Below are 288,358 nucleotides of genomic sequence, written 5' to 3'. Positions count from 1 at the left end.
GGCTTCATAAACTTGAAGTTATGAGATTGGTGGTTTGGGGGAGGTAAGTAGTCATGGGGATTTGAGCTTCATGGAAAATTTGGGACTTGAGGAGCTTGAAAAATTTGGAAATATTGAGGCCTTGAGGGAGGACAAAGGTTTGGAGAGTTTGATGGGTTTGAGCACGTGGGTATATTCCGGCAGTATGGTGTGTTTAGGAAGTTTGCAGGGTTGGGGAGGCTGAGTGGCATAAGGATATTGGTGGGTTTGGGGCAGTTGATGGGCATGGGGCACTGTTGAGCTTGAGGAGGTTGATGAGCATGAAACATCAGTGAATTTGGGGAATCTGAGGTTTGGTGTGTTTGGTTTTAGAGGCTAGAGTTTTTGGAAGATTGCTGATTTGTGGAAGGTGGCAGCTTCAGGGATGTGGGTAGACTCATGGATGGTGGGTTGTGTGGCATGATTAGGTGCTTTGGACATTTTCTTGGCTTGGAAGAGTGGGAGTTCTGGGAACACTGGTGGGTGTGGTGAAGGTGGGGTTTGGGAGAGGTTAACAGATTTGGGGAGGAATAGTGTTTGGGGAGGTTTTTGAAATTGGCAACATTGAATGTTTTGTGGAGGTTGATGACTTAAGGTGTGCTTAAGGGCTTGGTTAAACGAGATTTGAGTATTTCAGAAATGTGAAGAAATTGGTTGCCTTGTGCAGGATGGTAGGCTTGGGAATGGGGTTAGACCTCTGTTGGGTGAAAGAGAGTGGAGTGCAGAAGGCTATGAATTTGTGATTCCATTTACATTGATTAGTTCCAAAGGGTAGGCTAATCTTGTTCAAGTTTTGCACTTGATGGCTGCAGGACAGGGGGTGTTCAATTCAAAACTATGTATCTAGGAAAGCATCCAACCCTTTCCCCATGGAAGAGTGTGGTAAATGTAGCTAAGATCATCATACCTCTGTTCCTTATTTATATTCCCAACCCCGTTTGGAGAAAATAATAAGATAAGGGGAATCAAAGACAAGAAGAGTGGCAAGATAGAGAAAGAAGAGGCAAAGAACTGGGGGCAGGGAAAAAGGGCTGAAGAGACAGAGCAGAGAACAGCAAGACATGGCAGGGAACAAAAAGTAGGAGCAGGGAGCAGTGGTACAAATCAGAGAAGAGAGCATGGAACAAGGTGAGGGTGCATAGACAAGAGAGAAGAAGCTGGGAACAGAAGAGGGATAGGAAATAGGGAAATGAAAACCATAAATATTCCTGCACTGCAGGTACAGCTGAGGGAGCCAATCACAGCACAGATACACTACAAGTTGCCTTGTTTTTGCACATAGTTATGTTCTTGTTCCACTCCAATTTCCACTGTATATATTCAAATTCAATTTCCCAGCACTCAGGAAGTCTAGAATCGTGGGAGAGTTATCACAATGTATCCAGAGAGGTACAGGTAGGTTCCTGGTGTGGTTTATGCATTGTCGGTTCCAGAGGCTCAAGACAACCTGGGACAAGTTTAGAAGTAGGAATGGTTGTACAGCCCTGGGAACAATGTGCTAGTGACCTCATGGAAAAAAATAAAAAAATCCTTAGAAAGGCACTCTTTCCAGGACTTGTGGGTAGAGCCCAGTACGGAAATGTTTGTGCAGAAGATGAGAGGGCACCTTGAGATTGAGTTTAAGATTGATCAACTCACCCGAAATGCAGAATTTCTCACTGGGGATGCACACTTTGGATGTAAGCACAATTATTCATTCTCCTTAGCAGCCATATAAATAAACTCAAATACCCTTCGGTTGCCTTAATCCTCTGCAATGAATTGAAAAGTTTTTGTGTGAGCCCAGGATACTTACTATGGTCTCCAAGATTCACTGGACTCCAGAACTTACCCCATCTACTCTTGCCGGAGCTGTTTTTTAATGCCTTGTATTTTGGAGGGAATCTGGGTGTGGGAAGAGTTGATTTGTTTACCTGGGGAGGTTGATTCAGCCAACATGACAAAGAGCTTAGAATTAAGCACACCACGCAGAGAGAAAGGAAGTCGCAATTCAGGGAACCCCTGTCGGGAAGGCAGGGAAGAGTTTACTCTTCAATCTCCTGAAGACAAAGTGATCAGAGATCAAGTCTATTTCTCCTATGATTCCCCAGTGTAGATGGAGATCAGGAGCTCACTCCGCGGTTCCTCAAGGGCTTTGCCCCACCGCTCCAGCCCAGGTTAAGAACAAATCCAGTCCAGGCAATCTTTCTAAACCAGGTGTACACCCTCTAGGGGGCGGGTCCCCAGAGGCGAAGGCGTTTCGCCTCCCCTAGCCCAGCCAATGGTGGCACGCAGAGGCCGGAGGGGCATTTTCCTCAACCAACCAGTGCTCCGCGGCCTTTCAAAGCCACGCCCCCATGCCCCTGCCTTAGGCGGATACTCCTAAACCTGCAGCTCAGCCCACCGTTGTTTCGGAAATGAGGTCTGCCTGACCTTTTGTGAGTCTGGGCAAGCTCTGGGCAGCCTGCATGTGGCCTTCGTAAGCTCACTCCCCCCTCGTCATGAGCACGTCCACGGTTCGCGCTTCCCTATTTCCAGAGTCCGCCGAGCCCTTTGCCCGGCTGACTGCAGACGGACCCACGAATACTTCCTACTTCTGAGAAGCCCGCCTCTCGCCTTAGCAGCCAAGTCCCATAGGTTGGCCAGGCTGCGCACAGCGCTCCGATTGGAAGGGGGTGGGGGCTGTCCGTCAATCATTTCCTCAATGCACAGACTACTCCACTCCACCTTCATCCCCTCGCTTTCTCGGGTGGATAAGGGAGCGTGAAGTTGCCTCTGTTCTGGCGGAGCACCACTATTGGTCGGGCACCAGTATCCATCATGACTGAGGCTGCCAAAGTCCTCGAATGAAGAGGGACATCGGCTTGAGCCTACGATTGGGCCCGGGGATATGTCAGTCAAGATGGGCGGGTGTAATCTCAAGCCAGTGCACAGTACTGGTAGAGATAGGCGGCCAGAATACCGGCGGAAGCGCTGAAGGAGAGCCGGTTTCTCTTGATTGGGCCATGAGGGAGGCAGTGCCGCCCTCCGACTCCGGATTGGCTGAACGTGAGCCGCGCCCCCCTCACGCCGGCAGCCTTCTGTAGGAGAAGCGGGCCCGGCTCGCCCGTGTCAGCCGGGCCAGCCAGTGCGGTTATAGGCGGCTCACCGGGTCCCTAACCGGAGAGACGTAAATCTGGGAGGGGAGCGCGTCATCTCAACGGTGCGGGGACACCAGTAGGCGGCGGGAGAGAGGGCTGCGGCGCAGCGGAGAGCGAATAAGGCGCCTCAACCGGAATCGTCTTGGGAGCGACGTCGCACCCGGAAGTGTGGCAAGACGGACGCCGCACCCGGAAGTGTGGCAAGACGGACGCCGCACCCGGAAGTGTGATGCTACGGCGGCTTGAGAAGTGATGGTACCCGGCCAATTGAGATACGGGGTTAAAACAGGTGTGTATGTATCTTTATTTTCTAAGGCCCAGTGGGACCTCCCTTTTCGGAAAATGTTGGAGGGTGCGCGTATTTGGCATGTTTTTGACTGTTTCATCCTGTTGAAATCCGACGGGAAATGAGCACTAGGAATGTGTCCGAGGGGGCCAGGCTCAGTAGAGGCTTTTAAGAACTTTCTTTTGCCGCCTGTCACCTTCAATTCTTCTACCCCACAGGGATGTGCAGATGGAGGCTGGATGTGACACTACTGCCCCACCCCCTGGGGACGTGGAGGACTTGGAGGACACTCGGTTTCCCAGTGAGGTGGCAGGAGACGGTGGAGGGCTTCGCGAAGACCCACCGGATCCTGGAGACGGGGACCAGGAGGAAACAGGTATGCCTTCCCCTCGTTCGGGTCTTGGAAGGAATCCCTACGGAGTGTCTTTGTTGAGGGAGGTCAATGGAGGACCAGCGAAGAGTCTTTTGGGACTCAGGAAAGTAGCTTAAACCATAGCAGGATCAGTAGGAGGTCATTGTGGACACACGGTGTAATTTAATTCATGGAGGAATGACAAGGAAATCTGTGAGTATCAGGGGATGTTCCCTGGGGCCTTGGTGTGAGTTCAGGTCTTTGATGAATCAACAAGAGATTGGGGTCACAGAGGGGCATGGGGATTTAGGATGTTTAGGTCAATGAATGACCAAAAGAAAGTTAATACAGTCGAAGGGGAACTATTTAGAAGTCAGTGTCTTTGGTGGCTAAGTTGTTATGTAAGTCCTTGCGGTGGGAAAGGGGATCAGTGGTGACCAGTGGGCACTCAGTGTTTTTATCATTGAGGAATCAATGGTGAGTTGTTGGGGGAAGTCTTTAAGGAACCAGAAATTAGTGGATGTTAATGGTGATCATCGGTAGGGAGGCCGTGGACATCAATGAGTTTATTTGGAGACTGAGATGACCTATGGGAGAGTCTTTGAAGACCCAGCTGGATGTGTAAAGGTATTTGGTGGAGACACAATGGGAGTCTTTGGGGAATCGATGTTCACTGACCACTTTGGAATGAGTGGATGTTAGTGGCATCATCAGGAAGGATGAGTGGACATCACTGAGAATAAATGGTGGTGGTAGGGGGTAGTGTCTTTGAGAACTTGGGAATTACTGTCAATTAATGGCAGGTACTGGGAGGAGGTAATTGGTAACTGGGTACATGGGGGATCAGTGAATGTCAACCAGAGAATGAGGGAATATGTGGTCACTGGGATTTTATGGGAAAATTGTTGAGACATACTTACCAATGGATAATAATGGTTGTCATTGAGGGATGAATGGATATTGACTGGAATAAAAGAGAGGAGTGTCAAGGGAGTCAGTAGGGGGCAGTGAAGTCCTGGGTTTTATTGGTGATTATTAATGATGGTCATGAAGAAAGTCATTATTATTGTCCTGTGTGTTAGTGTATATTATAGTGGGTATTGTGAGGAAGGGAGTAGCTATCCGTGAAAATAAAGGGAGGTCAGGGAAATCAGAGGAGGTCACTGAAGTCCCGGGTGTTAGTGGAGATTAATAGTAGTCACTGGAGTGAAGGGAGAATAGAATAACGGGGTCAGAAGAGTCAATGGAGGTCATATGAAGTCTCAGATGTTAGTAGAGGTCGATGGTGGTCATGGTGGAGATGAAGTGCCCATGGAGTAAAATATTTTAGATTGTGTGACAGGGCAGTCATTGGAGGAATTAGTGATATTGTGGGGTCACTGGGATGTTAGTGAACAGCAGTGGGAGTAAATAGTGGATTAAGGAAGGCTTAAAGATCTGGGTGTTAGTGGATATTCATGGCCGTCATTGGGAGAGTTAGTGGTTATCATCAAAAATATACATGGGTGACCAGAAGAGTCAGTGAGGTCATTAGGGATCAGTGAACATTGATGAGAATAAATAAGAGGTTAGGGAGGAGTGGGGCAGGGCGAAGGATTTAAATGAGAGAATATAGAGATATTAGTAGATGTCCTGGTGGCCAATGAGGGGTGAGTAGGTACTAGGAGAATAAATGAGGGGTCAGAGGTTTTAGTGGGGAATCACTGAAGATGGAAATATTGATAATGGTCATTCAGAGGCCCTGGGGTGCTTTGAGGACTTGGAAATGGCAGTTATTGAAAGAATAAACAGTCTCTAGGGACATAGTTCAATAATGACAATGAGAGATTGGATTGTTGGAGTTTTAGAGGGATCTCTTGGGTGTCATTGAGAGGCAGAGGAGACACCTGGAGGTCTGTGTCAGCAGCAAGGGTCACTGGGGAGCCGGTGGAGATGTGGTAAATCCTTGGGTACCTGGAGTTAGTGGGAGTCCACAGCCAGATGACCCACCAGGAGTTCTCTTTCAGAATCCGAGACAAAGGACCAGCCACCCAGCCTGCTGTCACCACTGCCCCAGTCAGGGGCCCCATCATGCACCTGTGGGCTCTGGGATCCCGCAGTCTCTGAGAATAGTCCCACAGGTGGCCCTGAGAGTGGCTCTGGGGGCCAGGGCGGGGACCCCAGTGACGAGGACTGGCGCAGCAAGCGGAAGCACGTGTTTGTGCTGAGTGAGGCAGGCAAGCCCATCTACTCGAGGTACGGCAGTGTGGAGGCACTGTCCACGACCATGGGCGTGATGACAGCCCTCGTGTCCTTCGTGCAGAGTGCAGGAGATGCCATCCGTGCCATCTACGCCGGTGAGCAAAGGAGGAGGTAGACCGGGGGATGGTGACTGGGAATCTGGCTGGCTGGCCCACCAGCTGCCTGGGGGACTAGCCCACCAGCCAGGGGTGAGTCCGTGTGTGTGTGTGGATGGCTGGCCAGGCGTCTGTCTGTTGTCCGTCTGTTTGGCCAGTTGGGTTCTGAGTGATTAACTCGCCCAGGTCTAAGTCACTGGCTGGATAAACTTCCTTATTTATCTGAAAGCGTGACCTCGGGGGCTCTGTGGCTGAGTTGGGTGTCTTGCTGGGCTCTGTGTCAGTCCTTGCTCTGTGTCATCCATGCTGTGTGTCTCACCTGATTCCTTGACCCACCGTGTCTCTGCGAATACCCACACTCCCCCCAGTTGTCCTTATCCCAGCCCAAGTGTACCATGGGGTGACCGCGTGAGCTAGGGCCAGCAGTGTGTGTGTTCAGGCAAAGAGCAGAAGAGCCCCGCCCGATCCCCTCTGGTCGCCGCTGACCCATCTCTCCCCCGCCCCCCCCCCCCCTTCCCTCCCGTAGAGGACCACAAGCTGGTGTTCCTACAGCAGGGCCCACTGCTGCTGGTGGCCGTGTCAAGGACTCCGCAGTCGGCAGCCCAGCTGCGGGGGGAGCTGCTGGCTGTGCACGCACAGATAGTGAGCACGCTGACACGCGCAAGCGTCGCCCGCATCTTTGCGCGCAAGCAGAACTACGACCTCCGCCGCCTGCTGGCCGGTTCAGAGCGCACGCTTGACCGGCTTCTGGACAGTGTGGAACGCGACCCCGGTGCCCTGCTCCTGGGCGCGGTGCGCTGCGTGCCCCTGGCGCGCCCACTGCGGGAAGCACTGGGCGCGCTGCTGCGCCGCTGCACCGCACCCGGCCTGGCGCTGTCTGTGCTGGCGATCGGAGGGCGACTGGTGACGGCAGCTCAGGAGCGGACCGTACTGGCCGAGTGCCGCCTGGACCCGGCCGACCTCCAGTTGCTGCTCGACTGGGTGGGGGCGCCGGCCTTTGCGGCAGGAGAGGCATGGGCGCCAGTGTGCCTGCCCCGCTTCAACCCCGATGGCTTCTTCTACGCCTACGTGGCTCGCCTGGATGCCATGCCTGTCTGCCTGCTGTTGCTGGGCACCGACCCTGAGGCCTTCCATGACATGGCCACCTGCCGGCGCCTGGTGGAAGAGGGCATGCACACCCTCGGGGCCACGCGTGCCCTCCGGGAGGCTGCCAGCTTCTCTAGTGCCCCAGCAAGCAGTGCCCCTGCCTACAGTGTGCAGGCTGTGGGGGCACCCGGCCTCCGCCACTTCCTCTATAAGCCGCTGGATATCCCCGACCATCACCGCCAGCTGCCTCAGTTTACCAGGTAGGCCCTGACCCTATGCGCGGTTTGCTGGGCAGGCAGGCTTATTTGACTAAAAGATTCTTCTGCTGGACATGAGGCGGGAGAGAGCCGGGCATCCTCTGGAAAGGTGGGATCGAATGGGTGTCCGTGTAATGAGGGAGGCTCAAGGAATCCCTTACTCTAATCCAGTGCTCAAGGAATCAATCCCTCGTTTGCTGGGGAAGCTGGGTCTCCAGCCCCTGAGAAACCCCAAGTCCGATGGGGAAGGCTCGGCTGCCTCATTTCATTGAACCCCTAGACTGAGGGGAGACGGGCGAGCCAAGGAGGCTTCTGACTGACCTTGGCCTTACCTCCCGCGGTCCCCGCAGCCCTGAGCTGGAGGCCCCGTACGGCAGGGAAGAGGAACGGCAGCGCCTGTCGGATCTGTACCACCGCCTGCACGCGCGCCTTCACAGCTCCTCCAGACCCCTGCGCCTCATTTACCACGTGGCCGAGAGGGAGACGCTGCTGGCCTGGGTGAGTCGGCTAGGGGTCAGAAAGGGTTCGTTCCCGACCTCACGCCTCCTTTTCCCCCACCGGATCCCCTCCGACCGTAACAGCCTACATGGAGCACGCTGTGCCCTGGCCTGCATCACTGTTCCTGACGCTACATGTGTGTCTTTGAAACCCAGGAGGATCGCGGGGTCTCCAGCCCTCCAGTAGCCCCATCTGTTCTCTGTTCCCCTGTAAATAACCTGTACAGTGTCTTCCACTCTGAAGAGGTCACATTAACAGCCATCAGTGTGCCTCCTGCTTCCCGGTTAGCCCTGCCTGTGTGTGCACAGTGCACCTGTCACTCTGAGTCCCCAGCGCTCTTGAACATGACAGAGTTGGTCCCAGGCTGTGCCTTCTGCCCCGGGCTGTTCTCCCCTGGGGTCTCCGGGGCTCCTCGCCTCCCCTCCCGTGGGTTTATTAAGGGTCAGCTATTCAGGGAGTTTGGTCAATGTGACCCCATTGGAAATAGCACCTTCCCCCAGGCTCTGCCATTTAGTACGCATATATTAAATAACTTCTTGTATGTCTGTTGTGTATCAGGCATTGTTCTCACCTCAGAATTTTATTTTACTTTTACATTTTTTTCACTTTGATTTTTAAGCAATTTCAGACTTAGAAGCCGCAAAACTGTACAAATAATTACCATAAATAGGTCTTTCGCCTAGTTTCCCCAGATGTTAACCACAGGCGCTTATTAAAATCAGGAAATTAGCATCACTACAACATCATCTCATCCACAGACCTCATTTAGATGTCACCAGTTGTCCCACTAACGCCCTTTTACAGCTCCAGAATCCAGCGTAGGATCATAGGCTGGGTTTACTTATTGTCTCGTTTAAACCCTCCGTAGTCTTTTTTGTTTTGCATGTCGTTGGCACGTCTCAAGGGTACCAGCTAATTTGTTTGTAGAGTGTCCCTCAGCTTGGGTTTTTCTGATATTTTATCCTGCGTTTTGGGCAAAAATATCCCCCGAGTAAGTGATGTGTCCTTCTCTGCATCCTGTCAGGAGGTCCACAATATCAGTTTGTCCCACTGTTGATGCTAACTTAGATCACTTGGTTAAGGTGACATCTCCGAGATTTCTCCACTATAGTGTTTTGCCTCCTTCATAACCGGCAAATATCTTGTGGTGATTATGTCAGACTTGTTTTGTTTTTTTTTTTTAATTTTTTTTTTCAACGTTTATTTATTTTTGGGACAGAGAGAGACAGAGCATGAACGGGGGAGGGGCAGAGAGAGAGGGAGACACAGAATCGGAAACAGGCTCCAGGCTCCGAGCCATCAGCCCAGAGGCCGACATGGGGCTCGAACTGCCGGACCGCGAGATCGTGACCTGGCTGAAGTCGGACGCTCAACCGACTGCGCCACCCAGGCGCCCCAGACTTGTTTTTTTATCATACTTTCGTCCACCAATTTTAATATCCATTAATGATTCTTGCCTGCAAGAGTTACTACTTTGGTGTTTACCAGATGGTGAGTTTTGAACTCCATCATCCCTTCTACATTTATTGGTTGAGATTCTACTACTGTATGGAAGAACTTCTCCTCCCCCTGTTTATTTGTTGAATTTTTAATTTTCTATCAATATGGTCTCAGGGATTTTTCTTTAATTCATTGTGGGCTCATAGACTTTTCTGTTACTTATTTTGGTGCCCAAACGGTCTCTGATTTAGCCAGGCTGGCCCCTGTCTCTGATACGTCTCCATCACTGTTGAAGCAGTCTCATTTTCTGGCACAAGATGTTCCAGGCTCATCATGTACTTTCTCTGTGCCCGTCCTGGAATGAGCCATTTGTCTAACGAGCCCTTGTGCCTTTTTGTAGAGAATGGCATTTCAAAACCAAGATACGGTAGGCCCAAGATTTTAAATTGGCTTGTCAGGAGATGACTCACTTCAGAAACGGCATCTAAGGGGGAGGTGGCAGACCATGTGGGTTTCTAGAGGGAGAATGTGGGGCTTGTCTACAACAGCTGCTCCGTAAGTGTTAAGCTTCTTAAGTTGTTAAGTGTTAAGCATTGTTGTTGTTATACTCGGTGCACAGATGAGCAAACTGATATCCAGGAAGTACACACACACATACACACACACACACACACAGCCAGCATTACCCAATTGAAGCCACTAGATCCAGCTGATTCCTTGGCCCAACTGAAAACCCCTGGCCCGCTGTGATATTAGCTTACCTGTTTTAGCCCAGTGACCAGGTAGCACCAGGTGGGAGCCCTCGCCAAGTGTGTTTTCCAAACAGGAGACAGGCATGGGGCTAGGGTGGGGCAGAGGGGACAGGGCATGACCAGCTCTGGCTCGACTGACTCTTGTCCCCTCTCAAACCTGCAGGTGACTTCCAAATTTGAACTCTATACCTGCCTCAGCCCCCTGGTGACAAAGGCTGGTGCCATCTTGGTAGTGACCAAACTCCTGCGCTGGGTGAAGAAAGAGGAAGACCGGCTCTTCATTCGTTACCCACCCAAGTACTCCACACCCCCAGCAGCCCCAGCTGCCTCTACAGACCAACCTTCCCATAACGGCTTGTTCACTGGACCTTGAGAGGCTGCTAGATTGAGCAGCGCTGGGAACCACCACCTTTAGCTTTTACCTTCTGTCTCCACCCTGGAAATGGGGCGCAGGAGGGGCAGGGGAGAGGCTGCTTCCCCCCTGCACCTCCACCTCTGGGGCAAATCCTTAGGCCTCCCTCTGCCTCCCTCTCCCTCTGCCTCACCTCCTCCACCTGGATGATGTGCCAGCCTCTGTTAGGGGCTGTCTCCTCCCCCACACCCCCTGTCCTGCATCAAGAGTCGGCCTCCTTGATGGGCTCTCAGCCCTGAGTGTCCAGGGCTGGCCAGGGTCCCCAGGGGGGGGCCCCAGGGGCTCTGGAATTGGGAATGCGGTGCCAGCCTGTGGCTGGAACCAGCGTGGGGATATTTTAAAGAAAAAAAAAACCTGTACATAAAAGGCCTAAAACCGGTTCCCACGAGGACATTCCTTTGCCCTTCACCTACTTCGTCTTTACCCTGTCAAAAGTGGCCCCCATCAATGTAGTTGCTGCTGCTAGTAGTGAGAAGGTGGCCTCCAGGGCCTACCTGTCTCTGTAACCCAGGCAGAGCACCTGACTTCGCACATGGCTGAGATCCAGACTTTTTACGCAGGAGGTGCCCTCGGCTTCCAAGGCTCGTTGTACTCCTCTATGAAAAGGAGGAAACGTCGCGTAGGCTGTCACGTGAGGATTTGTAAACGAAAGGGGACTCGACCTCTTGTGTACCACCGCACAGCACACGTGTATATGTCCCAGACTCACAACCTGCACAGCAACCTAGAGAGGGAAAGCCCGCCCTAGAGTTCGTATGTGTGTGCACAGCACTCATTCCTCAACCGAACCAAGACCCAGTTGTGCTCCTGTTTTGCCTCCCCCGGAGTTGGCGGGCCTCAGGGTAGACGCATGCGCGCTGTCAATCAGGGGCACCGGTCCGCGCTTGGCTACAGCTGAAGCCTCATTGCTCCTCCGCCCGGGTCAACTGGCGAGCGGACACGCACTACACGCATGCGCGCCGCAGAGCCCGTAGCCCTCGCATAGGTGGGGTTTTTTTGTTTTTGTGTTTTAACCAATCGTCATCCGAGGCGCACGCGAGCGCAACCTCCCGCGCGTAGGAAAATGGCGGGGAAGTTAGAGCCTTTGGCAATGGAGCCGCCGGAAGTTGTGGAGGAGACCGGGGAGGCTGAAGGTAGGGAGGGCGAGCGGGCGTCTCCGCAGTCGGGTCAGAAGGGAGGGAGGCTCTGTCCCGTAACAATAACGAAATATTAGTAGCGGTACTAAAAACGTGAACATTTAAGCTTTTTATAAAAAACCCTTCATCAAAGGGGAGACAACTAACTATTCTCAATCGAGATTAACTCCTGTCAACTTCGTTGGGTATGTTGACTTAAATGTTTGGAAGAAACAACAGCCTGTGTATTTCGGTATGCATCCCTTCACACAAAACACGGAAGTGGATGTTGTCACAAAAATCACCCTGCTGCCGCCACACCGAAGAAAATCCCCAGTAATTCCCCAGTGTCCTTTCACACCCAGCCCACGCCACGTTTCGCGTGGACTCTTGGGTCTTAATGGAGAATGGCCTCTCCCACGGACAGCTTTTCTCCACAGCATTTTGTCAGTAATGACACCCCACACCCTAGTGAGAGGGGAAAAATTGCCCTAGAGATCATTAGAAATCACAGTGTAGCCAGAAGAAGAAAATCTCCCAAGACGGTGAGCTGCCGCTCTCCCCCTAACATTTTTTCGTTACAGACATTTTCGGAATGTACACAACTACAGCAAATAACATGGTGAAGGCCCATGTACCCATCACTCTGGTTTCAAATGTCGACCCTCTGCTCTCCTCTGATCTATCCCTGTCCCCCTTCCTGCACAGTCTTTAAACCGTTATATTAATAACATGTTGGATTGCATCTTTCCAGATCTATCTATGCAGGCGTCGTCAATAGTTACGATTGTTATTTCTCCAGCACCTAAAACAAGGCCTGCTTGGTATATAGTAGGTACTCAGTAATTTTTTTTTTTTTTGTATTGTATGGATAACTAATAACTTTACCAGGAAGAGCTCTCTTAAATAAGGACTACATGTGGAGGGCCAGCTTTAAGCAAAGAACAGACAGAAATGAGAAAGCTGCAAATAGATCTCATGTATTGAGCAGTTACTATAGCACTTATGATAGTAACAACTGTGCTGAAAACTATTTTAGTTTCAAGCTTTCAAATTAGTCACAATTGAAGTTATGATTAACTTCACCAGCAGCAGAGAAAATCGAAAAGCATATCAAGTTATCATTTTCTAGCCCATTGAAAATGGCTTTAAAAAGAGAGGCTTTAAATCTAGTATTGATTACTCTGTGGGGAAACAGCCTGTCTCTTGCCTCACTCAGAGAACTGACCACTAAAGACTTTGCTAGAAGCAGTTTGGAAGAATATGTTTAGCATCTAAAATGCTATTCCGTATCTTTAGTCACCGTGCTCAGTAATCAGAGAGTATGCAGATGTGTGGACCACAAAGGATCACTGGAGTGTTGCGGATGGAAGTAAAACACAAGGAGCAATCAGGGAAATGGCTGGATTTAGATCTGTCCATGCATATCGTGGAATGCTTGTGTGGCGGACATTATTTTAAGCAGTAGGGGGAAAAATCCAATCTCATTTAAGATCCTTAACAATGGGTTTTAAAAGCGTAAGATCATGGTTTGTTGACACAATAGGAGCTCCAAAGGTGATCATAGTTTTATGAGAGGAAAGCAAATTGGGATTTAAAAAAACCAGAGGGCCTTGTCAACTAGAGCCCTATGTATGTCGCACAGAACAGCGTCTGAAGCTAAAGGCCTAACGACCCTCAACAAGGGACGTAGGTTTTTAGGAGTGCACAAAGGTGGAGGTATTTTGTGATTTTTTTTTCTCTTTTATTTTTCTTTCAGGAAAATGTATTCTATAATTTTAAAATATAAGAGAAATAGGGGGATTTTTGAATGGCATCGGAGGATCATATACTGACCTTGAGCACTGTTAACATCCCAGTTTTGATGGTTATACTGTGGTTACCTGGTAGAGTCCCCTTGGGTATAGGAAATATACACTGGAATAGTAAGGAATAATGGGCCATGGTGCCTGCAATTTGTGTTACAGAAATGCTCACAACTGGGAAATGTGACACCAAGGCAGATAAGAGCACTGGGGCCTTTTTCTACCACTTTTATGTACATCTGAATTTATTTCAAAATAAAATGTTAAAAGGGACTCCTGCTGTACAGGCTGTTTTATAATATACACTCCTAAAAATGTTTATCAGGACGTTAGTCTGATTATTTAAAAGATTTGCTGATAACTCACGATGACTAGGACTAGAAATAAGGTGGGGAGGAAAAATACAGACAGAGCTTTGGCAGAAATGGTTACAAAAGCCGGCTGTAAAAGGCACGGAGACAATCAAGAAATCACGTTATCTGGGCACTGGATGGTATTACATGATGACTGTTACTCTTGTTGGTGTGGTTAAAGGTTTGGAGTCATCTAGTGGAAATCCCTTAAGTAGCTGAGACTCTTCATGAAATATCCAGGGATGAAATGTCAGGAAGCTTAGGGCCTTCTTGAAAATACCTCAGCACAGGAAAAACGTAGCTGAAGCAAATACGGATGAATATTAATAGCTGTCAGATATCAGCAACCCAAAAATCAAAAAGTTCATCATGGTGTCCTCTCTACTTTTGTGTGCGTTTGGAAATCTTCGTGTGGAACACTAAAAAGAAAGCAAATAATTAGAAGTACTTCCCCCTTGTTAATAAAGTAGCTTTAATTTTTGTTTCACGTCCAAATATTGAATATTATAAAAATTTAAGAATCTCAAGCAGAGACATACCCACCTAGTATTACTGATTATATCAGAGAAAGGCAGTAAGATTTAGGGCTAAGGCGAGAAGGAAAAGTGTCATTTTAACTTCACCAATTTCTGTAGTGTCTGAATGTTTTGGGGGGTAAGAAAGTAAAAATTAAAGCAATACATGAAATACATTTTACTAAAAGGTCTGAGTGTGTTCAAAGGCAGTAGTTACCTCTGGGAAGGGGAGTAACTTGATGAAGGGGCTGTTCATGAGAGGAAACTTTTACTTTTGGTCCAGGTTTTTCTACATTAGGTAATTAAGTGCTGAAAACTTCAAAAGCAAAATTAAATTAATGCATGCTAATTTGTAAAGGATTTCAGACAAAACAGAAAGATGTACAGAAGGTGAACATATCACCCCAAACATTTTTTAAATTTTTATTTACTTTTTTTAAATGTTTGGTTATTTTTGGCAGAGAGAGACAGAGCATGAGCAGGGGAGGGGCAGAGAGAGAGGGAGACACAGAATGCGAGGCAGGCTCCAGGCTCTGAGCTGCAGCACAGAGCCCGACGCGGGGCTCAAACTCACAGACCGCGAGATCATGTCCTGAGCTGAAGTCGGATGCTCAACCGACTGAGTACCCCAACCACCAAATATTTTAACAAAATTTAATAAACCTAGGTTAAGAAAGAAGCCCTGATTTAAAACATGATTTCTAATGGCTACAAAAGATTTCATCCTACGAATGTGCTGTAGTTAACTAAGATATCTTTAGGTTGCTTCAGTTTTTTTTTTTTTTTAATTTTTTTTTTCAACGTTTATTTATTTTTGGGACAGAGAGAGACAGAGCATGAACGGGGTAGGGGCAGAGAGAGAGGGAGACACAGAATCGGAAACAGGCTCCAGGCTCTGAGCCATCAGCCCAGAGCCCGACGCGGGGCTCGAACTCACGGACCGCGAGATCGTGACCTGGCTGAAGTCGGACGCTTAACCGACTGCGCCACCCAGGCGCCCCTGCTTCAGTTTTTTAAGATTAGAAACAATGAACAATTTGCCCACCATCGTTTATTTTCTTAAGATAGATTCCTAGATGGGGCGCCTGGGTGGCGCAGTCGGTTAGGCGTCCGACTTCAGCCAGGTCACGATCTCGCGGTCCGTGAGTTCGAGCCCCGCGTCGGGCTCTGGGCTGATGGCTCAGAGCCTGGAGCCTGTTTCCGATTCTGTGTCTCCCTCTCTCTCTGCCCCTCCCCCGTTCATGCTCTGTCTCTCTCTGTCCCAAAAATAAATAAATGTTGGAAAAAAAAAAAAAGATAGATTCCTAGATAATGGAATTTCTGATCTGGAGGATTTGACTAATTTTTTAATATTTACTACTAAAAAGCTTGAAATGTAAGACTGGTTTTGCCTATCATTTTGGCAAAAATTAAAAAGTTTGAAAACGTATTTGGCTGCTAAGATTACGGGGAAGGAGTCTTTTGTGGACCTGCTTGAAACAAGTGGAGAGCAATTTCATAATACACATCAAATTTAGTAACACACATGCCCTTTAATCCAGCTGGTAGCCTAGTAGGAATTTATCCAGTAAATATATTCCCATACCTGCACAAAAAAGAATGTATGGGGATGGTTTTCTGGTTGAATTGTGCCCCTCCCCCAAATTTATGTCTACCAGAACCTAAAAATGTGACCTTATTTGGAAATAGGGTCTTTGTAGATATAACTAGTTAAGATAAAGTCATACTAGATAGTAGAAGAGGGAAATTTGCACATACAGAAATACACGAATGCCAGGTGAAGACAGACACACACAAAGAAGGAAGACCCCAAGGGAAGACCCATTTTGTGGTGCTTCGTTATGCCAGCCCAAGAAAACCAATACAGAGGGTCACTGTGGAATTGTTTATAACAACAAAAAGGGAAACATCCTGAATACCCATCAGTAAGGGGGCTTCTCTTAAATCATGGTATATCCATTCAGTGAATCACTATGAAGCCACTAAGAAGAATAAAAAAGATCACCAGTATACCTTGTCAAATGAAAAATACAAGGCGTGGACCATTCATGAGGCAACACTACTTGTATAGGAAGAGTGGGCTTGTGCTCGTATATGAATTGAATTATCTCCAACTACACAACAAAGAGCTTGTAACACCAGTGGTCTCTCTGAAGGGGAAGTGAGAAGCTTAGGGTCTTAGGAGAAGGGACTTTTCCCTGTATGTTACTGTGAGTAAGTATCTCTTCCTTTATCGTGTGGCTATCATATGTGTTTTGCGAGCGGCCTTTCATTTTCTCTGCCCAGTGTTCCTCAGAGAGGAGTGGGTCACTGGGATTTGACCTTTTATCATTGATTTCGAGAGTTGAAGATGTTGAAATTTTTCCTGTGGCTTTTTTGTTGTTGTTGTTATAACTTTATTTTATTTTTTTTAAGTTTACTTATTTATTTTGAAAGAAAGCACGAACAGGGAACGAGCAGAGAGAGAGAAGGAGAGAGAGACTCTTTATCAGGCCCCACGCTGTCAGCGCACAGCCAATGCAGGGCTCAGTCTCACAAACCGTGAGGTCGTGACCTGAGCCGAAATCCAGAGTTGGACACTTAATTGACGAAGCCACCCAGGTGCCCCTGTTATAATTTTAAAAGTGACACAGGCTGGTGTTAAATACATATAGAAGTATAAATGGTGAAAATTGTTTTTGAGTCAAGATCCAAATACATTGGATACAATTGGATACAATTAAAATTCCAATGAATGATACTTGTGTCAAGTCTCTTAAGATCAATAGAGTTTCCCCTCTCCCTCTTTTTTTTTTTTTCTTCTTTGCTGTGTATTTGTTGAAGAAACCAAATTGTCCTCTGGAGTTTTCCAGCATCTGGATGACACTGATTGCACCCCCATGGTATCATTTAACATGTTTCCCTGCCCCTTTTATTTCTTCCGAATTAGTATTTAGGTATAGAAACCTGGTAAGATTCCTGTTGTTTTGTTTTGTTTTGTTTTGTTTTGTTTTGTTTTGTTTTGTTTTGGCAAGTATCCTTCATAAGTGGTGTTGTGATCTTCCATGAGGAGGCTCATAATACCTGGTTGTCTTCTTTTGATGCTAGTCATTGATGACCATATCCTGGACCTACTGATTCTTTAAAAATTTTTTTCCTTACTTTAAAATTTTTTCATATTATAATACAGGTAGTCAGATGTTAGAGGAGTATATTTATTTATTGTTGAGAGAGAGAGAGAGAGAGATCAGGGGTGATGCAGAGAAAGAGAGAGAGAGAGACAGAGGATCTGAAGCAGGCTCTGAGCTGTCAGTACAGAGCCCGACTCAGGGCTTGAACTCATGAACCATGAGATCATGACCTGAGCTGAAGTCGGGCACTTAACTGACTGAGGCACCCCAGACCCATTGATTCTTTAAGAATTTGCAGCTTGTGGCCTATAATGATTTAAAAAAAAAATTATCTGAAATCTTTCTGTCCTACTGCATCAGTTTGAACTTCATACTGATTCTAAACAGCAGCAGCAATAGGGGCGCCTGGGTGGCGCAGTCGGTTAAGCATCCAACTTCAGCCAGGTCACGATCTCACGGTCCGTGAGTTCGAGCCCTGCATCAGGCTCTGGGCTGATGGCTCAGAGCCTGGAGCCTGTTTCCAATTCTGTGTCTCCCTCTCTCTCTGCCCTTCCCCCGTTCATGCTCTGTCTCTCTCTGTCCCAAAAATAAATAAATGTTGAAAAAAAAAAACAGCAGCAGCAACAAAAATGCACCCCCTCCTTCTCTCACCCCCGCCTTTCATTTCATTAAGGAGATGCCCGTGGTGTCCTTTGACCTCTTGGGAGTAGCTGAACACGAGGAGTCCTGATTCATCCAGCACACATCGTAAACCTCAGGGACAAGGGACGGGCTCTTGCAGGAGCCTGCTCTGTCTGGAAGCCCCTCAGCCTGCCCTCGGTTCCAGGTCAAGGGTGTCTCCGCCTTCCTTCGTCCCTTCCCAGAAGGCCTGGGATTTCCCTCCCTCCTGAAATTGTGGTTTTCATCTCCACAGGGCAGACCAAGCCTTTGAAGGTGCCTGAAGACTTGCTGGCAATGGTGAAAAAGCTGCACAAAGGTCACGCATGTCTTTGTGTCTGAGGCTCAGCCTGGGGTTTTGAGGCAGGCAGATGCGGTTCAAACCCAGACCCCTCACTCAACTCACAACCTTGGGAAATTATCCCACTGCACATTCTCCCTCTTGCACAACTTAATTCCTTGAACTAAAAATATAGCTTCAAAATTCAAGAAGTATAAGAGGATGGAAAAGCCTCCTCTCTTACACACATGAACGCACACACAAACACCAGCCACCCGTGTCCCTGACCCAAGGGCTCGCAGCAACTATTTTTAAATTCTTAAGTATCTTTCCAGAGATTAAAGAAAATACATTCATGGGTGTGTATTCTTTGTCCTCCCTTTTAATACACGATGGCAAATGGCAATGCAAATGACTGTACCTTGCTTCCATTGTTGAGGGGGCCCAGGAGCCAGCCTACATCTGGGCTGGGGCAGGGTACTGGCCACATTTGAGGTTTGACCCCCACCCCAGCCCATCTGCAACTTAAATACTGTGATCCATTGGTCTGTTTTGTCTGTTCCAAATAAAAGAGAATCACTTCTTCCTCCTGTCCTCACACTGTCCCCCCAACCCCCATGGCCACCTGCAGAAGTGCATCGGGGCTGCTGCCTAGGCTAAAATTAGGTAGAGAACTTATGGGACTGGAAATGCAGGGTGTTGGTGACCCTCTCCAGTAAAGTGAAGACCATCAGGAATTTGTTATTGTAATCAGCACCTTGGAGAGCATCCAGGCTCCTGGAAGTCTCAGAGGATGGAGTTGGTGGCCTGGGAAAATCAAGGGCTTGAGTTTATTAACTCCAGAACTCCAGATTCTCAGGGGTTGGTAGTGAGACCCGGCAAGGGGTGGGAAGCTTTTGCCCCAATTCTGTGCAGCTGACTGAAGTCAGAGAGGGCTGAGGAGGAAGTCTTTTCCATACAGAGCCCTGAAATTGGGACTGAGAAGTTAGAGATGGTTCCGTAAAGAGAGAATGATCTCCCTGTCACGGGAGCACCTTAAAGTTGCTATCCACAGAGGAAAGCATTTTTCTCATTTCTCAGATGTGGCCAAGACCACAGTCAGATGGACAGAAGTGACTGCCAGGCTTTCAACAGGGTGGAGCAGGTGGGAGATCTCCACACTCCCACCACACTCAGAATTACATCCAGAAGCCTCCAGCATGCCCCAGGAGGCCCTGAGTGATCTGCCATCCCACCTGCCCCACCTTGCCTCCTGGTGCTTTTGACTTGCTCGCTAGACTCACACCAGCCACACCAGGTCCTCAGCCATTACTTGGGCATCTGCCTCACTCGCTCCCACTGCTGGGGCTTTGCCCTTGTCCCTCCGCCTGGCATGGTTCCCTCTTCCATGCTCCCCACGCCATGGAGTGGGCAGGGCTCCCTTCCCTCACCTCTATATCAAGAAGCACCCTCTACCCTTTCCCTCTTCAACCCCTTCCTTCACTTTGTTCCATCCACCGCAGTTACTGTCGCCCACATTGACAGCCTGTATCTCCGTTCAATGTCCATTTTTTCCCATGCAGGATGCACACCCTGCAAGGGCCTCTCACAGAACCCAACGTGTAGCAGGCGCTCAATAAATGCGTTTTGATTGCTAGTAGCAGAGACACTGTGCCAACAACCCATCCACCTCCATCTGCCTTAGACAGCCAGGCGTCTATCTTCTCTGGCTCAGTCTTCCTTTCGTTCTGCAGAGGGAAGTCTGGAGCCACAGATTGAAGACCTGATTAACCGGATTAATGAGCTTCAGCAAGGTAAACGCCAGGACCTAGGCTTCCTAGCTGGCCAGGAAGAACCTCAACTTGGAGTGCCTCCACCTCCTCAGCTCTAAAATCCAGGCACCTCTGGCTTCCTTAAAGATGAGTGTACAGAGTCTCAGTGTGCAAGAGAATAGCAGAGGTAGAGGCTGCACTCACACAGTGTCTTCTCTTTTTTGGCCTAGCAAAGAAGAAATCCAGTGAGGAAATGGTAGAGGCCCAAGCTCTCTGGGAGAGCCTGCACAGGGAACTGGACTCCTGTAAGTGGCACTAAGAGAGGGACCCAGAGATCTTAGGAGCACTGCTGATGTTCTCTGCATGCCTCAAGGTCTTTGCATGGATGTTCCCTCCACCTGCATTGCTCTTACCCCTATAATCCAGATTGCCTTTTGTTGTCTCATCACCTTTCTGCTGTCAGCGCAAACTTCATTCTAACAGGTCGACCTCAATGCCCCATCGGAATATGGAATGGCACCTTCTGTCTGTCACCATCACTTTCCTGCTTGACTTGTTTCTTCACAGCCTTTATTTCCACTTGACATAACAGATTTATTTCTAGTCATCTATCCCATTGGCCTAAACCCTGTGCATTCTGCAGTCTTCGCTCCTTTGGCATTTGCAGAGAATGTGGACACTGAGGGGGAGAAACTGGATCAGGATGCCCCCCCCCCCCAGTAGGAGATGGGTGCGGGTGGCAAGAAGATACCGCCCCCCCCCCCCCGCCCTGGCACTGTACCTTACCTTCGGTAACCTTGGTATGCCTTGTGTGCGAAGTGGCAGTGGGGGCACGGGGTGTGGCCCCTGGAGGCTCAAAGTGTCACTGTGTTTTCCAGTGAATGGAGAGAAAGTTCACCTAGAGGAGGTCTTGAGCAAAAAGCAAGGTATTTATCAGCTCTCTGTCTTCATTGTTCTACCCCATTCTACCCACAAAAGCCCACCGTTCCCAGAATAGCTAGAGGAATCCCACTGACACGCGAGTCAGGGTGCTTCCCTCTCTGCTCACATCTGTCCCTTGGCGGCCACCTGACTCGAAGTAAACACTAAGGGCCTCTGAGTGCCCTCCAATGTGTGATATGATGTGGGGCCCATGACGTCCTCCCATCCCTGATTCCCCAAGAGCTCACACAGGGCTCCCTTGGTTCCTCTCCCCACAGAGGCACTGGGGATCCTCCAGCTGCACTGCCAGAGGAAGGAAAGTGGAGCTCAGAGGTAAGAGGTCCTGCCCAACTCTTCCCTACTTTGTTCCCAACCTGAAGGAGGATGGGGCAAGAGCTAGGGAATATGTACCTTGGACACACACTTCTCATTTTTCCTTTCTGTAGAGTAGCTAGACTTGAGACTCTCTCTCATCTTTGATATCAGATAATAGTGTTGAGATTAACTCACTCATTTAAACGTTCATTGCTAGTTTCTTTATTAAATAAATTTCACCCACTGGTGTTATTCTGAATCTTCTCTTGGTTACCAGCTCTCCCACCATCCATTCAATTGTTTATCTATCTGCCCATTTAGGCCCCCCAGTCATCCATTCACCCACCCACCCATCCATTCATCTACGCATCTATGCAATCCTTTTCAAGCCAGCCAGCCAACCATTATGTCTTCCATCCAATCACCCATTCACCCTCACTCCATCTTTCCAATCACCCATTCATCTAGCTGTTTATTTCTTCCCCCAACCATCCATCCAGCCATCTATCCATCCTTCTAGCAATTCCTCCTTTATTTCTCTGTCCAGCCACCATCCCTCCACACTTCATTTGTCCAGCCAGCTATCCTCTCTTCCGCCAGTCACCCGCCCATCCAGTTATTGTCCATCCGACCATCTCTCTATCCACCTCCATCCTTTGAACCTTTCCTTTCTTGTGACCAGATGTCTCACACCCTGGCGGACCATGATTTTAACAGTGTAGAAAAACCCAGTGATAAAGTGGATGTATGCTTAACGACACCACACGTATCAGTTTATGTTCGTTTTTCTACCTGATCCTCACAATGACAGGGACAGGAGTTAAGGGCTACTGTCACCTTCCCACCACTACCACCATTTTACATATGAGGAAACTGAGACCCAGACTGGTCGAGTAGCTTGTCCAGGGTCCCAGTAGAATAGCAGATCCAGAATTCAGGTCAGGACTTTACAATCTATTAAGCCAAACTACTGTACCCCTCACGGAAGTTTCTTGGGAAGGCATGGTTTGATGAGGGACAGGATGAACAGGGTGATCATCTCAGAGGCCCATAATGCTGCCCACTGTGTCACAGAAGAAAGGAGAATGATGAAGGTTATGAACAGACCACCCCACCCCCCAACCTTGCTGAAGGAAATGGAGGCTTATTTAGAGACTATGACTAAGAGCTGTCTTTCTCCTTCCAGGAAGAACGTGTTGCAGGAGTGCACAGAGCAAATTTCTGTCCATAACTGTCAGGTTACAGAGAGTTGCAGGCAGAGGAAGCTGGGGTAACCCCACATCTACAGCCTGATGTGGCAATGGCTGGGCATGGGAGTGGGGCTTGCATCAGGGAGAGTTTGTTGGAAGAGGAGCTGTTGGAAACAAGGCTTGGAGAAGAAAGCCCATAAAGGGGCTCCTAGTAGAGGGAGCACCAGGCAGAGATCCAAGGGTCCCCCAGAGGAATCCCCAGACTGGGCCAGGCTGGGTGTCAGTCTCAGTGTCAGTCTAGCATGTGCTCTCTCATTCCTGGGTCTTGGCCCCTAGGGTTCAGGTTGAAGAACAGCTGGAGAATTTGATGAGCCAGCACAAGGACCTCTGGGAATTGCACGTGAGCCATCCTCATTGTCTCCAACCAAAGCCCTTCCTCTCCTGGCTTCTGTGTCCCTACAGACTGGCTCGGTGCCCACCCACTGCTCAGCCCCAACTCCATGGGACAGTCCTTGTCTCCATTCTTCCTCTTACCCACCTAGTCAGCCCTTCAGCTTTTACCTTAAATCCAGTCACCTCTTACCATCCCCCATTGCCACGTCTAGCATCTATGTCCCGGCCTGTTGCAGTAGCCTTTGCCGAGCATTCTGCTTACTTCCTGCTCACCTAGAGTTCGCTCCCCTTGCAGTGGCAAATGGGAACCCTGAAAAGGCCATGGTTTGACCATCCCTTCATTCGATTAATGTTGCTGGATGCATCCAGCAACATTCCAAGCAGGAGGAGACAGTGAGAAGCCAAAGGGGTCAAGGATTTGTTGTCCCCAGGATGGTTGGGGGGTGTGAGGGGGGCATACTCAGACTCCAAACAAAAAAATAAGTAGATAGATCATGTAATGTCAGTGGGGAAGGCGTCTCTAAGCAGGTGACATCTGAATGCAGACATAAAGTAAGGGAGGAAAACATTCAGGTGTCGTGGTGCAAATGCTCCTGGAAGAAGGAAAGGCAATGCAAAGGCCCTGAGGCTGACGCGCATCTTGGGTATTTGAAGAAGAGCAAAGGGTGGGGTGGGGGGCGGGGGGTGGAGAGTGAGAAGAGATTTGAGAGGTGCTCGGGGATATAGGGAGCTTTTGGAGAAGAAATGTGTCTCACCACCACCAACCACAGCAGGAACTGCACATGGAGTTAAATCGAATGAATGAATGAATGAATGACCTAATTCCAGTAAGGACTTGCTGAGAGGACAGACAGACGGACAGGTCCCCTTTCTCGCAGATGTTGAAGCAGCGATTGACCTGGGAGATACGTGCCCTGCAGAGCAGCCAGGAGCAGCTGCTCACTGAAGGTTGTACTCCGAGCAGGGGGCGGGGCGAGGGGCGGGGCCGAGCCCGCCGGAGCTCCCGGCCCCGCCCGTGACCCCCCGCCCACCCACAGAGAAACTGGCCCGGGACAAGCTGCGGGAGGTGGAGCGGAGGCTGCGCTCGCCACCCGAGGTCGGGGGCGCCCGGATGGTGAACGACGGGTGAGAGGGCAGGGGCCCTGGGGTGAAGGGGAAGGAACCAGGAGGAGGGGAATGGCCTAACTTTCCCCCCTCGCTCCGGCACAGCACCCCCGCCGCTCGCGCCTCGGCTGCTCTGCGTCTGCGGTCTCTGTCGGGATCTCGGTGGCTTCCTCCCCTTGCCGCCCCACTCTCGTTCTCTTCTTCCTCTCTCCCCCCCCCCCCCCCCCCCCCCCCGCTCTCCAGGCAGCCGGCGGAGGTGGAGATACTCGAGGGGCAGGAGACTGCCCCAAACCGTTGCCCCCCAAAGGACGCGGCCTGCAAAGGAGAGGTAGGGAGCCCGGCGATGGCGGCGAGGGGGCAGAGACGGCGGGGCTGCCCTCGGAGTCCCTGGGAGTCAGCGTCCGTGGGGAGCAGGGCGTCCCGGCGGAGGACGTGAGGGACAGGGTAAAGGCAGCCGCCCGCCCGCGTGCCCGGAAGCCAGCGCCCTCGGGAGCCGGGGCCCGCAGCCTGACTCGTGGCTCCCGCAGGCCGGCCCCGAGCGCCCCAGCGCCCGCAGCGAGGACCTGGAGCGGCCCCCAGACCCATAGGACCCGCCCCGCCCCCTCCCCCCACGCCCCTCCTTCGAAGGCGACCGGAAATAAAGGCGCGGATTTCGGACCGTCCGTCACCTCCAGCTTCAGTCTGTTCTCCAATTCCTAACTGTTTCACCAACAGGGGCTAAAGGGAACGTGTTAAACACCCATATGAGGTCCTGTATGTCTCCTAGTAAATCCCAGCCTCCCAACAGCCCCTGCATCCCCCACAGACGTCACTGACCTTGGGCCCCTTCCCTGCCCCCCTCACCCGGGCAGTTCCAGCCAGCTGCTGCTGCACCCTCTCCAAGTACTTTTTCATCTCAGGACCTTTGCCCTGCTGTGTCCTCACGTGGGGGGGGGGGGGGGGGGGGGCTTTCCCCAGGTCTCTACAACAGCAAGTCAGTTAAGTATGTCAGCTCCCTTGGAGGCTGACGTGGGGGACCCTGTTCCGAAAGGTGTCTTGTTGGGGCGCCTGGGTGGCTCAGTGGGTTGGGCATCTGACTCTTGGATTTTGGTTGGGTCATGATCCCAGGGTGGTGGGATAGAGGCCCTGGTTCGACTCTGTTCTGAGTGTGGATCCTGCTTAAGATTCTCTCTCTTCCTCTGCCCTCAGCCCCTTCCCCCTTTCAAAAAAAAAATAAAATGAATTAAAAAAAATTAAAATTCAAAAGGTGTCTTGTGCCAGGGTCCTGTCATTTACCAAACATGTATTCATAAAATGCACGTGCTGGTTGCTGTGTGCCAGGCACTACTGGAGGCCCTGGTTTTAAATCAGAACAGGGGCTTGTAATCTATTAAGTGCTTACTAAACGGTTCACATCAACTTACTGTTATTCCCAGGCTACAGATGAGGAACACCAAGGTGTGTATATCTCTTAGAACAGGGATTTTTATGCAATAAATACTCAATACATTGTACCTACTGTTTATTATTCTCGTTACTATTCTTATCATTACCAATCTGGAGATGAAGAAAATTGAGTCAGTGAATGTAAACAGTAAGCCCATAATAAATATTCAGTCTCGCCATTGTTATTATAGCACAGATGAGGCCACAGAAAGCTTTAATCCCTGTTCCATGGCTTCTACCAGGCCCAGCTGACGACTGGCCTGCCCCTGATCACCTGCCCCACTGCCCACCGTGTAGATTACAAAATGCCCAGGCTTCAGGAACGCACTTTACGCAATTGCCATGCCATCAGAACTGTTGAATGGCTGTTGAGGAGCAGGACAATCACATGTTCTTAAGCTTTTACCCTACGCCTTATTTATTAACTCTGAAGGGGGGGGGGGTGTACCTTTACAGTGGGGAGATCAGACGGCGAGACCACCTGAACCAGGGGCTGAGTGTCGCATGACCAGCTGGGGGGCCACTTGACCATATCTTCCTGGTGCGACGTGTGGCAGGTACCCATCAGCACGCATGTGAGGATCTTGATGAAAATGCTTAACTTAAATTGAATCAGTTGGAAACTACGGTGAGGGTTCTGTAGTACAGCTCCCGTGCACATCAGGAACAGGTCCGTGTCGTGAAGAATTGGAGAAGCTCTTATGTATCAGTTTCCTGTCACTGCGGTAATAAATTGCCACAAACCTGGTGGCTAAACCAAGTGTATTACAAATGTGTTACCTCAGAGTTCTGGAGGCCAGAAGTCCCAGTTCTGGAGGAACTGGGTGTCGTCAGCGTTCTGCTCCTTCTGGATGCTCTTAGAATCTATTCCTTACCTTTTCCAGCTTCTCCAGCTGCCTTAAATATTTGCCTCCTTCCTTCCAATCCCTGCTTCAATCTGCACATCTCCTTCTCTGACTTTGACCCTCCTGCCTCCCTCTCAAGGACCCCTTCTGATGACATTAGGTAATCGGGGAAAATCCCCCAACCCAAGGCGCCTAACTAAACCACACCTGCAAAGTCCCTCCAGCCACATTAGGTCACATACTCCCAGGTTGTGTGGATTAGGATATGGACATCTTTGGGGGCCATTATTCTGTGCTACCACCCTGGAGGACTGTTCTCGAGTGGGAGAGACCAAAGAGACCAAAGGCAATTCATGAAACTTGACTGGGCCCTGCATCAAGGCTGGGAGAAAACAGCTGCAAAAGACACGGTGGGGTCCTTGGGGGGAATTTAAGAACAGAGTGAAATTTGGATGGCAGGGCAAATTAGTGTGGATTTCTAGCAGAGGCACTGGCAGGGGGTTGGTTGGAGAGTGTCCTTATCTTGGCAGGAGGCCGTCGGAAGTCGGTTTTAAGTTTCCTAATGTCTGCCACCAGTGCTCCAATGGTTTGGCAGAGCGGAAGTGGGTCCATGTGTGGATTCAGAGACGGGGAGGATAGAGTGGGTGCAGAAAGAGACTAGTAATCGGTCTGTGGGGGCGGGGGGGGGGTTGTATGATTCTTTTTCAAGACTTGAAACCCCTTATCATAAACCTAATAATAAGCGGAAACTTGGGGTTCCGTTTCCATAGCCCCTTCCTGTCTCCTAAATGTCCCAGTGGGAAGCCCCTGAGATGGCGGACTTTACATTTGGGATGAGCACGGGTAACACCAGACTCGAGAACCTGTCCTCGACCCGCACACCTCTTCATTCAAACTCTTGACTTTCTCCAGAGGTGACCGTGCTGGTTCGTGATGTTCTCGTTAGGTCCCAGCTCGACTCTGCCTTCTTAATGAAATTTCTTTATTGGTATTCAGATCCTCAGAAATAAGAAGTGCATCTCAGGCTCTCAGGCTCTCCCAATTGCCATTGCTCGTCGGGAGATGTTCTGACTCTCTCCTCGGCCAGGGATTTCTGGAATTACAAGGGAGAATGAAGCCTGGCCCGGCCTACAGCAGCCTCCAGAAGGAAATGAGGCTCTACCCTGGTGGCCTTTCCTGGTCTATAACAAATCTGTGTCCTTTGGCTTTTGATCTGCTAGTTGTTCTCCAGGCTAAACTGACCTCCCTCTCCCCACCCAGCTCCTCTGTCCGCAGGGCTGGTATTCAGTTCCCTGAATTTATTCCCAGAACTTTGCTTTTTGGTCTTTCAGGCTCACATGTGAACGGATCCCAGGGTGGGGAGCTCAGCTTTGCCAAAGGCTGAAGAGCAAGCCCCTGGGGAACTGAGCTAGAAAGGAGCCAACCTTGAAAAGCAGGGGGAGGAGCCAGAGGGACTCCTGGGGTTCACACACGGGGAAAGGGAGGGGCAGGCGACCTCAGCAGCATCTTGGGGGGACATTCAGCCATCTGTCCAGGTGACGGACCAGCTCCCGGGACCCTTAGCAACCCAGCCCCGCCTCACTCTTGCTGTGTGACTTCACCAAGTCACTTAGCTTCACTTCACCTCACTGTCCTCATCTGGAAAGCACAGGCTTGTGAGGGTTAAAGAAATATCTAGAATGCCCCCAAGACAAGACCTGGCCCAGGACAGCACTGGGTTGGACATAGATAGCTGCCATCATTACCACAAAGAATTTTCGTATTCGCATTTGGTCACTACGTCAGCGATCACAGCGGATCCCCATCAATACCACTGGTTGGTCGCTTAACTACAACCAGGATAGAGCTGGGATTCAAGCCCAGGTCTTCCTACCTCGAGTCAAGAATTCTCCCTGTTCCACATGCCACACAGCACACTCCATTCTTCCCCCTTCCATCCAGGTTTGTCTGGCTTTTCTTTCTTTCTTTCTCTCTTTCTTTCTTTCTTTCTTTCTTTCTGCTTCATCTTTTAAAAAAAAATTCAACTGAATAAAATTTGAAGATCTTATTGGCTTTATTCAATGATTCCTGAATGGGGCGGCATCCAATCTAGCAGATAGCAAGTTGCCCTGAGATGCTGTACAAAGTCAAAGGCTTCTAGGCAGAAGGGAGCAGGAACGAGGAAGTTCTAGGGCAAAAATGCTGGTGGGTTATTGCAGAAGCACCTTCCTTCAGGAGATGGCAGGGGTCTATCCGGAGGGTGATCTCATTAGTTCTGACTTGTGGCTGTCTTTCTGGTGAGTGTGCAATAAGCTCGTACTGATTACTACGTCAGATATTTCTTTTTTCTTTATTTAAAACAAAATTTTTTAATATTTTTTTTTTAATTTTTTTCAACATTTATTTATTTTTGGGACAGAGAGAGACAGAGCATGAATGGGGGAGGGGCAGAGAGAGAGGGAGACACAGAATTGGAAACAGGCTCCAGGCTCTGAGCCATCAGCCCAGAGCCTGACGCAGGGCTCGAACTCATGTGAGATCGTGACCTGGCTGAAGTCGGACGCTTAACCGACTGCGCCACCCAGGCGCCCCAATATTTATTTATTTTTGAGAGAGACAGCAACAGGATGTGACTGGGTTAGGGGCAGAGAAAGAGGGAGAAACAGAATCCAAAGCAGGCCCCAGGCCCTGAGCTATCGGCACAGAGCCCGAAGCGGGGCTTGAACCCATGAGCTGTGAGATCATGACCTGAACCCACTAAGCCACCCAGGCACCCCTTGATTTCTTGATTTTACTTCTCTCTCTCTTTTTAATGGACTTTTGACACCAGCTTCTGCCAGTTTTCCCAGGATCCCATCTGCAGGCGCTGGAATGAGTGGGGGTGTCCCCGGGGCTCTCATCCTTGTTATCAAAACCTGTAAAGGAGGAACAATAATTCTCCCTCTTCCCTTTTGGTGAGTGGCCGAGACCCGTCTTTTTCTACAGTGCCTCGTAAATGGATACGCTCATCTAGGCTAAAAGTTCTCCACTATGGCCACTCTAGCCCAAGGTGATCTCTGATACATTTAACCTGCTTGTTTTCAGCCTTAAAACAAAATTATATTCACCTGCAGACTCACACGGGCTCAGAGTCGGAAGCTGTTAGCTTTTTAAGTCAGACCTGGCTCAATCCCTGGCCCGTTCCGGTTCCGGCTGCGGTCTGGAAAAAGAGGTGCTCTCATAGTCTGAAAGCTCCGAACACGAAGTCCGTGGAGCCAGGACCCGGGATGTGAGAGGGACGAGCCCCCACCTCCAGACGCCCCGGAGCAGGGAGCTCCAGGGAGCCCGCAGGTAGGATCTCGCCCGGTCGCTCTGGCCCCTGGGGGATGGCAGGGTCTCCTTTGGCTCCTTCTCTGACACCAGAAGGGTTGAAAGGTAAACTGAGGCCCATTAAAGAGTTTAAGAGTTTATCTGCACAAAAATGGATTCGAATCCGGCAGCATTCAGTTCAGTGGATAGAAAGGCGCTCCGAGGAGCGGGAACAGTGAAGGAGCCTACAGGCAGCCTGGAGTGCGAGCAAAGAAGTTTTCTAGGCAGAAAAGCGGGCTGGTTACTGCAGAGTTCTTTTCCTTTAGGGAATAGCGGGTGGGCGGGGCGTCCAGCAGGTAGGTCACGCGTGGAGGGCTGATCCGGTGATTGATGGACCGGTTTAAGGGTTTAAGTCTACTTCTGAGAGATCCCAAAGTGTAACTAAGTGAAGTGTCAGTTTTGTGACCCGGGGCTTGGCATAGTGATTCCATTTGGGGCCTATTGTCTTGTTTGTAACAAAGGGTGGGGGCATTATCCTTGTTAAAAAGACGGGGTGCAGGCGACATGCTGGCGTTTGAAGGGCCAGATGCAGTTTTCTTTATAAATTGTCACACGCGTGTGGGTTCCAAGTGCTTCTGCGGACCTTGTGAGAAATCCCACTTGCTGGTTACTGCTTTCCTTCTGCACCAGAAATAAGTTCTTGTTAACCATCAGTGCTTAAAATACTGCTTTCATTGAGGAAGGAGCTCACATCAAATGGAGCTCTTCCCTCTTGAAAGAAGCCTCAGAAACTGGAGCGTCCCTGGGCGCATAAACCCGCTTGGGTCCGCTAGGCGCTCGTGTTCCTTCTCTTTGCCTCAGTTCCTTAGGAAATCTGAGTACCTTTTGAGTGGACACTGTGGGCACCGGACGCACGTGGTAAAGACATGCCAAACTTGTCATTGTTATCTTTTAGCCTCTGGCCAAAAAAGAGTGTGGAGGAACTGACAAAAGCTTCCACTCCTGTCCTGTTGTTAGACTCGAGACGGTTTTGCTTTTGTGTACAGGCTTCTGAGTGCGTCAGGGAAAGAAAGGGATGGAAGGAAAGGAAGAAGGAGGGAGACAGCGAAGAGGAGGGAGAGGAAAAGGGGGGGGGGCAGGACAGGGAGGTAAATGGAAGGAGAGGAGAGAAGGAAGAATGGAAAATCTTGCATTTGGGAAAGTGAAGTGGAACTTGCTAGACGAAGGGGTTCGTGGGTAACCCCTGTTCTGGAGCCCCATCCTATGGCTGGGCCGGATGCCCTCTTCAGGACGCCTCGGAAGAAGTGCAAAACCAAAGCAGGGTCAGAGATGGACCTCCATCCCGGGTTCTGAACTAGGAATTGGAAAGGAACTCTGTTAGCAAAGATTCAGGTATGTGAATTGGGACTCAGTAGAGGTCGGTAACACTGGACTTGAGAGCATTTTTGACCATGATAGACTTTATATAGTAATAAGGTGCTTTTTATGTGTAAGATCTCATTATATTCTCAAAATAATGATGTAAATAAAATAAGTAGATGTGGCTGAAGCTGTGAGGTTCCCCTTGTGGAAGGAAGAACTCTGGGATCGCCCTCCATGATCCACGACCATGTGTAATTCACCCTCTTGACTGGGGGGAATCCTACATAGGTGACAGGCTGTCACTTTGTCATGAGTATGCCTTATGACACAGCTGACTTCAAGAAAGGGCAACAGTCCTCAGCGGGGCTGACCTGTTCAGGGGAGCCCTTAAAAGGGACTGGGTGCGGGGCAGCTGGGTGGCTCAGTCGGTGAAGTGTCTGACTTCAGATGGTGGCTCAGGTCATGATCACATTCCTGAGCCTGAGCCTTCATTGGGCTCTCTGCTGTCAGCACAGAGCTTGTATCAGATCCTCTGTCCCCCTTTCTCTCTCTCTCATTTCTCTTTTCCTCTCTCTCTCTCCAAATAAATTCACTAAAAAACCAAAAACAAACAAACAAAGAAGAAACCCAGAGAGAGACTGGCTCCTTCCTGGTGAAAGAGATTCAAACCATGGGAGGGATTGGACACAGGGGATCTTCGCCCTTGCTGGCTTTGAAGCTAGAGGGGGCCGCGTGACAAGGAATGAGGACGCTTCTGTAAGCCCAGGAGGCCATCCAGCTGACAGCCAGCAAGGACACTTTTCAATTCATTTGCATTATTAATATTTTTCCATCAGGTTCAGGAACATTTTTTGTAAAGGGCCTGCTGGTACATATTTCAGGTTTTGCAGCCACACACAGTACATGTTGCTGTCACGTATTTTCTCTCTGCCTTCCTTTTAGATTTTAAAACGTAAAAAAATGCTTCGTTTAAGGACTGAACCCAAACAGGTGTGGGCTGGTTTGCCAACTGCTGGTCTGGATAATCAACAAAACAATAAATTAAGGCCTGAATTGCAGGCTTTGCCAATTTCTGTAGTGTAAATAGACAGGCCGTGATGGATTTCAAGCTACCAACGTCAAGTTTCTTGGAGTCAGAAAAAGATCGGCGGTAGCGTATGGTCATGTAATATTTGTGTGCATCAACACTGGTAAATAACCACCTGTAAGAGCATAGATAGTAAAATACGCTTAACGTAATCGGGAAGGGTTGAATTTTGAGTATCTGTTGCCCTTGTTTTTCATATAAATTGTTGTGCATTTCTGTAATTGAACTTTCATAAAGGTTGTGTGTGGCCACTCCTGGACATGCTGAGGGGTTAAGAGCTGGCTTTGGGCTGGGACCCGTCATCCCAGCACAGCACTGCTTGTGCCCTTCTGATGGGGTTGGGGGGGGGGGTGTTCCTCATGATTCCCTCCTGGGAGCTGACTGTGGGCCCCTCCACCCTGCGGACGTGACTGTGTCACAGGCGAGGGGAACAGTAAGAACAGAGGGGTCCTTTGAGCCCAGGACCCAAGAGGGGTCGCCTCTTGTGACCTCCTATGAGGCAGAGGGGAAGTGAGCTGCTCACTTGCTCAGGCTGCTCCTCTCTTGGGGTTTTGTTACAACTCTTGGCTCTATATTCTAATGCGGTTTGGGAATTGCCTTGTTTGAGTGAGGAACCCAGTCCTCAGAGAGGAAATCGCCTTGCCGGCGTCACAGGAAAAGTCCCATGCTTAGCATTTTAATCCACACCTTGAACGCCACCGTGATTCCTGTTATGTCCCGTTGCAAATCAAATCCCTCCGCCAGTCATCGGTAGCGGCAGCCAGCTCAGGCGTTAAAGAGGCCCCTGACTGCCGTCGCCTGGCTAGTGCTCTGGGCTCCGGCAGTGTTTCCCTGGGCCGCACAGGATGTAGTTGGAGAAGGTGACCTGTGAAGCGGGAGAACTGGGCCTCCCTGGGCATTTGCGGAGTGGGGGGGACAGAGGTGGCCACAGGGCCTTGTCGTACCTGACACTTTGTTGAACACAAGCCGGGAGCTCATTGCTGTGCTGCATGCCACAGGGGTCACAGAAATACAGGAGGAAAAGTCACCTGGTATCCAAATATGTGCATTTCCCCCAGCTTCAATGTCCCCCTATCCATATGCGTCAGGACCGCCTTGGATGATTCCAGTCTTACAAGACCACACGTGCCCAGGACCTGATTCATTCCTGACTCAGAAAATGACACGTAGACGCACTTTGTGATTATTTTCCAGTTGAGATTTTCTAAGTTCTTGTAACACAGAGAGATATAATTAAAATATCGCGATCCATATTATGCAGTAAAACCGTTGAACATCGTGGTAGCTCATTTAACGTGGCTTTTCCTTGAACGAGCGCTCTTTCCTTGTTGGGTGTAGAAATATGTTTATAGGTCAAAGGCACTAGTGATCTTTGCTCTCAAAATGACTACTTTCGGGCATTAGAAATGTCTTAGGTTCTCTGTTTTGTCTTAGTCCTGGTCAGCCTAACTGCAAGCCAGGCAGAGGGACTTAATTTTCACTGCTGCTTCTCTGTACCAACACCAGCTGGAGGCCAGTTATTAAATATTATGACGTAATTTTGCTCCCTGTGTTGGGAGGTCAGGGAGCCATATTCCAGGAACACAAATTCTGGGGAACTGCAGCTTGCTATTTCCAGTGTCTCCAAGTTACTTATTTTTTTCAGGATGTTTTATGGTGCTGACCCTTCATTTGTCAGAGTCTTCCCGTGTTAAACGTGTGAGGGTCACATGTCTCTTGGCCTCATTGTGTCTTGGGCTTTGACCACTTGCTAATGGGCCATACCATGGGCAAAGTCCATACCATGGCTAGTCCATACCATGGGCAAACCATGGCCACCGTGACCTCATCTAATCGCAGCATGGACTAGCTCCTCTCTCCCCCGAGGTGGCATCCGGACGGACTCCTGTGTCACCACTGGGTGGGAGACACGGGAGCTCCGGCAGGCAGCTCTGACTTGATAGATCCCCGGAGGCTGTGTTTCCTCCCCCCACCTCTGGGCGAGAATGAAGTGCTGCCATATGGCTTAACTGAGTGTGCCGTATGGCTTCACCAGTAAACGCTGAAATGCTCAGATGACGAGCTGGAGAGGAGAAGGCGTTAACTACTGGTGGGGCCAATCTTGACCAGTGAAAGAGGGAGACGATAGGAAGCTGGAAACACACGCTCTGGCTTTGTCCTCTGACGCCCTGGTCTGAAGTCGGGATTTGCTGCGTGCAGCCCACCAATGTCCTGTGTACTGAGTGACCAGCTCTTTGTCTTTGGGAAGCAGCAGGCTCCCGGGTAACGCATTACTTGTGTCGGGAAAGAATTCCTGAGTTTTCCAGGTCAACATGGCACCAGCTGAAAATAAGAATTCAACCCTTCTGTAATGACATCGCAACTGCTAGCATATTGGCATCTACGATAGGCTGGAATCCACATAGAATAGTAGAAATAAAAACACAAGCAAGTGTTACAAGAGATCATCTAATAAAATGAATCACGTGTGTTACCTAACGCCTCAGAGGACTCCAGCTGCCCCATCCAGGTACTTACACAGTTGGATTCGGAGTACAGAGTAGATGTTGAGAAACAGGACTAATGATTGCATAGGCCCAAGTAACTGAAACGAACCGGCCCCTGAGAACAGGACTGGCCGAATCTGTGGTTCTGGGCGCGGAACAGCCACGCGGGAACCCCCTGGTCGTCCGGGGCCCATCGCTTCTGGCTTCCAGGTGGAAGTAAGTGCGGGCCACCCGGACCGGAACAGGCCGAAGCCGCTGTTCCCAGTGGACCCATAGCAAGGGAGTCAGTCACCGTCATTCGCCTTGGGCAGGGACTCCAAGGTAGATGGGAGGAGAAGAGCTTTCTGGTGCACAAAACCCAAGGCTGCGGGTGGCCCTGGCTGGAGGCTGTAACTGGGGCTGACCCCAGGGGGCGCATCTGTGTGGTTGGGTGGGGCTGCGTTCTCCTGGGGCCGCGGGGAAGGCTTTGTCCGTGGGCCCTAAGTTGGAAGTGAGAGCCGAAATGAGGAAGAGGGTCAGTTATTCCAGTCCTGACTCTCTGGGGACAGTTGCTAAAGGAGTTGCTGTCTGGCTTCCTGGCCTGGGTCAGGAGGATCGTGAGGACTGTCGGATGGCTTCCTGCAGGCGGTAGCGCCTGCGGGGGGTCCCGTCTCCCCGTGTGTTCTGGCTCTTGTCCGCTTGTACCTTCAGTCTCTCAGCCCCGAGCACCGTGAAGTACATAGTCAAGAAACAAATGCTATTGTGTGTAAGTGCTATACAAAGGAACCGATTCTAAGTACTAAATCAGGGTTATAATCTAGTCTTCACTATTATTTGTTTGGAGAATTATGTTCTAGATTTTTGTTAAACATGAGTTCCAGGGAAAGGTCATCTTGATACGATTTTAAATAAAAAGGGAGGGCTGGGTGTGGTTGGAGAGGGGAGGTAAAAAGGTGAGAAGGTTGCCAGGATAATCCACCTGTCATAGTAGAATGGCTGCATGATTCACAAGACAAAGGACAAGCTCAATCTGAGAAAGGGAACATTGAAGACCTGACCCATAGTTGCTCTGCCTTGAAGGCATTTAAAAACGTCAAATAAGGTACTGTTATCCTTCTCTAGCCTAGCCTTGGGAACGTTTCTGTGCGTGGTGTTGCTCGATAAGGGTCGGAAGGTTAGAGATAGTTGGAACCATGTAAGTCCCTTCGGGGCTTTGGTTTGATAAAAAGGCAGTGAATGGTGTTCCAGTTCAGGTCATCTGCTCAGTGTGGACAAACAGGATTTTGGCCTCCATGAGTTTGCAATTCAGTTATTGTGAAAAAGGAAGAGTATTTGAATAAGAATATTAAGAAGATAAATTGAGGTCAGGAGAATTTAGAAAGAGACCCTCTACCGCTAATAAAACCAGCCATGACATTAGCTAGTTTGTTTGCACTTGCACATTGAAGTGGTTATTCTAAACGCTAAAATGATGCTGGTACCTCACAGATTCCCGATACGTTCCAGAACAATTGACATTTATCAAGAGACATTAGAATCAAGGGCTTTTTGGCTTCATGGGGAAAATGATTTTCATTAGGAAATAAAAATTCTTCTCTATAAGAGGTGGTGTACCGGCTTCCTAGGGCACTGTACCAAAATAGCCCAAACTGGGTCGTGTAAAGCAACAGTAATGTATTCATTCACAGTTCTGGGGGCTAGAAGTTCAAAATCAAGGTGTTGACAAGGTTAGGTGTTCTGGGGGCTCTGAGGGAGAAACCTTCTCATACGTTTCTTGTTTCCTTTGGTGGTTATAGCAAATCTTTGGTATATCTTGGTTTGTGGACATCTCACTCCAGTCTCTGTCACCACCTTCACATTGCCTCCTTTACTGTGCTTCTGTGTATCCTTTTCTGCCTCTTCTGAAGATATTCTTACTGCCTAGAACCCATCCTAATCCAGTATGTTCTTATTTTGATTCCTAACTAATGAATTCTCCAAAGACCCTCTGTCTAAAAAAAGTTACGTTCAGATACTCTGAGTAGACATGAATTTGTGGCACAGAGTATGGAACACACTACAGATGTATCCTCTGAATTATCTTAGAAGAAGAGCCGAACTAGCACAGCAAGTTTTATAGTTTGAAATCTGGCCCCTGGCCTCACTGGAAATAGGACCTTAATAAATCAAACTTGCAAACTCTTATGTCCAGTTTTATTCATCTGTAAAATACGAATAAAACTTATCAAAAAATGCGATCACGAGCTTTGAGTGAAATACTCACCATAAAAGTTGGTTGCTTGGTTTTGCTGTTTGTTCTCACTGGCTCGATATCTTCCACTTTCAAATTAGTTTGTAGTTTTAGAGCACGAGATTTTTAAAAATTTAAGCCTATGTTCAGATCTATAGGGCTTGTGTAAGCATTGTTGGGGATCATTGAGGCAGACGATCATTTATTTTTACTAGAAATACTGTAAAGAAATAGGAATCAGCCCGTTTCCCAATTCTGCAAAAACCTTGGTGATTTTAAGTCTATATTCAAAAGCTTGTTTAGGGACACTGAAGTATTCTCATCCATTCTCCTCGGAGATACAAAAACATGTACATTCTAGAGTTCCAAGTTCAAAAAAAGTTTTTAATTTATTTATTTTGAGAGAGACAGGCAGCTTGAGTGGGGGAGGGGCAGAGAGAGTGGGAGAGAGAATCCCAAGCAAGCTCTGTGCGGCCACCACAGAGTCTGATGGGGAGTTTGAACTCACAAACCGTGAGATCTTTACCTGAATTGCAACAAAGAGTCGGACACTTAACTGACTGAGCCACCCAGGTACCCTCGACAATTTTTTAAAAGTCTCTTTGCTTATTTTGGGAGAGAGCGAGTGATCTGGGGCAGGGCGGAGAGAAGGGGAGAGAGAAGCCCAAGCAGCCTCTGCACTGTCAGTGCAGAGCCTGATGTGTGGATCGATCCCATAACTGTGAGGTCATGACCTGAGCCAAAATCGAGCGTTGGATGCTTAACTGAATAAGCCCCCCAGGTGCTCCTAAGTTTAACAGTTTTAGGTCATAATTTATGCTGCTTTAAGATTATCCACAGTTAATTATATCCCATAAAAATACTGGCAAAACAACGGCTTGGCCATGACAGAAACAAACTTGGGAAAAAGGCTTCTGTAAAGTAAGGCAAACAGAAAGAATGTTCATTCCCAAGATGGCAGCTTCCCCTTTTTCTGAGATTGTAAAGTTTATATGTACCGATGTATTGGCACCTGATTAAGGATGTGAATACACGATAATGGCTGTATGTGCACTTGCAGGCGAAGGTTCATCACAAACAGATCTCAGAAAACCAGGGCAAGCGGAGTTTCTTGCTAGGCACATAATAAAGGAGAGTGGGAAGGCAGAAGAACAATGAGAGGACAGAAAAATGCACCACTTAGCCTGGTCCAATCACTCTTGCTCTGTAGCTCTGTGACTTTGACGCTATTTGCGGTTATTTACAGCCTTTTCCATGGGGTTTAATGAAACCCAGAAACATCTCCACCTTCTGTAGTGCGGTTGTCTATTGGGATAGATGTTCAGCTGGCAGCTTCATGCTCTTACTTTGTTAAAAGAGACATTTTAATGCTCTTTCCATTTCAATTTCTGGAAATTGCTCTCTTTCAGTGTGGTGGCTCTCTTCTATCCTAGACTCGATGATGGCACGTTCTTGCCCTGCGTGTCCACTGAAGGTAAATGTGATGGGTCCCATCCTGAGGACGGCTTTGACTTCATTTCCTAAAATGTCCTTTAGATAGGCTGATTGTTTGGGTGAATGATAACACAAAAACTCTGTAAAAATGAATTAAAATGTTAGCTCGGGAAAAGGAAAATTTTGTAAGAGATTAGTAGCAAAACTTTGGGTTCAATTGATGAGATGTTCCTTCGCTCATTGATTCAAGAGTATTTTTTCTTTTAGAGCAAGTGAGAGAGAGCAAGCAGGGTAGAGGGGCAGAGGGAGAGAGAATCTTAAGTGTGGAGCCTGACATGGGGCGTGATCTCACAACCCTGGGATCATGACCTGAGCCAAACTCAAGAGTCGAATGCTCAGAGGACTAAGCCACCCAGGTGCCCCTATTCAGTAGTGTTTCTGAATGTCCTCTATGTACCAACACTGTATAATGCTTGGTTATAACTTGATTAAAAAACAAAGAAAAGCCACTGTCCTAGGAGATGAGTTCAATGTAGGATTCAACCAATAAACAAGCGAACAAGTAAAATTTCAAATTTTATACTAAATTACAGTATTTGAATGCTATTATAGAGTATAATTTACTTGGGCTCCTAGTCAAAAAGTTTACTTATGGAAAGTCCCTCAAGGAGTTTGTATTTAAACCAAAACTCAGTGACAACCGGTCTGCCATGTGAAAAATGAACAGTGTCATTCTAGGGAAAAGAAGTGCCATGAGGAAAAGACTGGAGATGGTCAAAGCTTTCACATATTTGAGAAATGAAAAGGGAGACAGGGTACTGAGAGGGAGGCAGAATTGAAATCAGGGAAGGTGTAGTTGGTATTATTTAGGTGTTTTAAATCACAGGAAGGTGTTTGAAATAGACACCAAAGATGGGCCACTACGGTAGTAATTCCTTCTTTACTGATTGGTATTATTTCTGTTATTCAATTGAAGTTATTGAGTAAAATACATTTATTCTGGGTACACTCATAGACACCCACTTCAGTGATGAAGACAGGCCATCTCAGACCACCCGATGGAGAAGAACAGACTTTGTGATGGGGCCAGTGTGCTGAAGGGAAGGACAGAGACTTTGAAAAGACACAGACTGAGGTTAAGTGGTGGAAGCCGATTTAGATCTTAATTCATGTTTAATCTTTAACATGATTCTGTTGAACTTCAGTGGATTAGAAAATAAATCCTGGAATTGCTGATGTATGCTGATGCAACGCAGCCCAATAAGCCATGGGATAAGGTGTCGTGTCAAGCGGGATTCAGGAATTGACAATGCCATGGAGATGGCATGGTTTTCCAGTTTCGATCTTGTACTTTCAAAAGAAGACGGAAATGGGTAGAAGCTTAAAATCTTGTGACGTGCATATACTATAACCATGTATGCATCAAGAATGTTAAAATTCAGTGCTGTACCAATAATGTCCCCAATTTATAGAGCATTGGCTTCACTGGAGAGTTTGGGGGAAGGGCGTGCAGGCAATATGGTCAATATGGTGGATAGAATTATCCTTGAACGCCTAGTTCTATACTTAGTTTTTCTGCTTTCAGCCTCAATGTATTTGTCCCTTTACCAATTATCCTTTCATGTCTTCCTGGGCCCTTCCGTGTTTTTGAGTCCTTCAGACAAAGGAAGTGCTGTGTAATATACCCTCTCTCACGTGGTAACGCACTCTTTTATATAATTGCTGAAATGCCTACCGTGCTGGACATACAGGAAAGGAGATGCTGTCCTTCCTCGCAAAATACTGAAACTGGATTAGTAGGAAGAAATACTTAGATGAATGACTACAATGTAGGAAAAAAGTTAGGGTTGGTGCAGGATACATTTAAAACACCCGAGGGTGGAATTGCGAAGAGAGAGTAACATCGGGTTGGAAGGGGAAGTCGAACACCTTTATGGAGGCAGCAGCATTTGAACGGATACCTGAGGAACGGACATTATTTTACAGTCCGGGAAAGGAGGTCGAGGTGCGGAACGTGGTGAGGGGCCGTGAGGCGTGCACACGCTAATCTTGGGGAGGGTGGAATGATTGCCTCCAACTGATGGTTTGGACGGAAGCCAGTATTACCTGGCTTGTTCATGCCCTTTATTCGTCCTGTTGGCACCAAATGACTTTGGTGGTCATCAGAAATAAAGCCTACCTAGGAAGATAAAGATACCTATTCTGATACGTTCATGTCTGTGTTACTGTCGGATTCAGGATCCTAGTGATTCACACCTTTTTGCAGTTCACTCCCACCTTACACCAAGGTTGGCCTCCGGGACCAATATAATGCAGACGAGAGGATGGGATGTCACTTCTGAGATTAAGTCATAAACAACTGCTGCTTCTGTTTTGGTGGTGTACTTGCTCTCTCTTGGATTGCGCGCTCAGGGAAGAAAAGGTCAGCCGCCATGTCATGAATAGCTCTATGGAGGGGACATACTCAGTGAGGAGCTGAGGCCTCCAGCCAGTAGTCACATGAGTGGCCTTAGAAGATTGTAAAACCCCAGGGAGGCCTTCGCATGACCAAAGTCTAGGCTGCCATCTTGATGGCAACCCCACGGAAGATGCTGAGTCAGAATGACCCAGCTACACTCCTCTTGGATTCTGGATCTTCAGCAAGTGTTGGTATTTTCTGTTTTCAGTTGCTGAGTTTTGGCGTTACTTTGTTAAGCATCAATAGATAACCAATACAATTCCCGATGCCTAGAATGATGTCTGGTATATATAAATGATTTTCAGTAAAGGTTTAAAAGACTTAATGGAGTGTTCACTAACTTTTTATACTAAGGACTATTTAAAAAAAATTTTAGATCTAAATCTATAAGCCTCTACCTAGAAATGAGATTATGCCTGAAGATTTTTAAAAATAATGACTTGCCATCATTGAATGCACTATTTACTTGTCTACTCCCCAAATTAGTCCCTGAATTTCAAATATCACTGTTGGCTGCAGGCTAAGATTGAATTTGGTCAGGTGGCTCCATCCCACACGAAAGGCTAGGATTCTCCTTTGTCTATCACCTATGATTTTTATGTTACTCTTCGGAAGCCAATTAGAAAAAAAAAAGTTTTGATTCTTAAATACAAGATATAATTGTAGATAAAGCTCCTGTAAGATCCATGTGCAGGGTTTTGTGTGGACCTGGTTTTCACCTCCTTTGGGGGAACTACCAAGGGGCATAATGGCTGGATCATCTAGGAAGAACCTGTTGAGTTTTGTAAGCTGTTGCCACAGCCCTCACCCGGAGCCAGTGATGGATGAGAGTTCCTGTTTCTCCACACGCTGACAAGATTCAGTGTTCTGGATTGTTGCCATTCTAACAGGTGTGAAGTTGTATCTCATTGTTTGGCCTTTCCCTGATGACCTGGGAGAGAGAGAGAGAGAGAGAGAGAGAGAGAGAGAGAGAGATGATAGGGTTTTTTCCATATGCTTATTTCCCATCTGTATACCTTCTTTGGTGAGGTGTCTGTTAAGGTCTTTGGCCCATTTTTTAATCGTGTTGAGCTTTTTCAACATTTATTTATTTTGGGGACAGAGAGAGACAGAGCATGAACGGGGGAGGGGCAGAGAGAGAGGGAGACACAGAATCGGAAACAGGCTCCAGGCTCTGAGCCATCAGCCCAGAGCCCGACGCGGGGCTCGAACTCACGGACCACGAGATCGTGACCTGGCTGAAGTCGGATGCTTAACCGACTGCGCCACCCAGGCGCCCCTAATCGCGTTGAGCTTTAAGAGTTCTTTGCATATACTGGCTAACAGTCCTTTATCCGACGTGTCTTTGGCAAATATGTTCTTCTGGTCTCTGGCTGGTCTTCTCATTATGTGGACATTGTCTGTCCCAGAGCAGAAGTTTCTCATTTTAGTGAAGCCTAGCTTCTCAGTCATTTCTCTCGATCCTTTAATTTTAGGTAATTGAGATAATGGACACATACGTGTTTTTACAGGTTATCCCTGTGACTTAGTGTAGCCGACGAACCCTACCGTGATCCCCAAGGCGTCCCCATCCCTGACGTTCGTGCCTTTGTGCGGCACCCTCTGGAGCGTCGGCAGGACCCGTGCTGTGCTTCTGACCAACAGAGCGAACACAACGGGATGTCATTGCTGTGATTATCTTAGGTTGTAGAAGACTCTGTCCAGGCAGACTGGAGCTAGGGCCTCCCCTGGTGAACCGGATGGAAAAAAGTGGCCATGTCTGAGAAGGCCCTGAGGTGAGGACCTGTAGGAGGCTTCTAGGAGCTGTGGGCAGCCCCCGGGACCCTCAGGCCTACCGCCCGCGAAGAGCCAGGCACTCCCACGGCTGTGAGGGGTTGCCTCTGAGCACAACCCGAATGAGCCACTGAGCATGTGCAAGCAGCTTCTTCCCAGGGAGGCCTCCGGGTGAGAACGCAGGCCAGCAGGTGCCTCATTTGCAGCTTCGTGAGACCATGGGCAGAGGACCAGCTTAGCTGTGGCCGGACTCCTGACCCGTGGCCACGGGGGGGGGCGGAAATAAATATGTCCTGGTTTAAGCAGCTAAGGTTGTGTTCATGGAGCACAAGCGAGGGCAAACTCACTGTCTGTGTTCTAAGTTTTGCAGTCCTGTTCCTAACCTTATTAAACCCACTTGTGTCTTCGATAACAACAAATATACATTAACTATTTCAAAATAGATTAAGGTTACTTAAAAATAATGACAATGGCAAATCAAAACAAATCCTTTTATTTTTAAGGGCCTATTTCCCCCTGGATGTTTCTTTGTTTTTTGTTTTTTGTTTTTTTTTTTCAGGTAAATGATATAATGATAATTTCCATAATACGTGGTAATGTGATAGAAATTGGGGAGATGCTATAAAGTGGTAGTAAGGGCTTCTGAGAATGATTCTTTTTTTTTTAATCCAAGTTAGTTAACATACAGTGTAATAATGATTTCAGGAGTAGAAGTTAGTGATTCAACACTTAGATATAACACCCAGTGCTCATCCCAACAAGTGCCCTCCTTAATGCCCATCACCTCTTTAGCCCATCCCCCCACCCAACACCCTGCCAGCAACCCTCAATTTGTTCTTTGTATTTAAGAGTCTTTTATGGTTTGTCTCCCTCTCTGTTCTTATATTATTTTTGCTTCCCTTCCCTTAGTGTCATTTGTTTTGTTTCTTAAATTCCAAATAGGAGTGAAATCATATGATATTTGTCTTTCTCTGATTTATTTAGCTTAGCATAATATACTCTAGTTCCATCCATGTGGTTGAAAATGGCAATATTTCATTCTTTTTGATCACCAAGTAAAATCCATTTTGTGTATGTGTGTGTATATATGTGTGTGTGTGTGTATATATATATATACACATAAATATGTATTTGTGTGTGTATGTATATACATATATATGTGTATATATATATGTGTGTATATGTGTATATATATATATATATATACATATACACACACAATGGATTTTATACACACACACACACATACCCCACATCTTCTTTATTCATCAGTCAATGAACATTTGGGCTCTTCACATAGTTTGGCTGTTGTTGATAGCGCTGCTGTAAACATTGGGGTGCATGCGGCCCTTCAAAACACCATTCCTGTATCCTTTGGATAAATATCTAATAGTGCAATTGCTGGGTCAGAGGGTAGTTCTTTTTTTAATTTTTTGAGGAACCTCCATACTATTTCCCAGAGCGGCTGCACCAGTTGGCATCCCCACCAGCAGTGCAAAAGGGTTCCTCTTTCTCTGCATCCTTGTTGACATCTGTCGTTGCTTGAGTTGTTCATTTTAGCCATTCTGACAGGTGTGAGGTGGTATCTCATTGTCGTTTTGATTTGTATTTCCCTGATGGTGAGTGTTGTTGAGCATCTTTTCATGTGTGTGTTGGCCGTCTGGATGACTTCTTTAAAAAAGTGTCTATTCATGTCTTTTGCCCATTTCTTCACTGGGGTATTTGTGTTTTGGCTGTTGAGTTTAAGCTTTTTATAGATTTTTGGATACTAACCCCTTATCTGATAGGTCATTTGCAAATATCTTCTCCCATTCCGTCGGTTGCCTTTTAGTTTTGTTGGTTGTTTCCTTAGCCCTGTTGAAGCTTTTTATCTTGATGAGGACCCAATAGTTCATTTTTACTTTTGTTTCCCTTGCCTCTGGAGACACGTCAAGTAGGAAGTTGCTGCGACTGAGGTCAGAAAGTTTGTTGCCTGTTTTATCTTGTAGGATTTTGATGGCTCCTGTCTTACATTTAGGTCTTTTATCCATTTTGAGTTTATTTTTTTTTTTTGTATGATGTAAGGAAGTGGTCCAGGTTCATTCTTCTGCATGTCACTGTCCAGTTTTCCCAGCACCACTTGCTGAAGAGACTGTCTTTATTCCATTGGCTATTCTTTCCTGCTTTGTCAAAGATCAGTTGGACATACATTTCTGGGTCCATTTCTGGGTTCTCTATTCTGTTCTATCCCTGGATGTTTCCAGTACTGCTCTGTGAGGAAGGAGATGCATTGATGAAATTTTCCTTTCCTGACACTAAATGGGGATCACTCTAGAACACATAGGCACCTGTTGGATTATTTATATATGTAGGAAAATGAAAGGGAAATGGGAAGACAGGACCATTTACTGTTGGTCCCTCATGCGTTTTATTGCAAACAGATGTGGTCAGTGCATGGCGATAACTCGCCTCTGGGGTGAATGACTGGGATCCCTTTCCAGGGTAGAGTCGCTGGCTTCCGTTGTGCAGAAAGGACTGCCTGCTACCAGTTTATCAGTCTTCCTCCTACCTCAGCTCCAGGCTCCACGTACTGGTGTGTGCAGAATGGCTGCCCTTCCCAGAATCAGTGGGAACAGCGTGGTTTCCACTGTTAAGGGAACCTCACATTTTTTTCAGTCCCTATATGTCATCCAAGGGCTTGTCATGGCAAAAGTAAACCAGAAACAATCTCACATGCTAGAATCCACATACTCTGCTTTTGTGAAGCATCCAACATTATCTCATCTTGAATGGAAAGACTCTTCTTATCTGTATTGATCTCTCTAGTAATATTTTCCATGTTATTACGTTCTGTCTATATAGTTCCCTGCCCTGTAACACAGCAGTATCCTTGAGGGCAGTAATACATTTCCTTTTGTGTTCCTGGCCTAGAGTCTGGCTTGTCGTTCTGCTTCGCACCAGTTATTCAGTTGCTGCTGACAGGTGCTCACCTTGTCCATCATTGTTTCAATCGGTTCCCCTAATAACCTTGTATTTTAGATAACACTGTTATCTGCAATCTACACGTGAGGGAATGGAGGCTTAACAGATTCAATGTTTGAAGGACTTGAGATGGAAAAGGCAGGTGGAAAAATATTTTGTAAATGTAAAGAAAAAGCAAATGAAAGGTAAATTAATTTTAAAAGGAAATATATTGAGGAAAAAGAATATGACCCAGGAGAATTTTGAGGGGAAAATATTTGTTGAACAACACGTTTTGAGGGCTCTGATCTAGGCTCTGACAAGACTGAGGATATATTCATCTTGACCTGATTATGGAGGAAACACACTGCTTTCTGGGCGCCCCATCGTGAAGGAAGTGTGGCCCCAGGGCTCAGAGCTGGGGGACCTCCCAGAAGGGAGCGGCCATTTTACCCTGAGCTGGGTTTCATGCGCAGTTTTGTAGATGAGACTAGTAATGGTATTATGTATTTTGAATGGGCAGAGGGAAGGAAACAGTTCTTGTAAAGCAGGAAAACGTTGGGACCAGTAGTGGGAAAGTAAGAAAGTATATTTGGGGCAAATTTGAAAATAAGTACAGAAGTGAAATCAGAAGAGAGGGCAAAAAAATCACTGTGCGTTTCTCTGCTTGAAGGTCAACACCATGACCCTCATCTCCCCCAGTCTGAAACCAGCCCCCTTTTCCACACGAGATATGTTCATTTGCTTCAGTTGTTAAGACAACTAAAACAGCTGAGCTAAAAACACAGTTCCCAGCTGAATTAGATAAAATCTCCGAAGTTGTACGCATTTTTGTGAATTACTTTATTTTAGCTGGGTGTGTGCATGGGCCACATGAGCCCTAAATGTCTGTGCCTTGAGGGCAGGATCCATGTACAGTTTGTTTGCATTTCACAGGGTGCCCGCTGGGCACAGACCACTAAAGGCAGCAGGACCTTGGTAAGTATGTGTAGAATAGTCCTGGGGCTGGGGTGGGGGAGAGGAATTACATGGAAACCGTTGGATCAAAGGTTACTTCCTGAGGGGAGAAGGAGGAGGAGTGTTGAGAGCCCAGTTGGGACCCAGACACAAGAAGTCTCGGTTGTACGCATTTTATCACATACTCAGGAGCACCCATTGAAAGGTTCCTTGAGCAGTAGACTGGTCAGGAGCAGAGCCACTCTGAACAATGTAATGGAGCGGGAGGCTGAGGTTGGAAAGATGATGTTGAATCTCCTAGAACAGTTCAGAAGGAGGCAGCAGGGGCCTGACCCAGGCAGTAGGCAGAGGAGACAGAGATGATGGGTCTAAAGACCACGGGAATGCCAGTTCAATTCTAATTCTTTCTTTGAGCGGATCTAAAATCTGAAAATCAGGAGAGTGATTTCATTATTTTTATTCTCAAAAAGGAACATCCTGTTTGGTGGGACAGGGGTTGAGTTGTAGTATTTTGGTATAATGCCACTGATGCTGTGTAGCGTTTCATAGCACCTGCTGGATACACATAAGTGCATACAGGGGTGCTCAAGTTCTCACCTGACTACCTGGGTTCAAATCCATGCCTCCCCACCTGTGTGCCCCTCCCCAGTCTCACTGATTCAAATGCATGTGAGGTTATTAGCCGTGTGAGTACAGCAGGGCCACTGTGGGGATTAAGGACCTGACCCCCAGTAAGAGCTCATGCTCACTAACTAGAACCCATCCTGTTATAACGGCATGTATTTACAAAATTCTGATCACATTCAGTGAACAAACCAAGGAGCACATTGCCTCACTTAATATGTTCTGTCTATATGTATTGTGTTCTTAAATATTGGCCTTGTAATTATCTTTATAATGGGGTCTATTAAACTCGTTTTCTTAGGAACAAATTGGTATGCATTGCCTACTTTTTTCAGTGAACAAACTAAAAGATTCACTTTCTAACTTTATTTGGAAGAAGAGGAAAATTTCCACACAATGGGACTATAAATTTAAGTGAAAGAATACCCTTAGGTATTTACAATAGGTAGCAGACTGTGTTCTTAGTCTTTCTGAAGGTGTGAAATTGTAGTTAATTGCTTTGTTCTCAATTTTAAAGAGCAAAGAGTTCATAAATAATAAGCCTGAGTGGCAGTTTGCAAAGGCTCTAAAACCTCTCAATGTGTTTCTTCATTGCCCAAGACGTAATTCTTCTGAGTGTTGATTATTCCCATGAATTTTAAAATATTTTTTAAATGCTCTGCAGAGAATAAACAGATGAAAATTATCTCTGAATTCCTTTTAAATAGAACTGAAGTATCATGAGAAACATACAGCCTTTGGTTTCCTGTGATCCACACATCCCTTATCTAGTTATAATATTTCTTACAAATAAAACCTAGGGTCCTACAGTGAAATGTAAATAAGGAGTCACTGCTTCCTAACTGCATAATGATGAGAGATTTTTTTTTTTTATTTGGGTCACCTGTTCTATGTATATGCATGGAGAGAGAGAGTCTATTTTCTTCATGTCTAGCAGCTATTTGGTCTTGGAAAATATCCATCATTAAGTGACTGTATTATCTACTCAATCTTAAATGCTTCTGGATTACAAATTTCACCAAACATTTAAAAATACTTCCATGTATGTTTAGAACTCTACTGTCCTTGAGATACAATACGTATGCCTCACATTTGGCCTGTTGTCACCAAAACCCACCACAAAGAGTGTCATGAAAACCAAACCCATCATCAGGGGGTAGGGGGACGCCTGAGTGGCTCAGTCAGTTGAGCATCTGATTTCCTCTCAGGGAATGATCTCACAGCTGGTGAGTTCGAGTCCCGCGTTGGGCTCTGGGTGACAGGTCAGAGCCTGGAGCCTGCTTCAGATTCTGTGTCCTCCTCTCTCTCTGCCCCTCCCCCGCTCAGGTTCCTTCTCTCTATCAAAAATAAATAAACATAAAAAAAATAAAAATAAAAAACCCACACCTATCGGAGGTAAATACAAGTCTTTGGGACACCCTAGCACCATGAGATTGAGATTTTCAAGGCACTCCCTTTACCTGGACATGTTATATCACTTTTTAGTCATTAAAAAATTTTTTTAATGTTTTTATTTATTTTTGAGACAGAGACAGAGTATGAGCAAAGGAGGGGAAGAGATGGAGGGAGACACAGAATCTGAAGCAGGCTCCAGGCCCCGAGCTGTCAGTGCAGAGCCCGACGCGGGGCTCGAACTCACGGACTGTGACATCATGACCTCAGCTGAGGTGGGACGCTTAACCGACTGAGCCACCCAGGCGCCCCTTTAGTTGTTATTGAATAAGCATTAAAGTAGAGTGGGATGCATATGCCAGGCAGTCCATGGAAGAACAAAGAAAGCCACCCTTTTGTAAGGCCAAACACATACAGCCCATTGATAAGCAGTAACTGTCTCCCGAATGGCAGAATTCATAGCGCCCTTTGTCTCGCATAAGCCATCCTAAACTCATTTGGCAATTGGAGTGACTAGCTGTGGTAGCTAATGGGCTTTATCCAAAGGACGATGAGATGGCAGGAGGGAGTTTCGGAGGTAGACACCTATGCAAGGTAGACTCCTCTCTTCCCACAGACCCTGGGAGATGGCGGTGCTGTCTTCCAGGATGGGTACATTCCAAAGACATGGCTGGCTCAGTGGGTAGAGCAAGCCTCTTGGTCTCGGGCTTGTGAGTTCAAGCCCCAGGTTGGGTGTAGAGATAACTTAAGAAAACAGAGCTGGTTCCCAGGTTCTTCAGAAAGAGTCTCATGGGTCACAGAGGTGGTAAGAGGCTTATGTAGCTTTTTTTGAAAGATTTATATAAATTTCAAAGACAGAAAGAGCTGACAAGTTTTCTGAAGTAAATGTTCTAAGAAAAGGCAGGCAGGTGAAATCTCTTCCCTTATTTTCAACAGGGAGCATTAAGCCTCTTATTTTAATTCCTATTTTCCCCAAACAGCCTTAGATGTCCATTCAGCTTTCTCGACCTCCTTTTCCTCCATGTAGAAAGAGGGGGGTGGGGATCCATATCTGTGTTTACAAATGACTTGCCTACCAGACTTGAGAACCACTGAACTGTCAGAAGGAGAAGCTTCCAAATTCTTCCACGTTTTCACATCCATTCTCATGGTACAATAAACACACACACACACACACACACACACACACACACACACACACACCCCTAGTCTTAGAAGGCAGAACATTTCAGGTTCAAGCTTGAAATCTTCACAAACGTGACCTAGGGCTTATTATTTTCCTCTTTAATCTCCAACTACCTGACCTGTAAATGGAAATAGATATGATGGTGTCAATGGAGTTATTTTAAAGACAAAATAAGGGGTCGATTTCCCTCCCTTATTAAGGGGGTCACTATTATATAATATGTAGTCTGTGCATTTGTGGGAATGATAAGCATATCTACCTATTCACCCTGAATCCCAGCTTTGAAAGCTAAATAAATCTGTCAACTAGTTTTTGTTTCACATGTTTATTTTTTTTAATCTTTTTATGTTTATTTATCTTTGAGAGACAGAGAAGGAGCAGGGGAAGGGCAGAGAGAGAGGCAGACACAGAATCTGAAGGAGGCTCCAGGCTCTGGGCTGTGAGCAGAGAACCCGATGGGGGGCTGGAACTCACAAATTGTGAGATTGTGACCTGAGCCGAAGTCAGTTCCTTAACTGACTGAGCCACCCAGGTGCCCATCAAATGTTTGTTTATTTTTGAGAAAGAGAGCGAGCGAGCAAGGGAGGGGCAGAGAAAGGGGGCAGACATCTGAAGCAGGCTCCATATTGACAGCCCAGAACCTGATGTGGGGCTCGAACCAACAAACTGTGATAGCATGACCTGAGCCGAAGTCGGATGTTCAACTGACTGAGGCACCCAGGTGCCCCAAAATGCAATACTCTTTATCAATGGCTTAGGGCAGTGTTTCACCAAAGTGTGGGACTCATATTACTCATGATGTCTATGATCCTGATGGCCCATTGAATCACATGGAAACACACAGTGGTGATGTTATTCTCCTTTCAAAAATGGTTAAATGTGTTTAAAAAGAAACACTTTTGGGACGCCTGGGTGGCTCAGTCGGTTAAGTGGCCGACTTCGCTCAGGTCACGATCTCACGGTCCATGAGTTCGAGCCCGGCGTCAGACTCTGTGCTGACAGCTCAGAGCCTGGAGCCTGTTTCATATTCTGTGTCTCCCTCTCTCTGACCCTCCCCGTTCATGCTTTGTCTCTCTCTGTCTCAAAAATAAATAAATGCTAAAAAAAATTAAATAAAAAGAAACACTTTTAATTTGATTTAAAATGCCTCAAATACATCCCTAAAACTTCTAATGCCACCCTCCCCCCCTTTCAGTAACACCTTAGGTCAGCAACTACATTTTTCCTTTTTATTGAAAGATTTTTTTTTTCATGTTTACTTATTTTGAGAGAGGGAGAGACAGAGGGAGAGAGAATCCTAAGTAGGCTCCACACTGTCAGCACAGAGCCTGACATGGGGCTCACTCCCACAAACTGTGAAATCATGACCAGAGCCTAAATCAAGAGTTGGGCACTCAACTGATTGAGCCACTCAGGCGCCCCCGGCAACTATATTTTTCTAGAACTTCACATACTTGTTTAACTTTCCCTCTATTTATTTTTGTGTTTGCCTCCTAAAGAAGTCAGGGCTAGATTTTCATACGATAATAAGAAAGTTTTTTTTTAAAGTAAAAAATGAATGGGTTTATTTAAAGAAACCTGTAAAATGAAATGAGTGGGTTCCACACAGTTCTGACCAATCAGGGTATGTGCATCGAAAGCAGTAAATCCTTCTCATGCTTCCAGAATGGTAAGCAGAAGCCATAGCCTTAAACTTTCCCAGCCGGGCAGTGGGGAGGATAGGGGGCGGAGAGAAGGGGAGGGGCACATGGCAACCTTGCAAACCCTGCCTTGGCATAATTGTGAATGATTTCTGTGTTGCTGAAGGAACAGGGTCAGAATAGAAAATTCAGCGGAGGTTCCTGTGAAAGAAATCCGGATGACATTGTGCGAGAATCTTTATTATCCATTGACACCCTGCTTTTGTATCTTTAAACACACTGATACGACTCTAGTGTTCAGGGCAGGGAGATCATGGTTCTGTTGTTTTCGCCTGGCTCATGCCGTTTCTTAAAAGTCAAGTAAACTCTATTTGAGGTGGAATTAACAAAATGAAGCCCATCCAGTGAGGAAAGTACGATCAAGATTTTGAGATCTATGTCGTAAGAGCGGAGGCTGAAGAAGCTAAGAATAATTTTTCTGATGACACAGAGCTGGCTACTGACATCCCCTTTGTGTGTGTGAGCGTCTTTTGTGGGATAAAGAAACCAGCAAGATTTGCTGGTAAATACTGTGGTCCAAAGGTAAAGTCAGCCACTTGGGGTAGTGAGAGCTCTGTCAGCAGAGGTAATCAAACAGGTCAGGCAGCAGTGGACAAGTGTGCAGTCACAGCTGTGTGCAATGGTTGGGGCATTAAGGTAAGAGGCCTGGTTGGGGTGTGGCGTGTGTGGGTGGAAGTTAGAAAGGAGTTAAAATGTGAAAAATAACCTGCTCAGCTACAGCCTGTTTACCAGTACTGAGGATCCTCTGTTTCGGAGTATGAACAACTTTTAAAACTTTCTGGTATAGTTGCTTAATTCTCATTGTCACTTCCAACGACAGAATCGTCACATTACATGATGTCAGTGCAGCAGAAGCATGAGTCTTAAAGAGAACCTCCAAAGACCAGAAAGAAAACTAGGGGTAACTGGTGAATTTGCACAGTGCAAAGGCAGCTCTGTGGAGGGGACGATGGGCCCAGAGTATGTTTGGAGGTAATCCTGGGCTATGCTAACGGCCAGCTGGCTTTTCCGTTGTGTTTTCTTGTCTTCTGAAAGTCTTGGGGTTCAGGTGGGAAAGGCCTGGCTTCTGGCCTGGAACAGTCAAGTCTGACTTGATATGTGTGTGTCTAACCAGAAGATGGCAGCATCTGCCTAGAGATGCGCCAACCCTCCACTGCTACCAGCTGGCAAGGTGGGGTATATTTAAGGGACACAAGAGGGCTCCAGCTCTCACCACTGGTGGCGGAGCCGGCTGGTTTGGAGGGTCTCCGGGTCTCCATGTTTCCCCCTACAACTCCTTCTCCCCTACAACTTCCACCCAACCACACACACCCCTATACCTATTCATAAACAGGATTCTGTGGCTGCCTACGTGACTGTCACACAGACACACACAGACACACAGACACACAGACACACACACACACACACACACACACACACACACACACGATTCCCAAGCTGAGACAGGGCCAATGAGCTACTAAATCCCAAGGTGCCATTTCTTCTTTGCCAAAATCTAACAGAGTAGGTAATCACAAGAAGTGTTCCACATTAAATACATGTTTCATTGGTGGGATTTTTTTAGACTCCAAGGTCACCCAGGGTACCAGATGGACGGAGGTTGTATCCAGTAGGTAACAACAGCAAATAAAGAATCAAGACTGTGTACTTCTATGTGCCCAGTGCAATGATCATGGATGTTATCTATCATAAGAAATTCTAAAAAATGTATATACTTCTTTAATAATGAATATATAAATTATATATATAGCATAATACATTTCTAGCTTCATGGTGCGAGAGAAGTAACTTTAACCCCCATTACTTGGTTCTCCCGGTCACTTCTGTCACTTCTTCATTGTCCTAAACCACCTAGTGGTAGATAAGAGATTTAATCCTGAATTTACCTGATTCCAAACACTCTCTCCTTTGTCCTCTGTGTCTCCTACAACATGAGGACAACAAGAAATACTCATTCCTCTGAAAGGAATTTACTGCCAATTGCAATTATTTTTCCTTTTCCAAATAGAATACAGGTGAATTAAACAAAAACTCTTGCCAAGTGCTACATAGAAACTTTTCTACCAAAGGCAAGTTCCAAGTTCAATGGAATGGAACGTGGAATTCTGGCTTGATGTGGCTCTACAGGGGCATTGCATAAAACACAATTTTCTGTAATCACAATAGCACTGGAAGAGCCCAATAACCATTTGACTTTGAAAACACAGCTAAATGAAAATTGCTGTGCTTGTTTTCTAGAACGTTAATAAATAAGATCAAGTGTACACTCTCAGGTCCAGGTGAGACGGAATGAATGTGATACAGATGCCTGTTGTATACAGGGGCCGTGCATCCATCTGGTAAAGCCACATTAGAGTAAAGTGGCATCAGCCTTGGAGTCACGTTCTAAGTCGTGAATGTGATCATTTCCCTCTATTCCACCTTGGCCAGACTGCTCCTGCTGACGCCAACATTTTGGCCAGAGGGAAAATGGTCAGGACAAGAGAGACTGGATGGTCAGGCACTAACTGCTCCAGGCCAGACGTCCCCTGGGCCCTCAGCTCTTTCTAACACTGTTGGCTGGAGAAGAAGTGATTTAAGGAGAGCAGAGAGCCTGTATTGAAATATGCAGGGGATGTTTGGGGAGTCCTTGGAGATCAGATACAGGCCCGAGAACAGAAAGTAGACACAGAGGGTGTCTCCTTTAAGGAAAAACATGGCGGCACGTATCACCATCCCACAGTGGCCTGGGTGACCTGGCAAGGGCCAGTAAACACTTGGTGTAGTGATGAGATACACAAGTGGAAGGAAGAAGATCCTTTCCGTGTCTGGAAGTATAAACCACAGCTCTCCCAGAGCCTTCAATCTGATGGCTCTGATGCCTCGTTGAGCCTTCAATCTGATGTGGAAAACGGCATTAACCGCCATGGGGGTGACCTGTATTATAATAGGGAAAGAACGAGGTGCTAAGGACCCCATCAGAGAAGCCCCTAATCCCTTCTCAGGGGAGTCAGAGAACAATTCTTAGAGAAAGGCAGTCTAATTCGAGACTTGAATATGGGAGTCCCTTGGATTGAGAATGTGGGAAAAAGAAAATTTTCCCCTGGAAATAATCCACTTTTCCAACACAAAGTTGCCCATGGCTTCCTATACATACATGGAAACGTTTCTGCTTCCCAAACACTAAGAAAAGGGTCTCGTATCCATTATCTATTGCTGGCTAACAAACCATCTCAAAATGTTGTGTCTTAAAACCATGACCATTTATTTGCTCCCGATTCTGCAGTTTGGGCTGGGCTCAGTCAGGTGGTGTTGTCCTGGTTTGTCTAGAATCAGTCACAGGCCTGCTGTCACCCGTTAGCTCAACTGGGGAGATAGTCCAGATGGCCTGGTTTCTGGCAGACTGCAGTGGGAAGGACAGCCTTCTTTACATGGTCAGCATTTCACAGGCCAGCATTTCAGGAGATGAAAGGAAGACCTTTCAAGGCACCCTGGAGGACTAGATTGTAGAACTCACCTAGCATCACTTTTCCCCGCATCCTAGTAGTCAAAGCAAATTTGAAACTAAAGAATGAGGAAATGGGGTGTCTGGCTGTCTCACTTGGCTAAGTGTCTGACTCTTGGTTTCAACTGAGGTCATGATGCGGTTCATGAGTTTGAGCCCCGCATCGGGTTTTGCACAGATGTGTGGAGCCTACGTGGGATTCTCTCTCTTCCTTTCTCTACTCCTCCCCTGCTCATGCTTGCGCGCTCTCTCTCTCTCTCAAAATAAATACACTTTAAAAAATTATACAAAAGAATGAGGAAAAGATACCTAGTTTTGACAGGAGGAACCAGAAAAGATGGTGGCTGTGAGCTTCAGTCTATGGCAATCATGCTGAGAAATCCCGAAGTACAGTCAATGAAAGGGGACTCCAGAGAGTTGAAGCTTGAGCTTAAGGATGAATAAAATTTGGTAAGGAGAGCAGAGGAGGACAAAGCACAGCAGGGAGAGAGGTTGGTGAGCACAGATGGACTGTTCAGAGGAGTTTACAGGGTTTCGTATCAAAGGAGCAGGGAAGCAATTGCGGGGAAAGACCCAGCAAGAGAAGAACGTTCTCACATCAGGTGCAATGCCCCACAATGCACTGGTTTGCCTGCATAAGATTATGAAGGGCCTTGTATGATCAACGCAGGAGTCCAGCAAGAGAACATTTCCATCAAGAGATTTAGACGAGTTCTGTTTGTATATAGCTTAAATGTCATTTCACAGACGCTGCATGACGTAGCCTCAGAATTTTTTTGTTCCCGTGGATTTGGTCAGAGCCCCGCTTGTACTTGGTGTATCCCCTTGTTTGGTCACCTTGGTGAGTCCTGCTTCCTGGTTTTGGTCCTGTTACCTCACCAGGACAAGAGGAGATATGCTGTTTTCTTAGCTGGCTGCAAAAAAAAAAAAACCCACCTGGCTACAGTGTGGACACTGATGCCAGTGACTCTGAGGACCATTATGAAGGCATGTGAACTTGAGCACCTGAGGGCAGAGGCCATCTGAGCCAACACACATCTATTGCCAGTTGGATTGCCACAGGATGTTTTTCTTTCCTGTGGATTTATCTTCAGTTGGTAAGGAAAAGACATTTTATCGCTCAATGGCCGGTGGGAGGAAGAAATGAACAGCAATCAGCTTTTGGCAAAGGCAAGAAAGAGGTGATTTAGATCACCAAACGTCGTATGATGCCCGAGTGACCTAAGCCACTGGAGAAGGATAGCAAACCGTGTCGTTTCCTGGCACTTTGGGCTATTCTGTGGGCAGGACCAAAGCGTGATGTAAAATTAGAATGCCAACTCTCTTTTGAGCAAATCCTTCTGTCATTTTGAGGCAGTCTGGCAACCTCCTAGCCTTTATGTTCTTGGAAAAGCGTTTTGAAAATCAAGTGGAGGCACATTCTCAAAGCAATTGCAAGTATCACGAGCATCTTCCGCCTCTGTAAGCACACCTCTTTGTTGCTGGAAGCCCAAAGGAGCATCTGTAGAAATGCAGAGGAAGCCTCCAGTAATTCTTAATAGTTCTCAATTCGAATTTACGTTGTTTGGCCAACCTTAATGATGGCAAAAAGTACTCCTTTGTTTTGCTTTGGGGAGAAGCAGAGTCTCTTAGAGGTGGCAGGAATAAAGACCTGTTGATTCAGCGCATTTTGTGTTTGATGAGCTAGATTCTGTAAAATGACACGCCCCCGAACCTCAGGTTGTCTGTGTTTTGCTAAGATAGGAAGGACTCCCTCGGGGACAGACAGGCCTGGGGCTAATGATGCTGTTGGGTAAATTCATCACTAAGTCTTTTTCACTAACAAAGACATATTACCTCATATGGTTTACAGGGCCCTAAAAAATTAGGTGAGTGAATCTAACGTCCAGCCAACACATGAACACAGAGTCGGCATGTGGCAGCCTGCCAGAGAGACGACTTCTTGTTGGTTTGCATAGACCAAGACAAGGATAAGCGACCATCACTGAGCATCTAGTTGATGAAGTCTCTCACATACTGTAATCTTTGCTGGAGTCCTTGAGAAGGGGGCATCGTCTATACTTAATTTGCAAACAAGAAAATTGTGGTCCAGATAACATAAGCATCATGGAATCAGAAAAGGTTGGGTTCTAGAGAAATGCAGCTCTTAGCTCCTCTTATGACCTGTGTGACATTTAGCAGATTTTCAATCTCTTTGAGACTCGTAGCTCATCTTTATAAATGGGGGGGGGGGGGTAATACCTCTCTCATAGGCTTGTGACAATAGAGGAGAATTCATTCACTCTTCCACAATATACGCACCTCCAAGTTGCTTATCAAGTGGTTACTCAGCATTGGACCCTGGAGTCAGACCACTTGAGTTCAAACTCTAGCTCTGTTACCTGCCAAAGGTCATAAACTGAAGAACTAGGTTAACTTTTCTGTGCCACATTTCCTTATTTATAAAACGTGGACAGTAACGATAGTTGCCCCGGTGGTTTGTTGTGAAGCTTAAAGATGTTAGTGGTAGGTAAAGCCAATGACACTGAAAGAAGTCGTGATTCTCCTAGGTGATTTGCCCAGCATCAAACGGCATGCAGGGTCCAGAGCTAGAGTCCAATCCCAGGTCCAGCCTAAAGTTTTAAGGTTTTCATTGTGAGCCAGGAAGACGGAAGTGAGGGCAGGGATGGGAAACCGTCTGAAATCCCAAGAGATGGGATTTTTATGATGGTACAAAAGACTTGAGCAACTTTGGACAGACAGTGGAAGTGTGGGAGGGCTTGGGTAATGCTTTCCTTGTGGCCAGGATGGGATCTCTCAGGCTGTGATCAGAGAGGCTCAGAGCCCTGCTGCGTTGCTGGACCTCCAGAATGTCCCTAGTCTGTGCATAAACTGTTGGTCAGGAGACTGAGTTCCCCACCTGTTGTATCTGGGTGTGATCTTCATCTCCAGTTTAAGAGCAGAATCTCTGCCATGGTCATGGGGCACCACCATATTCCTTTATTATTCTATGGCTGCTGCTTTTTGGGTAAGTATCTGGGAGTAGTTGTTTATCCAGAGTGGCTTATCCTGTATCATTCATGCAGTCATTCATTTGTTTTCCGTGTGCTACTACTTCCAAGGCCAAATAGCTAGTATATTAAGTTTCTATTTTCTTATCTGTACAACTGGTAATAAGACTATCTATCCCAGGTCTGGGTGTCTTAGTTGGTGAAGTGTCTGACTCTTGGTTTCAGCTCAGGTCATGATCTCCTGGTTGTGGCATTGAGCCCCGCGTTGGGCTCTGTGACGCACACCGAGCCTGCTTGGGATTCTCTCTCTCTCTTCCTCTTTCTCTGCCCCTCCCTGCTCAAGCACTCTGTCTCAAAAATAAAAATTTTTAAAAAGGAGAGTAGGAGAGTACCTATCCCTTAGGGTTTTGATCAAGATCATACAACATAATGCAGGCAAGATACTTGGCTATTTTGGTTAGTCATCACCTTAATACTTACAACTCTATTGGAAACACACTGGGGTAGAGCAACAAGAAAGGAATTTGTGGGTTTTTTTTTTTTTGGCTATTGTCTGAAGGTCTAGTTTTGAGTCCTGGTTCTGCCACCGTGACTAGTGTGACCTCAGGACAGTCACTTTTTCTCTGAGACTCTTTTGTACTCATGTAAAACAAGGATGTTGTAAATGGTCAACACTTAAAGGTTTTTTTTTCAAGAAACATTAGTTTGGTGAAATTGTCCTTAGAATGAAAAGGAATGTTCAGTGGACATAGAAGTCTGGGGAAGTTTCTATCTTGCATTCCTCTCCTGGAACACCTCCGTGCACGTGACCATAGTAAGGACCCTGCAGTAAAGGAATCCTGTGGTAAAGAACCCTGTTGGTTGTGGGCTCAAGTTGCCGAAGCCGTTTGACCACAGTACTTTGTCCCTCTATCAAAACAAATCCCCTTCCCGTGGATTATTCTTTTGGTCATGCTGAACTAGGTGATCTCCTAAGAGCCTTCTCAATTTTGGCAATCTTTTCTCCCTACCAACATCATCTATGTTCCGTGTTTCTATAGTTGCAACATCAGGTACAAGTGGAAATGCTTTCCTGTTGATGGGGACCACCTCTGTCAATCCCAAACCACTTGGTACAGGCAACTGACAGGTCTATGTTTACACAGAGCCATGTGGGTAAAATACACACCCGTCAGTGCATGCACAAAGAAAACCACAATATACACCATCTAAAAATGCATTTCACAAAATTCTTACTGCTGCCCAAACTGGCTTTTAGGTTTTTCCCACTGTTTCCTGGGTAGCCTGTTCTTTCGGAATTGGGTCCCATTTTTCTCACCCAAATGGAAAGGGAATCTTGACACCAGAAGCCTTTCATGGCCTTCTGAGTAGCTGAGCCAAATCAGAGCAATGATCTGGAAACCAGAAAGTTTGGATTCTAATTCTGCCTGTGCCATGAACTTGACCCTTGGTTTGGAGCAAGTCACTTGTCTAATCGAATCCTGCATTTCCCCAGCTAGAAGGTGGGGGGCATTGAGCTAGGCTGGTCTCTGTGTTCTCTCCCAGTATACGATGTGGTTTCTTTTAGATAGATGGCATCCAAAGGCTGCTTTCGATCCAGCTGCTCCCTAGGTTGTGTCTGTAGCTTCTGTAGTAGCCGCCTGATTCCGCATGGTTTCTATTAGTCTCTCTGCACCGAAAAGCAATGGTGGGGATGGGAACAGCTCAAGAACATCTGGCTCTTTCAAAAGAGGCTGCATTTCACACCCCATGTGCTGATACCCACACCATCGTCCCTCTTAGTCTTTGGGAAGATGTTCTTTCTGTCTCTTGGGACAGTGTGTATCCACTGGGCCAGTGGCCTGGATTGTAAGGATTTGGGTGATTTTCTTTCTTTTTTTTATATTCTAACAAAAGAAGTATCATCAACACAAACCCTAATTTCAGTTATGTGAAGGATTTTACTTAAATCCGCAAAAGCAATGAGAACCAGACCCGGGCTTGCAAGGAGGGCCAGACACAATGGCTTAGATGGAGGCAAGGGGATCAGCTTCAGTGTTGAGGTTAAAGACTGTTCTTTCTTTTGTGGCTCTGTCAGGCCTTTAACATCACTTAAGCATAATTGATTTGGGGGAATTGAATGCTGTGAATGTGTACATTGGCTTCTATTTCCCCAAGGTCATGCTTTAAAGGAGCTCAGATTCCCCGAACTGTTGAGGGCAGAGATCCTGTCCACGGACAAAGCCGCAAGTGTTGGTTCTGAGGTTGTTAACTGCACCCCTCTCCTCGCTCTGTAGGAAATCTGCTGAGTAAGACCTCCTCGGGGCTTGTGCAGATCACCTCAGTAACTCCGTGGGAGGGGAGCCTTCCTATACTTTTAGGTAAAGGAGCACCAGACACCTGAGCTCTGTCTACTGGGGGAGCTAGGTGACTTTACAACTCTGTGACCTCGGGCCAGGCATTTAAGCCCTATGGGCCACACTTGGCTTCCTTTTCTGTCCAGCAGGGCAGAGAATCTCTGCCCTGAGCCCTTCATGGAGTGGCTCTGTTGGAGCTCCTCTGCCCCCTTCCCCAGTTTGCTGTATAATATCTGTGGACCATCTTGACTTTATCTCCCTCTACCGTGTTCTCTGGTGTCTCTCAGACTCTACAAGGGCTTCTGCCTCTTCTGGCAACAACCTGCATCTTTTGCTTGGTGAACATGTGTTCGTTTCTTCCAGACTCAAATCACGTGTTTCCTTCCCAAGTGCTTGACATTCCAGGCTAGATATCCCCGCTCTGTGCTCCTCTCTGGCATGTGTCATGGTACTTAGGAAACCCAAAGTCCCCACCATCAAAGAGGCTCACAGACTTGTGACAGATGTGTCACACTCTTCCACAATTGTATGTTTCTAGCATCCCATCCCCACTCACGGTGGTTAATGCTATTCTATACATACCACGGTTGGTGACTGAAAGTGAGGAGTGTGTCTTATATTTACACACCAGTGGTCCCATTGATGTCAGCTGAGTGAAGGGAAAAAAAATCTTGCCGATGGTCTACTTACAAGGCATGATTCTGTATGTGTTCCACCTTATTGAACTTCTTCAAATTCTCATGATGTGTACAGTAGCAATAGAATTCGAAAGAGGTAAAAATTGGCTCTCAGAGTTCGATAACTTACTCTGTCAGTTATAGCCTTTGGGGATCAGACACTCAGATGGATTTAGTAGTCCAAGTGGGTCATTCTGTGGGAGGGAATGGGCTGGGAGGTTGAAAGCTCAAAGAGGGAGAAGGCAGAATTCAGCAGGGAAATCCTTTAGACTACAGGGTGGATCTGATGTCTGTCAAAGAAATGGAGGTGGGCTGGGGGGTGGGGACACAGGATGTGGCATGGAGAGCTGCAGACCATGAGGTGGATTTGATCAAGTATCGGTCAATTCAACTGGGTGCTCCAGAGCAGAGATTGCCCGTTAGAGATGTCCCCCGCTGAGCAGAAATGGTCATCCTCCAGTGTCCCCACCTCATGTAGAGTTGAGGTGAGTGATGAAGGTGCTGAAGCTGGACAGTCTCAGCTAACTGGACACCTTGCTGCATCGAATCTAGATGTCCCGACACCGTCATGATTTGAAAGTGGGTCAGCCGGACTTTTGAGTCCAGTTTTTCTACACTATACTTCTGAAACTTATGGGGCCTCCTGTTATCCTGAAATAGAGTTTCAGAGATCAATGGATGACCTACATCAGCACAATACTAACATGGGTATGACATGCGAGTTTCAGCTCCGGTGTAACAAAGGATACAAGGTGGCCTTCTTGTTCACATTGCTGCTTCCATTACTCTGTTTTCTCTGTCTTGAAATTGTGTTTTGGCAGGACCTACAGAGATCACATAATACACTAAATGATGAAGTTCTTAAAACCCCAGATGATTGAACCTACTGATTAAGCAACTGTGTGTACATCCAAATCACTTAACAGGGCTCTGATGGTCGCCAAGTGTTGTAACCCTGGGCCAGGGAGGCAAGGGATTTATACAAGCTGGGCTGCTTCTCATGCTTCCTCTACCAGAGCTTAATCTGAGCCAAATCTTGATTAACTATTACCTCATCTTCATCATAGACATCCTGGGACTGCAGATTTCAGACCACCTCCATCCATGGCTTGAGAGCCATCAGAGTGGGATGGCATGGGATCTATTGTAGCCCCAACTCTCTGGAGTATTCAGAAAACTACACATCAATACAAAGCCTCTCCTTTAAGTCCATTGCTTTGAAATAGCTGCAAATTGAGATGTCAGGTAGAGAGATTGCGATGTATTCCGTTTTCCTTCAAATGATTCTATTGCTTAATTTGGTAAGGTCAGGTGTAGAAATGGCGGTAAGGGTAAAGCCTCTGTTGCTCTACTTCTCAGACCCCAACCTAGAGTTACTAAGTATTTCTGAGGTTATTACTTTATTACTGCTCTATGAGAGAGCATTTTACTGCTCTGTGTCTCAAGAGAATGAGCAAACTAGTGGCAGACAGTAGAATCTTGAATCCTATCCAGTCTGCACTGATCTTAAAAGTTCTAGTCTCAAGGTCACTAGTTCTTCAGTGGGAGATACAAGCCTAAAACCCAGTCCAGGAATCTGTTAGAATTATAGGGAGTCATACAGCCTTTCAAATAAACATATTGGTGACTGGCTCAACTGGTGGTGAGCTCCCTATTCCTGGAGATATTTGGGCGGAGGCAGCAAGGTCATCTGTCAAGTAGGCTGTGGGTGAGAGTCTTGAAGAGGGAAGTAAGTGGGAATCCATAAATTCTCTTGACTCTGAAAATCATTCTCTAATTAAGGTAGACACAGATAATCCAACGCAAAAAATTCCCTATCATTCACACTTCATATCATATGTGCCAACACCTTCCTTCAGCTTGTGCTCTCATGTCTAGGTGTGTATTTTCTAACTCACACATTCAATCGAAGCACTACATTGCTAAAATCAACAACAGTCTACTCTAATAGTTCGCTGTGGTCCACTCTGACTATGAAACTTTTCCAACTGGATCTTCCCCTTTCCGTTTGGACCCCATCCTTTATCATTCTCGTTCTTATCTCCGAGCATGACATAAACTTGGATGCCACCTCTATCAGCAATCTATTGCAGTGTAACAAACTGTCCCCAAACATGGTGGCTTACAGCAATAAAAATTTATTGTCTCACAGGAATTCAGAAGTGGTTAGCTGTCTGGTTGTGGCTTGGGGTGTCTCATGAGGTTGCAGGCAAGATGTCAGGCAGGTCTCTGTCATCTGAACACTTGGCTAGAGGATCTGCTTGTAGGATGGCTCTCACATGGCTCTGATTGCCATCAGGAACCCTCAGTTCCTCTTCCAAGGGCTTCTTTATGGGCTGTTTGAGCATCGTTACAACATAGAGACTGACTACTCCACAGTGTAAAATCCAAGATGGCACGATGGAGAACCCATAATGTCTTTTACGGCCTTGCCTTGGAAATCACACAGTTGTTCTGGCCATATTTTATGGGTTACACAAGTTGGCTTTTTTTCATGATGAGAGGGAACTATACAAGGGCATGAGTCCCAGGAGGCAGAGGTGATTGGGGACTTTCTTGGAGGCTTGCTGTTGCACTCATAACTCTGAACATGCTGTCCCTTTTGCCTCAGCTGCCCTCACCTCTTTTCTACCTGGTCCTCTCCTGTCCATCCATCTAGGACCTCCTCAAATGAGGACCTCCTCAAATTGCCTTTGTGGAGCATTCTCTGAATCCCTTAAACAGAACTAATAATTTTCTGCTTTTCCACAGCAATCTGAACATACTTCTATGTTATCTCTTATAAAGAAGATGCATTTTACTGTAAAGTACAATTTTATCTCTCTACAAAGAGAAGAGAAAGGGCCATATCTTATCTGACGTTTCTAATATTGAGTTAAATTTTGGCAAATAACAGGTACTTAAGGGATCGGTCAATGAGTTAATATCATTTCCCTCATCAACCCAAATGTAATTTTAGGGGCCACAATCAATGCTAATGGAGTAAAGTACAAAATAGAATACAAGATAAAGTAAAAGGCCACGTGTTATATTTTATTTAAACACCAAAGCTAAGTGAACTTTTCATAGGAAACAACTTTCTGTAGGAGAAGACTGAGATAAAATGGAAATTACAGCTATCTGAGCAGGAAAAAGCCTTAAAAGTTATGTTGCCCAAATTTCTCCTTTTGGAAATGGGAAAGATTGAGGTTCAATTTTAACACACACTTTTTCATGGAAGAAACTAGAAGAGAATTAGATCATTTGAATAGATTTGGTTTTTATCCTTCTATATCTTTCATAATCCAAAATGTCTAATGTCATTCCCCATAAATTTCTCTGGAAGAAAAGCCATATAGGTTTAATTAATTGAATGAGTCAAAAGGGACAGGGAAGGCAGATATAATTCCACAACATTAAGAGAAGGCTCAGGCATCTGGTGCCAGATATAGGTAGAGGAGAGCTCTTTAATAAAAGAAAGGAAAAAATTTGGAGGAGACCCCACTTACCTCTGCTCAGGGCTCCAGTATTCTCTACTCTTAATACAGAATGCTAACTTTTTAAAAAAAATTTTTTTTACATTTATTTATTTTTGAGAGACAGAGAGCTTGAGCAGGGGAGGGGCAGAGAGGGAGGGAGACACAGAATCCAAAGCAGGCTCCAGGCTGCGAGCTGTCAGCACAGAGTCTGATGCGGGGCTCAAACCCACCGACTGTGAGATCATGACCTGAGCTGAAGTCGGACACTCAACTGACTGAGCCACCCAGGTGCCCCAAGAACCCTAATTTTTAGAGTGGGGTGGTTTTTCTGGGAGAAGGGAAAATAGATGGAGTGGTGCAGGCCTTGCTAAGTAAATATTGAAAGTAAGTTCATATTCAACAATAAAACTGACTTCCTTTTAGGAGTAGGAAATCAAGGGAATTGAGAAGAGGGAACACTGATTTTTTTCAAATTTGGTTTTCAATTTAAGCTTTATCCCCCCCCCCCCCCCCCGCGCTTAGTAGATCAGGGCTCATTTATGCTCTTGTTCCATTTCCTTTGTGACATTCACCATCCAAAAGGTACAAGTAGTTCTCATTCAAGAGTTAAGCCAGTATCCGTGTGAGTTTTCAGATGTTCTTGGGTGAGGAGGAGGGAAAGAAAGGTCTTTGTGGAACCAGAGAAGTCAAGTGTCCCCTAGCATCAAGCCCACCAATATAGCAACATAGCAGCAGTGACCTATATATAAAAAGGTTTTGATTTGCGTTTTCCATCAACAAGTTCCCCGAGGACCATCTCCCCTGTCTTCATTGTGTCCCATGTCACTGCAGCAACTAACACTCAGCCCAGATGTTTTTCATCTTTGCTTGTTGAACCCACCCAGTGCAGATAGATAAATTGCTTTAGAAACTGTAGTTTCAGGCAGCTTACACAATAGGCTGAAGTCATTCTTAGATTTTCAGTGAGAATGGAAACCGTCGTAAAATTGGGGAAGATGCAAGGGCTTGGAAGAACCCTGAAATGACTCATCTACACTGCTGTTGGAATTAAATCATCAGTTCCCAGCCCTGCTGAATATAAGAATAACATGAGGGAGAACTTACAGCTCTATCCCAAATCAGTGGAATCAGAAACTCTGGAGATGAGGCATTGGCATAAAATATTTTACATTCTCTCTGGGTCATTATAATGTACATTTAGGGTTGAGAATCACAAGATCTAATGATGGCCTGGGCTCAAGGAGGGAATCAGAATACATCAAGTTCGTCCAGAGGATTAATGTAGAGCTTTAATGTAGAGCAAAGTCTAAAGCCCAGGTTTTCTGGTTTACAATGTGGTCTTCTTTCCAATGTACTTAGTAAGTAATGCACTTAGTAATGTCTACTTCATCAATTCTGGGCGTAGAGACAGTAAATCTTAAGATCTCTTTCATTAAGGATTGAACCTCAGGCATCCAAGAGGGAACCAGAATATTGGGTTCCATTAGTCGTTGTTGAGAACGGGGCTGAATTTACTATTTTTGAGGGGCAGTGGAGCTTGTAGAAAGCAAGTCAGGTAAAACCGGGTTCTAGTATAAGCTTTGCCATAGATTAGCCATGTGACTTAGGTTGAGCGCATTCAGTCTATGGCTGTGGTTCTCTATCTTGGCTGTGTGCCAGAATCATCTCTGTGAGCTTAAAAGAGACTAAAACTCTGACTCCACTCCCAAGTATTTCGTTACTTGAAACAGACCTGCGTTCTAAACCCTGTACTGTCAGGTTTTACCATGTGACCTTAAGTGAATTATTTCCCTTTATGGAACCTCACTTCCCTTATGCTTCAAGGGAGGAAATGATAACAAGGGGTTTGATGCAAGAACTTAGGAGAGAGTGCATACAAAGCACCTTAGCATGCCATGGGGCCTCAGTAAATAGCCCGTTTTTGTCTGTAGAGCAGTAGATGCTTTGGAAAGTAATTGAACTAGCTGCTGATTATTTGGCTAGTGCATTTGAAGGCAGTAAAACCAACATCTGAATGATCTGGGGTGATAAGATTATCTAGATCACTGCTAAATCTCCTTGCCACTTCATACTGGGGATACTGAGACACCTAACTCCCAAACATAATCTTCCAAAACGCAGTCCTTTATAGGGCAATTCTGAAAGACTCTTTGTCCTTGCACACAATACCCAGAGTGTGCCTTCCAGATAGACAATATGGTAAAGCAGCATGTTAATCTTCCCCCAAATCCTATCTCACGTCTTCCGGACCTTGCAGGAGGGAGATGGGTGGAAACAATCAACCCATTGAGAATCGCAGGCTGACCTCCAATTCAGACCCCTACCTGGGTGACGAAATTTGGATGCGGAACAAGTGATTTGGCCCCAGCCAAAGGTTGTTTCCTGCTCCCTGACTGAGGCTGGCTGCAGTTCAGTTATGAACTCTGCTAGCAAGAGTGCCCCTGGAAAAGACGTTAAAAGTGCCCACCCAGTCAGGATGTAATTAATCGTCACACAGGAACCAACTTCCTCCCACTTGGGGAAAAAGCGTTTGGCTGCTGGCCATTCCCAGGCTGCCAGCTCTCAGTCCTTGCAGGACAGCAGCTGTGCACCTGTGCCAGAGGGCTGGCAGCTGAGGGTCAGGTGGTGTAGGGCCTCAAGAAATCTCAGCCCTCAAGGAATTTGCTTCCCAAGTCACTTCCTGAAAACTTCACAATCCTAGAACTCATCTCATACCCTTTAAGTCTCCTTTGCCCTCACAAGGACATCTGGTTTCTTCACCATTCCGTGTTCTTTTCTTGATGGTCATTTTTACACTTCCTATTTGTTGGGTATCACTGTGTGCCAGATACTCCTATGTAGGGCACAACACCTTGCTGACCATCCAGACGATTCTAGTTCCTGTAATTCCTCGTGACGCGGTTGATCACTAGTGAACGAGTGACACACTGGTTCAGTCTGCATGGGGTCGAGTGAAGGAATAAATTTCCAGGCACTTGTGGTTTTCTGTGCTTGCAGGAAAAGTGGGTGCTGGCAGTGAGCGCGTGACCTTGGCAGAAGATACGCAGGTGCTGGTTTTGGGAGTAGAATCACCCCACAGATAGGTGTGCAAGAAAATGACTAAGGGTTCCCTGTGCGAATGGATCGGACACGATACGGCTTCTGCTACGATCATACACCGTTTCTGCTTAACCCTTATCATGGCTGTAACTTTCTTTATCTGTGAGGTGACTCAATTAATTCAGATGAACACAGGGGAAATACCTTGCACATCGCAGATATGCATTAATGTCAGCCATCATGACTCCTGATGGTCTCTTCTCCATTCTTTCGGTTCCTATTGCTAGTTTCTGGGAACTGTAGTATCTTACTATGTCGTTGTTACTGGTTTTCCAAGTAAGCCCTAGGAAAATTTTATGGAAATGAACAAAACATTTAAACTTCATCAGATGATTCTTAAAACAGATTTTTAAAAAATCTCTTTCGTAGAATCCACGAGATATGAAAGAAAACTGTGTCCAAAATACCTTCCTCTAGGTCTGCCTCTTTTTTTAACGTGTGGGGTACAAAGAAGGAAGTAGTATCAAATTAGTTTTTCCTTTCCTCCACCCTCTCCAGGCCCAACCTTAAGGTGGATACATTTTCCCCTTGGGATGGAGTTGCTACGAATGCAGATGAAGCTGCCCCCGCCATACTCCTAAAGAGTAGTTGGAATGAGTAAGGGACAGTGCCAGTTAGTGGGACCTGATTTTCCCGTTTTCTGCAGCTAGAATCCAGAACTTCAGAAGGGTTTCCAGCAGAAACAGTTGTGCTCCTGACAAGGTCCTTATCCTTCAATGAAGTCACAATGAAAACGAAGGGTTTGCTTCCAATCTGGTTTATTTCCTCATAGGATCCAGTCAGGGGCAGGAGGATTTAATTAGCATTGTTTCAACTGTTCCACTGTCCTTTCTTCCTTCCTTCCTTCCTTCCTTCCTTCCTTCCTTCCTTCCTTCCTTCCCTTTCTTTTTCTTTCTTTTCTTTTCTCTTTTCTTTTCTTTTCTTTTCTTTCTATATAATTTAGTGTCAAATTGGTTTCCATACAACACCCAGGGCTCATCCCAACAGGTGCCCTCCTTCATGCCCATCACCTACTTTCCCCTCTCCCCTACCCCCCATCAGCCCTCATTTTGTTCTATTTAAGAGTCTCTTATGATTTGCCTCTCTCTCTCTCTCTCTTTTTCCCCCTTCCCCTCCCCCATGGTCTTCTGTTAAGTTTCTCAAGTTCCACATATGAGTGAAAACATATGGTATCTGTCTTTCTCTGCCTGACTTATTTCACTTAGTATAATACCCTCCAGTTCCATCCACGTTGCTGCAAATGGCCAGATTTCATTCTTTCTCATTGCCAAGTAGTATTCCATTGTAGGTATAAACCACATCATCTTTATCCATTCATCAGTTGATGGACATTTAGGCTCTTTGAATAATTTGACTATTGTTCAAAGTGCTGCTATAGACATTGGGGTACATGTGCCCCTATGCATCAGTACTCCTATATCCCTTGGGTAAATTCCTAGCAGTGCTATTGCTGGCCTCTGCTACAAAGCTGTAATAGTCAAGACAGTATGTTTCTTTTTTTAATGTTTTATTTATTTTTGAGAGAAAGAGCACGAGCAGGGGAGAGGCAGAGAGAAGGGGGACAGAGGGTCTGATGTGGGCTTGCACTTGCTGTGAGGGGCATGTGGGGCTCAAACCCACAAACTGCGAGATCATGACCTGAGCTGAAGTCAGATGCTCAACCAACTGAGCCACCCAGTTGCCCTTCCTAACTGAACAAACAGAGTAAATCAAACTGCTCTTTTAACTAGGCATATATGGCCCTTTAAAACATATTGACTGATGCTATCATTTGGGTCAAAAAACGTACACTCTAAACACTGATACTGTGAATGTTTCTCCATTTCAAAAGAGTAGAGGGAGCCAATTTAGAAAACTTATAAAACAAATGCTAGCATTAAGACGGTCTTTTTCATCTCTGTCATCAAATACAAAAACGAACTGGAGAAACAATCTCCTGCAGTGTTCTTTTTCAGGCTCCACAGAATTCTCTTTCGTAGAGGTTTTCAATTGTTTTGAAAATGCTACTTAATTTTCTGAATTTCTTACTAGACTATAGTTTGAAGAGGCAGAGTGTGTCTGTCATGTTTCTCTGTGCATCATCCATTCGAGAAATTCTAAGCAATAGTGATACCATACGAAACAAGACCAAAAAAAGAAACTCCCCTGCCTTTAGGGACTTTACATGCTGACTGCATCGTCAGTACCAAGGACAATGGCTGAAAATGACCGTTCTCTGGTTATTTGTTGAGTGAAATAGTAAATGGATGAACAAAGTTGCCCCTACTGTAATAAAAAGTTCTTTGGGGCTCTGTGTTGCACCAAGTCAGTATCCCCAATGAGGTGTGAACAGTACAAGAAGGATTGATGCCCTGCAGAAAAGCTCCTGTGTGACCGTTAGTGTGAGCGTAGACAATCATCATTTTAAGCATGTTCTTTTGTTGTTGTTATTGAAGTGTAGCTGACATATTAGTTTCAGGTGTACAATATCGTGATTCAACATGTATATACATTAGGAAATGATCACCACTATAAATCTAGTTTCCGTCTTTGACCATACAAAATTGTTACAATATTATTACCTACATTTCCTGTACATCACATCCCTGTGGCTTAGTTATTTTAGAATGAAAATTTGTAACTTTCCCCTATTTTACTCATCCCACGACCTCCTTCCCCTCTGGCAGCCACCGGAGGGTTCTGTGTCTCTATGAGTCTGTTTCTGTTTTATTTTGTTGAGTTGTTTTGGTTTTTAGATTCCATATTTAAGTGAAATCATATGATACTTGTCTTCCTCTGTCTGATCTATTTGACTTAGCATAATACCCTTTAGGGCCACCCATGTTGTTCCAAATGTTGTCCATCATTCTTTTTTGTAGCTGAGTAATATTCCATTGTGTGTGTGTGTATGTGTATATATATATGTGTATACACACACACACACACAATATGTAATATATACATGATTTATAATATACATATTATATAATATGCACAATATATAATATACGTATTATGTATATATGTACACACACACACATGTACCACACTTCTTTGTCCATGCATCTTTCAGCTGACACTTAGATAGCTGCCATATCTTGGCTATTGTAAATAATGCTGCAATGAACATGGGGTGCATGTATCTTTTTTTTTAATCTTTATTCACTTTTGAGAGAGAGACAGAGCATGAGTGGAGGAGGGGCACAGAGAGAGGAGAGACACAGAATCCGAAGCAGGCTCCAAGCTCTGAGCTGTCAGCACAAAGCCCAATGCGGGGCTCGAACCCAAGGACCATGAGATGGTGACCTGAGCTGAAGTTGGACGTTCAACCAACTGGGCCACCCAGGCGCCCCGCAGTGCATATGTCTTTTTGCATTCATGTTTTCACTTACTTTGGATAAATACCTGGAAGGGGAATTGCTGGATCATATTATAGTTCTATATTAAATCTTTTGAGGAACCTCCTCCATACTGTTTTCCATAGAGGCTGCACCAATTTACATTGCTACCAATGGTGAATGAGGGTTCCCTTTTCCATGTCCTTGCCAACACTTGCTATGTCTTACCTTTTTGATATTAGCCATTCTGCCAGGTGTGAGATGATTTCTCATGATGGTTTTAATTTGTGTTTTCCTGATGTTTAGTGATATTGAGCATCTTTTCATGTGTCTGTTGGCCATCTGCGTGTCTTCTTTGGAGAAATGTCTTTTCAACTCTTCTGCCCGTTTTGTAATCAGATTATTTGTATTTTGATATTGACTTGTATGAGTTATTTCTGTACTTTGGAATTTAACTCCTTATCAGTTATATCGTTTACAAATATCTTCTCCCATTCAGTGGGTTGCCTTTTTGTTTTGTTGATGGTTTCCTTCACTGTGAAAAACTTTCATTTTTAGGAAGCTTGAGATTTAGTAATTTTTATTGAAACTGAGAAACTTGAAACAAACATTAAAATCCTAACACACAGTGCAAAAACTTTGTAATTTGACAGAGTTCTATTTGTTTACTTTTGCTTCTGCTGCCCTTGCCTGAGGAGACAGATCCAAAAAAACACTGCTAAGACCAATGTCAAAGAGCTTACTGCCTGTGCTCTCTTCTAGAAGTTTTATGGTTTCTGGTCTGACATTTAAGTCTTTAACCCATTTTGAGTTTATTTTTGTGCATGATGTAAGAAAGTGGTCCATTTTCATTCTTTTGCATGTAGCTGTTGAGTTTTCTCAACATCATTTATTGATGAGACTGTCTTTTCCCCATTGTGTGTTCCTGCCTGCTTTGTTGAGGAATAATTGAGTACATAAGCATGGGTTTATTCTGGGGTATTTTCTTAGCTTTTGATGCAAATGGCAATGGGATTGTTTTCTTAATTTTTCTTCCTGATAGCTCACTAGAGTATATAGAAATGCAACAGATTTATGCATATTAATTTTGTATTCTGCAGTTTTCTGAATTCATTTATTCTAATAGTTTTTTTGTGGAGTCTTTCAGGTTTTCTATAGATAGCATCATGTCAGTCGCAAATAGTGACAGTTTTACTTCTTTTCCAATTTGGATGACTTTTATTTCCTTCTCTTGTCTAATTGCTGGGGCTAGGGTGAGAGTGGGCGTCCTTGTCTTCTTCCTGACCTTAGAGGAAAGCTTTCAGCTTTTTACCATTGACTGTGATGTTAGCTGTGGCTTTTGTTGTGTTGAGGTATGTACCTCTGTACCCATTTTACTGAGAGATTTAATCATAAGTAGATGTTGAATTTTATTAAATTTTTTTCTGTATTTACTGAGATGATCAAATGATTTTTGCTCCTTTTGTTGTTATTGTAAATGTGGTATATCATGTTGACTGATCTGCGGATGTTGAGCGATCCTTGTATCCCTGGAATAAATCCCACTTGATCATGGTACAGGATTCTCTTTCTTACCGAATTTGGTTTGCTTATATTTTGTTGAGGATTTTGCATCGATGTTCACCAAGAACAGTGGTTTTCAATTTTCTTTTTTAGTGGTGTCGTTGTCTGGTTTTGCCTTACAGAATGTTTGAAAACATTCCGTCCTCTCCAATTCCTTGGAAATGTTTGAGAAGGATAGGCGCCAGCTTATCTTTAAGTGTTTGATAGAATTCACCTGTGAAGCTATCTGATCTTGGACTCGTGTGTGTTGGGAGCTTTTAAATTATTGATTTGGTTTTGTTACTAATAATTGGTCGTTCATATTTTGTTACTTCTTGATTCAGATGTGGAAAATTGTGTTTTAAGGAATTTATCCATTTCTTCTAGGTTGTCCTATATGTTGGCATGTAATTGTTCTTTGTAGTGTCTTAGGATCCTCATACTTCTACGGTATGTGTTGCAACTTCTCTTTCATTTCTGATTTTATTTATTTGGGCCCTCCTTTTTCCCAATGAGTCTGGTTAAAGGTGTATCAGTTTTGTTAATCTTTTCAAAGAAACAGTGCTTAGTTTCATGGATTTTTTTTGCCTTTATTTCATTTATTTCCTCCCTTCTACTAACGTTGGGCTTTGTTTATTCTTCTTTTTCTAGTTCCTTTAGGTATAAGGCTAGGTTATGTGAGATTTTTCTTGTTTCCTGAGGTGGACCTGTATCACTATAAACTTTGCTCTTAGAACTGTTTTTGCTGTGCCTTTTAGATTATGGACTGTCGTATTTCCATTTTTATGTGTCTCAAGGTATATTTTGATTTCCTATTTGACTTTTTATTGACCCATTGGTTGTTTAGTAGTATGTTGTCTAGCCTCCATGTGATCGTGTTTTTTCTAGTTTTTTTTCTTCTAATTGATTTCTAGTTTTGTATAATTTCTAGTGGTTGGAAAAGATGCTTCTTATGATTTCAATCTTCTTAAATTTTTTGAGACTTCTTAAATTTTTGTGGCCTAAGAGGTGACCTATCCTAGAGAATGTTTCATGAATACTTGAAAAGAGTGTGTATTCTGTGTTTTTGACAGAATGTTATGCATATATCTATTAACTCCATCTGGTCTAATGTGCCATTTTAGGCCAAGGCTTTATTGATTTTCATATCCATTGATAAGTGGGCTGGTAAAGTCCCCTACTATTATTGTAATGCTGTCAATTTCTCCCTTTATTTATGTTAACATTTTCTTTATGTATTTAGGTGCTCCGTGTTGGATGTATAGAGATCTAAAGATTTCTATCCTCTTCTTGGATCAATTCCTTTATCAGCATATAATTGTGTTCCTTGTTTCTTACTATAGTTTTCGTTTTAAAGTCTGTTTTGTCGAATACAAGTATTGCTACCCTAGTTACCTTTCCATTTCCATTTGCATGGAATGTCTGTTTGCATTTCTTCACTTTCAGTCTGTTGGTGTCTTTGCATCTGAAGTCAGTTTCTTCTAGGCGGCCTATAATATTACCCATTCAACCATGTCTTTTGGTTGGAGCATATAGTCCATTTACACTGAAAGTAATTATTAACAGATGGGTACCTACTGCCATTTCACTGATTTCTGTTTGTTTTGGTAGTGCTTCTCTGCATTCTTCTTCGCTTGCTCTCTGTGATTTGGTCACTAAGTGTTCTTATTCCCTTCTTTTTATTTTTTGTATGCTTATTACAGGTATTTGGTTTGTGGTTACCGTAAGGTTGGTGCAGAACCTCCTATGTATATAACAGTCTCTATTAAGTTGATGGTCACTGAAGTTCAAATGCATTCTAAAAGCGCTACATTTTTGGGTACTCCCCTAGGTTTTGTTTTTGTTGTCATATTTTACATCTTATTATTTTGGGTATCCTTTGACTAATTACTGTAGGTCTAGATGATTTTACTACTCTTGTCCTTTTAACCTTCATACCAGCTATAAAGGTGATTGGTCCACTACTATATGCTTGCTTTTACCTGTGAGATTTTTGGGTTTTTTTCATAATTGTTGCTAGTGATGGCTGTTTCTTTTCAGTTTAAAGAAGGGCCTTTAACATTTCTTGTCAGGCCAGTTTGGTGATGATGAACTCCTTGAGCATTTGCTTGCCTGGGAAATTCCTTATCTCTTCTTTGATTCTGACTGATAACCTTGCTGGTAGATAATTCTTGGTTGTAAGTTTCTTTACTTTTGAATATATTGTGGTCCTCCCTCCTGGCTTGTAAATTTCCTGCTGAACAGTCAGCTGATAGCCTTATGGGGGTTCCCATGCGTGTATCTAGTGTTTGTCTTGTGCTGCTTTTAAGATTCTCTATCTTCAACTGTTGACACTTGGGTCACAATATGTCTTGTGAGTCTCTTTGTGTCATTTTACTTGGGATGCTCTGTGGTTCCTGGACTTGGGTGTCTGTTTCCTTTGCCAGGTTAAGGATGTTTTCAGACATTACTTTTACAAATAAGTTTTCTGTCTCTTTCTGCTCATTCTGGAACCACTCTAATGTGAACGTTAGCTTGCCTGATGTTGTCCCAGAGCTCCTTAAACTATACTCCTTAATTGTTTTTTCTATCCTGATTGGGTGTTATCTCCTATCTTATTCTCAAGATCGCTGATCCATTCTTCAGCATCCTCCAATTGGCTGTTATTCCCTCTATGTATTTTTCATGTCAGTTATAATATTCCTCAGCTTTTAATGGCTTTTTTTTTTTTTTTTTACATTTTGCATCTCTGTTGAAGTTCTCACTGTTTTCACCCATTCTCCTCCCAAGTTCAGTGAGCATCTTGATGGCCTTTACTTGCAACTCTTGATTTGGTAGATTACCTATCTCCCTTTCATGCAGTTCTTTTTCTGAGGTTCTCTCTTGTTCTTTCATTTGGAACATAGTCCTCTGTCTCCTCACTTTGCCTGCCTCTCTGTGTTTTTTTCTATGTACTTAGTAGATGAGTTACGTCTCCTGATCTTGAAGAAGGTGTCCCATGGTTCCCAGTAGCACAATTCCCCCCTTGTCACTTGAGCCAGCTGTGCGCCCTGTGTGTGTTCATGTACCTCCCTGTTGTGGTTGGCTCATGATTGGTGCAGACTCACTGCTATGTGGGATTGTCCCCCAGGGTGGATGTCTGTGAGGCCTGGACTTGACTGCTCTGAGCATGCTGGTAAGCAAGCCTGGTCAACTGGGGTGGGGGAACATCAGTGCTGGCTGAGGCTACCCACTTGGTGGGAGCCACCCAAGGTAGGCCAGTTGGGTAGGGCACAGGGTGCTAGCACAATAGATGGAAAGAGACAGAAATGGGCCCAGCTGGGTAGAAGGGGAATGAAGAAAAAATGGTACCCACCAGCACTTCTGTCCCTGGTGAACATTCCAACGGATCCTTCTGGTACGTGCCCTAAAATTAGTGATGTTTCTTCATGCATAACCCAGGTGCTTTTCAAACTGCTGCCTCTGCCCTAGGACTGGGTGAGATTGTAGAGATGCCCTTTAAGGGCGGTGTCCCTTCTGGCTCTCCCTGACATTAGCCCTGCTGGTTCTCAAAGTAGATGTGATGGGGGCTCATCTTCCCTGTGAGGGTTCGCGGGGCTTGGGAGACCAACTTGGGGCTCAGACCCCTCAGTTCCTCACGGAGGTCCTCTGCGGTTGTGATAGCCCTCCTATTTGTGGGTTGCTGTGCCAAGGGGTGTGTGTCCTGATTAGACCAGGTCTCTGCCCTCCCTATCTTTCTATGATCCTACTCCACGATCTTCATACCACCTTGCTTATTTTTTAATTTAAAGTGCTTTATGGAGATAGAATTCACATGCCATAAAATATACCCATTTGAAGTGTCCAATCTGGGGGCACCTGGGTGGATCGGTTGGCCAAGCATCTTACTCTTGATTTCAGCTCAGGTCGTGATCTCACGACTCTTGGGATCAAGCCCCGTGTTGAGCTCTGTGCTGAGAGTGTGGAGCCTGCTTGGGATTCTCTCTCTCCTCTCTCTCTGCCCCTCTCCACACCCCCCCCCCCCTTTAAGAAATAAATAAACATTAACAATTAAAAAAAAATAAAGTGTCCAATCTGGTGGTTTTTAGTATATTTACAGAGTTTGTGACCTTCAACATCATTCTTTTTTAAATTTTTTTTCTTTGAGACAGAGACAGAGCATCAACAGGGGAGGGGCAGAGAGAGAGGGAGACACAGAATCCAAAGCAGGCTCCAGGCCCTGAGCTGTCAGCACAGAGCCTGACGTGGGGCTCGAACTCACGGACAGTGAGATCATGACCTGAGCTGAAGTCGGACGCTTAACCAACTGAGCCACCCAGGCGCCCCCAACATCATTCTTAATTCATAGTTCAAGGCAAAGTAATGGCTCAGACTATTGGGGAGGGAAGGGGTCAGATATTTGTAACAACTCTTACTTTTAGGAGGTCACCTTTGTCCTACATAGAGGAAATATTTGTTACGCTTCTCTTGGTTCTGAAGTACGTATTTCTTTTGGGGGAGGGGAATGTAAGTTTATAGCACATGAAGTCAGCAATGTTTCTTATCAGGTTTCTATTTGAAACTTACTACTCATTGAAATTGTCCTTAAATGCAATAAAAGCATTTGCCTGTCAAAAAAAAAAATCAGTATTTTACAACACAGTGGAAAGTGTACTTGCATGAAAATTACTATAACTGACTTTACACCTAGACTTACCATTAACTCACTGCATAATTTTAGGAAAGGCCCTCAAATATTTGGTTCTCCATGTCTACCTCTGTGAGAGAAACAGAGAGAGAGAGAGAGAGAGAGAGAAATACTGAAATCTTCTTCTAGTTCTTAATTTCTTTTTTTTCAATGTTTATTTGGAGGGAGCAAGAATGAGAGTGAGCAAGCAGGGGAGGGGGCAGAGAGAAAGGGGGAGATACAATCCCCAGCAGGCTCCACACTGTCCATGCAGAGCCCGATGCGAGGCTCGATCTCATGAACTGTGAGATCATGACCTGAGCCAAAACCAAGAGTCGGACACTCAACTGACTGAGCCTCCCTGGCGCCCTCCTTAATTCCTATACAATAATTTGCAAGTGGGCCACTCTCTACTTAATGCTCTAATTTGGGGACTTTATTATTTTTCAAGGGGGAAAAAAAGTCTGCAGTCTGCATGATCCTGATTGACGCATGTGATAGGATCATATCCTTTGTGGCACGAACACAGCCTAAAAACACACATTATCAAATAGTGACTGGGGTTGAGGGTAAAAGCGAGGAGTTAAGAAAAAAAACAATCTTAGGACTGTATGACCTTGGGCCATTGCCTCATTGTATGGATGAGCATCCCGTGTTTTCAAACACCAGTCCGTCCCCAGGGGTCAGGAACGAATCTATTTCGTGTGTTCGGATCTCATGGCAGAGTTGGTGCGCAATCAATGCTTCCTGAAAAAGGGAATATATTTTGGATAGCAAAACCGTGCAAAAGAAAATGTTAGTGTAGGCAAACCAGACTCCACCAGGGTGAGGGTCACGGTGTCAGAGAGGCCTTTGGCAGGAAAAGAGATACTCCCCTCTAAGAAAACGTGAAGCGTTTGCCCCCTCAGCAGACCTATCTGCGAGTAATAAAAACCCTAGACAATGTGGGCATCCTAACAAGGGAAGAAGCTTGCTGGGTACAGTGACAATTATGCCTCTATTGGTTTAGGACTCTGCAGACATATAAAGAGACATTTCATTTTAAGGACCTGGAGCCAGTATGGAAAAAAGAAAGCAACAAGCCTGCACCTTAACGAGTCACTAAGAAAAATCAGAGGCCCATGTGCAACAGCAGTTTGAGGGATCATGGTATTACCTTGTTTATGCTTCAGTGTGGCTGAAGGCATTGCTGTAGCATCCCTTCCTGACATTTCCAAGGGCTTTGTCTTTTTCTCCTGTTGGACCCAAGCCGAAGTCACCATTTCCATTGGCTGGAGTCAGCCACAGCATCTCTGGCAATTTGTAAGCAAGTGACAGCCGGCCTTGATTCATCAAAGTGATGAATCCACCTCTTGGCACACAGTGACCCGGCGGGAAATAGGACGGAAGTCTTCATTCTGCCTAGACTCTGGATCTCATGAGCACTATTCCTCACGCACTGAGGGTTTCTCCGTGCACGTGCACACGAGGCCCTGGGAGTCATTTGCCACAAGGCACTTTCGAATGGGGATTTCGTTGGCTTCTCTGTTGTCTGCCCTTTGTTGGTTAAAAAACACAGTAACTAGTTCTTGCATATGAGTGCTTGCCTGAGAGAAATGGACGACTCCCCTCAACACCGCGGTTCCGACCGCTCTGGGCTACCAAACCCTGCTCTGGGCTACCCTCATTGGTTGGGAATAAGAAACCTAGACAGGGAGTCCTGAGTGGCTCAGTCAGCTGAGCGTCCGACTTCGGCTCAGGTCACCATCTCAGGGCTCCTGAATTGAGCCCCGCGTCGGGCTCTGTGCTGACAGCTCAGGGCCTGGAGCCTGCTTTGGATTCTGTAGCTCTCTCTCTTTCTCAAAGAAACATTAAAAAATAATACTACTGGGGCGCCTGGGTGGCGCAGTCGGTTAAGCGTCCGACTTCAGCCAGGTCACGATCTCGTGGTCCGGGAGTTCGAGCCCCGCGTCGGGCTCTGGGCTGATGGCTCAGAGCCTGGAGCCTGCTTCCGATTCTGTGTCTCCCTCTCTCTCTGACCCTCCCCCGTTCATGCTCTGTCTTTCTCTGTCCCAAAAATAAATAAACATTGAAAAAAAAAATTAAAAAAAAAATACTACTAAAAAGAAACTGAGACAAAGATGACCAGGGAACTGGTCCTTGCCTGTGAGTCCCCTTCTTGACCCACAATTTCCAGGCCCAAGAGTTTCCCAGGTGAAATACACAGAAGGTGAGAGCAGGCAAAACCCCCTTTCTTATTGGCCGAGATCAGTTCAGGCCACTGCGGAGCTGCACCAGAGGGCATTGTAGTGACGGAACCCTTGTGCCCAAGGAAGACAGACCCAAGGAACTTTCTTTATTTGCCCTCGACCACTGGCTCCAAAACTAGCTTTTCCTTGGAGAAACCCGACTGCCTTGTAAAATATAAATTCCCAGGCCCTGCTCCTCCAATTAATTACATTTCTGGAATGGGGTCTGGGAATGTATCAAATATCCTTAAGTGATTGTCATGTGGTTAATTATTTAGAAACTATTGTCCTCAGACTTAATCTATATCCAACCTGGCTTTTAAAAGGGATGGGGCTGGGGAGAGAAAACGCTGTTTCCAAGAAAGGGGAGACACTCAGCCTCGTGGTATATGGAACAGAGGACTGTGCTAAAATACAGTGGGGCCGGCTTGGCCTTCTGACAAGACGGGGCTGCTCGGTCCTTCCTGTGCTCCAGCCACATAAAAAGAAGAGAGAGGAGGGAGTCAGTCAGCGGGAGAGACATGTCTGGGCCTCGTCTCCAGCAGGAACAGCCTCTGGCCCTGGTTCACCTTCAAAGACCGTTTCTCAAGGGCTCGGTTAACTTTTATTTATCACCGTGAAAGTAGCACTCTGTACCGCACAGTTTAGAAAGTCTGTTCGCCATAGAATGGAGGGCCACGGAGTGCCAAGTGTTCATCCTGAGTGGTCCGGCACGCGGTATCAGCATCATGGCGCCACCCTAGGTCATGTCAGGTGATGTCCTAACCTGAATGGGATAGAGGCAGCCGCCACGGGGAGGCCAAGGCAATGCAGGGAAGGAGGAAAGAGGGGTGGAAAGCAACAGGAGGACTGGGGAGACATGGCCTAGAGGGTTTCCTTTTCCTAGACACTAGTGCCTCTTTTTCAGCCCAGTTAGGATGCGAGGAACCATCTTTGAACCTCCAAGTCCGTTAAAACAACCAGCAGTTAGGTAAACACTTCTTGTTATTAAATGACCTGATTATGAACTCAACTGTGTCCCGCACTAAAGAGTTTAGGAAAACGATTTAGCTTGCAGGTACGGCTTTGTAGCGTTCGGACAGGATGGTGGTTATGTGCAGAGGGGAGGCAGTTTGCCATTCCTTGGCCTAAATAACTGAACACAGAAAGATGCATTCTGGATACTGCATCTGGCAACGGCTTCTCTACACACACAAATCTGAACAAAAGTCACTTACATCGTGATTCTCCGTGTCTATCAGGAAAAGGGACGATTAAATAGGTACAGTTTTCCTTGGCCATGCACAAATGTCAATGAGGATTAAAGATAAAAATCCTCTTAGTGACAGAAAATTCCAGCTTTATCTTCAGCTTGGTGATGCTAACCTGAATGTTGCCGAGGAACTCTGAACAGTTCCCCTGTTCTCGCTGAGGATTTTTTTTTTTTCCAGATAGGAAATTTTTTTCCAGATCTAAACCAATTACAGTGACTATCTTTAACTGAAATGAGCAATTTAAGTGTTTGTTTTTTATGGAGCTTACTCTTCTGGCTACCTTGGATGAAATATGTGATCTCTGAATCCCAGAGTCCTTGTCTGCAAAGGGAAAAAAATAGTTATCTTCCTAGAGTGTTGTGAGGATGAAAAGAGATAACACACACGTATAAAGTCCCTGGAGTCCTCTAAAAACTAAATATATGGTTGCTTTCATTAATCTTTTATTACCAAAAGGTACAAGAATACCTTATTTTTGAGAGAGAGCCAGAGAGCCAGAGGTCGATCAGGGGAAGGGCAGAGAGAGAGGGAGACACAGAATCGGAAGCAGGGTCCCGGCTCTGAGCTGCCAGCACAGAGCCCGAAGGGGGGCTTGAACTCACAAACTATGAGATCATGATCTGAGCCTAGGTGGAATGCTTCATCAGCCGAACCGCCCACACGCCCCTCTCTTTTGCTATTTTCACATGCCATCTATTCTCTTTTTCATTCTTAACCATTGGCAGATAGCAATAATTCATGTTAAAATCCTCTTAAAGATCTGCATGCCTAAGTGATTCACATACATACACATATATTCACATACAAATATATATGTGTATATGTATAGATACAGAAAATCACATATGTAGGGAAAATATTATATATTCAGGTCAACTGGATGGACTGTGCCCAGATTTTTTTCCTTCCTTCCCTTTTTTTTTTTTTTTTTGCAAAAAGAAAGGCTTCACCAGAATGCTATTCAAATGCAAAAAACAAAGGAGAGAGAAAACCAACTATACTTATGGTAGGTTTACCTAGCTAACTTGGATGGTTTCCACAAATATTGAAACAGCATTAGAGCAGGAAAACAATAACTGAGTATCTCCATAAAATGGTAAATCTTGGGGCGCCTGGGTGGCTCAGTCAGTTAAGCGACCGACTTCGGCTCAGGTCATGATCTCCTGCTCTGTGAGTTCCCGCCCGCGTCGGGCTCTGTGCTGACGGCTCAGAGCCTGGAGCTTGCTTCAGATCCTGTGTCTCCCTCTCTCTCTGGCCCTCCCCCGTTCATGCTCTGTGTCTCTCTTTCTCAAAAATAAATAAACGTTAAAAAAAATTTTTAAAAAAATTGGTAAATCTTCCTCTCATTCCCTCTGGCATTTGGTGGTTTCTAATTTTCTTATACACAAGCAAGAAGAACCAATTAATGAGTGTCTTACCTTTCATTGCAAAGCCACTCTCTGAAATTCCTAATCAACACACAGTTAAATCATCTTGGAAGTAACTTGACTTCAAATTTATTCAAGAACTTAACAAATCTCAAAGATAAACAGAACACTTTATTATAAAACTTATAAAATAATTAAATATTACACATATATTTTGACTTTTCTCTATAACCCATTGTTTTATTCATCATTTTTCCTCAGAATTAATATCACTTAGAGAAGCAAGTGAGAACACATAAGAATAGGCTATTAATAAATTAATTTTTCCATAAAATAATAAAATGATCATTATATAAAGAAATGAATAATTTGCAATTTTTCAGAGGGCAAGGGGGTGGGGATGTGGAACTATATTTTTTTGATGATAAAATGGCTGCTACTCTAGGCCAAGCCAAGTGGTTTGAGAGACTATTCAATCATTATTTCTCTGAGATTCATGAAGGCATGATTTTAATTAGAATGGGAACGAAGGATGTTCTAAATTTAACAAACCACTGTCTAGTTGGTGGTGCTGAGCTGGCAAACCCTGTTTGAATTGAGACTTGAGAAAGCAGTAAAATTGGGTTCCCTTCATCAAAGAAACTGAGGAATAGCGTGGAATTATATAAATATGCCCTTTTTAACCACATCTCAAAAAATTACAGAAGGACTCCCATCTTGTAAGTCACTTTGGTTTTGGCAAAATAGTGTGGTATTTTCCAACTGAGAACAATTTTAAGCTCATTAATGCCTATCAACAGCTGGCTTCCGATGACTGAAAATATCATCTGTAAGATTATAAAATATTCGTATTTATTGAAGGGTCTTGGCTTATGATTTATTAATATTAACATGGCAAGAAGACAGATGGGTTTTCTATTGCCACTCTTTTCTTGTTGTTAACTAAATCTTAGGGAAATTTTAAACATGACAGTTGGTAGGAGAAAAACCACAAGTGGTCTTTAATTTTCCAAGCAGCCCTGATGATATGTAGGGAACATTATAAATGATGGTCTAACACTGTGATTTTGCTACTTAGCTCCTCCTCGCTTTTTACCAGAAATGAACACCTCACCAATTCTGATTCCCAAAGAGCAGACTTGAGGCTCCGTGTCCTTGTTCAGCTAGCACCAAGAGTTACGAGGTTCATATAATGTGTGGGACGTCAACGTTGGCCTTTGATGTAAGTTTTGTGGGGTTTTTTTTTCAGATCGTACTTTCAATTCAACGGAGATCTTCTTTAATAGTCCAAGTTGCCCTGTTTTCAGAATATTCCTCGGAACACTTTTCAAGTTGTAAATTTTAGTCTTGGAGACTCTCTATAAGCAGGATATACTTTGAACAAAATAATAAAAACAACACACGCACACTGAATAAACATAACGTGAAGCTTGTTGGTCCAGCAGCAAGCACAGTTATGAGCACCATTTGGCTTCCTGTGTAACCGAGTTCGGGCTGGCCACAGCGTCCATCCAACTGTGAGCTCCGAATAACGGTTAAGCAAGGTGTTCCATCCGTATTTGATTGCTCCAAGGCTCAGTCTTGGATCTAAGTCTTCAAGAACCGTTTCGAAACAGATGTCCTTGCCATGGAACACTCGAAAGTTCAAGAACGGTGGGAAGGGGGGGGGGGGTGTCTCTCCCAGAGTTGACCAGATTCTTCGTCAAAATTAAAAGGTGACGTATCTCAATGTGACTCATCACCTCTTTCCTGTAACAGTGCAAATCAAAAACGTTCTTTTGTCATTTCTCTTGGAAGTCAGATGGGTCCTCACTTCCCATCTTCAAGTGCTTCGGAGTACTGTGTGCTTTGGGGACTTGGAGAAGGAGCCTGTCTGTTCGTGAGAGCCAGCTCCCCGGGGGCTGCTGTAGCCATGCAGGAGTGGTCTGCAGGGTTCAGCTTTCGAGCTCCGGAGGTGAGAGGTGAGACCCTGGCCCTGCGGTGTTAGGGAGGGCATCAAGGTCAGCTCTTCCTCGTGCAGGATTTGCAGCACTGATGACCGTGAAATTTGTGGTTGCAGATGCCATGTTGAGGAACGAGGTGACACCAGCTGAAGAAATCTACACAGGATGGATCTTCTGCAGTGAGGAAAAAAAAAAATTTAACACCATCAAAGAGAGCTTAGCCTTTTTTCTAAGGTGAGGGCCGACATGCTTTTTGTCTCTGAAAGGTTCTGCTCGTTATATACTGGGATTTGGCTGGGAGGGTGGGAGAAGCGGGATTAAGACATCAAAAGGGGCTGTGACCATTAGCTAAATGTTAAGGTCGGGGGGATGGGTGTTTAAAAAAAAGCCACGCCCTTTCCAGCCAGAGATTCATGGGTGATCCTTCCCAGTAGCCTGGGAGCTACACGTTGCATCCCTAGAACAGTGTGTTAGGGGTTGGGCTGCGATTTGGTCTAATACACTGGGAGTCAGCACACCTGGATTTGAGGCCCAGCTGCAACACTCTGTTGATTTAAACAAATCCCACAGTCAAGTTGCAGTTAAGTGAACTGAAGTCAACACCAATCCTTTCTGACGTCTGTTGTTAACCCGTGTGATTACGGGCTGGACGGAGCACACTGGGCATCGGGGATTCCCAACCAGAAGGGCCGTGTCCATTTTAGGGTCAGGGCCTCGCTGATGTACTGGATTCTCAAGGAGTTTTGACTTGAAAAAAGTATTTATGGTCTACCCTAAATACTTGTCCTTCATGGTTCGAAGTGTTTTCCCCTTCCTCCATGCCAGGCTTGAGAGACACCTGGCCCCAAGCCCCACACTGCCCATAGGTACCCATCCACGTCCCTTCCACATTCCTCCTGCAACGGCTCTGCTCTGGGCCCTGGGACATGGCACGCAATGCTCTCCGTTCTCCTGTTTCTTTTTCCCATTGCTCCCGATTTGTATCCTGTCTCCCTGTGATTCAGCACTGCCTACACCTCCTTCCCCATGCCTTCATTCCTCTGCCTAAAATGCACCCACTGGACCCCCATCCCTTAGTCGCCCCACGGATCCTTTGAAAATGTATGTCGGTTCATACCGGGTCTCAGCCCTAAACTCTCCCTTTGGCCCCTCTGTCCACCCGGAATGAAAGGTTTAGTCCTTACGATGGCTGACAACTGGTCTCTCCACTAACACTTGACCTCCTCTTCCTCCTCTCTTCCCTCCCTGACACGGGCCACCTGGCTCATGGCCCATCATGCCAGGAAAAATGCGGTTTCTCCCAGGATCCCAAGTCTCTGCTCAAAGGTCACTGACAGTGGGGCCTTCCCAGAGTCCCTCTTACAAGCAGCAAGCTCTGTGGCCTCCCAGAGAGCCCTCCCCACTCCTTACCTTGCTTTATTTTTCTACAGTGATCTATGAGCACTCATCATATCCTGTGCCTCCCTATTGTCTGGCTCCTCTCTAGAATGTAAAATCCTTGAGAGCAGAGATTTTGCCTACTGTTTTCATTACTTTATTCCCAAGGCTTAGTGCCTGTCACAGAGTAGCTGCTCAAGAAGTATTTGCTGAACACATTCGTTTTTACAGCTGAAACAACCAGTTCAAAGTCTCAACTTGGCTATAAAGGAGAAGTAGCAGTGATTTTTTTTTTTTTTTCCTTTTCAATAACTCCTGGATATATCTTGAAGCTAGAGTCTAGAGAATTTTCTGGCAGGCTGGTAAAGGTACGAGAGAAGAAAGAAGAATCAAGAATGGTGATAAGCTTTTTGCCCTGAGCCTCTAGAAGAATGGTCATAGGTACTGACATGGGGCCACCAGGGGTGGGGGAGGGGTGCCGCTGGTAGGAGAAGGGTGTGGTGTCTGTTACCTGAGGGATCCAAGCCAGACATGAGATGAAGACCCATCCAAACTCTGTTTGCCTATATGTACACATATAGATGTAGCTACATCCATTATTTTAAATATATACTTGTACAGTATCTTATACCCCAATCAATTAGCATGGAGCCCATTCAATCAGAATGCACATCTGAGTCAGCTTCTGTTTCAGTTGCAGAGACACGGCATCAGGACCAAAACAGGCCACTAAAACCACGGTCCTAACTGCACGGTTTATGGACCCCTCTTGGGAGAAGAATGGGATTTCAGCAGGCTTCTGCAGCTAGTGCTATAAGCTCAAGGTATGTCCGGAAGCAGAAGTGGGGCGTATCACTGTGCCGTCGATATGAGCCCTGTGTTTCATTACGGTTGGGATACTGCTCACTAATCACTGGTTATCGGAGCTGTTAATCAGTCAGGTATTTTATTTATGCTGAGGATGACCTTGGTGCCCTCTTTCTTTGCCTCCCATCCTTCATGCCAACAACTGACAAATATTATAAGCTCAATCTTCAGAATCTTCCTGGCACCCCACCACTCCCACGAGTGCCACTGCTCCAGTGGGAACTTCTCCCGAACAAGAGTTAGACAAGTCCTCCTTCGGCCCTGGGCCCTGTGCTCTTTCTTCTCTGGGTAACTGCGGGCGATCCTCCCACAAGTCAGATCCCACTGCTACTGGGCTTGAAGTTCAGTATCAGCTTCCACCTCAGTTGGAGTTAAATCTCAAGTCCTTCCAATGACTGACAAGGCTTCCAGGACAAGCTTCAGCTAATCACGTCACTCCTGTCTGCTTTCTACATCCTACTCCAGGTGTCTTGCTGTCCCTGATCAGATTCACACATTGCTGCCTCAGGGCCTTTGCATGCGCTCTCCCCTCTGACAGGAACACTATCCTTCTAGATACACACCTAGCTCACCTGCCTTTAGGTCCCTGTTCAAATATCGCATCATCCAGGTGGCCTTGCGTGCCAAGCCCATCTGAATGGGTTTTCCCTCCTCCTCCTCACCCCCAGTCATTCTTGTGCTCCATACTCTGCTTAAGTTTTATTTTCTACTTTACCATCTGACATTGTATACTTACTGGTTTGTTGTCTGTTTCCAGAGAGGAGAGTGGAAGCTTTGCCCATTCTGTTCATCATTCTATCTACAAACAGACACCAGAACAGTTCCTGGTTCACAGTAAATGTGAAAAACTCTCCACAGTATCTTAAGGTAGCAGCATTTCTCCATTTTATAAATAGCTCAGAAAGTTTAAAACCTTGCCCATGGGTGTGCATGGCCCATCATGGGAGTCTCAGAGGAGGTTCAAAGTATTACCATTTCTTTCCTTGGTCACCATGGATTTACTTACTGCCCACTAAATTTTTTTTTCCTTTTTAAAAATTTTAATATTAGTTAGTAAACATACAGTACAATATTGGTTTTAGGAGTAGAAGTCAGTGATTCATCACTTAGCTACAAGGCCCAGTGCCCTCCTTAAAGCCCATCCCCTCCCACCTCCCTCCATCCACCCATAATCTGTTCCCTATCGTGAAACATCTCTCGTGGTTGGTTTCCCTCTCTTCTCTTCCCACCTTCTTCGCATATGTTCATCTGTTGTGTTTCTTAAATTCCACATGTGAGTGAAATCATATGGTATTTCTTTCTCTCGTTGACTTACTTCGTTGGAAATTCACTACCAATTCCACCCATGGTCACCCTGCCAGTGATTTAAGAAGGAAGATGAACCGGGCAGTACTTTGGGCATGGCACTCTCCCTGGGGGAGGCGGGAGGTGGCCTCCAACTTTGTAAAACCATAGGCCACAACCGTGGCCAAGAAGAAACACCTAGGCTTGTGTCTTTCATACCTGCCTTCTTACTTGACTCCTCTTGCCTAGAGAAACCTGATTTAGTCCAGAGGCAAGGAGAGAGGTCCTTCTAATAAACCTTTTTCATACCGTCATCTGTCACGGCCCCCATCCCTGCAACCCATGAAGAACCGACCTCCATCATAACACTGGTAAACACTCCACTTAGATTTCTTGTTGCAGCTTCCTCCTCCTCTGAGACACTGACTCCTTGTAGCTTAAGAACAGGATGTTGCCTTGTTCTTTTGTCCCTAGAAGAATGCTAGGGATATAGAGCAGGTGCTTAGTGACCCAGCTTTGAGTGAAGTAGAGAACCTCACCGTGCTTGATGCACAATCTTTTTTTTAACACACATTGAGCACCAATGGTGGGCCGGGCATGGTGCCGGACGAGTAAGATAACGACACCAAGGGCCTCCCCACTCATCTTGGACCTAACATATGTCTTGGCTCTCCTCCCCTTGAACTCCTGCCCAGGAGAGAACTGCTGAGCAATGTGCATGATGGACCATTGTCCTTTATTCTCTCTCTGAGTACGTAAGGGGCCTGCACTTCTGATTCTGTCCACGTGTGGGTTTGTCTGGGGCCATCTGACTAACGGGGGAGAAAGGAGCAATCACCGATGGGGAAGAAAGGAGGAGACAGTCTGCAAGAACAGGACTACTTGCTCAAAATGTGTGTTTCTTTCCCCCGTTAACCTGTCTGCTTGGAAAGCCTGCGGGTTTGTAGAATTCCAGCAATGCCCTGGAGGTGACAGGGCTCTGAGCAGCTACTATCTTGCTAGTTTTCTCTCTGGTTGCAAGCCTCAGATAAGGAGAGCGTGCAGAGGAGGGAAAATTGATGCCCAGAGCCTGGAGCGAAGGGTCTTAGAGATAAAATGCAAAGGGATAGGGACAGGGGAGGATCTGAGTGACAGTTGTGAATCTGATTCACCACAAATTGGGAAGCACGGAGTAAGAAGTGAAGCAGTCTTGGGAAAGCTGCGATCGGATGAAAAGCAAACTCAGCAGGCCGGTGGTGGAAAATAATTCTTTAGCACAAAGAAATCTGATTAGGGGGGAGGAACTATTCCCTGGTGTTAGATTTCTTCAAAATGAGTTGGACTACTGAAAAAGAAGCACAGTTCACCCAGATCGTTCAATTTCCCGTTTTTCCACCAGCACACCTGCACTTCATTTAAATGGACGGTAACAAAGGAAACATCTAAGGTGGGTCCCAGGAGGAAGAATGTTCACGGAACGTCACCCGTGTCCCCAGTTCCTGTTCACGCTTGCGTTCCCACTGGTTGGTACAGTCGCTGGTGCGTGGTGGTTACTTTTTCGTTTGCTTGTTCAACTAAAACAGTTTTTAAAAACGGACCTGTGGGCGCCTGGGTGGCTCCGTGGGTTAAGCGTCCTACTTCAGCTCAGGTCATGACCACACGGTTTGTGAGTGTGAGCCGCGCACCTGGCTCTGCCCTGACAGCTCGGAGCCTGCCTTGGATTCTCTCTCCCGTCCCTGACTTGTGCACACACTCTCTCGAAAATAACTTTAAAAGAAAATGGACTTGCAAGATGACTGTTTCCCCCTTTCAAAGTAAGAATAGCTAAAAAGCCTTAGCACAGAATTAGATTTTCCCTGCGCATGCATGCAAATAAGCATTTGGGGCAGGAACTGCCCCAGATTTGTGCCTCATATGCCTCTGAGCAGCACTGCTCACAGATTGTGATGTGAATGGCGCCCCCCAGAGTTGTTCTAGGAATAAGCGGCACAAGCACGTACGATGGAGTTTTGGAAAACTCTCTGACGGTTTGGTAAAAGTGACTGGAGTACAGGGCTTGTTACCTCTCTTTGCAGGAGCTGGACAGAAGTTTGTGTTACAGGCTCGTAGCATGGGAGGTTTCTGACGGAGCAGACAACTGGAGGAAGGCCGGCCCTGCTGGATGCAGTGGACCGAGCGGGTCTGGACGCCCCCTCCACAGGTCACCGTGCACTGCACAAGAAGGAAAGAGGAAGGAGTCAGCAACACTTGGCTGGAGGGTGTCCTTTCTGAGGTCACTGATGTCAAATAGAAGGGATCTCCATGCTTCATGCCATGTCCAGGGGGCCTGCTGGCAAAATGGGAGCTGGCCAGAGACCCGTATGTGTGCTCAAGTTCACGGTTGTTGTAACACACAGGAGCTAGGTGATCTGATTGGAATGCTGCCTATCTCGCCCCAGAGAATGTGTCTTCAGTTAAGTGACTCATAAAGAAGAGAGCTTCCAGAAATACGGAAGCTGCCGTAAGAATGCAGAAACCTAGGCAACTCATCACGGTATTTAAATAATTCCAGATAATCTCTGCAGATGCAGTATTGGGGGGGAGATAGTTCAGAATTAGGACAGCAAGGAAATAATACTTCACCCAAGGAAGCTTTGGAACCATGCCCTCGGTGGCCAGCCAAATTCTGAATTGGCACAGGGGGTGGGTGTTTCCCAGAAGTCAGTGATTTTGCTTTTCAATTAAAAAAAAAGAAAATAGAGGGCTAAAAAAGGACTATCAACTTTTTTTAGTTCTTCCAGACACATAGGGAAAGATATTTTATAACATAATATCAGGGAAAAACAAGACAGCCCTTTTACCCTGATTATTTTTTGTTTTGCTTTTAAAAATTCACTACATTCTTTTTCTTATTTTGCAGATAGGCGAAGTCTTCATTCTGGACAAGCATCATTATATGAACTGGTATTTGGAAGGAAAAAAACGTGGGAGTGGAAAGACTGAGTTTTGGATTTTAGCACCAAATTCAAATATAGCTATAGGATTATCACATCATCTAAACCAGAAGTTGGTAAACTTTTTCTGTAGAGGTCAAGATAGTCAATATGTTCACCTTCGTGGGCCATGTGGTCTTCGTTGCAACTACTCTGCCTTTGTAGCATGAGAGCAGCCATGCGCAGTATGTAAACACAAACAAGCATGACTGTGTTCTGATAAAACTTTATTTATAAAGAGTTGGTAATTGCTGATCTTTTGTCTAAATAATCTTAAGAGAATCAAATTCCCAATCTCTTGAGTAAATGGTGATAAAAACTTGAAAAAGAAGTCCATAGCAATATATAAAGTGCTTAGCATGGTGTCTAGCCTACTAGAGATACACGATCATGCTACTTTCTTTTTCTCCATGGTTTAGTTCTCAGATCCTTTCCCATACACATAGGTAGACCCACACATTACATATACGTATGTATGTGTGTATGCGTACTTACAAAGACACGTGGATGCATATGTATATACAGACACACACATACATCATTATACCTAAGTGTGTATGTATGTCTACTTAGAGACACAGATCTGTAGATGTACATTTCCCCCCACCCAACCCCCATATTTAATGATGGGGTGGGTGGTACCTCTCAAGCTGGCAAGTTCTTTGAAGGGCTATGTACATGACAGCTGTTGGTTGGAAGGTGTAAGGACCCCAACACAGCTTATCTCTAAGCCTTCGCTTCCCACACCAATCCCAGCCAATCAGAACCAAACCACTGTAACCAAAGTTTCATCTAAGTCTTCTGAGATAAAGGTGCCTCTAACATCTAATGGGCTTAAGAGCTGGGTGTCCTTGCCTGAATTGCCTAACTCTGAGCTTTCCCTGCCTCTTCTACAACATAGGGACAGAAATCACCATGAACAAGGCTGTTTGACAAATGGTAGCCATTATCACATTATTAGAAACATGACCTAAAAACCAAAGAAGTCAAGACGCTGAGCACTGTTTCTAAAATACAGAAGATTTGGGACACCTGGGTGGCTCATTAGGTTATGCGTCCAACTCTTGATTTTGGCCCAGGTCATGATCTCATGGTTCATGAGTTTGATCCCTGCATCAGGCTCTGCGCTGACAGCACAGAGACTTCTTGGGATTCCCTCCCTCTCTCTCTCTCTCTCTCAAAATAAAATACAGAAGACTTTAGTGAGGCAGCAGCAATAGTGAACATTTAGCACCATGGGACAAGCCCAGTATAAATATTTTATATTAGGTACTCACGAAAAACATTAGCTCTGCAAGATATTGTCATCTTGATTTTCTAGATGTGAAAGCCAGAGCTCACAGATTATGGAAGTGGCCCAGGACCACACAGGTGGTAGAGCTGGTCAAAGATCACAAACCATTTTGCCTCCAGAACTTGAGTTTCTGTTCTTTCCCTTTGGACAGGTCCCTAATAGCAACGGTCGGTGGGCTCCCTCCTTTCTGGGAATCTCACTTAAATATACATCTCCTTAACCTGGGTGCGCTTACCTGCTGCCACGGCGATGAATACCATCCAGCTGCCACACTGAACTCAGGACGGGCTGGACAAGCCCCCCGCTGGCAGGTTTCTTCCAGGTCGAGAATTGGTTTCTTAATATGGCGGCACCTTCGCTCCGGGAAAGTGATCAGCTTTCCCTGGAAGGCCTTCTCACTGCATTTCATCTCCCTCTTCCTCACGCCCAAACCACAGGTCATCGAACACTAGAAGCCAGGACAAAAAGGCATTAAGTATGTGGAGCTCCACGGTCAAGTCTGCCGAGCAGAGGAGCCACCCATGTGACATTCTGGGATGGGATTATGGCAGGTCAACCACACACACTCAAGGATCCTAAAGATAAAGCCACCCCATCCCTCATACTAAAGAATGTGGGCTAACTGTCCCAAAGTCTCAAAGCTCATCACCATGGGACCCATATGGATGTCGGATTGACTCCTAGAGAAAGACCAGATGGGCAGAGGATGGGCACAGGGGCTCTCTGTAGTGTTCATGTGGATGTCCACATGTGGGGTGTGTCATCTATGGGTCCAGGTCTACCTCAGGCCTCTCTGAAGACGTGGAGTTGGTGACAAGGAGGCGGGGCACAGAGATGAGGGTTCGAGAAGGCTGAGTGGGAAGAACCACCAGGTACCAAATCACTCGTCCTGTACTTGACCCTGCCTCTCACTTGACTGCGCTCCAGCCTGAAGCGGTGTTACAGGAAAAAGAGAAGGATGAGGGCTGATGAAGGATGAGAAGCCTTGTTTCAAGTATGTGAAATGGCATTGTGGGATAACACAGGGAGCCTTGATGAAAGGAAGCGGTAAGGATCGGTGTCCTTACAACTTGGTGTAACTATCCTAAGCAACGAAGGACACTGAACTTCACACAACAGCTCCGTGAGGGAGGGGCGACAGTTGGCCTCACTGTGTGGACGCTGAAGCCAGGCTCTGCCATGTTGAGTGGCTGGCCCGGGGTCACCCCTGGAGCAAATACTGAGGGCTGCGTGCCAATGGGGGACATCTGATTTACCCCTGCATTGAGCTATTAGGCGATACTGTCTCTTAACGAAAATGGATGGGAAGAAGAGTGGAGGCACTGCTATGTGTGTGACTATTTACATGGAACAAAAGGGCACCAATGGGCTGGACCCCCTGCCTCTACTGTACCCCACCATCCCCACTATTGACCTTATCTCATCCTCGGCCTCTGTCTTCCTCACCCAGTCTCCTCCACAGCAGAGACCTTGACCCCATCAGGTACTGACAGAGACTTCAGGCTTGGCGTCTTTCCTCATGTTGCCTATGTCTGCGCGTGCACCCGAGTTTCCCCAGCCAAAACCCAGGAGACTTCTATCTTCACAGGTCTACCTCCCCTCCACCCACAGATGCCTGAAGGTGGCAATGGCCTCCATAGGAACGCTCGAAGATTCTGCTTCTCTCCACCCCTGGAATGCTCTCATCCTGTGTCCCGATTACAGCAACCTCCCCACGAGCGCCTTGCCTGCCCCTTGGGCGGCCTGCCTTGCATCACGTTGTTGTACTTCATTCAAAGTTCTAAGTGGCCCCGACACTGGGGTCCTGATGAAGCTTTCAGCTTCCACCCCACCTTCATCCTGTCATACCGGCTGTGTTATCTCCTCTCACCTCTCCCTCCTTTGGGGCGTGCCCTCCATTGGGAACAACCTTCCCCCAACCCCACCCTTGCCCAATTCTTGCTCATCCTTCAGACTCATGCTCCCTGGAAAGTCTCTTCTGACAAGGACTCCTCTTGGCGGAAGGGCCGGTGGGCCCCCAAGCTCTCCCAGTGGAATTACAGACCCCCCCCCCCCCCACTACAGCACTCTGCATACCCTATCTGTGGTGCCATAAACGCCCGGACACAGGCCTGTTCCATGCGGTGTGTGCTTTGTCAGGATTTGCCGAAGAGTCAGAGGGAAGAATGGATAATGAGTAGGCACCTGTGGTATGTGTGTGGAACAGGAAGAAGGTTTAATCATCTGGGTGCTGGTGGATGAGCTGAATATATATATAAAAAAAAAACAAACCCAGAAAATAAAGAGACACCTGGGTGGCTCAGTTGGTTGAGCGTGTGATTCTTGACTTTGGCTCAGGTCATGACCTCAGGGTCATGGGACTGAGCCTCACATCAGGCTCCAAACTGAGTACTATCTCAACTCCTACCTCACTCCAGGAAGAGACAACCCACTGCAGCCGGTTGTTTTTGGGGCATCGTCCTAAGACACAGCCCTCCTGTGACTCTGGCCTGGGGGCGCTGGAGCACAGGTTCTCTGGGAGATCCTCTGCCGTCGGGGGGCTTTTGCACAGGATTTCGCGTTTCCTCACCCCTCGCCCGCAGGTCTTGGAACACTAGAGGTGGAAAAACAAAGCTTATTTGCATGCTGGTTGCAAATGATTTTCTTCCAGGTGAATGCGGAGAACCTACTAGTGAAGTATTTGCAAACCTATTTTTTTTTTTTTAAATTTTTTTTTTTTTTCAACGTTTATTTTTATTTTTGGGACAGAGAGAGACAGAGCATGAACGGGGGAGGGGCAGAGAGAGAGGGAGACACAGAATCGGAAACAGGCTCCAGGCTCTGAGCCATCAGCCCAGAGCCCGACGCGGGGCTCGAACTCACGGACCGCGAGATCGTGACCTGGCTGAAGTCGGACGCTTAACCGACTGCGCCACCCAGGCGCCCCTTGCAAACCTATTTTGAAGCTTTAGAACCAAATGCCCAGTGAAGGCCCTTGCAGCCAGCAGGAGGGATCTTTCCTCCGTGCAGAGGCCTTACATGCAGGTTGGCAATCGTTGTCAACATTCTCAATGCCCAGTAGCTGCTGGTCGCCCGGGTCCGGAGACGAGGTGTTCTCTTCACAGCACACGTGGCCACTTGGAGAATGGTATGTGGCCTGTTCCTTGGTAGAACCGTGGTCCTGTCTGGCACAAGGCAGAATTGGTCTGGGCACCTGGCTACGGAGGATTATTGTGCTTCTGCTGAGAAGCATCATAGATATATGCGTACACATCTAATAGCAACCGACTGTGACATTGACAAAAATGGATTGGGGATGTCCACCTCTTCGTGTTCGTACTCATCGGCTGCCTCTAGGCAGGGCTTGGTGCTAACTATTGGGGAATAAACAAATAGGCACTCGGCAAATGTCTGCGAATGAATCTGCCTTTCTTGACCTTCCTAAGAACCCTGTGACATAGAAAAGGTGGGGAATAGTCTCCTCGCTTTCAGATGAGTACTTAAAAAACTTCCAAGGTCACTTAGAAGGTGTTGGCTCCAGGTCGGGTCTGCCCTCAAGGGACATGTCCCCTCCCCAGCCTTCTTTTCTGCTCAGAAGAGCCATATGAGATGCGCCTCTCTTGCCTTGGCTCTTTGTCAATATGTAAACATCTGGGCACAATTCCAAGCCTGCTCAGAGGATCAACATGACTTCTGGCTCTTCACATTCTTCAGGGAGACGGATGGTGATGGTACTCTCATCATCTGCAAACTACAGCAGCAGGACACATCCATTCCATGCCTCCCACGTGATGGTGCATCTTCCTCTTTGTCGCACGACCTTCTACCAACCCTCTGCGATCACCGGTGTGGTCCCGTTCTCCAGCAGGGCGGTCTGAGACTCAGAAAGCCTTCGAGAACCTGACTAAGATAATCAAACAGCTGCCAGGAAGCCGAGAGGGGGCAGGCAGACAAACGTGTCTGGTGTCAGACAGGGCTTTGCACCACTAAACAAGTCCTCCTTCATTCATGTTCAACATTTCTAAATGGTTGGTCCTTATCCAACAGAATTCTTACGTCTTCAGTTGTTGTTTTTGTTTTTGTTTTTGTTTTTTAGAATGGGTTTCCAGAGACCCGGTCTCTAAGAGGAGGACAGGGTGCAGTAATAAATTCAGAAGAACTCCTTCCAAATTAGTCATGAAGATGTTCTCAACACGTGTGCTCTTAGCAAACAACCAACCAAGCAAACAAACCTAAGGAAATAAAATACTCTCTCAAAATATTTCTATGTCAAATGTGGGGCAAATTCTGAACTAAAGCTCCTTTTGGGGATGTCCCATTTGGAACTGTTGGTTCCCCATTTCTTGTCCCCGTGCCCACCATACACATTTGGCTAAAACAGCCCTTGAATTTTCCTCTTGTAAACTGTACCTCCTTATCTGCAAAGAATGAGACCAGACATAATATCGTATCCTATTTAGACTTGCCTTCTGCTATCAGTCAATACATTCCTTCATTTTAATGCATATCTACACATGCTCAAAGATATTCTTTCCCACCACTAGCTCCTTACTCCCTTAACAGATAGAGTTGTAACATTTTTAAAAATCCCATGTTCTATAATTGCAAAAAGTCTCAGTCTGAACTCTGTGGGGGATTTGTGAGTACACTGCCATACTTTATCAGAAATCAATACTCCAGGATAATGCACTGAAGGAAAGCATGGTAGAAATGTGGTCCTAGACTTCTACCTGGCTTCATTGTTCAGGCAACGAAAGCACTGCATCTTCTTGATTATTCCATAAAATTGGCTTGCCATCCGTGGTTTAGCAGAGACTGGGCTGCTGTCCCCTACAGTGTGGGATGTTTATCAAGTAGATACTGGTAGCATCATTCTCCCAAGTTGGGACAGTCAAAGATGCTTCCAGACGCTGTGCCTGAGGGGACCTTTGGCAAACTGAGCCCCCACTGAGCACTTCTGACTTGTGAATGGCCGGTGGCTCTATGCCTCGGCTGATTTCATGATTTTCTACCTTTCACTGAGAGTTTGTGACAATAGGACATTTTATGCCTGACTCCCCTCTGTATCCCTCTAACCCCGCGACTCTTCCCCACCAAGCAAGAGTTGAATATCCTTCCTACGCCACCTTCTTTGTATCTGCATTTTCCATGTGCTTTGGAGAAATCAGTAGCCATTTCGTCTGCCAATCCACGGACACTCCAATCCTTTCCAGCTGTGCTCTACAGCCTAGCCTGAGCGCCCCCAGTACTCTACTCTCTAGACTTCTAAGTAAGACCTTAAGATGTTGTGCATGGGTTCCTAATCTACAGGATGCAATCACAAAAAACACAAATGAGAATGCCTCATCACGCTAACTCAGTGTGATGCCCAGGAAAGCATAAAAGCTGAGTGCCTCCTGGGGGAGCCAACACCCCTGTTTTTGCCACTTTCTTTGTCCACAGGAAACAAGACTCATGACTCCAACTCGTGCCCACTTACCTGAGACCAGGGTCCAAGGCTCCATTCTGGAGGGCAGGCATGACTGTTGCAGACTCGCACCTGAGTGGGCGTGCTCACTGGGCAGAGAGAATGTAACACTGCTTCCTCCTTCTGGAACGGCTTCTTCTGGACACACTGGATCTTCCTGCTCTGCTGGCCCCCTGCACATGACCTGCTGCACACGCTCCATTCGCCTGGCTTCCAGCTTGCAGTGAAAAACGACATGACTTCCAATGAAGCTAAGATTTTGGACCATCCTTTTCAAAGCAGTTACCGCCTAAGATTTAACCACCTGATAAAAGTCTTCCATCAATTTTAGAACCCATAAGTGCAGTTCAGAATATTTCTTCTTCCACAGGTTTTGAAGCCTATGCTAGTGTGGCCCAGGGATAGGGAGTCACATGAAGTCACAACACGCTTTTGGGCAAAAACACATTCCTGCCCTTGGCAAGGGGAGAGACGTGTACCCTTTGGAGACCCGAGCAATTCATTCATTCAGCCAAGTCTACTGGGGTCTTCCCTTTGTGCCAAGGACTCTCCTAAGCATCAGGCTTGGAAAAATGAACGAGGCAATATTGTTTCCATTAAGGAGCCTACAACACAGTGATGAGGTGGACATGTGAACAAAGATATTACTATGTGACACTCGCCACAAGAGAAATTAATACAAAGTACAGCAGTTAAACTAAGGGGAGAGTGATTAACGAGAGGGGGAAGGGGTGGGACGGGAGAGGGAAGGAGGGTTGAGGGAGGGGAGGGGGGAGGTGTGCATAAGCATCACACATGCGTGCAGGAGACAGGGGCACATTCAGAGGTAGCCATTTCTAAGTACGCACCTCCCCCAACTAACTTTTCTGGCTACTCTTAAACTTTATGAATGCTTGAGAGACATAACCTTGTGTTCTTTATTGAAAGACTGCTGTGGGGGCACCTGGGTGGGTCAGTTGGTTAAGCATCTGACTCTTGATCTCGGCTCAGGTCATGATCTCAAAGTTGGTCAATTCGAGCCCCGCGTCGGGCTCTGTGGTGACAGCTGGGAGCTCGCTTGGGATTCTCTCTCTTTTTCGCTCTCTATGCCCCTCTCCCGTGTGCTCTCTCTCAAAATAAATAAAAATAGACTTAAAAAAAAAAAAAAGAAAGATTGCCAGATCACTTTTATCACAGCTGAGACTTGGTGTGAATTTGAAGGGTGATGCACTGAAACTAGTAACCTTTCCGATCACTGCATTCGACTAATTGATATTCTAGGATTTGAAGGCCTGGCATAAAAAAGATCCGCGAGATAAGATCTTACACATTTCAGTCATAGGAGTGCTGTCTAAAACTGATGTGGGCTTACCAGTGTTCTAAATTTCATTTCCATAAACAAACCATCACTGAGGTCAAATAACGTTTCTGTTTTGCCTTTGCCTTTCCGCCACGTTTACCAGTCCTACAATGTTCTCCTCTGGTTTCTCCCACCAGCCTGATGCGTGAAATTAAAAATCTTCCCTTCAGTCCAGAGAATTTAGCACATGAGTTCTAGATGACACGTGTTCTAAAACACTGCATCATCCCTATTAGCTTAGTTAAAGAAAGAGAATCCAGAATAAAACAATTCCTCATTTGTAGAATTATTCGCATCTTGTAGGACGTAAAGAAAACACGCCTATTAGGAAGTTATTAGTTTCAGCATTCTCCTACAAAGATGGGATTTTCGTCTACCCGATTCATGCGGCAAATATGGTGAGTCTGTAAAAGTATGGAAAGAGCACAACACAGGTGGACTTTCCTCATGACCTTCATGGTTATGCACACGTGGGCCCTAGGCTCCCTCTCCATCTGTCCTCAGTCTCTCTGAACTCTACCTCAAAGCCCAGCTTCTAACGCTGTCCATTTTCCCCTGGCTGCGTTTTCTATTCATAAGACCTCACAGCCCGTATCTCGCTGCATCTCAATTACTGCCTTACACTCCCACTTCTTGCATTACATTATGGGTTCCCTGATGGGAGGAGCTACAATTTCTCAAGATCCAGCCTGGCCTCCAGTCAGTGCCTATGACATGGTTGTTATGTGGGAAAACAACAGAGTTAGACTGGATGAACTCCTCTGTCCTTGTAACTCGAACAGTCTAAGACCTCATTGCCAGTGTATCTCTGGGGAAAAACAGTCACCGAGGGTCCCGTTATTCCAACAGAAAACATAAAGCTATAAATGATACGGTGGAGAAGAAAGGAACAGAGCAGAAGATCCTGCCCATTACATCACTCTAATCCTGCAGAGCCACTGGGAGGGCTGTTCTGCTTTTAAATAGCTAGTAAACTGGTCACTGCAGAGTGGAATTTCTACACGTGGCCATCACGGAAGTTCTAGAAGTCAGGCATGAGCAAGGCTCTCTCCCTTTTCACAGATGTACATATGAATGGGGTCCTTTTTTTGCTTGGCAGAAATAACCAACAATGGGAAGTAGGCTTAAAATCAGAAAACATCAGCACGCCATTCAAGCAAACTCACACGTCCCACGCACACAAATACACGCACACCATCTAAAGATGACACCTTACTCCACAAGGGTCAATAACACTGTCTGGTAACCATGTCTTATTAGCAAAATGGGAAAAAAAAATCCATGGAAGCCCACCAAATTTCTTTCTACTCTTGGTGTTCAGGATACAGCTGGTTCCAGATTCTGTGAGAAAAACTAGGTTGACACATGGACATACGGGATTGGTGAATAGCTGAAGCCCGAAACAATTATGACAAACGTGCTCTTACAAGGGAAAAATATATGTACGTGTATGAAAAGATTGTGCAATATAATTGCATCACCGCAGAGCAAACACTACTTATTAAGATGATCTGAAACATTAGTGAACACAACGCTGCTTTAGAAGAAACTCTGTCAATTCTCTATAAATACATTTGGCAGAAGATAAGTCACACAAAAGACTCCATTCGTCTGGGAAGATTACTTAAAATTAGCATCCAAACAATAGTGTGGCTAAAATCCATCCAAAAAACAAACCCACCGAGATCCCCATAGAGTTCCATCATCAGAAGTGGATTACCACTTGGCCTCTACCCTTTCTTTTTATTTTGTGACTTGCTACTGTGTAATTTGCATTTGGGGTTTCATGGTCTGCATAGTATTATGATTGTTAAATTCTTGGATGACTATATGAAAGTTAAACACACAACCACATGTAAATTCAACCAATATAGGATTTAGTGTTATTTAAGTATCTGTTTTAGTTCAGAGGGGTCTCTATGTAAAGATTTAAAAAGAAAAATGAAAGACACCTTTAAATCCCAGGGTTAGGTTCGTACAGCCAGAGTTAAAATGCATGTCTAAGGCAAACTTGTGTCTTTCGAGTTACACATTTTCACCTCAAATGTCCTGTTTTCCTCTGTCACTTTTTTGGGCACTCTGTCTCTCCCTGAGTCACTTTTGATCAGAAGGACCGGCAGTGGGTTTCAATTTTCTCATATCAACAATAAGAAAATACAAGTACAAACATAGCCAGAAAGACATTTCCAGATGACTTACTAAGCAGGGCAGGAGAAAGCATTGCATATTTTGGGTTCAGTTGCTGGCTTGGTTCTTGCGTTGCAGAAGGAGGAACTGACTTGAGTGTTTTGATCTCGTAAGCAAATGGCCTTTACGCTTATGTAACCTAATAAGACATCAGAAGTTACAACGTGAAAATCACAGATAAGCGGTTCGATTTCATTTCTATGTTTAGCTTCTGACTTACCAGGATTCTGATGTTGAACTCAAGGTATGGAATCCAAATACTGCATGACAACACCTCCTTTTGATAAAATCTGCAACTCATTTGAATCCCATTCTCCCCCACCCCCCCCACCCCCCAAGATAATAGCTTTCATGTTTTAATAATTTTAATGTGTAGCTTCTTGGGTTTTAAGACTGGTGCGGATTCCCGAACCATGAAGTGATAAATACCACCTTTTGGGGTTTTTGTTTGTTTGTTTTGCTTTGTTTTGTTTTGTTTTGTTTTGCTTTAGTGGGACCCGTTGTCTGGCTTGCAGTATCCATCTCAGGACTTCTCATCAGAGGCACATATTTTTTGTGTGAATAATTTTATCTGTCAGCTCTCCAAATACGAAGGCTGCCTCCTCTGTGAATTCGGTTTGTTTCTATTTACATGGTACGTTTCCTTACGATGGCATCCGAGAAACGATGAAAAGTCACTCTTGTGATCATGATTAGGTTAAGGTCGGTCACCAAAACCATATTGGGATTCCCTAAACTTAATTGTTTACTTCCAGAGCATGCATTCATTTGGACTCTCCTTCTCATATGCCTCAGACACATCGCGGTCTGTAAGTTTCGTGAAGGGACTGCTAAATCCAGCCAAGGGGAGAATCCCACAGTGCACTTCTCCAGCATCCTCCCTTTGGATGGACTTGTTCTCCATGAATGGAAAATGGATTGACTCTCTCTCCCTCCCAAGGAACTGTGCTTTCCCGGGAATAGCAAGAAGTTATTGCAAATGATCTCAAAGAGCATTCGGTATGTGAAAAACTGCTCATAATTTAAGTGAAAAAAAGCATAGGGTCAACAGGTATCCACGGCATGGTTTCTGTGCAGTAAAAAAAGTAGACAAAATGATCTTTGTGGCATGTGTCTGAGAACATTAAATGCACGTGTTTTTATGTTTGCATAAGAGAATAATAGAATGACACAGAGCAACGTATTAACGTTGGCATTTGCAGATGAAAGGATTAGGGAAAATTATTTTTCTTCTGCACAGCATAGAGCCTTCAAAGTGTTTATTAATAAAAATTTATTACTTCTTTGGGTATTTCTCCATTTTTTTCTTTTTTCCTCAAGTATAACTAACGTACAGCAGTGTATTAGCTTCAGGTGCACAACATGAGGATTCGACAATCCTATACATTACCTGGTGCTCATCAGGATAGGTGTACTCTTAATCCCCTTTATTTCTCTAAAAATGTATTCCCTTTTACTCATTTAATCTATTAAAAATAAGTATTTCCTCATGTTTTGTTAATTAGCATGAGCACCTGAAGAGGCCTTACAGACATAAGAATTTCTTCATTTTCTGTATTTCGGCTCTGTGTCTGGTTCCAAGATGCCCCACTGTGCTTAGGGCAATAGGACACAGTAGGGAGACCCACTGTATCAGATGCTCTGATAATGAGAAAAATGAATGACCAACACTGATGCTTTGGCTTCACGGATCTCTTTATGGACTTCCATTCTTCTTCTCGAAGGGGCACGTGTGACAAAGACTGACTGACGCACAGATATGTGGTATCTTTGGATCTAGATAAAATGCTTGCCTTCGGCTCCCTGAGAGGATGGCTGTGCTTTTCCCTCCCTTAGGAGGCCGATTTCTCGGATTTAACAAACTTCCCTCCCGAGAGAGACTTTGCTGGCCTCCCCCTGGAGGGAATGGAATGACACAATGCCTGTGTTTCAGGCGGATGCCTTGCAGTTGCCTTGTGTATGTTCTTGCTGGTTTTGAGCCTGCCTTCCGCAAGCCTCAGTGGGAGGTTCTTACCAAGAGAGAAGTCAGGGTAGGGAGAAACTAAATTAAATACAAATAAATAGATATAAAATACAAATACAAATACAAATACAAATAAATATATACTTTGTAAATCTCCCCCCCCCCCCCCATGGATTTCAGATATATAACGGTTGAGTCCTGGTTATGAAGAACTTGAGTTGTGTGAGCCTTGGTTCCCTTCCACCTGGGAAAATCCTCAAACAGTACAATAACGTTTGCTTTTTTACAGGGATGGCTCCCATAGAAAGCGATTCTTCTGTTGCTTATTTACATCGTACATGTAAGATGTGTGAGATCAAAGAACCTGCTTTGAGAAAAGACTTGGAAGGCAGAATCAGGAAATCGGCTACCTCCACCGCAGGTCGCAGAGCACTGAGACTGCACCGTACTCCAGGCATGACTGTGCCTTTTTGAGGCCGGATGAGTTCCATTCATGACCTTGGGAAGTGCATACTTCCAAGCTATCCCCGGATTTTTGCCTTGCATCAGGACCTGGACAGTGTAAGATACAAACCAGAGATCAAGAGACAGGTCAGACCCCGAAATTCCAGAAATCTCACCGAACACTTTAAAGGTATTTGTATGACATTTTGACCTTAAAGTTGGCTCATATAATTGCTCCCAAGTATGTTTTATGTCGATTTTAAAGTCTTCCCTTGATATTTTAAAATGAGTGTGTCCACATCATCAAAGCTGGGATTTAGAGAGATGCTAAATGGAGAAACATGACTTGACCTTTGCTCTAAGCCCACAACCCTCAACTCTAGGTATATCCATTAACAAAGCAAAAGAAAAATATTCTAATATATCGAAGGAAATAAGGTTCTATTATGAGGTCTCAACTTTCCCATTAAACTTGAAACCTAGGTAGAAACACATGTTGGTGCCTCACAGGTAATGGTTAAAACTGAATCTATGTATACATGTTTTTATGATTCCTCCTGGGCCAAAACTTCTCCTTTGTGCCAGGAGAAGCTGGACACAAGGGAGACACTCTAAAAACCATAGAATACCCCACTTAGAGTTGCCGATCATCAACTTAGAATCCAAGCAAGATTACAATAGGATTTCCAAAGAAAATCTATTCAAAGAGAATGTGGCTCTTGGCCACACTGACTGTGTACCAGAATAAATAGATAATACAAAAACAAAACAAAACAAAACCAGGAGCAGAAGGAGGGGTTGCTAATATGTATACTGGAATGGATTTAATCTCAAAAGGACAAGGACCTAGGATACATGAAAAGATGTTCAACATCACCGATCATCAGGGAAATGCAAACCTAAATGACAATGAGTTATCACCTCACACCTGTGGATGGCTAAAGTCAACAACCCAAGAAACAACAGGTGTTGGCGAGGATATGGAGAGAGGGGAACCTTCTTGTACTATTGGTGGGAATGCAAACTGGTGTGGCTACTGTGGAAAACAGTATGGCAGTTCCTCAAAAAATTAACAACGGAACTACCTGATGATCCAGCAATCGCACTATTAGATATTTAGTCAAAGAATACAAAAATACTACTGCAAAGGCATACGTGCACCCTAACATTTATAGTGCTTACAGTAGCCAAATTATGGAAATAGTCCAAGTGTCTACCGATTGACAAATGAACACAGAAGAAGTGGTATTTACACATAGAATGGACTATTACTCAGCCATAGAAAAGAATGAAATTTTGCCATTTGCAATGACATGGATGGAGCCAGAGTCTTACGCTAAGTGACAGAAGTCAAAGAAAGACAAATACATTATGATTTCACTCATATGTGGAATTTAAGAAACAAAACAGATGAGCAAAGAGGGAAAAACAGAGAGGGGAAAACCAAGAATCAGACTCTTAACTACAGAGAACAAATTGATGGTTACCAGAAGGGAAGGGGTGGGGGAATGGGGAAAATAGGTGGTGGGGATTAAGGAGGGCATTTGTTTTGATGGGCACCAGGTAACGTACCAAGTGTTGAGTCACTATATTGTACGCCTGAAACGAATAGTACACTGTATGTTATCTAACTGCAATTTGAATAAAAACTTATCTAACTGCAATTTGAATAAAAACTTTAAAAACAAAAAAAAAAGGACAAGGACTTAGGATAAATCTGACCCTAAAAGGTCTGACTACTTTGAGAGCAATCATTTACTGGCACTTTCCACACGTCAGGCCTTCGGCTGGGCATTTTCTATGCATCATCTCAAAACATGCCTATGATAACTCTCTAACGTAGCTGCTTATTTTTTCATAGGAAAAAACAAGAAAGAATGTGTGCTAGATCACACAGGTGACTAGGGAATGAGCTTAAAATACATGTAGGACCACCAATGTGCCTAAATATTGCAATCTATCACCTCGTTGTTAGTGTAGGCAAACAATATTTGCCCCCCTTCCTGATGTTCTCTCTTCTTAATACTGCTTTTTCCCCCTTCTTTTAATCTCAAACATGAGTATAAATAGCTGCTTCTCTCCGCCCCCCCCCCCCCCCCATGAGTCTTGTGGAAAATTCTTTACCGCTAGGACTGGGCATTCATGCCCAAAAGGCAAAGCAGATTTCCAGTTAAAAATAGGAAGCCCTGGCTCTCTCTCTGTCTGGTGGGATCCCACTTGAATTAGAGTTGGGTGGATGGCAGCTGTTCAGGGACCTCCATTACACCAGACCACGGCTCGGGATGCTACGCCATGGTTTCCACTTTGCTATTAGTTTAAATGTCTCCAGGAGTATCACGGCTTACTCTGAAGATTCCACGGTGTGAACATCATTTGTTGTACAGCAAAATGAATCGTGGTGCCTCCCAGAAACAACCAAAATGCTAACAAACGGGTCTTTGTTCCCCTAGCTCCATCCCAAACAAAACAAAACAAAACACAACAGGTAATACCATTAAAATGGACAGATATTCTCATTCGTTTTTCATGAGTCACCAAGGAAAACCTCAAAATCAAGGTCCTAGAGGCCTTACTTCTGAAGAACCCTCTAGTCTTTTTCTTCTTTTCAGAGCTGTGTCATACAGCCATTCTTGCAATCATGTGTTTAATTATAACACTTAAGACATTTTGTATGAATAGTACATAGTATGCTTTCCTCATTTGAGATTTTCACTGTGTTTCTGTTCTGTTCACGTGATATTACATAAACAAACAATTTAGAGTTTGGTTCCCGATCAAACTAGAATTTTGGGAGAAGTGTTACATTTAGAAAATAAGGTTGATGCTCATTGATACTTAACTCAATTTCTCCTTCAATTAAAGTGGTATCTTACATGTAATACTTTGGGTTTCTATTTTCTTGGTGCCATATCTCTTTATGCGAAATCTCTTTGTCCAGAGATTTCATAGGGAGAAAGTAATACACTGCACCTGTACATGTGTGGCAGTAAAATATAGGCAAGCTATGTAAGAACTGTAGTGAGCTATGGCGCTCACGAGGCAGGATGATTTTATAATACGTGGGGCTGTATCACACACAGGTGTAAGGGGGACATACTCAGGTCTTATGCATGACAGAGAAGGAAATCCACTCATTTCCACTTCCTAACACCACCCCATTCTCCCCATTCAAACTAGATCCTGACTTCTGCTACCATAGGGCGAAGACGACCGCAGTGGAAATGCAAAGAAAATTCAAAATACATATGTATAATTCTTGCCTTTTGAGTTTCAAAGACTTCTGGTGACTTAAGAATGGTTTAACACACTTTCAATGGGCATTGAAAATATATTCTACTTTCACTTTTTAGACAGACTCTAGATCCTAAGCCATACATGGCTTGTGGTTTCACGTAAAACATTTTTAAATGTTGCTGTGAACGGCAGGATGTGTTTAAGAAAATGAAAAAAAATTAACCACATCCAAGTGTCATTACTATTAAACAAGGAAAACCAACCAAGATGTCAAGTTTCCCTCAGCCTCCAGTAATGCTACCCATAGAGACTTATCAACATTGCCAACAAGAAGAAAATCAATGCTACCAAGAAGAGAATTTACACAATCTCCCTGTCAAACCTGTTTCTGCATCTGTACTCACACCTTCCATCTCTCCTCCTCTTACTCTACTCTACCCTAGCCTACCTCCTATCTTGGTCCCAATTCTCCACTATGCTCTGGGTTCCATCCGCCCTCATCTACTAAAAGTGCCCCCTTCTCTTGAGCCTTACTGAAATTTCCCTACTAGATCATTCCCATCAGCATCCAAGCATGCTATTTTCTCTCTCCTAAAAATGATCTCATCTCCACATCTCTCTCCAGCTCAGGTCCCATTTCACTGATTCCCTTTATAGCAAAAATCCCTCAGTGAGTCCTTTCTCATTCCCCCATGATATTTCTGGACCAGGCAGCCCTCCTCAGCACATCACTGAAACCGCTCTTTCAAGGGCACCCTGCCACATCCAATAGTCGATGGGCCTCCTCTTACTCAATCACCAGCACGAGACACAGTGGATCACTTCCTCCTTGCGTCACCACCAGAAACCCATTCTCTCAGTTCTTTTCCAGCCTCGCAGACCTTCACTCCTAGTCTCCTTGGCTGAATCCTCCTCATCTCCTAACTCTTCATTATCAAAGTGACCTCCGACCTCTTGACCTCTTGTTTATCAAGGCTCACTCCATGGGTGATTTCATCCTGTGCTCTGATTTTAAGTACAATCGACATGCTGACCACTGCCAGATTCGTAACTCCTCACCATACTTTCCAACGCAACATTCTGCAACGATGCTAGTGTAGTATGATCCTGTCATATGGTGGTCACAAGCCACCTGTGGCTATTGAGTACTGGCATACTCCTGTGACTAAATAAACCTTTACATGTGGCTTAAATCCAAACCTAGATAACCATGTGTGGATAGTGGTTGCCCTACTGGACAGCAGAGCTGGATATGAAAGCCATCCTCTGATGTCCATATTCACACATTCAGCTGCCTCCGGAGCATCTCTACTCGAATGTTTACAAGGCAGATCAACATACAACATTGAACTCATGATTTGCCTCCCTGTACTCCACTCTTCTCAACCCTACGAAATGGCGACCAGTCCTTCCAATTGTTCAGGCCAAAATAAGAAGTTAAAAGCACCCCAACCTCCTCTCTTTTTCTCACACCTGCATCTAATCAATCAGGAAGTGGCGTTATTCTTATGTTCAGTGGACCTCCTATCTGACCATGTCTCACTTTGTCTATCACTACTGTTGCTTCCCAGGTCCAAGCTACCATCATCATCTCTTCTGATTTCCATGGCCATGGCACTCTAGTGATACAGAGAAGCCATATTCTCCAGTAGAGGAGATAAGGCTGCACTGTTTTATTATTATAAAAATAATTTTCTGACAGTGACTTAAGGGATTAAAAACAAAGTGTCTTAGGCCCTGCAAAGGAAAATTAAATGCTGCTGTGAAAATTGGGATGGGGAGCAGATCACATGACTACCTAAAGAAGCTTTGCAGCTGTCATTTAATGAATAGAGTATCTTGGGGATGATTTCACCAAAGAAGCCACAAAACAACAAAGAGAAGTTATGTTTTCTTTGAAGATTTCTATTCCTCCCAAAGAGGCCCACTTTTATATTGAGTTTCCCACATGCCTTCCCTCAACTTAAAATTATGTAAGGATCCTATGAAGAGTAAGATTCTTCTTAAAAACTTTTTGAAGTTTTCGTTTAAGTTCCAGTTAGCTAACATACAGTATAATATTTGTCTCAAGTGTACAATATACTGACTCAACACTTCCATACATCACCCAGTGCTCATCACAGCAAGTGCACTCCTTAATCCCCATCACCTTGTTCAACCCATTCCCCTACCCACCTCCACTCTGGTAACCATCCGTTTATTCTCTGTAGTTAAGAGTTTGTTTCTTGGTTTGTCTCTTTTTCCCCCCTTTGCTCATTTGTTTTGTTTCTTAAATTCCACATGAGTGCAATCGTAATGTATTTGTTTCTCTGAGTTCTTTCACTAAGCTTAATACTTTCTAGCTCCATCCATGTCATTGAGAATGGCAAGATTTCACTCTTTTGATGGCTGAGTAATATTCCATTGTATATATTTACCACCTCTTCTTGATCCATTCATCAGCCAATGGACACTCGGGCTGTTCCATAATTTGGCTATTGTAGATAATGCTGCTATAAACGTCAGGGTGCATGGAACACTCTGAATTAGGGTTTTTGTATTCTCTGGGTAAACAGTAGTACAATTGCTGGATCATCAGGTAGTTCTATTATTACCTCTTTGAGGTACCTCCATACTGTTTTCCACAGTGGCTGCATCGATTTGCATTGGCACCAACTGTGCAACAGGGTTAGCTTTTCTCTGCATCCTCACCAACCCCCGTTGTTTCTTGGGTGGTTGATTTTAGCCCTTTGGACAGGCGTGAGGTGATATCTCATTGTAGTTTTGATTTGTATTTTCCTGATGATGAGTGCGTTGAGCATCTTTCCACACGTCGGTTGACCATCTGGATGGTCATTTTCTTCAGAAAATGTCTATTCACGTCTTCTGTCCATTTTTTAAATTGGATTATTTGGTTTTGAAGGGTTGAGTTTTATAAGGTCCTTGTATATTTTAGATACTAACCCTTTATTGGATACGCATACCTTTAGTTTTGCTGATTATTTCCTTTGCTGTGCAGATGCTTTTCATCTTGAGGTAGTCCCACTAGTTTATTTTTGCTTTTGCTTTCCTTGCTTCAGGAGACGTATCTAGAAAGAAATTGCTACGGGTGATGTCAAAGAAGTTACTGCCTGTGTTCTCCTCTAGGATTTGTATGTTTTCAGGTCTCACATTTTGGTCTTTCATCAATTTTGAATTTATTTTTGTGTATGGTATAAGAAGTGGTCCAGTTTCATTCTTCTGCATGTCGCTGTCTGGTTTTCCCAGCACCATTTATTGAAGAGATTTTTCCCATGAGATATTCTTCCTGCTTTGTCAAAAATTAATTGACTATGTAACTGTGAGTTCATTTCTGGGCTTTCTATTCTGTTCCAGTGAGCTATGTGTCTTTTTTTTTTAATGTTTATTTATTTATTTTTGAGAGAGAGCAAATGAGCAGGGAGGGGCAGAGAGAGAGAGAGAGAGAGAGAGAGAGACAACAGAGAGACAGAGAATCTGAAGCAGGGTCCGAGCTGTCAGCGCAGAACCCAATGTGGGGTTTGAACTCACAAACCGTGGTATCATGACCCGAGCCGAAGTTGGATGCTTAACTGACTGAGCCACCCAGGTGTCCATCTATATGTCTATTTTTGTGCCAGTACCATACTGTTTGATTGCTACAGCTTTGTAATATAGCTTGAAGTCCAGAATTGTGATGCTTCCAGCTTTTGGCTTCTTTTTCAGGATTGCTGTGGTTATTCACCGTCTTTTGTGGTTCCATACAAATTTTAGGATTGTCTGTTCTGGCTCTGTGAAAAAATGCTGTTGGTATTTTGATAGGGATTACATTAAGTGTGTAGGTTGCTTTGGGTAGTATTGACGTTTTAAGAAAATTTGTTCTTCCTATCCACGAGCACGGAATGTTTTTCCATTCCTTTGTGTCATCTTGTATTTCTTTCCTCGGTGTCTTATACTTTTCAGAGTACAGGCCTTTTACCTCTTTGGTTTATTCCTTATTATTTTTGGTCCAATTATAAATGGAACCAATTCCTTAATTTCTCTTCTCTGCCGCTTCCTTATTGGTGTATAGAAAAGCAACAGATTTTTGTACACTGATTCTGTATCAGTTCTAGCAGTTTTTGGCTGGAATCTTTAGGGTTTGCCGACTATGGTATCATGTTATCTGCAAATAGTGAAAATGTCACTTCTTTCTTGCTGACCCGGATGCCTTTTTTTTAATGTTCGTTTTTGAGAGCGGGAGAGAGAGCGTGTGCATGTGAACACACATTGGGGAGGGACAGAGCGAGTGAGAGAGAGAGAATCCAAGCAGGCTCCATGCTTATATCAATGTGGGGCTCGATCCCATGAACCATGAGATCATGGCCTGAGCCAAAATCAAGAGTCGGACTTAACTGACTGAGCCCCCCCAGGTGCCCCGATCTGGATGCCTTTTATTTCTTTTTGTTGTGTGATTGCTGCAGCTAGGACTCCCAGGACTCTGTTGAGAAAAAGTGATCAAAGTGGACATTCCTGTCTTGTTCTTGACACTAGCAGGAAAGTTCTCAGTTCTTTTCCCTCTTGAGGATGATGTTAGCTAGGAGTTTTCCCCATCTGGCCTTTAGTATTTTGAGGTATGTTTCCTCTAAACCTACTTTGTTGAGGGCTGTAGTATGAATGGATGTGGTACTTTGTCACATGCTTTTTCTGTGTCTATTGACATGATCATATGGTTCTTCCTTTTTTCTTACTGCTATGTGTCACATTGATTGATTTGCAAATATTGAACCACCCTGGCATCCTGGGAATAAATCCCACTTGATCGTGGGGAGTGATATTCTAAACATACTAATGGATTCGGTCAGCCAGTATTTCACTGAGGATTTTTGCATATACCTATCAGAGATTTGGCCTGTAGTTGTCTTTTTTGTGTGTGGAGTCTTTATCTGGTTTTGGTACCAAGGTAATGCCGACTTCACAGAACCAATTTGGAAGTTTTCCTTCCCTTTCTACTTTTTTGGAATAGATTGAGAAGAGTAAGTATTAATTGAAGAGTAAAATTCTTGAGCTAAAAGTAAAAACAGCAGCAGCAAACAGATTTGACCCCAAGAAGGCAACTAATGCATTTCCTGTTATCAAAGTAATACGAAGTTTCCTTATCCAGCCAAAACAAGAAGAAAAATAACTTACACAACTTACTTTAAGTATTCACAAGATTATAGGAATATATCCGTATAATATATGCCATGTAGGAGGTATCACTTACATTTTGTTTGCTCAACGTACTAATGCATCCAGTGAATGCATAAATAAATAAAAGATTCTCAACTTGAAAAAATAAAATGACTTAAGGCTTGACTGTAATGTCGATGTAGCTGGAAATTCACACACAGAGTCATATGTGCAACGACGTAGGCTAAAAGACAATATTTGTAGAAACCAGCCGAAAGCTGACCTAAGAGTTTAACATCAGCTCATAAAGGCCTCTGAAAGACAGTGACTATTTAAACAGAAAGACACCAAGGCCAGGTATATGAAAGACGAGTATTTGCCAATTGGAACATATTATTTGCTTCTCAATAAAGTGTTCTCTGCCCTTTTCTTTACCCTGTATTGAGGAGAAAAGTAACCAAGAGCAGGATGTGCAGGAATCTTCTTCTCACTGTTTGATGTCAGCAAAGAGTCCCGTGGAAAGAGGCTGTCTGCCTACCTAACAGAATCTCTTTGGCCCTGCTCGGATCCCGTTCTCAAAAAGACAGGACTTGGTAAAAAAAAAAAAAAAAAAAAAAAAAAAAATCAACCCTCCCCTAAAGAATGGCTACATAAATTGTGGGGCCCAGCGCAAAATGAAAATGCAAGGCCCCTCGCTTAGAAAAATTATTAAGAATTTCAAGGTGGTGATAGGAGAGCACTGAACCGAACACAGAGCCCTTCCGAGCACAAGGCAGCGGGGACTTGGCAGGTCCCACATCCACGAGGACAGCTTTGCCCGTGACCTTAAGGCTGTCACCTGCATCAGTTTTAAGACACAATTTTAGCTCTTCCAAATTCTAAACGACCCTGTGGTCTAACAATGACGTCACCCGCCCCTCCTACATAGAGACTATGGCCTCTGTTCAGGTGCGCCAGCACGGAAGCACTCAGTGTGACCCTGCCCATCCCCTTGGCCACAGGCCGCCCGCCTGTCCCCCCTGACCACCATGCCCAGAACCTGGAGAGCAGGAACGTGATGTGATAACCACACAGCTGAGACTCTAACTGCCCCTGTGAAGGCTCAGGAACTTGTCTGGGATGAGGCGTGACTTGAAATTGGTCATTCCCACCACGCACGTCTATGTTAAGCCATCCTCAGTGACCTTGTCAAAAGCGGTCGCTGACTGTTCGCGGCACCGGTGGAGAATGCAAAAGCCCTCCCGGTCACGGGGATGCCCCTGCCCCCTGCACAAGATCACGATACTGCTGTTTCCAAGCTGCCCCGCACCGCCTGTCAGGCTGTACGGCAAGCTGTTAAATGCACAAATTTAGAAAGACCGCCAGTGATTCAGTCTACTTAACTGGACTTCGTCCAGAGAATGTTCCAGCCAACTGGCACTGGGTCTCTAATTTACAGCTGGCAAGCAACCTCCCTAACTGCTTCCAGGTCCTCAGAACTGTTTAATGTCTACCTTTAACACACGAACCACCTGACTTCAGACACAACATTCAGCAGCTTTGACCGCAGGGTGCGGAGTTATAAAATTTACAGCTTCTTAAGTTGGAAAACCACAGACAGGCTGGACTCTACCAACTGCCCTCTGCAGGAGGGGGGTTCGGTTTCTGCCTCAGGCACACAAAGTTAAAACAAAGGACACATTGAGTAATCTTGGGTAAGCAGTTTTCTTTTTTTTTTTCTTCTGTTTTTGCTCCCACTTTTTTTAATGTTAAAATGATAAATGCCTTTAACCCGTTTTGCATTTTTTGTAATCGAAGGCTTTTTTTTTTTTACATTAAAGCTAACAAAAAAGTTGTCTGATTTCTCCCATGTAAATCAGAGTTATGGATAGGCTTTAAAGACTGGCTTTTTAATTAACACAAGCTAGAAAGCTAGTTTCTTGTCCTCCAAATGTGTCTGATTGCTTTAAAAACAAGAACAGGGATGCTTATGATAGTTACTGTTGCCAAAGTATTGCACGTGTATCATCTACAGTTGATCACAATATCACCAGGAAGCTGAGGGCTAGTCTTACCCTGGCACTATGAATAAATAAACCAATTACAGGGTCTCTAGCTAGTTAAGTAGCAACCCTGGACTCAAGTCTCTGATACTGTCTGACTCCAAAACTTGACATCTTATCTCTTACAACACTGTCTCTCAAACTCTGGAACACAATGTCTAAGACCTTACTATGAATTCTAAAAACTGGGGCGCCTGGGTGGCTCAGTGAGTTAAGTGTTCGACTGCAGCTCAGGTCATCAACTCACAGTTCTTGAGTTCGAGCCCCACGTCGGGCTCTGTGCTGACAGCTCGGAGCCTGAAGCCTGCTTCAGATTCTGTGTCTTCCTCTCTCTCTGTCCCTCCCTTGCTCACGCACTGTCTCTCTCTCTCAATAATAAACAGACATTAAAAAATAATCACAAAATTCTAAAAACTGTAGGAGCCGTGGGTAATACTTATCACGGGTATTCAACAGGATGCCACAGCATTTACGTTGCGCTTGGGGTTCGAACCCGGAACTTGGATTTCTTGAGTGCGCCAATGTCTGGTTTAAGCATACGTGATTCTTAATCTCTTCAGTCCACTTTCCCCTGTGTTTATTTAGATGTCTCACTGAACCCGCTGTTTTAGCAACTGAAATACAACATGCTGTGTAGACTGGCCCTTCCGGAGAAGCCACGACTCGCACCACACGTTATACGTGGAGTGGCGGCTCCGAGAAGGGACAGCTTGTGTGGTGTGGATTGATGTGTTCGCGAGGTCCTGTGATTGCTGGAAGAACTTGGGACGTCCCAACTCAGCCCGTTGGCTGTCTTTGTCTTCCCGTTTGCTTCGAAGCTGGAAGAACACAACCAGGTATGGTCACTGCTATTATGTGACTTGCCTCCGACAAGAGGCAGTAAGGCACAGACCCTGATGGGGACTGAGAAAAGCATCTATGAGGCAGCTTCAAAGGTGTGGGCGGACCCACGGAGCCTCGACTACACTTCTAATTCAACCTGCCAGCATTCCTCAGAGTTTAATGAAGAGAAAGAAATAGTGTTCTCCAACCTGTCACACAAGTATTTGCCATGAATTAACGGGAGGTCCACACTTCAAATGGCAAACGGCAAACATCTAGACAAATGATGTGGCATCACAAAAGGACCTCTGAATCGTCCTCTGGAGTCTGAGGTTGGTATCATCTGTTCCGAATTAATTCTCCATTCCGCCTTTGCCTCGTTTGTGTTTTGTGTCTTCACTCAGTCCGTGCTACTTGGCTAATCTCCTCTCCCCGACCCTGGTTTTATCTCGAGGCACATCTTTACTCAGGCTGGCCCCGTTCCCGTGGGGAGAATTCAGATGGCGGGGTCACAAGAAAGGAGCTGGATGCGAAGGGAAGAGCCTGCCGGTGGGGCTCACAGGCCATCGTGTCACTGATCAATGTGCTCGCCCACCTGGTCCCCGCCACCCTGTCATCTCCTCTTGCCAAAGCGTGGAGGAAGTTGTTGATTATAGTAATTTTCTTTGGATGTCTATTTCTGCCTTGAAACTGGCCTGGGGTTAACCTGTTTCTCACTTCCTGTCATTCCAAAGGCTGCTGCCGTGGTCAGCGGCCAGACTCTCCCCCGGTTACGCTATTAAGTGCAACGGGCTTCCCAAGAGTTAAACGCCCCCTCGTGCCACTTCACATGGAAGAAGTCCTCAACATAAAAGAGAGCTTTTAAGGCCTTTTACAAAAGGAATGAATGCTGTAAAAACAAAGGTGATCATCTTTCAGTCTTCGAGTAGCAACGCGTGTGACCACGTCATCCCGAGTCGCTGTTTATCAGACCGAGAGGAAGTTACTTTATAATGAAACACTCCTGATGAATTTCCGCACCTTCCCTCTGACCACATGGCACCTTGATAGAGAAGAGGACTTGGTGGTTGTTGGGGGCGGGGGGGGGGGGAGGGGAGAGAGACAGAGACACAGGGAGCTGGAGAAAGAGACAAGGAGGGAGACAGGAAGTAGAAAAGCAAGAAGGAAGTAGAGGAGGAAGGGGGAGAGGGGAAGGACAGGAGGAGGGAGCAAAAAAAATCTCACCTTCAGTCATTTCTAAAGAATGTGTCGTCTGTAAGGGGACATCTCATGAAAAAATAACTTTCTGTGTTTAATGTTTTTTTTTTTAAGTAGACTTCACACCCAGTGCAAAGCCCACTGTGGGGCTTGAACTCACGACCCTGAGATCATGACCTGCACTGAGATCAAGAGTCGGAGGCTTAACCGCCTGAGGCACCCAGGCACCCTTGGTTTTAATTCTCATTTGCCAAGGCCTCTTAAAACTGGATGCTGAACCAGCCTTTTGCACAGTTGCTTAAACAAAGAACAAAGTCAGTGTGGGGCACCTGGGTGGTTCAGTCGGCCAAGCGTCCGACTTGGGCACAGGTCATGATCCCACGGTCTGTGAGTTCGAGCCTCATGTCAGGTTCTGTGCTGACAGCTCGGAGCCTGGAGCCTGCTTCGGATTCTGGGTCTCCCTCTCTCTCTGCCCCTCCCCCACTTGTTCTCTCTCTCTCTCTCTCTCTCTCTCTCTCTCTCTCTCAAAAGTAAATAAACATTAAAAAAAAAAAAGAACAAAGTCAGTGACCTTAAATTACCTATATCCCAATCTCAACATGGAAAAACATGAAGTTTTCAGCTTTACTCAAGAAGCTTGACATGGGTCTGTGTAATTCAGATTAAATGACTATTTTTCAATAAAGGCTGTGTAAATTTCAACTCTGATGTTCAGCTTTCACATTTCTGCCACTTCAAAATGTAATTCCTTATACCACACACACACACACACACACACACAAACCTAGCTGTGTGGGGTACAGAAGTAACACATATTTAGCTTTCCTCGTGTTCTCAAAGCCAATCAAATCAACATAATGCAGTGAGGTCCATACATAGTATCCTCAAGACTTAAAAAATAAACTGACTTTTCAATCCTTCAAATGACTAACGAGCACACTAGTTCAATGAGAAATTCTTTGGGCTTCATGCCAGACTTATGTTGTGGGGAAAAAGCTGACTAACAGAAATAAGTGGAAATTATCTAGTTTATAATAACCGTCTCTGTAGTGATCTCAGAAAGCATCTGATTGCCAAATCAATATTGATGATTTCTTTCTGTGCTGGGGTGTGTGCGTGTGCGTATGAGTAGTTTTTCCCTGGGCTGTGCAGAAACATAATACAGGCTCATGAAAGTTAGCTCCTTTTCTTCAAGTCATTTACATGGATATGTATGCATGCGCTTCAAAATAAAAACTTGATTGATGGGCTTAAATAATGCCTTAAAAATTTAAGACCGAAGACAATCCTATAAATCCTTAATTACCCTTCGGAATTTCCCCTGGCCACGGAGGAAATCAATGGGGCCGGCACTGGTTAAATTGACATCCACCTGTTGCCAATGTTGAAACATGTAGACTCAAGGTTCCAAGGAGAGCGAAGGCTAGTAACAGAGACCGCGTTTTAAAATCGGGTGACTCGGTGATAGAAGTGAAGGTCTGTTTTCCATTTAGTTTAAACTGAGCTTCCCTATGAAGACATTCTAGAAGGTTTTGACATGTAAAAATAACCAGACGCAGAAGACACTTTTATTTGGTGTCAGGCCGTGCGCTTAGTTCTTGAGGTTAACTGACAGCAGTCAATTATTTCCAGGACTGCCTTACCCTTGCCTTGCGCTACGCAACGCCCAGAAATGGGTGAAAAGATCTGGCAAATCCACCCCCCTGGCAGGGCAGGCAAGTCGCTCCCCTCCCAAGTGAAGCTCAGTCTGCTGCGAACCGGGCAGCAACGTCTTAGGTGCGATCGTTCCTCCGGGAGAGGCAAGCATTTACAAAAGCATATTGATCCCTCAAATGCAACTTAGGAGATCCGATTTCAATACTTTAAATGCTATTCGCTGTACTTAACTTTCAGCCGTACGGTTTTAAGGCTGGTCCTAAGAGATGATGAGACCTGGTGGTTTTTAAAATGTGTACTGCAGAAGTTTAGGCCTCTTCAGAGAACTCTGGATCACAGACCGTGGTTTGGGGCAGAAGGGCTGAAATGGGAGAGGAGAAGTCTGGCCTCACAGCCTGTCACTCCGGACTTTGCTCAGAGAAGCTCTCCTTTCACTTGTAACGCTGTTATTACTAGGATGACGACGATTTGCGTCTATAGCTGACCCAGGCTGTTACATTAATTTCAGGTGTACAACATAGTGACCCAACGCGTTTCTCGTTTGTTTCATTTGTCACCTCCGTGCAGGACTTCTCAGCTTCGAAAGCAGGTTCTTGTTTGTACACGAATGAATACATTTTATCACCGGATGTCATTTATTCAAGAGACAGTTTTTTGAGCAGCGACCAGGTCCCAGGTATTGTGCCGGTGTGGGAGGCTACAAAAAGTAGGCAAGTCATGTTTCTGCTACCCTGAGGTCTGAGCTGCTAGAAGAGCCTTCAGGAAAGTGCTGCAGGACACAGGGGAAAAGATAGCCTGGGGAAATCTTTAGGACCCACAACAGTTGAAGTGACTCATGCCAAGTGACACAGGCAAGGCAGAGCCAACTATTTAGATGTTCCCTGTTCTAAACCATGCTGCTTCGAAGAAGAATGGTGACCACATACGAAACTCACTCTTGACAGACTGTGCGTTTTACACACATGCTTTACAGACTATATGTTTTAGCCACATAATTTATGTCTTTGCCATTTATGTATGTCCAGTGCCTCATACAGGACTAAGCACAGAATGGGCAACCAATGAATGTTTGCTTAATTTTCTCCTTATCAGACATGGAAAAGAACAGACATGGAAATGAACAGAGGAAAAGTGCTTTGAAAGCAGTTATCCAGATCAATACCAACACGGTGGTCGAATACAGGAACGAGCTAAGATATTGGGAGGATCGGATGAATACACATGAAGGAGAGAAACATTATCCCCCTGAAAGGGCGGGCCTATGCCGGCCGACTCCCATCTTGTTCTGTGTTCTCCACCTTGAGTGACTATGTCCCCAACATGACCCCTTTACCGGGAAAATTGCAGAAACCTCAGATCGGGCCTCCTCCCCTTGAGTAACCTCCCGCTCACCCATTCAAACTTCCTGATCAAAACACGCCCATCGACCTGCGTAACAGGACTCTGACCCTTCCCCAGCCAATCGGCCGAGGCCACGACCCTTCCCCAGCCAATCGGCTGAGGCCACAGCCATTACCTCACCAACTGCCCCTAGACCCTTATAAAACCTTTGTGCTTTTGAAACTCGCTCGCTCTCCCCGGTATCGGTATCTCACCGCTGCCTCGGTGCAGGTAGGGGATTGAGCTCGAGCTAGCTCGAATAAAGGCTCTTTTGCTTTTGCATCGGACTTGGCTCCCTAGTGGTCTTTGGGGATCACGAATTCTGGGCATAACACCCCCAGTGCCATCACCGTGTGTTTTGACAAAGATGCTCTTCTCCTGAATTTTACCCTACAACAAGAACTTAGTGAACGTTTAGGAATTTTAAAAGGCCGGGAGAGAAAGTGCTTTCTTTCACAGACTTAGACTTGTAAGATGGATGGAACGGCATTTCTCATTTTGGAAGTTCCCACCCTTTGATTCCAGCATCCCATAGGATTGCTAAAACACATTCAACATTTTTATATTGGAATGAACACATTTTTGGCTCCCAAAGTATTCATTTTGGTTCAATCCATAGTTGTATGGAACGGCACGTGAACTTTACTTAACTTCCTTTAAAGACTATAGCCGTGGATTACTTGGATACTGATACATGGTGTCATTTTGGGAAATGTATGTTATTGCTTATTGTGATTTAAATTTCAAAAAAATCACTGTGTTCTCCTGATCTTGGAAAGGTAGGAGCATGGGATAAAAACTGCGCAGAAATTTGATGATGCCCTCCCGAGGACATATTAAAATTATATATTTAAATATAATTAAATTTATAATTTAAAGTAAACTTTAAATATTAAAATCATTAACCCCAATTCTTTGAAAAGATAAAACAGACATAATACTGGTGACTAGACTTTTTTTTTTTTTTTTTAGCTCCTAACATAGTTGTAACTCTTTTTATAAATTTTTTTTTTTCAACGTTTATTTATTTTTGGGACAGAGAGAGACAGAGCATGAACGGGGGAGGGGCAGAGAGAGAGAGGGAGACACAGAATCGGAAACAGGCTCCAGGCTCTGAGCCATCAGCCCAGAGCCCGACGCGGGGCTCGAACTTACGGACCGCGAGATCGTGACCTGAGCTGAAGTCGGACGCTTAACCGACTGCGCCACCCAGGCGCCCCCATAGTTGTAACTCTTGAATGAAACCCTAACTCCTCTAAAATACAAGCAAGGCACATCCAATTAATCATACGAATTTCCCGCTCCATGGTCTCCAGACAGGTCGCATTCCTAAGATGTTAATTTAAGCTTTCATTCAACCTCTAAGCAGAATGAGTCCATAAAGCAAGACTCTACAACAACAGCTAAGCAAATGCGATCTTAACGCATTGTGGCAAAATCGCACCCTTGTCTTAACAGAGATATTATCACAGCTCTTGCTCTATTTATATTGTAGAAAGGAATTATTTAAAAAATACTCTACATGTCCAGTTGAACCTGGGGAAGACTTTATGTTTTTCTAATTTTGTTTAGATCTCGCCAATAGTTCTCCTTACATTTTTACCTATTTTCTTTAAAAAAAAATTTTTTTTTTAACGTTTATTTATTTTTGAGACAGAGACACAGAGCATGAACAGGGGAGGGGCAGAAAGAGAGGGAGACACAGAATCTGAAACAGGCTCCAGGCTCTGAGCTGTCACCACAGAGCCCGACGTGGGGCTCGAACTCACGGACCGCGAGATAGTGACCTGAGCCGAAGTCGGACGCTTAACCGACCGAGCCACCCAGGCGCCCCTCATTTTTACCTATTTTCAAGGAGGTGTCTGTGTGTGCAAAGAGACCAACGAGGGACCAAATTTGCAGAACGCCATCACCAATTAAGGCCCTTCTTCCATTTCTCAAAGCTAACTCCTACCCATCAGGGGACATTTAGGACCTGCTGGATACCCCCCAAAGATTTAGTTTTAGGCAGGGCTACAAAATATGGATGGAGGAGAGAAGGAATCAGGTTTAACTGAAGACAAAGCATAAATGCAAATAGCAGCTCCAGGCTGGTCTCACATTCAGTGACAATGAGTCAATTATCTGGTTAATTCGATCAACGCAGACAGCGCCAGGGGGGTATTTCAGGTTCCAGAGATGAAAGAAAGAAGGATCTCTGTCATTCTGCTTTGCTCTTCCCATCATTTCTGGCCTTATTCTTTGTTGTGGTCTTTCTGCAAATAATCTCTGTGTAATGGCAAACCTTGAGTCGCAGGCGGGATCGTGCCAACCTACTAGAAAAGCTTTGCGTTCACGATCAAAAACCGGAGAGAGAAACGACGACAACAAACGGGTGCCTGTCACGAGGCAGTAAAAAACCTAGTTCTCACCCGGAATGATGTGCACTTTGTTCCGATCGCCCGCGGCAGGAGCCATGAGAAGCATCCCGCCCGCTTCCGGACTCGGGTTGTTTTGTGGCCATAGAACTTGGTTTGCTTACGCTTCCGGACTCGGGTTGTTTTGTGGCCATAGAACTTGGTTTGTGTACATTTGCTCAGAGATGGATCAAAGGCCTCTTGGCAACACTAATGAAGCATCGTTGCTCTCAAACTCCTACCTTGCAAGCTAAATATACGTGTCTAAAGAAAAGAGAACTTTCCCGAAGAGACGGAAAAGAGGTTTCCCGCTCAGATGCTTGATGGAAAAGAAACAGAACACAGAACATCGAACCCAAACGAACAAACAAAAGGTTTGCAACAATACCCAAAAATCTTGAATCAGAATTCCATTCTTATGCGATAGGGTTAACGAAAGGGTCATTTCGGGGATTGGATCCACTGCTGAGCTCCCAACCACCCCAACTTTAGTCCAACGTGATGTGGACTTCGTGCTCTCGTGTCTGAAATCCAAGAGCTGAGAGGGTTGGAAGACGCTTTCCTAACTACAGCTTTTCTCCGAGCAGGTGATGCGAGATCTCTGAGGGACCTCCCACCACACAGACAGAGGTGACAGGACCTAGTATTTCAAGTGACAAGATAATAGGAATTTTAGTGAATTAACAATCATGGTCACCATCTAGAACCACGGTGCAAACTCAAGCATCTACTGGGGCTATAAGTTCCCTGCTCTTGAGAGATGTCCAAATCTCTATTTTTAATGTTTCTTTCTTTCTTTGAGAGAGAGAGAGAGAGAGAGAGAGAGAGAGAGAGAGAGAGAGATGGAAAGAGGCAGAGAGAGAGAGACAAAGAATCCCAAGCAGGTTCTGTGCTGTTAGTGCAGAGCGGGACACAGGCCTTGAACCCACAGAACCATGAGATCATGATCTGAGCTGAAATCAAGAGTCAGAAGCTTAAGTGACTGAGCCACCCAGGCGCCCCCAAATCTCTCGAAGAGATTTCTTATAATCTTTAAGAAATGATTTTTATCCATCCACTGTTTTTCTCTTACCTCTAAGGAAATGACAGCCTACCAAAGTAAGGTGGGTTGCTCGGATTAAAACCTTCTTGGCAGGGGCGCCTGGGTGGCTCAGTCGGTGAAGTGTCTGACTTCCGCTTAGGTCATGATCTTACGGTTTGTGAGTTCCAGCCCCGCGTCAGGCTCTGTGCTGACAGCTCAGAGCTTGAAGTCTGCTTTGGATTCAGCATCTCCCTCTCTCTCTCTGCCCCTCCCCTCAACTCTCTCTCTCTCTCTCTCTCAAAAATAAACACACCACAAAACTAGCTATAAAAAAACTTTCTTGGCATTCAGGCAAGTGTTCTTTCCACTAGATCATTACCACCTCCTAGGCCAGTGGACCTATGTGGTGAATAGGGGCAAGAGGCTTATCCAAACGGCAGATACAGACAACATGGGATTATCTCAAGGGCATTCCTCCTCTACTCCCTAACGTTCATGGCGGTCAAGTGCAGGGCTGAGAAGCTGGCACCTCAATGTGAAAACCGGCGCCCTGTCTTGGAGACCCATCAGATTCCCACCCTCTTTGCCAAAATACGAGCAGCTGCTGTCTGTTCCTCTTGGCACTCTGTGAGTTGGCTCACGAGGAAACAGATCTGCACGAGAAGGGGCGTTCCTCGAGCTAGCTCAGAGCAGGCCATCACTACCAACACAGCGAGAGGCACCGAGAAGTGAACAAACAGAAGGGGCTTACTTCAAAGACCAGCGTCTCGTTGGTAGGTCCTGGCGCATACAGACGTTCCGGGTGGTTGAAGGCCCGCTGGTACTCAAACACGGTCCCAGCGAAGGTGAACTCTCCAGGCCAGTCGATGCTCCAGCCCCCCGTGAGGTAATACTTTTGACCGAGGCTTCTGACTGCCAGGTAACCAGCGGAGGGCTGTAGCTCCTGGACCTCGATGCTTCGGGCCCCCGCTGGCACGGTGACTACAGGATAATATTCTAAACGGGAAGAACAGAACAATGCTGTTTTCCACGTTGCACACTGCAGCAACGGGGCCAAGATGCTCAGAGATGTGGTGATGTCCACTCTTCTAGAGCGGGGCGGGGGCACCACAAGTGCACATTCGTTCCTGCTCTACGAAGTGCAAACCATCAGTGATGTCACTTTCTCAGGGGAAGGAACACCAGAGAGCAAGTGTATGTTCCTTCCCCAAGCACCTGTGTGTGGACAGCAGGGACGCTCTTCTCCTTTCCAGAACAACCAAGGCCACCAAATCCAAGAATGCTTTCTATTTTCCATCTACCTGGGAGAAGGCAGTGATGTTCGGGACAGAGCACTCTGCGTTTCATTTTACTCAAGATTCGTTTGGAGAAGTGCTTCGGGTATTCATGTAATGTTGTGAGTGCGGCTCAGGGGTCACATCCTGAATCAGAAGCTTCAAAAGGAGTCTTTTGTGTAACAAAGGGGGGGAGAACGTGGGACGGACCGCCAGGTAGAAAGGCATCTGTGTGACACGCCTCTGAGTCGGACGTGTTGGCCAAACCCCTCGCCCGGAGAAACCACCCATCCTCTGCTGTCCTTGCAACGTGTCTGAGACATCGTCCTCGGTATGTCAGGCGAGCTGGTGCATGGCTCGACCATACCCAGCTTGACTCAAACGTGCTTAGCAGCAAAGCCACGGCCATGAAACAGCAGGCGTCTCTTACCATTTGCCTTGTGCTGGTTGAGGTACAGGCCTTTATAAAACTTGCAAGTTGAATTATCCCCTTTGCAAACACCACACGCATCCAAAACTGCGTTAGAGCCCAGTTCATGGTCGCATCCCACTGGCTGTGACAAAAATAAATAAACAGATAAAAGTGCGAAAATCAAGGATCAGAAAAGCCCGTGGGTAAGAATAACCAAGACGTATGTACATGGGTCCCTGTTTTTCTCTCTTAAGAAAATCAGAAAGCGAGTACAGTTTTAGGGTTAAAAGCAGAGTCTCAAGTTTGACCGGGGGTTCCGATCCTTCCTCTGCCTTGACCAGAGGTAGGACTAGGGAAGTTCTAGAACTCATCTAAAGCTTGCTGAGTCTCTTCATTTGGAAAACTGGAATAAAAAGTCACTGGCAAGTGAGCTCTGCTGCTGAAACATAACAATGCTGGGCCACCTGCATGACCCCCACCCCTCCCCACTCAATCCCCCCAAAGAACACACACACACACACACACACACACACACACACACACAGGCTCGCGATGGAATTAAAAGGCAGACTAACTGGCCGTAAATATGAGTACTGTTTCATAACACATCTGTGGGGCTCTAACCACATAACAAACATACTTAGCAAACATGCTGGGCAAGTTTACTATTATCTATATTCTTATTTAATTGTTGCAACTACTGGGTGTAGCAAGGTATGTCATCATCTCCATTGCATACACGTGGGGACGGAGTGAAGAGGAAGGAACTAAGAATGTCCGATGGGGTCTCGCAGAGAGTAAGTGGGGACACTGGAGACAGTCCTGAGTTCCGATTTGCCAACAGAGCCCTCGTCCCTACGCCGCCTTTTCTCCAGACACAGAATCTCTTGTACCACTTCTCACAGTACACGTTTGGTATGAGGAAACACAAGCGTGACCACACGTCCCAAAGTAGAAATGTTCGCTTACTTCACAGATCCCATCAATACAAACGTCGTGTTTGTTTGGGGAGCAAGGAGTTCCGTCTTTCACCTTGCCAGACATTGCGAAAAAAAATTCAAAGTTCTCAGCCTTGCAGTACAGTTTACATCGATCTGCCTCTAGAAGCAAAGACAGCAGGACAGGACGTGATCAGGAGGAAATCACCGGAAAATGACATGATGATCAAAAAAGGTACATTACATTTATTTAGAAAGCGACCGTGACTGAAATGGTCAATGTTACGATTTTGTATGTGGGTATGGGTGGGCACGCACGAATGCACGTATACGTGGCTTTTAAAAACCTGAATCCCATTTACAGTTCATGTAAAACTGCTTTCACACACAACCATTTTATTTTTCTAATCCTTGGTAAGAGCCACAGTACACATGATGGTCGGTTAGCAAATATCTCAGGCTTTCCAGGACTTAGGGTCCACTATGGACGATATAAAAATGGAGGAGTGTTTCTGTGTTCCAATAAAACTTTATTTAAAAAAAAGAAAACAGGGGCGCCTGGGTGGTGGCAGTCGGTTAAGCGTCCGACTTCAGCCAGGTCACGATCTCGCGGTCCGTGAGTTCGAGCCCCGCGTCAGGCTCTGGGCTGATGGCTCGGAGCCTGGAGCCTGTTTCCAATTCTGTGTCTCCCTCTCTCTCTGCCCCTCCCCCGTTCATGCTCTGTCTCTCTCTGTCCCAAAAATAAATAAACGTTGGGAAAAAAAAATTTTTTTTTAAAAAAAAGAAAACAGGTCAGATTTGTCCCTCAGGCCATTGTTTGCTGACCTTGACTTAAGACATGGATTACTTTAGTTATTTATTGAGAAAAAAGTTTAGGCACTTTGGGGAACAACAACAACAAAAAAGACATATGGTTCATGTTTATAAAACATACAGAGAATAACCATGTCATAAAAATGAGGAGGAAACAAACTGAACCTAAAGGCCAAAAAATGTAACTTTTATTGACTCTCAAGTGCCTGGGAAGTTTCTGGTATCACAGGCAAGAAGAAAAAAAATTTTACTGTGTTTCTACAGAGCTCTTGCTATCGGAAAGGAATTATGCCAATTTCCCAAATACAAATCGTTCTTCTTGGCCAGCACGGCCAGATGACATTTCTCACAGGAGACTGCGTGGGCAACAGCACACGAAAGCCCTGACGACAGCTGCACAACAAACGTGTAAACAGTTTTCAAATAGCTGTGCATCATAGAACCTCTCAGGAACAAAGTCCAAACTTCGATGCGAAAGAAGTTAGATTAATGTGATCCAAGTATGCAGATGTGTGGGTGGGCTAAAAGTCTCTCCTTTACCTAGAAGTTTCTTTTTTAATTTTAAGGTTTTTTTTTTTAATGTATTTTGAGAGAGAGAGAGACACACACACACAGACAGACAGAGGGACAGCATGCGAGCACATGCAAGTGGGGGAGGGGCAGAGCCAGAGGGGGAGAGAGAATCCCAAGCAGGCTCCATTCTGTCAGCGCAGAGCCCAATGAGGGGTTCGATCTCAGGGAGCGTGAGATCATGACGAGAGGCAAAACCAAGAGTTGGATGCTTAAGTGAGCCACCCAGATGCCCCTAGAAATTTCTTTTAATAGCCTGATTAAATACCTCCTAATTTTTGCACATGAGATTGTGGAAGACATATCTATACCCTTTCTTTTCTCCATCATGCCTAGGAATTGACAAGCTCTAGAAAGTTCTGTTTTTCCCCGCACAAGCTCCTGGGCAAGTCTGTGAACTAGTCTACTGGAAACAAAGCAGGAAAAAAGTCTCACTACCGGAAGACAAAGACTGCCTGCATTTATTTAGAATCTTCCCTTGTTTTTCCCAAACTGCTGAATTGTCACAAGACCTTTAAATCAGGGTCGGTCTTTCCTGATTCTACGTACACATGAGAAGGAGAAGAAGCAGAGACCCCAGGCTGGGTCCCTGCTTAAGTCAATGTTGTCCCCCCGCATCTAGCAGAATGGCTCCTGTGCCATAAATGCTCAGTAAACATCTGTGAGTGAGTGAATAAAATGGCAGGCTCCTTACTTAGTAAGGCTGTGATTAAATGAGTGAAAAGCTTTGAAACCAAAAAATATTTTACAGGTGGGGTGTCTGGGTGGCTTAGTCGGTTAAGTGTCCAACTTCAGCTCAGGGCATGATCTCACGGTCTGTGAGTTAGAACCCCACATCAGGCTCTGTGCTGACAGCTCAGAGCCTGTATTTGGGAAACTGGCATAATTCCTTTCTGATAACAAACTCTGTAGAAACACAGTAAATTTTTTTCTTCTTGCCTGTGATACCAGAAACTTCCCAGGCACTTTAGAGTCAATAAAAGTTACGTTGTGTGTTAAAGCAGTTTTATATGAACTGTAAATGGGATTCAGGTTTTTAAAAGCCACGTACACGTGCATTCATGCATGTACACCCATGTGTTCGGATTCTGTGTTTCCCTCTCTCTCTGCCCCTCCCCTGTTCGCACTCTGTCTCTCTCTCAAAAATAAAATAAAAACATAAAGAAATTTAAAAATTATTTTACAGGTTATATTTATTTGCTTGGGGCACCTGGGTGGCTCAGTCAGTTAAGCTCCTGACTCCTGATTTCAACTCAGGTCATGATCTCACAGTTCGTGAGTTCAAGCCCCACATCAGGCTCCATGCTTTCAGTGTGGAGCCTGCTTGGGATTCTCTCTCTCTCAAAATAAATAAATGTAAAAAAATAATTAGCTGGTTAACTTTCTCCTCATGTACTCGACACAGAACCTATTTAAAGGGTGATAACAAAACACGTTCCATAAACACTGAATTTGAACGAAAGACGCATTGTGGGAATGACCAAAGAATACCCAAGAAGACAAAGCAAAGAACAGAAGGGCAAGTGAAAGGAAGGACAAGAGAGTCTGGGGGAAAGAGCCATACGTGAGAAACAGGGAACCACGGGAGTATACAACCAAGAGAAAATAAATCTTCAAAGGCTGGATTGGAGAGCACCTTAATGTATTCTACCTAACTGTCCCCGGGAACCTGTGTGCAGAGCCCCTCCTAGATAATAACTCAGTCCCTCGTAGGATGCCTCCAGTGAAGGAGAGCCTACTACTCATGAAGGGGAGATACATCCATTACGGACAGTTGGGATTTATGTCTTCGCTCATTCATTCTGGAAGTTACAAGCATGTGGCAAGGGCTATTCTTAGATGCTGGAGATACAAGCATGCTCAAAATGGACCAAGGCTTCATCCCACGGGATGTAAATTCTTGTGGGGAGAAAGATAATGAAAAAGTGATTACATAATATAAGCTCATGCACAAATAAGAGCTATGAAGAATCCAGCAGGTTAAGGATTCAGAGGATGACAAGAAGGAAGGATATTCTGGGCAGGCTGTCCAGAGAGGCCTCCCGGGGGAGGTACTACGTCTAGGAAGTTCTTAGCTCTTGAATTAAGTCTTTCCTCTGAAGCGATTTCAAATAAATCTAAATCCCCTTCTAGTTATTATCTCTGAATTTTTGTAGGTAACTAGTTACTTTTTTCTTGCCCTTGGCAAGCTTCCAAATTATTCCACTGGAGAATTCTTTGTCAAATGAATGTATTCCCAGCTTTATCACTGAAGGCCAAGAGAAAATGAAATGGCCCTTAGACAAGCTAACTTTGCAGGCACACATTTCTTCCAGAAAACACGAAAAGAGGCGTACCATTGAGTGTAACTTTCAAAAACTGTTTAAAACTCATTAATAAAGGTTGTACACATCTCTTAGTGCAGTTCAAAACCCTGGACACCGCCATAAATGCGGAGTTTCTATTTTTAAAAAAAAACGTGTACGGATTGCTCGTTGCTTCCTCCCAAGGCACAGATTTCGGAATCTTCACGTCCCTCTCCACCTGGGCTTTTGGACAAACAGTCATGACCCAGGACCAGGTCGGCACTCCTGCAATGGTTGAACCGGTGCTGAGCCAAGTGCCACTACCCTCTCCTTTGATTTGCTACGTGTTGTGTGTTGTCTTTGACTCTGCTCCCTTCTCTACTGTAACCGGTAACACAGGTTCATCTCGAGCCTTTGCTCAGCTACATCCCTCCAGTTTATTTCCCACCAACTGTCACTGAATTCACTGTGTCCCCATTCTGCACGTGTGCACTGGGGACAGTTATCCTTTCTCAAGGGAGTTCACAGTGATCCTTTCTCAAGGGAGGATGGCGGGGTTTTGATAGAGCAAGTGAATGGAAGTAAGAGAATGCAAATAACCAGAAGGGTGACAGCTTTGTCTGCGGAGGCAAAACGTTAAATTTGTATGTAAGGCATTAGATTTGTGGGACTAAAATAAATGTTTCGATACTGAGGTACAATAAAAACAATTTAATATAAAAAAGTAAAATATAAGCCATAACTTTAAGTAATAAGTACTGAGAACCCAGAAGAGAGGCAATTTTAAATTCATGGCTCTGTGTGTGTGTGTGTGTGTGTGTGTGTGTGTGTGTGTGTGTGTGCATGTGTGTTTATACCCTGCAAATAGGCCTTCCCAAGCGTGCAATCATCTGACATGTCAGTTGCTGAATATGGTGTCTCTATGGGGCATATATGATTTCACGAGTTTTTGGTCTGGACAATTCAGACCAATTTCAATTAACATCCCTGGGAGACTTCATTGCTGACATGCCAAAGGTAAGTTTAGAAACCTAAGTACATTCCAAATACACGAACCCTTTGGCTGCAGATGTGGGGGGACCAGGGGTGTCTTGTGAAGAAAAAAGTAGGGAAAAATAAACAAAACTCATGGACGTGAATGGAAAGCTGGGCCAGGACGGGTCTGGGGGATGATGTCAACACTGACACTCTTTTGCACCGGCACCAATTTCTCCTGTGTGTTCATTCACATTACTGTCCACAGAGAGACATCTTGGTTGGAGGTTCGTAGAGACCGAATTACCTTCCACTTTTGTGTAGGGTTTCCACTGGTAGAACCATCCACGGAAAGGTTTGCTGTTATATTCTGCACATTGCTGGGCTCGGAAATCCAAGCTATTTTCACTGCAAGGGTTAATATTGCACAGCTGATATACACGGCTAGAACCTGGACAGAACTTGCCACCATACTGAGGCCTAAAAATAAAATTAAAGAGCTTTAGTACTAGAGCTCACTATTAGTCACAAGCAATAATAAAGGAGAGACAAGCAAGACGAACACTGTCACAAGCTATGCAGTGCACACAGTCCATTACGAGAACGGAAATAACGTTGTACACAACACACCGTGTCCCTTCTTGTATCCATGGTGGGCATGACCCATCAGTCAAAGATTTCCCTTTCTTTACTTTCTTTCCTAAGTATAGGCCTTGGGTAGGCATCCACTGCTCAGCAACGAGCTCCAGATTAGATAAAACTTATGTGGCATCTCTGATCCAAGTTTTACATTCTGGCAATTTCCTTAAAGAGTTGATGAAGGCATCTTCTCGACACTGATCGTATCGCCGTCGTTAGGGACACTCGTAAATGCACCCAACACGTTCTTATGAATGTGGATATGTGTCCGTGTGCCACACTCATGGACACACGCACCCCACATGGGTATCAAGACTCTTCCGACGTGGACCCGACCTACTCTCCAGCTCGCCTCCCATTTCTGAACACACTCAGCTTTCTAGAGTGTGCTCTCCACCTGCTGCCACGTAGGAGGTGGGGACACGGAAGAGAAAGAACAGAAAGCCCCATTCGCCACGATCTCCAATCCAGCTTTGTCAGTCATTGAGCTCGTATTCTGATTATTTATTGTCCGACGTGTCTATGTTTTATTCCAGTTGATCCTAAACTGTGAGCAAAAATTCCCTTGTTTTCATCTGCATAATCACTTTTCAACTTCGTAGGTGGCCTCCTCCTCTCCTGCCAAGCACAATGGGAAATGGATTTCCAGAGAAGGGAATCCCATTAGAACATAAATAATTATGATCTAATGGCAGGCTCTTTAAGATCTCGGTAGGCAGACTGCAAAAACCAGAAGGCAATCTAAAGAAAAAAGGAGCATAAACCAAACTGAAAATTCCCAATAACGTCTTAACCAGCTCCTTCCAGGCACAAAACAATCGCTCCTTCTCCTTCCTATCTTTTTGCAGCTTTCTCCAAAGGCGAAAACCCAGCTATGGATCATCTCACACAAAAGCTCAACGCAAACATGTAATATGAAAGAAGGCTCCGGGTGAATAAACTTATGTGACTAAAATTCCTTGTCTCTTTAGGAAGCACAAGAACGCTGTAAAACACCCCTGGATTTGCATCAGCATATTTTATCCAATCTTCGTGTAAGTGCATGCTAAGATGGATTCAACAGGAACGGGAAGTGTCACACCGCCAGAGTGAGATTGCTTCGCTATTTCGGAACATTCTGGGGCGACTACTTCAACATTCAGCAGTCACTGTGCTGGATCAAGTCCCCAAAGACTTCTTAAATCATTATCTAAAAAGCACTTAAAAAAAGCCCTTAAAGTGCCATATGATAGCCTTTCTATTCATGGTCACCTTCATAAGGCATATTTAAAACTTTCTTAGTTTAAGACTTTCTGAGATTTCTGGGGCGCCCAGGGTGGCTCGGTCGGTTGAGCGTCCGACTTCGGCTCAGGGCATGATCTCGTGATCCGTGAGTTCAAGCCCCGCGTTGGGCTCTGTGCCCACGGCTCGGAGCCTGGAGCCCGCTTCGGATTCTCGGTCTCCCTCCCTCTCTGCCCCTCCCCCACAGGCACTCTGTCTCTCAAAAAAAGAAAAAACATTAAAATAACTTTTTTTTTTCAATTAGAAACGAAAAGACATTCTGAGATTTTTACAAACAACCTTCATTTAGACTACTCAGTTTCAAGGCTGTGAAAGAGGACCAGAGGTGTTACTACTGCAACTCAGAAACCGTAACACAGAAAAGATCTTGAAACTTCTACAGCACCCCCTCTTTTTGTAGATGAAGCGAAAAATGGCTGAGGAGGTTCATAAAACTTGCCGAATGAAGATCACACAGCCAGCAAGAGAGGGAGCGCAGCTGAGCCCCCTCCCTTCCACTCCACCTGCATTTAACTGAGCCAGGCAATAACAGAGGCCGGCATGGAAGAGGAAGACGGTCATGCACGATGCTTAGGAGGCTGGCCTTTTACAATGAGGCAGATCTGGATTTAAATATCCTCTGCCTCTTCCTCGCTCATCTTTTTTTTTTTTTAATTTTTTTTTAATGTTTATTTATTTTTGAGACAGAGAGAGACAGAGCATGAACGGGGAAGGGGCAGAGAGAGAGGGAGACACAGAATCGGAAGCAGGCTCCAGGCTCCGAGCCATCAGCCCAGAGCCCGACGCGGGGCTCGAACTCACGGACCGTGAGATCGTGACCTGAGCTGAAGTCGGACGCTCAACCGACTGAGCCACCCAGGCGCCCCGTCCTCGCTCATCTTTAGGCAATTCTGTTTCACCTTGTAACCTGTCACCGGGGGGGGGGGGGGGGGGGGCAGTTGTGATGATTAACGGAGATAATGTTTGTAAAGAATTTAGGGCTGACAAATATGGAAGCAGCCCAAGTAGGCATCGGTAGATGAATGGATAAAAAAAGAGGTGGTATATATATATACAATAGAGTACTACTCAGCCATAAAGAAGAATGAAATCTTGCCACATGCAATGACATGGATGGAGCTAGAGAATACTATGCTAAGCGAAATGAGTCAGAGAAAGACAAATACCCTATGATCTCACTTTGTATGTGGAATTTAAGAAACAAAACAATCATGGGGGGCAAAGAGAGAGAAAGCAAACAAAGAATCCGACTCAACTCTAGAGAACAAACTGATAGTTACTGAGGGGGAGGGAGGTGGGAGGATGTGTGAAATGGGGGATAGGGATTAAAAAGTATATTTATCATGAATAAAATAAAATAAAGCGATAAAGAACACAAAGCTCACAAAATAATGAGATACCATCTTCAAACAACAACAAAAAAAGAATACAGGACTGAGTCTAGGGCAGAGTTAGCACAAAAGAATCCTAACTATCTTCAAATGCTTTCTGCTTTAAACGACTGGTAAGGATCTGCACTGTTCCAGCACATCCTCAAATAGAGGTACATTTTTCTGCAGCTATAAACAGGAGCGTTGGGATAAATTAACAGAAAATTCCACCATGACATCCCTTGGTGTACTGAGAATAAAAACAAAAACATAAACGGTCAGGAAGCAAACGCCTGGGAACATGATTTTGTTCTTATGTTAGACCATTATAAAATATACTCATATTTACTTCTGCATAATATATCATGTCCTGACTACAAATGTTTGTAATATTGGCTGGGTGATCAGTGGGGTCAGGAGGGGAGCTCTGTTAATAAAGAGAGCCAGACAGACTGACTCACTCCTGGGTCCCTCCAGACTTACTCAGTAAGAATATAGGATAGAGCAGGGGGCACCTGGGTGGCTCAGTTGGTTGAGTTTCTGACTTCAGCTCAGGTTGTGATCTCACAGTTCCTGAGTCTGAGCTCCACATCAGGCTCACTATTGTCATCACAGAGCCTGTGTCAGATCTTCTGTCCTCCTCTCTCTCTGCCCCTCCCCCACCCCCACGTGTGCACTCTCTCTCAAAAATAAATAAAAACATCAAAAAAAAAAAAACCAGAATATACGATAGGGAAAATCCAGAAATCAGTATTTTTTTAAAGCACAGGTGGTGATTCTAATAATCACCTGAGCCTGGAAATCACCGGTTGGAAAATGGGCCAGAGGTTTGATTCAATTATTATTCTAGAACCATGACTCTCTGGTGGCGTATTATTTGTCGTCAAATAGACTTGCAATTTAGCAAAGTTCTATAATACCTCGGCATGTTTAGTTTTCACTACTCTAATTTTTGCTATTTGCTTGAACAGACTTCATAGAAATTCCACTAGGCTCTTGCAGAGCATAATAATTGAAGAGTCAGAGAAACAGAAACAATGTCAGAGGGTTAAAACCGGGGGCTCTTGGTCTGACTCTATCAATCCCGGCTTGGTGACCCGGGGAAAGATGGCAGCACTTGTGCCCCCCATCTCCCCTGGTTCCTCATTTGTCAAGTGTCTGGATTAGACAGCAGGTCGCAACTCATGTCTCTGTTCTAGTTGGATGGGGAGCAAAGGCCTGGAGAAATGTTTGGAGAAGGTTCCTGAGGCACTGTAGGACCTGGGAGGCAACAGAACTTCTACCAGTTAGAAATGTCCCCCCTGCCACGCCTGGCATAGGAAAAGAAGAAGAAGGGCCATATGTGTGTGGTACCAGTCATTCCAGGACCAGATAACCTCTAAACACTTTGGAAGCTGACAAGTTGGATAAAGCTGTGAACTGGCCAGGAATAATTCATTTTTATGAAACAAAGTATGTTCTGGGAAAACGATCATTAAGTGAAATAAAAGCTCCCCGCGCTCCTCACAGAAAATGAAATTGCTTAGGCTGAGTGATGGGAACAGACCAAACGCATAATAAACCAAAGCAAAGGAGAAATCAGTAATTCGAAATGGAGGGGCACCCTCACCCCACCCCAGCTTTACTACAACGAAGTGAAATAAGAACAGAGAACAACTAATTCAATTGCCTTGGGACAGCTGCTCATGTGCTTGTCTTATTTGTGACGCATAATTAAAGTAAACAGTATCCTGAGGAGCCTTCATCTGGTTTAAAATGATAAAACACCACCAAATGGAACTACATGAGGGATTCTTTTATTAGGCATTTCCAAAATTACACTATGATATTTCCATGAACAATGCGCTATTATAATGAGAGTTCTCAATCCCACAGATATGAGAGAGGTTTTAATTTAAACCTCAGGGGTGTTATTCATGCACTTTACCAGCAGAGCTATTAAATTAGGTAATCTATTTCTTTCTTGGGAAAATACCGAGATTGTAAAGTGTTGTGATGTATGAAAACCAGATCCATGAAATAGGCTGAAAAAATGAAAAGCAAGAGAATGATTTTAGGCATTCTATCCAAGATACGGGCTACATTCAAAGTACGAGGAGGGTGGTTTTAATAATCTGGTGTAAGTTGTAAATGCATCACAAGCCTGTCTACCGTCACTCCTGGTTACTGGGTCTCGGATAAGCCAGCGAGTTTCAAATGGGGATGGCTTTGCCCCTACAGGACAGTGGCCCCCTCTAGTGCCTGGAGACACAGGGTTGTTGGGGAGCGGCAGTCATCCTACTGACATCTGGTGGGTAGAGGCCGGGCCGCTGCCCAACATCCTGCCGTGTGCTGGACAAACCCCATAACAGAGATTTTCCAGCATCAAGCGTCAAGAGTGCCGAAGTTGAAAAATCCTGCATCTGCCTGCTATCCCAAATTGCTACCCAGCAAACCATGGTCAAGGTGTCTTCCGACCCTTTCTTTTATCTTGGAACAAACTGGCCTCTTGATCCAGCGCAGATGGCTAACTCGGATGAGATACCAGGTCTCTTTAAAACTTCGCTTTTGCTCCCTGTCGCTTTCCCATTTTTACCAAGGAGGAATCCGGAGCAGGGACAGTACGCTGTCTATGGCCACACAGCTGGAAAGACGCAGGGCCAGGAGGCGAACCTAGGGTCCTGGGATTAGGAGCCTGGGTTCTTGACCTTCAAGCTACACCACCACTCAGTGCTGGAAAACGAAATCTGTTTTCCGAGGACCCATCACATTCTTCTCTCTCTACCACGTTCTCCAAAATCCAATTTCACCGGTAACGCCTCTCTCCACCCCCTCCCCCTTGCTTTTGAGGACTCACCCTCTGCTACCCTGTGCTCCTGATGACTTTAGGATGAAGGTGGTAAAAGCCACACAGAGCCCGGATCCTTGTGCTGGACGCCCACTGCATGCTCCCCAGTATGTCAGGCATTCTACAGACCCAGTTCTGATCCCCACACCCCCAAAACTTCAGAGGTAGGTAGTATTATCTCCAATTTATACGTAAGCCCAGGTTCAGAGTTCAAGTGAACTCCCCAAAGTCACACAGTTAATAAACGGCAGACCCAGGATTTGCAGTCTGAGCTCTCGCTCTCAAACCCAGGCTCTCTCTACATCACTGTGCCAATCAGGAAATGTACATCTCACACGCATTTCACGTGGGAATTAGAGCAGATAAAACGAACATAAAACCGCCTTCGTTTGCAAAGAATACAGACGGCGGTTCAGAATCCCAGCGAGGGTGCCTGCAGGTGGCCAGGGACCAAGCTCAGGCTGTAGCCCTTGTGATTAGTCCTCCTGGTGCTCTGTTTTAAGAAAATTGAATTTGTTGTCAATATCTTAACAATCGGGAAATTTCGCACACATTTTTTTTTTTTTTTGGACTTCTGGTTTCTCTTGAAAAGTCAGGCAGATCTGTCAACACGTGTTGATGTACATTCCTGCAAGGCAAAAATCAGCATATTTTCCCCAGTTCATCAGTTTGAGACACACACACACACACACACACACACACACATTCCGCTGGCCAAGCTTCTCTGGTCTACATCACAGGCATTTGATCGTGTGACCGTGTGGCTCTCATTTAGATTCAGAAAGTAGCTCAGACTATTGAGCTGGGTCTCTGATCGGCGTCGTATTCACGCACAGAGTAACTCCTTGGTTGCTGTTAAGTTCCTGACCGCTTCACCCCTTTCGATGCAAACAGTAAAATCCTAGTTGATTGCTATTAACCAGAGGCAAGAAAACACTTCCCAACAGTATGTAAGCAGAACAAAACAAAAGCAGTACATTCTTGCCTTACAAATACTGATTTTCTGTTGCAGCCTTACTTGGGGTTATTGCAGTGTCTCTCTTGATACTTGACTCCGCCACCACAAGTTCGGGAACACTCGGACCACTTCGACCAGGCGGACCACTGGCCGTGGACGGGCCGGGGCCCGTGATCCCCAAACTTTACGCACTGGCCTTGCCGACACCACTGTGAAAAGAATGCGTGACATGTTTCTTGTCAGAGTCCGCCTGGGAAAGGGCAAGGAGGTGTAGACACCTGTTCGTGAACAGGAAAAACAAGTATGGGGGCCAAAGGGAGAACGCAGGACACCTCAAGAGCGTTTCTTTGCCGGCCACGCTTCACGAACACCCGGTCACTCTGCATTTATTGCATGCGTTTTGAAAGGCTGACATCTAGCGAAGACGGGTCTGTCACCAGCCGGCTGAGTAGTACATGCTTTGTGAGCTGTCGAGGTGACGTGTTCAGGTAAGATTCCACCCAAGGGCCAAGGGAGAGCTCGCAGGCACAGTGACAAGGGTGCCTCCCCCCCGACCTTTAGACACAAGGCTGCTTAAAGAACAATGTGGATCATTCACTCAAGGAGAACCAGTTTCTTAGGTCCTAACACAGAATTTATCATTCTGATTACTCATCATAAAAACAGACATTTTTGTTTATCCCCAGCCATCCCTACAGAGCACGTCTTATGAAACAGACTAGCTCTCTGTCCACACGCATTGTGCTTTTAGGTAACACCCTTTGACCTTACGGCTGTGTGAAAGGCTCCTACTCCAGACCCTGAACTGATGACTTTGAACTCTCTGAGTGTCTTTTATGAATTAGCTCTGGGTCTTTCATTTGCCAACGCTCTGGTCAAGCCAGGGCGAGAGAGCTGTTTTCTGTGCTAACCTTTCCTTCTATTTTCCTTTGTGATACATTCCAGGCTTTGCCGGTCATCTCTGTCCTTGGGGACTGCTTGAGCCTCTTGTAGTGGTTTTATGCCTGTGGTGCTTTTATTATGAGCAAGTTCTGCATGACTTGGTGTAACTGCACACTTTCCTGAAAGCCTCTGCAACGAGATCCAGCGGGTTGAGGTTTGGACCGTGCCAGCTTCTGCCGAAGAGTGAGGGTTGAGTCGCAGAATTATGGGAGAGCTGTTTGACTTTCCAAGTCCTCGCTTTTCCCCTGGGATACATGTGGCTTCTCGGCTGTTTATTGAGTTGCTAGTGCACTGTGCCTGGGTGAAGATACTGCTTCCTTCCTTCGATTCTTGCCGGGCGCGGATTAATTCTTGTGTTTTTAATTTGTCTTTGCCCCGGATTAATTTCAGTCTGCATGAAATCACAGAACACTGTTGAGAACTTTCAGGGGGAAAGCAGTTGGTTAGTAGAGGATTTTGTCTACTGTAAGCAGGAATCAGAATCTACCCTCCCAGGAATCCCGCGGGGCCGGGACTCTCCCCGGCTGAGCCCAGTGGCTGAGACAAAAAAAACAACAGCCAACAAGAGAAACAGTTCCAGTTTACGAAGTTGCTTCTAGGTGCCGGAAATGGTACAGGAACGGGGAGAGAAGGACTTCCCATGCAGGGTCTAACATAATCCTCCCAAGGTGCTACGGAGTTAATAACTATTTCTGGATGAGAGAAATGTAGCAAGGAAATACTAAGGCAGCACCACGGAGACGGAGACTCCACTTAAACTCAGTAACCAAAGCTCCTCAACAGGATACGGATCCTTCGCGCCTCAGAGGCAAACGGTCCACCGATGTATCTTAACCCTGGTTTCTTTTTTTAAGAAATGTGTTTTAAGATCCATTCCAAACCTTCAATTAATTTAACTTTACTTCACTATTTTTCCGAGTATTGTCTTAGGTTGCTAACGGATTGTTTCCTTCGGTTTGTTCATTCGGTATAGAAATCAGGAATAAATATATGAATGCAACGCACACCGACACACCCTCTTTGGATCTAACTGCAGAGGCTTTTAGGAAAGTGTGCAGTTATGCTAAGTCATGCAGAGGTTGCTCATAATATACACACATATATATATGGACACACACATGCATAATCCACATATACGTATAAAATTCTACACACGTAATTTAGCTATCCATCTATATACATATACTGATATACACTTCTTCTAATTTCAAATTGAACGGCCAGATCTGGGCAGACACCTTTCCTGACAGATCCCAAGCACGAGCCTTTCTTTCCTTCTCCACATGAGTAGATAAAAGTATGTGGCTTTTCATATCCTCACACGTTTACAGAAGATTCATGGTACAAAAGTCACCGAATGACCAGGGACGAGATAGGGAGGGAGAAGGATTGGGTCACGTTCCAGTTATAAAGGAACACGTGAACACGACATGGAATAGTTGCTAATCCGTAGGACACTCGAGATAAAGCGTAAGACATGCTTATGCTTATAAGAGCCCTGGCCTCATGGAGTTCACAGTCTCGCAAAGAGTCAGTTTCATCCCCCAGTGGAGGAAGAGTACCACGTACGTAGATGCAATGGTAACCATACCGGTGTGATGATGGATGGAGCTCATCTAAATGCTTTCTGTGCTGGGGACCCTCAGAGTCGAGGGCGTTCCCCCACTATTGAGAACTGCAGTCTGGTCTTCTAAAATAATGATGGGGGTGGGGAGTGGCACTAGGACATCTGTTTTCGAACTTCTGGCTTGAACTGTCTCAGGTTACAGTAACTAAAATCTAACCCGGGGCATTTTCAGCCCCATGGAACTAGATCCCTGGTGTATTTATGAAATAAAAACCTTAGGAGCGCTTGGGTGGCTCAGTCGGTTGAGCGTCCGACTTCAGCTCAGGTCACGATCTTACAGTATGTGAGTTCAAGCCCCGGGTCGGTCTCTGGGCTAACAGCTCAGAACTTGCAGCCTGCTTCGGATCCTGGCTCCCTCTCTCTCTCTCTCTCTCTCTCTCTCTCTCTCTCTCTCTCTGCCCCTCCCCCGCTCATGCTCTCTCTCACTCTCAAAATAAACATTAAAAAAAATTTTTTTAATGTGAAACCCATGCCATTTGACACTTACTTTCCTCATTTCTTATATCCATTTTTTTCTTGCACATCCCTCTTATGTTTAATGCTGTTGCCTTCATAATCAGAATATACCCACTAATCCTTGAGGTGCAAGTCCTAAATTTTGATGCTTTAAAAAATAAGAATGACTTCAGCACTACTTACATGTTCAATTAATGAATTCACTGCTTTGCCTTACCACACCTAAAACAACTCCATGCATATTTTCAGTGAGAACCCTTATTGGAATTTTCTAAGATGGGTATCTTGGGTGAAAAGTGGCATGTAATGCCGCCATGTTTTAAAGATTCATTTCCTTTAAACTCAAAGAGTTTAAAAAAATGCAAATCTTCTAAAAGATGCTGAGTGACTTAATATCAGAAAGCATTCTCTGAACATTCATTAATTTTCAGGTCCTGTATCTCTACCTTCATGGTCAATCTCTCACTGAATGTCTCTCCCATCCAACTGAGGAACTTCCATTCAAATCCCAGCATCCGTCGTGGTGTACCCACTCACTGTACTTCTTTCTAAGTGCACACCTAATTCTGAGCATCGACAGTAAGTAGGTGCTTAAAGAAGGTATGTTTCAAAAGACGGTCAGAGTTATTGGCTTCTGCACAGGTAGCTCCCCCCACTAGACTGAGTTCTTGAAGACATAAAACTGAATTGTGTTTATCTTTGTAACCCCAGAGCCTCCTGTCTCTGATATCTAGTAGTCAATAAATTATTGCACGAATGAGTTCACTTTAAATGACCGAGTCTTCTATACAGGCTCGTGCTGCCTTGACAGACCCCAAAACAGAGATCAAAGAACCTGGAATATCTCCATGCTCCCCTCTTTCATAGCTTCTTGGTTGCGATCTTTCAAAGGAATGCCCCAAATCTGGACCATTTCCTGCTACGTCAAGTGCACCTGTCCTCCAGACATTAGCGGGGAAGGAGGAAAAAAGCCAGGAACTAATATATGAATGTTCTTCATTCAAAACACAGCAATCTCCCATAATCTCCCATATTGGAGACGATTCTTTAGATTGACGGTATTTGCTGGCTCAAGGATTTCTGGTACACCCTAGACGGAGATGCAGCTTATCCTTTGCTAGGAATCCCTCTAAGTGATGGGACTCCAGTGAGCATGTCAGAAGCCCAACGATAGCTCCTGGGAGGTGAGCAGTAGGGGCCTTGTATCAGGGTAGAGTCCTTCCTTTGCTACTAAACAGGACATCTGCTCCTTGAAGCTCTTCTATACTGAATCAAGTTTAACACAAACAGTATACAATAAAATCCACCAGCTCGCTGAAATAGAAATATTTCATCTAAAAATGGAAACCAAAGGCAAAAAGAAAAAAAAAAATCACCCTAAACACTTGAGCCAACTGGGTTATATTAGCACTGAGTTTTTATAATAACTGCTTAAGTAATGCTGATTAATTTAAAGAGTAGACAGAAAATGTGTGCAGCAGCCAAGGTATTCCATTCTCAAGTTACAGTACAGATAATTTGTACAATGGTTTGTTTCTACATGCTATCATGTTTCCAGAACTAGAGACTAACAAGTATGCAGTTTACCATACTCAAGCCACAAACGGTCCCTTCTGCCGCGGGCATGAACTTGGTCTCACACCTGTGACCCACTCGGTGGCACCAAAGGGACTTGCAAATGTCCTGAAAGAAAAGAAGAAGCTGGTAAGGGTGTCAATACAATAAAAATGCAAATATCCAAAGTCTTTTGTATACGATATCATATTTTGAGGCAGCTGGAATGGGATATTGTCCAGGAAGCGGAGGCAAGTGACGTCGGGAGCGGCCAGGTAACCGGTAAATACGCTGTAGCAAACGTACAAGCAGGAAGTTTCCGCACTGCCGGTGTGGGGGTTTGGTAATGACGGGGAGGTAACGACAGTTCATTTAGGGACCATTTGGCTTGAAACCAAGAGACCTGGTTTGTAATGACAACTACCACCACCATGAGTGACACAAAAGAAGCCCAAACTGGAATCAAGCACATCGGATTCAGATCCTCGCCCCCGAATTTGACGTTCCCGGCCCTAGGGACATGTTACGGAAGGGTCTGAAGTGTAGTTTTCTCAACTGTGGAGATGGTGATCGAAGCACCTCTTTCCTCTGGAGGGTTGTTCTCAAGGGTAAATGATGTAAATGATCATCACCGGCGTCCTTATCTTTATAGTAATTTTCAAGCATTTCAGCAATTTTCACACGAGAGCATCAAATAGCTTAACTCTCATGCTAGACTGTGGCAGGCAGAACACCATCCCCCAAAAATGACCGCATCCCTACCACTGGTGCTTGTGACTTTGTGCATTTATGTAGCAAAGGAGAATTAAAGGTGCAGATGCAATCAGGGTTGCAGTTGACCTTGAGGCGGGGAGACTATCTTCGATTTTCCAGATGGGCCCAAGACAACCACAGGGACCCTTGAAGAGGGCAGGGGAAGATAGAAGAGAGTCAGAGGGAGGACAGCGTGAGAAGGGCCTAGGTGGATGTTGCTGCTTGGAAGGCAGAGGATGGGGCCGCTGAGCCAAGGAACGAAGGAGGCCTGTAGAAGCTGGAGAAGGCAAGAAAATGGCTTCTCTTCTAGAGCTTGCAGGAGGGCCACAAGCCTGCCGACACTTGATTTCAGCCCAGCGGCACTTACTTCATGTGTCCACCTCCAGAAACGTAAGAAAATAAACGTGTGTTGCTTTAAGTCATTAAGTTCATGGAAAGTTATTAGAGCGGTCATAGGAAACTAATACTAACACCATTTAGTGGTGCTCACTAAACAAATTCCGCACATAAGCTAATTTAGATGAGGGAACTGAACGAGCTATTGACATTTCAAAGCCGCCAAGTCACACAGCTGGTAAGTGGCAAAGGCCAGACTCCAACTGGCCTGATTCCAGCCAGCGTCCTTGACCACTACTCTGGGCTTGGATTTGCCATTAATGGAGGTTGGAAAGCTCTCAGCTTCTCTGGGCCTCAGTTACCTACCTATGAAATAAGGCAACGGAACCAGATTCCTTCCAGCTCAAACAGCTAAAGTTGCTCTTCAGAATTATGTCATTAATAGAATGTCAAAATCATGAAATGTCAAAATGATTCCATTTCGTTTGCCACATTCTATTTACTGGGATACAAGTGTGAATGCATACAATTTGGGGGAAAACATGAACCACCAGGGAGGAAACAAAATGATTTTTGTGGTCACTCGGTGTAACCCTGAAGAGTCAATTAACCGGGCACCCAATTCCCCAAGCATTCTAGCTCGTATCGATTTCATGGTTGGAAAATATGGCAAGGACACGCTTAGGCGTTATTTCACACACAAAAAGTGTTCCACAGAACAAGGAAAGAAAATGGAGGGAAACCAGAGATCTGTGCAGGGAGCCTGATCTTGTGGACCAAAAAAATCCTTCCCCCCCGCAAAAGAGAAGGGAAGGGTGTTCGGGACTCCGCTCGGGAACACCACCAGCAGGAGCCCCACGCAAGTGCCACACATACCACTTTCAAATCTCAAAACAGCTCATAAGACACGATATGTCAATGTTTCCCACAGAAGGGGACCTGGCCACTGACATTAGTAGAAAGCATAAGGCAGTCTGCCAACGAGTGAATCAACTTCATCATCTCCGCGAGCCCTTACATGTGTCACCCCGGGCCTGAGGGAACAACTTAATGTGGAAAAAGAGTCCATATCAAAATGGAGAAATAGGAGGTCACCATTGAAACAAAGCCACAGTCCGAGAGGCTTTCAGAATTAAACTGTTTTCGCCCTTACAGCCAGCAGGAAGCCATGACCCACACCCCTAGCCTATGTGGCCACCGCCAAAACGACCTTGGGACAGACCGAAGCAAAGGCGACCCAGATTCCACAGCCCGATGCCAAGCCACAGGGCTAAGAAAAAGGGGCAGCTGGAGAAGACCAGGAAAATAAGGCAAAACACAAAAACACAGGATTCCAGAGTGAAATCAGACGGGCTGCATGAACATGTTATTTCTTTTGTGGTGAAGTACATAAGTCAAACGTAATTATAGCCAACTACATGCTTTGACGACCTTGAGAACCCTCTGAGAAAGCTCCCCTTCAAAGTCAACAGAAATGGGAGTTTGCACTTTTTTGCTTCTCTTCCTTCTTTATTTTCCCCAGCATATTCAACTAACTTTTCCTTATCTGTAATTCCCCAGACTTAAGTCATAATTTAAGGGAGAAAGAATTAACCACAGAGACTCCAAGATCTCATGCTGCCTGGATGTGATTTTTAAGGAGACTCTCAATACTATACTCTGTCCTGTCATCGTTGACCGCGTTGTCCCGTTGTATTCTAAAGATTCCGAAAGATGCCCCTTCAAGCGAAACCTGAGGTGCTAAAAATGTTAGTGGTCTTTGCGAATCAAATTTCATAACGCCCTTAACACATCTGAAACAGAATTCCCCATCTTCCCCCCCAAACCTGAGTCATGTTCAGCCTCTTCCAGCTCATGACATGACCCCTCCAGACTTCTGATTGCTCAAGCCAAAAGCCCTAGAGTCCTCCTTGACTCCTCTTTTTCTCCCAGGTAAGTCAGCCACCCCTGCTTTCTTGAGGAGGGATGAGAAGGGGAGAGAGGCATAATCCTCCACTTTATGGAAATGGGAGTGCTAAAGAAATGTTAGCTTTGGTTGCCCTTCTAATTTCAGTAAATGACTCCTGGGTATCTGCCAACATGGTGGGCACATGCTAGGCCCTACAGATACCGTCCATCCACTGAGGCAAGAGACATACCTCATCAGCTATAACATAGTATCACAAGTTTATGATGGTGACATAAAGGGTACAGATGGAGGCCGGGGGAAAGGAATGTTTCAGTCTCCTTGAGGAAAATAGGAGGTAATGCTTGTGCTGGAATCTTTGACAGCAGTAGAAGATGATTAGGTATTTGCCACATGGGTGGCCGTGCAGTGTGCTAGGCGGGGAGGCATATACACAAAGACCTATAGACACGAAAGCAGAAACGGCTTGAAAAAAATACAAGGACATGAAGATAGCTGAACCCCAAGTCCGTGGGGGAAGTTAGTAAAATGCGAAACCTGAGGTAGGAAATTTATTAGATTACAAAGCAGGTACAATTTACTGATTACACTTAGATTTAGATCCTTAGGGAGTTTCTCTTTCTTTTCCATTCTTTCATCCCAATGTCGAATTCTTTTTCTACACGAAAATTTTTAAAATAAAATTGGAAAATTTAAAAAATTTTCTACATTACATTAGAAGTCTAATGGATGTGTAACACTAAACATATTAGTTTTAGGTGTACAACATAATGATTTGATATTCGTACGTATTACAAAAGATCGCTAATAAGTCCATCTGTCCCCATATATTTTTACAATTTTATTTTCTTGTGATGAGGAAAATTTTCTTTTCTTTTCGTGTGATGAGCAGACAAGATCTGCTCTCGGGCCAACTTTCATATATGCGCTATAATATTCACTATACTCACCATGATGTACACGGAATCTCCAGGACTTACTCTCTAGAACTTTGTACCTTTTGACGACCTTTGAGCATTATGAGGTCCGATTCTTGAAACCAGAAATGCATGCCCATCCTACTATATTTGACATGTCTCTTCTTTCAGAGGAAATGTTCTCTGAGGTGATGAGCCTAAAAATATTCACTAGAATTCATACCTTCCCTATCATTTCTATTCTGCTTCAAACCCGCTCAGTACATCTGTAAATGAACATGAATGGACCTCGTGCTACGTGACAGTGACCGATGGCTGCTGAGATACAGGGTGCAGGTTGCTCATTTCTAACTTAGTAAAATAAGCCACATTGGAAGCACTGACCAGAGTCTCTTCCGGCGCCTGGAGCATTCTGGCAGGCACCTACTCCCTCGCTGTCAGTCAGCGGCTAATATGTGTTTAATAACCAGAGGCGTGTTCCCTCCAGTTGCTGTGGAGGTGACCCTCCCTTATGTCTGCCCAAATAATGTGGACCCACCAGCCCAATCTAACCAACTCATTTTCCTGAACACTTTGAAAGGGAACAGAGATCAAACTTACGTGAAGACACCGACGGCTGGCAGAAGATGAGACAGGTAAGAAAGACAGCCAGCTCCAGGATCAGACAAGGAAGCCGAGAAAACCCTGATTAGCTGTACCAACAGATGCACCCACACAACCACCAGGGAAGAACTATCCCTATCCTCACCTTACAGATGTGGACAGAAAGGCTGAGGGAGGTTAAGCCATTTGACCCGGGTTCTAGGACACGGTCGAATAAGGTTTTAAACTTTCAGGTCCACCTAACTCCAAAAGCCAGAGGGTGTGTGTGTGTGTGTGTGTGTGTGTGTGTGTGTGTGTGTGTGTGAAACTGACGACTGCCTAAGTCAGCAGTTCTCAACCCTGAGCAAGCATCAGAATCACATAGAGCCCCTGTTCAGGCATAGGTTGCCAGGTCCTACCCCCACACTTTCTTATGCTTCAGGACTGGAATGACACCTGAGCATTTGCACTTCTAACAAGTCCCAGGGGATGCTGATAATTGCATGCGGTTCCAAAGACACTTGAGAAATTTTTTGAGTGTGTGTGCTTCTAACTCATGCAAAACTGCCTTTCCGGCAGGGCAGGGGGGTACATAAAGATTTTTTTAAAAGGCAGTGAGAAGAATAGGTCTGAAAGGGAAAGCAATGACAGGCCCTTGAAGACACCGAAAACAAAATGCCATTACTTCTCCTGAGCTGCCAGATGTGGGTCTGAACTGTTCAGACCAGCAGGACAAATGGGAAATCTGCTTGTATTGGAAGCCCCACCCACTTAGGGGAGGCAGGAAAGATCTGTGATTCTCAGAGGTAATGCCACGGTTCAAGTTACAAGCAGGTATTTGCCCCCTAGGCTGTGGGGGGGGAAACATTCAGCATTCTCCAACAGTCTTACCTCCTGCTCTTCCCAAGTTGCTCCCGTAAGCAAATCTCTACCCCCTGGGCATTCCCATCTCTGTGACTTCCTCATTTTTTTAAAAAAATATTTTTAAATGTTTATTATTTTAAGAAAGAGAGAAACAGAGAGAGAGCAGGGGAGGGGCAGAGAAAGAGGGTGACAGAATTCCAAGCGGGTTCTGCACTGTCAGTGCAGAGCCCGACACAGGGCTCGAACCCACTAACCGTGAGATCATGACCTGAAGTCAAAATCCAGAGTCAGACACTTAACTTACTGAGCCCCTCCGCCTTCCTCATTCAATTCAGACTTTTAGTTTGCAGTTTCCATTTCCCTTTGCCCCGGTCCCCGAGGAAGAGCATCCCACTGAGGTGCTGTCTCTCTGAAAACTATGGTACAGTTCCAGAAAAATATCAGTAAATGCAGAATGGCTATTTAAGCGCTGCACACTCTCTGACACAGAACAGGCACCCCACAAATGTTTGCTGAATGTAGGATCTTGAAGGAATGGTAGTCATTTTTAAAACTTCCTTTATGTTTGCCAAGAAAATCAAACTCGTTACCAATTGCGCATTCGCTGCATAGTAAGCGTTTAATAAACGTGTGATTAATGGATGGGGGTAAGCTCGCGAAACCTTTAAGAATGAAGTGAAAGGAGAGTCAGACAAACTTTGTCAACAGGATGAACATCTATCAACTCCTGCCAAACACGTCAACTTAACAGGCAATTAGAGACCGTTATAAATTTATCTATTTATTTTTTAATGTTTATTTATATTTGAAAGAGAAAGAGAGAGCGGGAGAGAGAGAGACAGTGCATAAACAGGGGAGGGCCAGAGAGAGACGGAGACAGAATCCAAAGCAGACTCCAGGCTCTGAGCTGTCAGCACAGAGCCCGATGTGAGGCTCGAACTCAGAACAGTGAGATCATGACCTGAGCCAACGTCATGACCTCACACGCTCAATTGACTGAGCCACCTAGGTGCCCCTGCAGTCGTAAATTTATTAATGTGCACAGGATACATCGGCATTTGCCAAAGTAAGCCCCATGGACCATGGAGGATACACCAAAAATATTGTGGACGGTGGGTGGATAAACTTTTCTAACAATTACGCATTTAGAGAGCATTAGAAAAATAAGTAATCTCCTATCAAACCTGTGATTCAGTGGTTACTTTTTGACGACTGGACTTAGAGATTTGGGGGTGAGATGATTTATTAGAAAAGCAACACATGCGTAAAAATACAGAGATACACCACCACGAATAAAGGTGATTATTAATCACTGAATGTTGCTGTCAATGACTGAAGCTGAGGAAACACTGATATTAACTCGGGAGAAGGAAGCGTAACATTAGTGTGAATGCTGTGCCTTGTTTAAAAGTTTTGAGGGTTGGGGCACATGGAATACACATTCCCTGAGCTCCATGTTAAAAAAAAAAAAAAAAGATAAGTCTTATTTCAAAAGGTCTTTGTGAAGACTGAGGAAAAATAAAAGAAGTCTCAAAGTAGAATGCCATATGTGGAGCAGAGGCTCCGGAGGCAATTGCTGGAAGGGATGGTGGCCACAGAAGAGGGAGAAGAAAAGAGGAGGGATGGAAAGGGCGGGGGATAGAAAGAGAGCACAGAAAAGGAGCTATAAATCTTTGTCATTTCCCTATTTCCAGATACCTAGGATTTCCATGCTTCTGTTTGTTCTTTCTTCTTTTTAAGAATTTTTTTTAAGTTTATTTATTCGTTTTGAGAGAGAGCAAGTATGGGGAAATAGATTCTACTTACATAAATAAGTTAGAAAAAAGCTTAGGGCAGAAAGCCACCACCACAGGGCAAAAATGCCCGAGATTACCTAGCGAGATACTGTAATGGGATCACGAGTAACTTGTCACATCACCTGCAGGAAATTACTTTCCATCTGGTGCCAATGTACCTTGATCACAAACTCACTGGTCTCCCAGACCCTTTGCTTCTTACACAAGCCAATGATTACCGTCTGATTGTTTTCTCAACATTTCACGTGTGTAAGATCTTGTTTTCTTCACATTCATGATGAAGGTAATATCTTGTGAGCTCAATAACTATGGACATGAAACCCCTGCTTGGGGCTCTTGTCTCCTCCCAGACATTAGCCTCTCTCGTATTCAATTCTGCACCTGCTCTCTTGCTGGACAAGAGAGAACTTGTCATAGTCTGTGACAAGTAAGTGTGAGCATGGGAGGGGCAGAGAGAGAGGGAGAGAGACAATCAGAAGCAGGCTTTGTGAGCTGTCAGCATGGAGCCCTATGTGGGGCTCGATGGCACGAATCATGAGATCATGACCTGAGCTGAAATCAAGAGGCTGCAGCTTAACCAACTGAGCCACTCAGGTGCCCCTCCATGCTTCTCTTTGGATACTAGGGGAAAAACCTTAAAACTGATTCTACTTTGTATTGATGTTGAGATTGTCAGTGCTAGAGTTCCTGAGCAAGTGTTCCAATGTGTCTCCCATTTCTACATCCTGGACTTTGGGTTTTCCCATCTATGTTTCTCGTCATGTGGAAGGGAAGACCTAACACATGAAAAAGTTGGCTGTTAACAGTTTTTACATTCCATAGAAGCATATGTATCTATTTTGAGGTGGTGATGATTTTAAATGTATCACATTTAAGGGAAATGAACACAGCAATAAGAAACAGAATGATAAGAGGTAGGTAAACGCTATTGTACCCAGATTTACTACTTGTGATAAAACCCTCATCTGCACAGGAGTAATTTTCTTCCCAGGATGCAGTCAGAAGGTATTTAAACCAGGCATGGTCTACAGGGGATAAGCCTGGACAATTCATCGACAGTAAAACTGCCACTTAATTATCATGCCAAGAAGCTGACATTTTAGAGATAACCCAGACTCTAACCCTTGGCCTCGCAAACCAAATGTTTATACTTCTGGTAGGGGCACAGACACATTGCAGAATCTTAACGTGAGGTTGAAATCACAAGCAAACATACCTTCACAAAACCAAGGCTACATAACTTGGCTTTTGCTCCAAATTGCCACTTGCACTGTGTGTCGGCATCATAAATCTGTCCTGGTAGTTTGTCTGGATATTTATACTGTCCTGTTTGCTTGGGCTCGTCCACCAGGCACCCAGCCTGAGGTGTGCTGCAGGAAAAAAAAAAAATCCTTGTTAACTCCTGTGTTTACCTGTGATCTTTCCACAAAAAACAGTACACCTCTCAATGCATTCATGCAAAGAAACATAGAACATGGCTAAACATATAGGTCATACTTAAAGTTAAAATGTTTATTTTTTCCAGGGTGTGAGTCCTGTCCTGTCTAAGATGGAATTTACACAGCTATGGAAGGTTTCACCTGGTAAAGGAATTACAGCTGTCCAAGTGATTTGATTTGGCCTGCTAGATGGCAAAGATGCATATATTTGAAAACTCTCCCCAACAATCTCATTCAACAACATTCAACAAGTTTTTATTGGGTGCCTACTGTGTGGTGAACATTAGGTTAAATGCTAAAGGTACAGAATAAACTAGACAGAGACAGTATCTATTTTTACGGAGTTGAACGTCACGCTATGTTGTTTTATATATATATATATATATATATATATATATATATATATATATATATATGTATATATATAAATAATGGGGCCGTGGTCAAGATGTACTTTACCTCAAATAATCTTTACAAGGTTTTTGTAAGCATCGAGAGAAAGAATTGGGGCACTAAGCAGAACAATTCCCCCAAGTGTGCTCAACTGGGATGTGTTAAAAAAAAAAAAAAAGCAATCCTGATGGCATGGATATTGTTAAAAAAAATACCTTCCCGCCACTCAACTTGAGTGGTTAAACTATGATATCAGTTAAACTGTGATGTCAAACAGCATGGTGGTTCAGTATGACTTTGGAGACGGACAGATGGGAATCCAAGTCAACCATGAGACCGAAGAGCAACTGTGACATACGCCATTACTGACGACACTGTGCTTAACCCGGCAGAGTAAGCATTTCGAGTCAGCTGTTATCATCATCATCACCAACATTTAACGATATCATATGAATGACAGAAATTCAATCTGTATTAAGTCGGCCTTGATTAATATTCATTGATTCCACTCTCCCATGAGAGAAAAGATAATTTGAAGCCCCAAATTATAAACTTAAAACCAATAAGAAAATCTTCCATTTGATAAAACTTATCATTGGCAAAAGGCTTGTCAAATTTTTCCCGTTCTTTAGGACGTCGTTTGGCTAGACATCTTTACATTTAATCAGCTTTGCCTGTTGTGTATCACCAATTCCATAAACACTTGCAAATAGTGTGTAATAGTATAGGTTTAAAAAAAGAGTATCAGTATTATCAATTCCCAAAGAAACCTTGTTCGTTTCCCTAACATTTGGTCAAAGGGAAACGGGATTAGAACCTGAGTGTTCTTGTGAGTCAACATAGCATGATGACATATGTAACAACAACTAGAAGGCTATCCTAATTACAAAGGTCAAATATATATATATATATATATATATATATATATATATATATATATATATATAAAATAATATACATATTATTGCTGAACAAAATTAAAGGAAACTTCAAAGAGTTCCACCTTTGGGTCATGTAATATGAATCACATAGTGATACCTTCCTAACTTCCATTTTACTAATGCCATGTAGGAGTTTTGAATTATCAAAGAGATTTTATATGACTATCGCCTCCTTTGGATGGCTTTTGGACATACAGCTAGCTCATGGCCATTTCAAGCAAAATAGCTAAGCAAGCCAATATTCCACTCATTGTAAAACATGCACACCGCTTTAACATGTGTAATACTATTATGATCAAACTGATCACATTAAAATAATTAGTCACAGTAAAATGTGTATCTAGCAACCTCTGGAGGTCATAAAGGGGAGATAGTTATAAGCATAGATCTTGGAATCAGAGCAGACCTCGGTGTGGGTTTTGCGTCCACACCTCACCAGCTATAGGATGTTAAACAACACAATTAGCCTCTCTAGGACTCCATTTCCTTAACTGGAGAACGAGGCTCCTAACAGGACTGCTATGAGGACTGAATAAGGCAACATGTGCAGAGCACTTAGCACAGAATTAGACCTTCAATGTATTTTTTCAACAGCAATAATGATGACCATATCACCACCACCACGACCACCATCATCATCATCCCCAGAGTATTTATTTTAAACATCTGTTGAGTGCTGTTTTCTGTCACCACTCCAACCTGGGGAAGACCCCTGGCTTTACTTTGTCTTACCTAAGGAATTTTTTGAGATACTGCCGGCTGCACGAAGACCAGGAAAACACCCCATTGTTTCCTGTCAGTGTGGGAGACATGATATTGCCTTCAGCCTTCCTACAGGGATTGCCTTCCCCATCGTGAATCATGCCGAAGCTGAAACAAATGGAGGAAACAAAAACAAAAAGCTTTCTGTGACCCATTTTCCAAATTATAATCAAAAGAAGACGCACTGACATCCAATGAACCCAAGTGAGAGAAAGAATTATCTTTCTTCTGCAAGAAAAAGCCAAAATGAGTTACTATGTATCATTGACCTTTGAACAACAGAGGGGTTAAGGGCACTGACCCTCCCCACCTCAACTGAAAATTCCAGTGTAACTTCCACCTGCCCCCAAACTTACCTACTAAGAGCGTACCACTGACTGGAAGCCTTATCAATAACTTAAGGCCAATTAACGCATGTTTTGTATAGTAGAAGTATTATATACTGTAGTCTTACAATCAAGAGAAAAGAAAATGTTACTAAAAAAAAGTCATAACGAAAATATATTTACAGTACTATACTGTATTTATTGACAAGAGTCCACATCTAAGTAGACCTGTACGCGGTTCAAACCAATGTTAACTGCAGTGCTGTAAAGTTCATGTAGCCAAGTCTAAAGAATGCTAAGGGCTTTGTTCTATTGTGCCTTGGCCACAAAACCAAAGAACCGTATGTCTGCTTTCGTGTAAGGACGAGAAACTTTTGGTCAAGATGTCGAAGCTAAACTAAAATGATGGGAGAATCCAATTCTTTTATTTCCAACACCAAATTGTTTTCTTGCCACCAATTGTGAAACTGTGGTAAGGAAATTCAGGGTCAGGAGGAGATAGGAGCAGAAACAAATTCAGACCTATGTTTGACATTCCTATTTATTTCCTGCTCTGTACAAAGGGGCCTTGCGCCTACCAGGCATTTTTGCACCTCTGTTCACAGTAAAATGGGTTCATTCATATCTTGCAAAGAACGTGGTTGCATACATACATAACATGTTGGGAAGCCATTCGGTAATGGTAAAGGTCAGGATTCAAATTTTCAAGATAATATGCTCATAGGAGACACTAGCACCAAAATATTTGAATATAAAGTATAGCCGTGAAGTAGGTAATTTTGCTTTAATTAAAAAAGATTTTGGGGGGGGGGGCACCTGGGTGGCTCAGTCGGTTGAGCATCAGCTTCGGCTCAGGTCCTGATCTCACAGTCCGTAAGTTCGAGCCCTGCATCGGGCTCTGTGCTGACAGTTCGGAGCCTGGAGCCTGCTTCAGATTCTGTATCTCCCTCTCTCTGACCCTCCCCCGTTCATGCTCTGTCTCTCTCTGTCTCAAAAATAAATAAACATTAAAAAAAATTTTTTTTTAATATTTATTATTTTGAGAGAGAGACCGAGCACAAGTGGAGAAGGGGAAGGGAGAGAAGGAGAACCAGAATTCCCAGCAGGCTCCAGGCTCTGGGCTATCAGTACAGAGCCTGACACGGGGCTGTAACTCACAGACCAAGAGATCATGACCTGAGCCAAAATCAGACACTTAACCAACTGAGCTACCTAGGTGCCCCTGCTTTTATTTTTAAGTCAGAAATTAATCAATGCTCTGAAAATGAGCATTCAATATAAATGCTGAATATGAGACACACACGCAAACACTCCTAAACTCAAACTCCAAAGAGCGTGCCCTTTGAAATAGTCATCTTGTAAAGCAGTGTGCTTATTCCAATGTGGATGCTACTGTTCAAGCAACGTTTGAAAATTCTCTGTAGAACTGCACTGGCACCAGATTACATGCCTTGTAAATTCAGCTCACGACTCTTAGGTTTCTCATTGCTCATTTCGAACTCTAGTCTCACAAAAGAAAGATTTACTAACACCAACGAAAAGAATATTAAGTACACACAGTGACACCGACTACAAGAATATCCGGTGTGTGCATCACAAGTCTTTGAACAATTAACATGCTGTTACAGTCTGGAAATGTATGTATCTCCATGATTATTTCCTTGGCGTAATGAACTAAAGGTATCTTCACTGCAGCAAAACATGGAACAAATTCCTAAAAGACCAGAGGAGCCGTTAGAGGACTAGTCCATTTATGCACACAATGTGATTCTGTGCAGCCACGAAATGTTGTTTGAAAAGAGCCACGTCAACAATGGCCTTTATTGAGTTCTCCTTATGGGCCGGTACAATTCTTTTTGTATTCTTGTATTTTTTTAATGTTTGTTTATTTTTGAGAGAGAGAGAGACAGAGAGCTCAAGCAGGGGAGGGACAAAGAGAAAGACACAAAATCTGAAGCAGGCTCCAGGCTCTGAGCTGTCAGCACAGAGCCTGATGTGGGGCTCAAAGCCACGAACCGCAAGATCATGACCTGAGCTGAAATCACACCTTTAACTGACTGATCCACCCGGGCGCCCGTGGTCCAGTACTAGCCTAAGCTGTACCCTAGATTTATCCTACCTATTCTACCATTCTAGCGGAATGCCAATGAATTGCCCAGCCAGTCCTCATAGAAAGTGGTGAATCAAGGGGTCACTTACTTGTGCCCTGACTCATGAGCAATGGTGAAGGCCAGGCCGAGCCCTGTGTCCTCATTGATGGTACAACTTCGGTACTTACTGCACATTCCACTGATGGGGGCAAACCCTAAAGAGAGAACATTTTCAAATGTTAGTCCAAAGGGACCTTATACAGACACCCGATCATGTCTTATGGCTTCAAAGTGTTCTACACAGTTTTAGTTTGATTAATGTAATTAATTTTAGCTTAAGTGATAAATGTACTTAAATTTTTTTGCAGGAAACTAACTAGAGGCATATGGCTCTCTGTCCTGCCCAGATAGATAAATTCAGTATTCAGCATTTTCCTTCCTTTTAAAAGATATTGTCATCAATGGATCCTCCTCATAACCCTGTGAGGTATGAATATTATCATTTCTGTTTCATATATAGAATAGTAAGCTACTGAACATTTACATGCCTTATCTAAGTTTGTTATTTGGGTCAGAGCAACCACTAAAATCATAGCTAACCCAATACAAAACATCCACTTAACAGTGGCATTAGCATCAAAGCTCAAGGTATATTTTCTAGGACAACATACGTCCTGGTCTTTTTCTGAAGCACAAAAAGGCCTGAACAATGTCAACGGATTAAGTGCATTATTCTCCTGTTCTCTATAATGTGAAAAATGCTTCTGTTTTCAAAAACGACTTCTGCCAACAACAGCTAAAAAATCATTCCAGCCAGTGCTTGATTCTATCTGGAACCACACTGTGGTATTAAATGTCTTTCTTCCCAGTTCTGGGTCCTCATAAGCAGTAGAACAGGCTCATGGCTATGTACCCAGTATAGGCTATGTACCCACTTAGTGTTACGTGCACACTTGTGGGTCAACTGCACCCACCTTGCTGCTATGAGGTCCATGAGATGATGAGAGAAACCCAGCCTATCATCACCATCACCACCATCACAATGATCTAGATGATCATCGATCCATTAAAAATAACTGGGGAGTTCCTACTGTATGCAATGGAATATACTAGAAAATACAGTATTGATGTAGAAGATATAGTCCTTACTCAGTGTCTAGTGCAAATATAGAAAAGATGTGTCCCTTTCTAAAGGATGTGTAACTTTCTAAAGGATGGACTGCTAACTAGGGGCAGAGCTATGTACCATGAAGAACAGTCAAATTCTCTTCAGCTACCCAGTTCTGTAGTCACGATGCTTAGAGAATAAACCACAACTAGGCTAGTTAACCCATTTATCTCAATGGTCATCAATAGAGGTAATAAAGAAAAATACAAAACAAATAAAGGAAACGAGCTCACCATTCTACCCTGACTTCGGTCGAATAGAACAACATTCACCAGATGGTACAGTAAACATAGTCCGCCATTTAAATATTAAGTCTCCTTATTAAGGGTCCTAAGGGCTACCCAGCCAGTAGAAAGTTTCCTTACTGTTTTCGCAGGTATGAGTGAAGCTTCCATTCATACCATACCTAGAGTGTCACATGGTTCATTCTTCCAGGAACAAATGTCAAATCCCGTGAGGAGGATGGCATGATCATGCCTCTTGCCATTCTTTCCAGTGAGGGCGGACTGCCATTGACAGAAACTATTCAGAGACTGGTCTGCATGATGGTTGATCAATAATCCTCCCTATGGGAAACCCACACAAATCAGAGCATGAATGTGTCTCAGAGGTGAGAACGTTGAATCATTCCATTTGTACAGGCAAACACAGAAACATCATGCTTCTGGGGAGAAAGGTCAGTAGAGGAAAATACTTGAGCCAAGGTTGGAGACAGAAGTTAAAAAAACAACCCTAAAGCTATTTAGGTAAATTCTCACAACATTTCAAGCCACTACAGAGTTTTAGTAGTATACTTTATGACCAATTCTCTATCTACAAAAAAATCAAATAACCTGACATCAGTTAGGAATCTCTATGTTCATTTCATGCTAATATCACCTTTACACAACTGTTATAGCTTTTTGTAACAGTTAGATTATATATATATATATATATATATATATATATATGTTATATATATATAGTTAGATTATTATATATATTTTATATAAATTAGATTATAACTTGTAACCTAATTATAAGTTAATGGTGATAAAGTTCAACGCTCTCTTCAATAGAGCATGAGGAAGGCAGTGACCACAGCTTATTCACGCCTACGTCACAATTTCCAGCAAAGGGCTTGGCACATCAAAGATTAAAATCAATCCATCCATCAGTCAATAAAATGAAAGCTCACTGAACGGATGTAGAAACAAATAGTTATAAGATTCTGAGGGGGTAAGACAGGACCTAGCCTTAACATAATTATTTACCAAAATCTGTCCTTACAACTACTGACTTGGGTCAAGTGGAGGGTTTTTAGACTAGGTCTTTAATTATCTGTGAATTAGGATGCCTCTGGCTTCAGTGTCCTTGGGCGAAGTATAAGTGGTAGGTTAAAGACACGAGTGTCTCTCAAGAACACACACCCTCCTTTCTACCTTTCTAAAATTCCAAGAGCAATGTGACAGGTTGTTAACCTCTGCAGCTCTACACACCTGGACCATTAGATTAATTTTCGTCTTGTCTCCGACTCCTTGCTTTGTATATTAATTACTGGGGTTACACATGAAGAGAAGAAGCCACAGGGGACCTAAAAAATGGTTTGAGTGGTAATCCCCATCTCAGAAAAATACAGTTTCAGCATCGAAACACTACAAAGCAGTGGGAGCCATGCAATTAACACGTGATTATATGGTCTGGTTTTATAATTTACCCCATACCTGTGTCCTGCACCTCAAGGCAATCAATTCAAGGGCAGGTAAATATTCCTTATTTATTCTCTGTGGTACCTGAGATGGTGCTGGGGAGACGGCAGGTTTACTGTAAGAATTTTCTGGTGACTTATTCTCAGTGTATTTTCTTTTTTTTTTTTTTAATTTTTTTTAAACGTTTTATTTATTTTTGAGACAGAGAGAGACAGAGCATGAATGGGGGAGGGGCAGAGAGAGAGGGAGACACAGAATCAGAAGCAGGCTCCAGGCTCTGAGCCATCAGTCCAGAGCCTGACACGGGGCTCGAACTCACGGACCGCGAGATCGTGACCTGAGCTGAAGTCGGACGTTTAACCGACTGAGCCACCCAGGCGCCCCTCTCAGTGTATTTTCAAAATATGCTTTGACCTCAACCTGCAATTACCTAGCATGTCCAAGATCCAAAATCCAACTAACCCTTAAAGCTATTATCAAATGCACCTTCCCTGTGAAGCCTACATAATATTTGTATTTTTATATATAATTTAATATTGATATTACACAAGCATATTCAATCATACGTATGTGTCATTGTATGCATACATATATACCATATATATTTACAGATAAGTAATTATTTGGTGATATTCTAGTTAAGTACACAACCCTGTTTGATTGTACTTTCTTTGAGGGCAGGGTCAGCGTATTTTCCAGCTTGAATTTCTAATGACTAGTTCGTGGATCAGCACATAGTAGGTATTCAATAAGTATATCCTTAATGGCAGAATGAATTAAGAAATAAGTGAAGTTTGGCACGTACAGGTTCTTGTTCCAGAAGAATGAGGCTCACCACAACAATGTTTATATCACTTCCAATGGTCCCATCTTTAAATAGGCTAGAAACCTGTTGGAACAATTGAAATCAAACAAAAATAAACAAAATCTGAAAATTTCCCAAACTCTGTATCAATCAGACATGTTCGTAAGTATATAGGCTTCAGTTTTACCAAATATATATACACATGAAGCCAATTTCCTCAAAACTAATTTTTTTTTCAATATAATAATGTAGCTATATCTGCTATTCAATCACACAAGGACATTCTATGATTTTTAGCCTGATTTGGGAACCAGAATGGCTGGAGTCCTGACAAACTCCCTTACCATGTTCATGACTGTGAGAATGTACGTGGTGACATTTGCCTTGCCATGTTTTTCCACCATTTTCTTGTCTGCTACTACAAGGGTTTCCACATTTAGGCCCTTTTGTGACTTTCCAGCTGATCTTCTGGGTCGCCCTGTACTCCCGTATTCATCAAACCTGAGATAGGTGTCCTCCGTGGGAGGCTTAGGGGCATCTACAATGAACAGAAGAGCATTTGGAAGGGATTATCAGTAGAGAACATCTGCATGAGATAGACAGAAATCTCAACAAGGGGAGGAGAGAGTCTAGGTAACCAACACTTGACTGATCTGATAAATAATGTCTTTGGTGCTTGTCCCGGGGCTTTGCCCTTAGTTTGCGAATAAAAGTTCATTCAGTAGAAGTTGGTGGATGGATGGACTCAATAAGTCAAAAATACTCAATGAGTTAAAAAAAAAAATACACAACCAAACAATCTACAAATCTAGTTGGTACAGCAGATTAAGAAAAATCAATTTTATCAAAAGAGTCTTTAAAAACAGATAATGCTCATTTTATTTTACTAACAAAACACTGCAGAAGTAGACATTATCCTTTGCATCTGAATTCCTAACACCTCATATACTTTCTAAATAAAATTTAGAAATATATGTCCAACAGGACATTATCCGCGTCAAATACCCCTGTCTCATCAATACAAACTTTAAGGGGTCAATAAGGACTCCTTGACCTAACATTGAGTTACTTATTGGGGAAATAGCATAGTCAGAGGTGAAATTTAAAATGATATCAACTAGTTTGTAACAGGTAAAGTGCAGGTACCACCTTTATGGTGGCCATGGCCTTTGAGAAGAGACCTGGAAGTCTCAGGATGTGGAGCAGACATGATCCCTTTAGTTAATGGAGAGTGACAAGTCCAAGGGTTGCTGGGAGGGAACAGGACATTTAAAAATGTAACACTAATACGGAGTTACTTTCATACTTTAACAAATGGTACCGTCATTATAATGGTCATAATAGCTCTCCACGGAATGAAAAGATCAAATTATTTAGAATTAGATATAAAACCTCAGGTCAGGCACTTTGATAAGTGACCCTGAGTCTCAGTTTCCTCATCAATGAAAAGAACATACTATCCATAATACCAGTCCTAAGCCTGCTCTAAAAATTAGCTTTGATATCTATCAAACACTTATCAGTGTCACTACGAATATCACCACTATTAGGAATACCACTATTATTTCAAATCCATGCCAAATAGGTGTTCCCTAAAGAGGATATTTCTGTTAACACCCCAAAGACCAACTAAAATGGTAGAGACACGATATTTCACTGTTGCTCCCCATCAATAGCTCAGGGTTACTAGTTCCTCTTCTCCTTGGGTGGAACCATCCAACTTCCATCCAACTTCTCTATCCAACTCAGTACTCCTCTGCGACTCGTGGCTACTGAGCCTTGGAAATGTGTCTGACGCCACTGGTGAAACTGAATTTTTAATTTGAATTTGAATAAATTTCAGTTTAAATTAAGAAAGCAACACTTGATTCAGTTCTGGAGAAACAAGTATGTTTGGAACAACTTGAATATATAACTCTACTTTTCCAACCTTAAATGTTATGAAATCCAAATACAGATTAAGTATGTCTGAAGAAAACTTATTGTCTAGATTGAAATTGTGCTCCAAGGGTTAAATACTAGATTTCCAAAACATCATGTAAATTACCAGATAATAAGTTAATATTGATTACATGTTGAGATATTTTGTAATATATCGGGTTAAATAAGATACATTATTAAAATTCATCCACCAATCTTCAATTTTTTTTTTTAAACATGGCATTAGGATATTTAAAACTACTTTTGGGGCTGACATTGTATTTCTATTAGACACCGCTTGTCTACAAAATGCAAAAGGTTGTGCCCAGGTCACAAACCATGCCCAAGGGTCGCTGTATCTCACTGTCACATCTCCTGAGGGGCCAATGTTCTCATATCTCGTGAAGCTATGTTTCAAGAGCTCAAAAAGAACAAACACCCAACCACATCATCACTGGAAGACTGGCTACTTTTCTCATGAGCATAGAAACTAAGATGATATGGGAACCCATAACTAAAAAGTAGGAGATGCTAAACAAAAACAAACAAAAACTTATCAAAATCTTTCCTAGTGGGGCACCTGGGTGGCTCAGTCAATTGAACGTCCAACTCTTGATTTCGGCTCAGGTCATGATCTCACGGCTCATGGGTTCAAGCCCTGCATCAGGCTCCTCACTGGCAGTGCAGAACCTGCTTGGGATCCTCTCTCTGTTCTCCGTCTGTCCCTCCCTCACTTATACTCTCTCTCTCTCTCTCTCTCAAACTCAACTTAAAAAAACAAAAATCTTTCCTAGTTCAATCTAGAAGAATTAAGAACTGATCACCCAGCTTTTGCCTGACACAGATGAATATTGGTCCATCTCTAAGACTAATTTCAGGGGATGCTTAGGGTAGCCCCATTTTAACCTGCAAAATCAACATACCCAATGGCACTCAAGAAAGACTATGGAGGGCCCACATAAGAACAGAGTAAGAAAAAGTTTCCTTACATACATTTCTTGCGTCGTCCACAAAAATGCTGCTTTTGCAACCTTGGGTGGTGATGCTCTCTTTCTTGACTCCGAGATGTGTGGGGCATGTGAGTTGGGGGGTGACCAGGATGATGCCCGCTGGAGCCTAGGTAGCCATGGCAACGCTGGATCTTCTCCTCAGCCGTCCTTTTGTACAGTACGTGAGGATGATGCCCTGCAGGTGCACTGTAGTTATGTTCCTGGGCCAGCAGCTGAGGTAACGGGGAGATGAGGAATTCATTTTTTCGGGTCCTTATTAGACCTGACTAAAAACCAAACACACAGAAAACATTAATGATTCCATGCATCTCTTTTTTTACATGGTGATTTTCAGTAACTTTATTGGCTACTTCCTGTGTGTGGGCACTGTACTAAGCAACTGACATGACTTATCTATTTTATATGTACCATTAGCAGTTACAATGTTATTACCCCCATTTTAGAGAGGACAAAGCTGAGGCTGAGGCACTTAAGTAGGAAAGCCAGCACTGGCCTTATAGGGACAGAAAAATAATTTTCCTGTTACTTTTCTAGGTTTGTGGGTCAGACCCCATTGATGAGAGAGCATAAGGCAATCTGAGGGCAAAGCAAACGCTAACAATCCCCTCTTCCCCGACCCTAGGTGGGATATGTGTGATATTCTTCGGACACTCCCAGCTGTCCAAGAATAAAGGAAAGGAAAGAAAACAAATGGTTAAATGATACAGATCACAGTCATGAAGGACATGAGTCTCCATGTGTTTACAAATATCTTAGTAAATTATGAGAGAAAGGCAACCTTATCAGTAGCCTAATCTCCAGAAACCTATAGACTCAGTTTCCTGGAGCCCTAACATCACCCTCCCCTCCATAGTGATGTGGGGAACAAAGGCAAGAAGGAAATGGCAGGTAAATACTCAACATGTCTCCGGAGGCAAGGGAAACGAAAGCAAAAATGAACTACTGGGACCTCATCAAAATAAAAAGCTTCTGCACAGCGAAGGAAACAGTCAGCTAAACTAAAAGGCAACCTTCGGAATGGGAGAAGATATTTGCAAACGACATATCAGATAAAGGGTTAGTATCCAAAATCTAGAAAGAACTTATCAAACTCAACACCCACAAAACAAAGAGTCCAGTGAAGAAATGGGCCAAAGACATGAATAGACACTTCTCCAAAGAAGACATCCCGATGGCCAACCGACACATGAAAAAATGCTCAACGTCATGCGTCATCAGGGAAATACAAATCAAAACCACCACGAGATACCACCTCACCCCTGTCAGAATGGCTAACGTGAACAACTCAGGCAACCACAGATGTTGGCGAGGATGCGGAGAGAGAGGATCTCTTTTGCATTATTGGTGGCAATGCAAGCTGGTGCAGCCACTCTGGAAAACAGGATGGAGGTTCCTCAAAAAACTAAAAATAGAACCACCCTATGACCCAGCAATTGCACTAGTAGGCATTTATCCAAGGGATACAGGTGTGCTGTTTCGAAGGGACACTTGCAACCCCATGTTTATAGCAGCACTATCAACAGTAGCCAAAGTATGGAAAGAGCCCAAATGGCAATCGACGGATGAATGGATAAAGAAGATGTGGTATACATGTACAATGGACTATTACTCGGCAATCAAAAAGAATGAGATCTTGCCATTCGCAACTATGTGGATGGAACTGGAGGGTATTATGCTAAGTGAAGTTAGTCAGAGAAAGACAACTACCATAGGACTTCACTCATATGAGGACAAAAAGAATATAAAAACAGGGAGGGGGACAAAACAGAAGAGACTCATAAATATGGAGAACAAACAGAGGGTTACGGGAGGGGTTATGGGAGGGGGGATGGGCTAAATGGGGGAAGGGGCACTAAGGAATCTACTCCTGAAATCATTGTTGCACTATAGGCTAACTAATTTGGATGTAAATTTAAAACAACAAAAAAATAAAATAAAATAAAAAGAATGGCAGGTAAAAAATAATTTCTTTATAACCTGCAGCCCATTGACAAATACTTGAGGCAAATACCGAGTAAAAGGTTTCTCCAGGAACCCCCTACTGTCATAATATTAATGCCTTACTAGAGGAAAAACAACCTTACCTTGACAATAGCTAGGCCTCCAGTATCTTATTAATCTTCTAAATTTAACATATGAAAATCCCTTTAGGAACTTCCTCTGGACTTGATCTCCTCCAACTGCATAGTATATAATCAGTCACTCCTCACAACCCCAGGGCAGCTCTTTCTGCCCACGGGTCCTGTCCCTGCACTTTAATAAAATGACCTTTTTGCACCAAACTCTCAAGAATTCTTTTTTGGCCACAGGCTCCGGACCCCAGCACCTTTCAAAAACCCCATCACTGTTGTAATAAAAGATTAACAAGAGAAAAACAGACATTTAATAACATGTATACCTTCCGTATATATGGGAGTTACCCAGGAAAAGTGACTAACTCCCCAGAAGGGCCCAAGACACCACTTTGTAAATAGTGTCTCTAGCTAAAGGTACAAGATGTTGAGGGGGTGATGGGGGCGGGAGAAGGGCAGTCATGCGAGGTTACGAGAAGCTCAGAAATAAAAAAAAGATACGGTCATGATGCAGATTGAAGTCTTGGCCCTCTCCATGGCAAGTTGCTAGAGGTCTGGTCACCCAGACCAATGTTCCTGGTGCGGAGAGGGAGACACCCCCACAAATGGAGATTTCCCTTGCAGATGTAAATGTCGCTTACAAAATGGCAACTTCTGCTCAGTTTACAGAGTGTTTCTTATGTCTGTAGTTTCTTCAAACAATCAGCCTAAAATAATCCTTATGCCCAAGAGGCATAGTTGGGGGCACCTGGAGGTCTCTACTCTCAGAGGCAATGCCCTCAGCCACTATTCCAGACTCTTCACTACTAATCTTGACATTTGCGACTCAGGGCCCCGCCCCGTGACATCCTAGAGCCTCTGCCTCTACGAGGTGGGGGACGCGATGCTGCGGCAAACGCTGGGCAGAGGGGGCAGTTTGATAGCAGCCCCGCCCTCAAGGGGCCCACATCAAGCGCCGGAAAAACCGAGACCTTCCATCATGGCTCCACAAGCGCTAAGTAACAGGCTGGCGTGGGTGACGGAGGAGCGAGGGTGCTCATGGTCATCCCCATGGAGGGGCCTGGGGCTGCGTGATCCAGAGACAAATCTGCTAAAATGGAGAGGAAAGAGTCAACGAGGATTTCAGCCACCTCCGCTTTGACCTCAGTCTGTCCTTTCTAATCGATGAAACTCTTTCCAGCTTATCTCTTCGCTCAGGCAACAGACCCAGCGGGCAAAGGATCCTGTGGGGACTGAAACGCCCTCCTCAAGCAACAGGGACTGCCCTGACCCCGCGTGACTGACTCCAAGACCAGGATCGATTTGACCTTCACTGCCCACCTGCAGGTACCCACTGACCTTTGGCCCACATTTTCCTTATATAGGCTGGAAGTATTTTCAGCACTTTGGAGCCAGTCTTTGAGACATGAGTCTCCTGTCTTCCTGGTGTTAGGCTCATTGAAATAAATCCCTTTCTTATTTCCTCTCTGCCTCGGGATTTTGCCAGTGGTGAGTGACCAGACCCGGTCGGTTTGGGAGCCCTGGAGCCAACCACCGTTTTGCTTTCCAAGTTCACGGCACAAAGCGTGTCTCTTGGCACCAGGTATTTTAGCCGGAACGCACCCGGGCCTTCCCTTCCGCACCGCCACCCTCTCTCTTCCCGCATTTGGTTCAGAAGTTCCTGGACACCCAGAGCCAGGTAGAGCAAGAGTGGTCTGCAGTTTCAGCCTGCCCAGGAGCTTGTTTGAGATGCCAACTCAGGAGGCCCCCCCAGTGGCTCAGCTGGTTAAGCATCTGAGTCTTGATCTGGGCTCAGGTCATGATCTCACAGTTTGTGAGATCAAGCCCTGCAGCAGGCTCTGTGCTGACAGTGCTGTACCTGCTTGGGATTCTCTCCGTGTACCTCTCTCTCTCTCTCTTTCTCTCTCTGCCCCTACCCTGTGTGCTCACTCTCTCCAAATAAATAAGCTTAAAAAACAAAAGGAGAGACGTGACTCAGGTCTTGCCCCAGATCTGCTGCATCAGAGTCTGCATTTTATTTAGATCCCCAGGTGATCTGTAGGTCTGTGAACCTTTGAGAAGCCTTGACACCGGCCAGCAATTCTTGAACTCTGCTCAACGTCGGAAACACCTAGGGATCCGAAAGGTACGTGCAGACTCCCTCACTCCCAGGCAGGATCTCGTATCATCAAAAACCAACTCTCTGCCCTTGTGACCCATGCATCAGAACTTTTGTCTTTAACCTCTCTGATGACTATCCCAATGCACCAAAGACTTTGTGAACCAGTCCTCCTAGACCTTAGCTTCTTCATGAGCAGAATGGGGAGACTCCTTCCCAGCCCGATACCTTACAAGGCGACCTAGAATTGCCATTGCAGAAATCCATCATACGTGCTCGACTGCAACCATCTTGATGACTGAGGATGATGGATGAGGCATGACTGAATCAACACACACCAAGTGCCAGGCAAGTGCCAGCCACACGACTGTGCAAGAGATACACAAACACAGCATGTGGTTTGCTGGGGAAACAGACGCCTAAAAATTCAAGGATGGTACCAAGTGCGAAGGGGGAGTCGGGGTGAGAGCAGATTACTATGGGAGCACAGAGGCGTGTGTGGAGGGGTGGCACCAGATGGGCTGTGCCCGGGGCCTAATGTCAGCCCGATGTTAGGGTTCAGCTTCCCATTCCTAAAAGAAGTCCCAGAACCTGTGGCTTGGTCCTGAGTTTCCTCCCCCTGCAGAAGGGTGTTGCCTTCTGAAAGACTGTCTTATGGACTGTAGCCGCACTGACTTATTATCTGGAACTGGGACACGGACAGATGCCTTCCTTGGCTCAGTCAACTCACACTGAGCACCGAATTAGCAGCCATGTTCTAGGCACTGGCATAAAGAACAGAGGCACACAGAAAGGCAGCAGAATAGTTCACATTCATGTTCTCGTGGAGATGCAGGGAGAAGAGAAATCGACTGGCAAGATAAAAATTCAGATAAGTAAAATCCCACAATCCAGGAATCCTGTCCGTCATTAAGTTCAGGCTGGATCTCAGAGTGACCTGCCCTTCCCCACCCAGTCCAGGGTCATGCTGGTAGGTTCTTCCGTCGCTCATTTGGATACTTTCTGTTGAGTCTCCCCAAGCCACCTGCCTCCTCTCCAATATGGTCCCCTGGCATCAGCAAGAGCCCATGTCCAATGTAATCAACTCATTCCATACACTCAGGTATTGATCTCAAATCCAAATCTCGTTTCTGGGTCCACAGGCCCTGCATACCCTGCCCCGTATGGAGCAGGGCAGCTCTCCGTCCCTTCTCACCTTTCCCAACAGGGCATTTATTTCACTTTTTGAGGCTACAGTGTTCTTTTACTTGAAGGGGAACAGAATTAGCCCCAAACATGCCTCTTGCGCACAAGGATTATCTTGAGCTGGTTATTTTTACCCATCAGCCCACCTAGGAGAAGCTCTGAAAGCCAAGAAGTTACCCTTCGGTCAGAGACGTTTGCATTTATAAAGGAAATCCGGACTGCAAACTCTTCTCAATGGAGAAGGTGGGGACTTCAATCTGCATAACAACTGAGCCTTTGCTGACTGCCCGAGGCCTGCAGAGGCCCCATAACTGCCCCCCTCAACATCTTCTTTTGTCTTTAGCTGGCCATGATATTTAAGGTGGTGTCTTGGGCCCTCCCCATACACACCTGCACATACTTTTTCTTTGACCTCTCATCTCCTGCTCCCAAAGACCTGCTTGGCTGGTGCTTATGTCCCCTGCCCCTCAAAGAAATCACACCCATGGCCCTGTTCCTCTCCCACTTCCAAATTCTCAGAGGCCACAGTTCCTTTGCTCCTGCCTACCTACAAGGATGGAAACAAACCTAATGCCCCCCTCTCCCCAACACCGTGCACTAAAAGTTGCAGGTACGCTCTGGGACAGCAGAAGCCACACCCACCAGCATCCCTGCTGTGAGTCACACGCTATCAGCCAATCAACACTTGTTTATTAGACGAGGAATGTCTGTGGCCTAAGCGAAGGCAAGGAACTCAGACCCGGGGCCACGCTGAGGATTCGCCAGCACCCCTTCCCCCTGTAGCCGAGGACACCAGACGTGGGAAGTGACCCGGGAGCAAGTCAGTCACTGCAAGGCTTTATTGAAACCCTGTGAGGAAATCTCAGCTGGAAGCAAAGGCAGAATTGGGTCCCTCCGAGGTAGACCTTGGCCTCCCAGGGCCCCCACGCCTTCCGTGCACAGGAAGACAAAAGCCACCATTTACAGTGCCCCGTAGATAGAGTGAACAGTTAAAGGTGGGGGGAGGGGTGATTTACCCACAAAAGCCCGCCTGCCTTACTAACTTCCTAACCTGGTTAAACTAATATCAAAGCGACTTAAGCCACTTAAGTGCCCTAACTGGGCTAACCGGTTTGGAGGCCTTTTCTCTCTTCTCCCCATTTCCTGAGCACCTTAGGCAAACCCAACGCACAGCGAAAACTCCTGCACTGGGAAAGCATTTAAAAAAAAAGGAAAACCGAATTGTCAACCATTATCTGGACCAACACACTGGGGCCACACAGTCCTCTTATTTCTCAGTTCAGAGTGGCAAGGACAAAAATCTAGAATAATTCTTCAACACACAACAAGAATTTCACAGCGCTGGATATGAAGGAAGAAACGTATTCTTTTTGGCGTTTAATCTGATGGAAAACATTGGAGTCTGACCAAATAAGTACATTTTATGGTTTAAAAATACAGACCCAGCACCTCCAAAAGGAGCCCTCCGTTGAGGTGTGGAATGTGGGAAGCAATCTTGACTTACTGCAACGTTCTGGTTCCAACAGTGATGAGGGAGATGCCCTCAGGTGGCTTCCGGTTAAATGGAGGAGGGAGGGATCAAACAAGAACACCAACGGGTATGAAATATTCCTTTGTGCCAAGCACGAGGGGGGAAAAGGGGGTTCTGTGAGAGAAAATAAGGGCAAGGGCAAAGGGTGAGGAGCGGGGGGGGGGGGGGGGGGGAGGGGGGGGGAGGTCATAGGAGGCCTAGCTGAGGACAGGCATTTTCATGAGACTAGATCCCTTTCCTGGCAGGGGAAGTCTGGGTGGATCTGAGGAGGAAGAAGCCGGGAAGGGACAGGAGGGAGCAGAGACCCAGCGGGCTACCAGAAGGATGGAGCCCGAGGACGTGCTTAGGCGTCCCCTAAGCTCAGCTCCGGAAGGACCAGAAAGGCCTCACATCCCTGGGGAGGCGGATGTGCTAACACTGACAGCTGCCCCCAGCTACCCACCCAAGGGGACTCCTCTCCCTCAGAGGACAGAGGAAGCCAGAGATAAAGAACCAGCTGCGCCCCCTTCTGGACTGGATACTGTTCCCACATTAAGCGTCAACCTTTTCCAGTTTCAAAGACCTAGAAACCCTGTCACATAACTTAGCTGCTCAATTTAACAATTCAGTGGCTACGGACCAAGAGCCAATATCCTACGCAGATCACAGTTTCCCACTTTACACTTCGAAAAAGGAGATACTGTAAGATAATGTTAGCAGTTGTTTCCTGTCTCATTTTTTAGGTTAATTTTTTTATTTACAGGGGAAGAGGAGAGAGGGAGGGGCAGAGAGAGGGAGGGGCAGAGAGAGAGGGAGAGGGAGAATCCCAAGCAGGCTCCGTGCTGTCAGCACAGAGCCTGATGCAGGTCTCGAACTCACGAGCCGTGAGATCACGACCTGAGCTGAGATCAAGAAACAGACGCTTAACCACTTAACCAACCGAGCCACCCAGGCATCCCTATTTCCTATTTTGGATTTCAGTGGCCAAATAATACACAAAGGACACATGCAGGGTATAAATCATACGTCAAGAAATTGTCTTTTACAACACCCTCCCTACAACACCCTCCCTCTAGGTCCTGTTTTTAAATTCTATCAAAGGCTTTAAACTTAACAGAAAAAGGGAGACTGCAGATTCCAGAAAGGACAAGGTCCTTGTCCTAAGTGACTCGTACCCCCGCACTTATACCTAAGAGTCAAAAACTGATTCAATGGATTAGTGATGTGACACAATATAGCTTAAAGAAAGGCCTTAAAGTAGTAATAAAAAGACAACCTCCATGGGCAATACCAAAATTCTCGTTCTCTTTTTAGGAAAGACCAATAGAATAACAAAGGACCCCCCAGGAGGCTGGCTGGACAAACTACTGGCAAAGATAAACATATTTGTGGTTACCAAAAATCAATTTAATTTTCACTTTTTAATTTTTAACCCATCGCTCACCTTGGCAACAACAAAAGAATATTGTAACCTCAGTCAAGACATCACATTCTTGTTTTTAAGAAATTATTTTGTCCAAACGAGAGCACCAAAGAATAAATAACCGATTGGTTGCCCAACATGTATGAGGATCCCCCAAAGAGGAAACCTCGCAGCTCAGAGTAAGCGAAAAGCTTGAGGAAGCATAGCAAATATGAAACAGGAGTCCATCGTCCAGGGGTTGGAGGAGGAGAGAAAGCAAGCATCAGAGAAGCGAGGGACTAGGCAATAAGGAAACGCTGAGAAAGTTTAATGGGGGAAAACTACTGGCATGAGAATATCTTGGAATTTTGTGAAGAAGTGACAAAAATGAAGATAAAATGGAATGGCACAGAGACCATGTAGGAGGGAAATGCTCAACGTAAAAATGAAATAGAACAGAGGTAAACTTGAAGTTCTATTGCTTGCTAACTGGGCATAAGCACTCTGAACTTCTGGTTGCTTTCCCCCCACACACCCCCCCCCCCCAATCTGTAAAATAGGAATAAACATACCTCTGACTTGGGATTTTTCTCACTGATCAAATAAGTGAATATTTACCAGGCACTGTGCTAAATTGTCAACCGCTCCATAAACAGTAACATAAAACATAGAGCCGTCGTGACTTTCAAAAAAGAAATCAGAGGCTTGAGATGACAGAAAAATTGTTTACCCGGGTTCTCGATGAGAGTACGTGGGACTATCTGGACCAACGATCAGGCTGAGGAGACAAAATCTGACATTCTTACGGCAAAAGAATACTGACACTGATAACATCCTCTGTGCTCTACAAAGCACACAATTCCAAGAAAACAAAGCAGAACTTTTTGCCATCTGCATCTACACAGGCAGAGATGGTTTAACAGACAACTCAGACAGGCCCCCACATGTGGACGCACCTTTTGAAAAAAGAATGTATATTCAGGATTCCCTATTATGGTCGGAGGGAGCGGGAAATCTCTTACATTTGGGGAGAAAAAACCCAAAAATATACATGTCAACAAGAATCTGGCATTTCCCATCTTTTTTTTTTTTTTTTTTGACAGCAACATCACCATCAACTAGATTCACAACACAAATATGATTTAGAAGGGGATTTAGGTTTTCCCGATTCACGCACACAGTAATCGCCCTCCAAAAAACCGTAAAGCCAGCTCACAATGCACATTTAATCAGATACTATCAATATCCCCCAACTGCTCACCGCCTGGGGAGAGAGGAGACCATGAAGCTAGGAGTCACAGTTTTTTCGATTCTGTGGCAGTTAAGTGAGAGACTGGTTTATCCTTTCTTACTCCTGAAGAAGTTGACAGACCTCTCAGATACGGACACAAAGCAGATCTAGTCCCTGATTTGTAAAATGGTAATAATAATATCACTTCCCTGAGAGGATTTTTAGAGGATTAGAGGAACTAATACTTCTGAAGTGCTAAGAACAGCTTTGGCACAGAGAGACACGTAGTACATGTTTATTATTATCATTATTCCATGTGGTTATTTGAGGGAACAAAGCAGAGAAGTCATGTCGTTTTCAAACAGAGTATAGTTATCCTAATTTTGCCCTTCAATTGGGCCTGAAGTTCTGAGGTGGCGTAAGTATTCTGTTTATCGAGACAATAATGGGAGGACTACACAAGGCTTTAAGACTGGCAAAGAGACATATTAATGGCGTTTTTGCAAATGTGACTGAAGATATTTAAAGACAGGAGAAATCATGGATTTTTTTCACCTCGGAGAGTTGCTTAACTCAAAGGTTCTACGTTTTAGTTTTGACTTGTTTGTTGGTTTCTTTCGATGGGGACGGGAAAGACAGAGGGCAGGTGGAGAGAAAATCACTGGGCTGCTCCTCGTCAATGACCCCTTTGGCCCCCCACTAGAACTTTTTGCCACCTGCATCTACACAGGCAGAGGTGGTTTAACAGACAACTCGAACTTCTGGTTGCTTCTCATCTACACGTTTACAGGTTAAAATGTTGAAACCCAGCGTCGGTCCACTGTGAACACCCCATCTCTTATCCAGCGGCCCTCTATTAAAAAAAGGCAGCAACATGGGGAAAAGGATGCTTTGATTAGCCCCAAGAATAAATGGAATGTCCCTACTGGGAGGAAAAAAAAAAAAAAAGCAAAGTTGCCTTTCTGGAGAATACGGCAGAATGCACCAGGACCACAGATTACTGTTCCCAAGTTACATGCTGGCCACATTCAGCAAACACCTGAGCGGATCACTCCAGATGTGCCCTGAGCCCCCTGCCTCTGGTACACACGGGTGCATCACTGAGCAAAGACCAGTTCTCCCGGTGATGCCTGACCTCCGCCAGGCAGGGGAAGTCTCCATGTCCTGTCCGTCTCTATGGCTTTCTGAGTCGTAATGCTAAGGATGAATTAGCAAGAAGAGCTAAAAAAAAAAAAAAATCTTTCTGCAGAAAGTCTTCAGATCGCCTGGCTTTTTTTTTCCCCCTCTTTCCTGGCTTGGGGTGTCTTGACTACTTCTTCAAACACTCCAGGAAGTAGAGCCCAGGAGACTTTTCTTTCGGGAGGAGACCTCCTCACTGCTAGCAATTCAGGGAAGGATTCCTCCAATACAGAATGGGTACCCGTGCCTCAGAAAGAGCCCTTGCTCATCAGCCAGCGGGCCTTACGTACAAAAACTACGGTCCCGGGGGGTGTCAGTTTCCTCAACCTGGGTTCAGATCACTAAATATCACTTAAAACTTCACTGCCCCCATCGGGGGGACCTTTGACATCCCTAAACTGACGTATTTAAGAGCACAACCGGAAAGGCGAAGCTATCACACCTCACAAAGTCGATAGAAGCCTATTTCAATTGCTACTTTTGGAAGCAGCCTCCAAGAGAACCGACTCAGTCATAGCCAGAGGGGGGAAAAAACCTCAAAAATCAAAGATTACAACAATTAGAACGACTCAGCATCAGGTCCACACTTTACCCAGTCCACATCGTCCACTTCCAATTCCCCGCCCCCCCCCCCCCCCCCGCACCGCATGCCTTCTGTTTCCTCCCCTATGTGTAGATCTTTCTGAACATCCTTTTCCTCCTCTGAGATTTCTCCCTCCCTCCCCCCACCCCCGCCAGCATCCACACTCCCAAAACTAACATCATAGCAAAAAAAAAAAAAAAAAAAAAAAAAAAAAGAACTAGCCTTTGCTTTCCCTTACACTAGACAAATTTGGCTCCAAAACAATATTAACTAACATGGCTTTGACCACGTGCAATGGTTTAAGCTACTGACACAAAGATGAATCGACTCTTTCCTCCGAGTACTTCCTATAACCGTCTGTACTGGTATAGAGGATGCCATTCTCGCGGCTCTTCAGAGAGGTTAATAACATACTGATGAAATCTATTCATGTGGCTAATTAAAAATATGCCTGTTGAAATAAACACTTAATGACTTCAACAGCCCAAATCTCATGAGACCAGAGTGCAGGGATTCACAGTGCAACACTGGGTTGGGATGTATAAGCCCATTTGGTTTCCATTTATGCCTGTGTCCATTCTCATAAGGGTAGAGACCTCCAAAAAGCTTGTTTTTTTTTTTTAATGTATTAATGCCAAAATGGTTGACACGTTTACCCTATTGTATGTATGTTAGTATTAATTTCAAAAAAATACACAAATGCCCATAAACGCACACAATTTTTATAAGCAGCCTTAGAAAGAAACTATGTTTCAACATTTAGTAATTCATCCAAGTGGTTAATAATGATCAGCAGAGGTTGGGGAATGTCTCCTTCCCCTCCTCTCCCCTTTCCTTTATTGTCCCACCTAGAGGAATAGTTCGTTGCTTCCTATGTACCAGACAGTCTACAAGGCATCCTATCTGCAAAATCCCACCTGTCGCACAGCTCAGTTTGAAGGGTACTTCCATTAACTTCTCTGTATCTCGGGGCTGGCTGACCACACAGCCTCTGCTCGCTCTTAACCACACATCCAGTTAGAATTCAGGAAAAGTTCTAGAAACGCTGTACTGTTCAACTGAAATTTCCTAAGAGTACAACTCAAATGTTTTCACAAAAATAAACGAATGCATAAATGAATGAACATACATATGTGAGGTGACGCGTTAACTAACCCGGAGAGGGGGACGGATGGTGTATGTGTATCAAATCACATCATATGCTTTAAATATTTTACAAGTGAATTTGTCTAGTATATCTCCATAAAGCTGAAAAAAAAACCCACAAAAAACAAGGGTTTTGGAGAGGTTATGACTTTTGTGGGGAGTACAATAGCAGCCCATGCCACTTACTCTGAAGGTGGGACTCTTGACAACTAAATACTTCTGAGATGGCTTAAGGTAGGTCCTAACCTCCCGTCAAGATGGAACCAAAGGACATGGAGAAATACCCATAAATTCAGCTCTCCAGAAATGAAGGCTGGGGTCAAATGGCACTAAAATCAGAGTCATCCTTTTGACTTCCCCTCTCCATTTTCACACCGAAGTGGGGGGTGTTCGACAGTGTCACTGAGAAAGCTTCTCCGTGGATCTAGAGGGAACTGGCTCAATTGTCCTCTGGAATGTAGCCTTATTGGACATCACTGATCTCGTTCAAGACTTCCTTCTGCAAACTCTTGTTTCTTCCCTTCTAGTTTACTGCAAGTGCTTTGACGGCAGGCCTGGGACACTCTGCTTTGCAACCACTACGGCAGGTCCTGCCTGTCACCTTTGGGAAGGACATACACAGAATAATAAGAAAGGGAAACCACGTCTTCCCAGCTCCTCAGAAAGCTAAAACATGCCCTGACAATAAGAACAGATATCAAAGCTGCATGACCCTTACAAGCAGTATGGTCATGAAGACCTTCTCATCTAGGGAAGACTAAGGAGGGAGCCATTTGACAGTCTTGTGTCACATAATCCTCTGTGCTCCAGCCTTTTCTTGAGAATCAGATAGTTTCAAAGGAAGCTTAAGAAAGGATGTCATTTGGAAAACACATGACTACCATAATGGCTGTTGGTTAATTGTGAGGGACCAAGCGGAGATAGCTAGCAGGTCTGGATTTAATAGAAACCAGACTCTCCACCAACTTCACATGGGACCATGCCCCCAGCCTCTCCCCCTAGATCATTCCAGTCTTTGGTGCTATGTCGGCTAATAAACAGTCTTCCTTCTTCACATGTCATGTCAGCATCCTGTGGAGGGAAGGGCATGCTACATGTCTGAGAAGAAATAGTCATAACTCATAACCATCGAAGTTATGTTTTTTAATGTCAGTTTCAGAGGTTAAACTTGGGCTTCCAACCTCCAATTCTCATTTTCTCTAACGATGTCTTACCAAATGAGGCATTATGTGGTTAACAATGTTGACAAATGTCAACACACGCTTGATCTCTTGAGCTCCCAACGCTGTCCTGCCCTGTCTTCTCATTCCAGTTTGGTCATGTAGTGCCACAGGTCCAGAATAAAGCGGGGGCCTCCTCTCTTGTCTCTCTGTTGGCAAGCACTACCCTCTCTCACTCCAAAGTCATTTTTCTAAAGCATCACTTAAAACAGGTCACATTTGGGGTGCCTGGGTGGCTCAGTCGGTTAAGCGGCCGACTTCGGCTCAGGTCATGATCTCGTGGTCTGTGAGTTCGAGCCCCGCGTCGGGCTCTGTGCTGACAGCTCAGAGCCTGGAGCCTGTTTCAGATTCTGTGTCTCCCTCTCTCTCTGCCCCTCCCCTGCTCATGCTCTCTTTCTCTCAAAAATAAATAAACGTGAAAAAAAATTAAAAATTAAAAAAAAAAAAGAAGGCAACATGCTTAGTACTAAAAGAGACATAAAAATAGGTAAGATATTGATGCTTACATTTAAGGATGTTTCTCCTTTGGGAGACAAACATATAACCAATTAATCAGATAGATTATGTCCCTCTCCTGATTCATCATTATGATTTATTTACATGCTTCTCTTGTAAGCTTCTTTACCATCTTGCACGTTACTACAGCACTTACCAAAGAGAGGTATATGCTCTTGGAACTTAGCTGGCATTGGCATGACACTCAACTCATGCTGAAGGAACGAAGAATATACAAAATTCCACGGGAATGCAAAGTCAGACCACCTCTGAGAATGATATCAAACTCTTGTACATTGAGAAGTGGCTGAGGGTTTTGAAGAGAAAGCCAGAAGAACCCATCTATGTTAAAGAAAACTGGCAAGGGGCACCTGGGTGGCTCAGTCAGTTAAGCGTCCAACTTCGGCTCAGGTCATGATCTCACAGTCTGAGTTCAAACCCCAGGTTGAGCTCTGTGCTGACAGCTCAGAGCCTGCTTCAGATTCTGTGTCTCTCTCCCCCTCTGCTCCTCCCCCACTTGTAATCTGTCTCTCTCTCTCAAAAATAAACATTAAAAAATACTTAAAAAAAGAAAAAGAAAACTGGCTAGACCCAAGTTGTAGGGATTCTGCCTTCCCTAACAGTGGAGGGATATGCTCATTTGACACTCTGTATAGGCTGCCTGCCATTTTTGTGAAACAGGCCAAAAATTTAGACAACAGAAAATTATAAAATTACACGTTAAGTAACATCCAGTTTATCAACTCATGATACCATCATTGCTTCAGATTGCTTTCTCAAAGAGCCTAAGCATTCCAGATACAGGCATTGCGGTACTGAAATCTAAACTGTCAATACCAAATCAGTTCAGATTGGTATTTTCACAGGAGTATCGCTATCAAAACTCTAACTCCTTGCTAGCTGAAAAGCAATCATCAGGAGATTATCGACACTCCCTGCTATTTATATTCTCACCATGCACACTTCCTGGGCTTCTGAGTTTAGAGAGTAGGGAACCTAGGTAGCGGATGTCTAATACACATTTGCCAAAAGGAGTGATGGTCCTAGAAGAAACAACTGGCACGTGTCCTGTGACTCAGCCAGAGTGGCACAGAGTCTGCCTCGATTTGCGAGATGGCGCAACTCGTTTGCGGGGGGGGATTACGTGACGCTCCTCCATTCCCAAGGCTGCTGCCCACGGATGCATGGCATCAGGAAGACAGATGTTTTTCCTTGTTTCTGTAGTGGTGATGGGTTATGTCAAAGTCTCCACCCCACTTTGCCCCGCCTTCTTTGGAAATGACAGCACTCATTTGTTTCAAAGGTAGCTGGAGCTGGAAGCCAAGCCAGTAACCAGCTGTCAGAGATGTGATGAGGTACGCCACGTGGGGCCCACTCATTGGGTAGCTGCAGAGAGGGGCTGGGCGGCTGACTGGGCTTCCCAAGCTCTCGCAGGGGTGGTGGGGAAGAGCCAGAGATGAACACTGTGTTGGAAACGGCTGGTCCCAATTTTCTTCAGTTATTTACCTTCTCCCGCCCCTCCTTCACCCCCTGCCTTAAGGTAAAACCAAGGAAAATAATCATAGGATTCTGGGATGTTAGCATTTGTGTACTTCATCCCCTCTGATATTACAGAGAAAGAAAACGGGTTCCACGGAGAACAAAGGAATTGCCCAAAGCCAACCTTCTAGAATACAGACTACAAACTGGTGTCCACAGGCCCAGGCTGGCCCTCTGTAGGTTTGTCCCCCCGCTTTATTGAGATGTAATTGACAAATGAAAACTATATACACCTAAGCTGTACAGTGTGATGTTTTGATGGACGTACACAGTGCGAAATGGTTACCAGAATCAAGCTAATTATCCATCGCCTCGCAAGGTTACCATATATTATGTACCTGTGCTCAACACTGTAAGATCTTCTCGTAGCAAATTTCAAGTATTCAATACAGTATTTTGAACTACAGTCACCATGCTATACATTAGATCTTCAGAATTTATTCGTCTTGCCTAACTGATATTTTGAACCCTTTGACCAACATCTCTCCATTGCCCCCACCCTAGGTCCATGGCAATCCCCATTCTACTCTCTGATTCTAAGGGTCGACTTTTTTAGGTTCCACGTACAGGCAGTATTTGTCTCTCTCTGCTTGGCTTATCCCACTTAGCACAAGGTTCACCCAGTTCATCCGTGTTGTTACAAATGACAGGATTCCTTCCTTCTTTATGGCTGAATACTACTCCATTGTATGTGTCTACCACATTTTCTTTATCTGCTCATCCCGATAGGCACTTAGGTTGGTCTCCTCCCTTGGCTATTGTGAATGATGCTGTAGTGAACGTGAGGAGGCAGAACCCTCGCTGAGACCCTAATTTCATTTCCTTTAGATATATATCCAGAACTGGAATTGCTGGATCATATGGTAGTTCGATTTTTGTTTGAGAAACCCACATACTGTTTTCCGTAACAACCACATATTCCCACCAACAGCGTACGAGGGTTCCCTTTTCTCCATGTCTTTGCAACACCTGTTATCTTGTCTTTGTTGATCATGGCCATTCTAACAGGTGTGAGGTGATATCTCATTGTAGTTTTGATTCACATTTTCTTGCTAATTAGCAATGTTTAATATGTTTTCACATGCCTGTTGGCCATCTGCACGTCCACTCAGGTCCTTTGCCCATTTTTAAGATCAGGATATTTGTTTTCTGGCTGAGTTGCCCGAATCCCTGATACATTTAGGATATTAACCACTTATCAGATAATACAGTTTGCAAACTGTTTTCCATTCCGTAAGTTGTCTCTTCACTTTGTTTATTGTCTCCTTTGTTGTGCAGAAGCCTTCCAGTTTGATGCAATCCTATTGGTCTATTTTTGCTTTTGTTGTGTGTACTTTTTGGGTCACATCCGAAGACTCATTGCCCAGAGCAATGTCAAGATGCATTTTCCCTATATTCTCTTCTAGTAGTTGTTAAAAAAGAGACAAGAGTCCCCAAATAGAGTCACTTATGCTACATGCCCCTGTCACCATACTTAACTTAATTATGGTTTTGACCTCTTTCAGGAATGCAATCTTAAACCAGTCAATCAGAAACTACCCAGTCAGCACTACGACATAATTTGCCTGAAAGACCCCTGGTTTTTCCCCTAAAGGACGGTGGCCTCACCACAACCAATCTACTTTTGTTTTTTTGCCAATATAATTTTCTTGTCCCACTCCCTTCTGCCTATAAAAATCTTCCCTGTTGTACAGCTATTCCTGGAGTTCTTTTCTATCCGTTACATGGGTTGCTGCTTACTTCACAAATCGTGGAACAAAGCCAACCCGATCTTTAAAATTTACTCAGTTGAATTTTTGTTTTCTGACATAGTTTTACATTTTCCAGTCTTCGGCTTAAGCCTTTAATTCATTTAGCTGCACCGTTGTAAAGGTATTTTCACGCATGGATAGTTGTTCAAACTGATGTTTCTATGAGGGGTCGAGCACTGGCAACTTCTCCACCTTCCTGCGGACGGAACTCTCCGCTCAGTAGGTTTGTTTTTCAACCCTGTGTTAATTTCATTTCATCCCATTTTTTGAGAGAAGTCAGAAATTCTGTTTTGTACAGAACAGCTTTTGGACGGCAGCTAAGAAGTGGCCGCCCCCACCCCTCCCCATTGTCCCAAGTTGCTCATTCCCTGACTAGTCTGGTGCCTGTGGACATTTGGCTTTGAGGCCTCTGCCTTAATTCAGCCCTATATTTGATGTACTGCTTATGTAAGACTCATGTCTCATTATCCAAGGCATTTCTTTTTCCTTTTTTTCTATCTGCCAGATTACCCAGCACAATGCCAACTCCACATATGTGCCACACACAAATGTAGCTATTAAGGAAAAGGAATCTAGTTATGAATGGAGAGACTACAGTGAGCAAAGGGAAAAAGAAGTGGGATTTTGTGTCCGGACTCAGATTCAAGTTCTGAGTCCACACGTTAAAATCTCCGCAACTTTTCATTTATCTGCATTCCCCCCCTTAGCCTCAATTTCCTGCATTGTAAAATGAGAATAAGAGAATTCTTTTTTTTTTTTTTTTATAGCATCGCTTGGGATTTATCAGGAAATGCCTGAAAAGCACACTGCTTGGTGACAGAGCTTCACTAACAGATCAATGAGTGGTCACTGCATGAGGCAGGGAGATGAACACAGCTTTCTTGGAAGGCTGGAGAAGAAGCCTAGTTTATTTACCTCGTCAAGTCTGTGAGTTTGCAAACACTTGGTGTCTTCATGCAGAAACAAGCTACGGAAGCCTGCCATGGGTAAACATTTCTGTTCTGTGAACCAAACTGCCCTTCTGTAGCATCCAGATTACTACTCCAAACAGATGTCACAGATGGAGAAGGGGAGCCTGGGGGCAAAAATAGCAAATGACCTTTTGCGTTAAATTAAACTAATACTCTCCATCCAGATTCGGCTTCAGAAAGACACAAATAAGACAGGATGTTAGACAAACACATATGCTGTTAACTCGTTAACATATAACTGAGGGATTAATTGAGCGTGTGCAGCGATTTCCAAGTTTTGCTTGATGCTCTCATAGATTTCCTTGGCTCATCCGACAGTCATGCAAATTCTCTTCCTGTTACAAGCTAGTGTGGCAGGAAGATGAGAAGGAGCTTTCTTGCCAAGTGTTGGGTCACTTCCATCTGATATCAACAGTTACGTATTGGTCTGTCATGGGTCGTGGATCAGTTTACAGATTTGTTCAAATGTCAGATGGCTCGGGCCACCCTTGTCCTGGGATAAGTTGTATTTTCAATAAGCCATGTACGTGTAGGCTTCCAGATCACTGTTAAAAACGGACAGGTAGTTCTTGGGAGCAATTTCCAAGGCAATATTCGAGAGCAGGCACAGGAAGGCAGCTCTGTCACAAGCCAGCCACTCATGCCACATACCCATTCTTTCGTTTTATCGTCAAGTGTTGTACGTGCAGTGAATTGTGCCTGCCCTCATGTCTCTCCTTTGATCAGAGATTACAGACTGCATATCTGGTTTCCCAGGATCATATCGAGAAAATCAGCAGCAAGATGCTGAGTTCTTTAACTTCTGCCCAAAACAAAGGGCTCCATTTGATTCTCCAAGCATAGCTAAGATAACATGTGAACTGAGATGACAGTCACTGTCTTACCTTTATCCAGCAATGACCAAGACTATACGTAAAATGGTACGTCTTCTATCTAGTTGTTGACGTATTTGACGACCTCGACCCTCATCTGGGTGGTGTGGCTTCAGCTACCCAGCTTGAGTGAGAAAGATGGTACGTGCTCTTGAGTCCCTCTGGCTTTCTCTCTATTACTCCCTCTCCCCACCCCCACTCTTTAATACTTCATAAGCAGGCTGGCTTTCCTGTTGTTATTTAAACTTGTCAAACCTGTTTCTGACTTTCTCCAGGAGGAATACTGTAAACCCCACGCTCTCTATAAGGCTGGATTTACTTTCTCAGAAAACTCTTCCCTGACCATTTAATCAAAAACACCTCTCCATAGGTCATGATGGTGGGCAACCCCGTGGTCATGCCATCGACTGGAACCAAATGTTTGCATTCAAATTCTGGCTCCACTACTTGTAAGACTTGTGACCTTGGCTGAGCTATTTGACCCTTTGGGCCTCAGTTTTCCTGAGAAGAAATGAAGGTTTCGGCTTGCTTGGAGCATTAGTGACATTAATATACGTAAACCACCTAGAAGAGCGTCTGACACATAGTGAGTGCCTGGCTGGCCTATTTCATTTGCGGTTTCATTGCCTCCAAGTATCAGATGTCTCAAGTGACTGGTTATCTTTTTCACTAGTATGTGGGGTAGTAGAGAGAAGGGACCCTGTATGTTCTTGTCCCAATTTTTATCCCTAGCTTCCTGGCACTGAGAGTGGTGTCTGAGGCATGACGGATTCTGACCAAGTATCTGTTGACTGAATGAACGATGTCCAAGCGACGCTCTGGTGACAAGACTGCAGCCATTAATGATGGGCAGCAGTCAACTAAGAAGTCATTAGTTAGAGAACTGGGGACGCCATTCAATAATGAGTAAAAGCAAGAGGGCCCCAAACCTTGCATTATCTAATTCCATAAAATGCATATAAGATTACAGCCTATGTGAGGGGTTTGGGTTTATTTTGGTTGTTTCTGTTTTGGAGGAGGGGGAAGGGTGAGGGCAGGTTCGGAAAACTCCCCACATCACAGCACATGACTGTCAGATTAATTCATCCAACAAATATTTAATACTTATAAGGGGCTAGGCATGGACCTAGGAACGAAACCGCCCTGGCCCCTGCCTCAGGGTGTTCACCTTCTGACCAAGGAGACCAAGTGTTAGACAGACGTCACAAGACAGCCTCTTTCCGCCCCGCTCCATATGCCTACCCGCCCCCCGACCCCCCAGGAGATGGGGAGATCACTGAAGGGGCACCTAAGATTTCTTCAAAGAAGGGGTATGGAAGCTGGGTCTTTAATGAGGCTAGTGTCAGCCAGGTGAACCGGGCAGGGGAGGGAGAATAACCAGCTGAGGAGCTAGCAAGGCAGGTGGGGTGGGGTGGGGAGGGATATCCAGGTGAGGGAGCAAAGTTGAAGGGCGCAGCAGCCTGCAGCTATTTGATTGGTCAAGCATAGAATGGTTATGTGCACCAGCATGTATATGCTTTGCGGGGTGGAAAGAGGCAGATTTTTTTTAAAGCCCTAAGTGGAAAAAAGATAATGTGAAACCTGTATGCAATGATGAACAAAAACAACATTATTAGTAAAAACTTAACAACCAGCTGACATTGAAACAGCCAGAATTTCACAACGTGAGATAAAACCCCAAAAGCCATTCTGTTCATTAAAGCTGGCGACTTTGGACTTTATCCTGAGAAAATTGGAGAGTCATTCAGGGATCTTAATCCCGAGGAGAGCTAGTGTAGGTGAAATGCGTAAGATGGATCGAAAGGAAGACAAGACCCCATCAGAGGCTTTGCTTGGGTTTCTGGAAGAGAAAATGGCAACAGAAACCAAGCAATGAAAGCAAAGAGGGAGTAAACACATGTTTAAAAATTAAGGTTGTAGACTTATAAGGGTTTAATTACTGAGAGTGGGTAGGTGAAGAAGGTACTCAGATCCCTTTTGGGGACAACTGGGTAGACCAAAGGCGAAGAATCACTCAACCCTGCTGACTTCCTGTAGACAGCCCCTTGAACCCGTCAAATGTATACTGTCCAATACAATAGCCACCAGCTATGTGTGGCTACTTACATTTACATTTAACTCATTTAAATGAAATAAAACCAAAAGCACAGCTTCTGAGTCACACTAGCCACATTTCAAGTGCTCGTCAACCACCTGTGGCTAGCAGCTACCGTAGTGGACAGTGTAGAAAGTTCTATTGGACACACCGTGTCACTATCCTACCATCAGTTTCATCCAATAAATTGTCACTGATCTTATACATTTAGACTGTGTTTTCCTTTTAAGTCTAAAAGGTGTCAGGCTACTTGTACATACAGAAACCTCCATCTACCTACAGGTATAAATTAAATGCCACTGTACACGTGCATTTGGAAGAGAAATGTGGTAAGATGAGAAACCAACCTTACACAATTTCTCAGTCCTAGAGAAGTGTAAAAGAGGTTTGCGGCAAACAAGTTGGAACCTGGCAAGGTCAAGCAACAATTATTTGGGTGTTCCTGATAAAGCATTAACAGCCATGGGGAGAGGAGGGGTCAACAATAAGGATCTATCGATCTCCCTTTTAATCCCTGTAAAGGGCTTTATGAACAATTACAATCTGCTAGAGTTAGAAATAATGGGAATTATAATACCCAAAAACAATAGCAAAAACTACAATGACAATTTGGTTCCAAAATTGAACAGAAGGATGGGGCGCCTCGGTGGCTCAGTCGGTTAAGCATCCAACTCTTGGTTTCAGCTGAGGTCATGATCTCGCAGTTTCCTGAGTCTGAACCCCGCCATGGGGACTGCTGTGGCAGTGTGGAGCCTGCTGGGGATTCTCTCTCCCCCTATCTCTGCCCGCCCCCCGACTCGTGCTGTCTCTGTCTCTCTCAAAATGAATGAATAAACTTAAATTCAAACTGAACAGAAGGGAAAGCTAGTGTTTTCTTCATGCACAGTGAAGGCAAGGGGGACTCAGGGGTTCCTTTCCAATCAACAAATGCTCCACTTTCGGACTTTTGAAAGGGCCTCACAAAGGGGTAAGGTGGCCTGGTGGATTTGACAGAGGCACCCCAACTTTGAGAAATGTAATTCACACTGCTATTAATAAAATATGTTCCACTGACCGCCTATGTTCATAGACACTTTAATATCAGAAAGCCCCTCTCACTTACGTGACAGTCACACAGAAATTGAACAAAGGTGATGCAAAGCATTTTAATCGAATTGTTGACCGCATACAATGTGCCAGTCACAACCAGTAATGTTGGTATCCGCCTATGGCTGGTGAGGATATGGATAACCTTCCCTCATCGGTAGGGCTTCATGAGAATCCTCTGGTCTAAGTAGATCTGAGGAAGGACACAGGGAGCCATAGCACCAGAGGAGACAGAAGGAAGGCTCATGAAATTTACCTTTGGGCAAACCAGAAACCATACTATGTCTTCTTCCCGACTCAATCAACAGTTAGTAAATGGGGTTTGAGATGGGATCGGAAGGTGAGTAGGAAGGGGGGGGAGCCGAAGTCCTCTGAAATCCCTCTAAAGCCCATAGGGCCTGGCCCTTGCCTACCTCCAAGCCCTCACCAAGGAGCCACTCCTCCAGCCGCCCACCCAGTGCGGCTCCACCGCGTGGCCTCGCTGGTTTCTCAGGCCAGACATGCTTCCTCCTCCTACAGAACATGTGCACAAGCCATTCCCTTCTCCTAGTTAAGAGGAGAAGCCCCTTAACTCTCTTGCCCCTACCTCTCTGTTTGATCACTGTTTTCTTTAGGGCTACCTCCTCTCAATCCCCCTCCACCAAGCATGCCTTCACTGTACCACACGTCTTTCATGTGAAGCATTTACTGATGTATGTGTGTGTGCGCACAGGCGCGCTCTCTCTAGCGCTCTCTCTCTCTCTCTCTCTTAGAGAGTGAGTGAGGGGCAGACAGAGAGAAAGAGAATCTTAACCAGGCTCTATGCTCAGTGCAGAACCAGACCGGACGCTCAATCCCATGACCCCGGGATCATGACCTGAGCTGAAGTCAACAGTCAGACACTCAAATGACTGAGCCACCCAGGAGCCCCAGGAATATCCCTTTTAAAAAGCCCATCATTCCATCTCTAGCACCTACCAAAGGCTCTGACATTGAGTAGGAGTTAAATAAATAATAATAAAAGGATGGGATGGACAAGGACAAACAAGAGTATGGAGAAATCTGGATAAGGGAAAGCTTTTTGGGGGTGTCTGGGTGGCTCAGTCATCTGACTTTAGCTCAGGTCATGATTTCACGGCTCGTGAGTTCAAGCCCCACGTTGGGCTCCGCACTGACAGCTCAGAGTCCAGAGCCTGCTTCTGAATTCTGTGTCTCCCCCACTCTCTCTCAAATAAGCACTAAAAAAAAAATTTTTTTTTTTGTTTTGAGAAAGGAAAAGCCTTTGGGCATATTTGGACTTATTCTAGAAAAACGTGATAGACAGGATTACTGTTCGTGTCCCTACCACTGCTACTACAAGGAGTGTTACTACAAGCTCCAGGGTTAGTAGTGGTTCTCTTTGACATTCAGGAAACACTTACGGCTATGAACCAGGCAGGGCGCCAGGCTGTCTCACTGACCTGATAGCACTCCGGGGTAAGAGAAATTCCATTAATATTTTGTAGATGAGGAAACCAAGCCTCAGAAAAAGTTAAGCCACTTGCCCACGGCCACCCAGCTGGTCTGGGAGAGCCAGAATTTCCAGCGGTCACCTGAGAACCAAACTCAAGCCCTAGACCACACCGGTCTATAACTCTCTACCATATTCCACCCAAGTCTCCTAGAGCATCAAAGAATTTTTAATCTCTAGACATTCCCATTGAGTAAATAAAGCTATTGCCGCTTCACAGTGATGGAAGCCAAGAGGTTAATCGACTTACTGGGTTTGCTACAAAGGGAAATCTAAAATATCAGCATAAAAAAAAAATCAATATGGCTTCAAACTGCTGCAAATTAAAAACAGATCGCAGCCTTTTTACCAAAATATGACTACATTTCAGCATAAAGTCATTTAAAAATAACTGTTTCCAGACACCATATGGGGTATGTACCAGTTTCACATGATTAGTATAATTTTTGAAGGAAGTTGTTATCAGAACCACAAAGTTGAAAAACTATTTTCAACCAAACCGCAGGAAATAGTCGAAGGTAAAAACCTTAATGAGAAAACAAACGTTGAGGGGAAGACAACAGATCAGAAGCAAACCTGCAAAGAGCCAGCTCTAAATTCCGGCACACGGGAGGGATCTCGATTCCCAGAGAGCGCGTGAGAAAAGAGGATAGGTTTATTTCGTGAGCCAAAGTCACAGGGCAGGTGAACTCCCAAAACAGTATGGCTTTCACAGAGTTGCCCACTGAAGGCTATCCCAGCTTTGTCCACTAAACACATGACAATCTGCATGGCATTTTAAGACACTCTTATTATCCTAGATCTAATACTATTGATTCCACAGGAAGAGAAAATAGTCTCAGAACCTGTTTCGCAGAGTGGAAAGAAGACAAATCAACCATGGGAAAGGGAGGAAACTTGGTGCATTTAGTTATCTCTGTGTAGTGAAAGAGAAATGGGCAGGATCCTCATTTTCCCAATTATCTTAAAAGTAGAAAAGTTCCCAGGAAATTCTGGTACTTAAGGGAGAGGTGGCCACACACTGGTAACACAGAGATGTACTTTGTTTTGTCTACAGAGGGTTTTTAATTTTTTTTAAAGTTTATTTATTTTGAGAGACAGTGTGTGTGTGAAAGCGTGCAAGCAGGGGAGGGGCAGTGAGAGAGGGAGAGACAGAATCCCAAGCAGGCTCCAGGCTGTCAGTACAGAGCCCGATGCGGGGCTCGATCCCATGAACGGTGAGATCATGACCTGAGCCGAAATCAGAGGAGTCAGATGCTTAACCGACTGAGCCACCCAGACCCCCCCCAACAGAGAGCTTCTTACAAAAGCGTTGAATAAGTCGCCTACGTTAAACATGGGAAGATCTCACATCCGAGATGCGCGGCTTGTCTAACGGAGAGAAGCCCCTATTCCTGTTTGCCACAAGTTCTTCTGTGCCCTCGTATGCACACGATCCATCAGATGGCTTATTTGCATATCCTACCTGTTGCCAGGATTTGCATTTGCGACACCAGGTTTAATGAACAATGACAGTGAGAACCTGGACGAAGCAGTCAAAATAGCAGGAAACCCGTGAGTGGTGTACCACGTATTCCAAGGAAAGGGAGGGTCCATCATCAAAACTGTCAAATATTTTGCAAAGGTCAGATAACCTAAGGGCTGAGAGCAATATACCAGTTTCGGCAACGCGGAGCATGTGAGAACTAACTTTGGTCACAACAATTTGAAGGCATTTCTCTCAGCTTGGTTTCTCAGCCTCTGCTCTTTGGGGCAAGTCTGTTGGTGGGGTCCTTCCCGGGCACTGTGGCATGATTAGCAGCAACCCTGGTCTCAGCCCCCTACGTGCCTGCGGCATCCCCCTCCTCCCCGAGATGGGATGACCAAAAATGTCCCCAGACGTTGCCAAACGTCCCCTGGGGGGGCGGGGGGGGGGGCAAAATCGTCCAGTAGCTCTTAGACCTGCTGTTCTAGGTCGAAAACTGATGGGGATGGGTCCACAAGTAGACATTCAAAAACTGAAGAGAGGGAGCATTGAGAATCTGCATCTAGAAGTTTGGGTTTGGTGAGGGGTAAAGTCCTAGAGTGCCTGCTGCAGGAAGATGCTATAAACAAGCCCATCTGTTTATGTATATATGGAAACAGAGGCGACATAAGCCTGGAGAGGGGCCACCCGCACTCTGACCTGCCAGCAGCTGTCCAGGGCCAGAAACCACCGGTCTAGGTGGGAAAGTGCCTTCTATTCTACACCCACCTTCATTCCATGTGGGTCTGCTGTCACCTGCCGGGAGCTCAGGGGGCCGCCCCTCTGCTTGGGTTTAGTGATAAGCCCATCTCTGTCCCGCCCATGAAAATCAGCCCCACACACTCGGCTGGATCTCATGCTAAAGGTCTGTCTTTAGTCTGAGATTATTAAACTGGGGGAAGAGTGGCACCTGCTCGTGGCCATCCTTGCCGCCACTTAGGGAGGCAGGGGGAAGAATCCAACACCCAAGAGATGGAGAGAGGCCAGGTCCTGAGGACCTCCTCGTTTAGCACCTGAACCCAGCAGAGGCCAGGCCAGATTTTCCTGTTCCACTGAAATCAGGTGAGTCAGCTTTTCACTCTTGAAACACAAGCTTCGGGAAGCCAGAGGGGGTCTTAAGTCTTTATAGGTTTCCTTTCCCAAAAGAAGATGAAACTAAGGGATGTCTGTTGTTTTCTCTAATTCTCGGGAGGAGCCTCCTTGCTGGTGTTGGGATGCTGGGAAGTTGCTTAATCTCTCTGAGCTTCAGTTGTTTCAATTACGAAATGGGGGAGATGTTGCCACATACATCATGGAGTTGTCTTGGGCTGTGTTAATGTTGTCCACCCAAAGTATAGTGCCTGGGTTATACCAAGTGCTACGTACATGATACGTAACCATAATTACTATTCAGTAAGTCACCGTGACTTAATCACCACGGCCCCCCCCCCCCCACCAATTACCACTGGAATCAGCCTGAATAATACTGTCACTTACACAAACTAATTAAAGATAACCGTGCTATCTACAATCTAGAATCCTACGTGCATCGATCTCTAAGAAGAGAGCGGCTTATGTGAACATGTGGCCAGCCTATCTGTCTTTAAAATGAGCAAAAGGACTTTCTGTTACCAAGAAGTATATGGTGGACCTGGTCAGAGAGAGGGAATTGATGCCCATGGAGCTCTCAAATAAGCTGATAAAATCTAAAATGGGGACCTCTGATCCTGCACAGTGGAAAACCCACCGTCTGATTCGGGTCCTCATGGAAAATCTCTATGATGCTTCGCACCACCCCCTACAGCCCCAACTGCAGTGAGCCGTTCAAGGTGGGCTCAGACTTACATCCATCTGGCCACATCCCACCTCAAGCCAGCACCGTGTCTCTGCCCACCTGCCCTTTGGCCGCTTTCTACGTCAGAGCCCATTTGGCCTCCAGCATTGAGAATGGAGTGAATCAAGACCCCCAGGGCAGCCCTCAACTAATAGAGGATGGGACTCCATGAAAGTCACCCTTCCAGGAGGCATTCCTATACTTCTCAAAAGATCTCTGTAGAACTATGCTCCCAGAAGAATCTTCTCGAAAGTACCCAATAACCATGGTTTTTCCTTCCTTATCACATTCTCCTTGTATCTCTCACTTCCGCTTCCTGCGATTACCTCCTACCTGCACCTAAATCCTTGTGTCAGTTTCTGCTTTGAGAAAAACCAAATTAAGACAGAGCCAAGGCCCAATAATCCACGATAACAGCAAACATGTTTACTGCATGCCAGATGCCATTTCCAGAGCTTTACTTAAATCAATTCCTTCATCTTTGGAAGCGGGTGGTATTACTGACCCCACTTCCACCTGCACTTTAGAGGTGTGGAAATCGAGACACAGAACATTTGAGAAAATTGCCACCAAATGGTGGTTCCGGTCTGGCTCCAGAGCCTTAATCACTGTCTTCAGCAGACACTAGAACTCAAAATCCCTGCCTTCTTCTAGAACAGTTGAAAACACACAGGTGTAGAAGAACTTCACTTATATGGTGTGGTATTCAATTTCCTAAATCTCCTGTTACGCCACAAAATATGACCCACCATTTGATTCCCACCCAAAGAAAGGCCTACTCCCCTGGGAGATGCCCGGTCCCCCACCCCTGATCACTCTTGTCCACTTCCTGGAGACAGCGCCAGGCACTGGAAGTATTCATTATCCTAAGAGATTGGGGGCACCTTCCTAAACACAGACTCTGACACGGAGGGGGCTCTTCCAGGTTCCTGCAGATCCCTGTGTGGGTCCTGGAGCATTTGAGCATGGGGAGCGAGAACTAAACCCACGTTTGAGTGCTGGCTGAATTACTACTGGGCCTTTAAACTCTGAGAGCACATTTGAAGTCCCAGATTGAAGCAGGATATAAACAACTTAAAAAAAATCACCTTGAGGGGCGCCTGGGTGGCTCAGTCGGTTGCACATCTGACTTTGACTCAGGTCATGATCTCACGGTTCGTGAGTTTGAGCCGCGCATCGTCAGGCTCTGTGCTGACAGCTCAGAGCCTGGAGCCCGCTTCAGACTCTGTGTCTCCCTCTCTCTCTGCCCCTCCCCCACTCACATTCTGTCTCTGTCTCTCTCAAAAATAAATAAACATTAAAAAAAAATCAACTCTAAGAGAAGAGTTTATGTGCTTTCTTATCTTCTTTGATAAACGAACCTGCATTTGATCAACATGGATCATCAATCTAAAGACTAGCAATAGAAAATATGTTTTTAGAAAACAAAGAAAGTCGGGCTGGATTAACACGGCTGTCCCCCCTCAAAATGAAGGTTTGACCTTCTGGCTCTTATTCTTAAAAAATTATCCGAACTCTCTGCAGTGTTAAGAGATGCCTGGCTCAACACCAACAACTCCAGCCATGGCTGAATGCCGTGAATTCTTTTACTTCTTCATATGGCTTGTTCACGGAAAACATGCCTACGATACCACAAAAACACAATGTTCGTCAAGTACACAAGAAGCGACTGCTGGGCTAGAATCACACGGCAATACATTATTAATAACTATTGTTTTTAGCATCACCACCACTATACATTATAACAGACGTTATAATTTTTATGTTAACTGCTTCCAATGTGCCAAGCACGGTTTAAACCTCTATGGGCATCACCCCAATTTCATTTGCAAAAGAACTATGAGATGGGTAATAACGTCAACTTTATAGTTAAGATAAGTGATCCACAAGGAGGCTCAGTAACTTGCCCAATATCACATAGATGGTAAGAGGAAAGCACGGTAATTTGTCATTAAGAAGGTGCTGGTGTCATTAAGAGGTACAGTAACACATGTGAGTCCCTGGGTAAGATGTGACATTATGGTCAATAATGATGGTGGGGATTCATTGAGCATGCTTTCTCTGAGTCTCTTCATTTTGTCCATGTGATGATACTTGCATGTAGGGAGTATGTTATCCCTATTTAGAAACTAAGGTTTTCTTTTTTTGATGTTTACTTATGTATTTTGAGAGAGGGAGAAGGAAGGAGAGAAAGGGGGAGAAGGAGGGAGGGAGGGGGGAGGGAGAGGGGGAGGGGGAGGGGAAGAGAGAGAGAGAGAGAGAGAGAGGAGAGAGGGAGAAGAAGGGAGACAGTGAGGAAGAGGAGGAGGGAGAGAGGGAGGGAGGAGGAAGAGGAGGAGGGGAGAGAGAGAGAGGAGGGGGAGGGGGAGAGAGAGGGAGAGAGGGAGAAAGAGAGAGAGGGAGAGAGGAAGAGAGGATGCACACATGCAAGCCAGGGAGGGTAAGAGAGAGGGAGAGATAGAATCCAAAGCAGTCTCCACACTGTAGTGCAGAGCCTGACTCGGGGCTTGAGGTCGTGAACTATGATCATGACCCGAGCCAAAATCAAAAGTTGGATGCTTAACCAACTGAGCCACCCAGGTGCCCCTAGATATTAAGGTTTAAGCCAATTTCCCAGTGTCATGATGCTATTACATGGCAGATGCAGGAGTTGAACTTAAGATTGTCTATGCTCAGAGCCTGTGCTTTCAACCCACTACCTCGCATGACGGTAGGACTTACGAGGCTGGGAAACGGAGGGTGGGAGGTCCCAGGGACCTATATGGTTGGAAGTCAGTAACAGCTCCCTTGTTTCTGGATATACAGGTTCCCCTGATGCAATACAGCCCGTTGCTATCTGAGTCAGTCTCTGAACAATGCCTAAACGCTCTTCATGCCTGCAACCACTATATAGACCGTGTTTTCTCCTGTATGTTCATACCTATCATAAAGTTTAATTGATAAATGAGGCATACTGAGAGATGAGCAATAATAATGAAAGAACAATTATGAAAATATACTGTAAGGACAGCGGTGTGAATGCGGTCTCTCTCAAAAAATCTTCTTGCACTGGACCAGCCCTTCTCATGATGATGGGGGATGATGATAAAAAGCCTACGTGACGAGACGATACACTGTAGGCAGTGACGTGGTGCTAGGCTACTGCTGACCTTCTGACATTATGTCAGAAAGAACCAGCCGCCTCTGGACCAAGGTTGACTGGGTAACTGAAACTCCCAACAAGTGGGGAAAAGTGTATTGTGCCTCCTTGCAGGGGGAGGAGGAGGAGGAGGAGGAGGAGGAGGAGGAGGAGGAGGAGGAGAAGTAAAGGAGGAAAGAGCTGTGAATGACTGACTGGATTTCGCATCACTGCCACGATGATCATAAAACTCCATGAGACAACGCATGTATGTCTGCGGCCAAAGAGAAGGAGGCACTTCTCAGACAAGAAAATAGATTTGGGGGATAACTTCTTAGAGCCACCAAAAAACCAGGTTTCAGAGGAAATGGATTTTGAGTGTCAGCCTCACCTCCTTCCCAACTATATTAATCCTATGAACTCGGGGCTTCTCTGTAAGTTAATAACCTAACCAACGGCAGTAAACTATCATAAGAAAAAATAAAATCATAGAGAAGTCACTGTCAACCCCATGGCTAAATCTTGTTTAAAAAATCCACGTGGAAAATGAGAGTAAACCTGTTTTGACTCTCAAATATTTGGTAGGTGGGTTAATAATGGTAGAGTTTTTTGTTTCTTCTGTTTGTGTCACAAAGGGCTAGACATTCTCAAAGCCCAGTCGAGGTCATCCTGCTGATGTGCTTTTCTAAAGTATTTCTTAGACGGTCCACTCTGTGATCCTTTGCATCTAGTGTGACTGATTCCCTGCCAGCTTCTGAAACTGCAAACATTATGATCTGGTCTCTTTCTTCAAGGAGTCACCGATCTCGTGGGGGTGATGGTCAAGAACACAGATAAGTGCAACACTGCACGATGACAAAGATAAGCCCAGGGAGCACAGAGCAGGAGCCCTTCCACTCAGTGTGGGACCGTCAGAGGAGATTTCTCAATGAAAAGGATATTTGAACAAAGTCTTAATGAAAGAACAAGGCCTGAGCCTCAGAAAAATGTTTGTAGCACTGCTGTTAATTACCTCAGCCATTGGTGAGGAAAAAATCCCAAGTGATTTTGGGCAGGGTCAGCTCTGACCAAAAGTGACACCGAAATCCAGACAAGAGCAATGCAAGAGACTTCATTTGAGGCTTCATCGTGAAGCAACATTTGGCCACCCCTGTGCTGGGACTGGGGGAGAAAAATCTAGACACGTCAGTGTGTAAGAGCTATGTTCAGATAAGCAGTCTTTGGTCAAATGCATCCAAAATTGTTGAACCGTGAATGAAAAATCCAACTAAAAAAAAATAAATAGAATTCTTTTAAATATCTCCAGCACCTGTCCCACCCACCGGGGAGAACATCTTGTGTTCAATTTAGAGTCCAGTGCAGCCCAGATTTCACTCGTCAATAGAGCAGATTTAATGGTTAGCGAGCAGATTGACTATAGTCAGGCTTCAACTCCATCTAATGTTGAAGAATTCTGCTTAGGGACTGAGCTCTTTCAGAGTGATTTTAAGTAGTACTTTCCATCAACACAAAACCAGTATTCTACAAAGATTCTTCCTCTGCCCCCATAGATGAGAGATTTTGAGTGGTGTACCCCCTGTATTTGTCCACCAGGGTTGTGACACAGACTCGGCGGGGCGGGGGGGGGGGGGCGGCGCTTAAACAACAAATTTATTTTCTCACAGTTCTGGAAGCTGGAGGGAGGTCTGAGATCATGGGCTCAATGAATTCCGTTCCCGTTGGGAGTGCTCTTCCTGGCTTGCATGGTGCCCGCCACAAAACAGGTGTGCAATAGAAGTTTGTGTTAGCTGTTCCCATCATTCCCAAATTTTACTTTTTTCTCTTTTCTAGGGTCCTCGATAACTCAATTGTATAATAATAAAGACGTCAATCAAGACTATCTTGCAGCAGACCATTCTTTCCACGGAGCACAATAGATAAACTTTGCAAGATTTCTACGTACGAGCCCCCCCCCCCCCCCAAAAAAATCTGCCATCCAGGACCAAAAGGGTTGAGATCCAAGAGTGAAGGGAAACACAATTAGGTGACCTGAGCATTTGACATCATTGTCCCCTCCGGGCGTTCAGTGAAGAGGCTAAACAGCCTAATTTAAAGCAATTGCAAAAAGACAGAAACCTCAGGGTGATGATGATGATGATGATGATGATGATGATGACGACGATGATGATGATTCAAGAAACTAGGAAAGAAGGAAACTTGTGTTTGGGGCTACCAAATTATCTAAAACTAAGAGGGCCAACATCTCACAGTAATAGAAGCACAAGGAAGTGAAACCAACAGTCTGAAATGCTGATCTCTTTGAGGAATCTGTGACTTCATCAATGGTGCCGATCCAGAAAAGCCACACAGAAAGAGACACCCCCAAATCTGGAGGAGCCAAACCGAGGTCTTGGCAGTTTCAGGGAGGGATAAAAAGAAAACTGACCAAGGAAGAAGAAAAACTGGTGAATGCCTCCGATCTGCTCTTGACACACCTGGAGCAGAAGATCCTAGAAGTAAAGGAAAAGCAGAAGTAGACCAGACTTTCCAAAGACTGACGTTTAGCCTTAAAACAGCTCATGGGATTCAACTGGTCTGCCTGGTAGATTCTATTCTCACCTAACTGCCTCAAGAAGCTGAAGGCTCATGTAGAATCTAATTTTTCATACATAATGTTCATCATGGGGGATAATGCACATGTCGGTGGTGTTGGCCACAGAGTTTAACTGTGGGTAACATGTTCAGGAAAATAAGTAACAAGTGCGAAAATTCATTAGAAATTGAGGAAGAGAGAAGGTGCACTAGAAAACCCAAATTTATTTTAAAATTCAAATTTTTGAATGGAAGTTATAATAACTGAAGTTAGGAATTCAGAGGGATTTAACAAAAGTTCAGATACAGCTAAAGGGAGAATTGATAACTTGGATAAACAAGGAAGTAGAAAAATGTATATAATATACATGCTATTGGTGATTTGAAAATGTGTGTGTAATGCCGATGCAATTGGGAGTCTCACAAGACGAGGTGAGACAGTGTAAGACATGAAATCTGAAAAGATAATGGCCAAGAGCTATTGGCTTGAATATCCACATATCCAAGAAGCATTCCAAGCTCCAAGAAGTTTAAATAAAAAAGAAAAACATATCTAGACACATCATAGTATTAGTGTTAAAAACCAAAAAGGTGTTAAAAATTTCTTTAAAGATAGAGAGGGAATTTTTAAAAAAATGTTTATTTACTTATTTTTTTAAGGGGGGGGCAGGGAGAGGGAGAGAGAGAGAGAGAGAGAGAGAGAGAGAGAGAGAGAGAAAATATCAATGAATATATCTTAAGCAGGCTCCGCACTCTCAGGGCTGAGCCCCACGCAGAGCTCAGTCCCAGGAACCATGAGATCAGGACCTGAGCTGAAATCAGGAGTCAGTCACCCAACCAACGAAGCCACCCTGGCGCCCCGCAGAGGAAGTTTTTTTTAAAAGATAATTACCTTAAAAGGAACAACAACAAGAATGACAATGGACCGCTTGACAAAAACAATGGAAGCCAGGAGGCAAGAATTATCTTTAAGGAGAAAAGGCCAACCTGGAATTCTAGACCCAGGGAAGAAGAAGAAAAATTAAAGATAATGTCCAGGCAAATGAACACTGAGACAAGTATTTGTCACTATCAGATATATATGGAAATAAACATTAATGAGATTTCTGCAGGCATAATATGGATGAAAGGATGCACACTCCCCCTCCCACATACATATTCACTCCCAGATGAAAGAATGTAAAGAGAAGGAAAAACAAAAAAAGCGAAAACGGGTAAATCTAAATAATTATTAATTCTACAAACAACAGTGACATCTTGGATTTAAAAATTAAAATACATGGCAATAATCAAACAAGGTGAGAGTAGATGAATGTCAAATGTTTCACATTTGCTGCATTGTGACAGAAGTGGTAACGGTACTCATTTATGCTACACTCCAACAAATCGAAGATGCACGTTGAAATCTTTAGGATAACCGCTAAAAGAATATTTAAAATAATTCACAGCTAACCTGCCAAAAGAGGGAAAATAGAACAGTCGTGATAATGATGATTCACTCAAAAGAATGCAAGAAAGGAGAAAAAAATGCAACAGAGAAGGTAGGACCATTTGGAAACAAATAGGTAGTAAATTTAACACCAAAACGTACAAGTAATCATATTAAGACTATATGAATAAAATATAGTAAAACCTTGCATTGTGAACAACTTGTTCTGCGATTATCCTGCAAGACGAGCAAATATTTCTGATACATTTTAACTTGATAAACGAGTGATGTCTTGCAATATGAGTGACATGTGATGCCGAACGTCACATGATCACAACTGAGCAAATGGTCCCCCACCCCCCTGACCCCCCCCCCCCCCCCCGGCAGGATTGTGGGTGATCATCTCCCATGCTCAGATGCTCAGTCTCAGGCCGTGGTGTCTGGCAGAAATCGGTGATGTTTCAGACGTTGGAAGGTGCCCACCACTGGCAGTAGTGGGTTTTTCGTCACTTCAAAGCATTTATGGGCAGTTCTTTGCTTTTCCATACAAGAGTAAGCTTAGGAATGCTTTGCTTCATTCTAGGTCAGGCTGCCTGCAGATATAGACCCTTTCCTCTGCTGTCTTATTGCCGGTTACATTAAATATGGTGTGAATACAGTATTGTAGTCAACATCCATGTGAGAGTATACCATGGCCCCCACGCAGAAAAAGGTTCCATTGAGCCAACAGATAGCAGCTATTCCATTAGTGAGAGTGAAAGTCGTCCTACACAATAACCACCCTCTCTCTCGTCTCCCTCACACCAGCCACAAAGATTTTCAAAGGTAAGTGCAGGTTAATTTGTTTATTTTTATGTGTTGTATTTTCTTTATTATTTTATATTACAGTATTGTGATCATTTTTTTAAAAATTTTTTTTTCAACGTTTTTATTTATTTTTGGGACAGAGAGAGACAGAGCATGAACGGGGGAGGGGCAGAGAGAGAGGGAGACACAGAATCAGAAACAGGCTCCAGGCTCTGAGCCATCAGCCCAGAGCCTGACGCGGGGCTCGAACTCACGGACCACGAGATCGTGACCTGGCTGAAGTCGGACGCTTAACCGACTGTGCCACCCAGGCGCCCCTGTGATCATTTTTATATGAATATTTTTGGGTTGTGGAATGAAGCATCTGAGGTTCCATTATTTCTTATGGGGAAATGCGCTTTGATATACAAATGCTTTGGATTACAAGCATGTTTCCATAACAAATTATGCTCGCAAACCAAGGTTTTACTGTACTCCGTTTAAAATGAAAAGAATCTTAGAATGAATTTTCAAAACTCCACTATGTGTTATTTATAAATGACTCCTCTTTTTTTTTAACTTAAATATATATATTTATATATATTTATATAGATATAGTATTTCTTTTTTTAGAGAGAGAGCACGCATGCACGCACACATGTGCGCACGCAGGGGACAGGGGCAGCAGGAAGACAATCTTAAGCAGGGTCCACACTCAGCGTGGAGCCCAACATAGGGCTCGAACCCACAACCCTGGGATGGAGCATGACCTAAGCCAAAATCAAGAGTCAGGACAATCAACTAACTGAGCTACCCAGACACCCCATAAACGACTCCTCTTAAAAGGACAAAAAAGTTCAAAGTGCAAAGACAGAACAAAGTTACACCAGGAAAACATCAACCAAGATGAAATGGTTACTGTCAAAGCAGACTTAAAGGCAAAAAGCATTACAAGAGATAAAGCAAGATACTGCATATTTTAAGTGGGGGTAAATGACCAGGAAGAGATCCTGATACTGACAAAAAACATAGACAACTTTACAATGATCATGAGAGACTTTAACATATATGTCTCAAAAGCTGATGGACCAAGCAGACAGAAAAATCATTAAGGACAAAAATGGTCTGAACGGCTCAATGAATATACTTGACAAAACTGACGTGTAAAACACCATACACACAAGGACTCGATGCTCATTTGTCTCGAGGACATATGGAGTATTTATCTTTACCCTAAAAATGACCACATCCTATGCCGTGAACGAAGATTGAACAAATTTCAAAGGATTGAAAAGCGGATGGATGTTCTCTCACTACCATGAAATTAAGCAGAAAACCCAAAATCAACAAGATAACCCCAAATGACTGCAAGTTAATCAAATCACTCTAAATAATCCTTGAGTTAAAAAAGATATCCAAAGGGAAATTATGAAATTTTCTTCATAAATGGCAATAAAAATTTCACACAGTAAAACTTGTGATATGTGGCTAAAGTAATGCTTCTAGGGAAATGTTTAGACTTAAAAGCATATATATTAAAAAAGACAAAAGATTGAAAAGCAATGAGCTAAGACTCTATAAAAAATAAAGGAACAGTAAGTTAATCCCAGGGAAGTGGTAAGAAAAAAAACATTTTTCAATTTGTTTTATGAAGCCAGCCTAAGTTCAATACCCCAACTTGATAAGGCTGTAACAAGAGAATAAAGTTACAGACAAATTTTTCCTCACAAACACACGTGAGTAAACCCAAACAATTATTTGCAAATCAACCTCCACAATAACTAACACTGACAGCATATCATGGTCGAATAAGGTTTATCCTAGAAAGGCAAGGTTGGCTTAACACTAGAAAAAAATCAACCAACACATTTAACAAGAAAAAAAGTAGAAAAATCATATGCCCTCCATAGATGCTGAATATTTTTTAAATTTTTCTTAATGTTTATTTAGAGAGAGAAAGAGGGAGATAGAGACAGAGACAGAGCGTGAGCGGGGAAGGGTCAGCGAGAGGGAGACACAGAATCCGAAGCAGGCTCCAGGCTCTGAGCTGTCAGCACAGAGCCTGACATGGGGCCTAACCCACAAACCGGAGATCATGACCTAAGCCGAAGTTGGATGTCCAACCAACTGAGCCACCCAGGCACTCCAGATGCTGAATATTTTTAAATAAAATTTATTAGCAAACTACAAATAAAAGGGAATGTTATCAATCTGATGAAGGGTATCTACAAAGAAACCTACAGTTAACATAGTTCTTAATGGTAAGAGAATAAAATACTGCCACCCCCCCCCAAGGGCTGTGTCAGGATGGAAACAAAGAGGTTTAATAATATCATCTCTATTCATTACCATACTTAAGGTCCTTGATTTGGCAAGAGTCCCCCCACCCCCAAATTTGTGAAGATTTGGTCAGGGGCGGGGCAGGGAATTGTCACTTCACAGAAGACATGATCGTATGTAGAGGCATCCAAAGAATTTATAAGTAAATTTGAAAAATTGGTAAGTGAAGAATTTCTAGATAAAAGTCTATATATAAAAAATAAGTTTCATTTCTCCATATTGGTAGCAAAAATTTAGAAAATAAGGACATTACATTTTAAGCAGCATCAAAAACATCAGTCAAGAAAAATCTAACAAAGGATGAACAAGATCTCTATAATGAAAACTACAAATCATTGAAAGAATTTAAAGGCTTACACATAAGATATTCCAAATTCATGCATCAAAAAATACTATCGTAGGGGCGCCTGGGTGGCTCAGTGGGTTGAGCATCCGACTCTCGATTTCAGCTAGGGTCATGATCTCCTCGTTCATGGGATCAAGCCCCATGTGAGGCTCTGTGCTCACGGCGTGAAGCCTGCTTGGGATTCTCTCTTTCTGCCCCTCACCCACTCACTCTCCCTTCACTCTCTCCAAATAAATTTTAAAAAATACTACTGTAAAAATTAGCCTGTAAATTCAATGAATTCCAAGTAAACAGCCCAGCAGCATTTTTGTAGGAATTGGCAAATGGACCCCAAAATGCATTTGGAAACATAAACCCAATACAGCCAAGATTATCTTGAAATACAAAGACAAAAGGTTTTTACCACTTGCTGTCAAGACCTATGGCAAAGCTACAGTAATTAATAAAGTGTGGTATTAGAAAAAAAGACAATGTCAAAAATGGAATAAAATAGAGAAATCAGGAACAGACCGACACATATACTGTCACTTGATTCATGATAAAGATAACATTGCAATGCAGTGTGCTTAAAAGGATCATCTTTGAAATAAACGGGGCTGTATCTGCTGGATACATTCCATTCTCCTCACACCATCCACAAAACTACATTCCAGGTAGACTGAAGGCCACAAATGAAGGTACCTAAGTCAATCAAGTTCCTAGAATTTTATACTGGAAAACACCTTTATGATCTTGGGTATAGGAAAGGGTGGTGATACGGGATGCCAAAGACTGATGATGAGCTGGGAGTGCCCATTAAACATGTGGCAAATCGCTCAATCTCTTTAGTCATCAGAGGAACGCAAAAATCTCAATAAGGTACTCCGGACACTTCGTTCAAATGAAGGTAAAAAGACCAAGTATTGGCAAAAATGAGGAACAAGTAAAATCAGTTGTGAGAAAGTAAACTGGGAGAGCCACTTGGACAGCAAATTGGTAGAACTGCACATGCTTCACGACCCGGAAATTCCACTTCTAGAAACCCTACCGAAATGAGTACATCTTTGAGCCATAAGACCTGCAAAAGAATCTTCACTGCAGCATTATTTGGAACTGCCCAAAGCGGGGAACAGCCCAATTAGCCAAAGGCCCATCAACAGGAGAAATGGATAAATCAAGTGTAGCCCTTTACGCAGGGGGACCGTTAGAGCCATAAAAACGAATAAACTACAGCGATGTTCACACATGCTGTTGAACAGAAGAAGCTAGTCAACGAAGAGCCTTCTGTGGATGGCACTGATGCAAAGTTCAGAAACAGGCAGAAGTGATCTGGAGTGATGGAAACCATGATAATGGTTATGTTCGGGGAGTGAGGCATTGAGAGCAGGCCTTTTGGGGCGCAGGTGATATTCTGTAGGCAGTTACATGAATGTGGCCACGTTGTACAAATTAACTGAGCTCTCTACTCATTATTTCTGCGTCTTTCTACACTTACACTATTTTTGATTTAAAAAAAAAAAAAGCACAACTTGCAACATTCTTTAAGGGAGAGAGGTGGTAGGCAAGATTTCAGAAGCACCCGTGTGAACGGAGTGGCCACACTGTCATGGAAAACTCTAGACCAAAGCTACATTGTCTGCAGCCCCGTCCTGCTGAAGCGGACACGGAGGAAAGCAGAGATAAGAAACTACATTAGAGTCAAAAGTAGCATTTGACGGGGGACTGGCTTATTCCGCAGAGGGTAACAAAAAACTGTGCACCTAAGCTGATACGACACAGGATAAATAGTCCCGCAGACATTCCGCTCCCAGTAGCTGACTCAACAGCCCAGGCTGACAGATTTACAATGGAGAACTGAATCCTCAGATCAAAACCCGTGTGCTCTGTGTGGAGCTTGATGACCTACAGTAATACACTGAAACCCTTAAATCAACAGGTTTATGGCATTTATGGCGAAGCACTCTGACAGGTCTGCTTCGTCAAACAAGCCTTGTCTTGAATCCGGGCTCGGCTAAAAGCTGGGCTATCAAAGCCAAGCATTTGCTAACATGAGAGGGAAAATGCTCCATTTCTGTTCAAATATTTAATGGAAATCTTTCTTGGGCTTTTGGGGGAAAGAAAAAAAATGGCACACATGCATAGAGATGTACATAATCTTTAAGACCTATCAAGGCTAGAAAAGATTTATTTATTCAAGGACTCCACAGCTCCTGCCGACGTCACCACATTACAATTCGCCACGTCTGTCTGGGTCGTACGGTCACACGATACAATTTTCTGGAGGGACAAGAAAGTCTGTCTATCACATATTAAACCTGGCTGCCCTACCATAGGGTCTCCTCTAAACCTTCCAGCTAAAAGCCATGTCCCAAAAATTCGCACACACGCTTTATGACCCGGTTTAGTAAACACACACAGACGCACCCACACTGCAAAGTTTCCCAAGATGCTCTTTCTAGAAAACAACCTGGTATTGTCTAGACGACTGTATTTTAAGCTCCTCTGTATTTTCCTTCCTACTGACGTTCATCATAACGGACGAAATGGATTCATGACCCATGAATCAGTTGAACCCAAAGTTTGAAAAAGACATAGAAGGAAGCAGAATTTTTTTTTTTCAAATGTGGGAGTCAGGCTTTTATTTTATTTTTTTATTTCACAGATTCTCAAAACCTGATGAACGTGAGAATTATTCAAAGTCCAGACCCCCCCTGAGAGTCTTAGTGAGGCTCACGAATCTGACCTTCTCTAGCAGGCATTCCAAACAATGCCTCTGCAGGTAGACTGACAACAGCAGTTTGACAAATCCTTCTCTAAACCCATTGTTTTCAGACGAGGAAACTGAGGCCCAGATATGTACAAGGTCACAGAGTAGCTAATAAGAGCCTTGGGACTAGAACCAAGGCTCCAGGGTCCCAGAGCATCTCGGCAGGTAGCCAAGGACCATTCCCCTTATTTTAACCTCTGTGGAGAAAAGTAAGTAATAAAACTGAGCATGAGCAGGCAAAAAGACTAAAAGCGTCAGAGGTCCCGTTGCAGAAATGAGCTAGAACCCAACCCAGGACTGAGCGCAGGTAGCTGACAATACCTTCCTTCCGATCAATAGGGCGACACAACGTGCTCGGTGGAGTGAATCTTTCCAAAACCTGCCTTTTTATCCTCAAAACTCAGAGGGTGGCCAGAAACAGAATACTCTGGCCCTTGGGACGCTCCCTGTTTAGCCAGCGGTTTTAGAAGACCCTTGCATCATTTCGAACTGGTTCACTTATCCCAGCTGAAACCCTGATTTCCCTGCAAAGTGCCGACGAAGCACAAATACATACTGCCTCCGTGTATCAGGGGAGGAGCTGAAGAGAGTGTACGGGCAGCAATGATTGTGACAGTAGGTGCCCCTTGAGTATTTGGGGCTCCTAGAGCATGCTGGCTGTTCCCACCCACCCCAGGGCGTTCCCATTCACTGCCTTTCCTCCCGGTGTACTCTTCCCCAGCAAAGCCATACCGCTGCTCCTTTCCATCCTCGGGCCTTTGCTCGACTGTCAGTTTATCAGGGGGACCTTTCCTGACCACTCAACAGGGAACAGCAAACGCCCCCGCCCCAGTCTTCCCTCCCTGGCCAGCACTCCTTAGCCCCCCTCACCCCCAGTAGAACTGTAGAGCACTGTGGCCTTCTGACATACGTGTTCATTCATTTGTGCGTGCGTTGACTGCTTCTCCAAGGCATTGTGACACGGGTTTTGCACGAAGGGTGTAAGACTCACCACCACCGTAAGAGGCAGGTGACCTTATCCATAGGTTACGGATGAGGAAAATGAGAAATGCACAGAGTTTAAGGTCGCTCACGGTTTCTCCGCTCCCCAGCACGAGAGCCGTGGTTTGGTGGAATCTGTGTGATGTAAACGCCCTTCTCCAGAGCTGCATCCCAAACAGTGCCTCTGCAGGTACTGCTAGATGCTTCCTGGATCCTTCCTGGTTGGCACTCCGTACATAAGTGAGGGAATTAACTTGAAGAAGTAATATTACTTCATTATGTGAATGTATACTGGGGAGATGCCTCTTTGTATGTATATAGGTTTCTCTCTATCGATTTCAAGAGAGCGTCAACGAGTGAGTGCCAGGTGCCGTGACAGATATGCTCAAAATACAGCGATGAGGAAAAAAAAAAAACAACTTAAGACAGGGTTCGTGCCCTCATGACACTTGTCACCCAGCACAGGAGATAGGCATTGTTGAAATAAACACATTACTAAGTGTGAAAGTACGACCAGAGCACGTTATGAAGAAGAAGAGGGACAAAACTGTGTCAGAGGAGGGCAAAAAAAAAGACTCTGTGACGCCCAGTTTTGGGTGCCAGCTCGACCGGGCTCAAATATTTGCTTAAACATTATTCTGGATATGTCTTTATGAGAGTTTCTGGTTGAGATCAACATTGAATCGGTAGACTGGATAAAGCAGGTTTCCCTCCCCAGTGTGGGTGGGCATCACCCAATCACTGCAGGCCTTGAGCAGAACAAAAAGGCGGAGGGTGGGGCGCCTGGGTGGCTCGGTCAGTTAAGCTTCCAACTTCGGCTCAGGTCACGATCTCACGGTTTGTGAGCTCAAGCCCCGTGTCAGGCTCCGTGCTGACAGCTCGGAGCCTGGAGCCTGCTCCGGATGCTGAGTCTCCCTCTCTGCCCCTCCTCTGCTCACACACTGTCCCTCTCAAAAATAAACATTAAAAGAAAATTTTCTTTGAAAAGGCAGAGGGAATGAGAACCGCTCCCTGCCTTATGGTCTTTGAACTGGGACGCTGGTCTTTTCCTGCCCTCAGATTCACACTGGCACTACACCTTTAGCTCTCTTGGCTCTCCAGCTTGCCAACTCCACATCTTGGCACTTCTCAGCTTCTCATAATATGTGAGTCAATCCCATATGTATATATATATATATATATATATATATATATATATATATATACACACACACACACACACATATATATTAACATATATATTAATATATACACACATATATTATATATGTATATTTATATATACATATATATGTATATGTATAATTATATATTAATATATTATATACACATATATAAATATATATTTATATATATAAATTTATTTATTTATGTGTGGGAATAAATGGAATAAATACATACACACATACGTATATATGTTATTGTATACATAATATATACTATATTAGAACATTACATCATTATAAACTATATATCAATATCTAACATGGTATAGGCAGATCTTAATATTACATGCGTAGAGTATCTATAATACACACACACTTGTTTCCGTTTCTCCAGAGAACCCTAACACAGCCCCACGCACGTTCAGTCTACCACCAAGACACGAAAGCGGAAGTGGACGTACCTGTAAAGCACCTGCGACCATTTCCCTGGACTGAGAAGGTCTCCTTCCTTTCCGTTAGAATACAAGCCCATCTGCTCCTCATTTCAAGGGTTCCTGAGAAAACTATCCTCTACTTTTCTGGCTTGAGGAAGGCAGGGCTCAGCAAGAGACCCGATCATGGGAACCATGGTCAGGCAGCTCTACGTGGCCGGCAGGGAAGAAGCCCCCAGGGCAGGGTATGGAGACGCACATCCATCGGTTGATTTCTCCTGCCGCTGTGCACAGCCACCAGCAAGGAAAATTTGCTCAGATATCACCATTTGAGTAAAAATATAAAGAGATAACTAAATTTTCTGATACATTAAATGTGATCCTAAGTCAGATACAATGTATTTTTTTAAGTTTTTGTATTGTGAGAGAGAGAGAGACACACGCATGTGGGAGGGCAGAGAGAGAGGAAGAAAGGGAAAGAGAGTTAGAGAGACAGAAAGAGAGAGACAGAGAGACAGAGAGAGACCCAAGCAGGCTCCACGCTGTCAACGCAGAGTCCGATGGGGGGCTTGAACTCACAAACCGTGAGATCATGACCTGAGCGGACACCAAGAATTGCACAAATGAGCCACCCAGGCACCCCAGATACAATGTATTTTTGACTGTTCACTGATCTGGGTTATTTTCTGCCACCGAACCCCTTCATCAGAGAGGGAAATTTGTAATCACGTGACATTACCTCTTAACGTCCCAACCGTGGAATTTTTTAAAACTGTATTTCGCTCTGGTTTCTCCATACATTAATTAGCATAACTACAAAGGTTATTATGAAAACCAGAAAAACGAGACCTAATAAAGAGGCTTCCACTTAAAAAGAAAACAACAAAAAAAGTTACGAAACTAGCAAGTTTTGATCAAATACAATTAGAAGAAAATCCAGGTGTAAATTTTGCAATCTTTCAAACCATAATATCCTTAAGCTATCTTCGAAAGAAACAACTCACCCAATTTTAAGTCTGATTTCCACTATCACAACTGCACAACTGTGTGTGGAACCGTATGACGGTAAAGTGGCTCCAAACCCACAAGTCAACCTGTCCACACCAGAGAATATTCGAAACAAACCTGAAGATCCTCCGCAAGTACTGCTTGGAAGATAAGCAATTTTAGCAAGGGAAATAAAGAGGGAGTCTTTCTTTCCTACCCACTCACTTTCCCCGTGAAAGTCCTAGAACTGGAACTTCCAGATAGGAGAGGGCTAGACCTAACCCTCCAAGACGGGCTCTGCTCCCAAACGCTTGCAACGTGGCCGGTCTGAACCAAACGTGTGCAAACTGGAAAAGGTACATGGGATGTTGAAGACGTGTGTGTGAAATGAGATCGAACTGTCTCCATTTTTTTCATCGGTGATCTTTTGAAGAGACATTTGCAAGAGGTTAGATTAAACAAAATATACCAACTCAAGTTTCACCGGGTTCTTTTTGCTTTCTTTAAACAGGACTACCAGAACGTTTTCAATGCCGTCTGCCGGTTTGTGTTACGTTCTACTGGACGGCACTGTGCTGGGGCAAAGAGGAGATGGAACTCTGTGCATCATGAAAAAGAAACAGAGGATTTCATGGGGGAAAAAATAACACTTCTGTTGTCATAATTTAAAAATAAAAACCACTGCACACTAAAATTAGACTCATTGAAATAAAGCTCTTCAAAGACGCAAATGAACTGCACATGAATGTTGAGCAATGTCATCCATCCGTAAGCATTCCTGCTTTACAACTTTGCCCCATGTGTCATCATCCAAAGAAATCAATTCAAAGTGGTTATGGCATGTGAGGTCATCCCCGAAGCCAACCATGGAGAGTAGTCTCTCCCCAACTGCTCACTGACAGGCATATAACGTGCTCATTCGTATTTGCTGCTTTAAAGCCATCTGCGGTTATTGTTGGCAGACATGGAGAGGTGTGTAATAACAAGACAACTGACAGACAGAGGAGTGAATCAGCAAGACAGTTAATGCATCCAAGATGCGCCAGCGGGAAAAAATACCAACAAGGGTAGATGTAGTCATACGCTGCTCTACACCCATTAAAAGTCGATTCACACAGTGTGGGCGAGGAGTCACCCCATCGGTCTCCCGGCCGGTGCGTGCTGGAGGCCCTTGTTACATTCTGCCTGCCTGCTTCCTCTGGGAGGCTGGGGTTCTTTGTAGAAAGGGTCCTATCACAGTTAGGACTTTATTTCGAAGTGACAGAAACTAACGTTAAGCTAGAGCAACAAGAAAGGGGGATATGTTTCACGCGAGTGAAAAGCCCCAAGTACTTCAATGTCAGGCATCAAGACCGCGATGACCCTATTCTCAGGTGACACAAAGGTTGCCAGCAACTCCAGACTTACAGCCCATCCTCTCTGCTACCCCTAGGTGTCCCAGACTTTTATTTCATTGGTTCTGATCCTGTTACATATGAATCCCTACCCATCACTGTAGTCAAGGATATGTGATATGCTGACTGGTCACCCTGAAAACATGTCACCTCTGGCCAAATTCCAAGGACTTGAGGCAGAGGTGGCAAAGCTAGGTCCCCAAAGAAAACTGCAATGTCTTTGCCAAAAGACTGGGGAAGCAGATGCTGGGCAGACAAAAAATTATCGGTGGCCACTGCTATCTCGGAATCCCCGTATCTGACCTGCACATAAAAGATACCCACTGATGAGTTTTTCCGGTGAATGAAGGCATGCATGAACGCTTCAGAAAAATCCAATTCAGGATGCATCCCAAACACAGAAATGATGTCTGTTATTTCGAAATTACCAGGATGCTAATGACATACATTCATGTAACAAATGTTGATTGAGCGCCTACTATTTACCAGGGTCTGCTCTTGCCAGTGGAGACACAGATGTCAACAGCAGAGATGAAGTCTGGCCCTCATGAAGCAGCTATTCAAGCAGGGAAGGCAGCACGTGCAAGATAATAAAGTGATTATTAGACGAATGATAAGTAGTATGAAGAATGATAAAGCAAGATAAGGGGATGAGGGAGTGACAGGTGCAGGGAAGAACTTTCTGCAATGATGATATTTACACAAGGAAATGAAATACACAGGAGGTGAAGGAAGGGGGTAGGTGAATATTTGAGGGAAGAGCATTCAAACAGCAAAGTCAATGGAACAGGGGCATCCGGGGATATGCTGAAAGGCAATGGAGGCCAGAAGAGCTGGGGTGGCAGGTACAATGGTAAAAAAGATCGGACATCGGGCGAAAGGAGCCCAATCACATAGCACCTTGCAGGCCATGGCAAGAAATTTGGGTGACACACTATGAGTAATGGAAAGCCTTTAGCTGCTAGAAAAAAAGAAGGTGAATGAATCTGGCAACTGTGAGAAGCATAGATTACAGGGACACAAGAGACGTAAGAGAACCACCAGACTGGAAGCTGCTACAAGAATCCAGATGACAGAGCACAGCGGCTCGGATCACAATGGTGGCAGGAGAGGGGATAACAAGTGGTCAGCATCGGTTATATTTTCGAAATACCCAATTCAATTGACCTGGGAGCAGTGAAATTTACACGGACAAGTGTATAAAAGTACGTGCTATTTACAATAGCCTCATTTACACTGCTCACACTGAAAATTAGTCACTCAACACTTATTTGTGTTCTCGTGGTGCTTTAAATGATACCTTAACTATAATATTAATTCTGTTGCACCGTCCTTAAGTGTTTATCTTCCTGTCTCCATTACTCCCCACCTTCACAGTGGAGTATCTAAGAATTTAGGGACCATATTATCATTTTTGTACTTTCACAGTCCGTCATAGCACTGAAGCACAGAGGAAGCTGGAAATTAACGCTCTGAGTTAGAAGGATGGGTGGGTGGAGGGGTGGATGGGTGTTGAGAGGGGGTGGATGGTAGGTAGGAGGAAGGAACAGAGGGAAAAGAAAGGAGAAATGTCAAGCAATTAGCCAGGAATACAAGCCCCCACATGACCTTGAATTTGTCTACCTGGTACATTTAGAAAGAAGTTGGGGGTTTCGAGGATGTTGCTATTATGGAGGTACGAGCTACCGGGGTACCGTGCACTTTTATATGACGGAAGGAAGCGATGGCAGAGATGGGTTACATAACCAGGTCAGCTGATGAGTCCATGCATATGGAAAAATTAGCTGCCTTATCTTGCATTCCAGTGAAAACAGAGTTCCTTGCCTCATCAAGTATGGTGAAGAATTTACACGTTTACTTGTAAACGCATAAATTGCCCAACTACATTCAGTAGATAGAAAAACCCAATACACCTTGACAAGATTCTCAGGCTTGAGCACACATTAATAAAACACAGAGAACATTCCCCATCTCATTCCCAGAGCTGCCCATTGCCCCCACTGCTGCAGATCAACAGGATACAGGGGACATTCAACTTTTATGGAAGGTTGGCAGCACACCCAGAAATGGAATCCACATTTCTCACCTATAGGCTCCCTCCCTTGTAAGATAGGCTCCCTCCCTCCTAAGAACGCAAGGGTAAATTTTATTAGGAATATATGTTTCTGCAAAGATCCACTTAATTTCAGCAGTCTGGATTGGCATGCTGTGAAATTCAAAAGCAAATACACATCTTTAAAAAGATTTGCAGATGATTTTTTGCTGCCTTCCAATCTACCCCCAGTCCCCACGCACCATTCATACACAGTCTCCCCAAATACGTTCCTCAAAAGGAAAAATCATTATTGAATCATCACTGTTACTGAAATCATTATTCCTAAAGACTCTGAAATCAACAGTGAGTATCCTCTGGAAAAAAAAAAAAAACACCTTACCTAAATGCGTTCTATTAAAGCCGCCAGCTTGTGATTGTGTGCTATCAGGGATTCTCGACTGGGGACACCTATTAGCTCACAGCTCTACAAGTCAGAAGTCTGGGCACAGAGCGACTAGGTTCTGTGCTCTGGGTTTCCCAAGGCCAAAATCAGGGTGTCACCCAGGGCTGCATTCCTCGCTGGAGGCTCTGGGAAAGAATCCACTTCTAAGCTCATTGAGGTTGTTGGCAGAATTCGGTTCCCTCCTGTTGTAGGACGGAGGTCCCCGATCCCTGCTGGCAGCCGGCTAGAGGCCATTCTCAGCTCCTTGGGGCCACCTGCACTCTTCACCACATGGACCTCTCCATCTCCAAAGCCAGCAACGGAGACTCTGTCCCGTGTCAAATCCCTGGAGCCAGGAACTTCTTTGACTTTTCCTGATTCCGCGTGATCATACGATTATCAGGTCAAACCTACCTGCAAAATCTCCCTATCTTAAGGACCGTATCTTCAACCGATTTGAAAGGACCTCTGCAAAATCTCTTCCCAGCAGTACTGAAATTAGCAGCTGAATGAATAATTGGGAGACGTGTGTGTGCGCGTGCGCGCGCAGCAGGGGTTGCGGAGCTCGGGGCCACAGTTTGTACGTGGCATCATCTTGTCACTTCCTTCTCAAAGCAGCCCTTGCACAGGGTTTTTTCCATCTCTACTTTACAGATAAGGAAACCAGATTCTCGGGGAGTTGAGCATTTCCCAAAGCTGAGGGAAGGATACATGGGAAATCTCTGTACTATTTTTGCAACTTCTTGTGAGTCTAAAAGTATTTCAAAATAAAAGGTCTTCAAAAAGAATAATTCTGCCAAGATCACATAACTAGTAAGTAAAAACGATGGGCTTTTGAGATCTCATGCACTGGAACATGCCAGCCTTCTTAAACTATTGCACGAGGCATTTCTAAGGTCATAGAGCCTCTGAAGCCCCTGGTATTTATCTGGCCCAGGGGTTCTCAGTAGTGACGGTGCATTAGAACCAACGGGGGAGCCATTAAAAAATGCTCATGCCTGGGCCCCACCCCTAGATATTCAACTTCAACTGGTCTGGGGTAGGATCTGGGCATCTGTGTTTTTTTAAGGCTCTCTAGGCTAAGAATCACTGACCTAGATGTGATTTAATCATAAATGACATTGTTACATATGCCGGACTAAACAGAAACTAGTATTTGCTTTACACACAAAAAGAATCCTTTTGAAAGCATGAAATTCATCTGGCTTCAATGCAGCCTACTGGAAAACAATGATTGCAAAATACTGAGATAAGACTAAGACACAGGAAAATACAAGATATGCATGCATGTGTGTGTGTGTGTGTGTGTGTGTGTGTGTGTGTGTGTGTGTATTATGTAAAGTACATATAAAGAGCAAGAGTGCATTTAAGTAGTATTTTCTACTTAGTTCCTGTCACTTTGAAATAAAGTCCTAACTTTATCTGGACTCTCTGTGCTGCACAAAACAGACCTACACTCAACAACTGACGTTGGAGAATAACTGTGTTCACTGTTCATCCACAGAGAAATTAATCTGGGGTAACTCTTCCTCTGCCCCCCCGGAGGTGGCAAAGAACAATATGAAAGGGACGCGAAGGATGGTCAAGTCACAGAAGGAGCCGACACTGAAAAAGCAGGCTGCTGTAGGAGAGCTCAGGAAATCACTGGAGAGATAATCTCTTCTTACTAGCTTATGGCAGTCCCTTTCAAGTGCCGTCTCTCAACTAAGGGTAGCCGACTTCCAGTAAATTAGCAGTGTGCGTTATATAATTTATATTAGAAAGCACGCCCCCTTGACTTGTAGCGGTAATAAGGGCAGATAAAATATTCCAGAGCTCAGCGGCATGAATAAGCAATCAAAAGAATTCAGCCACGAATGAAATCCTTAGATCCATCAAAGGCATCCCTTCAGGAGAGGTGAGCATGCCGTCCGGATAGCACGCTCTCACCAGACTTGTATTAGGGTATTTGAGGGTACTCTGCCCTGTAATTGGATAGAGAAACCGTGGGAACAGGCTTCCACAGAAACGACTTGATGTAACTGAAAGGGCACTCCTGGGTTTGTGGACAGAGATGGGTAGGAAGCCCGGGCAAATAGTATGGGTCATGAAAGCTTTAATGGGCAGTGCTCACTGGGCCGGTTTATATTTGGACTTCACGAATTCATGGGTACCACCTTCTCTTAAACGGTCTATCGTTGATAGTGGGAAACCGTGCAATTTTACCAGCACATATGCTCCACTGGAGAGAACCATTCACCTGAGTGACTTTCTTGGGCTCAACGAAGACAAAGGTGAAACGAGTTCTCAGTAACTATGCGTGATTTACAACCAACCAGAGCCAGTAATAGCCAGTGACGTTGGGTGGCTAGGATCAATCTCAGCAAGGAAATTGCTGGCCATAGCTAATGTCTAGTGTGTGTGTGATGCCTCAGCTTTTCACAAAGGCGGTCTCTCGGTGTCTCTCTCTCGGGAAATCTAGAATCGCATGCAACTAAGAAGACTCATCCATATGTATGCCCTTTTCAGCAACAGCAAAAGACTGGAAACAAACCTATTGACCAGAAGGGAATAATATGCAGCAGTTGAAAGAATAAGATAGATGTACGCGTACCAATACAGAAGGAACTCCCAGATATATGTTATTCCCAAGCACTCCCCCTTCCCATCACAAAAATGCTTCAGGAAAAGTGTTGGCTAATACAGCTTATGGACATTTTAACTGTGCACATGAGCGCACGCATGCGCGCACACACACACGCACACACACCCCACCAGACGTTAATACACTCTAGTTTCAAAAGGAGATTCAAACCCATACCTGCAATCCTTGGCTTGCTGTGCATCACCCCTCACTTCCGTTTAGGCATTAACTCACATACCATGATGTGAGTGAAGACAAAATTTGGTCTTGTTTGGAAACACAGAGGAATGGAGCACGGCCCCGAGGCTACCAGAGAGATGAGAGAGGGAATCAAGTCCAGAGCCCCACACACGCGCTCTCACACAGCATATAGGTTCCAACTGTGGTGTCACCGCTGAGTAAGGCACCTGAGACACCAGGCACCCAAGGAAACGTTGGACTCCTCTCCAGAACTCAGGAGGCACAAAAAGAGCAGAGTCAGAAGAAAGACAACAGTGATGACGTCACTGGGTACTTCGGGTCCCGCCTTGCTCAAGGCTAGCCATCCTAGGACAAGGACGAGGGTGGGAAGGACGAACGTGAGTGATCTCTGAGCCAAAAAAAATGTGTTTTTTAGGCTTAACCTAGCTCGAGGTGGAGCTATTCTACCCGCCAGGGAAGCTTCCCAGGACACACAAACCAGAATGTTCTACATTTGGAGCCACACTAGCCACCCTGCCTGCCCTCTTAGCATACACATCGGCTGGTGCCAGTTAGAGCATGGACAGTCACACTTACATGCCGCGATGCATCCATAAAGCAAAAACAATTGTCCCAAAGATGTTCCAGCCATCCCGTCTCCCCTGAGAATATTCTTCACGGACACACTCAGGACGCTAATTCAGTCAGCAGTGCCCGTTGGGTGGGACCATCTGTGAAGGTTTTTCTTGCCTTTACTCAAATGGACGCCTTGGCTCTACCCAGGATCCACAGAAATCTCAGAGGTGGGGCCTAAAAATATGATGCTGGGGTTTTTTGTTTGTTTGTTTGTTTTTAGGTGCCTCGGTCCTTTTGTAGTGCGTGGGGGCCCGGGGGGGTATGCTACTTTAGACCTTGAACACCCCTATATTCTCTGGCGGTTAAATCTTATGAAGGCCTCAGTCTGTGTCTTAGCTGAATCCTCCTCTCTCCATGGCCCCAGTTTTAATAACGAAAGGAAGTGCTCAATAAATACAAACTATTATTACCGTGGCTACAAGTTTCCTGCCTGCGGGTGGTAAAGAGGACTGGCATTAGCCAACGTTGGAAACACCTTTACGGAAGGAGGTCCGCAATCATGGCAATTATTACTCTCTCCTTACCACTACCAACATCATTACTAGGTGCTAGGTGCTGTTTTAAGCATTGCACCATTCCGTATTTTCCTTCCAAGTCAGCATCCATAAGCCCCATTCTCCTCATCTCACCGATGAGGAAATGAAGCGTGGAGAGGTCCGTGATTTGACCGGAGTTACGTGGTTACTGAAGGCCAGAGCTGGGACTTCCAAGTCTGAGCTCAAAGCCGGTACACCAAGCTCTCTACCATGCATGCCTCCATCCAGACCTTCACGTGTTGGCTGATCTTTCCCCGTTATTCTTTACCTTTCTCTTGCTTCCCTCCTTCATGGTGGATCACGTAGTGGTTACTTGCTCCGATAAAATCTCCAAATATCCTCTGCAGGGTGTTGCCACCACCCGGGGCCCTCTTCCCCTTTGGACAGGCTTGAGGAGGCCCCAGGACCAGCGTGCCATTGTCATTTCCTTCCCAGATCCCCTCCTAGTCCAAAGCCAAGGGTAATGAAGGACGGGGCGCCCAGCATGTGCCAGGCTAAGTGCTCATCATGTGTCGCCACAGTCCCCCGGAAAGCGACAGAGTTACATCCACGTTACAGATGAGAAAAAACAGGTGCAGAGGCACGCAGAAAGCCCAGCACTCACAATCCTGGAGGCTGGGGGTTACATTCCTCTGGCGGCCACCCTGTCACAGCCAGAGAGCCCAGGGGGAAGAGTCAGCCCTCCACCCTCCCATGTGAGCACCCCTCAAGGCAGCCTCGGGACCCTGCTCTTTGGCAAGAACCTTGGCCCTGTTTTCAGAAAAAAAGAAATTAGCTGGCATTTTGCTACAAGTATTGCTTGGAGCAATTCATGGCTGAAGAGTGGCCAGAAAGAAAGAAAGAAAGAAAGAAAGAAAGAAAGAAAAACATCTTTTTACCCTTGATGAATCAATAACCTAAGAAAACATCTCTGATTTGGATCAGCCTGTATCCAAACACTTGTGAATACAGCCCAGTCTAATCCTTAATTTCACATGATCCTCTCAAGTGATTGAGAAGTTCCAAGGGGGTGTATGTAATTCAGCAAACCCCTGCTTAGCTAACAAGTCGCCACAAAGCAAGACAGCGGAGTTTCTTTCTGCACGTCTGGACTAAAGTCATTTAACTTCAGCCCTTTTATGAACGGAAACCAGCTTTCTAAAGACTGTAGGGAAGGCAGTGGCCAGCAAGAGACAACTCAATGGCTGAGCCTTCTGAGTCATAAAATGACTCTGAAAAGGGGAGATCAAAGCTGTCCTACCGCCTACGGAAACACAACCGCTTCCAAAGCTCCTCGCAGGGACCCGGGCTCTCTGGAGAGCAGTCTAGAGGCCACCGCTAACAAAGGCATGAGGACACCGGGGCAGCCAGCCACGGAGGAGAAACACCACTTACGGTTTAATTGTTGGGGACAAGGAGAGAAGAAACGAAAGAAAGCGGAGGGACAAGAACTAGGCGGTGTGTCAGGACTTGAGGCCGGAGGGATCTCTTGCACACTTTCCGCTGAGCCCCTGATGCAGTGCTGAGCCTGGGTCCTGACTCGAGACAAGGGAAGACGGCGGCCGAGCAGTCCTCCGCTCTTCGCCAGCTGGGTGCTCGCTCACTGTTATTCATCAAAGGTAGAGCACCAAGTACACATAGTACAGATCTGGGGAGGGGACCAATACGGCAGAAGTTCCCATAAGCCTTGTCACTTGATCCTCACACGGTGAACGGAGCTTGGTGCTCGAGTGTGTCAAGCAAGGGGTGTATTTCCCCAACGGGAACATATGGAAATTAGGTTTATCAGGCACCTGCAAAGTGCTCTTTTAGGGTGAACCACAGAAATCTGGACAAGTTATTGATGAAAGTACGCCTTCAAGAGAGGGGAGCAGCCCAATTATTATTAGAATTCCACCTCTGGGAGCTTCGCAAGCCGCAATCCACATTAGCATATTAAAAGGCATGGACCCTATTACAGAAAAGACTTCTAATTGCATTTAAACCTAAGGTTTCCTAACTGTATGGGAATATATGGCCACTTATAGGGTCATGAAATCCTTTTATTCCGGGAACATCTTCCCCCCCCCCCCCCCCGTTAGAAATCAATACATAATACATCTTTTTTGGGAATCATCGCTTCGATTTTCTTGTTAGTACCAGACTGTCAGTTAGGAAAATTCTAGGCTTAAACAAATGTCCTTAAAGTAGGGCATTTCTAAGTTGCTAATATGCTAATGTGCACAGTAGATCTCCCAGAGGTGGCTTTTAGTACTATTTGACTATGCTTCCCCCATTTTTAAAACCCTACGCCGTGAACTTCTTCTATAAACTAGAACATAGCATCCATCGTGCTTGTGACTTTATCCGCTGTACCCTGACAGGTGCCTGACAGAAGCTAATCAAAACTTGTTGAATAAAAGGATAATCTTTCAATGTGTCTTTTCAGTCTGTTCTTAAAACACGACATTTCCACTAACTTTTAGAAATGGGATCGGTCTGTCAAACCAAAAGCAATTATTTTTTTTCCCAACAGCAGTTATTAAAACAATTTGCCTATTTGTTCAACGTCTTGATCCAATGGTTCTCTACTGTTAATATGCATTAGGAGTCATTTGGAGAATTAGAAAAACACACATTCCTGAGCTTAGCCTCTCTGACCTTCTGTTGTGGGTAAAGAAATTCAAATTTTCAACACCTCAGGCAAAGTTAATGCAGCTGATCACACTCTGAAAACCACTGTCCTGATTTAAAAAAAAGGAGCTCTAAGGCAAAACATTTTTGAGCAGAAAGGCCTTTTGGATCTCCCAGCATGGAGGCAGAAAGGTACAAGTTTGTTCTACCAACCCAGAAGACAAAATTAAGAAATACAGGTGAAAGTCATAAAAAGGTAGGTGGTAGTTCAACACCAAGAAGCGAATGCTAACAACAGCATGGGCTTCCTGGACGTAATGACCTTCCCATGGCTGTGTTAGTGGAAAAGAGGCTAGATACGGTAGGAGGAATGTACATGGCAAATGGTGATTGAGTTAATCTGCACCCCCAAGATTCTGGGACAAAGGCTGCAAACCCAAGACACCCTCACAGAGTGCGAGGCAGTCAGATGTAGGGGGCAGTGAGGAGTTGGAGTAGGCAAGTTCCTGTCTAAATGCACTCAAAACCCCAAAAAATAATAATCATGCCGGGACACCGCGGGAGGCAGGATTCACCCAGGAAAGTTTGCAACTTCTGTTCTGTCCCTTGTTCTAAGTAAATAATGGCCTGCTCAACTCCTGAGTAAAGCGAGCCCTGTCAGTCGTGGGGAGGGGAGTGCATTTTAAGCAAATACTCGAAGGACAGTTTAATTCTGAATTATTGAGGGAAATTCCCTGCCAGAGACATCCTCGCTGGAATATGCACGTACACATGTATATACATAGGCATTTATTTCATGATTATAACCTTCCTACCCTTTCTCATTCTCTCCTGGGGCTTCCCTGGCAACCAAGATAACAGGTTAGTTCTTCCATGGGTACTTCGTTATGGAAAGGTGACCTATTGTCCTGAGACACACTGCATGCACTCCAGGAAGTTGCTGTAACCTCTAAAGGCATTCTGAGGCCAGTCATCCAGCTCCATGGGGGTAGAAACCCTGATGCAGAGCCTTCCAGTGGAAGAGACTCTACCTATCAGTCTCATTCGGCTCCTGTCAGCTTCTACATCAAGGCAAGAAGAGTTGCTCGTCTCCTTTAGCATGTTAACCCTGCCGAGTCTCTCTAAAAAGGCATGGAGAGGTTTGCCCCTCTCATGAACTCTTCCATTATTCACTGCTCGGAAGCCATCAGAGTAGCTGCTAATGAACTTTAGCAAGGGTATAACCCTTTGTTTGGCCGAAGAAGGAAGGCAAGGTCTATGTGTTCTAAGGGGCTGGAAGGATGAAGAAAGTCTTCCTCCTGCCACAATTATTCCTCCCCATCACCCTCTCTCCCTGTTTCTAGTGAAGTGTCCCCTCACCGTGGTACCTCAGATAATCTCACCGTCTTCACTACTGCCGTTTGATAGTGCTTCATAAGCAGGTCAATGCCTTGTTAGAGAATCGTAGCCATCGTAACAGAGAGGTCACACCAGCAAAGCAGCGTTTTTGCTCAGAATTCTGGTTTCTATTGACAGAGAAAGGGGAAAAACACCACAGCATAGGCTGGAAGCATTAATACCATCTGTCTGCAGGATAGAGACGGATCACAAAAGAGGACATACAGATGGCCGGTGAGCAGAAGAAACGGTACTCGACTGCAATCACCACCAGGACACCACAAACTAAACCCGTCATGGGGAACCACGTCACGCCCATCACTTCGGTAGCTAAAATGGAAACCAGAGACAACAGTAAGTGTCGACAAGGATGTGGAGTGACTGGAGCTCCCAGACCCGCTGATGGCAGGTGCCAAGTGGCACAGCCACACCCAACAACGCGTCGTTAGGTATACTTCCGACAGGGGTCCACAGGCTCACCACGAGGCACAGACAAGAATGTTCAGCGGTACTCCAGAATAGCCCAAACCGGAACGCTTAGACGCCTACCGACCTCTAAATGGAAACCTGGTGAAATATTCACGCGGACGAATACTGTATAATTTGCCTTACGTAAAATATTAAAATGGGCAAAAGTAAGCTAAGTTAGAAGTTAGGACAGTGGTTACCTCTGGGGGTGGGGGTGGGGTAGGAACCGGGGAGCGGACACAGGGGGATCGTCTGGGACACTGGGAATGTCTTGTTTCATCTTGGTGGCGGGTACATGGGTGCGAACTGTGTGAAAGTTCATTAGGCTGTGCTCTATGATTTTTGCCTTTTTCTGCATGTTCGTTTTGCACGTTTCTGTACACACATTATACTTCAACACGGGGCTTCAAAAATTAACTCGGAGTGGCGTCCAGTTTCTCAGTTGTGGTTTTTTTCCCCCTTTCATGTTTCTTTCTTGTTGTTTTTTTCTCATCAAGTTTGGGGGGTATGTGTTTGTGTTTCGTAGTCGTTTGGCAGGGTCACGGAGAGGTGGGGATCGGCTTGATTCTCACCCTACCCCATACCAAGCGGGCCCCGCCAGGGTCAACAAATCGGCTAATCAGAGTCAGATGCCTACAGATGGCAGTGGTCTGAGAAATTATTTTACATGATGCAGGAGAGGAAACTGAGACCTAGAAAAGTTATTTAACTGATTACATGCAGCTGGCTTCTGGAGTAGGGGAGACAGAATCCAAATGTCATGATTCCAACCCGCATTGGCCTTAGACACAGGCGCATGTGGCCGTCAATTCTCTCACATCCATCACAACGATGGAAATTTTTCACTTGCCTCATTCCCGCTTGTTAAGCGATCATTTGCTCCCGGTGACTCTCCTCCCCAGGAGAAATCAACTGACATCTATTGATAGGAGGCAACCGATCAGATTTCCTGTCATTCACAGAGGGGGGAACCCCAAGAGCGGTACGTGAGGTGGCTAAGCGTTCCCGGAACTAGAACCGCCAGGGAGCGATTATTCCCTGCCAGGAACCGCTTCGCATCGTCCATGTAAGAAGTCGCCTAATCCCCACAGCTCTGTGCTGTAAACCCTCTTGTTATTTCCACTCTAGAGCTGAAGACACGAAGGCATATGGAGGTTCATAACTTGCACCTCCACGGTGTTATGTGGAATGGGATAGTTTAAGCCACTACAGTGAGGTGCCTCCACTCCCGAAGGCATCAGGATACAGGAGCAGACAGGAGACGGGGGAAATACGGGACAATGCCCGGAAAAGAGCAGAAGACCCATCACCATCAAGCCCAACACCACCACCACCACCAACAACAACAAAACGCCAAATCTATTTGTGGGTGTGCGTAGCCACGTCATTAGTGAGTCATGGCGGTCATTTGCATGGATCAAGCTTAGCTGGGAACTGTCAAATCTTTGCCTCGCTCGATACTGCAAAATTATACCAAAGAACATCAAAGCTCTAGCTGTGATGAAAGGTGATAGCTGCATTTCAGGCCACGCTATGAAAACGAAGCTGAATAATAAAGTTTCGACTGGCGCAGAACGTGGGAGTTTTCATTCACCGGCACCTACACCTCCCGCCCCGCTCCTTGCTCGGTGTCCTGATTTACCGTGCACGTTACGAACAACATCGCCACTTGGGCTTTCCCACACTTCTTCCGGCCATGCCAGGGCATGGCCAATGATGTGTTCGAACACACACACACACTCTTATGTCCGTGCAAGACGCTTCTCAACGGCAGTGCGAACCCAGAACCGCATTTGCTGCCTCGTAGATTTGACCGAATGCTGAGGCAAGTATCGTTTTACACCAACAGCCTGGGCCTGGAGCTCAGCTGTCGAGGATCGCACAGAGAGGAAATGACGCTCGTCCCCAGTACTTGTTAAGTGCTCTGCCTCCCTGGATGCCACACTCAGTCCCGCCAGTCCTCAAACACACCACACCACACCACAGTCTAAAAGGATGTCTTGTGCGAGCAGGACATGAACAGCTTAGTTCAAAGAAAACAAAGGGCCTCCCTTCTACAGTGAAGGTTGGGCTTAACGGGGCTGCTGAACACAATTTTGCATTGAAATACAGTTTTCCCGTCTCAAAGCAGTGTAGAAGCATGCAGCTTGTGAGATTTATATAATGCCTGGGTCTCTTAAGACTTTACAAAGCGAATGGCATCCATCAAATTAATTTCCTCAGGGATCGTCTCAAACACAGAGAATAAAGAGCCCCAGACCATTAAACATCAAAAGAATGTTCTAAATGGTAATTAAAGTTCTATTCTATTTTCTTTTTCTGGGAGCAGATTAGATTAATTGAGAATATTAGAAGTATCAAAGCTGACAGTGTGAATGTGTCGAGCTGGCTGGAAGAACACTTAATATTGCAGACATCTGTTCATTCGAGTTCCACAAAACACAAGAAAGGGGGAGTCGACCCAGCGTGCAGGGTGCTTACCAAGCCGGCACACGTAGACACAGCGACGGAGGAGAAGCTGTCATTTCTGATAAATCCCTGATAGAAGCATCGCTGCACTGCGGGTTCCGGAGTCTCCAAAGCACCATCATTTCCAAGTACCTGGACAATAAAGTGACTGCTCAAAATCGCCGAGGGCTTCAGTTCTAAATGTAGTTCCTGTCCAAATGCTGAAAATCGGTAATGCGGGGAGCTGCCGGCACTCCCCGCCGATCGCTTTTTCCTGCCGTTGTGCAAAATGTCGTGTGAAATATACGACCCGCCTGAGTCCACTTCCACCGGCGTGACAAAGACGTAATCTGCAACGGGAAAGTTTTAGCTGTCAGCACCCGGTACCCACAGTGCCAAAGGCTCGCTTTCCCACAGGCTGGCGGGGAGCAAAGGACAGCTCAAAGGTATCTTTGTTTCCACTGCCCTGCACCTCGCTTAACGGGAACTCAGAGCCGCTCCCGAAGAGGGGAACTCTGTGGCTTTTGCAAGGAGCTCTGTGACAGGGATGCCTACCAAACCAAGAAGTCAAGCACGATCTTCACGAAAGCCAAGAATGTTTGCGAGAAAATGCCACAACCCTCTCTCATGGTCTGGAGACAGAGAGAGATGAACTGGAGTCTGGGAGCTGCAGAACCATCCGTACATAAAAAGTGATCTTTTGGACACAAAATAAATACAGAACCGCAGAAGTAAAGAAATGCATCAATTTTTTTTTTCCGAGGAGATTAATATCTTCGGGCTTAAACTGAACTGGGAGCATAGGGGGAGGCAGAGTTTAAATTTCAAATGATAACTCCCAGTGCTGAGTAACTTGAGATGCTATCTCAGATAACGAGCGAATACTGGCAGTTTCAGATTTCCGAGAGCAACTACATGTGATAATAAAACCCCAGCGCTTGTATTGCTCTGAACGTTTTACTCTGAGCTTTTCCAGGGACAATCCCATTTCACTGTAAGCATAAAATACAGTGGATGCATTCAAAAATGTCTCAAAATTGTCAGAACTTTCCTACTGAGTCTGATGTTCAAAATTGCTCAGACATGTTGGTGAGGGAGGGAGTATCAGTCAGGGGAACACCTGGAAGGCACGTTTAAGAATACTTTCCCCATTGCTCTCTAGAGCAGCACTAATTGCTGCTTGCAAAAAAACAAAAAAAACAAAAAACAAAAAAAAACCCAAAACCAACCAACTATTTGCTGCTGGAAAACCGAAGCCAGCACACCGTTTTCTATCACAGAATGCTGAGACCAAGAACTACCATCACAAAAGGATTTGGGACAGACCTTCTGCATGTTCGAAGACACTCTGCGTTTCCACTTTCTAGGCACAGAATGGGAAACTAATTTGGAAAGTGTTTAGAACGATTCCAAATAACTAAGAGGCATGTTTGAGTCACTTGGGTCCCTGGTTACTGGAGGAGGAAAAGAGAGAGGAACTTCCCTTTTCCCAAGAGAGTCAACAACCAAATAAGAAAAGTTCAGGAATGAACAGAAGGCTGGTAGGTAAGAGGGATCCATGAGCGATATGCTAATTGAGCCTCCGTTTGGAAAAATAAAATCCCAACATGACGATAATTTTCAACTGTGTTCTTCTGTGTATGAACCACCTGTGACTCTGATTGCTTGAGCCACTACCCTTCTGTCAGTCTTCTTTACATCCTGCCTCTCCCATTTTCTCGACTCCTCTGACTAGAAATACTATCTCTGACATGCTTATTAAAAAATAACTGGGAAATAAGTTTTCCTCCTCTCTTACCCTTAAAAAACTGAGTTGTTTTTTTTTTTACACTACTTCTGTCTTAAAACTCTGTTACATTGCTTTACAGGAATGTGACTCTTGATTAAATGCAACTTTTTCTTATTAAAAAACCACCTCCTTGGGGCGCCTGGGTGGCGCAGTCGGTTAAGCGTCCGACTTCAGCCAGGTCACGATCTCGCGGTCCGTGAGTTCGAGCCCCGCGTCGGGCTCTGGGCTGATGGCTCAGAGCCTGGAGCCTGTTTCCGATTCTGTGTCTCCCTCTCTCTCTGCCCCTCGCCCGTTCATGCTCTGTCTCTCTCTGTCCCAAAAATAAATAAACGTTGAAAAAAAAAATTAAAAAAAAAAATCTTTTCATTAAGCAGAAATTCTGCTCATGATGGACTTAAACTAATAAATTAAATTAGCTTTGTCTAATAATGCTGGTCTGTCTGCCTGAGAAACCTACAATATTCCAATGCATAGGAGCTGTTGCTACCCAACTGTTCTTGGTAGTGAAGAAAAGAGGATTCTAGGGGCGCGTGGGTGGCTCAGTTGGTTAAGCGTCCGACTTCAGCTCAGGTCACGATCTCTCGGTCCGTGAGTTCGAGCCCCGCGTCGGGCTCTGGGCTGATGGCTCGGAGCCTGGAGCCTGTTTCCGACTCTGTGTCTCCCTCTCTCTCTGCCCCTCCCCCGTTCATGCTCTGTCTCTCTCTGTCCCAAAAATAAATAAACGTTGAAAAAAACCACCTCCTTTCTCCACCGTGCTAAAACCCAAGTGTGGAAACTGGGCCAGCGCATGCGCTAGTCTCTGCAGGAAGATGTTTCTGACCTCCTTCCCCAAACCCACCTGAAACTCTGCCTGCTCTTAGCTAGGAGGCCATGGGTAGCCTTATCCAGCCAGCCCTCTAGGCCATCAGCCCACAAATCCCCCTGCCCCAGAGGGAGCCTCCAGCTTTGTGACCTCTAATCGAACAATGAGGGGTTGTTTTAGAAACTCCAGTCAGCCTCTCTGGTTGGACAAACGGTGAATTTCTCAGGAGTTAATTCCTGGCTCTGTCCCCTCCCCTCATCTCACCCACATTTTCCCCAGCCTTCACCGAGCACTCTGCCATTTGCCCTCTCCCCAGTACGCCTGGCTCTCCCACAGCAGGAGAGGACCCTGCAAGGCTAAAACTCCTAGAATCCGGGTTGGACATCAGGTTGTGCTAGACCCGTGGATGAGCTGTTCTCCCGTAGCTGGTGGAAACGATGGCAACCATCAGGAAGTTAATACATGACAGAAGGGAAGGGTGTTCTCTGGAGGTTTTTGGCTGGGAACCTCGGAAGAGACAAAGCCCCCAGAGACCTCCAGCTTACCTGCTCTCCTCCTTCTAAAAGCAGTCTTGGGGCATCCGTGACCCGAGGGCAGGAAAAAGGAGAGGAGGAAGGGAAGAGAAGGAACACAAGTGGAGAGGAAAACGAGGAGGGCAGACGGGGAAGGGGAGGTCTCGCATTTCTTCACTCTCCCCCCCCCCCCCAAGCATTAGTTCCCACAGGCTTTCCCAGAAAAGGAAGGAAATAAGGAAGGTGCCTTCTATCAACCGGAATGTCCCCTTCCTAATTTCTCACCGCAGGATGTTTTTTAAACAAGCCGTCTGTGACCCAACTTTCAGCTCAAGACACTGATTCTTTTGATAAGTTCAGAGTCCTTGCCACATCACCCCCCCCCCCCCCCCCCCGCCCCGCCAAACAGGAACCCTTTCCAGGACGGGCACACACCTGCCAGGTCGGGGCGGGGAGGGGAGGGGGGGACGTGGAACGCGCCTTCCCACTTTCCCCTCTTTCGGGGAAGGGGGGGAGGGGAAGAAGGGACAAGTGCCCGGGAAGGCCCTTTCTCGGGGTGGGGAGCAAATACGAACCGACGTTTAAGCCGCCGCCGCCGCCGCCGCCGCCGTCACTGGCTAGGGCTGCGGCGACCGACGCACAGCAGAGGCAGCACAGCTGGAGCGCCTGCAAGAGAAAAGGTGACACCGCGCGTGAGGGGCGCGGCGGGGCTGGCGCCGGGCGCCCCCCGCCCCCCCCCCCCGCTCTCGGCGCGCCCCTCGGCGGGCACCTGCCTTGGCCACGCGCCCCAGCCCCGCCGGAGCCCGCGGCGGGCCCGAGCGGGCGGCGGGCAGGGCGCACACGAGCAGGAGGGCGCACTCCATGGTCAGGTGCGGGCGCGGCGGCTGCGGGCGGCCGGACGCGGCGGGCGGAGCGCACTGGCGGCGCGCATTCTCCCCGCCGGCCCGGAGCGCGGCGCTCCAGGTGCGGCGCCAGGTGGGAGCCGCCGCCGCTCACCTCGCGGGCCGCGCGCGCCGGGGCCTCCCCTCCTCCGGCCGCCCGCGCAGCCCTCCCTTCTGCCGGCGCCGGCCCGCGGAGCTGCCGCCCGCCGCTCCCGGGAGGGGGGGGGGGCGCACGGGGCGGGGGTGGGGGCTCCCCGGGGCGGGCGCGCGCCTCGGAGCGCAGACGGCCGGGGGACGCTGTCCGTGCCTGCCCGCCCGCTCGCCCGCCAGTCGGTGCGTCCGTCTGTCTGTGCGAGCGTCTGAGGCTCCCGGGGAAAGCAGCGCCAGCTGGCTCCCCCGGCGCGCCGAGCCGAGCGCCCGCCTCTCCACCGCACGGTGATTGGCGACCAGCGGCTCCCGGGCCCGTCCGAGCCCCCGGGCTGGTGCAAGGGCGTGGGATCCCCGGCTCCCGCTCGGAGGGAGGAGGCGGAGGGGGAGGGCCCTGGGGGAGTGGCGGGGGGAGGGAGGGGGGAGCGCCCTGGGTCCGGCTCGGAAAACGCAATTTCGGCGCACTGAGGGCCGAGCTGGGAGGGGGCAGGCCCAGGTAAGCGGCGCGACTCCCCTCGCTGCCTGTGCAGACTTCTCTTGGACAAGTCTTCCCGCGACACAGCCGAGGTATTTCGCGCTCTGAACGCCTCCCGACCGCCAGGTGCTTTGTCTCCATTTACCTCAAGGCCCTGCTTGGCAAGGGGGGAATCATTAACCCCTTGACAAAGAAGAGGCAACTGGGCTCGGCTGGGCTCCCGGGAGCCCACCCGAGGGACCGGGGAGCTGGCAAACGTGGAGGAGCCCGGGGGCCGGGACCCTGAGCCTCGTCGCTGCCTACGCGGCGCACGGCAGGCTGGCGGTGGGCCACCGCTTCTCATCCTTCTCATCTTTCTCCCTTCTCCCAGGGACCATGCCTCCAGCTCCTCCAGACGGAATCCCGGCCCCCAGCACCACGACCCGCAGAACTCGGCCGGAACAAGCGGTACCTGCCGTCGCGGTGAACGTGCGTCTCGTTTGCCGCGCGCCGGTTCTTGACTCAATACATTCGTTTGATCTTGGGATCCCTCCTGCTGGCGGTGATGAAAGAAATATGTTCTCACAGGCCAGTGGGAAAGACGGCGATTGGGTTCCTCGACGGCGCTAGAACCCAAATGGTCGCAAATACTATCATGGAGCAGAATAGGTGCCTACATGAGAAAGAATGCCAGCAGAATCTAATTTAGCTGGAGTGGGGTTAAGAGTGTGTGTCTGCGCGTCACGTGTCTCTTTGGAGTTGGCATTCCAAGGAAGACCAAAGGGAGTGGGTTGATTTTCCCAGGGAAGAGAGGAATAAGGTCTTGTGTGCCAGGAGAGGGAGCACAAGGTAAGTGGAGGTCTTCCAGGGTGAAAAGGGCCGAAGAGTTACAGGCCAGAGGGAGAGGCGGAAAGCTAATGGCCACATCAATAGGACCTGGCGGGGTGGGGAGAGGAAGCGTGAAGGAACCTGTTAGATTTCAGATGTGAGAGACAGAGAGTGGAGAGGATAACATTATCTCCTAAAAAGTCTCAGGGGCCCCTGGGTGTCCCAGTTGGGTAAGCTTCGAACTTCGGCTCGGGTCACGATAGCACAGTTCCGGAGTTCGAGCCCCACGTTGGGCTCCTCACTGATGCCGCAGAGCCTGCTTGGGATCCTCTCCCTTTTCCTCTCTCTCCCTCTCTCTGCCCCTCCTCTGCTCGTTCGTGCTCTCTCTCTCTCTCTCTCTCTCTGTCTCAAAATAAATAAACTTTAAAAAAAAAAGTCTCAGATTTTGTGTGGATATGGATTGGAGGGGCTGAGGCAGGGGGGCAGGCAAACTTGCTAGAATTAAGGTAAATAAGTCGGGCCTCTTGGACCAGGATGGTAGCAGGAGAGGCGGATGTGGATCCTGCTCCGACCCTAAGAGTGCCGAAGTGGCTAAGATGAGGTCCACATCACAGCTTACATGGAGTGAGAGCTCAACACGTCTGGTCGGTTTCACTAGTCTCAGCAGAGAGGAGGTGGGTGGGGGCTGCAGATCCAGAGCACTTCTGCTAGGGAAGGCCCTGAAGAAAGGCCACACGGGGAGGAAATCCAGATGGAACAAACCGCGTGACCTGTTTAAGCTCTTGTAGCCTCGATCTTATAATCAGCGGAATAGGAATACACACAATGCATCAGAAGGGTATCTCCAGGATTGACTCTGTTTTTCTAAGCACTTTATACATGGGCTCTAAAAGGGAGAACAGAGGATACACTGTACTTCTGTTCCTTCATACATCCGATGTCAAATTTGAATGTGCATGACAGTCACCTGTGATGCTGTCTTCCTATGCAGATTCCCAGGCCATGTGCCATGGAAATTCTGAGCCAGGAGATTTGATGTAGGGCTCACATATGCATCTGTGGCAAGCATCTGTGGCAAGCACATGACTTAAGCACTTTAGTAAGAAACGAACTGCACACCAAGGGTGTGGAGGTCTCCTCTTGAACCTGATATAAATGGCTCATCCCTCTTCTCCCGTACCCTAGTAAACCTTTGCCCTGGGTAAATCCCAGCCCTCCACGGTTTGATACAGAAACCAAGACCCATTTCTCACATACTCATAGCTCGGGAGATCATAATGTCCAGTCCCATCCATTTGCAGATGACTGGATCCAATTTCTTCTGCAGGGCCAATATATAAACACTGCAAAGCCATATAAACCTTCTGAGAGGATTTTATGCACTCAATATTCCAAGAACTAGCCCTGCAATATGTACAAATCGCCTCTAGATGGTGACAGAGAGTCAGGACCACAAGGTCCAGCCCTTGGGCTGTGAATTGCAAAGTAGCACCCATCTCTGTTATTTGGAAACACCAATCTTGGCTGATTTTAAAAGTACGAATCTAAGACACAGTAATGAATATCTGAAGTTCAAGGGCGCCTGGGTGGCTCAGTCAGGTGAGCCCCGGACTCTGGATGTCCGCTCAGGTGAGGATCTCACAGTCTTTTGAGTTCAAGCCCTGCATCAGTATCAGCACCGACAGTGCAGAGCCTGCTTGGGCTTCTCCCTCTCTCCCTGTCTCTCTGTTGCTCCCCCACTTGTGCTCTCTTCCTGTTTCTCAATAAATACATACACTTAAAAAATAATAAACTTCATTGGAATCTGTCTCAGTCTGTTCGGGCTGCTCTAAGAGAATACCACAGCAGCGGTGACATATCAACAACAAGCATTTCTCTCTCGCAGTTCTGGAGGCCGGGAAGCCCGAGACCCAGGTGCCCGCAGATCTGGTGTCTGGCAAGAGCCTGCTTCCTGGTTCATAGAGCGCCTTCTTTTGGCTGTGTCCTCATATGTTGGAAACCACCGGGGAGCCCTCTTCCATCCCTTTTTATAAGGGTACTGACCCAGTCATCATGGGCTAATCGTCTCTCAAAGACCCCATCTTGGGTGTTAGATTTCATCCCATGAATGAGCGGGGACACAAACATTCAGTTCATCATGTAAACTAAAGGGGGAAAAGGGAAAAAACCTGTTGTGTCGTATTTTGTCAGACTTAGCCCAGAGCCTGGCATACCACGAACATTCAATAAATATTTGTAAGAAGAAAGACAGGGAGGGAGGGAGGAAGGACATGGTGGGAAAGCTTGAGATGGGAAGATTACATGGTTTCACTTTTTTTTTTAATGTTTACTTATTTATTTTGAGAGAGAGAGAGAGAGAGAACGTGAGCAGGGGGAGAGAGAGAGAGAGAGAGAGAGAGAGAGAGAATCCCAAGCAGCCTCCTTGTGCTATCAGCACAGAGCCCAACAAAGGGCCCGAACTCAAGAAATGTGAGTGAGATCACGACCCAAGCCAAAACCAAGAGTTGGCGCTTGACCGACTGAGCCACTCAGATGCCCCCACATGGTTTCATGCCTACCTATTTAAATACTTCCCCTCTTTTTTCCTTCTTTAATATCAATGATACAATTCTAGGCACTGGTTTTTCTTCTTTCTACATTGCCATAAGTGGAACATTTCTTCAAAAGGATGTGCCATCAGTCATGTGCCTCCTCCTGGCCAGCGTGAGAAAAAAAGGCAATCCCTGCTATTTTGCCCACTTTTGCCTTGGCCTCGGCTTTATGAAGCTCCAAGTGTCTCTTTCATGGAAAGTGAGAACATTCAGCTCTTCTCCCACCACTGTTGATTGTTTGTGCCATAACCCACCCCTTATTTTCTCCCCCTCTTTCCGTGCGGAGAGCCTAAGGACACTGCCCCTCCTCTGGCTTTTGAAAGCTGCATTGAGTATTTCATCAGGTTTTACTGAACAGATTCCTGACAGCTTCCTGGAGAGAGTATTTTCATGTCCGAAGAGAAAGACATCTAAAGCCATGCCTCCAAAGCCAGAACAGGGTAAAACAGAAACAGAAAACAAGGTTTAACTTATTTCAACACGGTAGCCAAAAGGAAAGGCAAAGAGATGGAAATCGATTTACCTCCTCAAAACCCCAAGGGAAGGGCTTCCTTCCGGCCAAAGTTCTTGGCACAGTACTCAGAAATCGTGGGGGAGGAGGGAGGAGGTGGAAGATGACAGAATGGCAGGTACAAACTTTGTCCACGTTCTTTAGAGATAACCGCCCAGAAAGGCAAGGTGAGCACCACACACAGAGTGAATTCCAACCGGTGCCATGTAGCCAGATTCGTTTGCTATTTGTCAGTGACCATGTCAGTGACCAGCAGAGCCTCTTAGCTTAGCAGCTAGCTTTGGAAATAGATTGTCATCCAACACCATTTAGGAATTGTCAACGTTCTCCCGTCTTGCGTTTTATTGCAGTCTCTCATTGCACTTCTTAGGACACGGACCTCGATGTCTTTGCTTCACAACCTGCGTGTGTGTCGTAACTTATCTGTGTGGTGAGACTCCTCCCTCCTCCTCTCCACTTGCCTCTGTTGATTCTGCTCTGGAGGATGCTGCTTCCCTGTTCTATTTTTAGTACTTTCCCAAGACCTACTATTAAAAGTGGTTTGTTTGCCCGAAGCCCAGGAGGCCGTATTGGAGCTAGACCTACTTATTTCCACAACCCGACTCAAGGCCAAGTTCTGAGCTCTGTGCCCAGTGGAAGGGTGGAATAGGGAGACTTTGCAAAAGCTCTGGAAAATATCAGGCTGCCTAAGAAAGGGAAATAACTCTTGTCTAGGTGACATATTCTCTCCTCATTCCCCCGCCACCAGGATCTCAGCACACGCAGGCTCAGACATCTGCCCCTGGTGGTTCCCTAGCTCACGTCTATAAGGCCAGCCAGGCCTCACTGAGCCTGGGCGGGCCAGGATTGGCAAGCACTACTACTAACCAAAATCACCTGGGGGAATTGTAGAACCACACTCGTGGGCATCCCCATGAATATTCCAGTAAAGTGGGTCTGGGATGAGGCCCAGACATTTGTCTCTTAACCAACGCCTGGTTGTTTCTTTTTTTTTTTTTTCCAACGTTTATTTATTTTTTGGGGGGACAGAGAGAGACAGAGCATGAACGGGCGAGGGGCAGAGAGAGAGGGAGACACAGAAACGGAAACAGGCTCCAGGCTCCGAGCCATCAGCCCAGAGCCTGACGCGGGGCTCGAACTCACGGACCGCGAGATCGTGACCTGGCTGAAGTCGGATGCTTAACCGACTGCGCCACCCAGGCGCCCCTGGTTGTTTCTGACGTAACTAAAGATATCACAAACTGGTAGCTATGTTCCACCATCCCTACACCTTCACTTAAATGCCAGCACTGCTTCTGAGTCCCCAAGATTTAAAGCTTCGGGGATGCCTTCAAGTCATTCCTTACTCATGGAGGAATCAAAGTATAATAGAAATAATAAAGGGCCCGCGTGAGATTGAATCCTTGCTGTCATGATGAGTGGTAAGTATTTGTTGCTTGTTTGATTAGATTTGTGGGTGGGAGAGGATAATTTGCCTTCGACACATTTCCATCTCCCTCTTTCTGGTTTAATCCGTGATTTAGACCTGCCCAAACTTGTAAGAGCACTTTTTGGGGGGCCAAAAATTACGGGTGGGATCTGGACTGAAGCGTGACCTATCAGAATCATCCACTGGTGTTTATCTACACGATTTCGGAGAATGAACCCATCTTTCAGCTGAGGTTATCACAATGTATGACTAAAACCTGGATTTGTCGGCAGTCAGCCCCCTGAGCTCGAAAATGAAACCCACCAAGGAGGAGAGAGGGAAATAAACAGGCTCCAGCTGGTGCCCATGATTCTCATAGGCTCTCCGTGAATCTTTGGAATCACTACCATTTAAGCTGAGAGAGCTCCTTCCGACTTTATTTCCCCCTTTAACTTGGTCTTCTAACACTTGGAACAAGAGCAATCCTCGTACTTTTGCTATGTGACCTTGAACACAAAGTCCTAATGTGTTCACTGTTGTTCACACAGAGAAAATAATCGTTCACCTATTTTTATTTTCATAAGGGTCAAAAGGAGCAACACATATAAAATGTCTGGAGGCCCCTGGGTGGCTCAGTCACTTGAGCATCCGACTCTTGGCTTCAGGTCACATCATGATCTCCCGGTTTGTGAGTTCGAGCCTTGCATTGGGCTCTGTGCTGACAGTGTGGAGCCTGCTTGGGATTCTCTCTCTCTCCCTCTGTCTCTGCCCCTCCCCTGCTCATTCTCTATCTCTCTCAAATTAAATAAACTTTAAAAGATAATAAAATAAAAACAGTCTGATGTAGAATCCAGAACCACCAGGGCTCAATAAATGGCAGCTCTTCTCCCCTTTTTTGAACTTCCTTTGGACCCTCTTCCTGTGGCCATGCGACTGGGCCTGTGAACTCTTGCTTAGAGATGGTGTCATTTAAACGTTCCCTCATCGGGGTGCCTGGGTGGCACAGTTGGTTAAGCGTCTGACTTCGGCCAGGTCACTATCTCGCGGTCCGTGAGTTCGAGCCCCTCGTCGGGCTCTGTGCTGACAGCTCAGAGCCTGGAGCCTGTTTCCGATTCTGTGTCTCCCTCTCTCTCTGCCCCTCCCCCGTTCATGCTCTGTCTCTCTCTGTCCCAAAAATAAATAAAAACGTTCAAAAAAGAAAATTTAAACGTTCCCTCATCCAATTTCCAGACTGAACCCCCAATATTTCTCATCTGATTCCACACCCATAGCTCCTAGAGGCAGTGCCTGGGTGTGCATTACAAGATGATGCTCCCTTGTACAGCCACGGTGGAAAACAGTATGAAGTTTCCCTCACAAAAATGAAAACTAGAGCTACCATATGATCCAGCAATTCCACTGCTGGGTTACACCACTGAAGAAGGCAAAAACAGTAAGTCAAAAAGATATATACACCCCCATTTCCATTGCAGCATTATTTACAATGGCCATGATATGGGAACAGCCTAAGTATCCATTGACAGATGAATAAAGAAGTGTATATATACACAATGGAACACCGCTCAGCCATAGAAAAGAATGCGATCTTGCCATTTGTGACCAGGATGGCCCTACAGGATATTATACAGGATATAACGTCTGGTTATGAAATAAAGCGGGCAGAAAGCCAAATACCACAACATTTCACTTACGCATGGAATCTAAAAATTTCACAAAACAAGGCCCAGAGACATAGGAACGGGGAACAGATTGGTGGTTGCCACAGGGCCGGGGAGCAAAATGGGTGATAAGGGCGAAGAGATGCGAACGTCCAGTGATGAGGATATAATGTACAGCATGGGGCCTATACCAAAAATATTGTATTCACCTTGTGAGATGGCAGAGGGTAACTAGACTTACTGTGTTGATCCTTTTGCAATGTATACAAATGTTGGATCACTAGGTCATACACCTGAAGCTAATGTAATATTGTATGTCAGCTATACCTCAATAAATAAAAAAAGGAAAAGAAAAGAAAAGAAAAGAAGCGAAAAGAAAATAGTGCTCTCTTCCCCACAGGCAGGCGCGGAGAAGGGGCCAAAAGTTGGAAGATAAGCAAATTAGGACAAGAACAGCCCCTCTGGGCTATAGACACCTTTTGGGGACAGGATTTAGAAGCCTAGGACCTACTGGATCTCACTTCGAGTCAGCCTCAGGCAGGACGCAACCATTCATAGAGCCCAGCTGGGGGTGTGTTCTCAGGTTTTTTCTTATCGGGATTCGAGAATTGACTGGAAGCAAAGATTCATCCCAGCTACCACTATGTACTGCTTCTACTTCTAAATCACCAGTTTTATCATTTCTTCCATTTACCCAGCATCCTTCCCACGTGTCGCGCTTTCTCAGGGAGCTCTTCAAAAGGCTGAGCTCTGCGGGGGCGCCTGGGTGGCTCAGTCAGTTGAGCGTCCCACTTCCGCGCAGGTCATGATCTCGCGGTCAGTGGGTTCGAGCCCTGCGTTGGGCTCTGTGCTGACAGCTCAGAGCCTGGAGCCTGCTTTGGATTCTGTGTCTCCCTCTCATTCCGCCCCTCCCCCACTCAAGCTCTGTCTGTCTGTCTCTCTCTCTCCTTCGAAAATAAATAAACATTAAAAAAAAATTTAAAAGGCCACACTCTGCAGTTTCATACCATTAGTCACTTACCCCTCACTTCTGCCCCAAGTCCCCTGAAATGGTCCCCACCACGGCCAGACTCCAAAGGATAATTTCAAAATTGTGAAATGAGACTAAAGCGATTTAAAAATAAGTGGAAGGGGCGCCTGGGTGGCTCAGTCGGTTAAGCATCTGACTTCGGCTCAGGCCCTGATCTCACAGTTCCTGAGTTCGTGCCCCGAATCAGGCTCCGTGCTTTCAATGCTAAGCCTGTTTCAGACCCTCTGTCCCTCCCCTCTCTCTACCTCTCCCCTGCTTACACTCTCTGTCTCTCAAAAATAAATAAACATTAAAAAATAAATAAAAATAAGTAGAAATATAAAGACCCCCACACACCCTGATCCTTTAACCCAGAACTATTAAAAAATATTCCAGAGAGGCTTTGGCTTTAACTTCTTTAAATAGTTACAGCGTTTGAAACCAATGATCAGTGCTTCTTTCTCAGAAAGCACTCACCTCCTAAGTTCCAGGTCATTACTGTGGCCTGTTGTGGGTTTTCCCCCTTAATTTTTACTAATCAATGATTTCCCTTCCCCTTTTGTTCCTTAAATATTGGTGCCCCCCAGAATATGCATCCTTGTCTCTTATCTTTTCCAAGAAGATCATCTCCTCCCCTCATGCGCTCAGATCCTATCTGAATCGTGGGGGACTCCCTGAGCTGTAATTCCAACCTGAGTCGCAATCCAAAGCTCCAGAGTCCCATTTCTAATCACTTACAGGGCATTTTTAATCGGATGCGTCAGAGTCACCTTAAACTCAACAAGGCACTGAGCAAAAGCCATCAGCTATCCTCCAGCTGCGGCCATCTGCCCTGAAGCCCAAACTGGGAGGTTTGGGAGCGTCCAGGATGTGGGAAGGAAGGGGGCTCAGCTGTTACCAAAACTGCTTTAGAAATGCCACAGGCTCAGTCCTCATTGCAAATGCCTTAATTTAGGCCCTTGGCATTCGGCACCCTTTCAGACTAGAAAATGGGGCGTCTCATCCAGGGCAGACCTCCCCTGGCTGGGGGCAGAGGGGCTCCTTAGCTCCATGAGACACGTACAATAGAGGCCGTGACCTCCACCCCAGCCACTGCTGCCTCCCCAGGAGCCTGGAGCGGAGTGCACCCGGCCATCTCTGTTTCTAGTATGGAGAACTGGCTGGGACAGACACTCTTGGAAAGACGTTGAATGGAGCCCTCGGTTGCCCAGAAGGAAACCGATCCAGACGGCTGAGGCAGGCACTTTGTATCGCGTCCTCAGCCAGCCCTGCCCCGGGGAAACTCACTTCCACGGTCTCCTGTGAGGCTCGGGCTCCATAACCCAAGGGGTCGCACACTCGCCTGTGAACGAGCTCCAGCTGTTTTCTCCCCCTCCCTCATTCCCAGCGTGGCCCGGTTTTATTTCCTCCCTCCCCCAGAATGCACAGTGGTCTTTTCCTCCTTCCCTGTGTTCTTCTGCTCACATAAGTCTAAGGGTCTGGATGCTCACCCTGATGGTTAAAGCCATGCGGTTCCCCACCTCGGCTGTTGTGCTCAGCCTGGGGGCCAAGCCCCCGCCCCCCAATCCCGAGATTCTGAGTCAATGGGTCTGAAAGGTACTGGGAGCACGGTCAGGGCTTCTGACTCCAGGTGAATCTGACTCCAGGGCCAGTCTCCTAGGGATGGAGGGAGGGGTGAGAGGGATCATCCTAATCATCAGGTTAAGTGCTAGATAGATCAAGCCCTTGATAAGCAGTAGCCTCATTAACATTCTCTCTCTCTCTCTTTATCCCACTACCCTGGGGAGGGGCTGAGCAAGAATAATCTTTATTCCCAGGATGCTGGCTGCGTTATCCTGGGAAGCACAGCCAGGAAGAAGCCTGCAGATGCCATAGTCACATCCAAATTAAACATTTCCAATTTTAGGCGTGCAAAGAGGTCACAGCTCCCTTGACTTACCCGCATCATCCAAAACACCACCATGATCTGGCCTTCTAGACACCCTGCCTACCCCAGTTACACAATCCCCATCCCGCTGGGAGTGCTGTATGGAGCCTGCACCCCATTACACAGGCAATTTGTTTCCAGAAGCTGCATAGCGACTTGGCCCCACCATGCTTGAGGCTGGCGTTTCCACTAGACTGCAAGGCACAATTTCAAGAGGCAGATCATTTAAAACCAATTATTGGAACTCAACCGGCTTTTGCAATGAATTAATTTAAGGAATCCAAGGTGCCAGGGGGATTATAGGAGAAGGGATGAGAGGGGGGTATTTCTTATTTTTCAAGCAGTCTGGGATCTATTTAGAGAGGTTCCAAACATCAGGGGTTGTGTTCAGACTGCAACCTAATACTTTATGTTGCTCTCTTTCTGTAGAGTTCTTGTATCCCCCATGATTGGACCGAGTCTCCCTGAAAAGCTAACATTAAACTGGGGCGTAATAACAGCCTCGGGACATCAGAGCCCGCTCGCTCCTGCCCTGCAATACTGGACGTTTTTATGTGCATTACATTAAGAGCTTTCAACTCTCCGGACAAAGGGGGGAAGCGCCTCCGTGGTGGGTGGCCCCAATTAAACCCTGTGCCCAGTGAATTTCCGCCGAGGCTCACTGGAAGGCGTCCAGGGCTGATTAGAAAGCAAGTGCCTCAAATGGCCCAGTGCTGCCATAATGAAAAGCCCTGGAAAACTGCTAAATGACACGGAGGAAAATCATTACAATTGAAACTCCCCCCCACGCCGTGCTCCCCCCGCCCCGTGCTCCCTCATGCCTAAAAAAAAAAAAAAAAAGAAAGAAAGAAAAAAAAAAACATTTCTTCAGAATTGCCTAAATATTGCTTTGTTCAATGAGCTCACTGTACAGTAAATGAAAGATCTCTCACAAACACACACAGCTTTGAACACACTGCTTTAATTATAAAACACTTTCTTGGTTTGAAAGCACATAAAGAGAGTACAGACAAAAACAAAACAAAAACAGCCCCCCCCCACCCCCTGCCTGAAAAAAAAAGCAGATAAATTGCCACAGACACTATGGAACTGGCGAAGTAGGTCTACTTTGGAGGGATTGAAGAAATTACTTAATTTAAAAATAGTAATAAGGACCAGCACAAGCTCTTTTTGAAAGTCTTGAAAAACAAAGAAAAAAGTAACGAAAGGATTGGAATAATTCATTATACGCCCCTCAAAGATGACCACAGATAACATAGGATCTTCCTGCCTTGAGCACCATTTTACATAGTTGGGATCGTGTTGGATATCCTTGCGTGCACTGCTTTGTTAGACTAGTATTATATACGGAATATGTTGCAGATATGAAGATTCCCTGCATTGTGAATGCCTGGGACATAGTCCATCAAAGGAGTATAACATAACGCCCTTGGCAAAAATTTAGAATCCCTTTTGTTGTGAGACAGCTGAGCCATAACAAATCATGGCAGCAATAAGGACATCTGTACCATTGCCCCTATAATGGGCAAGGGAGGTAGAGACTAATAACTCTTGAAGTTACTCTGGACCAAATGCTATGCCAGGGAACGTGCTGTAGGGCAGCTCATTCCATCCTCCAGTAGCATGTGAGGGGGGGTTATTACTAATTTCCCCTAACAAATGAGAAAACTGAGTTCACTGATAGGTGAGGGCACCAGCCAAGGTCACAGAGCCAGAGGAACAGAGCCAGGATGAAGACCCAGGTCTGTTGGATTCTCCTTTTTACTCTTCATCCACATGCAGACACAAAGAAGTGTGGTTGAAAGAACAGGAGTTTGGAGCCCAAGTGTTATTTGTCTGAAACCGTGCAAAAGAGAAGTGCCCAATGAATACATGTTACATCAATACCTTTTATTTATGGATACCATCACTCAGAAACCTAGGGATTGCAGCCACAAACATGAGATTCACAAGGTGGTATCTTTCCCTAAGAGCTGCAATTTATAATTCAATTTTGCATATGAAAGATATCATAGGATTAATTAATAATGTAGAATTAGGAAAAGAGAGGCGCCAGGCATCCACATATCTCAGAAAGTTCCACTGTAGCAGAGAGAGACCCCAGTTCGGTTGAGAAATGAATAATTGTGACAACAACAATGATGAAAGTTACCCTGCTAATTGATTGCTTACTTGGTAGTCGGCCAAGCACCATGAACACTGAAAGAAAATAAGCATCAAAGTACTCTGCAAAATAGTTTCCTAAACTGGAAAATGAAAGTAAGTCTGTCCGATGCACAAAGAAGTTAGGTAATTGCCAGCCGACATGATTTGGGTAAGTGGCAATGGTAGAAACACATGTGAGGCCCATGTCACCGTCCTTTACTAGGGAGCATGATGCGTTGGGTGGGGGTAGGGTACAACCCATCCCCAACCATGCCAGCAGTAGCTTCAGGTTTCTAGGGAGTCTTGTGTGGGAAAAGAAAGCCGTACTCCTGGAGTCCACCAGAAGATGTCTGTGTAGCCATCCCTGAAGGCTTGCCTAGATCAGCCCTCAGCTGGGAATGGGCAGTGTTTGGAATTCAGACTTAACACCAAAAAGGACCCTCGCAACTCACATGGGCTACCCAGTGTGTCAGAATAGTCACCCAGGAAAGTCACAGGCCCGACCCAACATGGCCCTCATATTTTTAAATTATAGGGGAAAGGAGTTGAGGGAAGCAAAAACCAAGGCATGCTGGACGGAGGAGGAAATTGAGAAGAATAAAAACTTCGAGAACAACAACCGAAGACAATGACTATCGTACAGATGTAATATGAAAACAAACAATCCATTTAACAGATGTGAAGGGAGGGAATAGTGTGTGGAAAGGCAGCATGGGACATCAAAAATTGGTATGGGGGCGCCTGGGTGGCTCAGTCGGTTGAGCGTCCGACTTCAGCTCAGGTCACGATCTCGCGGTCCGTGAGTTCGAGCCCCACGTCGGGCTCTGGGCTGACGGCCCGGAGCCCGGAGGCTGCTTCCGATTCTGTGTCTCCCTCTCTCTCTGCCCCTCCCCCATTCATGCTTTGTCTCTCTCTGTCTCAAAAATAAATAAATGTTTAAAAAAAAAATTGGTATGTATTAAATTTGTATAGCTATTTAACTCCTTTGACCCTTACAGAGATCGGTGATATAAATAGCAATTGATAAGCTCCAAGCTAGAGCATAGACTACAGTCTTCTTGAACTTTTTTTAAAAAAATGTCTATTTATTTATTTTGAGGGTGGGGGGAAAGAGAAAGAGAGACAGAGAGAGAGAGATTGGGGGACGGGCAGAGAGAGAATCCCAAGCAGGCTCTGTGCTGTCAGCACAGAGCCCAATGCGGGGCTCCATCTCATGAACTGCGAGATCATGACCTGAGCCGAGGCCAGGAGTTGGATGCTTAACCAACTGAGCCACCCAGAGGCTCCTCTCTTTGAGCCTGTCAAACTCTGATCTTTATATAAGCCAAATGATGACTGAATTCACCCTGTCCCTTAAAATGTGAACACAATGGGCATGGTCCCCAGATCCGTTGTACTATTGGACCACTAGCAGTCTTGCCAGAATTTGAGGGATTTCCTAGACAGGTGCTTTCTCAACGTGTCTCCTGGCTCTCACCTAACTCTCAGTGTCACCAACTCTCACCTCGTCCACTCTCCTCTTTCTCCTGCATCACACAAAGAGCACCGTGCCTTGTTTCACCCAAACCCCTCAAGAGAGGCAAACTAAAAGTTTGGGGACTCAAATACTTTCATTTTTTGTTGTGGGGCAATACTGTCTTAGTCCAGAGAAACAGAGCCAATAGGATCTTTGTAGAATAGAAACATAGCTCTTAGGAGGGATTGGTTCATCCAATTATGGAGGCTGAGAAGTCCACGATGTGCCATCTGCAAGCTGGAGGCCAGTGCCGTGGTTGCAGTCCAAGCCTGAAGACACGAGAACCAGGGGAGCCCATTGGTATCGTTCTGGTCTGAATCCAAAGGCCCGAGAACCAGAGCGCTGAAGTCCAAGTGCAAGAGAAGGTGGACGTCCCAGCCCAAGCACAGAGAACGAATTCACCTTTCCTCTGACTTTTGGGGCTTTTGATTCTATGCAGGCCCTCAAAGGATTAGATGATACCCACAGGCATTGATGGTGACCTTCGGTACTCAGACTGCCCATTCAAATGCTAATCTCTTCCAGAAACACCTTCACAGACACACCCAGAAATAATATTTTACGTGTCACCTGGGTATCCCTTAGCCTGGTCAAGCTGACACATAAAATTAACCGTCACCAGTATGCATAACATAAAATGTACCATTTTAACCATTTCAAAGTGTACAATTTGGTGGCATTAAGTGCATTCCCAACATCGTGCAACCATCACCACCATCAGATGGGTTTACGGCAGAGACTAAACTGATTTCAGGCGGTATCAGATATCCCCTTCTTACAAGTCATTTGGCCACCCACCATGTGGCTGGAGATCCGCATAAGCCCAAAGGCTCTCCCTTCCTCTCTTTTCCCCTTGCTTTTTATGCAGAAGAATCTAGCCTCCACCCCCTGTCCAGATCCAGGCCCGTCTTAGCGTATCAAATAAGTCACTGACGTGCTCTGCAGAAATAACAGGTTGTTCTTCCCTTTGTCCCCTGGCAGTAGAGCAGAGCAACTAACAGCAGCACTGGTGTTCGAGACCCCTTTGCGCCCACCCCATCTCCCTCCACAAGAGAAAAGAAGCTAAAAGAGTGATTTCCTCAGGCTATGGAGAGCATCATGTCCCTCAGAAGGCAGATATATTAATCTTCAGTTTAGGTGTATTACAAAAAAGTGTTGTTGCTGTTGTTGTTATTAGAAATAAAACTGCTGGTTATTTTACCAGCAAAAATGGGTTTACTTGGGAATTGCATAGAAAGGCATCCCCAGACGACTAGGCCAAGCTATAGGAAAGTCCACAGCACAAAGGGGAGCACCGCTCTTTTATAGAGGAAAGAGGGGGCGGGGGAACGGCTGTTGTAAAAGAAAAGGCCATTGGAGTAAATTGGGAGTTTTAACTATGGTGGCTTTTCATTGGCTGCCTTGTACCTGTCTCTCATTGGCTGGGCTGTTGCCAGGGGAGGAGCAAAGCCTTTCTTCCTCCGGCTGGATGGTAGCCACCTGCAAGGACCCCTCCCCTCCTCCTGTTGGGTCTGCAATTGGGTGCTGGGCCGGGGAGCTCCCCCTGCCGGCCTCCTAGCCCCATTCTAAATGAGGTTTCCTTCTATTAATTTCCACATTGTCAATATCTAAAATATAAAAGCTGGGATATATACTCTCAACGATGGAGATAAAAACCAAGCCAGAAATCCTCATGAGTTCAGACTGACCTAATGGGTCCATTTATAAAGGTCAATCCAATAGACCATAATTGGTAGGAACCTGCGCTCGGATTTCTCTACGGGAAGCGAACTATCCCCAAATCCTCCAAAATGGGTCAATGACGGCTCTGTGCTCTTCAAACAGTGTGTTATTCTGTCAGAGGACGTATAAAATTAAACCCCAAACTAAAATAAAGTGGAACAGCCTCCCTACTGGACTTTAAGCCTCTGAGATTTAGGGGCTGTGCTAATTCTGTCTTATCTGGTGGTTCTCGACTGGGGGCAATCTCTATACCAAAGGGACATTTGGCAGCGCCTGGGGACATTTTGGGGGACAAAAGCGGGATGGGGTTGCTACTAGCATTTAGTGTGCAGAAGCCAAGGGCGTGGCCAGACACCATACACTGCACAGAACAGACCCCCTACAACAAAGAGTTATCCTGTCCCAATTGGCAACAGTGCTGAGGTTGAGAAGCCTTATCTTAAAGGATATTCATTTAGCAAATATCCACTAAGCGCTGTCTATGTATCACACCTTGTGTTAAGGGTTGGCACAGCCACGTGCTTTGTGCGAAGGGCTGGAACTATTTTTGTAATAATAATGATCAATACCCGATGAGCATTAAAGGGTGTGGGGTCCTATGCTAACTCTTCACGCATACAATATTATCTTCTATAATCTGCACAATATCTCTGTAACATCACCATCTCAAATGACAGAGTGGAAGCCCAGAGAGGCTGAGTAAGATTCTTTTTTTTTTTTTTTTTTTAATGTTTATTTTTGAGAGAGAGACAGTGCGTGAGCAGGAGAGGGGTGGAGAGAGAGGGAGACACAGAATCCAAAGCAGGCTCCAGGCTCTGAGCTGTCAGCACAGAGCCTGACATGGGGCCCGAACCCACAAACCGTGAGACCGTGACCCGGGCCTAAGTCAGACGTTTAACCAACTGAGCCACCCAGGCGCCCCATGGCTGAGTAAGATTCTTAAGGCAACACAGCATCTGCGTTATGTTTCCTGATTCATAACAATTGCTCACAATTGCCTATCAGATAAAAAGCAATTGGGAATCATAGTATATGCATCATAGGGCTGTTAGGCTATTTACGTTATTTCATTTTTTTTTTTTTTTTTGTATTTAATGACTCCACAAATAGAGTAGGCTTTTAGTTCTTAGGCTAGAACCTTAAGAATGAACTTTGCTGTGGTAGGTGGTTTTTAAAGATCCTAGATTGTCACGTGAGGTGGGAGAGGAGAAGTCTTAAAGGGGTCACGAATGTAGGGGATCTCGAATGCCAAATTATTCTCCAGGGATGATGAACCTTTGTTGAAGATCCTCTACAGGAGAATGAGTGTGTGTGTGTGTGTGTGTGTGTGTGTGTGTGTGTGCGTGTTGGGAGAGGGGAACCTAACAGATGGCAGAAAACAGAGAGAATTCTGGTAGATGATGTGGATAATGAGGGCGTGGACCAAGGGACAAAGGAAACCTCTCCATTGCTCAGAACCTCAATCTACCCCTTTCAGTAAAAGTTCCTGTTTCCTCACCCAGGTGAAGAATACCCTTGCCTTCACATTTTACCAGGATCCTCTAAAAGGAGAAAATGTGAAAGAATCTCAGGGGTAATGTTTGGGGGGGGGGCGGGGAATGGCAGGAGCCAGAAAGTCAGAGAAACCCATCAGTCTGTGACGCGGACTTCACGTCACTGCAAGTGAAGGAGAGAGAGAATGATGCGTTGGATGGAAGCATCTTAGACTTCCGTGCCATATTAGGAAGGTTCTAGAAGCCCACTGCAGTGGCCTCAAGCCAGAGCCACCAGCAGAGGAGTTCCCCGTGTTTCCCAGCAGGAGGCCTGCCTTCGTATGGCTGCTGCACCCATTCATTGGCTGGACGCAGTCCACCGGAAGTGTGGCCATGGGGCACGTGCAGCCCTGGGAGCTGGGGCTCGGCAGCTGGGCCCTGGGTCACTAACCTGGTGTAGCTGAACGCTGGTGAGGCGTGCTCATGACCGTCCCACTCGGTACTTGCAAAGGTTTAACAAAACAAGCACAAATCCTCTGCCTTCAACTCAACCGGACACGCAGGTACTCAAATGAGTTGCCCTTGGGCCAACAGGGTGTCACTAGCCGGCCCTCCGAATTGCACTTGAGCATCACTGTGTGGAGCCAGTGAGCTGACCTGCTTGCAGGACAGGTGATAAATGCCCTTCCCTATGTACAGTTGATCTTCTGCCACTCCGCCCCACCTCCCCCCCAGAGAGTCCTATTATTTCGTTCTGTTTCTTATTAAAACCTGTATCTTAGCTTTGACGGGCGGGCCCTCCCGTTTCTTTCTGCAGCCACTAGGCCCAGCATAATAAGCTATAATAAAGACAGTAATCATGTGTAAACAATACCTCTCTGAGGTGAGCTCCGAGAACCGAAGGTGGCCCAGTTGTCATCCCCCTCCTGACGGTCCGGCCCATCCTCCCCACGGTGGCACCGAGGATGTGATGGGCGAGCCTGAGCGGCTGGACCCGGGCCAGCCAGCTGGGAGTCCTTTGGTGGGACCTGAAATACTAATCAAGCAGGGCAGATGGAGGTGAGGGGCTTTCAGGATCTTACCTGAGTGCTCCGTAGGTGGCCGCAGGGCACTTGACTCAGATCCAAGAGAGGCACCTGGCTTCAAGCTGGCGTGGAGCCAGTTTCAGAGGGTAAGTTTGCTGTGAACGACGGTGTCTGGGCTCAATTCATGCTTTATTGTTGTGTGTCTCTTTATAGCTAATTCCTCAGTGAAAGATGTTTGAAACCTAAGCCTCCTTCCCCTCCCTCCGCGCTTTCGTTTCAGTTGCAGGCACTTGTCCCTGTTGAGAATCACGAGAGTCCTGCTAGTGAATAAAATCCTTGCTGGAAACTGAGTCCCCAAGCCATGCCAGGCACAGTTGTAGAAATATGGGAGCTTCTCCCAAGGCTAGAAACAACTTGGGAGGAGCAAAGCTGACCCTTTCCTGTAGCATCCAAGGCTATGCCTCGTGCAGTAAATGAAGAAGGAACGATTTCTCAAAAATGGAAGAAGTGTCTTCAAAAATGTATATGGTCTCGTACTGTGGTTCTGGAAGTCTGGTCTCACCAGGAAGCTCATTAGAAATGCAGAGTTTTGACACACCCACGCCTACTGAATCAGAAATGCTGGGGGTGGGAGCCAGCAGGCTTTATAAGTTCTCCAGGTGATCGTGATCCTCACCAATGTTTGAGAATCCCTGCTTTCGAGACGGAGATTGTTTCTTGCCCAATAACTAGAACACAAGATAGTTTGTTTAATCATGTCGTAATCCCGTCGTGCCTCCTCACGATGTACTTATTCAAATATGTACCGAACCACTAAGATGTTCTAACTCTACGCTAGGCATAGGCGGGCATAAGGGTAAATACAGAGACGTGGTCCTTGTTCTCCTGAGCTTATCTTCTAGTAAAAAGAATGGATATTCATCAAACACACACACACATGCACACAGGTAACTGTACGGGCACCAATTATTTAAAGTGCTTTGAACAAAATTTACAGACCTAATCCAGTACGGGAAATTGAGAAATGCTTTGGCGAGGAAGAGAAATAAAGCTGAGAAATAAAGGCAGCATAGACAGTATGGTGGTAAACTTCAGAGAAGAGATGACTTTTCAGGCCATCAGCCATACGTCAAGGTCTTGCAAGAGGCTGAAGGTGGCTGGTTTAAGGACCTGATGGAGAATCAGGGTGGCCCAAGCGCAGAGATCAAAGGGCAAACAGTCACCAGACAGGTTGCGCAAAATAGCATTGGAACCGTGTTAGACTGTTGGTCTGTTACCAGATCCATGCCATCCACTGAAATATGTGAAGACAGGGATGGAGCGAAATCTGCTCTTTTTGGGGGGAATAGCATTTGGAGCAATCCCACTCTGGCTGATGTGCAGAGAACGGATGGGAGAATGGATTAGGAAATACAAGTGGGAGGGCAATGCAGTTGTCCAGGCCAGAGATGAGGTAGGGGGACCAGGGTGGTGGAAGTGGAGATCTAGAAACATGGAACGGGGAGGTGTCGGCAAGATCCATCACAAGTCCTGAGGTGAGGGAGACAAAGGTGTCCAGAATGAGCGCGGTTTCTGGCTTGCATGGCGAGAGGAAATGAGGATCCCTTTCAAGGAAGCAGCATCTCTGAAAAGCATCAGATTTGGGACAGGGTTGGGGGGGGAGTCGGGAGTGAGACAAAAGAATTAAGTTTTTAAAATGTTGAGTCTTAACTGTCCTTGAGACTTACAGTTGTCAGCCTGGAGTCGGATCTGAGGGAAAAGATTTGGGTTGGAAATCTCAAAATGCGAGGTGACGCCCACATTGAGGTCTCAGGGTTGAAGCACACCAGTGAAAGAGTCTAGAGTGAGAAATAGGTCTCAGGATCCCTCTTAGAGTGACTCCACTATGTGGGACTCAACACCTGGGGCTCAGTAAAAGCTTGTATAATAACACGAAGGAGGAAGGAGGAGGAAAAAGGTAAAAAAAAAAAAAAAAAAAAAAGAACAGCAGAGCCTGCACCGGAATAAAGCTCTAGCTCTTCCATCAAAACAAGTTACTCGTTCCTTCCAAGCTGGTTAAATGTGAAGAGAAGTGTGTTCCTCCATCTGTGAAATGGGGGGAAAGCGGTCTGTGCCTCACACATATATTTTGAGTATTGTAACGATGTAACATTTTGCCCATCAAATGCTCAACAAACCTTAGTGATTGTTGCCCTGTGCAAGGCACAGGAAAGACTCTTAATATTATTTATGGAATTATTGCATGAATAAATCCTTGACTAGATAATGTTCTCAATCTTTCTCATAGGATTATTTTTTTTTTTTTGAGCTCCAGTTTGAGAAAAGCTGGAAGGGGGGGTCCAAGGAAGGGAGCGTGTTTGAGTTTTGCCTTCCATCCAGTAAACTTGGGCATTCACTTTAAGCCTCTATCTTTATTGGAAAAACTGGAAAAGACTGAGGCATGATTTCATCCTAGAAAAAAAAAAATTTTTTTTAAAGGCAGATTAGACTATCTTTGTTATGTTGCTTTCTCTAAGGACATGTTACCTTATATTACACGTATCGGGATGGATTAGGCCAATTACTTCATCCGACCTTTCTCACCATACATACTTATCATATTTTTTTATGTTTATTTTTGAAAGAGACAGACAGAGCATGAGTGGGGTAGGGGCAGAGAGAAAGGAAAGAGAATTGGAAACAGGCTCCAGGCCCTGAGCTGTCAGCACCAAGCCCAATGAAGGGTTCGAACCCACAAACCGTGAGATCATGACCTGAGCTGCAGTTGGACGCCTAACCAACTTAGCCACCCAGGAACCCCTACACTTATCACTTTTAAAAATGTATATTACTAAAACACGTGCATTACTTTGGAAGATCTCATTTCTTTCAGAGCTATAATCTGTAACACACTTTTACGATGAAATTAAAAGGCAATCTTCAGGAGTTGTAAGAGACTCCAAAATGGCGGGACAAAGGGGTGTGTTTCTAGAGGTGATCTGAGACAGGTTTTTTAAAAACCAAACAAAACAAAAATCCAGGGTTGAGACAGGAAGGCAAATGTATTAAATGATTAATGACATTATGACCTCTTTGGATAGAAATGAGTATATTCCTGGGGTCAACTGAAGGAATTTCACTTTCTCTTGGCTTAGCCTTCTGAGAACAGTGGAATAGTATGCCATGATGCCATGTCCTGAGATGTGACGTGAGGATTATTAACTCCAAACATGTCCCCAGCCAACAACCGCAAGTTGGCTCTACCTTGGAGGAAGTCTTGGAACCAGGAATATCTCCAGAAATCTCATCAATTTCAAGGGGACAATCCTGATGAACGATATAACCTGGCAAGGACTCGAAAAGCTTCACTCCTGTGATTTCAGGCACCATCCCTCTGAAACACACTCCTCTTCACCTTTGAACTAAGCTGTCGTGGAATTCACAGCATCTTGGAAACTCGATGATAATGAGAAGAATCCCCAATAACTAGAATTTAGGGGGTACTTCCTGTGTGCTGAGAACCATCCTAAGCATTTACGTGCATCGGCCATTGACTCCTCTCAATCCCACATGGAAGGTACTGTTGTTCTCCCCACATTACAGAACAAGAAACGGAGGCACAAAGAGATCAAATAATTTACCCAAGGCCCCTTGACTAGTGAATGAAGGAGCTGGGATTAAGATAAAGGTTTATCGGGCTCTAGACTAAACTCCCAAGTTAAGAGGAACCAGGAAGCAGTATTGTATATGTCTCCCTCTCCCTCCCTCCAGCCAATAAATAATAACTTCCCCCTTGCTGAAAAAATTCAAGGAAGATTATATAGTCATATAGATAGATACAAAAATTGGGTAAATTTGAAGGAAAATAAAGCAGGAGGTATCATGATCACCATTGTTAAGGAATACGGAAATGACATCAGCAGAAAAACTAAAAATGGTAGGAATTTTGGAAACTGAGTCCAGTAGCTTCTTTGCTGCCTCCTATTTGTTTTACCTTTTTCGGTTTTTTTCTTTTTGGCCAAATCTGTGTACCACCCGAACTCTTCACTACCGTTTATGTAACTTGATTCTCTTCACAAACTTTACAACGGTTTTATCAAATGTGACTATATTAATTGTTTAAAACATCAAGCTGTATAAAAAAAAAACTGAATTCTCTACGCCCCCGCGCCCCCCGCCCCCGAAGCTTCTGGAGTGCCCGCAAAGGAATGCACTCCCCACGTAGGAGACTCCTGTTAGAATCCAGGGGAAGGCAGGAGAGCAGACAAAAGAAAGCAAAACAATGGCCTGGAGACGTGGTGGCTCCAGACCTCTCATCTCCAACCTCTTTTTTCAACTTCCCGGAGGAATCCCCAAAGGGCACGTCTCGGTTGCCTGGGAAACTCTGGTCTGCAGAACCTGACCACGTGTTATCCTGTGACATATGGAAGCGCCTGCTAGCCACACCAAGGACCTGTCATAGACACATTACCCGAAGCCTGGACATTTTGTGTACAATGAGCTCCAAATTTAAACTGCAAAAAGTTACCCGGCAGGAAGAGAAGGTATCACGGAACAAAATGCCAAATGTTCTAAATGCGACCGTGGATTTAAGAATCTATAACACTGCAGTCTCATGTATACAGGCAAAAAAAAAAAAAAAAAGCAGCAAAGCCCAAATATTTAGTTACAACAAAAGGAAACATCTCGTCAGTTCTGCTCCAGGGTCTTCTCTGTGGTCCAATTAATCAAATAAGAATGGATCCAAAACTGGTAGCCACTTGCCAAGCCTACAAAAAGAAAAAAAAAAAAAAAAAAGTCTGATTCTGATTATTATATAAACAGCTCCCAAAAAAGGAAGCGTTATGAGGAAAGACAAACATTTTCTTCCCCTGAATTGCAGCGTCTTGAATTCCTCCCATGAGTTGGTGGCAGGAAAAGACTGAACTGGTTAGAAATTGAGGTTGTATCAAATCGTATTTTATTCCAAATAAGAGATATCAAAATGTCTAAGTGGCCTCTTAAACATGTAAGGGTTATTGCTCTGCCTTACGCTTTAAAGAAGAGAATTGCGACACATTCTTGGGTGATACGGGTTGGGTTATCTATTTCTTTACAGGATCCTATAAATTAGTTTTCTCCTCAGTGTGAAAGCTTCAAAGCAAACACTAATGAATTCAATTTTTATTTCACCATCTTTTTCAGGATTCTTTGTGCCACAAGCCAGAAGTCTGGGTTAAGCAACCACAAGGCCGCCTTCGTGGGGATAAGAATCAACAGACCTAGAGCAGAGTTCTAACCCTAATGGCCGCTTACTATCAGGAGGAGAATTTTCCGTTTTTCCTCTCTGATCCCTACAGTCATCACAGGTAGAGGGGTGACACTCCCATGACTGCTGAGCATATAAAGGAAATCGTGAGGTGGGGCCTCTTTGTGGTTGGAGAGAAAAAGAAAATCCAGAAGGGTCACCCATCAAGTTCCCAAACAAGCTCTCCTCTGGGGAATGCGGAGGTGTGGGGATGTGTGTTGGGATGAGGCTTGATACATGGCATGATGGAGGATTCCCAGTTTGAATTGTACATACTTCCAAGCCACGTGAATGTGTTAAAAATGGGCACGCCTCATGTATAAATGTCAATGATTAAACAAACATTGAAGAATTAAACTGGGAAGAAGACCAACGGTGCCCGTGGAAGGGGTTCTTGGTTCTTGATTTGTATCCTGAATCAAGTGATACCAACTGGAATCCAACAGGTACGTCCTTCCCCACGACGGCTGACTGGGTCCTGAGGTAAGAGGGCAGGTGGGTGGGGGAGGGGGCCTGGGAAAGACAGCACCTCAGATATTGTGGCCCGTCCCCGCCTCAAGTTGCCACACGGAGCAGCTTGATATCCTTGCTTGAAGAATTTAAGAACAGAAAAGAGAAAGAAAATGTTAAGTCTCTCTGTTTGTCGTAACTATAATCAGTTGTATTACTATCAATCATTAACATTTATTAAGAGTTTGCTGTGACCTAGGAACGGTGCTTAGGATTTTTTAATTTTATTTATTTATTTTGAGGGAGGGAGAGAGAGAGAGAGAATGAGCATGAATCGGGGGGAGGAGCAGAGACAGAGAGGAAGACGGACAGAACCCCAAGCAGGCTCCAAACCATCAGTGCGGAGCCTGACACGGGGCTCGAACTCACAGACCTCAGGATCATGCCCTGAGCCAGAATCAAGAGTCGGACGCTTAACTGACTGAGCCACCCAGGTGCCCCAAGGATTTCTTTTAAATGAATGTCTCATTCGTTGTTCACACGAGTGTTTGAAGAAGGCATTTTTATTACCTCCGTTTACAGGTGGGAAAAATGATAGTGGAAAGGTGAGGCCAATGGTCACTGGGCCAGTAAATTGCAGAGCTGGAAACTAAATTGCAGCAATCTGGAAAGATGCATGGCATTCAGGAACTCAAAAGTACCGAAGCAGAGAGGTTGGCAAGTTGGTCCTTTCTCAGGACCAAGGGTTGAAGTTCTCGTGGGCTTGACTTATAGACTCCTAGAATTTTTAGCGTTGGAAGGGATGGTCCAGGTCTTTGAGCTCAACCACTTTATCAGAAAGAGATAAGGAATCCTTTCCACATGTCCATAGATGACCTTCTATTCTTTGCTTAAATAGCTCCAGTAAAAGGAAATTTAAGATTCATATGGACAGATCTTTGCACTGTTGGATAAAACTACTCACTAAACTCGTAAAAACTCCTCATTAACTTAAGCAGAAGCTGGTTGCTCTAAGAAATTACACCAAATGCTTTAGTTCTTGTATCTGGAAACCCATATAATTAAGTCTCATTCCTATTCTATATGCAAATGTTTGAAATATATGAAGAAAATGCACGTGTTCTCTATAAAATTGGATGGCTTCCTTGGAGAACAAAGTAGTATAGGTTTAGGCAACTTAAAGTTCTGGACTCAAATCTCACTTTGGCCCTTTGCTAGTTATTAATCTTTGGGCAACTTCATCAAATTCTGAGTCTTAATCTCCTCATCAATTGATGAATACAGTGTCCAGGCCACAGGGCTCTTGAGGAGTAAAACAGAAAGTTCCCAGCATAGCACAGTACCAGGCACAGAATAAGAATCTAGCACCCGCTGGCTTTCTTTCCCCTTTCATTCTTTTGTTGACCTTCCTCTGATTTCTCTAAATCTTTTTTAAAAAATTTTTAAATTTTTTTTTTTTTGTTTTGAAGGAGAGAGAGAGCATAAACAGGGGAGGAGAAGTGAGAGAGGGAGACACAGGATCCAAAGTGGGCTCCAGGCTCTGAGCTGTCAGCACAGAGCCCGATGTGGGGCTCAAACCCACGAGCTGTGAGATCATGACCTGAGCCGAAGTTGGACGCTCAACTGACTGAGCCACCTAGGTGCTCCTAAATCTGTTTTTAACAAACCTCCTGAAATGTGAGGCTCCCAGCTACACACAATACTGTAGATGTGCTTGTTACAAAGGAAGGTGGGCCTGTCAGACCCCATGCCATAGACACTGACTTTTTATTTTAACGTCCTTATCATTCCAAAGATCCTTATTTGCCTTAGAAATGGATGAAACAACAACAACAAAAATCACACCTCTTTTCCCTGATCTCTAACCAAGTCTCACGTCTCTCATGGTAAGCGTACTAATTTTACCATTAGTCGGAAAAGTAAGACTTCCTTTTCTCCCTGTTGCTTTCATTGTGTACTTGGGTCTGTCGTCTACACAATTAGCAATCCCTTCCCACGTTGTGGGAGCTGAAGATATGGTAAGCATACTTTCAACCCAAGTGGCTGATAAACAGTGACAAACAGGACAGACCCGGAGAGTGATCCCCATGTCACTCTGCGGCAGACCTCCCACCAAGTTGACAAGAAGTCATTAATCAAGCTCCTCAGTCATGTATGATTGTGTTCAGAAGCCCTATAATCTAGTTCCCATGTCATAACCCTGCATACACGACTATCAGGGAAACTTTATCAAATGCTTCTCTAAAAGCAGGATGCAATTGTCCCCCTGCTCCTCCAGCCTCAAGGTAAAGCCATCAACATCGTTATGTGGAGTTATTCTGGCACAGAAATACAAACTGCATTCGTTTCAACACGCATTTGTAAATGCTCATCAATTTAATAATCGGCACCAGCCACTTTAGACAAGATTGCTTCTCTTTAAAAAGGTTAAGTCACTTCTTTGGTTTTCAGAAGTGACTTAACTTGTCCCCATTTTAGAACATCTGGGTATTTCTAATCTAACGGCACCCTCCCGATTCTCTAATAAAATTCAATATTTAGAGGAAATGACGCTAATGAATCTTCAGACCGCAGAATTGTTTTTGCAAGCCCCAAAGGAAGATATCTGCTTTTATGCGTGTGAGCACTATCTCCTTTCCTAGCTAGGAAAGTTACCGCTTTTCGAAAATTTATTTGATCTTCTCTTTGTTATTAGAAGACAGAGTGATGGAGTTTCATTTCGGACCAGCAAGAGAGGAATGGACGTCACATGAACAATACCTTATTTATTTGTTTATTTTATCAAACAAATCTGAGCGCGCCTTCCTTCTGTTGATTCTAGTTTATTTACCTTTTGAAATGAGAAAATTGGTGTACAAAGCTTTAGGAGAAATCTTTACCTAGCCACAAGTTTCTTGCACTTCAGCTCAATAACTAAAAGAAACCAGTTTTTGTCATGTTTTCCCTATTTGCAATCACTGATACGCTTTTACATTCCCACTTTAAAACTAGTATCAAAATACACCCTCGTTTGTGCTGTACCAGTGGTAACGTTTAAGCAAAGAGTGATGTATCAGCTGCACAGACGATCCTGTAGATCTCAAAACATTGAGAGTCCAACAACTACGTAACTTTCGCAATTTTTGTAAATGTGAAAAAAAAAAATCTTGTCTAGACAGATGGTCCCTGACTTTACAACGAGTCAGCTTATGATTTTTTTTTTTTTCACTTTACGGTGGTGTGAAAGTGATAGGCATTCAGGAGAAACTGTACTTTGAATTTTGAATTTGGATCACGTTCCCAGGCCAGGAACCTGTGGTCTGATGCTGCTCACGACGCTGGACGGCAGCCTCAGCCCCCCATCGGCCAGGCAACCGTGAGTGTGAACAACCGAAACACTGACAACCATCTGTACCCATAAAGCCATTCTGGTTTTCGCTGCACTGCAGTATTCGGTAAATTACATGAGCTATTCAACACTTTAGTATAAAACAGGTTTTGGGCGAGATGATTTTGCCCAACTGTAGGCTAACGCAAGTGTTCTGAGCCCATTCAAGATAGGCTAGGCTAACCCATGAGGTTCAGTGGGTTAAATGTATTAAATGCACCTTCAACTTACGATATTTCCAGTGCGGGCTTTATCAGGATATAACCTCATTGTAAGTGGAGAAAGATTTGTACTAGTAAGAATTGCCTTTTAGCTATTGGAATTATTTCTTTGATATTAACTCCCATGAGACAGAAAATTGAGTCATAATGAATATTTTTGTTCCTCTTCATGGATATTACCATTTGGGCTTCTAATAATTTACAGGGCTACCACTCGTGCACAAATATGTTGTTTAAAACTGCAACTTCATTATATGTACTGTTGATTTTTCAAGAATTCTGTTCTAGTAGAGAGTCTTCTCTTCGGTATTGTCCCATCAAGCCTTCCATTTGGGGCTGTAGGTATTCGGACAGTCTACAAATCGTGATATCGATAGGATTTCCCCAGTGGTAAACTAAAAAGAAATGTGCTTGACTCGGTTTTATCCCTCTCCTTTGGAAAGAGTGCAATTAGATTTTTCTTACGTGACAGCGTTGCATCATCTTTTTTTCTAGAATATCCACCAGCGCTGGCCCCTCTAATGTTAACGTTATTACAGCTATGCAGAAACCAACAATGGCAGCTCTCAACCTGGCAAAAGTACGTGCAAACCGTTTTCAAAATTCACTGAATTGGTCTTCCCTAACAAAATTATTGAGAATACATTTCTTGCAGGCACGCTAGGTGCCGTGATACAGGCAAAGGGGAGTCAAACATGACGCTTATATTCAGAAACATGCAATTGAGGAAGGATAAGAAAGAAAGAAAAGAAAGCACAGATATTGGGGGCAGAATATGCAAAATGCCCTGCGTGTACGAGATGCTATGAGCAAAGGTTGGAGAAATGAATTTGGGATTTAAAATTCCCTGCTTGGGGCAGGAAGGGGAGCTGGAGCTCCTGGTGATGAACACTTATCAGAACCCAAAGGAAATGTTTTCTCTGCTGCTTAAGTTAGAAAACAGGGCCAAACAAGGCTGATTCCTAAGGAATCAGACCGAAACTCTTCTCCCTAGAGAAGGGTCTTCTCCCGTAGTGTGTTTTCTAAAGCAGAGATTGTGCTGAGCGACGCAACTCTTTGGGGTCTGTGCTGTGGGAGAGTGCAGTGTTTGGGGCGTGTTTGCTTTTGGGTGGTGCTTTCCCAAGGAGGAGAGTTTGGTCTGGGGTCCAAAAGGACTCTGAGAATGGAGCTGGTTCACAAGCCTGTACAAGTGGGACGTGACTTGTACACCGAGCCACCACTGTGTTTTGTGAGCCGACAGTAGGGTCCATGAAAGACAACTTGTTTTTTCGATGTTTCTCAGGCGAGTCCACCCAAGACCAAGCATCTGAATCTTCTTGTTGGCCCTGGAAGCCCAGAAATCCCACCGTGGCCAGCCCCAGGTCTGGAGAATGGAATGTAAGCACCGCATCCCTCCCCAGGACAGCTGATCTGGGTGTCTGCCACTGTACCCAGCAAGAAAGGTTGTTTATTGATCTCGCATAATTCTGGGAACCTGCATTCTAGGGAGCTTGTCAATATACTGATCAAATTAATATGTCCTTTGATTACCCCCTCATGGCTGCCGAAGAATCCACAAATTTGATAGATAGATAGATAAATCACACCCCCCCCCAACCCTTTACCTTTTCTCCCACTAGAGATAAGATACTGAGTCATTCAATTTGGCTAGTTAACCTTGACGTGCATAATCCAATTTGCATCCAAAGGACGTTGACAGACCTGGGTGCCAATCTTGTCTCTGCCAAGTGCACTGGCTTTAAGTGGGTCGTTTCCCACTTGAATTTTCTCCCAGATCTTTAAATAACTGGTCCTTTCTAATCAGTCAGGTGCCAGCTGAAATATCAAGTCCTCAGGGAGGGCTTCCCTGATCACTGCATTGATCTCTCCCCTACTCACTATTCCATCTATTCTATTCTGGCATTTCATTTTCTACATTTTAAGTTTATTCCATTTTTCACCATAGAACTTGTTCCTATCAAGTATTACCTCATTTATTTGTTTATTTCCTGTCTCCTTTAACAAGAAATTAGGCTTCATGTGGGCAGGAGCATTTTCTGTCCTACTTATCTAGTGCCTGGCACATTGTTGGCCATAGGGTAAGCAGTCAGTGAATATTTATGGAAGACAAATTAAATGAATGGGAGCTGGCAATGGTTATTGGATACGACACTGTTATGGGATGAACTGTGTCTCCCTGAAATCATATGTTAATGCCCTAACCCTAGGAGCTCAAAATGTGACTGTATTTGGAGATAACACCTTTAAAAAGATAATTATGGGCACCAGAGTGGCTCAGTCGGTTGGACATCTGGCTTCGGCTTAGGTCATGATATCACGGCTTGTGGGTTCAAGCCCTGTGTCGGGCTCTGTGTCGACAGCTCAGAGCCTAGAGCTTGCTTCGGATTCTGTCTGTCTGTCTGTCTCTCTCTGCCCCTCCCCTGCTCATGCTCTGTCTCTCTCTGTCTCTCAAAAATAAATAAACATTAAAAAAAATTTAAAAAGATAATTAAAGCTCCATGAGGTCATACAGGTGAGCCCCAATTCAGTATGGCCGGTGTCCTTATAAGAAGAAGAAATTTGGACACATGAAGGTACACCAGGAATGAGAAGACACCATGGGAAGGGGCAGCAAGATTGAGGTCATCTGTAAGCCAAAGACAGAGGTCTCAGAGGAAACTAAAGTAATTCTGATATGGTGAAAGGAAAAAAAAAAACAGAGTATTTTGTGATGGCAGCCCTCAGACATCGGATTCGGCAACCGAAAACTTGGTGCAACCAAGGACATGATCAGGACAGTAAAAAAGATAACCCTACAAAATGGGGAGAAACATTTGCATATCATGCAATAAAGGTTTAATATCCAGAACATATTTTTAAAAACTCCTACAACTTGACACCAAAAAAGACTAACAACTCGATTTTTAAAATGGGCAAAATCCTTGGACAGACATTTCTCTAACCAAGACACACGGATGGCCAATGAGCGCAAAGGTAGACAGCCCACGTAGTCGTCAGGAAAATACAAGTCAAAACTACAGTGAGATATCGCTTCATATCCATTACGAGGGCTAGAGTCAAAAACCTGGAAAAATAACAAGTGTTGGGGAGGGTGTAGAGAAATGGGAACGCGCATACCTTGTAGACAGGAAGGGAAATGGTGTAGCCACCACGGGAAGCAGTACGTACGTTCCTCAAAAAGCTAAAGAGAACCAAGGTCCAGCAATTCCACTACTTGGGATATGCTGAAAAGACTTGGAAACAGATTCAGATGCTTATATGCACAATGTTCCCTGCAGCATTACTCACAATAGCCAAAGGTGAGAACAATACAAGATCCATGAACAGACTCGTGGGTCAATGGAAGTCGTCTATCCACACAAGGGAATATCAGGCGGCCATAGGAAGGAGCAGAGTATTGACGCATGCTACGATGTGGATAAATCTGGAAATATCACACCAAGTGAAATAAGGCAGACACAAAAGGACACATATTGTATGATCCGCTTCTATGGAATATCTAGGATAGGCAACTTCAAAGAGACGGAAAGCAGACCTGGAGATCATCAGGGGTTAGGGAAGGGAGAATGGGGAGTTACTGCTTACGGGTCTCAGGGTTCCTGTTTGGGCTGACAAGTTTTAGAAATAGATTGTGGTCATGGTAGCTCAGCACTGTGAATTGTAGTTAATGCCACTGAATTGTACCCTTGAAAATGGTTAAAATGGCAAATGTTACATTTACCACAGAGAGGAATATACTGAATAAATGATTTATGACACCACTGTTGATCTTCTTCTAGATTAGATTTCTACTGTCAATAGTTGATATAACTGATGCTGTATCTAAGAAGCTTTTTTATGGGGGCGGGTGTGCACCTGGCTGGCTCAGTCAGTTAAACATCCAATTTCAGCTCATCATCTCACGGTTCATGAGTTCGAGCCCCTCGTCGGGCTCTGTGCTGACAGCTGAGAGCCTGGAGCCGGCTTCAGATTCTGTGTCTCCCTCTCTCTCTCTCTCTGCCTTCCCCCCACTTGTACTCTGTCTCTCTCTGTCTCAAAAATAAACATTAAAAAAATTTTTTTAAAGAAGCTAAAAAAAAAGCTTTTGTTTCCACTTGGATTTTATTTCTAATATGAGTTTGGAGGTATATCATTATGATTTTGTAAGTTGGGGGCTTCTGACCCTGCATATATTTTCCCTTGAAAGCAAGCTTCAAAACTGTCTTTGGGGAGCCTTCTCTAAAGCCACAGACGACCTTCAGCTCCCAGTGCAAGGCTCCATTACAACCTGCTTTTTCTCCATAATGCCCATTATCACCGGGATCCCTGTTACAGGGTGTGGCACAGAGTAGGCACTCAATAAAATCCTATTAACAGGTGAAAGCAGTAAATGTAGCCAGAGCACCCTAACTCTTCCAGGGCAATTTAACTTCATACATAACCTCAAACTCCCTTGTCAAAGTGGCAACTTAGAGTATGCTTTTTTTTCGATCTTTGGTAGGCATTTTCCAACAAACATATATTTTAACCTCCAAATCTTCAAAGTAGCACGCATTTCTTCTTTGAGTTGCTATGGGTAAGAAAAAGCCCGGGGTAACGTATTCACAGTTCCTTTAAGGAACCTTAGGGAACTCTTCTGCTGCAATTACATCTAGTCTTAGTATTCTGTGTGTGTGTGTGTGTGTGTGTGTGTATTTAAGTCTCTACCTTTACATTTTACTGCTGTGCTAGTATTTTGACTCACGTGGAACTTTGTGTGGACAGGAACAGCCTGACTTCAGGAGCCACGTCCAAATATAAACTTCACCAGTTCTCAAGAAGCTTGACTTTTCAACGGGGTTGGAGGGGTGGGGGTTGGACAACGCCTGGTGCTTTCTGCTGAGGCTTCTATTCTGTCACTCTCCAGTCAGTACTGGACAGGGCCAGCGTGGTTTAAAAATAGTTTATTTTTATGGAAGGCCCGTGTAAAGCTTGCACCAAAGCAAGCAAGCAGTGATTAAAGCACAGGGTCCTGCCCTATTTCAAGGAAAACTCTTTAAGAGCCAGGACTGATTTCAGCCTACCAAGGATTCGACTGTTTCCTCGGGCTTCTGGTTAGGCATGAGAGAATCCACCTTCCCGATCGCCGGGAGCAGAAAATGCGAAGCAGGCATTTTCAGAAGTGCGTGAACAAAAACAACGATGAAATCTCCGGGGCTGAACATTATTGAAAAGGGACGCACTTTCTCACTTGCTGATTACATCAGGAGGAAGTGTTCTGGCTCAGAAGGAGGAGGTCTTTACTACTCCTCTATTAAAAAGAGAGATTAGCAAGCATTAAGGAGAGAAAGAGCCTGGGGGCTAGGATCTTTGGCTGGGCAACAGTATCTAATTAGAAGGTAATGGGGGGGGGGGGGAATACAATGAAAAGAATGCAATGTTTTAAAATTCTTATAATGGCAAGTGATGGAAGGATTCCTTTTTAAGGATTTCTATTTGAAAAAAACACACAAAAAACGTGAGTTGGCTTAAAGACAAATATTAAGGAAGTGTGAGGGCACAGGGTGCCCTGAATAGGTGCCCAGGGATTCTGATGTTTCTCTACAATCTACTTTTTGCCCCTTCGCTTGCAACCTGACGGTAGAGAATAAGCATGAGGAATTTTTAACCTCCTGAAAATTCCACATGCTATACGACAATGGTCTCTTGGATATTCCCTTCATTTTTAGAGTCATAGCTCGTTTTAATTAGATAACCTCTAAGGTTTCTTCAGGCTCTAACTGCTTACTCTTTAGATCAGACTCTTGGGGTACAGACAGGTAATGGAATTTGCCCAGATTCACAGGGCTGGGAAGTGACAGGGCCAACACGAGGACTCATGGCTCCCCGTTTGCCATCTGCCGAGCGAAGCTGCTCAAGTGGGCTTGGGGACAATAGTACCGTCTTCTCGGTTCCAAATGTACTTGCTTCCTGCAAACTCTAGCCTGTAGGTACTGGCCAAATGGGACAAGAGGAGCCTCAGCTTGCCAACTCCAAGGCAGAGACCATCTGGTGTGTGAGAAAGAAAGACGTGTGATGATGACCTCAGGGATGGGAAGACACCAGCCCCAAAGCCACTGGAGACCCTGTAGTTCCGTTCTTCCAAAGAGCTTAATGATGGTCTCTTCCTTCCTATGACATGGGAGTCGAGCCTGTGTTTATTGTTCCCACAGCCCAGACCCAGGGTGGGCCTTTCTGTGATTTGCTTCCCAGCCCCACCCTGTCTAAATATGCCGCCCCTACCGAGTTCTCTTCTGTCAGCCCAGGGAAACGTCTCCCAACCCTACTGCTGATAAAAGCCAAAAGCCATTGTAGAAAATGCCAGAGGTCTCCGTGTCATCTTGAGTATTCGATTTGGTCCCACCGATAGTTGAAAGCCCACTTACTTTTTAACAACAACAAAAAGAGTTTCAAAGGAAAATCACTTCCCGGCTTCATTTGTCCGCACTGAGTGACATACATCCCCTTGACTTCGCAGATGGTGTATTCATTCAAAGACTGAAAAATCGCAAAGTTTGTGCCGGCCCCGGTGGTTTTCCCTGGGACTTTTCTTTTTCTCACTTGTTTTGCCATCAGGGCAACTGGGAATTCTACGACATCACGCGCTTTGGCGCCGTTGAAGGACAAGCACACCGATTTCTTGGTTGAGCAGGAACCGCGTCTGAATTATGCTCGGACAACACCTAAGACGGGATAGAGCGTCTTTCCGGGAACTTACGTTAAGGATATTCCCTCGTGCGCCAGCTCCCTTGACCAGCACTCGCGGAAATGGAGCAAACAGCAAATGAGGAGTCACTCGGGTCAAGAAGTGTGAGGACACAGCTTTACAAGATGGGAGCGATCCTGTCCCTCTGAAACACAGCTTCCACCAGCTCCTTCATCCTGCAGGGAGGAACCCGGACGAAAATGCCTGATACAGAAGGAAAATTCGTCGTGTGCTGTCAGAGGCCGGTCAAAGGTCATCTCCCGGCATCACTGGGTAGTCAGGCAGAGGCTGCTGATGCACAGACACAAGGGCAAGACAGCACAGCCGTCAAGATCATGGCTGGTAGGTCAGGCTGCCTTCCTTTGAGAACCCCGCCTGCAACACTAACCAGGTCCAAAGTCGAAGGACTTACACTCTTCAAGCCTCCGTTCCCTCATCTTCCAAAGGGAGACGATAGCAAGATCTTCCTCATCGGTTGTGCAAGAATGACATGAAACCCAGAATGTGCCCAGCGCTAACTTTTTATTGCTTCAACATGCATACGCCAATGATAATAAAAAATTGTTAGTAGCGGTTGTGCAGGGGGCAACCTTTGCTCACCCCAAGGTAAAGAAACAGGTCCCAGTCTCACTCTCCTGCCTGGTATATTTGAAATAGAAAGAGTAGAAGTTTCATCCCTGCCTCCCTACAATTCAGGATCGTGTATTAGGTACATTGCTTCCCACCCCCCGCCCCTGTATTTACGAGGACTCATTTAGTGGTAACTAACAGAAACCCAGCCCAAACAAATGTAAGTATAAAATAAGATATATCAGAGCAAGCAACTGGGAGATCCACATGCTGGCTTCGAACCCAATGGGATGTGAAGACTATGGATGACTAAACCCCGATGACCTCCTTTTTTCTGACATATTACCCTCTCCCCACCCCTCCACCTAGCCCCACTGTGTTCCATTCTTGCCTGTTTCTCTTATGTGTTGTCTTATTCTCCCCTACTGCACACAAGTTCTTTGCATGGTTTGGTAGATGGCTCCCAGATAGCTCTGACTCATGCCTTCCGATTCTGTAGGCCACAAGACAAAACTCCTTTTCTTTCAGTCCTGGATGGACAAAGTCCTGGGGGAGAACTTGGAGTGACCCAGCCCGGGGCATGGAACTAAAGGCTGGGCCAGTTGCCACGGCTGGAGACACTGGGGTTCTGACGATTGGCTGAGTCTGCGTTACATGCCCAACCATGTCTCTGCTGACCCACACTGAATGCAGAGCAGCAGATCCACAGAAGAAAGGGGGTGTTGAAAGAAAATCGTAACTGCACACTTTCACTCAGAGTATGAAATTCTCTGTGTTGAAGAATTTATTCTCCCTAATTCTCATTGGGGGCACATGCCAGAATCACAGGAAAAGAAACGAAGCATATTAATTTTTCATCTTTATTTTCTCAATTTTATTGTTGTTAATAACCCAAGATGTGTATCCTCCCCAACCAAGGGTTCATTTGTTTGCTTGTTTTCAGCGTGGAAACCTGCTGAGCTAGAAGATCCTTTGCTATGAGAAAGAGAAAGGTGGCTGATAACCCGTGTGGTCCCTGTATCTGTACCACACGTTCCCGTTTCACCTCGAATGAATTCACACCCAAAAGAAACAGGAAACTGGTCTGCAGTTCTCTGAGTATTCTGTGGTCCTATTTTCAAGCCCTCTCTTCCCACTCTCCCTCCCACCCAAGAGCATTTCAAGTGAAGGGAATACACAGCACAGGAAAGAATATAAGCCACTATTTTTAAGAGACAAACTTGGGGGCCCCTGGGTGGCTCAGCCACCAAGCATCTGACTTCAGCTCAGGTCGCGATCTCACGGTTGGTGAGTTTGAGTCCCGCATCGGGTGAGCTCGAGCCCTGCTTTGGGTGAGCCCTGCTTCTCTCTCTCTTTCTCTCTCTCTCTGCCCCTCGCTCACTTACTCCCTCTCCCTCTCTCTCTCAAAAAAGAGAGAGAGAGACTTGGGAAGAAATCTGGGCTTTTCCACTTACACACTTACAAGTGTGAGCTTGGACAAGTTATGGTACCTGCCTGAACCCCACCTTCCTCCCCTGGAAAATGAGGATAGGTTAGCTATTTCAAAGCCTCATTGATGAGATTCAGTAGGGTATCGGGAAGACTATCTTCTGCTTCCAGACAAGATAAGTTAACAAACCAACCCCCTAAATCAAACCAACAGACAAAAAGAGACAAAACACAGGGAAAACAATGGTTTCCAGTGCAGCATGCAGCAAAAGACGGTGATCCCCGAGAGACAGAGGAAAACGAAGCTGGTGCTAGGACTGCCCCGGTGGCTCCCATGAAAAGGCTTGCAGCCTGTAGCATGCCCGGTGGACTCTGTGAGTTGAATCGTTGAGCTAAGTCTCCAGGGAGACCGAGGCAGGCCAAGGCATCTATGACCCGGGTATGCAGGGCAGACTTTTGGAGAGGGAAGAGCTGCACATGGAGAGAACCCCAAGGATCAGCAAGATGGTCCTCCCGGGATACAGAGCAGAGTAGTGATCGGCACATGCGTTTGAGGAAACTACCCAAAATGAGGGAAAGAATCATCCGAAAGGATTAAAAGGAACGTTGTCTGGTACTCTTACAGGACCAGGGATAATGTCGTGTACCCCAGCGGGGGCTCTTGTTTCGTGGGCACTGGGGAGGGTATTCAGGAAGGTCTTGCTTCAGTCATAGGGAATAATTACCTCTCAGATGAGCGCTGCCCCCAGACCTGTCTCGCAAATCATACACGCGGAGACCCAAAACTTTGATCAAGCTGCTTGCCGAGAAACTTCACGGCAGATCAGAAAAATCTCAAAACACATTTCGGGACTTGCAAAAATATCCATCACCCGGCAAAGTGAAATTCACAACGGCTAGCGTCCAAACATCACCAGTCATGCAGTGAAACCAGAAAATACGACCCAAATTGAGAAAAGTGAGTAAGCTGAAATCCACCCCAGAACTGACACAGATGTTAAAATTAACAGATAGGACATTAGAACAATTATAACTGTATTCCAGATGTCCAAAAGTCGAGCTTTAACTGAAGATGGCTTTGACTTAAAAAGACATAAAATATATTTAAAAAAAAAAAAGAGAGAGAGATCCACTTTGAATTTCTAGAGATGACATATATAGTGTGTAAGATGGAAAATACCCTCGAAGAGGCTGATTGCAGGTGAGACAATGCAGAAGAAAAGATTAGTGAACTTGCAGCTATAGCAATAGAAACTATTCAAAATAAAACTCAGAGAGAAAAACAAAGAAAAAAAGAAAAGAGTATCAGTGAACCAAAGGACAATTTCAAGCAGGCTAATATATGTGTAAGTGAATTCTGTGAAGAAGAGAATGGGTGTGGAATAGGTGTGGGCAGAGAGAACATTTGAAGAAATAGCGGCCAACCCCCCCTCAAATTTAATAAAAGCTATACACCTATGGATCCAAGAGACTCAATGTCTTTCTAACACGAGAGACACGAAGAAGTATATCACAACCAAAACGTGCTCAAAATCGTCAAAAATCATAATTGAAACAGGTTTAAAACCAGCGATGAATAGCCAATCTTAAAGGAGCCAGAGAAAGAGACAAGTTAGGTACAAAAAAGCTAACATAAAGATGAGAGCAGCTTTCTTACTGGAAACAATGGAGACGCAGTCTTAGAGCAACACGTAGTCTGTGCTTGCTGCCTTCCTGTGCACCATCTGCAAAGGACTGACCCCGTTCACAAGGGGGCTGCTGGTTCCCCAGTCCGTGGGGATAGTATAAAAGGAAACAGAGTTTGTTCTAAAGGAAAAAACTACCTACTTGGAAAATGCACACACTACCTCTGTTCACACCCCCCTAGCCAAGGACTTAATCCCAGAGCCAAACCTGGCAGCAGGGATGTCTATAGGCACAGCCTCTGCCCTCAGGCAGGAGAAAAACAGAACATGTATCCATAGTGCGAGGTGATCGCCAGGATTGGCCGCACTGCCCTATTCCCATTTATACTTTATCCAGCGGCCTCTTCATTTGGCCAATTAGCAAATGTGTGGCTATCTCACAAGACTTCAGGCTCTGTGAGGCTAGAAACCAAGTCAGTTTGGTATATTCCTGCCCGAGACCTGGTATCGTTTATGTTGTTGTTGTTGTTGTTTTATTGCTCTTTTTTTCTTTTTTTAATACTCTTTCTCTACCTTTTTTTAAAAATTTTTTTTAACGTTTATTTATTTTTGAGACAGAGAGAGACAGAGGATGAACAGGGGAGGGGCAGAGAGAGAGGGAGACACAGAATCCGAAACAGGCTCCAGGCTCTGAGCAGTCAGCACAGAGCCCGACGCGGGGCTCGAACTCACGGATTGTGAGATCATGACCTGAGCCGAAGTCGGACGCTTAACCGACCGAGCCACCCAGGCGCCCCCCTCTCTACCTTTTTTTAACAGGTTTATTGAGATATAATTCACACACCATACAATTTGCCCATTTAACATGTACAAGTCAATACATTTCGGTATCTTTGCAGGACTTTGCAACGATCACCATTGCCTAATTTTAGAATTTCTGGCCACCCAGATGAAACCTCACACCCATCAGCACTCATTTTTCTTCGCACTGTTTTAACCCTAAACAACAAGTAATCTACTTTCTGTGGATTCAGTGCCTGAAACAGCAACAAATCTCCGTTCCTAGAGCCTTCCATGTGGTGGGCTCTCCGTAAACACACACCGGACAGAGTTAACATCTTTTTGTTGTCAGCATACATACTCAAGTGAAAGACCCCCACCAAGGATATTTCAAAATACATATTGCTACTTGGTGACCTTTATCACACTCTCCTGGTGCCCAGAATAAGGGAATCATATCACACCATCTGGCAGCTGGTAATGATCGCATTTTGCCTCCACCACAGACATCTGGGAAGGGAACCCAGGTACCATTTTACAGATGAGAACACCCAAGTCTGGCTCCCCTTGCACCAGCTGGCTGATTTTGAGACTTGTTAACCCATTTGCTCAACATGGACCTGAGTCCTCAGCTTTAGCCAAACAAACAAACAAACAAAAAAGCAAAGTCCCCAAGCCTGAGAAAACGTTGTTTTAGCAGGACTCACTGGGGTGTGCGACCTAGTATATAAACAATATTTGTTTTCAAACTGAACCATTCAAACTGTCTGATCTGCCCGCCAGCCACCTTCCTATCAGGCAGGCGGACGCCTGTGCCATCATTTTCCCCAAAGTGACATAAATATCCACACCAACACTCAGGAAAACTGGACATCTCCGCAGACAAGAATTTTTCTGCTCCTTAAACTGTTTCCCAGCTTGCTCTCGAGCTGGCAAGATGCCTCTCTGTTCAATCACTTGATATTCTGACTCTTCTGAGAGTAAACTCCGCAAACAACCAGCAGCCCAGGCGCCCTCTCTCACTGTGTGGGCTCTGGGCACATGGAAACGTGAGGACCTACAGGGCCCTGGTTTCTCACAAAAGGTCCTCACACTTTGGATCCCTTTGCCTTATTTTCATATAGCCACTTAAGGTACCGAAACGGAAACAAAAATTGTTTGAAGTATCTATTTCAGAGCTCCTGGTCCTGGCCCCCAGCCACCAAGTTGCCAAACATTGCCATCTGCACCGTCTCCCCTCTCCTCTCCTCTCCTCTCCTCTCCTCTCCTCTCCTCTCCTCTCCTTTCCAACTGGTCCTTCTGAAAGGAAACAGTGGTCTTTCTTTCCAGGCACCTTGTGGAAAGGATGGATGACACAAAGCGAGGCTGGTGAGGGCGGGAGCGGCCTCCAGATTGGGCTCCAGCTGAGTGGCAGGATGGTGACAGTGTCTGGGAGGAGGGCCCTGCCCACCCGCTCCTGTAGACTTTGATGTTTCGAAGGCCTGTGGAAGGCAGCCAGGGAAATTGAGATACACTCACCCAGTAATTGATTATTCAGCTGTATCTCAGAAAGACACAGCCTGGCGGGGGCTGACGGCTATTGTTTCCTTTTTGCCGCTTTAGGGGGGTCGGGAGCCAAGGAAATGTGGGGCAAAGATGTAGCCTTCGGGGATGGAGGTAGGAAGTCATCCAGCCTTGGAGGCCCATCGTTCAGGTATTTGCAAGCCTTCCTTCCTCTAATCCGGTCTGAGATGGGCAGTGGTGTGAGGGCCAACCTGATAAGAAGGGAAAGACTGAGCCATTGGTGCATGGGTGGAGAAGAAGGAAAAATGCGTGCAGACATTATGGACAAATGGAATTTTTGTGGGCTTAATGATTTTTCAATTCTATGTGGGGTGGATCCGATGGATGTACCGGAGTTCAGGGTGTGCACAAGTTTTGTAAGATATTAACCCTGATCCACCATGTTTTCATTCCGTGACAGGTCGACTTTCACTTATTTTAAAATATACTACTGAAAGAACTTATGAAATATTATACCACTGTTCCCCTCAATGCAATTTTCTTGCTATCTTTTGATAGATGTACAAACGTCCATGATAACTTTTGAGTGATAACTCTATTGGTCATGTTTCACGAGCATAATGGGCGAACATTTCTAGGCTGGAAGAGAAAAGTTAGAGGCTGTCTAGGATGGTGATTTTAACGTGGTGTCTAATGAGTGTTGTGGGGAGGGGAAAAACGGAGAAGGGAGACATCAGACTTTTCCCAGGTGAAAATTCATGCACACCCTTAAAAATATTTTAAAATCACCTCGGTGCTTAGATTTAACGTTGTTCAGACAATTTCATCGGTTTTGGAATTCCAAGGGATTGAGCTGCTGACGCTCATTAAAAGGGGAGCAATGTTGACCTAGTAACCACCTCTCGCTTACGGACAGATAAACTGATCCCAGATTGACTTCCAGAAGGCAACACGGGTAGTTGACGTGGCAAGATCAAGACTTGGAACCCACTACTATGCTGCCAAACTCAACCCCTCTCTGGCGACACTCCTGGATTTGGTGGCTAGAAATACCCATCTTGGTGTCTGTCCCCATGACCTCTCTGCTAAAAAGAGGAAAACGAGGATCCTCTGAGTGGCAGTTGGGCTACAAGATAGGGTTCAATACGTGTTAACAGTCGGAGCTAATCATAATGCTAAGCATTTTATATTTATCATCTCCTTTATTTTAAAAAAATGTTGATGTTTACTATTTATTTTGAGAGAGACAGACAGACAGACAGACAGAACATGAGCGGGGAAGGGACAGAGAAAGAGAGGGAGACACAGAATCTGAAGCAGGCTCCAGGCTCTGAGCCTGTCGAGGGGCTCGAACTCATGAACCGTGAGATCGTGACCTGAGCTGAAGTCTGATGCTCAGCCAGCGGAGCCACCCAGGTGCCCCTTTATCATCTCCTTTAAACCTCATAACAATACTACAAGTTGGGTACTGCAATTACCCCCATTTTGCAGGTGAGAAAACTGGGGGAGAGAGAAGTAGTATTTTGTACAAGGTCACACAGCACGTGGTGACTGTGTATTAGTACTCATGACAACTGAATGCAGAACCTATACTCCTAATGGCTGGAATACGTGAATGTCTAATATCACGGTAGTTTGGGCTCTCAAATAACGCAGGCTCCAGCTTTAGTAGAGTTTGAGTAGAATTTGACCATTATTCCATCTCGGTGTCTGAGGATAGCATGGATTGCCTCTGTATATAAAGAGCTGCACATCACAGAGGGGAACCAAACAGGTAGAGAATGTCCACAGCGAGAAGATGCTTCTGAACTAGGGTGAAGCCATTGACCTTAGGTCTTTTCCAATACTGAGCGTCTAGATGCTCGTGACTTGCCTCGGAGCTTTTCAGCCACCAGTCTTGGCTTTCCCTCTTGTATCTCTCAGATTGTGGTGTGTGTCCGGCATCGTTGCCACAAGCATTTTTGTTGCGTTAACTAATTGGCCAGAAGACAGTTTTGTCGTAAAAGACGGAGTCGTGAAAAGAAAAAGAGGGACATTCATTAAAAAGGACATAATGCAACATGAGAAATGAAGACCACCATGAAGGACTATTGCAAAATGCAAACTATTTGAATACATTCAAAATGTGTAGTGCATATTCACGGCAGTCCTGTGCAAATGACTGCTTTTATTTTGTGGACTCTACCTAAGCATTTATCTTCAAAGTCTTTCATTCACGCTATGCTTTTTTTTTTTTCTTGTGGATTCATCTTCTCATTGGCATTCCACTTTTTCTGTCTCGCTAAAATTTCTTCCTTCACCAAGAGAGGTATCAGTTTACAAATACAAAGCTGCACATTCGTAACTGAGCTTTGCACTGTGTGGTGGAAACCTCTATGCTATTGTTGGTTCTTGGCACAGTGTCACCGGTCTGTTGATAGATGTTCCAAAGTTCCACAAGAAATGTGGATTCAACATTGCACCACTGTGTGGACCATTATGAGGGCTGAGATGCATATAACATAAAAATGAAAGTACTGTGTTAATGCAGAAATTAAACCAAACTGGGGCACCTGGCGGCTCAGCCGGTGAAGCGTCTGACTCTTGCTTTCAGCTCAGGTCGTGATCTCGTGGCTTGTGAGTTCGAGCCCCGCCTTGGGCTCTGTGCTGTTAGCACGGAGCCTGCTTGGGATTCTCTCTCTTCCTCTCTCTCTCTCTCTCTCTGGCTCTCCCCTGAATGCTCTCTTTCCCTTTCAAAATAAAAATAAATACACTTAAATATTTTTTTAAAAATCTTAAAAAAAGAGAAATTAAACCAAACTGTCAACTGGTTATCTTTTTAAAAATCTTTTACAGCAAAATTCCCTTCAGCCAGTTGGTGATGAGGCAGAGATACTTACGGCAAAACTGCCTAGAGCCATTGTGGCGTCTATTGGTGTCACCAAGATGTATATGGTCCTGACTGCACTGCTAAGTTGCCTTCACAGGACATGTGAATTCTGGAGGGAAGGACTTCTGAGAGTGCAAGGATGCCTTTTCTCAGCCCCGTGAATCAGGCAAAAAACAGCATTGGAAGAGCAAGACTTTCGCTTGAGTCCTAGCTGATAGAACAACATGACCCAGGATTGCTGGAGGAGGATGACACCATATAAAAGCAATGAATCGTTGCTTGGAAGCTGCTTGCCACACAGAAAACTAGCAGCATGGGGGAGGCCCAGATTATTGGAACAGGAAAGGACTTGGTTATCAAATAAAAGGCACCTTCATTTTGACATATGACAAAAACAGAGAGAACAAGCAAATTGCTCTGTGTCGCACAGCAGGTTGGGGGTACTAGAACTTTGGGACACCTCTGAGATCTTCTTGAAGTTTCCTTCCATCCATCCATCCATCCATCCAACAAACTTCTATTCAAGGTCTTCTTTGCTGTTGTCTATACAAGATGATGGAGGTTGAAAGAGGAAGACGCCCCATTCCCCAATTTGGGAGCTTATGATGTAGCAGGGAGAGAAACATGTACCCAATAGGTACAGTAATTTGGTAAGAACTGTAACAAAGATAAATAGATCTTACAGAAACAGAAGAAGGTGGTTGACTTCCAGGAAAGACATCCTGGAAGGAGTTATATTTGAATTTTTTTTTTTAACGTTTATTTATTTTTGAGACAGAGAGAGACAGAGCATGAACGGGGGAGGGTCAGAGAGAGGGAGACACAGAATCTGAAACAGGCTCCAGGCTCTGAGCTGTCAGCACAGAGCCCGACGCGGGGCTCGAACTCACGGACCGCGAGATCATGACCTGAGCCGAAGTCGGACGCTTAACCGACCGAGCCACCCAGGCGCCCCGGAAGGAGTTATATTTGAACGCAACTTTGTGGCATGCGTAACAGTGTGTCAGGCAAGAGAGTGGATAATCTAAAGAAAAAAATGGCACAGATATGTGAGCAGCTATGGGGAGATGAGGCAGAGAGCCTTCACCTCATACGGATGCTAAAAACAGAGGTGGAAAAAGCTTTAAAAAGTAGAAACAATGGCCACCTCAGAAAAATATTTGGGATGTTAAGGATGGATTCTTACCAGAGGAATCCATGGCAATGTGGCCAGTCTGGAACAACGGTCTTAAAACAACCTAAACGATCTGAGGACCTGTCTATCTAACTTGCCCTATCTTGTTTCACATCAGTGTGATCTTCTAAGATGGTTGTTGGCATCAGGAAGATGGAGGAAGACCAGGGAAGCATAGCATTTTCTCAACCATATTCTTCTGTGGAGGCAGCTTATGGTTATGGTCAAAGCCATCTATAATTTAGTGACACCGTAATCTGAGAGAGACAAGTGGGGAAGCCAAGACTAATGTCTCAAAAAGCCAAGACGCAAGCTATAGAAAGCAAGTCTCATGAGCCATAGTTGCTGGTTCCATAGGTGTGCAATATCAGTTACTCCACCTGACCATCCAAGAGTCCTTTTGGCTAGGCCCACCCTTCTATGTATAAAAGGCTCATTTCAAGGGGGTCCAAGGATCGCCATGAGTGAAAGCTATGTTCCATGTGGTTTGGGTGGTAACAGAATGGATGTCTCACCGCCCACTCTGAGAAGGCCCATAATCCTCAAGGAACTGACAAAGCCAAACGGTCTCTCCATCAAAGCTGTGGAATGGTGTCAATAAAGCCAAAATGAGGAGTTCACAGTTCCAGAAGGGGGTCACATGTATTTTTGAGGAGAGAGTGACTGGCTTTTCCTTCTCTTCAGCATGTCTCTGCCTAGACATGCTTCATTTTTTTTTTCCCAAAGATTTGCTTCAGGTCAGCCGGAGAGAGGAGTTTTGCTTAACTCAAGATTTGGCACAGACAGCTGGAGTGGAATAAAATTGGAAAGATCCAAAATGTGGGGTCTGGAATGACCAGTCGAAGTTATTCAACTTTTTTTTCCACATAAAGTCAGTGACTACTCAAAATGTATTAGGAAGTCTGCACCGCCTAAATTATTTGACACATATAAGGAGCTACACTGCTCCCATTTTAAATACGTATACACTGTGTTGGTTAACTTGATGTGTCGACTTGGCTGGGCCATGGTGCCTAGATATTTGGTCCAGCATTATTCTGGATGTTTCTATGAAGGTGTTTATGGGATGAGATTGACCATTTATACTGGTGGACTTTGAATAAAGCAGATTACTCCCACAATGCGGGTGGGCTTCATCCAATCAGTTGAAAGCCTTAACAGAACAAAGACTAACCTCTCCCAGGAAGAAGAAATTTTGCCTGCTGGCTGCTTTTGAACTAGAGATACGACTCTTTCTGGGTCTTCAGCCTGCTGGTCTACCCTAGATTTGGGATGTACCAAGCCTTCACAACTGCAATGAGCCAATTCCTTAAAATAAATCTCTCTTCAATCAGTTGAGCAATAGATAGATAGGTAGACACACACACACACACACACACACACACACACATCCGGGTGGTTCTGTTTCTCTGGAGAACCCTGACTAATACACACACACACACACACACACACACACACACACACACAGTTATACTAAGGACCTAGTATCTTTCAGGCAATATGCCAGGTTATTTATATCCATTTAATCCTCATAAGTAATTTACACTTAGCTACTATTATCTCCATTTTGCAGATGGGAGAACTGAGGCTCAGAAAGATTAGGTAACTTGATTAAAGTCCCACAGCTTTTAAGAAACAGGGCTGGAACTTGAACTCAAGTCCATGTGACCACGAGATTGGACTCCGTTCCTGAAGTGATGACAAGTAACGAGGCAAAATGAAACAAATTAAGTGGCAGAACATGTGAAGGGGAGAAGACCCACAAGTGTGGAATCACCTCCCAATAACCATCACCAGCGAGATCATCTGCAATTGGAAGAGACAGGACTGCCCTTGGCAAAGGTGAGCTCAATCCAGATCGCTCTCGCTCTGTGTCTCTGCCCATTCCCCATACTGCTGTGATGGGTTTGTGCTGTTTCTGGACGTGCCCTGGAAATTCGTGGCAGCCCAAAAGGACGACAATTAGGTTTCTCATTAGCCTCCCTCGCGACGTCATCATTGACTATTTTTCTCTGCTGAAATATTTTAGAAAATTATCCCAGACAGATTTCTGGAAGGCACAGGACTTGGACATTTTTTAAATGAAGGACATTCCACTGAGAGCAAGCCTAAATATTGACTCATCTGAGGAAGTATGTTCTTGGGGTAAGACTGATGGGGACTGGAAGCTGAATCCCAGCTCTGTGATTTTAATCTGGGTGGACATGATATGGGGCAGTTGCCCAAGTTTCTCCTCAAGTCCCCAATGTCTGGCTTAGTTAAGGATGGAAGAGGACTATTAGCCTCCACTTCCTGTCCCTGGCCATACTCTTAACTTTCCCTCAGGGTACTGTGCTACCAACATGACTGGGAAGACTTCACCCAGCTTTGACTGGGAGCTAATCTTGACTGTTCCTCTGCTTTGAAATAATCAACTCAGAGGTCCCAGGAGGAAGCCATGAGGGCACCTTTGTACCTAGGGACAAAATTCAATTCTTTCAGCATTTGCATGACCCTCCCCCCATTCTCCACTAGCATAGGTAATCAATCCAGTGTTGACCAAACGATGGTCCCTCTTGCTCTCCATAGTGTGAACATTTATTTCCAGCATCCCCCAGATTTCCCACTGATGCGTTTGATCCCATACGTGTCTCAGTGTTCTCCAGCTTTGATTCTGTTTTGTTTTTATTTCTCCCTTCCTATAGTCTTTAACTAGTCCCTGATGGCACACGTATGTGATTTCATATCACGAGAATGGTGTGGCCATAGCAATGAGGCATTAGGGTGTTTCATAAATCAACCACAGTTTGGAGAAACGATGACAAGTGTGATTTATAGGCTATTTCAGCTCTGATTTCCATATAGCTTTTCTCTGATTCACAATTATTCCTTGGAGGAGCAGAAAGTAAAAGAAAGTACAGTGTGGGTGGTAGGTTCCCTCCCCAGAAACTCACGATAGTCATCATATCCATATAGGAAAGCAGATATTTATGCTTTCCAATGGATGAATATTCTCCATGGCAACTGGGAAACTGTCGGAACTGGAAGAAGTGAGTCAACTAAAGTTCGTTTTCTCTTGACCTGGATAAAGCGAGACTAATTTTACATATTGGTCAAGAGAATGAGAAAATTGCCAATAATTCATGGCATAGTAAACCCCTAGCACGTAACTTAACTACATCAACATATAAATTGCATATGTAAATGCTGATGATCAAATTTGTATACATTAAGTGGAAGCAGAAAATGTCATTGATTTTACCAAAAGGCACTTTTTTATTTTTTTTACACACATATGGCTTTTGGCCTATTGGCCTAAGCTAGAGTGGATATGTAGCTTATCTACCAAATGAGGACCTTTTTAAAAGTGAAGAGGAGTGTTTCTAATTATTCCGGTCAACAGAGGCAGTCTCTGGCAAACTGGAGCCCACTGTGAGCCTCATCACAGGTCATGTGATCACTGTGTCCACTTCCACATCACTAGATCCTTAAAGAACAGGGATCAAGATGCCATGGTTGTCTCTATTAAGAGCATGTTTTATACCTGCTACGGATGAAGACTATGTTTGCATTGAATGAATGATGCACTGATGTTGGAAATAAATTCACCCAGATACCTGGCCTAGGTAAGAACTCAACAGATACTAATAAGAATATTTTAAATATAAATATGAATATAATCTACCATGGTTTAGATGACCAGCATTTTTTGCAGATGCTCAAAATCCATGGGTTTGGGGGACACTTTAAGATTTTTTTATTATTTTTGGGGTACCTGGGTGGCTCAGTCGGTTAAGCATCTGACTCTTGGTTTTGGCTCAGGTCATGATCTCACAGTTCTTGAGTTGGAGCCCCGTGTCAGGCAGTGTGGAGCCGGCTTAGGATTCTCTCTCCCTCTCTCTCTGGACCTCCTCTGCTGATGCTCTCTCTCTCCCAAAATAAATAAATAAGCTTAAAAATTTTTTTTAAGATTGTTTTTATTTTTTTTTCTCACTGTATCCCTTTTCGTGTTTTTTCAAATGCAATCTTAAAAAAAAATTTTTTTTAATGTTTATTTACTTTTGAGAGACAGAGACAGAATGTGAGCAGGAGAGGGGCAGAGAGGGAGGGAGACACAGAATCCGCAGCAGGCTCCAGGCTCTGAGCTGTCAGCACAGAGCCCGATGCAGGGTTTGAACTCACAGACCACAAGATCATGACCTGAGCCGAAGTCAGACACTTAACTGACTGACTACCCAGGTGTCCCTCAAATGCAATCTTATGGAGAACCCCAGTATATAAAACAGATAGAAGCAGGTATGTATGGTTTGGAGAATTGCCTCTCAGCATTTACAGTACTCCTAAAGCTTAGCTTCAGATCCAAATACTTCACTTGAGCAAAACTCAATCTCTACAAGTCCAGATAAACCCTGATTAAAATGTGAACATATCAATTAAACACGACTTGGAGGAAGAATCCCAATATTTTAGGCAAGTTCAGAAGGGCATTAAAGGAGGATCAAGAAGAAATATTTGGCATTCACTGGGTTTTTCAGTTTTCTTTAAAGTTCAATGCATACGACACCGCAAGTTGAGTCCTGAGCGATTCCTTCAGCTGAACTTTAGGAAAAGAACAGAACAGAAAACAAAACAAAAAAAAAGACCACAGTCGTGTGCAGCATTTATCTTCCGATTCTTTTAGACCCAAGAAAACATTTAGTGGGCAACAGCTTTTCTGAATGAGCGCTATGATTTTTCTTAGATTTGTCCTTCTGTCTGGCCAAGTCCGTGCTTTGTGAAAGTTGGAGCTAAGATGTGGACTCACAGACTCATTCTAGGAGAGACCTCTTGCCCAAGTCTCACAAAGCCAGACTAGTCTGCAGTGGGGCAATACTAACATCACAGCAGGGCTTCACCCAGGAACTTGCCAGGCCCACTGCTCCAGGAAGCAGTTGGCCAATGGCGGCTTCTTCTTCTTCTTCTTCTTCTTCTTCTTCTTCTTCTTCTTCTGCTTCTTCTTCTTCTGCTTCTGCTTCTGCTTCTTCTGCTTCTTCTGCTTCTTCTGCTTCTTCTGCTTCTGCTTTTTCTTCTTCTTTTTTTAAGTTGCATTTATTTATTTTGAGAGAGACAGAGACAGCATGAGTGGGGGAGGGGTAGAGAGAGAGGGAGAGAAAGAATCCCAAGCAGGCTCCACACCATCAGCACAGAGCCTGATGTGACTCAAACTCACGAAACCATGAGATCATGACCTGAGCTGAGACTGAAAGTCAGATGCTTAACCAACTGATCCACCCCGGCGTCCCAGCCAATGGCTTCTTATCCATCCCACATACTCCTTTCTGTTTCAGTGGATCTTGGAACATCACTATTGCTACATAACAAATTACCAAAAGTTTAGAGGCTTAAAGCAACATGCGTTTACTATCTCACAGTTTCTATGAATCAGGAATCCAGGCACAGCTTAGCTGGACCCTCTACTTCAAGGTCTCTCACAAGACTGCAATCAAGGTGTCAACCAGGGCTGAGTGCTCATCTAAAAAGTTCAGCTGGAGAAGGACTGGCTTTCAAGCTCATATGGTTGTTGGCAGAATTTAGTTTTGAAAAACTGTTGGACTGATGACTTTAGTTTCCATCTGGCTGTTGGCAAGAGATCATCCTCAGGATCTTGCCCTATGGCCTCACGATTAGGGCAACTTGCAACATGGCAGCTTGTTTCATCAGAGCAGGAAAGCAAGTCCCAGAAAGAAAATGCAAGACGGAAATCACAATCTTTTATAAGAGAACCTGAACTTGGGAGTGAATATGACCACCTTTGCTGTATCATATTGGTTCGAAGCAAGTCACAGATCCCGCCCACATTCAATAGGCGAGTATTACACAGGAATAAAAATGTGAGCACCAGGAGGTAGGGATCGCTGGGGACCACCTATACGTCCACCTGCCACAATCAGAGTTTGCTGTCAGGGAGGTACTGGAAGCAGAGGCAAAACCAGACATCAACGTCAATGAATTCCCCAACAAGGCATTCAACCCTGTATCTCTACACTACTCTTCGGCCTCCTCACATGCTGTTCCTCTTACATAAGCCTTTTCTGTCTTCTGCAAAGACACCAAGTCTACCAAGCCTTAGGCCCTTGGTGCCTACCCTTCTCACTACCGAGAAAGCTCTTCTCAGCTGTACTCAGGCCCCTTGTTGAAATGTCACCTCTTCTCAAAGGCCTAATCTCAATACCTTCGAATACTTAGTTATTAAGCTCCTACCATGTGTTAGGCATATTATGGGATTCCTCCCACCAGAGAAAGAAAGAAAGAAAGAAAGAAAGAAAGAAAGAAAGAAAGAGAAAACCAGAATCTTTGACCTCAAGGAATTCTCTATTTAGTGAAAGGGACAAATAAAAATAACTAGCACTCAGCACAAAGAAAAATAACTGTTGCAATTTGCTGTGGAGAAGTAAGGACAGAAATAGTAAACTAGGAGCTATGACTTGGTTGGGAGAAACCCGCCAATTGGCTCATAACTGGAAGCCAAACTCAGCATGGCACAAGAACTTTTCACAACTGGTACTTTTTCATCCCTCTTTCTTCTCGCCATATAACGCAGTCACAAAGAGAAAAAAAAGACAGATGTGGTGTCCACTCTGTGCTTGTCCACACTCCCTTCATGTGTTACTCCCTCTGCTGAAATTGGTCCTTCTTGCCATTGAACTTGTATGCATCATTACAAGAGTCAAATCAAATGCCACCCACGTCCTAGTCTGCTTGGACTATGAAAGCAAACTACCAGACTGGGTGGCCTACCCAACAAACATTTACTTCTCACAGTTCTAGATGTTTGAAGTCCAAGGTCAAGGTGGCAGCAGATTTGGTTCTTGGTGAAGGTCCTCCTCCTGGCTCGCAGATGGCCACCTTCTCATTGTGTCCTCATATGGTGGTGAGAGAAAGCCCTGGTGTCTCTTCCTCTTCTTAGAAGGGCACTAACATTTTCCTGAGGGCCTCAGCCTCATGACTTCATGTACACCTAATTACCTCCAAAGGCCCCATCTCCTCATACCATCACATTGGGGTTGGGCTTCAACATTCGAATTTTGGGGAGACACAGTCTATAACAATGTCTTTTAAGAAGCCTTCCCCAAATGCCTAGAAACTTAAGCAGATACATGCACTATGTTTCTGTAACTTTTTTACTTAACTTGGAGAGTGTGCACGGAATGTCTTATCAGCGTGAATGGGACTCTCTTTTTAAGTCACGAGCACCTTGGTGGCGAACTGTGGGTCATCAATGCTGTCTCCTCAGTGGGTACGGGGCAAGGTGGTCACCCAGCTGTGGTCAGTAAACACTTGGGAAGAGCATAGAAGGGAGCAGGGAGGTTCTTGTCTAATACTTGGGCTACTTCTCACTCACCTCACTCTTTGCTTTCAGCTCACGTGAACGCCAACTCAACTTTGGGCTGCCTGAATCTCAGCAGGAATGTTTGCAGTACCCGGACATCCTATGGTTGGCAAGAAGTTCCAACGTGTCCACCCAGAAATTAGAAACCCAAACACCCCTGACTCTTCACAGTGTTTAGTATGTTATGGTTTTTGAACCACAGTCTGAATTGAACACATCTGTCTTCAAAAGAACTTAAATTCCAACATGAAAGTCAGGAAGGAAAATAGTGTCCTCACATTTAGAAGGCGGGTTCCCGAAGTGTGAATTTTTCTGTCTAGTTAGGATTGCTTCCTTAAGGTTGGGACACCCAGGCTGATGCTTTTGTACTCTATCATCGTGTTCTTAAAGGAACTGCCTCACTGCCAAGGTTTTCTGTGATCTTTAAAGTGCAAGTTACATCACGATCATTTTTATATGCAATGTCCAATATATTTCCGTGTAAGGAAGATATGCCTTCCCTAAAGCTTTAAAGTAAAATTTAGTATGTTTTAAAAAAGACTCTCTATATGATTATTTCTGTGCTTTTAATCTAGCCTCTAGTATTGACAGTGATAACAAAAATAGGGGTAACGATAATTACCATGTTGAGCATTGACCATGTGCCAGGAACTCTGGTACGTGCTTTGTGTACAGAGGTTTGTGGGATCTTTTTGCAATTTTACTTGCTAAAACCATCCGAGGTGGATATAACATACTTCACAAATGAGAAAATTTAGGCTCAAAGAAGTGCCTGGGGGCATATAGAGAAGATGTAAATTTTAGGGAGATCCAGGAAGAGGTCCTCATAGCTAACTGGTGGTTAGAAACCACCCTCTGTTTTTCTACCCCATTTTGTCTCCTGACATCTAATCCTTGGGGATAAAGTCTTTTGCTTCCAAAGAGAAATGAAATAAGCACACCTGAGGTTGTAGAACCAGTGCCTTAAAATCACGCTAAGATACAGATGACCAATAATGAAGTCTTTTTTGAGGACAGACTGCAGTAGAAAGAGGTGGGAGGAAGGACAGACTATGGGAGGGACACTGAATGAGGACCCTGGATGATTGAAGAGGAAGGTAGAAATCATCTCTTCCCCCATGAGCAAATGACCCGGATAATTAAGGTTTGTGGCACTGAAGGTAAGGGCGGATTGGCAACTGTGACACTGTCCTAGACTCTGGTCCCATTATTTGTTCCTTCACTCCTTCAACAAGTATTGTTGCATCCGTCCACCGTATAGGATTAGATAAGATGCCTTTGACAAATACCCCTCAGCACCTCATAGGGAAGTTTTTAAGAAATGCTTCAATAAGTCACCAACAACCCATTCTACTGCTACACATGGGTTTAAAAATCTGTTCAATAGGGGTGCCCGGGTGGCTCAGTTGGTTGAGTGTCCAACTTCAGCGCAGGTCATGATCTCACAGCTCATGAGTTCAAGCCCCTTGTCCCGCTCTGTGCTGACAGCTCGGAGCCTGGAGCCTGCTTCAGATTCTGTGTCTCCCTCTCTCTCTCTGCCCCTCCCCTGCTCACACTCTGTCTCCATGTCTCAAAAATAAGTAAACAATAAAAAAAATCTGTTGGGGCACCTGGGTGGCTCAGCCAGTTGGGTGTCTAGCTTCGGCTCAGGTCATGATTTCACAGTTCATGAGTTCAAGCCCCAAGTCGGGCTCAAAGCCTGGGGCCTGCTTCAGAGTCTGTGTCTCCCTCTCTCTCTGCCCCTCCCCCATTCACGTTCTGTCTCTGTCGCTCAATAAATAAATAAATGTTAAAAATTTTTTTTTAAAAATCTGTTCAATAAAGAAGGAACTTACAAATAGTTGTTTCAAATTTTTCAGGGCCTTGGGGTAAACCCCTGCAGGCATCTCCAACCCTCACACCCCCTCTTTTTATGTAGCTGAGGCCACACGAGCCCACCCCTGGCTCTGGGACCACCCTAAAGCCATTGATAAAAGAATTTAAGGAGGCTTCAGTTCAATACATGGTGATCTGACTCTACTGGAAGACCCAGCGCAGAAAGCGAGGTTTCCATACTGCCCTATCCCAGCACCCACTGCCCCACACTGTTCTGATAAGGGCATGAGCCCCCACCCAGAGGACTGTTGACAGGCACTTAGTTTCCATTCCCCATTTTTGCACTGGTTCCACCTGCTTGTCATGCTTGCCAGAAGGCCCAGTGCCTGCTGGCATTTCTGGGTATTGCTCCTTCTTGTGAGAACACATGGTGATGTGGGATCTATCATCACATCCCCTGCTTTCTTTTAAAAACAAATTATATATATATTATATATACATAAGTTATATATACTTATATATAACTTATATATCTAACTTTATATATATATTATATGTATAACTTATATATATATTATTATAAATATATATTATATATGTATATATAATATATATTATTATAAATATATATATTATACATGTATATATAATATATATATTTAGGCCTCTAACTCTTGATCTCAACTCAGATCTTGACCTTCAGGTCATGAGTTGAAGCCCCACATTGGGCTTTGCACTGGGCATGAAGCCTACTTTAAAAAAAGAAGAAAGCTTAATTTTTGTTCAAAGGGAAAAATGCAAAGCAGTTCTGAGCCCAGAGTACTTAACTATATATATATATATATATAGTTATTATATGTATATATATTTAAGTTAGTATAGTGTAAGTCAAGTTAGTATACTATATATATATGTATAAATATATATATATACATATATATGTATAAATATATATACATATATATGTATAAATATATATACATATATATGTATAAATATATATATATATACATATATATGTATAAATATATATACATACATATATATGTATAAATATATATATATTTATATATAAATAAAAGTCTCTGAATGAGACTTCTAACACTAAAATATTAATGGCCAATGAATATTTGTTAGTACTGACCTGAAACCCACATAACAAATATTCCACATGTGGCATGAAAGTGAATGCCACGAGTACTGGGTTTTTTCTAGAAGATGGAAACTAATTAAGGCACACAAAACTTTGGACCGTAGAGATTCTCTCATCAGGAAACAAACAAACAAACAAACAAACCCAGAATATACAGATATTCATTCTCAATGCCACAGTTTCAATCAGTAACATTTAGGTCATCTGAAAGGGAATGTCCAATATAGACATAGAAAGATACATAAATAGATAGATGGGTAGATAGATAGAGGGATGATGGACAGATGGATGGATGGATGGATGGATGAACTATGAATGGGTGGGTGGATGGATGGGTTAATGGACGGATGAATGGATGGTACATGGATGGGTTGATGGATGGATGGATAGTTAAGTAATGATTAGTTTTGTTTGAACCGTTGGTTTCCTTCTCCATCACCACCAGTACTCTGAAGTCATCTTAAAAGGGGATCTGACATGACATACCAGCTAAATGTCAGAAGAGAGATTTCAGTGGGAGGAGCTATGTCATTCTCTCCAGGTGGTCACCAACCCGTAGGGTAATATGGAAACTGGAAGAAAGATGCTGTTCCCATGGGACAGATGCACTCCTCACTCGGATGCGGGTGGAATCAGGACCCTGGCCGTAGTAGCCCTCTCACTCCTCTTGACTCTGGAGCCTTCAAGGAGTCTAGGGTCTAGTTTGCTTTCTCTGCCTAAGAAATCAAAAGCAAGCGAAACTCCTAGAGCAGAAGTAGGACTACTAGGAGGAGTTCAGCCACCTATGCCCTGAGGGCTGAGCATGAGGAGTATGTCTGACTGCCTCCCCCCTACCCCACCTACCCCTCCAGAGGCTAGCCAAGGCCCATTTGGAGTGAAGAGGGACAGAGTCACTGGAAAGGGAGGAGGAGGGCCACGACGGTGAGTTATAGCTTGCCTACACACTCAGAGAGGCAGCTAAGGGAAAAAATCGGAGAGGCAGGCCTTGGGGAGGTGAAAATGATACAGAAAGTAGGCCAGGGAGGGCAGGGTGGGAATGTGGAGGGTGTCTTACATTAGATTAATAGCGGTGAAATGGAAAACATACAGGGACAGACACAAGTCATGGGATAGGAGCTCCAGATAAAAGTAAAAAAACAAAAAAACAAAAAAACTGCCTTACTTCAGGTTGAGAAGTTGGCCTGCTCACGAGCCTCCCACCAAGATGATACATGAGCTTTCTTTGGAAGGAACCCACAGGAAAGCTTGGGGCAGGAAAGCTCCTGTTTGTGCAACTTTGCTCAAAATACGTCACTGATGCTCAGGCCAGCCTCCACCCTGGTACCCTTTTTGCAGACCCATTAGCACAATCACATGCCGATTCTAATTATATATAAAGGCAGGATTCTTGTGCCAAACTTTTTCACCCTGTAAGGTACACCCTCTTATCCCCATTTCACAGATGGGAAGATTAAGGCTCCAGGATAAGTCACTTACTCGCTCAAGGTTTCCTAATGAATCAGAAGCACATCAAGATTTTAATACCAGCAAGCCCAGCCGTACCAAGTTCCAGAGACTCTGTTCTTTCCATCATAGAGTCTCCCTAAACTAAAAGCAGGAGGGGGCTAAGAACAAGGGAGGAGAGCAGAGTGGCAAGGGGTAGTCTCCAAACGACTACTAGTGCTTCATAATTTTAACACAAAATGGCAACAGGTAGAACTATTAGAAGACAATTTTGAGTCAGTCCTACACATTCGGGAGCAGAGACATTGACTGCTTTTGTTACATACCCTCTTTTTTAAGCGTTTATTTGTTTTGGGCGGGGGTGGGGGGGGAGAGCGCATAAGCAGGGGAGGGGCAGAGAGAGAGGGGAACAAAGGATCTGAAGCGGGCTCGGTGCTGACAGCATGGAGCCCAATGCGGGGCTCAAACTCATGAACCATGAGATCATGACCTGAGCTGAAGTCGAACTCTCAACTGACAGGGCCACCCAGGTGCCCCTAGGTACCACGTTTCCAAGGCTGTGTAGCAAACAGCCTTGGAAAACAGAGGTAGTGTCTTCCTCTGGAGCAGTGGGCAGACCTGCTTACCGTCCCGCATAAAGATTCAGGTTCCCTAAGTTCACAGTTCCTCTTCTGTGACACTCCCTACAACTTGCAATGTGGTGCCTGGCCCTCTTTGCACCACCCTGTGGGAGCCAGGGGAAGGAAGCTGGCACAAACCTGAAGCTTCCTGCTGGTTTCTGGGCCAGGAGTAATAAAGTTCTTTAGTGGTGACCCATGAGTCTCAAGTCTCCAGCCAACATCCACGAATTCTTGGCAGGCTAACTTGTTAGCCTGCAGGTAGGGTAGCATCTCAGGTGCCACAACGCTGGACGCTTCCCGGGGAAGCGGGAAATGGACAGAGAAATCCAAAGGCATAGCCACCCATCTACTATCACCAAAACAAGGTGGAGAGGCTCTCGTGTGGCACATCAGAAAGAGTTCAGGTACTTTGTGCATCCTCAGGCAATGCAACCTAGAAGCATCTGGGCTATCAACAAGCCACCGTCCTGGGTTCCAGTCCCTGAACGAACACCAACTGCCTCCAATACAATGGGGGCGCCCGAGGAAGTGCTTAAGACTGACCCACACTCCTAAGAGCTTGAGGCACATGATTTCATTGAAACTTGGCAGTAACTGTACGAACTAGGAATTACAGCTCTCGGGAAGGTAACCACCTCCCCCAGATCACCAGCTGGCGCCCAAATCTACCGGCGCCCATGCCTGCCATTAGCATCCTAGAAGCCTCTTTCTCCCACCAGCGAATTCATCCCTATCTCTGAAATATATACTGTTTTTCAATTCCTTAAAACATGCTTGAGACCAAGAACTATGTGCTAGTAATAAGAGGCAATTGCCATGCAGGGTGGAGAAAAAAAAAAAAAAAACCACCTCTGTTTAGTTAATGAGGAACACTTGTTCAAGCAAAGAAGCTCTCTGGGGCAAATGAAAGTATTTTTTTCCCCTTAATTATCTGAAGTCCATGTTAGGGTAATCGAACCCCCCCCCCCCCCCAGAGAGGATGCCGTCTGCATAACCCCATTCCGTGTTTCCCCCTTTTCCCAACTGCAGGACATACGAGGACCTGGGAGTGACCCTTTAGGAGCAGAAGAAGACTGACACCACTACGCGTGGACAGTGAGAGTGTCTTTTGCTGGGCCAGGAGATAGAACCGACCCCCCAGCTCATGCTACAGTCAGCAGTGAGGCCAAGGTGCAAATATGGGCCCGCCCACTGCTTCCGCGACTTCCAGGACAGGGCGCCAACCATCCTCAAGGGTCCTGCCTTCTGACAAAGCCCACGGTGGAGAAGCAGCGCCGTGTAGCCCTTCTGGAAGAAGTGGAAAGCATGCAGTCCCTGTGGCCGAAAAGGTGGGCCCCCTGGTGTGCCTGTCACCAGCGAAGGGAGGCAGGAGAAGCCCCTCACCACCACAGAGATGCTCATTTCACGAGCAGGGGCTCACAGCTTCGACGGACTGTCATCGTGGGGAGAATCGTGGCAAATAACAGGTTAGAGTATTGGTTTCCTACGGCTGCCCTGACAAATTATAGCGAAGTGTGAGGCTTAAAACAGCAGACATTTGTTTTTTCATAGTTCTAGAGGCTGGAAGTCCAAAATTAAGTCACTGGCTGAACTGTACGCTCTCTTCCTGCTTTAGGTGATGGCTGGCAATCCTGGGCATTCCGTGACCTGTGGCAGCTCATGACCCCTACATCACACGGTTGTCCTCTGTGTCGGTGTGTGTCTTCCCTTGGCCTTCTCCTCCCCGTGTGTCTGTCCCTGAGTCCTTCCTCCTCTTCTTATGTTTATTTATTTATTTTTTTTTTTTGAGAGAGAGAGAGAGTATAAGCAGGGGAGGAGCAGAGAGAGAGGGAGACACAGATTCTGAAGCAGGCTCCAGGCTCCGAGCTGTCAGCACAGAACCCAACGCGGGGCTCGAACCCACAATGGTGAGATCATGACCTGAGCCGAAGTCAGACGCTCAACCGACTGAGCCACCCAGGCGCCCCTATCCTCTTCTTAATTTACATCTTAATTGTACCTGCAAAGACCCTGTTTCCAAATAAGGTTACGTTGGCAGCTACCAAGGGTTAGGGCTTGCATGGGTATCTTGTGGGGACACAGTTCAAAGCACAACAGTTATTAACGGTAAAGAGGCCACTTGTGAGCCCTCCGGTTATCCTGCATCTTATACACAGTAGAACAAAATTCGACTCCTGTCGTCTTCGTGCATTTGTACCATCTCCTTGTCGACCACACGGTAGGCACGCCCGCCTACTCATCTCCTCAGGGACGCTCAGCATGTGTACATTATGTATATATTTTTTGTCGAGGACCACCACCTCCCACTCACTGGCATGTAATGCGTGGGCAGGAGTGTTAGTCTATTTTCCCTGCCTCCCACACACCAGCGTAGTACCTGGAACGTCGCAGAAATTGAATAAATACTTGTTGAATAAGCGAGTGTAAGGAGGAGAGGGGTCAGAGAATGGCCAACACCCTCACAGCCAGCACTGGGGATGACCCCTCCTGCCAGCGGCCCTGGTTGGTGCGTGCCGTCTCTTGCACATTGTGCCTCAGTAGTTGGTCCTGGTTAAGAAAGTGGGCTTGAGAATCAGACCACTGGGGTCCTCGTGCTGGTCCTTCCCCGCAGCCCCTGGGTGACCCCTCAGCACGTTACGGAACCCCCTTGAGACTCTGTATAATACGTTGAAGTCTGGCTTCAACGGACTGTTGTATAAATTATCCCTCTAACAAACATTTATCGAGGATCTTGTCGGGAGCCGAGGTAAAATCGGAGAAGGCTCACAAAGTGCTTAGCAAAGCGCTTGGCACGTTGGAGGTATTGGGCAAGTGGTATTTTGCTCAACTGAACACCTTACGTGCAAAGAGCAAATGAACTCCGCCAGATACAGTATAAAGGTGAGCACAGAGACCAAACGTGCTCAGCGTCCTTCGTTGCAAGACTGGAGGTGTCCCACTCAGCTACTGTGTCACCAGAGAAGTCTCCACTCAGCAGCTGGAGGAGGTTGACAGTGGTAAGGGGGGAAAGAACGGGAGGGAATGTTACCCCAGGAAAGCTTTATGCATCATCATTCTATTGGAAGGCAGTGGGGGTAAGAGTGTTGGCACCATTAATTCCAGAGGTACCAATCACACCAGGCAAAGGTCAGTGTCGGGAAGGCGACAAGGACACGTGGAACAGCAGAGACTTCAGAAACAACACTGGGTACAAACCTAGTTGCTCCCACTTAAACTGCAGAGGATGGGGGCGCCTGGGTGGCTCAGTCGGTGAAGTGTCCGACTTCGGCTGAGCTCATGATCTCACGGTCATTGAGTTCGAGCCCCGGGTCGGGCTCTGTGCTCGGAGCCTGGAGCCCACTTCGGATTCTGTGTCTCCCTCTCGCTCTGCCCCTCCCCTGCTCACACTCTGTCTCTCTCTCTCTCTCAAAAATAAATAAACGTTAATTTTATTTAAGTGCAGGCTCACGTGGGGGCGGGGGGTGCTGACATGGAACACCCACTATGTGCCGTACCTACCGAACACCCACTGTGTGCCGTATCTACTTCACCGAACACTCTATCACACTATGTTACAGAATCCTCACGTCAACTCTTTGTGAGCCAGCTATCAACAATCCCCATTTTGCAGATATAGAAAATGAATCCCGGGAGAGGAGTTCAATTTCCCAAGGACAACCAGCTGCTAAGTAGAGCATTCCTCGGCCCGCATTCCTTCCGCTCCTGACATCCCATACCCCTCCGGTATCCAAGATTCCTGGGTGTGGAATTTTTGAACCTTAAACAGGCCAAAGTTCTAATCGGGCTTTCAGTGTGCGCATATCTACTTGGCCATTTCTGTTTCATCACTTTTTGTAGGGCAGAGTCATTTGAGTTTATTGGCACAGAGGGCTTTCTGAAATGACACTGCCCTCTGATAGGACTCCATTCCGTCAAAACTGCATTAACGAAATACTGTTTTATTAAGGAAAGGGGGGAAACCTTGACACAGTGAAACTAGACCAAGGTTTCTCAAGCTCAGCACTATTGACAGTCGGGGCTGGATAATTCTTTCTGGTGGAAGCTGTCCTGTGAATCGCAGTATATTTAGCCACATCCCCCGGCCTCTGCCCACATACCAGCAGCATCTCCTCCCCCAGTTTGTGACAATGAAAAATGCTTGCAGATATTTGCCACAGGTCCCCTGGGAGGGGGCTGGTAAAAATCACCCGATTGTGAAACAGCAAACGAGACAAACATGGGTTCAAATGCTTAGTCTACAACTTTTGTGGATTTGGGAAAGTTACACATTCTCCTCAAGACTCTGCCTTCTCACGTACAGAACAGAGACATCAATGCCTCTCTTGCAGGGTCACTGACAGGGTTGACGAGATAACGCACGAAAAGTACTCTGCACGTGGGCCCTCAGGAGACGCTCAGGAAGGACTTATAAAAATAAGCACTTATTTTTGCAAGACTTGTGATTAGCTTTCATAATGCCCCCATTTGAGAATCTTGTGTCCTTTATCCCGGGTGAGATATACTCTTTCAATGTGTTGCTGCCCATCCCATGCAACTCGCTTTAATATTTATAAATAATATCCATCGAGTATGTTGGGCTCATGGCCTTGTCCCTGTTCTTAAAACCATGATATCGAGGTATGATTGACCTACGAAAGCTGTACATATTTAGTGCAGACAACTTGATGAGTTTGGAGATCAGTACATACTTGTGAAACCATCACCCCAATCTATGCCATAAAAATATCCATCACCTCCTAAAGTTTCCTTTTGATCTTTATGGCAGTCCTACAAGGAAGGTCGAGCCACTACCATTTTAAAAGCAAGGAATCAGACTTAGAGACATTAAGGAGCTCACCTAGGATCACACGCACAACCCAGTTAGAAAGTAGGGTTCAGACTCTCACTCTACATCCCAAGACACTTCCTAGTGTCTTATCTTCCTTCTGCATACATCCAACAGACACTTCCTGAGTTCTGTGCTGAGGACAGAGTCTCCTTTGTGAAGAGTCCGCAAGGAAAAGTAAGCAAGTGCCTTAGGAGAGCTGAATAATTCTACACAGGGGGAAGAACAAAGGGTTACGAGAGCACAGAGAAGGCATATTTATGTCAAATGGAAAGTTCTAGAAAGCTTGCTAACACAAAAGATACAAAGAGAATTATGAAGAACAAGTTGGAGTTAGCCAAACTGGAAGAGAGAAACGGTCCAGAGAAAGCGAACATGGGTGCAATCTCCTAGTGTCGATAAGAACAGGACGGACGTAGTTCCAAATGGATGAAGTTGGGAGGGCAAGGGAGGAGAAGGAAAGGTAGAGGAGAGGAGAGGAGACGGGGGCCGGACGACTGAGGCGTGTGCCGGGCTGTGCGTTCAGAACTCTTCCTTTGGGTCAGGAGGCTTCTTGGGTGTTTTAAGTCTCTCCTACATCCGAGTTCTCACATCGATCCCCTAAAATCTCTCTTCAGTGGTTCAGCAGGATATGAAAGATTCCATTTGCTTGTAAAGGCTTCATCTGTGAGGTGGACATCCCACACCCGGGCAATGGAAATGTCGTGGTTAAGTCTATCCTTGTGTTACCCTGTCTTTCAGCCAAAACATCTAAAGAAGAAAAATGAACAAGACTGCTGCATTTTATTTTTATTGTATTTATTTTATTTTATTTTATTTTATTTTATTTTATTTTATCTTAATCAATTGATTAATTTAGAGAGTGAAGGTAGGGAGGGACAGAGAGAGAAAGGGAGAGAGAGAGAATCTTAAGCAGGTCCCGACGTAGGGCTCGATCTCACCATCTTGAGGGCATGACCTGAGCCGAAATCAAGAGTCAGACACTCAACCCACTGGGCCACCCGGGTGCCCCTAGACTGCTATACTTTATGTGGGACTTGTGACAAGCCAGACACCAGGCTTTTCCCAGAAGCCCACCTGGAAACAGACATCAGCTCGGCGAACAACGCACAGGCAGGGTTCCCGACAGGCTGACGGGGAAGAATATGGACATGCCCGTTTGAGAGCCTGGGCCACCCCACTAGAGTGACTTTCTGAACCTTCATCTCTGCTGATCTTGGGGGCCATCGCTTCCTGAGGAGGAAGTTTCCTCAAGGGCACCTCCAGCCCTTAAGAGTTTTTTATCATGACCAGCAGCTCTTTTTAAACTTTCAAATAGATACATCAACAACATTTCAGATTTGAGAAACCTAAACTATCCAACCTGGCTGGCGTACAATGTGCATCTATATAAAACGGTCACTGCACTGAAGGCATGCCTGGCGGAGTTTACCTCCTGCCCCAGACCTTGAACGTAGTGGGTGCCTGGTGAGTGGTGGGGGACAGGAAAAGGAAGTGTGATTCCTATGGTGGCATAAAAATGTCTAGTCCACCCTTATTTTTTGCAGCACCCATCACCACTGATAAAAACATACGGCACCTAAAAAATCCAGGGATTAGGTATCCCCACAGTGTATTATGTTGTGTTTGTTCTCACTAGGAAAAGAGCAGGGCAGGTTGGGAAGAGATTGCACTAAGGAAGGAGACAGTGATAGATCTGGAAGCTGGAGAGAGCTCCACAAGATAAACCCAAGTGCACGCACACGCACGCACGTGCGCACACACACACTGAAGTCACGCATTATTCAAGTGTAAGATCGTAAAGTCATGACCTAAATAACAAGCCACGCGTAATATAAAACTACCCTTGAAAAACTCCCTAAAAAGGGAAGGAAGGGGAAAGTTGTGAGAGAAGTAGTATTTTGATATCAGGGAAGCCATGGGCGTGGGGCTGATATGTCGCTGACTATTAGGGACAAGGGTGTTGGGGTGAAAGTGATGGGGAGGCAGGGGAAGATCAGAAGCTGTTCTAGATTCTTCTAAGCTGCCCAACCAAGCTTTGGGAGAGGAGATGGGTTATTGGAGTTTCCATGGCATGTCTCCCAGTCTCCACTGATGAACACTTACAATAAAGTGGGCATAAGCCTATGTAATAATAATTTTTTTAAAAAGCCTAGAGCTTTCTCTAATTAAAAACCAAAGATAGTAAAGAAATTATTCTTTTGTTATTATGTAGAATAGGTTTTGAAAGGAGGCTGTGTTTGGCTGACTCTGGGGGCTCTGAAATATACCTGACCCCCTCCCTGATCCTCAGGAAACACACAGGAAGTTTTATATTTAATTTTAGGGGTTCACGGTTCCCTCTAAGACCACCCACAGACCTTCCTCTAGAGAGAAAAGGTTTGCTAAGTAAATTAATTATGCATGGAAAATGCTCTTTGAAATAAGTAAAACTCCTGCCTCTAAACTTCTTCTGAATGGTTTTGTTTCTTACGGATAAGTTCCCATGTTGATAAAGTCACCAAGAAGGTTTATTGACTGATGCCAAGGGGTCACCTCTGGGATTGCCACTTCATCAGTGTGTCATAATATGAGTAGGTCTATGGGAGAAGTTTCAGGGGAGCTGAGAGGGTCCGCTGATTTCTCTCTGGGTGAATCTTCCCATCTCGAGTCGCAGTGTCGTCATCTGTCAAGGGAAGGGTTGTGCCATATCATCTCTAAAGCTCCTTCCAGCACATGAGAGTGAACACTTCCATCCCAGCCCCTCCAGAAGTTCTGATAGGCCTTCCTTGGAGAGAAATCAATAGTTCAATGTTGATGTGTTTGTGAACAGAACAGCAAGATCTTTCTGCAGACAAATGAACAGAGGCTATGTTTTGATCAAGCACGGAAAACAAACTGGTTGTCTCATTATCTCTTCAGCCTCTGCTTTGGGAATTAAAAGCTATTCTCGAAGTTTAAAAAATTCCTCGAAAGTATCGACGGTGGCAGAAAATGAACCGTACTAAACTGCAAAGATCTCTCACAAAGTGCCCAAAGAGAAGGTAGGAGCACATCTCTGTTCTCATCGTGGTTCCTCTGTTGACTTCACCACCTACTCTATTGACTATTACGTTCCTTGTAATAGTCTTGAAAACTGGCCAAAACTGTGTAGGAAGGGAAGAGGAAAGGGCGAATCATCATTTGTTGATAATTATTACGGGCTGGGAACTGTGCTTATGTCATTCCATTTCTCATAGGAATTTATTTGAATGATGAGGACACAGAGACTCAGTGGCGGTCAGAAATGAGCATAAAATGATCCAAATAGAGAACAACTGAACAGAGACGTCAGCCCGGTTCTCTCTCTTCCCAAACCCCGTGTGCCTTTCAATAAACCATGCTGCCTCCAGGAGAGTCTGGAGTGTGACTTCCACAAAGGTCCTTCTGAATCATAAGCAAAGATGACCTAACGTCTAACCCATGACTCAGTTCCATAAATGTCCAACACCACCCAAAGGGCCACCGGTGATGACTACAAGCACCGTAACAAAGGATGACACTACAGGCTGCATTTCAGGAGGCACATCCCTTAATAACAAAGCACCATAGTGAAGACAAGGACTCTGGACCAGCCTTTTCCACTAACCAGCTATGAATCTTGAACAGCCACTGAACAGATCTAGACTCCTGTTCCTTTGTTTTGAAAACACAGGTGGGGGGTTGAGGGATGGACCTGGGTGGCTCAGTCGGTTAAGCATCCAACTTCGGCTC

General features: G+C 45.2%; 3 protein-coding genes across 3 annotated transcripts; 2 read left to right on the top strand and 1 right to left on the bottom strand.

The window, feature by feature from the left end:
• Positions 1-3,065: 3,065 nt before the first annotated feature.
• MON1B (MON1 homolog B, secretory trafficking associated) lies at positions 3,066-13,749 on the top strand. The gene is made up of 6 exons (XM_047836385.1): positions 3,066-3,426; positions 3,642-3,799; positions 5,782-6,111; positions 6,638-7,457; positions 7,805-7,952; positions 10,308-13,749. The coding sequence occupies exons 2-6, from the start codon at positions 3,652-3,654 to the stop codon at positions 10,515-10,517; spliced, it is 1,656 nt and encodes a 551-aa protein (XP_047692341.1). The 5' UTR covers positions 3,066-3,426; positions 3,642-3,651; the 3' UTR covers positions 10,518-13,749.
• SYCE1L (synaptonemal complex central element protein 1 like) lies at positions 11,615-25,310 on the top strand. The gene is made up of 12 exons (XM_047836386.1): positions 11,615-11,689; positions 18,368-18,430; positions 20,125-20,184; positions 20,373-20,447; positions 21,021-21,068; positions 21,342-21,396; positions 22,565-22,648; positions 22,905-22,968; positions 23,840-23,909; positions 23,999-24,086; positions 24,309-24,393; positions 24,593-25,310. Exons 1-12 carry the CDS (start codon positions 11,620-11,622, stop codon positions 24,650-24,652), a joined length of 822 nt encoding a protein of 273 aa, XP_047692342.1. The 5' UTR covers positions 11,615-11,619; the 3' UTR covers positions 24,653-25,310.
• Positions 25,311-81,833: 56,523 nt separating this feature from the next.
• On the bottom strand, positions 81,834-223,035 carry ADAMTS18 (ADAM metallopeptidase with thrombospondin type 1 motif 18). Its single transcript, XM_047836086.1, has 23 exons — positions 222,946-223,035; positions 222,748-222,838; positions 219,103-219,419; positions 160,180-160,462; positions 157,611-157,804; positions 157,267-157,350; positions 155,180-155,339; positions 153,715-153,820; positions 151,160-151,297; positions 148,871-149,024; positions 140,534-140,629; positions 135,982-136,130; positions 129,154-129,326; positions 124,235-124,365; positions 123,284-123,407; positions 122,331-122,575; positions 102,671-102,812; positions 100,310-100,436; positions 96,784-96,988; positions 93,733-93,918; positions 91,561-91,773; positions 89,123-89,270; positions 81,834-83,726 (listed from the first exon to the last, which is right to left on the bottom strand). Exons 1-23 carry the CDS (start codon positions 223,033-223,035, stop codon positions 83,611-83,613), a joined length of 3,672 nt encoding a protein of 1,223 aa, XP_047692042.1. The 3' UTR covers positions 81,834-83,610.
• Positions 223,036-288,358: the final 65,323 nt, after the last annotated feature.

This window comes from Prionailurus viverrinus, chromosome E2, assembly GCF_022837055.1.
Source record: "Prionailurus viverrinus isolate Anna chromosome E2, UM_Priviv_1.0, whole genome shotgun sequence".
NCBI lineage: Eukaryota > Metazoa > Chordata > Mammalia > Carnivora > Felidae > Prionailurus > Prionailurus viverrinus.
The sequence above is the reverse complement of the archived record's forward strand: the minus strand, read 5'-3'. Positions and strand labels throughout refer to the sequence as shown.

Excerpts from the sequence above, each read along its gene's own strand:
- SYCE1L (XM_047836386.1), top strand. The coding sequence starts at position 11,620 with ATGGCGGGGAAGTTAGAGCCTTTGGCAATGGAGCCGCCGGAAGTTGTG. Across the intron at positions 11,690-18,367 it reads GGAGACCGGGGAGGCTGAAG|GGCAGACCAAGCCTTTGAAG; the intron begins GTAGGGAGGGCG and ends TCATCTCCACAG. Across the intron at positions 24,087-24,308 it reads GCCCGGATGGTGAACGACGG|GCAGCCGGCGGAGGTGGAGA; the intron begins GTGAGAGGGCAG and ends CCCGCTCTCCAG.
- MON1B (XM_047836385.1), top strand. The coding sequence starts at position 3,652 with ATGGAGGCTGGATGTGACACTACTGCCCCACCCCCTGGGGACGTGGAG. Across the intron at positions 6,112-6,637 it reads CATCCGTGCCATCTACGCCG|AGGACCACAAGCTGGTGTTC; the intron begins GTGAGCAAAGGA and ends TCCCTCCCGTAG. Across the intron at positions 7,458-7,804 it reads CAGCTGCCTCAGTTTACCAG|CCCTGAGCTGGAGGCCCCGT; the intron begins GTAGGCCCTGAC and ends CGGTCCCCGCAG.
- ADAMTS18 (XM_047836086.1), bottom strand. The coding sequence starts at position 223,035 with ATGGAGTGCGCCCTCCTGCTCGTGTGCGCCCTGCCCGCCGCCCGCTCG. Across the intron at positions 122,576-123,283 it reads CAACCAGCACAAGGCAAATG|AATATTATCCTGTAGTCACC; the intron begins GTAAGAGACGCC and ends CTTCCCGTTTAG. Across the intron at positions 83,727-89,122 it reads TCCAGCTCCTGCAAAGAGAG|AAGATCCATCCTGTGTAGAT; the intron begins GTAACAAGCCCT and ends TCCTCACTGCAG.